At 40.5% G+C, this 275,983-nt stretch overlaps 15 protein-coding genes and 1 non-coding gene across 25 annotated transcripts; 5 read left to right on the forward strand and 11 right to left on the reverse strand.

Annotated features, from left to right (window-relative positions):
- Window positions 1-37,297: 37,297 nt before the first annotated feature.
- On the reverse strand, window positions 37,298-190,601 carry cenpi (centromere protein I). The gene is made up of 21 exons (XM_061048458.1): window positions 190,589-190,601; window positions 51,432-51,638; window positions 50,168-50,305; window positions 48,867-48,985; window positions 47,939-48,046; window positions 47,429-47,477; window positions 47,255-47,301; window positions 46,955-47,044; window positions 46,708-46,842; window positions 45,884-46,027; window positions 44,011-44,131; window positions 43,411-43,505; window positions 42,617-42,734; window positions 42,389-42,453; window positions 42,075-42,184; window positions 40,512-40,647; window positions 40,285-40,409; window positions 39,821-39,869; window positions 39,015-39,233; window positions 38,140-38,181; window positions 37,298-37,987 (listed from the first exon to the last, which is right to left on the reverse strand). Exons 2-21 carry the CDS (start codon window positions 51,601-51,603, stop codon window positions 37,844-37,846), a joined length of 2,226 nt encoding a protein of 741 aa, XP_060904441.1. The 5' UTR covers window positions 51,604-51,638; window positions 190,589-190,601; the 3' UTR covers window positions 37,298-37,843.
- tmem35 (transmembrane protein 35) lies at window positions 53,015-55,593 on the reverse strand. Its single transcript, XM_061048431.1, has 2 exons — window positions 55,391-55,593; window positions 53,015-54,494 (listed from the first exon to the last, which is right to left on the reverse strand). The coding sequence occupies exons 1-2, from the start codon at window positions 55,508-55,510 to the stop codon at window positions 54,129-54,131; spliced, it is 486 nt and encodes a 161-aa protein (XP_060904414.1). The 5' UTR covers window positions 55,511-55,593; the 3' UTR covers window positions 53,015-54,128.
- Window positions 57,611-61,707, reverse strand: arl13a (ADP-ribosylation factor-like 13A). The gene is made up of 10 exons (XM_061048432.1): window positions 61,558-61,707; window positions 60,173-60,289; window positions 59,835-59,905; window positions 59,497-59,749; window positions 59,279-59,384; window positions 58,900-59,105; window positions 58,690-58,798; window positions 58,235-58,499; window positions 58,029-58,145; window positions 57,611-57,933 (listed from the first exon to the last, which is right to left on the reverse strand). Exons 1-10 carry the CDS (start codon window positions 61,575-61,577, stop codon window positions 57,866-57,868), a joined length of 1,332 nt encoding a protein of 443 aa, XP_060904415.1. The 5' UTR covers window positions 61,578-61,707; the 3' UTR covers window positions 57,611-57,865.
- On the forward strand, window positions 65,898-75,330 carry xkrx (XK related X-linked). The gene is made up of 3 exons (XM_061048462.1): window positions 65,898-66,822; window positions 72,536-72,795; window positions 73,569-75,330. Exons 1-3 carry the CDS (start codon window positions 66,464-66,466, stop codon window positions 74,432-74,434), a joined length of 1,485 nt encoding a protein of 494 aa, XP_060904445.1. The 5' UTR covers window positions 65,898-66,463; the 3' UTR covers window positions 74,435-75,330.
- On the forward strand, window positions 75,562-84,975 carry nox1 (NADPH oxidase 1). The gene is made up of 13 exons (XM_061048459.1): window positions 75,562-75,711; window positions 76,269-76,364; window positions 76,459-76,569; window positions 77,303-77,387; window positions 79,320-79,465; window positions 80,052-80,245; window positions 80,331-80,457; window positions 80,590-80,682; window positions 80,773-81,014; window positions 81,352-81,514; window positions 81,736-81,882; window positions 82,011-82,135; window positions 83,447-84,975. Exons 1-13 carry the CDS (start codon window positions 75,667-75,669, stop codon window positions 83,571-83,573), a joined length of 1,701 nt encoding a protein of 566 aa, XP_060904442.1. The 5' UTR covers window positions 75,562-75,666; the 3' UTR covers window positions 83,574-84,975.
- On the reverse strand, window positions 84,980-96,466 carry cstf2 (cleavage stimulation factor, 3' pre-RNA, subunit 2). Of its 2 annotated transcripts, XM_061048460.1 has the most exons (14): window positions 96,346-96,466; window positions 96,064-96,142; window positions 95,696-95,865; window positions 95,444-95,580; window positions 93,351-93,470; window positions 93,081-93,203; window positions 92,453-92,588; window positions 91,246-91,305; window positions 87,372-87,471; window positions 86,778-86,977; window positions 86,406-86,530; window positions 85,970-86,053; window positions 85,432-85,595; window positions 84,980-85,288 (listed from the first exon to the last, which is right to left on the reverse strand). In XM_061048460.1, the coding sequence occupies exons 1-13, from the start codon at window positions 96,440-96,442 to the stop codon at window positions 85,470-85,472; spliced, it is 1,557 nt and encodes a 518-aa protein (XP_060904443.1). In that variant the 5' UTR covers window positions 96,443-96,466; the 3' UTR covers window positions 84,980-85,288; window positions 85,432-85,469. The 2 variants fall into 2 exon arrangements, with proteins under 2 accessions (XP_060904443.1, XP_060904444.1); XM_061048461.1 differs by lacking the exon at window positions 91,246-91,305 and having other exon boundaries at window positions 96,346-96,465.
- Window positions 98,469-98,541, reverse strand: trnav-uac (transfer RNA valine (anticodon UAC)). The gene has a single exon. It is a non-coding gene; the product is annotated as a tRNA-Val (tRNA).
- Window positions 107,189-127,615, forward strand: bcorl1 (BCL6 corepressor-like 1). Of its 4 annotated transcripts, none has more exons than XM_061048436.1 (12): window positions 107,189-107,432; window positions 113,721-113,804; window positions 113,902-116,472; window positions 116,714-116,846; window positions 117,218-117,682; window positions 119,099-119,286; window positions 119,554-119,820; window positions 119,909-120,075; window positions 120,936-121,081; window positions 123,876-123,953; window positions 125,233-125,404; window positions 125,860-127,615. In XM_061048436.1, the coding sequence occupies exons 2-12, from the start codon at window positions 113,799-113,801 to the stop codon at window positions 126,200-126,202; spliced, it is 4,536 nt and encodes a 1,511-aa protein (XP_060904419.1). In that variant the 5' UTR covers window positions 107,189-107,432; window positions 113,721-113,798; the 3' UTR covers window positions 126,203-127,615. The 4 variants fall into 4 exon arrangements, with proteins under 4 accessions (XP_060904419.1, XP_060904416.1, XP_060904418.1 ...); XM_061048433.1 differs by having other exon boundaries at window positions 107,191-107,432; window positions 117,212-117,682; XM_061048435.1 differs by having other exon boundaries at window positions 107,191-107,432; window positions 116,717-116,846; window positions 117,212-117,682.
- On the reverse strand, window positions 145,097-146,392 carry mid1ip1l (MID1 interacting protein 1, like). The gene has a single exon (XM_061048437.1). The coding sequence runs from the start codon at window positions 146,293-146,295 to the stop codon at window positions 145,801-145,803; it is 495 nt and encodes a 164-aa protein (XP_060904420.1). The 5' UTR covers window positions 146,296-146,392; the 3' UTR covers window positions 145,097-145,800.
- Window positions 149,889-155,530, reverse strand: tspan7 (tetraspanin 7). Its single transcript, XM_061048438.1, has 8 exons — window positions 155,300-155,530; window positions 152,333-152,524; window positions 152,174-152,248; window positions 151,974-152,069; window positions 151,358-151,513; window positions 151,151-151,234; window positions 150,632-150,717; window positions 149,889-150,545 (listed from the first exon to the last, which is right to left on the reverse strand). Exons 1-7 carry the CDS (start codon window positions 155,384-155,386, stop codon window positions 150,649-150,651), a joined length of 759 nt encoding a protein of 252 aa, XP_060904421.1. The 5' UTR covers window positions 155,387-155,530; the 3' UTR covers window positions 149,889-150,545; window positions 150,632-150,648.
- srpx2 (sushi-repeat containing protein X-linked 2) lies at window positions 156,689-164,669 on the forward strand. The gene is made up of 10 exons (XM_061048446.1): window positions 156,689-156,990; window positions 159,151-159,228; window positions 160,097-160,288; window positions 160,946-161,122; window positions 161,864-161,987; window positions 162,137-162,258; window positions 162,360-162,539; window positions 162,631-162,764; window positions 162,854-162,975; window positions 163,994-164,669. Exons 1-10 carry the CDS (start codon window positions 156,945-156,947, stop codon window positions 164,178-164,180), a joined length of 1,362 nt encoding a protein of 453 aa, XP_060904429.1. The 5' UTR covers window positions 156,689-156,944; the 3' UTR covers window positions 164,181-164,669.
- sytl4 (synaptotagmin-like 4) lies at window positions 164,522-176,260 on the reverse strand. Of its 6 annotated transcripts, none has more exons than XM_061048443.1 (18): window positions 176,114-176,258; window positions 174,808-174,991; window positions 174,371-174,562; window positions 172,325-172,540; window positions 170,839-170,948; window positions 170,520-170,631; window positions 170,253-170,420; window positions 169,549-169,663; window positions 169,373-169,463; window positions 169,169-169,263; window positions 168,644-168,736; window positions 167,965-168,143; window positions 167,522-167,624; window positions 167,032-167,193; window positions 166,284-166,389; window positions 166,093-166,201; window positions 165,797-166,002; window positions 164,522-165,194 (listed from the first exon to the last, which is right to left on the reverse strand). In XM_061048443.1, exons 3-18 carry the CDS (start codon window positions 174,487-174,489, stop codon window positions 165,046-165,048), a joined length of 2,133 nt encoding a protein of 710 aa, XP_060904426.1. In that variant the 5' UTR covers window positions 174,490-174,562; window positions 174,808-174,991; window positions 176,114-176,258; the 3' UTR covers window positions 164,522-165,045. The 6 variants fall into 6 exon arrangements, with proteins under 6 accessions (XP_060904426.1, XP_060904424.1, XP_060904423.1 ...); XM_061048441.1 differs by lacking the exon at window positions 176,114-176,258 and adding an exon at window positions 175,923-176,103; XM_061048440.1 differs by lacking the exon at window positions 174,808-174,991 and having other exon boundaries at window positions 176,114-176,260.
- Window positions 177,798-181,193, reverse strand: trmt12 (tRNA methyltransferase 12 homolog). The gene is made up of 7 exons (XM_061048463.1): window positions 181,014-181,193; window positions 180,672-180,840; window positions 180,359-180,557; window positions 180,118-180,268; window positions 179,388-179,497; window positions 179,039-179,196; window positions 177,798-178,638 (listed from the first exon to the last, which is right to left on the reverse strand). The coding sequence occupies exons 1-7, from the start codon at window positions 181,064-181,066 to the stop codon at window positions 178,258-178,260; spliced, it is 1,221 nt and encodes a 406-aa protein (XP_060904446.1). The 5' UTR covers window positions 181,067-181,193; the 3' UTR covers window positions 177,798-178,257.
- Window positions 183,987-212,935, forward strand: zdhhc9 (zinc finger DHHC-type palmitoyltransferase 9). The gene is made up of 9 exons (XM_061048465.1): window positions 183,987-184,863; window positions 194,166-194,326; window positions 198,275-198,433; window positions 200,366-200,503; window positions 200,952-201,005; window positions 201,961-202,058; window positions 207,753-207,856; window positions 208,136-208,244; window positions 209,286-212,935. Exons 1-9 carry the CDS (start codon window positions 184,700-184,702, stop codon window positions 209,466-209,468), a joined length of 1,170 nt encoding a protein of 389 aa, XP_060904448.1. The 5' UTR covers window positions 183,987-184,699; the 3' UTR covers window positions 209,469-212,935.
- A 1,459-nt stretch (window positions 212,936-214,394) lies between these two features.
- sash3 (SAM and SH3 domain containing 3) lies at window positions 214,395-221,306 on the reverse strand. The gene is made up of 8 exons (XM_061048464.1): window positions 221,081-221,306; window positions 219,159-219,254; window positions 217,709-217,843; window positions 216,749-216,884; window positions 215,972-216,129; window positions 215,300-215,512; window positions 215,066-215,210; window positions 214,395-214,744 (listed from the first exon to the last, which is right to left on the reverse strand). The coding sequence occupies exons 1-8, from the start codon at window positions 221,135-221,137 to the stop codon at window positions 214,488-214,490; spliced, it is 1,197 nt and encodes a 398-aa protein (XP_060904447.1). The 5' UTR covers window positions 221,138-221,306; the 3' UTR covers window positions 214,395-214,487.
- Window positions 221,307-224,713: 3,407 nt separating this feature from the next.
- xpnpep2 (X-prolyl aminopeptidase (aminopeptidase P) 2, membrane-bound) lies at window positions 224,714-239,723 on the reverse strand. The gene is made up of 21 exons (XM_061048447.1): window positions 239,561-239,723; window positions 238,833-238,894; window positions 238,408-238,518; window positions 238,229-238,292; window positions 237,433-237,537; window positions 235,567-235,653; window positions 235,257-235,400; window positions 234,471-234,572; window positions 232,562-232,643; window positions 232,186-232,387; window positions 231,283-231,372; window positions 230,803-230,912; window positions 230,493-230,570; window positions 228,524-228,595; window positions 228,346-228,406; window positions 227,992-228,061; window positions 227,721-227,825; window positions 226,867-226,926; window positions 226,662-226,738; window positions 226,444-226,533; window positions 224,714-225,104 (listed from the first exon to the last, which is right to left on the reverse strand). Exons 1-21 carry the CDS (start codon window positions 239,598-239,600, stop codon window positions 224,904-224,906), a joined length of 2,013 nt encoding a protein of 670 aa, XP_060904430.1. The 5' UTR covers window positions 239,601-239,723; the 3' UTR covers window positions 224,714-224,903.
- Window positions 239,724-275,983: the final 36,260 nt, after the last annotated feature.

Consider the following 275,983-nt stretch of genomic DNA (forward strand, 5'->3'; position numbering starts at 1 on the left):
CATGGAGCTAACGTTTGTTCAATTTTCTACATTAGCTAGCAGCAGCAGCTGATAAAAGCTGTGAGCAACAGTAGTTTTTTCAACGAGCAAATGCTTTTGATATTTCCTTCATTATGTGCTATAGATGATTAGAAATGCACAAACTCTGTCTGGTTCACAAAAGGACAACATATTTTCTAGATCTGCTACTGCAAGCTGTGAACTGTCCGTGTAAGAAAAGAAAACTTAACAGGTGTAACAAACGAACAAACAAACAAGGGTTAGCAAACAATCTCAAATCAATCTTCTTCAAGCCCCAGTTGATGACATCTTTGCAGCAGCATGAAGGATTGAATTTGTAGTGTGAGAAAGGAAAATCTGTCAAACTACAACTTGCCCATCTCTGAGCTCTGTACTTTTCTACAAAAGCAAGGGGGTTGAACAAGTTATTTTGTTGCCCACTTGAAATTATAGCAACAAAGACTTTATTTATGTCTGTCCTCTGACTTTCTGCCCTTCTCTGAAGCGAAGTGGAGGTGCAGAGCCTCTCATGGAAAATGAGAGTTGTAGCACACCTCCCTTACCCTCCCGTCTCCACACCCACCACTATCAGCTCCATCCTCTCTAATTCATCTAACAGCCCCTTCCCACCACCTCACCCCCCCTCCACCCTTTCACAACTTCAAAGCACTGCTTTACCCATTACCCTTGGGCAGGAGCTGCCCTTCTCTGGTCCATGCTGACATTCAGACGCTATTTAGAGCCATTAGGCCACCAAGGTCAGCACTTAACTTACATTTTCACAGCTTCAGGCGGCACTGCTTTTTCCCTCTTTCCCCTCTGTTATTGTTTTTTTTGCAGCACACTGAACATGCATGGGGCACTAGTGCCCTAACAGGAGCTGGGAAGGGTAAAGCGGGGTGGAAAAAGCCAGAACATTCAAGGTGACATTTTTAGTCAGAACATTTACGGCATCCAACAAATTAGCTAGAACCGCAAGCAAAGGAGTTTTTTTAAAAGGAGAGGGATTCATCACTTAAACCAAAGAACCACTTCGTGCACGAAAAATAACATTTAACTGTAACCAATGACAGACCATACGGAGATGTCAGACAAAGGATCTGGTCCTGATCTTGCCCCAAATAGGATCATGTGTTATCTAGTTTCCTAGAAGAAAAGATTTTAATTAAACAAACCAACTTTCACACCAACAGTCACAATTTATTTGAACCTGTTTTCCCCCAGATATAGTAAAGTATTAATTTTAAACAAAGCACTATTGCATCATCATCTGGTACTGTGAAATAATTAAAACAGAAAACTTTGAAAAATGTTGAGGCAAACTGTTTAAAGAAAACTTTATGAGTCATTCTCGGATAAATAATCACAATTATGGTATATAATTTATCCTAATGAATTCCTCAGGTTGTGTAACCGTTGTAATGGTGTCTTTTCAGCTGAGTTTCACCAGAAGAGGTATGGTATGAATTTTGGATTTATTCCTCCTCTCCTATTACAAGATGATAATGTGTTTTCATATATTTGTCCTTGTAATATGATGAGAAAGTATAATGTAGGGCACCTGAAATGAACTCGGCCCCGATAGCTTCAGCTATGGAGCTGAATATTAAGTCAGTGCAAGTAATTGCATTAAGATTACAAGAACATTTTATTTGCTGTGTATTTCTGTTAAGCCCCTGCAGCCATGTGGAGAGTATCTTTTGTTTCTTTTCTTTCTCCGTTCAAGGTGTTTGCCAATTGATCAGCTTCTCCTGGAGCAAATCCCAGTGTCACATCCCGGCAGAGCAAACACACAAGCTGTAAATTAACTTCAATTTCCTAATGACAAATGCAATTCTACCCCAGCAGGGGTATGACATTCATATTTGATGAGCCAGTGTATCTCACTTCAAAAGGTCTCAATAAACCACTGAGCAAGCGTTTTATTGTAAACATACAGCACTGCACCAAGCAGACTGCAGCCCCTCATTGCCTGGCAACTCCCCATAGGCATCTATTGCTCATTCACAGCTCTGTGAGATGTCAGGGTTTGTTGCTTATGAAAATTGAACTCCAAACTCCTCCTCACCCCGTGGCCAAAAAAAAAACGAATCAATGCCTTGTCATATTCACTAAGCGGAAAGACGAGTCCGTGAAGGGAATCAGGCATAAACAAACCTTAGATCATTGGGATACAGAGAGCTACACCCCCTTCTTTCTAGAGCATCACAATGGGTCCTTATTTCAAATATATGTATACAAGGCAGTCAATGTCAACAGACTAATCAATTTTATTACAGTTTGAACTGTCCACTGAATGATTTTTCTTTTTTTACTGATTAGAGCAAGATGGTTGCCTAAGGAAGCACCTTGTTGTGGTGCACTTTTAGTGATTGCTGAATACAACTTCATTAGGGAGCTGTTTGCAAAAAACTAAAGCACATAATTTAGAGTTTAATTGAGAGCATTTTGTAATTCTGGCACTCAAGCCTGCTCAGATGATTCCCTCAGGTTTGTGCTCAGCCCTTGACTTCAGATTGCGATAAAGCGATGGATGATTAAATCACTTCTTTCAGCACAAGAAAAGTTTGACAAACAGAAAACCTCCATGGGGAAAAAAAATGTAATAAATAAAACGAGTCATTGTTGAGAGTGTTTTCAGTTTGAGATGACCTGTCACACTTTTACAAACATTTCTCTCATAATAGTGGTTTAAAGGCCTTAAAGGGATAGGAGCGAAAACCACCTGTTTCAGAGAGAAGCTAAACTGATGGGCTGCAAAGAGGATCCACACAGAAACTTTGAACCATGCAAAGCTTCTCTAATGGTCTCCCAGAATAAAAATAAATAGAAATGAGTAATGTAGGTCCTTTAAGATAAATAGACTAATTAAATATGTGTTTCACAGTCAAGTAGGTCGCTCAGATGTTTCGCCTTATGCTCATACAAAGTCATAATATTTTATGGAGACACTTCACAAGCACACTCAAAAAAAGAAGCTCTTGCAGTGCATATTTGTTTTAGATTTGCAGAGAACTCCATCCTCAACTTTTTGTCAGTGCGGCAAGCTAAACGCAGCACGTGTCAAGAACTAACCAATCAACTCAACAGGACTTGCTCAGGCCCTTTGTGTAGGCTCCAAAACATGTAGTTGGATGTTTCAGCAAAGAAAGTTTAGTTTGTTAGTATGTAAAGTCAGTGAGGCTTACTAATGAACAACCACACCTTTTAAGCACGGTATAGAAAATTCAAAGACTCCTGGTGATCTTGGAATAATTGTTTTGTTCTGTGTTGTGACACCTTCGTGGTTGTCATGCAGAGCTTTAGATTGTAAAGTAATCTAAGTGCGATGGCTGCACAGCTACCATTTTCCACCAGGTTTGAAGCTGATACTTATTGGCTGCTTATATTTCCAATGAATTTAAAACTGATCAGTTTTAGAAATGGAAAATATATATTTTAAATTTGCAAACATGTTTATGTGTAAGTGATGACAATTCAAACAGGTAGAACATATAATTCTCTGCCGTTAAGTACTGTACATAGTGAAATAAATTCAAATGGTGGTGTATTTGGGGGGAGGAGACTTTGCTTTCCTAAAAGGATGACTGGGAACGTTTGTGAATGTGTGTTGTGGTGAAAGCAAAGGGTATAAAAGGACAGAGTGTGTAAGACAGAGGGAGGGGGATTAGGATAGGGGAATTGCCTTTATTAAATTCCACCAACATTTATTCCAAACATTAATTTCATTGCGCTATCAGAGCCGTTTCAGGGTTGAGGAATGAAGGAAGAGCAGGAACAAATTGCTTTCAAGTTGTGCGGAGCGTTCCCTCTGGATGACACTGACTGGGACGCCTCTCCCCCTAATTAAATCCCCCTGTTGTATTTAAAAAGCCTAAGATGTAATTAGAACATTTAGTTTCATTTATGAAACACTGCAATTTCTTCCCTCCTACATGCCACAGTTTAATTATATTCAGCATATCGTTGAGTCTTGACAGGAACAGAGAGTTGCTATAGAGATGACCAGGGCTGAACTTTACTTGGAAATCCTTCATAGCAGTGAGTCTTTACACACAGATGGAGCACTCGCGCAAACAAAACCACTATGAAAGTACAAGGAAAAATCTACCACTCGATCATTTTGTGCATATACATGCAAATGTGCAAACACATGCATAAACCAACACACATTCCTAGCAGCTCAGCAAGCCACCAGGCAGCAAAAGACATTTTCTATTATATGCCAGACTTTTGCAAAGATGCACAGCCACCAGAGATCAGGGAGCACAAAACTATCCTCACTCCTCCCTCTGTCTCTATCCATCTCATGACCCCCCACCCCCCTATTTCCATTCCGCTCTGCGTCCTCGAGCTGCAGATGCTGCTGTAGGAGTCTTCTTCACAGCTCTCCCCCTCACTGCCTCAATTGGGGCTTTGAAAGCAGCACGGCAGAGATCAATGGCGATGTGATGGCCACTGTCGAAGTCATTATGAACCCTATTCTGAAGGAAGAAGAGACTGCATTCCTAGCCTTCCAATACGGATCAATTTTCTGGAAGCCCTCAAAGAACAAAGTCAACGGGACATGTACTCTCACATCCTCATTCCCTGAGCCGTTTGCCCTTCCCTCACCATTAGCAGGAACCTCCTGTAGTAGCTATTGTAAGCTGTAATATTCCTCCAGGGACCAGTTGGTGGTGCATTTAAGATCTCTTGGAAGTGAGAAGAAAATCCGAGAGATTCACTGGTCATACCAGTGATTTACTCTCTGCTTTACAAATCAACAGCTGTAATAACCAGCGATTGGCAGGCAGCAGAGGAGAGGTCACACATATTGCAGAGACTGGGTTTTTGTGTCATGAAGAAGAACAGTATAATGCTTCAGCCTTTTAGAAATGCTCAGGTTAGAAATGGTTGCTTTCCATTTGGGAAGATGAAAAAGGTTCAACAAAACCCAAAGCAAAAGTAATCATTTGGACTAACAGCCTCAATGAAAGAGGAATACATTATAGCTTTTGTGTGATCATGCATCACAAGTGAAAACTCCTAGAAGAATAAAATAAAACCTGCTCATCGCTGCGTACAGGGCCAACATAAATGAAGGTATTGTATGGTGCTTTACTATGAGTCTCAAAACCAAGCAGATTGTTTTTAGAGACGCTCTCTAATTAGAGCGACTGTGTGTAGATGTTTTATGTGATCGCAGTGTCGTTGAAATCCTACTGTGGTAGTAAGAACCAAAAAAAAAAAAAAAAAAAAAACACTGCTTATGAAAACATAAGCATAAGAGACAGATCACAAGAAAATTACGAAAAACATCTTCGCCAATTAAAAAACACATCCGCAGCAGATAAAAAGGCAGTGTGAAAACAACATAATTACAGAAAGGCAGCGAGGAGCAGTGCACAGGCGACAACCGTAGTTTTGTAGGGAACAAGAATCAGCATGGTCATCTTTTGTCAGCTGTTCTTGCCTACTTCATTTGGTTTTTGATTTTTGTATATCGTTTTAAGTGGCAATACAGATGAGTGGACATGCTCATGACTTACTTTAGATCAGCTCATCTTAACAGCTGGATAGAGGGAAGATGCAGTGGATTGAAAAGCGCAGCGCCGGCTGTATCACATGTACCTAACTCGCTTCGCAACAGCTGATTCAAATAAACTTCAGGGCACCACACAACCTGTCACAACAATTCTGCCCTCCTCGACACGATCTGAACATTTGCATCCCCTCCCACCCATAGACGAGCGGGCTAAATCGAGTGTCCTCTTGGCTTCTAACACAGCTGGTCTCTGACTCCAAATGGCACCTACAACTCTAAAAGAGCTGGGGCTGGATTGTGGTGCTTTAAGAAAGAAAGGTGCTAATGTGTGTAATATTAATGTGCTAACTTGCTGGTAATGAAAACTAAACATCTTCAGATCAGGAGGTATATGTATTCTGTGTTCCTAGATTAAGTGTATTCCCCTGCTTACATGTTTACAATACTTTGCACTAATTACAACTAAAAACAAGGTCTGACTGAGGTTCATGAAAACAACAACAGTATTGCCCAAAGCCTGGGCCTTATTACATTTTGACCTGATTGATGGTATAGATATAGTTAGAAGGTCGTGAATATCGAAGAAGAAGAATAATGTCTGAAACAAATGATGTGGCAATTAGCACATTTCACTCAAAACTATGCACATCATTGTTATCGCCTTGACTGATGTTCTAAGAGAAAGTGTTTAGGTTGCAGAAACTCCCCGAAGAGGAAAGCAAAGTAAAGAAAGAACCATTTCAAAGCGAGTACAGTCAGGTATAAATCCAGCATTGTGCTGTGTGCAACAGGGACATTATTAAGACATGCTGTGCCAATTCTAAGCTTAGAGCTCTGACATTAACCCCCTTCTTAGTCACCCATGGTCCCCCCTGGGTGTCTTGTCCGGATGTTAAGATTTAAGACAGATTAGCTAGATAGGTGCATGCAGGGGGCGTTCACAGCTTTAACATTTAGATGTGAGCAGCACCTCTGTGCAGCACAGCATGGGGGCCTGACAGACTCAAAGAAACTTGAGGAAGTATTTGTTTGGGTGTGCTTTAGCATACCTGCGCGTACAATACAGTTACTGTGTGTGTGTGTGTGTGTGTGTGTGTGTGTGTGTGTGTGTGTGTGTGTGTGTGTGTCTGTGAGGCGGCTTTGGCTATGTGTGTGTATGTCTCTGTGGATATCTTCACAGGTCAAAGTGTCCAGAGGAGCAGCAGTGTGCGAGTTATGGTGTGATGTCAGGTCTAATTAGCCAGCCCTGCCTAAGGCTCATTACTCACACACCACTGAGAGGAGGAAATAAGGATAAGAGAAGGAGGGGGGGAATATGAAAAGGCCACACAGGGGGCACTCAGCACCATTTGAGCTTCATCTTGACTGCTTTCTTTCTCACCAGGACGGGACTTTGATAAGGGCATACACACCCCACTTAAGACCTCCGAGTCACCCTCCTTCTGTTCCCTCTTGCCTGCACACTCTCAACACCTCCCTCATAACACACAGCTGCCTCTTCGAGAACTCAGAATGAGACTCAGCGAAAGGCAGAAAGAGATTGAAATTCAGTTGATGAAATCTTAGAATATAAAAATGGTTGAAGGTTGTGTTGTTACATATAACCATATAAGTAACAAGTTGGTCTGATGAAACATTCATTCACATTCAAAAGTAACAGAGGGGGTTTACCTAAATTTGTACCACAGGTAAGTGCAAAAAAATCACAAGGTTTAACTTTGGTATGGGTTTTGTGTGCCCGGTTCTTAAATATCAAAGCCCACAAATTCACCTTTCTTCACTGAACATCTCAGACTGCTCTTGTATTCACCACAAATACAAACACCTACAATAACACCAATCCCTCTGACGAATTTCATTTCATCTGCAGCAGAATGCGTTGCCCTCTGGGACTAGCAGATCAATTAATCGTCCATTGTACACAGAGCTACACCTCCTCTGTATGTGCAAGCATTAAAAAAAAGGTGAAATGCATCATCATTTTACCCCGCACTACAAACAAACAAATAAAACAAACTGGAGTGTATTCAATGACAGGTACAGCATAGTAAAAAGAATGGAAGTATACAGATGCTGAAGAGTTCAGTGTATACACCAAATGTGAGAGCTTTTGAGCTGAAGCCAACCTTTGACAGAACACGGCTTTGTAAGAGCAGGATTTGATTTGTGTGCAACAGAGGACAGAATTGTGGCTGCAACAGATGAAGTGAGTATTCAAAAAGGAATTGTGTCCATACTTTTGGGCAAACAACACGGATACTTCCACTCGTCATGAACAAAGCGGCCTGTGCAAACCATGAATCCATAAGGAAACTTGATACAGTATTAGATGTTAGTTTCCTGGATCTTCTAGCTTCGGCACGGTAGAGCAAGCATATAAAAAGCAAGCACTAGAATATCCTTTGACTCTGCCTCTCAGCATCTCTGCCACTGTGGCTTGTGCAGATAAAAAATAGCCCTTGGTTGTCGTTGCTTATTAATTTTACAATAATGAACGCTGTTAATGTGTTTTATCATGTGTGTGTTCTAGTCTTCTGACTACTCAAGCCGCAGGTCAAAGCTTCCCATTCACAACCATTCACACACTGATGGCAGAGCTGTTATGTAAAGTGTCCATCAGTGTTAACTAATCCCATACGATACAGCGGGAGCAATTTGGGGTTAAGTGTTTTGCCCAAGGACACATCAGACGTGGCTGCAGGAACTGAGAATCAAACCCCCGACCCTCAGTTGAGAGACAACCGACTCCACCTACAGAGCCACAGCCACCCCACAAACAAATTACTAGCAAGGTACAGCACCTCAAATAAGTTATGTGATGAACAACAGCCACCTCTTTCATAACGTAGTTAAAATCATATCGTTTTGGGCCAGTGAGCATCAAAGACATTTTTATTACACAATTTGGCCAATATGTCAAAATATCTATAAAGCCTCGCACACTTCCTGTTGGCTTGTTGAAAGCAGAGGATTTTATGTTAAATTTGACCAAGAAGCAATGGATGATCCAATAAGACAGGTGTACCAATATGAGATTTTTGGGGCCAATACCAATATTGATATTGGGGAGGAAAAAAAATCTGATACCAATATATCGGCCGATATCTTTCTTAGAGCTTTGTTCAAGAGATATGTCTAGATATAGACATTTATTACGTTAATCCCTCTAATGCATTTATCAAACACTTGTGGAAAAGATATACACTACAACGTATGTACATGCATCACCGCTTGATACTCTGGAGAGTGATGATGGTTGTTGTAATGATTATAGCGCCCTCTGCTGGTAAAAATTAACTGCCAGTGTAATATAACGATACTCAAATTAGTGATATTTGACTAGTGAATACATCTTGTAATAGCTGCACATTTCTGTGTTAAAAACTAGCCAATACATATATGCTAATATCGGCCGATATTATCGGCTGGCAGATTAATCGGTCGGGCTCTACGTAGGTGTGTTTGGGGCCTAACGTGAATCAAACAAATCAGAGTGTTAGTTCTCATTCCCTTTAACAGCCAAGTGTGCCTACAAGTTATTTACAAGGCAGATTCAGTCTTTATTCTAAAATAGACTGAACTCCAGCCAACTCTTTTAACTTTCTCTCCTTTCATTGTGCACCTGAACACACACAGGACACACAGGATACTGTTTGAAATATGTTGACGGCGGATTTAAGTTATTTTATGCTGAAGCATTCCCACAACATCAGAAAGGATCAGAAAGACGCGGTGAACATTTCCCCTAGAGGCACAAAAGATCTATGTGAACTAATATTCTGTGTGCTTAACATCAAATAAAGGTAGGCTGTAAAAGTGCGCTGTTGTGCATCCTGAGTGTGGAACAAGCTCAGTGGAAGAGCAATCCTTGCAGTTTATAGGAAAAGATTCAAGATTGAATCCTTTATTTGTTTTGATGAGCTGCAGACAATAAAAGTAAAAGACACAAACAGTAAAACCATTCACTCATGAAACATGTAGAACATTAAACAAGTATAACACATTTATATTACAAAGGGACACAAACATCCAATAATAAAAAAAACTAATTGGTAAAATAAACCAACCACAAGGAAACCACAGATTAAATACAATTACCTGTAGTTGAATTAGCAGCAAAATTCAATTCAAAAAACGTTATTTGTCCCCGGGGGGCAATTCAAACATTAAACGACCCACTTAATAAAAACTACAAATCCCACTGTTGCAGTGCTCTGTGGATGGATAGTATAGCAGCAACTTGAATTATGAGAACATAAAATCAACTGAAGAGACAGCACACAATGTGTACGAGTCTGTATAGCAGTCCAAGTATCCGCTGGTCCTGGGTCAGAAAACAGTAAGCAACATTTTTCTTTTAAACAGACAGAGCATGTTTATTTCAAACTAAAACAATAAGTACTCAACATAAGCACATGCCTCGGTTCATTTGCTTTTTTTCCCCCTGGCATTAAAAGTGCTTTAAAAACATCTGTCCCACAATCCTTCAACCTGCTCAGTGACCTACAGTGTTTTGTTTATGCTATGGAGCCAGACAGTTTTAAGGGGTGGGATGTTCTTGAACTTGGAAGTCCTGGTCTTAATACTTCTTGTTTTTTTGTGGGAAAGAAAGAAATTCCAAAAGGTTGTTCGCCAGGTCATCGTTGCACATTCTCCTTAGAGAAAAGTAATATGTTCAAAACAATTTTTTCTTCCTGTGTAGCGCTGACTAACTTCGAAAAAAGGCATGACCCTGACACCTAGGAGAAGGCGTGTCTTTGCTGAGTGCCGGTTAAAATGGTCGACAGATGACCTTTTGCAATCATAAGAGCTCAGAAGCTGCCGAACAGCTGCGGGTAATGAGAGAGTCTGAAAGGAGTGAAACATGATTGGGATTACAGGCTTCAGTCTGATTCTGCTCCCAACAATCTGCGTCTGTGTCCTGTTGACTTAAAAACTGAGTAGCTCTCAGAATTTGTTTTGTGCTCTCTTAAACCTTTGTCATCAACAAGCTTTGAATAAAACGCACCTCTCTAAGTGAAAGTTTAGAGTTCAAATCCTGGGAATACAAGAAGGAAAAATGCGCAACAAACACACGACAGCAAAGAGAACTCAGAGGAAAGGGCAGGCACCTTTAAATTAAATTAAATTTGCAACCACAATGCCAGGGATGACCTTTACATTATATAAGACGCCATGATGTCAGCAAAGCTGGCCTGGTCTATTGTAGTTGTCAGACAGAGCTGGAGCTGGAGCTGGAGCCGGAGCTGGAGAGCGAGTGTGTCTGTGCATGAAAAGCGTTTGGGAGTCTTGCATCCCATATAATAAGATGAAAGTTGCCCTCAGCTGCAGAAATCATCCATCAAACATTCTGGTAATAACAGTGTTGGAATATATCATTACTTTTATATTGGAGTGGTTAATTGGAGTATGTCTGCAAGAAAACAAATTTTCTATGTTTTCATTTTACGTGATGTCTGCTGGTCAGAATTGTCATGACAAAAGGGAAAGAAGAGTGACCGTAGTATGCGTCTCCCCAAGATCTCACCACAGAAATCTACATCTGTACATGCACTTACTGTTGCAGTAAGTACATTTAAGATAAGCCCCTGGTAGTCCAATAGATGTTCAGGTAATGAGAGAGAATGAGAGTCGTTACATTTTATTTCTTAATCAACATTATAATGAGCAGATTTCAGTATATCTTGTAAAAGATGTATATGGGCAACCAACTGGAGCCCTCTTGGCTCAGTTCAACTTCCTGTCAAAGAGATGTTAGGTTATATGTACAGCAGCTGTTGTTCCATTTAGTTTGACTGATTATTAAAAGACTCATAACATAAGAAAAGTCGCACTTGTTCAACAGCTGGGTCAGTGCTCTACAACACAATGGATTTGTAAATGCTTAAAGGCAAATGTCAGATGAAACCAAATCTTTCCTGTTGTTGATCCTTCACTTAACCAGCATGCAATCAAACAAAACACTAGAAAGCTGTTATTGTGACGCAGCCAGGAGAAATCAAAATCTTTTTGTCACCATTAGTGTCGTCAAAAGGTTTTGTTTTGGTAAAGAAAATACTCCTACACACTGCTATTTTCGACAGCTTCCGGTGGTTTATCCCTGACTCATCACAGGAAGTTATGATAGAAAAGGAATAGTGACGTTGTTCTCTAGATTTAAGGAAAACTAAAAGTGCAGTGGCAGAAAGTAAGAGGGGTCCAGAGGAGAAATGAGTTAAACACCCCTCCACTGTTGGTGGGGAGTACATTCTGAGCAGAGAAATGTTTCAGCGGTGCAACACAAAGTATGCCAGTGCTAGGTCAGGCATACTTTGGCCAGGTGTGGCCACCACAGGCTGCCCCCATGGCTTGACCACTGATAGGACACCTTGAAGCAGGTACTGCTGCACCTCCAGCATGACCTGGGTGTACCCTGAAGGGTCTAATCAAATTCACCAGCAACTGGAAACCAACAAAGAGACGTCTCATGACACGACTCACTTCAAAGCTCTAAATAGGAAATCCCCAATGACTCACCAAACCTCTCTTATGTCTTAACATAACAAAAAAGTAAGTCCAGTCTTATTTTGTCAAGGACAGAATTAGAGTCTTTTGCTCTGTGGTGATAATTTTCATCCTCAGCTTCAAACTTTTTCACTGAACATCAAAGGTCATGGTCAGATGAAGTGAAGAGAAGAGAACAGTCTCATCTGCAAACAGCTTTACTTTGGGTTTTCGGCCCCAGGATACTAGGCTTGGGCAGTCATACACTATCCAATCGGCATTTTAAAATAGCAAAGGTATCAATATCATAACCGTAAAAACAAAAACCAAACTGCAAGTGAACACGGTATGTGAGATAATGCAGATTCACAAAGAGAAGTCAGAGTCGAGAAGTCTCTGAAACACAGGAGCAGAGAAACAAAGTGATATCCAAAACAAGAACTAAGAGAACAAGAACAAGAGCTGCAGAAAAATATTAAAACTAAGGCACAAAAAGCTTCTGTTTTGTGATGAGGTGTTGCACCTTGATCGGTGAACAAAAATTGTGTGTGTGTGTGTGTGTGTGTGTGTGTGTGTGTGTGTGTGTGTGTGTGTGTGGGGTGGGGGGGGGGGGTGCCAGCTGACTTCGCTCTCTCTTTCTCTTTTTCTCTCTCTATTAAATGGGTAGAGTGGGCAACTGTGGCTCAGTTGGCAGAGTCATCGCCTCTCACCCGGAAGAGTTCGATCCCCAGCTGAATAACATGTCCCATGTGTCCTTGGGCAAGACAGACCACATTGCTTCGGTGGACATGGACAAAAAGGTTGGTGCAGATACAGTTATTGTTTCAATATTAAGTTGACAGCATGCTGCCTATATAAATTAATAAATTAGGCGGCTCCCCTAAAGCCCTGCAACATGATTTTTAATTAAAATGCTTATACTGTATACCCTGGGAAAATGTTAACAGTATAAAAATGTTGATACCAACAAACTCTAATGTCTACACATGGGACACAGGGATACTTCCAGTGTGGAAACCACAGATTTGCCCCTTAACCCCATAAAAGATGCCCCAGAGATTATCTTGGATATTTATGGGAAACTGTGAAGCTACAATTTCAAAATTATTGTAGAACAATATTTTCAATGACTTCATGATAATCTGTTAGGGGTGGGAAAATAATCAACTGTTCTTTTTTCAACAAAAAGAACAGTTGATTAGAACCCTGTTCTTCCTTTATATGTAGGTTGGCTTAGGCCCTTCAAGAAACCCAGTCATAACACATAAACAAATACTTCAGTGACAGGAGGGCTCCATTTATTGTAATGAATTGCAGAATTTCTAAGACGCTCTCTCTATAGTTGTTTTTCACTTTTCTCATGCAGAGTTCTTTCTTGGATGTTTTTTTATACTTTACTGTGTCAATAAATAAAAAGGTTTGTTTTCTATCGTTGCATTTTTCATGTTTTCACAACACTAACGCATAGTAGATAATTTAAGTTTTTTTTTAACATTGGCCAACAAAAAAAGATCATGTCAAGCATCAAAGTGAAAACAAATCCACACAAACAGATTTTAACGATGTACAAATATGAAAGAAAACAACATCTTTTGTACCAGTATTCATTCCATTTATGTCAATTTTTCAAAGAAGCAACACTGTCAGCATACAGCTGATGTCAGAATATAATCTTGAGTGTTTCTTTGCCTTTCCTTACATTCCGCACGAAATTGCTCCACGTCTGTCACGCTGCATTGGGATCATGTACAATAGATGACTAAACTCTGAAGTGCTCTGGAAGCATGTTTTGCTTCACCATGATCCATGATCAATACATGACTAATACAGAAATCAAACAACTCACCACTGGGATCCAGATTGCAGAGAGCATGTTTTTGAATTGCCCCGCTGAAAATGTCGGAGTCAGTATGAGCTTTAGAGGTGGTCATTACAAGCCAACAAAAGTGCTCGATGGATGGTTGAAATTGCTACATTTCAGGAAGATTGAATCCTCAAAAGACTGGAAGCTGAATACAAACCAAGTCTTCTTCTGCTTGTGTCATTCCTCTTCATAAACACAATCCATAGCAGAGTGTTGAATCCAAATATCCAAATAATAGACCGAAAATCTGAATCTTAGCGTTTTTTTAGCTGTACTCTCTGAATAGAAGTATTCAAAATGTAATCAAAATCGAACCTGCGTATGTGAGTGTATTTCAGAAATGTGTGATAATAGCTATGTCTTTAACATTGTGACTCTTTTTACCTTGACCCCACATAGACTTCTTAAACTCTTAAATCTAAAACTTTATCATTCACGTGGACAGCCCAAGGCTCCCCCATGTTGCAGATGAGCTTCCTCACGCCGCAATCACACCAACACACACACACCAACACGCACACAGTTGCTTATAATTCAAGCAGACAGGATTCATGCAGTCCTACATAAAGATAGCAACACATACTCATCTCTGGGGCAGTACGATTCCAGATTGCCCCTTTGTCTTTTCTTTAATTTCTTCCCGCTTCTTTTCTTTTTTCTCTCTCTATAAATCATGCACACTTGAGCACAAAGTGACCCTTACTCAAAGTAACAAAACAGGGAATCTTCCGGGTTTCTTTTGAATCTTCTCTCAGGACCATATTAAAGAGCTAGAGTGAATCAAACCTCTTGGGTTTTGAATAAGAGCATGAAAGAGTTCAGGGATAAGGACTGCCAGTCTCAATTCCAGAGATAAGTTTTGATGTTGAGGTTGCATCTATGCCATCGCACTCTTGAGTATGCAGCAAAGACATGGCTGACAATCAGAATAATGGCAGCCATGAAAGCTTTACATAAACAGCCAGCTGCAATCGACGTCAGTGTCTTTCTAATTCAGCACCTCTTTCCCTCTGTCATCTACTCCTTCCATCTATCCATCAATCTGCAGACCTGAACAGTATGCTGCTCAGCTGATTCAAAGTCAGTGATTGATCTAAGCAGCAATCTTACAGTCCATGTCTTTTATATGGAAGACTCATTTGCATAGTCGGAGATCTAAGAACAAATTACTCTTTGAAGCATTTCTCAAACGTAGAGTTGAAACCTTGAATACTTTGTCTTCTTTCTGCCTGCTGCCTTTATTAAAACAATAACCAGACAATAAGGACCCCAAGTTTTGGTCAGTTAGGTTGAACTCTGTTGCGGTTCAGCGTTTCTCAAATGCATGTCTGGGTTTCCTTTAGCTGCTTCTCTCGAAAGCCAAGGCATACTAACTCTGCATACTTCATCACACGGCTATTTTAATTGATTACGTGAGACCAAAAGAACGGACTGGAAAAACATGGAATTCATCAAACTTCAGACGAAGAAGTCAAAGCCAAGAAAACAAGGATTCAAAAAGCATAATATTTGACAAGTGAGCAACAACATCTAAGTTCCAGATCTGAAAACAGACCAAAGTTTGATTCAAAGCAGTGGAAATAACACGAGAAGATACACTGAAACGAGCCCCTGATCTTTGAGGCAGCTTTCTCTTGTCTGCGTACTGGTTCGTATATAAAGTCAGATTGTCTTATATTCGGGTGCTAGACTTTTAAATGCCAATATCCTCGCCCTAACCCATAAATAGTCGATAGTCACTTTTCTGAAAAGCGAGTGTAACACTCATTGGGGTCAGCATACTCACCACTACATGTGCAGGGGGATGAAAGATGAAGGGAGATGGGGATCATCCAGACACAAAGTGGCTCAAAAGTAGGACATCGTAAACAAACCAACAACTTCAGGTACGCAGCACCTGTACTCCTGTAAGAGATGAGCTTCTGTCATGCCAACGCTATGAGATTAACTTCAGGAAAAAGCACTCGTACCTCCTAGATCAGAGCGACAATGCTGACTAAACACCTGCATTTTGTGATCGACCAACATCTGACCCTGTACACAAGAAAGGTGAGAAATCAGTGATAGTAAAGTCTACAAATGATAAAAATGTATTTTAAAACATGTATTTAAATGTGACAATTTAATCCAAATTACATTATATAGTAAATATATTATGATGTAAATGATGTTGAAAAAAAACTTTGACCTCTTTTATTCATTTTGTTTGTATTATGGTTTTTTTGTGGGGGAAAACTTTTCTTTTTAAAACAAGGTTTTGTCTACAAAAGTTCATTTACAATGGGGGGGGGGGGGGGGGTCGTCGTCTAATGTTTGGACCAACACTGTAATTGTGGGAACAATCATCAGAACAGTCTCAGTCAGCCTTTGCTGGTAGATACTGTCGCAGACGTTTGAGATTTATTTTTTGTCTCTAACCATTAGTGATTTATAAATGATGAGCTGTATTTTAAGGTGGATTCTCTGAAGGACCGAGTGTTGAGCTCAGTTGTTTGAGAGCCTTTTTTGACATGAGGAGAAAAAAAAAGACAGTTTCAGTTCTTCAAGCAACTGAAGAGAAAGAATATCAGATTTGGTTTCGAAACAAGAGTTACAAACTAAGTCCATACCTTTCTAAGTTTCTGCAGAGGGCGAATAGACTGTGTCAGTTCTTGTTTGCATATGTATTTATTTGAATTCTTAATTAAAGGGTTTACGGGACACAGGCCAAGAGGCCAAGCAGGTCAAGGGGGGTAACGACAAACAAAATGCCCAAGGGATGCCAAATATTATGAGACAAAAGACATAAAACACCTCAAAAGAGATACGAAAAGACAAGAAACTGATGAATAAATGCCCTCATATGACATAACTGTGAGCCTTTCTCTGATGTAAGAGAAGTGGGGGGGGGCTTTGTGCCAATGGGCAAATCTCATAATCCCAAAAACAATGCTCGCTAAGAGGTAGATCAGATGATTGTCACCATGTCTGTCCGACAAGTAACTCAAACCAAGAAGTCATTAGCTTAGCTTAAAATTCTGCATAGCCACAAGGAGTATTTCAGTCTGATCACTGTCAAAAGTTACTGATGTAAGAAGCAGTATCGAATAAAGGGAATCTGTTTCCATCAGTGTTTAACAACCACCATTACAGATTCAAATCTATCTGAACTAACTTGGGGGAAATATTGCCAAATAAAAAGACATGAACTATTGCTGCTGTTTCCTCTTTGTTCAAGGATTACGCTAAACCAGGCTCATTGCCGCCTGGCTCCGGAGTCATTCTAACAGCAGAAGACAAGAGAGTGGTTGTGATCTTTTTCTAACTATCCAAATTGCATAGAAGCATGTACCCAAAGATGTCGAGCTTTATACACCTGAGGTCAGAAGTTTAACTCACATTCAAATGAAGGTAATGTGAAGCGTCAATTAAATTACATTCTAAGATCGCATTCAGGTTTGTGACTATGTCCACATGTGAATCATCATGAATCAGGACACCTTTCCCACTTGCAGCCTTGCAGCTAACACTTTCACTAACTGTGTTTCCACCAACAGTTTGACTTTAGTACTTACAGTATAATCAGCCAACTCTTAAAAACTAGCCCAATCTTTAGAAGCCGAGTGTCTTAATAACCTCAGAACGAGCTAGAGTGAATGTATTTAAAGTATTTAAAGTCATGAAAGTTCAATCAGCAATGACAAATTATTGCTTGCTCAGATTAATAAGCAAATCACTGCAGTTTGACCAAAAGCACTCCCTATATGTTACTCTCTGCTTGCAAAACTCGCAGCTTCAAGCCTGATGAAAGTGCATGTATCTTTAATAGAATAAAGTTAGCTTTTATAACGAACAGCTTTTATAACTTCAAACTTGACGAGTTTCCATGGCCAAAGGCTGACAACTTGTCTAAAACTTAAACTATCAAATCTCTCTCTCGCTCTCTCTCTCTCTCTCTGAGATGGCGGATTGAGCGTGGAACCGAGAGCGGATTCAATCAATCAATCAATCAATTTTTATTTGTATAGCGTCAACTCATAACAAGTGTTATCTTGAGACACTTTACAAAAAGCAGGTAAAAAGAGCTTACTCATTGTTATGTTACAAGCGCGAGGGATATGGAGCCAGGACAGTGACAGCTAAATGTTGGCATCGAAAATAACATTTGGCATTGAAAACACACCTGAACTAAAATAAAGAAAGATTGGCATTGAAACACTTGTATTGTAAAAATGTGTGTTGGCACTGAAAAAAGATATTGGCGCTGAAAAAAGTTTCAATGAAGAGCAAAGAACATGCATTAAAAAATATTTCACTTTTGCATTCTTGTGAGTTTTTCAGTGACACTCTTCTGCTGTTTTCTCCGTGACTTTTTTTTTCAATGACAGATTTTTTTACGTTGTGTGTGGTTTTCTGTCACCTTTCTGGCGTGGAGGGGACGGTTTGAGGGGAGGGGGCAATGAGAGCGTGATTTACATATAATCTGCATATCGACGAGAACTGACCCTGAACCAGCCTTCTGCTCTGATATCTACAGCATGAAGTGACTGGAGAATGAATGCACTCTTCCAAATCACAGGTGTCAGGTGAGTCCCTTCCTCTCTGCTGTTGTCTCTTCACATAGAACCGAGAAGGGTTAAAGTTTACTTGTGGCTGCAGAAAACAGAAGTCCCCACAGGGCTGGGGGCTTAACTAGCATCGGCCACAGGTTAGATGGCCACGCCTATAAACTAACATTAGCGCTTGTTCCAGCGGACCTCCGGTAAACATCTGTTTCAGTGCCAATACACATTTTCACAATACAAGTGTTTGAATGCCAATCTTTCTTTATTTTAGTTCAGGTGTTATTTTCGATGCCAACATTTAGCTGTCACTGTCCTGGCTCCATACCAGGGAGTTTATTGCAAAATTCACAGCAGCTTACTTTTTTTGTGTTGATATCTTTGTTTTGTCTCCGGTTGTTGTTTGTTTGAGGAAAGTGTAGGTTTGGAGGTGTGTGCGTGTCAGAGGGTTTGTGGCGTGTGGCGTGAGTGCTAACGCTGGTGCCCTTGGTGATGGAGGCCGGGCTGGTTGTGGGCAAAGTGGTCGGCTATGAGTCCATGAAGACGTCCTCTAGCATGAAGGGGGCTGTTGTCATGCTCCTGAATGCTACAGCTAAGGTTGGCGGGCTGGTTGAGATACAAGACACTATTTCCCCCCTCGTCAGCCCAACCAAAGTGATTATTTCTAATCTCCCCCCGTTTATGAAGAATGAGATGCTCATGGAAAGAGTCCCCCAAATAAAGATGAATTTACTCAGCTGTAAGTCAGGCGTAGTGTGTCACCGAACACATGGTGTACATGATCTTATAAGACTCCACTAATGGTCTGAACCTGTCCTTTTCCCTTTGAGTTGCTGATATGAGACTATGAAGTGTTTCGGTTGTGAAGCGGAGGGCCATCCGATCTGTTCCTGCGCGGGGAAGAGCGGAGCGCGGCGAACCGGCTGCTGAACCCCTCTCCTGCTGCCTCCAGAGAGGAGCCTCCGCAGACTGCTTGATCCGGGGCTGCTGCCGGAGGGGTACATCCGCAGCCCGCCTAGGACTGAGCAGGTGTCTCAGTCACAAGAGTGAGGCTGCAGCAGTGCTTAACGACATAAATAAAGTGACTGAGGACACTGAAGTGAAACGTTTGAACAAATGATGAGAGCATAGGAGACACTGTCTGTGTGTGAGGCTTTGGATGTGGAGATGCTGAGTGATGATGATCTGAAGAACTCACAGAAAAAGAAAAGGGTCTGGAAACAATAACACCAAAGTCTGTCAGAGCAACAGAGGAGCCAGAAGGGGGACAGTTATGTCCTCCTCTCAAAGGAGGAGTCACACAGTCTGTTCTCTCCTGCTGAAATAAAAAGGGGTTTAGAACAGACTAAAGGGAAAAGGCTAGTCACAGTGGAGGACCATTCGATGAAAATTATCACGTTTTGACGTTACGACATTACGTGAACTGTTGGACTCATTCTCCTCTGGCAGGACTACAGACGACACACAGACCCCCTTTCCCTCCATCCAGCTAACTGTGGATCTAAAAGACTGTGCAGGTATCCCATTGGACCACTGTCCTCATGTCTCTCCGCAGGACGCCTCAGGGAAGACTTTTTATCGTTTGGTAAAGACACTATAACAGAGACAAGCTACAGTAAGCAGACGTACTGACAACCCACGGCGGAGTTACGTCCTCCACTGACAAAAAGACATATGGACTTACAGTGGAGGGTCCTCCAAAGCTGTGGTTTTAAATACACTTGCCTGGAACTAGAGAAGAGTCAGCTTTTAAACTTTTTGTTTGGCCAGGCCAAGATGGCAGTGTATGTGAACCGTATGAGCAAGGTGTGTGTGTGTGTGTGTGTGTGTGTGTGTGGGGGGGGGGGGGGTTGGAACTTTCCCTGTCAATGTTTTTGTGAAGGACTCATCAGGTCCACTATCTGTCTCTCAAACATTAAATGTTAAACTCATCTATGAGTAATATCTAAGTCAACACAACCCACAACATGGCCATGTAATCATCTGTTTATCACACGTTAATGTTTGTAAATCCACTCAGAAAGTTTAGGAAAAACACTTTGATATCGATCACGTTTTAAGTGTCTATAGTAGCAGTTGTCTGCATTTGGGCAGAACAATATTCTGTTTACCATCCCAACTGCGATGTGCAATAGTCATATCGCAGGACGTGCAATGGCAATCATGCGGTGATTGTTGTGACTGAGCATCGTTAAAGGTGGTTGACACAATTGCGTGTCACAAGTTTATCATGAAAACATGTCGCTCTTCCTGTTTTCTCTCTTCAAGTTGTAGGGCTGGACCCAGAGTGTGATGAAAGTAGGAGGGGGGTAAGATTTGAAATAAGAAAAAGACTTAAAGACCAAAATAATAAAGTTCCCTCATAAAAAGGGAACCAGTTATGATAGCTGAAAGCCTTGAGTACCAAACATCACTGTAAGCACAATGAGAGGAAAGAACACTGATATCAGACCTGCTGTTTTCCTCAGGTGCGTTCAAGATATGACTAGCTACATAATTACCATTTCTCTTTTCCCAAGAAGCGTTTAAACTGTAACTGGAGTTCAAAAATAGATCATTAAAAAAACTCCCTGATGCTTAGGTCAGTGGAACGTAAACGTGGTCCTATAGAGGAAACAATGCTTGCGATTAAACAAGTGGAAATGCTGTGATTTCAATGAATCTGCTTTCATTTATATGAGCGAGCATTTCATTTTAACAGGCAGAAACCATACACGAGCGTCATTGTTGAACAGCCTTCTGCTATCTGTCATACAGATAAACAACGAAAGGTCAAATAAATGGGAGTCAAATGTGAGCTTAAAGCTTACTCACTGAATCACTGGCATAGAAACTACCTGTACCTGACAGCACGCACCCTTTCATGAAAAGTGCAGAACCAAAACTTGAATTAAACTAACATGGTGAATACAAAAACTGCCAAAAAAAAAATACTATTACATTGGAACTGGGAAGTATTTTCATACTTTTGCAACGACTTGTTATATTGAAAAGTTGATTCCAGATCTGAAAGCCCACTAAAAATATTGGTAAATGTTGATTTAAAAAAAAAACCTCCTCTCATGCTAAATGTCATTGAACGCATCATTACTTTGTGCATCATTCGGTTTGCAGGCAGCAAATATGCATCAACAGGAGGAATAAGAAGGCACTGCTTGATGAGTGAGTAGGCGTATGAAATGTTTAGCGATCATCCTGCTCCAACTAATTTGTGATGCAGAAAGCCAAGTGGAGCCAAAGAACGTAGTCCTTACGTCATGGCAAAACGACATGAATCAAAGCCGCCGCAGAATCCGCTGGCTCGGTGTTTACAAACCAAGGCGACATATTGTATCTTGTCGAGATGAAGAGTGGTTTTAATACAACCACGAAATACAGTCTGGAGATGCCAGGTTTCTATCGAATCATGGGTTTTGGCACTTCATATTCATTGGCTTTAAAATGACTCACTGCCTCCTCACACCAACAGGAGATTGACTCTAAAAATAAAGAGCAGGCAGACACCATCAGCATTTTCTCACACACTATACATCTCGCCCTGGTACCGACACAGCCGCCGAAGCATCAAGCACAAAGAACCAGTCAGAACAATCCATCAAACTGGAATTTCAAAAAGGCCCGGCTTTGTATGAGCTACACAGAGGCAAGGAATAGATCATTGACATGCTCGCACAAAGGTTTGAGTGCAAATGTGGCGATATGAACAAGGATTTCTGGAGTGCATGTAAGGATTTCACATGTTTTTTTTTTGTTGTTGTTGTTCTTTGGCTTTCATGCTTTAATTGAGTAGGACAGCTTGAGAGAGACGAGAAATGTGCGCAGGGAGAGTTGGGTATCACACGCACAAAAGAGCTTCAGGACCAGGGGGTCAAACCTGTGATCAGAGCAATGAGGACGTTAGCCTCTGTACATATAGGCGCCTGCTCTATTGACTCAGCTAAAACGGCGCCCTGGATTTGGCATGTTAACTGGGAAGGATAAGAGCCACATCCTCTGGCATGTGGAAAGGTCAACATGATGGGAGAGAATCTGAAAGGTCAGGCCTGTAAAATAATCAAACATCTGAAACACAGCAGCCAAGTCCAGGTTCATTCCACAGCGATTCAATCTTTGGGAATAAACGTGGAGTTTAAGCTGTTGGCTGACTGGCTGTCTTCAGTGCGGTGACCTGCTGCACCGTGGCAAAAAACAGGATTTAACATGAAGAAACGCCATCTGCCAGGGCAAGGAGTTCTCCAGTCTTGTAACATTTCACGACTGTTGGATTGGTCTGCATAGCAATAAGTTTGAACTCTTAACACTGCAGTTTCCATAGGAACAAAGTATGAGGCAGCTATCAGCACAATAGACAGATTGATGAGATGCTTAAAGTGCGGATCGAGACTATTTATGTTCAAAACACAGCCACAAGGCACAGGAAATGATTTAGGCATTAATTAAAGAGGGGCTTTAACCTAGCTTTATGAAATATACTGAGATAACGTCAGATGTTTCATCGTGCAGGCTATTCCTACAGCACAAACATCACCAAAATAAACATAGCCTGAGGGGCGAGTTGCCTAATCTAAGACAGGAAAGTCTTCGCCATCAGAAAAGAGAACTAGTGAAATGAAAAGAGGCTGATGTATTGGCTGTAGGGGGAATTCACTACAAGCATTTAATTTACTTGACATTTGTGTATAAAAATGTAGTTAAGTCAAGTGATTCTTTACATACATAAAAAAGATCCCTAACAAATCACACTTCACTGACAAATTCTAACTTTATTTATATACTATTCAAATCATTAATTTTCTTTTATTATTGTGAAATATATTTTTATATAACAACAACTTTTGATGACCTTTTTTTAAAGATATTTTTTGGCCATTTTTGCCTTTAATGGATAGGACAGCTGAAGAAAAACAGGAAATGTTGGGAGGAGAGAGAGTGGGGGACGACATGCAGCAAAGGTTGGTTTGTTTAAACCAATAAACTGCAACAATACTGCTCTTGCGAGAATCACAATCTACTCAACACCTCTCGAAAAAAAAACATAATGTTGTGCTGTGTGAGTGATACAACCGCTGCATTATTTCATGTGAATTCTACCGCTATTGAAGACAGGCCATGTAATGGCACATGTCGTTAATGGAGCGAGCATCCTGAACAGCACTTAATAAAAGCAGGCAGAATTAATTGCAGCATGCTTAGTGACCTTTTCTCTTTGATAAATCATAAGGCCTCGGAGACTGTCGTAAGCAGAGGGGAAATACACAGCTTTGAGAAATGATCTCAGATCTAACAATCGACAGGACTAGTTTATAGTTGCAGGACATACAATGTAAACACACACACACATATAAACAGTATACATATAAATATACAGCCAAGCATGCATGCAATTGTATTATTCTACCCTTTTCTGCTGGAAATGTGAAAGTGACATGTAGCACTTTTTGGTCATAAGTCAAAATCCTACTTTATCATTCTGGAAAAGAGGAGCATTCCCATGGTGCACAATTAAGCTCCAACAGGAGAAGTCACACTGCTCCCTGGACTGTGAATAATGTAGACCATCATTAGGTTCAGTTCAGGTTCTTTTTAAGGGGAAAACCTCACTGCACTGGCTTTGTGAAACAATGTCAGGAGGACAGGGACTTCTTCATCGACAATCATATGTGTTGTCCCGCTCCTGAATGCAGAACGATCAGGAGAGGGACAAGTCATAAAACGATTACAGTAATCATAATAAGGTGATCATAGATTTAGAGAGGAGGAATTATTTGCAAGGTGAAACATGATAAGAGAGTCAAGTGTGATTCCAAAGTGATTTCCTCATGATGAAGCAGATTGTATTTATTATCTTTTTATGTAGTGTACAATAGCAGGTCATGAACTCAGCATGAATGTGTGCCGCAGCTCTTTAAAAGAGCAAAAAATAGAATTGGAAGAATGAAAATATATTTTTCCAAACCAACAAATTTAAATAAAAAAAGGTAACAATAAACAACAAACAAGCGTTGAGTCAGAGCTGAGTTGATCTTTACTGTTTTGACTTGATTCATTATTTCTGCCATGTGTTAGAGCAAACATAACGTCTCTTATTAAATTTGTATGATAAACAAACAAGGACAGATATTTGAGCACAGATTACAAAGGATTGTCTACTCGGGAGATCAAACAGAAAGGGAGAAAGGGGAGAAGAATCTTTTAACAGTTTACTGTGAGACGAGACGTGTTTAACTTTTAAAAAAGGACTCAAACTCTCAATAAGGATTCTACAACATTAATTTAAAATTGGGCTTTATTAACTTGGTTTTGGTTGTTTATGTGATGATTTTTAACTAATAAGTTGTTAAATATTCAATTTCAGAAATGCCCCATTAATCAAAGCTTTCTAATGCTGTCAACAAAGAGCAGGCAACATTAAAGTCAGCGTAAAGCAATACAAATATATACGCATTTTAATTTGTTATACAACAGAAGACTGTTTAGTTATCACCCAGGGCAAGTTTAATTGATGAAAAGTATATAAATTAAGTTTCAAAAGATGAAAAAGGATGCAGTAATCTCTGCTCTCGGGCGCCGTGGGCGTGTCCGTTGAATGTGCTGAAACCACACCCACTCACAGGAAGGCACACCTCTCTCAACTGTCCAAATCTCTTATTACCCGATAACTTCACCTGGCTGCTACATTTGACCTGTCCAGCCCTACATGTTTGAGCCACCACAGCCAGAATCACATTCTGAACCTGAGGACACTGACCTTAATTAGAGACGTATTATTTCTTCTAAGTCTGCCACAGAAAGGTAATCCCCCTCCTGACAACAATGCAATAGTGGGGAATGGAAATCAAGCCATGGCAACACAATGATTGTTGTAATCACAGGCTTGTGCTTTTGTATCTCACCCTAATGGATGCTGAGCCAAAACTGTCATTATTGGAGTCACCACATCTCTGCAGAGTATGAGTAAATAACACTAGATCAAATAATGGAGAGGAAACAAGACAAGGACTTAACAAGGATCCTTTTACCAGAAACTTAAAACAAAAAAATCAGCATAAGCACATTAACTGAATGCAAAAACATTAAATGAAAGTGACTGCATGATGATCAGAATATTATAGAGAAACATTACTTCCCAAAAAGGTTCGGTAAAAGTTTTTTTTTTTCCTTATTCATAGCCTGAAGGTTAAAACGGAGAGAGAGAGGAAAGATTGGTAGTCATCATTTCTAATGAGTTCATCATCTTGTATAGGTATTAATACTTCATTGTGTCTCTAAAGACTCGCAGCAATTATCCAAACAAGTCCATCCGAATCCCTGAATCTAAAAATTAGAGAAGAAAAACAAAAAGGGAAAATAAATTCTAACTAGTCTGAGGTGTGGGCCAGAGCCACAACAGACATCTGCTGCAGAATATCAACTATGTGCTGCAGGAATTTTAAGGAGTGAGCTGGGGGAATAAAACACACAAAGATGGAGTTAAGAAAGCGAGCTATGAATGCTGACCTGAGGTCAAACTGCCAGATGTGACATCGGGGTGATCAGAGCATCAGACAGTGTCAGCTTTAATTGGAGCATGTTAGGGCATGTGCAAAAGATGAGGTGTGACCAGTAGAGAGAGCAGACGCTGTGTCACCCTAACCAGACCCGACACATAAAGAGCGACCTGTTCAATTACCAATGGGGAATTTTCCAGGAAGACAGTGGAGCAGCACTTATTCAGCACGGTTGTCACTAAAACAGTTGTTACCAAGGAAGCAATCTCAGCAGAAGCCATTAAAAGTATGTTGAACTGAGTGTAGGAGCCACAAGCTCCAGTAAGAGTGGAGGGGCTGTGGAGGACCACTGGTGTAATGTTAGGGACCGGAGTGTCAAGATCTACCCTGAGATGTTCTGTAAATGAGAATCTATTTAAAAAGATGCAATGTAGTTTTTAACTGAGCTAGATCATGAAAAGCAGCAGTGAAATCACTTAGCAATGATTAGAAATTGAAGCGATTTTTGTAAACAACCGATTTTAACCTTAAAGTGCATCAATTGGTCGTTATTGACTATTTTGCGTGTTAAACCATTCAGTTGTTGTTAGATGTAGCTGTCAGAAGGTGAAATTGAGTGTTACTCAGCAGAACAGAAATTTGAGTCACATTTTCATTTAAGAATATTCCGTCAAAGCCCCGGCCCACATGCTGACAAACACAGATAAAAAGGCAAAGCAGCCAAAGCCACGGTTTTCTGGCACAGAGCACGACAGGATTAAGATATACCATCACCATCACATCTGTAGCTCACTGCACTGCCGCCTGATAGTTGCACTGGGGAGAAATGTATGATCTCTTCTAAAGTGGGGCCTTTTCATCTTCCCTTCACCAAGAGAAATGTTCAAAGAGTGTGCGGCCATGCAAGCAGATCAGCGAGACTGAACTTAGACACAGCTGCCCTTTGAGCTCAGAGTTCATGTCAGCATGCTAACATGAGCACAATGGCAATGTAACAACGCTCATGTTAATTATATTGAAAGTTTAACATTTTCTCCATCTTTTATAGCAGACGAACTTTTGTTCATTTTCACTTAAGTGACAGAAATGATATTCATTCTGTAGTTATCTTGTGAAGTAATGGGCAAATAAAAATGTAGTACAAAAATTGGTGATGAATAAAAAGTTTGTGGTCCATTAACGTGTGTACAAAATAATGGAAACCCATCAAATGTTTCAGAGCCATTTCAATAAAAATCCAACACAGGTCAGACTCAAGGTGGTGCTACAAGAAAAGTCAGGGGGATCATCAAGTTTTTCTACCAAATTGTGTACCAAGTAGATAGTAAGATATCTCTGAGAATACGACAACAAGATGTTTCAGCACCTAGAGAAAAGTTATAGGCTATTTGGAACAAAATTTCCCAAAACACATCCTATCATTGTTCAGATATTTTTGTCCGGACCAAAGTAGTTGCCTACAACTTCCCCAGGAAATTTCCAAACAGGTACGAATTACGAAGGTCTTTAAAGATATATTTGTATGGCTGGTGTGCTGTCTTCATCAGGATTCAGACAGGTGATAGACTGCAAACCAGACCTAACTTCATCATATCATTGAGTGGTTTCAGAGAGTACATTTAGGTGAGGCCTGCAGGACATAGCGGCAACCTTTAACGGTAAACAGCACTGACGTCCACAGATTTTTTTTTTTTTTGCATTCTCCTCAAACAATATTTATCATTGAATCGCATGTACCAGGCTCAACATCAAGACTCTATAATGATTTGCTGCCACTCTGTTGGACTGACTGCTTCTCCTATGCCGTGGTCTTTTTGGTCGACTGTGCCTCTTTAAATTGCTCCAGGTTATATTCTGTACTGTTGAGAACTGTAGTTTTCATTGTCCAACTGAGTACGGATGCCATGCTTTAAAAACACAAGAAAATGTTGTGCACAAGTAATTAAACCATCGCCCCACTAACAATGTTACACCACAGACTCCCCCCAACCACAGCAATGCTGCTTGATGTTTTACAGACTTGAAGCTGGTGTGGCCAAAAATTCAAGAAGAAAATTAAGACAAAACACACTCATGACATGCAAGCTCAGAAAAATCATCACATAATCTCATGCATTCTCTTTCGGTGTCATTTACGTATCACCTTAATAACACACTGACAACCATCCCTCTGTCCTTAGTTTCCGTGTGTAAATTAAGCAACTGGTGTCTTCTCCTCCCATCCAGCCATATTAAGGATGACTTGCCACACGGGGCCACATAGTGATCCGCCCCTCCGAGCGGCTCTGAGAGCAAGGCCTGCAGTGTCGAGCAGTAAATAACCGGCATAAACGTGTCGTGTGAGACAACCCGCAGACACCAGCCCATTTAATGTTAATAGGAAAGCATCGGTTACCAGATTCTAAATAATAGCTTGCAGTCACTGTGGCCAAGGATAGGTACCGCAGGCACAGGAATTTATGGAGTTAGCAAATTGCTTTTCTATCCCCATTCTGCCCCCATTTGTCCATTTTGCCATCTTTCAGTTCAGGTCTGGGATGATGGAGAGGTGCAGGGAGATGATGGCACTGTCGTAGCCTGCTTGACTGAGCACAGCTGTCCTACGGCCACAAAGCTACGGATGATGATGCTCCAAGGTGTACAACAACTATCCGTCCATCTGAGTCTCTAGAGGGAAAGCCACTTGACAGGGCACTGAGATATTTCTATTCCAGCAGGGCTGGGGCTGTTTGGTTTTGATCGGTGGCACCTTTTTTTGGACAGAAGTTGTAGATGAACAAGAAATAGCTGGTCTGTGGTCCTAAATGTTAAAATAGGTTGTAAACAGCTGGAAATATGGAAAATGACAGCTCACAGCTCAAAACCTTAAAAAGGTGCCTTTGTTGCATAGTATCCGCTACTGTACAGCTCACAGAGTAGTGTTCTTGTCTGTTAATTTGAAGCTTTTTGTTCTGTTAATTACTTTAAAGTCATTTCGCAACTCCATGTGTAATTCCATTTTCAAAAAAAGCATTTCATTATCTTCATTTTTCAAGGAAACCTGTGCTTAAGACATGTGAAAAATAAAAAGCCGGGGCTGCTTAGCCTGTTTATGCGAAGAAGACGAATGAAGAGGTCTGTCTCTTTGTGCTTACTGTGGCAGAAATCTAGTCGTCATCTCAATATCTTGTTTTACTTCTGAGGTTTAACTTATTACCCTCCTTCACTGATGTAAGAGTGTAAACCACAAGCCTTTGACATTACCTCCCGGTGTGGTGAGCAGTACAAGCGGGCACACCTCTGCCACGAAATAACCTGAAGTGTTCAACCTGAGAGAAAAGTGAATCGAGGCCTTTTGAGCACAGTTTGAAACAGGCCTCGTGTTTATACTTCTTTGAAACAGGCATTGTAGTTTTTTTAGCAACTTGCACAAATATGTGCTTGTTGTGGTCTATTTTCAGCAGCAGGACAGTGTGAGATCAACTCAACATGAACTACAGTGTCCATATTTGTTAAGATGAAGGTTAATAGAGGTGTGCTGAATAATTCTGGACAGCAATGGAGGTCAGAAATACAAGTAAATGCTATATCACATTTTATTGGGGGGGGGGGGGGGGGGATGACAGATCAATTCATTCTTGCTTATGGTCTTTCCAAAGGATTTCTTGAAAAAATATATTTATATATCACTTTTTTTTACTTTAATTATTATTCAGCTGATTACCAGCCAAGCATTCGTTTTATTCAACCACAAAATATACAAGCACTTAATCTGGTGTGCCTTCCTCCTACTGGCACACACACTGGCTAACTTATCCAGTGAGACAGTCTGACAGTCTGATGCTCTCTGCTCTCTGCATGCATGGTTAGAAATTCAAACATCAAACCAAGATGAAATACAGTTGTGAACCTCTCGACTAAACCTAATTAACGCTTCATGGGACAAAAGCTCAGTGGATTTTTTGAGCATTTTGTGAGTTGTTTTTCATACTGTGCAGGAGTGAGTAGCAACAAATTGCTTCTTCTAAAGGGAGGAAAATGAGCCCTGATATCTGCAGCTATGCAATGCTGTTGGCAGACTCCAATGGGAATACAGTGCCATATTCCTAATTGCACTTGTGTAAAGAAAAAGGGGAGTCTAGATGAATGCTGCAAACCAAAGACTTCCTTGAAATACAGAGAAAAGTTGAGTCATAGAGGTCCTTTACTGAGAATATTCAGTCAGCAATACAAGGAAACATGAAAAAACAAATCATTGAGGTCTTCATCTGCCTCACTGGAGAGCCATGTCACATCAATAAGGTCAAGCTATGGGTCAGCTGTAATGAAATTAGTTTGACCAGTTTGAGTGCGTGAGGCCAAGCTGAGGTCACAACCTGTAAACTCATCACTGCTTAACTCTGCGTGGAGAAAAAAAAGACGCACCAGAATAATTATCCATGATCACAACGGTTAAATTTAACTACAGCCTCTGACCCACAGTCACCTTTTCATTGTAAATAAAGACAAATCTTCTCAGTAAGAACATGTAATGTCACTGCAGCAGTTGGTAGGTTGCTAATTCTTAACGCTCCGCTAGAGTTACTAAAGACCTCGGGCAGACTTTAACAGAGGATGACATTTTCAGATCACTCTCCTGAATTTAAAAAAAAGGGAAAAGAAAAACATGCCCCAGACAATCTTTAACACTGCTTGCTCCCACCCATAACGGTATATAATATGATATACCAAAGTACATGTTTATTATTCATTAGAGGTGATGAAACACGCCATGAAAGAAGCCAGCTCCCTGACATAAAAGAACTGCACCCAAAAATGTGGAAATTAAAAAAAGTCTTAACACAATGAATCCTAACCAGGGTTGGCTTATTTTTTATTCCAAATGATAGCTCTGCAGCGCTTGAGGTATTCTAGCTCAAACATTTTTAATGAAAAACTTGAGAGAAAAACAAGTAATCAACTAATTTGTTTCACATTGGGAGTGAGTAAACATTGGTCTGCATACAAGTAGAGAAGTCTAGAGAGAAGCTAAAACTCCTCATGGGCCAATGTGTGTAATAAATAAGTCCATAAGTATTGATTTAACTATCAAAACAGTAAGATAAGATAAACTTACTATAATCATACATTTAAGCAGCTGAAATCACAAGCTAAAAACAGCTCAAAAGATTTGCTAAAAAGTTTCTCAATAGATATAGTTGAAATAGTTAGCTAAAGATATACATTTAAAAAAGGCCAAAAGTAATAAATGAACAGTTAAAATACAAAGCTTCAAGTACTGAATAAACAGTGCGTCAGCTAAAAGCTAAAAACATTTAAAACAAATAGTTAAGCATAGTTGTTTATAAGATAGTTAGCTAAAATCAATGAATGAGCGATTGACATGTAAGCTTAACGTGGTATTCAAAGAGTTGGTTCAAAAAGTAACTAATGAACGATGAAACCGCCTCTAAGCTTAGAGGATAAACACTTGGTTAAAAGAGGAAATTGCTAGCTAAAAGTAGCTCATAAACTATAGACTAAACGGACAGAGCAACAGCCGCATGTGAAGCCAAAACATTTAGAGCTCCCCCTGCTGACTGGCTCCTGTATAGGTCATAAACCCACTTCCTCTATGGTAACAGATGGGACATGGGTCAAAATAATGTTTCTCAAACTCAGTTTCATCATGATCATCCATGTTGTGTTTGTTTATTTTTCTGAAAAGTTTCTCTTTTTCTCACGTTTTTGCCTTTAAAAGATAGGACAGCTGAAGGGAGACAGGAAATGTTGGGAGGAGAGAGTTGGGGATGACAAGCAGCAAAGGGCAGAGGTCGGATTTGGAGGACTATGGCCTCACATTGAACTTCCACCAGATACGTGTGCATTGTCGCATCGGTCCGTTGCTGGAGTGCTAAGACAAAGGAATTCCTGCGGTAAATTTACAGATTCTCTCGCAACAGCGCGACACATTGCAATGGATGGTGTATAAAACTCTATATAAACCTTATAAACACATAAACAAACGTCATTTTTCTGAACCGTCAAAACGGAGTGTTTTATTCTGAAAATAAACAGGATGTTTTAATGTTTTTTTGGGGTGTCTGACTTCCCGTCCCGCTTGTTCTTTTCTGTAGTAAATTGACGCGTCGTGCTCCAGCATCCGGCCAAAAATAGAAGCCCTGCGTATCAGATGCGCACCGAACAAGCATCTGGTGGAAGTTGGACGTCAGCACATGAGCGTGTGACGTTACCGCTAGACCTAACTATTGGTGCCCCAGAGAAGTTTCTTTTTAGTCATGTATTCAATTCAATGAAATAGTATAAAATGCCACGATTGAGAGCTCTGTTGGCGCTGTGCACCAGATGAGCATTGAGAGAAAAGATAACAAACACTAACACAAGAGTCATTGAATTTCCCTAACTGTGAGTGTCTGCCTCAAACTGGCACAAGAATCTGTTCAGCTGTGGACTGTACTCACCTGAGGGTATTTGGCCATTTTTATCTATAGGTTAAATATGTGGGGTTTTTTTCATTAGTGGAAGCAGTGTGACATCAATCCCCACTGCTCAGACTCTTGTTGCAAATTTGCGACACGTCAGCGGCAGTCTTAGGGATATTTTGGCTTCGTCCTGTTCAATGGGAGCAGACTGAGGGACGCTGTCCATTTGAATTTACAGTCTATGGCATAAACTGTTGATTTAACTGTTGAACTCTCTCAGCTCAACACAGCAGATAAAAAGTTTGTTCATTAAAAGTATTGAATGGCCAGCTAAACACAGATGACAGAGTTAGTTAACTTAAAGTAATTGATTAACAGTTGCTAAAAATAAAGAATAAACAGTCACGGTATTTTTCTGATTGTGAAGATGAAAAGGTTGAATTACAGCCACATTAAAACAATGAATGTCTGAAAGAAAGGGCTAAAAGAAACCTATAATTTGTTAAAGTAGTTAGCTAATAATAAGTTAATTCAATAAGATAGTGTCACAACATTTATTGGAATTAACTTAGAATATGATTAAAAAAGATAGCTTAAAGTTGAGATCTGTTTAAATGTCTATCATCTGTAACTCACTAAGTAATAGGGAGAATGCAAACTTGAATCCAAATTCATCGATAAGCAGTAAAGGGTGTTAAATGACATCCGGCAGCCTGACGCATGACCTGAATTCAAACACGCGTGGCGCATGAAAGGCGGTGCCTGCGATGTGGTTGTTTAGTTATTCTGACAGGACTGTGGGAGTTGAGACCAAAAAAAGAAAACAAAAACATTAAGAAACACTCACTGCACATTATCTGATACAAGTGACAGTGGCACTGCCATCTTAAGAGTAAGAAAAAGGACTGTAAAATGTGATGATGCTGTACAGTTTAATCTGCGTCCTCCAAAAACACAGCTGGAGGGGGAGTGTTGAAAATGCATAACATAAAACATGACCAGAAGGCATGTAGATGGAGAGATGCTGTGACAATAGAACATCCTCCTAATCCTTTTAGCGTCTTTCACTATTGTAGTTCAGTACTGTGTGGAGCCTTAAGAAGAACAGCTTCCCTCCACCACATCTGCTTTTAAAGAGCAATACATAATGCCAAAGCTGCTATGGCCCTCACATTTCTTCATGATTATAATTATTCCCACTATCTGCTGTGTTATAAGTCTGGATTTTTTTTGAGATTCTGCTTTGCTCTTATGCAGCAGTATTCAAGATCAAAAGGCACACAATCCTATCATCACATCAAATTGGAGTGCCTGAAGAATATTCAAATGTGCTCCGATTGTTTTTTCGGTTCTTCTGTACAAAATGATTGCTCGGTGAAGGTACAGAAAGATTGGTGTCCGTGGAAATGACTTGAAACTATTTCAAATGAATCCAGATTGGTAATGCTGAAAGGTCCTGCGTGTGTGAATGACAACACAAGTCATTTTTCAGAGGAACTGCTCTATGAGGCAGCATGTCACATCACTTCCCCTTTGGGAATGACACTATTCAGCTCTTTTTTTCTTTTTTTTTTAAATACAAAACAAGCCATTTAGTGCCTCTGGAGGGCTTTTATTTAATCTTGGACAGAGCCATGAACGCAAAGAATTACCCGGCTTTATGATCAAAGATGAAAGAATGCAGAAGCAGCCTGTTAGGCAAGACAAAGGGAACGCTTTTGATCTTTTGAAACGAGATGATTACATTTTTTATGAATGGAGTTTCTGCGTTTGATCAATTTGTTAAAACGAACACACAGCTTACATCTAGATCAAATACACTGACCAACACATAACTGATCAGTTGAACTGATGAACTGTATTTAGATCAATTAAGGCCTACTTAGACACAGTGCAAATATTTAGCCAGTCTTTTGAGTAAATCACTACACCAGTGAAATGATATCAGTATGAGGAAAATCCAAACATTTGAAGTTACTAAACAGGAAAATATGACACTTTAAAGACAAGTTTGCAAACAGGCTATGACTCAAACAATCTTCCATCTAGCCCCCTTGTTTCCTTTTCTTGACACCTGTCAATCAGACTCCACAGGGACCTTGTGTGTTCCTCAATGGGCATGCGATTTATTTTGGATTTAAATCCAGGCTACTGCTGCCAGGTCCACACAAGCAGGAGAACTCCTCCCTCCAAATATGTCTCTAAATGATCCCACACTGCCATACTGTGATGCGTCCTGGGGCTTAAGACGCAAACCGTGTGTAGTAGCTATAATTACTCGCGACATCCAGAGTTCAAATCCGGCTCAACACGTCAGTCTCCACCTATACAACTCGTGAGGCAGGGGAGGGGGGGAAAAAAACCTTTAATATGCGGCTTTTTTTTTGTACAGGAAGCAAGACTTGTGAGGAAACTTGCAGAGAAAGATCTGGCTCCAAAACACAGCCACTGAGCGGAGTGCACAGTTCATCAGTGTCGGTGCATTTGTACTTCCTCTGAGGGGGATGGCTATAAATGAATGAATGGATGGAGATGCTGTACTCTTTGCATCTTTCACGCTGGCCAAGTGAGCTGATTTTTTTTTTGTTCTTCTTCTTCAGAATAACGACCAGAAAAATTAAATGTACGAGTTTTCCCCAAATGTTTTGCAAAACGTCCAGCTGAGCAGCTATTGTTTCGGCAACCTCATCATCGACCAAAAAGAACACACACACACACACACACACACACACACACACACACACACACACACACACCACAAAAACAGTTTCAGCTTTGTCGGGCAAGCCCCGTCCTTCACACGGGTGTCGCCTTGTTTAAGAGAAATCCAGCTGCAAACTGTGACCAAAACAAGCACATCCTAACAGCAACACAGCATCAAACATGCACAGGAGTGACTAAAAGGCGATATAAGAAGCCTGATATACACTGTCACACCATTCCTCTCTGCGCCCTGGATGTGTTACCCGGCATCTCAAAACACGTCTCCTGCAGCAAACATTTAAAAAAAAAAAAAAAAAAAAAAAGAGAAAAAAGAAAAAGCAGCAGCCTTGAACAATCTTACCTTTTTCTTCCCGAGGCACGGATGGAGCTTGAGTAAGGCTGGCAAAGCTCAGCTGACTGTGTTGGTGAAAGAGGCTAGTATGTACGCTACTCCGGGGGATGTGGTCGAGACATGAGCTGAAGAAAAGTGAGAGGAGCAGCAGCAGCAGCGCAGAGGAAGATTTGAAACGGCGGAGGGTGTCGGTGGGTTCTGTGACGATTCGTGTGAGGTGGTTCCCGCTCACTCACACCAGAGCCACGCCACGCCACACGCCGAGGGGTTGCCTCGCCTGTTGGGTGAGAAACATCTCGGCATGTGGGTTGTTATCCGCGTTGAGTTTGAATTGAGGGAGGAAAAACAACAACGGGGAAACTTCCGCGGTGCGCAAGGAGAGATGCTGAACGAGGAGGGAAGAGTGTGGAGACGCAGCTGAGCGTGGACGCGTCCCAAAAAAAAAAAAAAAAAAAAACCTGTCAGGAGGACATTTGGCTCAAGGTTGTGAGACCACATCCTTTGAGTAACTCTCCACCTTTTCCAACAGTGGACTAAAGCCTGCAAGTTGTTCAGCCAAAATGAGTCTTTTGACACAAATAACAAGTGTCTGCGATTTAAAGAGCCATTTGTGACCAATAGTAAAAAAAATATTGTAAAAATATCGCTGAATGTGGTAGCAAATGGTTTACATGTCCAGCTATTATAGTGATTAAACTTAAGCAAACTAGATCACAACTTACTAACCTGACATTGACCATCCAGTGTACAATAAAAAGCATCTTCACAACATTACAGTCTGAATGGTTAAAGTGTGAAATGACATCAGATGAACACATTTGGATTATTACAGCTGGTTTCAATGAGGAGGTAATTCAGCTCTAGGACTTTGGGGAACTCGACTAAAAAGAAAAAAAAAAAAAATCAAGGCAATCACTGCTTTATCATTATCCCCAAAAAGCTTTAACGTGTGGTCACGTGACATGTACATTTGCGGTTCATGCTCAACAGACATCAGAGGAGCTAAATTAAAAGTTCTCATAATGTATGGATGGTCATGAGAGCTATGTGTGACCATCATTTACAGACTGATGCCGCATTCCCACACCGGTTTGTCATCAGCAACATTTGGAGGGATCCATCTTTATCTTCCAGAGGGCTTTTCTAAGGTTTAGAGAGATAATGTAGAGCTGAAGCAACAGATCACTAGAAAACAACTATTGTAAGAAGTTAAAATTAGCAAAAACGTCCTCTTTCATTTCATAGCCAAATGATAAAGATATGAAGGCTGTTTAACATGAATAATACAGAATCAATGTGCAGAATATTGTATGCCGTGTTTTCAAATGTAGCAGAGGAGCCAGGGGCCTATAAGAACCGCCTTTGAAGCGAAATGCTGTGCTCAACCTGTCAGAATGAATAAGTGCAATTTCTAAGAATATGAATTAATGTACTGATGCAATAAGATGGAGAGGCAAAAACTGATTCAGAGAGAAACAGAGTTAGACACTTCCCTTGTGTCTTGCTTGCCCCAAACTGTTGACAATAATAGACAATGTCTCCCACCGTCTTCAAAAACATGCCGGACAATCTGAAGTGCAATATCAGCACTCCACTCGTGCTGCTCCAAAGAAAGACACAGGAGGTCTTTCTTACTAACCTCAATCAGGAAAATATGAGATTAATGATAGGTGTTGCTGTATGTCACTGGCTAATATCATCACCACTACGTTACTCTGCTCACTCGCCTGTTTATTTTATTTTCTCTACTGTCTGCATCTTATTGCTCCCAGTTGTAGATCTTTGTATCTTTTCACCCTCATAAGTGTTTAGTGTTTTTTCCTCTTGTTGTCCTACATTGTAACTTTAAGTGACTGCTACTACATTCCCCCCAGAGATTAATACAAATATATATCATCTACCTATCTCATAGACTGTAACATACTGAAGTTAAATGCTATTTAGACACAAGACATGGACTTTATTTGCTTCTTAAGTAAAAAATCGCACACTTGTTTATTTCCAACAGTGTGCAAACATTGGGGTTTACAGATATAAAGCTGTACAAGAAAAGATACACATTAAGCTCCAGACATGGAAAATAACAACAACCAAAAAACACTACAAAAATAAGTTACAGGTTTTTTTTTAAATGTAAATATTCCTCATTGACGCAAGAGGTTGATGTGGATTACAATGATCCCCGTTTGTTTTGTTTTTTTGGCAATTAACATACAATCGTTCTTGTTAAATGTTTGTTTAGTTGACTACTGACAATGCTTTTGGCAAATGGCAGCCAGGGCATCTGGGTCTATTATTCAGGAAAATACAATAGTACAAGAGAGAAAACATAATAAACACATGTAAATCTTTGTACACTAAAACATACTCAGATCGCTTGCATGTTGCTCGCTCTGAAGAGAGAAGAACATGAAATATGTACAAGTCTTTTTAAAAATTGGCAGGAAGCAAGTGGTTGTTTTTTCCCCTCCACTGAGTAAAGCCACTACCTCTGCTTTGAGGACACACTGTCGCCCTGCCCATCGCCCGCCGTCTGCTGCCGGCTGATGTTGCCCTGACAAAACTGTTTGAGGCCGTCATAGCCCTGGGTGAACAGATACTCCAGGTACCAGCTCCACGGCTTGGGTTGCTGAAACACACAGAGAAACAGATCTAAGACACCTGAAGATTTGCTTCATCAACCAGGCCGGCTCTGCTTATCTCTGAAGTCTGACTGATGAACATCAAAACAACATGCAAGGTGGATTATAAACGCAGGAATGAAAAGGAGACCGGTCATACCTTTATGGAATTGAGGTCCAAGTCCTTTCTCCCTGGCCAACACTGATAAAGAGACAACATTAATATTCATTGTCAGCCCACTGTGTTAAATCTCACAAGATCACCGCTGGATGTTGCGGTTGGGCCAAACCAAGAAGAGGTGCGTGTATTATTAAACATGATGAAATGCAGCACCCATTAATACTTTAAAGTCCTCCTGTATTCATGTATCTTCTATGAAAGAGACATTAATACTAGATTTGTCTTCCAGTCTTGTCTGCAAGTCTATTAACTAAACTCTGAAGACTGGCTCTGTGCTGATAACTTGAAACAGATTGGAATAATCATGAGTCGTGGAGCAGGTTTGGTTTAAAGGAACATAAAAGGAGCATGTTGTTGGTATCTGCTCTACAGAATGTTTGTTCAACCGAAACACAAAGCTCCAGGAATGAGTCTTAAAAACAAAGATGAGTTAGCATGTTAGACTTCCAATCCCAACAGTAGACTGGTCATGCAACAGCATACGAAAGAAGTAACAATCAGATCTCTCCTCCAGAAAGTCCAGAGGTATCACATTCTCAAAAATAGGACAGGAATATCTGCTTTAGATGTGGGGATTTTTTTCAGGAAGACACACTTTACAGATAAGTGGCAATATAACCTTTTAGGAGAGATTTCATCTTTTTTTTTTCTTTTAGACCTGTACAACCAATTGGTGAAATAGTTTGATAATAAGCATATGGATTTTTGAGCTGCAGCCACTGAAAAGATCACAGTGACCTTAACCTTTTACTTTTCATCAAGAGGCACAGGGCAATGCTAACTCCATCATCTCTGCAGCACCTTATTTCTGTGTAAGCTCACAAATCAGAGCATCGTTCACGGCCCACACTCACCTTCTGGTGAAAGTCGACGGCGTAGCTCATGAAGGCGGGGTGGCGGATGAGGTCGTAGCTCGCCCAGTATTGCGGCACATTGCTCTTCAGCAGCAGCTCCTCTCCCAGCTGTACACCCATCCCCGGGTGGAACATTTTGTGGTTCAACAGACAGTTTGCCATCACAACTACATAGTTGTTGAACTCCTGGAACGTCTGACGGCTGATATGAAAGGCCTGCTGTAAAGGAGAAAAAAAAACAGAATCAGAAAAAAGAAAAAAAAAGGGTAGGTATGAAGCCAACACTCATATCTCATATCTCTAGTTTGCAGTCTGATGTTTGTTGTGTTGATTAATTTGAATGTCAGCTGCCAATTTTCTTAGTCAAAAGTAACACTGGCATTTCTGGCGGATCGGTATTGGCTCGTAAATTCTCTGCTCTCAGTGAGCGATGGGGGAAAATCAACAGGTCCCTAATCTAAGAGGGTATGAAAGGTCATTTGTAGCTGGGTGCTTGTGAATTCTCAAACACCTGGAGTGTGATGTAAAATGTATAAAAACTAAAGAAAATGAAAATAAATAGAAGGTCACTTAGAAAGAGAGCACAAACCAAGAAACGCATTCAAATCCACGACTCGCGTTAACTTACAAATTATCCCTTAAAAAGTATCACTGCTGATAAAAAACAAAACAATTTCCTCCGCATTGTTTGTCAAGTACTTTGTGCAATGGACCATTCTGACATTCTAACAGTGTTATTGAAACACAAATTGCAGCAGGATTCATTTGGATTCTTCTATAGTCATAGAAAGTTAGTTTGTTTTTACCTGTGTGATTTTTTCTTGACTCTTGGCTGACGTCAAGTTCACCTTGTACCTGAATTAAAAAAAAAAACAGAAAAGACAAGTGGCGTCTGTGAACATGAACTTCTGCAAAAATATCTTACAGAAATATCAAGCAATCACGTTTTATTTCCTTTTCCATGGCATTTTAACGCTCAGTTTAGGCCAAATTATTCCAGCACCCTGGGGTGTACACAATTAGCTGTCACTGTGATGATTTGTGTTATTAAATGCAGACGTTATAAACGACTCTTGAATCCTACATAAAAAGAGCAGAGGGATTCAGTAGTTTGCCTTGTAGCATTCTATGATTCTAAATTATATATAAAGACAAAGGTAGAATGTTCAGTCATCAAATATGTATATACAGGGCATTCTACATTATGATGATGATTATAGTGTTTGCACGGTGATATGTGGGTTGTTGCATAGATATGAAGAGTCCCCACCTATACATGATGTAGGCCAGTCTGTCCACATTAACAGGGTCAGTGGCAAACAAGGCAGGGTAAAAAACACCAGGTGGAGGCATTAGCACAAGGGGGAGGCCATACTTCAGAAACGTGTCGCACACCTGGAGGAGGGAAAGAAGTTGTTAGGGGTGACGGGTGGATTGAAGTTTCCATGACAACTGACTGAGTAGTGGGGGTCTTTCTCTAACAAAACTTTTAATTACCGTCTCGTAGAAGTCCAGAATGAAGCTGAGTAGGAGAGAGTGGCAGCCTTCAAGCTGAAGGCCCACAGAGGCCATCCGACCCACGAAGAGGACCAGCTCCATTACTGAATCCTTGAATCCCGACAGAGTCATGTTTCTGCGACAGAGAGAAGAACAGGGAGTCATGAACCTTGTTCACACTTTCACAAAACTCCTGGAAAACTGGTGAGGGTCAGGTTCAGCTGCATTTGTGAACGCAAACTCTGACTTTATCCAGGGTTTTTCCTCCCATTCCCCTAGTGTTTTTCCACATGAAGTCCAGGTGAGCTGATGTGAGAACGCAGCAGGATACTTTCAGGAAAATTCACCTCGAGCGAGTGGGAGGGGGTGGTGACCATAGAATGTATACACGTAACAGTTACGATCTCTGTGCATGTGATTAAACTGCTGCATTCTGTTCTACAGTATGTTCTTCAGTGCACTTTTGTTGATACTGTGAATCTGTCTAACTACACATAACAATCATCTTAAGGCAAGAATTCTCATTGTAGCTTTCTATGGTGGACTCTGTTGCTTCGTCCTCCACTTTTGGCTCTTTCTTTTTACGTCTTTTTGCCCTTCCCGTCCGACAGGGATAGTGTGAGGTGCATATATGAACAAACAAATCGGAGGGATTTCAGGGCTAGTCTTCCAGGATTGATGCTGAGTGAAACTTGTCACACCAGTGAGCTGTTCCGTCCTTGAGGTGGATAAACGTTGTCAAAGTGAGGCATGAGACTTTATTCTAGTTTTATTAGAATTTATTCTAATCCAAAGGACATACACTGAATACAAAAATGTAGTTTGTTAAGGGAACACAATCAATGATTTCTCTCAGAGTTGTATTGAATCAAATATCAGAGGTGAGTTTAATGAGGATTGAATCCAATTAGTTCTCTCCACTTACTGGATAATTTATTGTTCGACAACACAAACGAGGACTCGATAGTGATGAAACCAGGTATTAAACCATAATCAACACTAACTCCACCCTTTTATGCAGAAGCTCAAAATGGTTTAACTTGATAATAGTGCTGTTTCTAGTCTACAAACAAATTTAAATTTATAGGATTTGATGAATAAATGAGCTAACCCACATGTGTAAATATCTTCTGCACAATTCTGGCATGATGGGTTGCTTCGGTTGCTTGTGTAAAACAGACGGCAAAAACAGAGTTTCTCTTTAGACCGTAATGAGGAGAAAAGAATGGAATACAACAGGACAAAGTCCAAAATGCTGTTCAGGATGCTTGCCTCAAAACAAAATGAGACAATAACTTAAATGAATAGATGTGTTAAGCCTCTGATTTGTCACAAGATTAGATAAATAAGGTTAGTATGTTTTCATTATCCTAACCCACAGGGGGAAAAGCCCAGGCAACATCTTAACACTTCCATTAAATCTGTAAGAACTGATTAGGGTTGAGGAGGCATTTCTCCAACTGAAAGTAAAAGCTAAAAGAGCAATGACCCTGGTGTTTCAGGTCTATTGCTTGTTTATGCTCAGGGCATAAACAAGGAGCAGAGAGTATATGTGAGACTTACATGGAGGTGTGGCTGTTGAGGCTAATGTCCAGGTCATCCTCCAGAGCGTACACAGAGTGCCAGGTCAGCCACTTTAACAGCATATTGTTCAGACACTCCATAAGTCCACACTGCACACACACAACAAATGGGAAAATGAGTAAGTACACCAATTTAAACACTAAGCTAATACAAGACCCCTAATGACTGCTTTATAATACAAGGCAAACACTATTTATCTCCTCTATTAACTCGTAGCAGAAGGTTTTTGTAATTAAAGTAGAGCAGCGGCAGCAAGTTCATTCTACACTTGTGCCGCAGAGAGTAAGGCTTACCTTGAAAAACAGCGAGGATGTGAAGAAGAGCTGCATGAGGGGCTCAAAGAGAAGACATCCTATTTCTGCAGCGAGAAGACAGAAGGTTACAGTTTTTTCAGCCTTACAATTCAACGTGCCATGATGCATATCCTACGATGTGGGGGGAAATAACGAAGGGCTCATATCTGTTTTGTGTGTGTGTTTTGGAATATTACACCAAAAAACATGGAGACAGACAGAACTCACGAGAGCTGGGGATGACGGGGATGTTGCTCAGCAGGCCGAGGATCTCAGGGCGAAAGAGCGAGCCGTCCCAAACGTTGAGAAACTTGTAGAGAAAAGCCTCTGAACTCGAGAACCCCTCCTGGTTAGGAAATATGTCAACATTAAAACATTCTAAATTCAGTGCTTGGTGTCAGCTAAGCATGTGGGTGCATGTAAATGAATACAGGAAATATTGAATGACAGATGTGAGTTAGAGAGGCCCTGAGGCAACATCCAAACTCACACGTTTTCATTTGAAATTGTTTTAAAACAAAATATCCTATTTCAGCACCCCATTAGAAATAACCTCTGCCCATACTTGCACACCTAAAAACACAGTTCATCTGACCATTACAGAACACTGGGAATGCAAATGATGTCAAAAACAGGAATCAGATTGTCAACAAAGCATATTTGCTATATATAATGATATTGCTAGCATGTACAACAGAGTCCACAATTCATATGATCTGCTTTTAAAGTTAATAAAATTGCTAATTCATGTCATTTGTTTTCTTCTGGGAAAGGGTCACATGATACTGGTTTAAATCAGAAAGGGGCCAGTCCTGATTGATGTCAGGTGGGCAATGTGCACGTCTGAGCCACTAAGTCACAGTCGCTGTTTTGCCCCGTACACACAGAATTTTCGATTACCTCCACGTTGGGGGGTAAGAACTGCCAGAGTTGTGTGGACGCTAGACATACAACATAACTTATTTCTTTTTTTTTAAACCAGAACCTGTCAGTGTGGAAGTGGTCTGAAATGTTAAGCTCACCTGGAGAAAGTGCTGTGTAGACAGCAACTTGTTCAGAAACTGCAGAGCCTCTTCTGAATTCTGAGAGGCGCCTCCATCACTGCAGAACAAAAGCTCTTCACAGAAATAGAAAAAAAAAAGTAGAGTATTTAAGAGAATTAGAAAGACAAAGGGATGAAAAGAAAACAGAAGATTTTTGCAATATGCTTCATCATTCTTCACCTTCCCAGCTTCACCCATCCTGGTCTCTTTTAAACCCTACTCTCAAAGAACCCCTTTTGATATGCCAACTGGGTTATATATTAGGGTTCAAGTCAAGGTCAGGTTTGCTTTAGATGAGTCTTCCTCTGAGGGGGCGCTGGTGGCGCAATGGTTAGGGCGTGCGCCTCATGTATTGGTTAGGCTGTCGTCTCAAGCGGGCGGCCCGGGTTCGCATCCCGCCTGTGGCCTCCCTCCCGCATGTCGTTCCCCACTCTCTCTACCTGGTTTCCGACTCTATCCACTGTCCTATCTCTCCATTAAAGGCACAAAAAGCCCAAAAATATATCTTTAAAAAAAATAAAAAGTCTTCCTCTGAGACGATGTCACAGCTGTTTGGTAGTCTCTTCTCTCCTCCCTTACCTTCGTGGAGAGCATAACCGAGCCAGAAGTTGAGGCGTAGGAGGGCGGACTCATCCTGAACAAAGTCCAGGTACTGCAGAGCAAGACTGGAGCCCAGCAATGAGCCCATCTGAGCAGGCAGCTGGTGGAGGTAAGACGAAGAAACAGAAAACACATGCAAGAGAGTATGAGTGAGAATCTTAAATAAGTGATAAGCAGAGAGAAGAGATAAGAAACAAACATCATATTGCAAAGTAACGATACACAAGGTCAAAAATTGCGCATACCAACTCCACAACATGGTGCATTAGTTATCTCAAATCAGTTAAACATCAATATGTTAACCTGCCAAAGAATAAACTGATGCTCATGTCCTTCTGTTGACTGAGTGGGCCAGAAATCACCACTGGACTAATTCTTCAGCATCCAGTAATCCCCATAATGCCCGTTCTGGGACATGAATCCCTTCCCACTGAATAGTTTATACAGTCCCTTATTGTGTGTGAGCAGCTGCTTCCCAATATGGAGACTCTGTCAGTATAATAAATAAATCAGAATGAGGAAAAGACAGAATGTGAATGGACACAGCTCAGTTATTCAATAATTATGGAGAGACTGTATCATTAAACAGTGAAGGCTCCATTCAGCTTTGACAACTCGAGTGCGGCGCAATGAGGGAAATAGTCAATGATCGTTTCGTCAATGCCTTTTGCTGAATAGTTTTATGAGTGTGATTGACTGTACTCATCTGTCTTTCCTAGCACAGGGGAAAATGAAGGTTTCACAACAATTAAGACACAGGATGAGAATGCCGCTGCCCAAAGCCTTTCGCCTGTGTTGGCTTTTTTGGTGCTGAAAGTGTTTATTTATGTAGCTTGACCAATAAAAGTCAGCGAGCCGCTTAAAATGACTTACATTAGTTTTTCAGGACACTAAATCTGCAGGACAAAAAGACATTTATGGAGAGAGGCCTGCTCTTTAAATGACCCAATGCTATGGAACGTCTTCCAGTGCATCAATCGGGTAAATCTAATCTCCAGCCCACATCTTTCATTACTCATATATGATGGATAAACCACTGACATTAACACTATAAAAGAGCAATAACCTGTCTAAAAACAAACAAATGATGAGCTCTGGGCCCATGAAGCTGGTTTATGCTCTAATCTAATAAACCAATCAAAGTTTGAGGCCATGTGTGCTGTGGTTTTTCTGTCATTGGAAGAAATATAACAGTGATACAGCACCACCAAGGGGCTGTAAGGGCACATCACAATGAAAACACTTGTTAGGTTTCCAAATGTCATTAGGAAACTGGAACGCAACTCATTTAGCTGCTTGAATGATAAATGATTGGTTGAATGGGTTAATGACATTCAATCTGTTCCTATTACAGGTGTGTCGGGACTGTGGTGGGACAAACAGCCGAACTGTTGAAGCCGAGAAGATTTAAGAAAAGATTCCAATAGTGCTTTCACACATGAACCAAACTTCCTGAAATGTTCAGGGTGAGCTTCATAAGTGAATACAAACGGCTGAATTTCTCACTCTGGCTTTAACCAGATTTTTTCCTGTTAGCCCTCTAGTGAATATTCCGTGTGAAGTCGGGGTGAGCTGATGTGAGAACGCAGCAGGAAATATTCAGGAACACAAGTGGCAGGGACGGTGACATTCTCACCCTGTGACCGTCGCATGACTATAGACTGTCTGCTTGTGACTGGTCCACGTAATGAAACTGCTGCTGTGGAAGCCTACCGCTTAGAGGTGCATGTGTGAACAAGCAAGTCAGGAAGATTTAAGAGCCCTGAATTTTTATCTAGAAATGATCAGGAGCACATACAGAAAAATGGCTCAAGACCGAGAAGTACAGAGATTGAACAGTGGCAGGATTTACCTCTATATGGTGCATATTTTCCAGAAGCTGGGCAAAAGAGTTGAGCTGCACCACGGGGACCAGTTTTCTACTGGAAGACGTCCCAGTCTGAGCCTGTTTATTGACTACACAGTTCAATGCCGGCATCTCCAGGTGGCAGTATTTCTAAAAAAGTGAGGACAGTAGAGCAGGGAATGAAATAAAAGCAATCCTAGACTAGCATAAAATGTATCTCCTGAAAAAGGAAGAAGGCACAAAATGATGATAAAACAGATTTATTAAATATGTTGCACTCACTCCAAGTAATCTGTATCTTAGAGGCAAGTGAAAAATAAAACATTCTGATCAAAATTTTCCAAAGTTTCAAAGCATATGAAAGTATTCGCCAAGATAATTTATCTTTGCCCAATCTTGTCTTGGTCTGTGACATGGCTGAGGTTTTTTATTTTTATTAAAACATCTCCCCAGTTAAACTTTTTTTTAAATCTCTGAAAACATGTTTAAGCCATGAGGGAAAAGGGAACTAAAAAAAAACTACCATCCTGGTTTTTATTTTTTCACAGATTAAAAAAATAAGGCACTTAGACAAATTCTCATGACGAACACTTTGAATCTGCAACACTTGAGTCATAAACACAGGAGGGAAAACCATTAAGATTAGACTTTTAAAAAGTGCAAAGTGATAAGTCTGGCCCCTGAAGATAACTTTCAGGTTAATTCCAGGTTGGGGGTGAGGATAATAAAAAGCTGAAAATAAATTGGCAAACAGCAGCAGCTGCAGTGTGGCGGGAGAGGTTGCAGACACAGTAAGCGTTTCAAATGAAAACTTAAATAGGCTTCCATACCCGTTTTCTGGAGTTAGTTTTATCTCTAACCATGAAGGCTGATGGAGAGATGCTGGAGGCCACCTGGGACCCATTCCTCTTCTGGACACCAATAAGAACTGACTTCCATGGGGAGTTGTGATTCCTAAACCCACTCTGCAAAAATAAACAAAAAGAAAAAACACAGTTTAATGGGTGTTCTAGAGATGGTAATCATAGGGTCTTATAACAGTAGAATGAGGATTAACAGAATGGTCCATGTACACACCCTCATCCGTGATGGAATGGAGAGTGTCACCAGTTCAGGGCAAAACACTTTATAAAGGGACAGAAGGTGCAGGAGGAATGGCTGCCTTCCCTAAGGAGACAAAAGCATATCAGCACGCTCAATACACAGCACATCTCCGTACACGATCTCCCTTTTTGATTGATGTCTTCTAATAATAGAGAATGTAACCATAACCAATGACATGGAAATGGTAACAGCAATTAATCATTGATGTTCATGGTGAGGAGGGACATAATGTAGTGGCTTTGATAAATGGCTTAAAGGGTACAGGATGTTTACCAGTTTAGACTGAAGCTCCAGTAGCTTCCTGACTCTGAAGACTCGTACTAAAATGTGAAGGGAAAAAAATGAAACCAGTTAATAAGAGAGAAGAGAAGAGATTTTTTTTAAATTGCAGGAAAATATGTGTGTAGAAGATGTGGATCATATTAGGTGCTAAAATCTTTGACTTACCACTTTCCTTTCTGGTCAAAAGGTACAACAGATGACAGATGTAAGGACACTAAAAAATGTCACAAAAGAAAAAAGCTTCACATCAGCAGCAGTTCAGTAGACCAAATGTCACATCGCAGTTATGAAGCCATTTCATTACGCTGGGAAAACATCTGTGCTACATAGCTTATATGATTATGTTTTGATATCAGTATTTTACAAGGTTGTAAGTGTACTGTTTCATCAAGTTTTGCTTTCTGCTTTCTGTTGCTCTTTATGGGTTATGCACTGCATTCAGAATGCTTACTTTGCTTCCACTGTTTTCTTTAGGGCATACTGACAATTTACCTAACGGGCTGAAACTGGCCCATGAACAGAAATTATGATGTAAACACCCTTCTCAAATATAAATTAATAAAGATAACGTAAAATTAACAAGCCTCTTCATAATTTCCCAGTAAGAAATTTTTCATTTCTAAGTGAACCCTTAAAGTGTTGCTCAGAAACTCTTTCTGTACAAATGTGACTTACCAGATTCTCGTCTGTGAGAAAGCTGAAGATGAAGCCGTAGATCGCTCGAAGTTGGTCCTTTGCATCAATCATGTCAAATACGGTCAACACCCACTTTATGAAAAGAACCTGATACAATGAACATGCAAGTACACACATTAAATCATTATCTATGGTACAATCTCAACAAAGACACTTGTTTCTTAAATGCTTTTCTTGAATTAATTATATTTATGGAAATATTAAAGGGGACATATTATGAAAAATCCACTTCTACTTTTGAACATATATTTAAGTAACGCGAGTGTCTACCGACCCACAAAATGGGAAATAAACCCATCCAGTCCTTTGTTTGTGGTCTGCATAAGTCTTACAAAACAGAGAAAAATGCTTTGTTTCAAATTTGCTCGCCTTGTGACATCACGGTGGGATAAAAAAATCCCCTCCCCTCCCCTGATATCTCCACCCATGGACTCCACCCCCAGCCTAGAACAAAACTTCTGCACAGGTCCACCATTTGTATTCTCGCTAGTGAAGGAGTGATGGCTAACAGGAAAACTCAGGGGGGGCTCATTACATTTAAAGGGAAACACACACCAAAATGGAGCATTCTGAGAGAGCTGGTTTATACAGGGTCACAAACCTCCTCAGGTGCTTGATTCATGTTATATTTTGACCACAGCACAGATGTTTCATTTAGACAACAGGGGACCATTTGAAAAGGTGGAAAAGGGGGATAATATGTCCTTTTTGAAGGAATCAAAAGCAGTGTCAAAGGGATTTCTGTTGAAAATGGCTCATCATTTATGCTTGTTAATTAGAATAACATAATTCATCTTGTTTGCACCATGAAATTATTTACAGCCAAACCACATGACTTAAGGAAGTAACTGCAAGACAAGTATGATAAGACGTTTGTAGATACAAAGATAAGAACATTTGCACTTACCTGTGTGGTGATCGGTATTTTTACAACACCCAGCCAACCCACGGCTCGAACAACGGCCTCCTGTGGCACCGCAGTGGCAGGGATTAGACATTTGAGCACCCGTGCACACAGAGTTGTCCCTACAAAGAGAAATTCATAGAAATAAAATCAGAAAATGTAAGCTTGAAGACTGAGAAACATGCAAGCTCTCTACATTACAAACACTTTCAGTATTAAACAAGTGTCCTTGAATTTAAAATGTTTAACAATGTTTGTGTTTAAGTTATCTGAGAAATGTGATCATGTTTAACTCTTAAGACATCTATTACACAAGCAATGTTTGTCTCCAGTACTGCACTTAAACACAACTACCAGATGGTGTTACATTTTGGAGAGCTTAACTGTTTGGTGGTTTAAACAGCCAAACCCCAGTGAAGGCTGTCTGAGCCTGTGTGCAAATTTATCTTTATCTAAATTCAACATGGAATAGAAATTAAAGTTATGTTCTTTTTTTATGTTCAAGCTCATGTGAGAAGTTTTTTACTGCTTATAAAAACTGATTTAAATAATACTGATGCCTCCTGCCAAAACCACCAGTCAGACAAGGCTTTAAACGCCAAGATGCAGTCTTTGTTTACATTTTCCACAACAGTGATTCACGGTGAGTGAGTGATAAGTTTGATTGTTGAAAGAAAGTAGGATAACATTTTTCGCAGAAAACACTGCTGCTCCCGTCCCGAGCGAGAAGTACAGCTTTGTCCTCAGGGTTCAGCAAGATTAAAATTAAAATGGAAGTTTCTCCTAGTAATTTAGATTGACTCAGGGGTGTGAAGAACACTAATAACTAGACAGTTGTCAACTTTGATGAACTCCACACAAGGTGAGCTTCTGCTTGCTGTGTGTGATGGGACAACCTCAAGCCCGTACGACTGGGTACCCACCAAACGAGAATATTTCTTCTGCTAAAAAATGATTGGCACTTACATATTGCCAGTTTAAGGCGGGACACTTACACCCCTGTTATGCCTCATTTGCAATGTGTAACAGAGATGTAAGAGCAGAACAGGGCTGTGTGTGTGCATGTCTGAGTTTGTGTGTATGTGCAGCTCCTGCTGTGTATTTACATGCCGTGGCTCTTGCCACCCTGCAACACTGTAACTCAATGTTGAATTCACACACTAGGACGGCAATATTATGCCTTTGCCTATGTCTAAGTACAAAGGCATAATGAAGGCACAACTTTGTGACAACGCTTTTATGAATTTGTTGCTTATTTGGGCTTATGCTTAATTACCAGTCCATAGCTAATGTTATAATCTTACCCATGCGGAGGCTGATAGCAAACTCCAGCATATTAGAGATGGCCTCAGGGGAGAGTCCTCTGTTGTAAGCCACCTTCTCCACCAGCAACAGGTGTTTCTCCACCTCATCGTTTCCAGTCACAGGAGTACCTGCCTCAACTGAAGAGGAGAGACGGGACATCAGAAAGTTTATGAGTTTTTAAAAATCAGTAAATACCACAGTATTTTCAAACAGACACGAGTTATAAAACATGTTTTTTACTTAAGTGGATGTTGGATCAGACAGATGAGAAGGGACTTTACAAATCTGGGTGCTAGAATACATTTTATTTTCTTACAGAAAAAATGTTTTAGGTAAATGCTTACTAAATTGTACAGCAAACTAGTAACTTTTAAAATGTAGTTTTGTGTAAACCAATCACAAACTATTGAGGAGTTTTGATTGGATTCCTTGTTTAAGGATATATGAGTAATGTAACCTGTAACCTTGTGGTAATCTGTTAAACTAATCTTTTTCAGGTACATGCAACATCTTTCAACATTATTGAATACTGAATTGAGCAAAGATGGTCAAATCACATAAATTAATGGAGATGGTGTTTTGCAAAGTAAACCCTGAAACAATTATTATATGCAACATGGGGGACTAGTTTAAACTAAGAAATGTACTGTAAACTGTAAAAGTAAACAAAGTCTACCTTCACAGCTGTTGTTCAGTATTACCATTATATAAGGGAAGATAGCTGTAAATGTTCCTGTTTAGGCTATAGAATACCGAGGAAAACAGGAACCTGTCAGCAACAACTGTATAAACTATAAAACAATTCATGACTGGTGTATTGAAATCTATTACATCTAAGCAATATTGCATTTTAGATCAGAAACAGTCATGACTGTGTTTCATGAGCCTGACAACACAAACACGGGTAATGACGTCACAAACCCACGGGTGTCTGTAAGTCAATTTCAAAAGTTATTTTCAAAGTATCCCAGACATTAGGTAGAGACCTGGTGAATAATTAAGCAACCAATTGCTATCATTGTTGCCAGAGATGAGCTACAATCTCAATCCAACAACGTAAACCGAGATGAACGTTAATGTTATACGATTCTTTCTGGCCTTGTTTTTTTTTACGTCATCCAGTCTTTCCTTGCGGCAACACTTACGTATAACACTAACTTCAATGTAATGTAAATTCCGGACAACTAGCTACTCTAGTACAGTTGGTAAGAGGCTACAGCTATGATACCATATTCAATCGACGCATTTCTTTCTGGGTCCTACCGTCAGTGAAGTATTTCAGGGCCAGAACAAATGGGTCCTCCGCCTCGATTTTCCTTCTCTCATTTTCTGCGACTCTCACACTCCTGTTGTTACTTCGGCTCGACACTGTTTGGTCGTTTAAAGACGATGTTTCCGAATCCGGCTGCTCCGACAGGTTTAGCGTTGCTGCCATTTCTACATTGCTAAAACTTTAAAACACCGTCCTCCACTTGTCTGTGTTCAGCTTCAGCTATTCAAACAAAACTCAAATCCTCCGCGCGACCGTTTGTCCTGCGCAGGCGCAGTACTGTCCTTCCGCTCGGTTGCTTCGAGGGAAATGTAGTCCTTCTTCCTGACAACCGCCGAAAAGTCAACTGTTACCAAGACTACAGTGCGTGTGATGCCGTCAAGGGTGTAGCTCGATGCTTCAAGAGAAAAGAACACGACTAAAGTCTTCAAACGCTGGTCAGTAACGCTGCTACATCCTAATCAATGAAAATTAACTCGCCAGAACGCACACACTTGCAAATCTTGATTAAATTAGCAGTTGCCAAAATACAGGTGACAAATGTCTGTGGTACTCAGACCACACACATAGCACTGAAATGTGTCAGAAAACAAAATGTTGCATTTCAGTATCTTGAAAACAAATTAAATATGACATTTAAAATAATAGGTAAATTCCTTTAAGACATGTGATTCTATATCTAAGACATGAATAACAAGATTTTACTAACGTGTTACGGGGTCTCAGTCTCCCTCTACTGGGAAGTAGCTGCAAAACTTTTCACAAGAAGGTCAATGAATTTTTCAGAATAAGTGGGACACTGCCTCTGGAAATAAATTGGTTTAACAATACAAAATATTTAATTTAATTTACCTTCATTTGAGTTTCATAAGTTGGTTGAACGGTAAACAATCAAATAAATGTCCTTTAATTTACCTCCATCTGAGTTTTTGAGTGTGTATGTTAGGGTAGGGGGTCCTGTTGTGAGGCACCTATGACATTTTTATTATCAATTAATTGACTGAAGATTGCCTTAAATAATGGTTTCGTCTGAAGATACTGACATTCAAACATTCAGGTTTTGCCTGACGCATCACAATGTCAAACACTATTTTCAGTTCACTAACATAAAGATTACAAAATACAAACACGTTTTCTCTGGAATCAATCTAAATACATGTTGGTGATCTAAAAAAAACAACCATTGCTCACCTAAAAAAAACTTCAAAACCAGGGAAGGATTAATCCTTTCAAAGACAGTTTGTCTCCTCACCCTCACTGTTCGCTCTGCGGTGGACTAGAATAAGTGAGGGATACTGTTTGGTTGAAAAATAGGTTGGAGCTCAGGCCTTTAGGTTTAGGTTAAGTTTTTTTACAGCACAATCCCAAATTTCGTTAGAATTCGGCTTTTATTTGCAATTTGTTTTGTCTGCATTAAAAAACAGCGTTTAACTGTTGACTTGAGTTCACCTGAGATGACTTAAGTTTAATAATAACAAGATTTTGTATAACAAGATAGCAACACAAAATCCCATAACAGCAACCAGTTAGGCAAATTGAATGTAGGTTTTGTGAAAGTGAGCTAATAAGACAAACATTATTTAGTCAGTCTTAACTCCAATTTTATTATTTTTAAGTACATCATTTACAGAAATTTTGTGAATCTCAAAACTAACTCACATCATTTTCAACGGAGGTTTCATCCACCAAGAACACAGATAAGAATTGTTAATATCTTTTGAGGGAATTAAAAAAAAACAGATAAGCAGACTCTTTAGAAGACAATGACGAGTTTTAAGACTACAGCTGTAAATTACAAAAGGTAAATATTCATTTTAAACAGGCAAAAGATTATTTTATTAGAAATTTGGTTCAATTCTGCTGTAAAAGCTGGAATCAGACACCTGAGGCAGGAAACACTGTCCCTTCCCAACAAACAATTTGAATTTAAAATTAACTGAACTGAGCGGAGACAAAGGATAACCTGTTTACCTTACTTTGGGAGAAAATATTTCATGCGTGCTTCTTTAAAAATGTAACAAGAGGATGTTAAATTATCTTGGATTTATATATTTTTCCTATGAAAATTTCCTTCTGCATCAGATACAATGTGGATATGTTAAAAGAGTTAATCCATAATTCATACACATTTCAACACTGCTCATTTTGGTTTATATTCTATACTGCTGACCAAATGAAGCATGCTTCACATTTGAAATTCATAAATTAAAAGTCACTTCTACCTACAGTATAAAAAAAACAAATTAGAAAAAAAAACAAGCTACAAAGACTTTCTCATGAAAAGCATTCTCAAATCAACATAACATCCTGTGTAACAAAACTGAAAATTCACATTTCATTTCAACAAAAACACACACACCTTGCACAGTGAGGGGCTGAAATACATGGAGGGGGAAATGGGTTATTCTGACAAGAGCTGAGCTCATCAAAGCTTCCACTGGTATGATTGTCCATGGCTATATAAGGGATGTATGGATTAAGAGTACCCAGTTTCACATTAAGAGTGCACAGGAGTAGATGACAGTTAATCAGTCATGTAATCAGTCATTCAACCAGCAGGACGGAAAAGTAGATGTGTGCGGGTTGTTATTACTGGGAGTGACCGTTTCCTTCAAAGCTTGATTTATTACCATCCATACTTGCGCACAAGGTTCCTTTTGTTGTGGCTTAGACCAAGGTAGAAGAGGACCTTAAGATTGCTTAACCTTGTTCTTTTCCTGGTCGTTGACGTGCTGTTCCTCTCTGCTGTCCTCCCTCTCTGGCCGGTCATCACTCTGGCGGGCAATAAGCAGTCGGCAGGTGAGCAGAATACCAAAGACTAGAGCGTGGGCATATCGTTTCAGGGGGTCTCCAACTAGCTGATGGAAGAACAGGACCGCCAGCATGACCAGAAGCAGCAGAAAGTTGGCCACATCTTTTGGCCTGCCGGGCACAAGGGTGAGCACCACGCCACAGCCCACCTCCAGAGAGCCTATGATCTTACGAAGCAGGACTGAGCTGATCCCAATCTTCTTCAGGCCTGGCAATGCCTTGGCATAGCTCTTGTATGCCCTTTTCTGAAAGAAGAAAAATTATTGATTATTTTTTAAATCTTCTCAGAGAGCACAGAACACCATCATAGATGTCATAGTGAAGCCATACAAGGTCCATGTAGGGTCACCATTATTAGGGCACATTTCACCACTTTGTTGCTCAGCACAATTCATCTTTGTCCAAACTCAATTATTATAGGAAAGTATCTCCTAAGCACTCAATTTGTGGTTCGCATAAAGCCTATATTCATGCAAGCTATCAAATCCCCCACCGGATATTTCAGCATCACCTGCAGGTGCATCCCACAGAATTTGCTCGAACACGCCGCCATTGCTTAACATACTTGTAGTAAACGAGAAGCTAAGCAAGCTATCACGTATTTAACAGGCTATAAACGAGAAAGTTTAAACTTGCATTTGTGACGAATACACACTGTGTGTTAGCGCCTTTAAGCAAAAAATAATGACATGCTTAAAAAAAATAGGGTGAATTCAATGTTCCGTAATCATCCGTTTCCGCTTTTTTTTTCTCTATCAAATGGCAAACACATTCAGACTGTTGCGTGAATGTTTTCTGGTTCATAGACGCTACCTGTTTTTTGAAAAAACGATTGCATGGGTCGTATTTAAACATGCAGTCTTAGCATATATGCTAACTGTGATGTTTCAGACAGTAACTATTATCAGGACAGCACATTTTTATTATACTACTGATTCTCCTCTGTGACATTACTCTACAGAGGCAGACTAATAAGACAAAGCTCTAACGAAAGCATCCATTTTCCGTATATTTAACCATTAAGGTCATCATCTGCACACATTATTTGAGCATGAGAGCCTTTCGTGTCTGCACCTACCACAGAACAATGGCCTTTACCCCCCAACAAGATGCGGACAGTGTGTCGTTACGATTTACTCACCATTTCACTGTATGCATCTTTGCTTAGTCTCGGCGTGAGCTTAATTGTCCCCATGAACACAAAAAACAAACCTAAAGCAAAAGACAGGGCAACGATGGTTATTGTCCTTGGTGAGGGCATCTTCTCGCCACAGTGTAGGCAGCTGGCGCTTCCCAATGAATGAAAGTCGGACGGGTTGCAGACGCACCAGGGGGATGGGCTTCTGGAAGAACGACAAAGATGGCGTCGCACTGGTCCCTTCTGTTCTGCATCCGAGAGCAGGAGACAACTGTAGCCTGACAGGGAGTTTATCTACAAGTTAAACACAACTACTTTATTGCCGTTTCATTTATTGGTGACACAAACCTCACCGTCATAGGCGACTTATACAGCCTTTATTACTACAAAAATACTCCAGCAGGCCTAACTGTCAAGGGGGGCAGCAGTCAGAAGCCCCAAAAATGAGCCCCAAAATTGAATGAGTGACTTTTTTTTCGTATTTTATTGATCGGAAAATCAAATACGAACCGATTAGGCCATGCGAGGGCCTTACCATAGACCAGGGATGGGCAACTTTGGTCACAGCAAGGGCCACATTAATTTAATTCTCACTGCCAGAGGGCCAAATTGTAGGATACAAAAACGATTACAGTCCATTTTTTCTCCAATTTATCTCAACATATACCAGTGATCAAATATTATTATGGACATACTTCTGGTTTTCATGATTTCATGGCATATTTAGTCATGTTTTCTTCATGTTCCCAATTAATTGACGTGTAAAAATTGACCTGAGGGCCACGTTGAGGGTTGATGGGGGCCGCCAGTTGCCCACCCCTGCCATAGACTGTAAGGGCCTTACGTAGGCTAGATAATTCAATAATTCTAGCCTATCTTGAGGTTGCCAGGAAACCAGCAACGACTCTAGAAAGTCACTGCGCCACCTACAGTGTAGTCTATCGCACATAGAACCACAAATGTGCAATTCTACTACTTCCAAAATATTCATTATTCATTTGAATAAATGTTGATAAGAGAGTTTTTGAGCTGCTGGTAGTTAAATATTGTAATTTTTTGATTGTTCTAGCTCAGGGGTGGGCAACTGGCGACCACAAGTGGCCCCCATCAACCCTCAATGTGGCCCCCATGTCAATTTTGACACATCAATTAATTGGAAACATGAAGAAAACATGACAAAATCTGCCATGAAAACCAGAAATATGTCCATAATAATATTTGATCACTGGTATATGTTGAGATAAATTTGAGACATAATTGACTGTAATTGTTTTTGTATCCTACAATTTGGCCCCCTGGCAGTGAGAATAAAATGAATGTGGCCCTTGCTGTGACCAAAGTTGCCCATCCCTGTTCTAGCTATTTCCCTCTGTTTTCTTCTAGGCTCATTAAGCTAACTGCTTGTTTTAGGCCAACATAACAAATATGATTGTTATGGTGTAGGCCTATCTCATCTTACTCTCGAGAAGTAAGAAAATACTTTATCTTTCACTTTAAGGTTGTTTACTTTTTAGTATCAAATATATAGCTTCTATCAGAATCCAATTTTAGAACATGTATGTTGAGTTTTTGTATTAGCCTAAATTTTGCATAATTTCATAAAGAAAGATGTTGAATCTGAGAAGACACACCACAGCAATTTGGGCCATGTGGAAAAACGTATTGCAGAGAGGAATTTTAAAAGTTGAATCCAAAAGGCAATCCTAACCTTAATATTTACAGTCTGTGGTCATAACTGAAGAAGCGTTTTGGAAAAGACACAAATTAGAGACCTTCAACCGAGTCCAGTAAAGCATCACAACCCTGTCCATGTGGTTACACCTTCAGACTAGAGACATGTTCTTTTTCTGTTGCCAGTGTCAGATTTTTAAATCTAAATAACTTGTTGCACAAATAATCAGTTTGCTGTTATTTCTACTATAATGCAATCACCTAGGAGAAGCAAAACAAGCAGTGGAAAACAATTTTATTGTAGAATTTAATTAATCTTACTTCAACAATGTCCCATACTATGACAGTGCATTGTCTATTGCTGGAAAATGTCCAAACATGTATAATAAAAAAGGGAAGACAGTTAAAATGTACATAGAATGATACAAACAAAATATTCTTTAACATTTTGGCCAGGTGCACAGTCCCACATTTAGCTTATAAAATGTCTATACTTTATATATAGCCTAGATTAATCCTAGGTTTACATGTTTTATTTTATTTAAGTTTAATTTATATGTCAATAACATTTCTGGCATTACATGTTTATGCAGGCGTGCCCTTCACTACACAGTGGAATTTGCATTCGTTCCAAAGGTTCAGGAATCAGGTCCGGAGTCTATAGACTGTGATAAAGACATGTAGGCTAGTAGTAAGCAGCAGTAAAAAATAAAAAGGGGTTCATAATAAAAGGTAATACAACAGTTTTTACAGGGATGTAGTGAAACCAGTATACTTCTGCTGTCGATCACATCCTCACCCAGGTTCTCACTCTCCCTTTCCCTGTCCCTGATCCTGGCGTTCCTTCAGAGCCAGTATTGCTTTTCGGTAAAGATCTATTAGGAGACAGGGTAATCTTTTTAAAAATGAAAGCTGTGACTTCATGGTTAGTGTGTTTGATTTGGAGATGAAAGAAGTGGATGAGGCTCACCAAAGGTAGCAGACAGGTCCACTGGTTGAGAGTAAACTCCAGACATCTCCTCTGTGTTGATCTTGTTTTTCCTCTTTACTTTGACAACTTTCTTTTTCCTCTTCTTCTCCCCTTTGGCTGAAATCAAGATTAAAGACATGTTACATTTCTTCTTCTTTTTAAACAGCAAATAACCCAAACAAGAGAACTTAATGATTTATGCCAACCTTTGATTGGCTTTTCTTCATTTCCAGGTGATTCTGGCATGTCCAGAGTCTCCTCCTTCACCTTTGTTTTGCGTTTGGGTTTGCTTTTTGGGGGGGGGATCAGGGCACTGCTGGCTTTCTCTCTGTGGCCCAAGTTTTCATGCTCTCCTTCATTGCTGTCTCCCTCGTCTTCCTCCGGATCATTCGCTGTTTCTTTTTCACTTTCCTTGACCTTAACCGGCCTCTTCTTCTTCTTTGTGGTCAGCTTCTTCTTCAGAGAGGTTTCCTGTGAATGATAATGCAGACAACTACTTTTCACTATTTCCTGACATTTTATAAAATCAAGGGAACAATTTTTGAATGAATGAAATAATAAACCCTATTAAGTGATGATGCAACTTCCTTTGGTTGCAGCCCTTGAAAGTGGTAATGAAGTGATCACTGAGTGTTGTTTTTAAAAAGGATGTGTTTCTAACCTTCTGCAGCATGCTCCGAATGGGTTGCATCTTTCCTTCACCCTTTGTATTTTTTTCCTTTTCTTTTGGCCGATGAACTTTGCGAAGATCTGACTTACTGGATCGCATTCTATGGTGAGAAATCATTCAAATAATACATAGTGTGCTTAGGTTAATGTGGCTCTGTAAAATATTTGTGCGACAGAAAGATGTGAATAATAAACCTCTTACCGTTCCCCTTTAGGCTTTCTGCGATTTTTCTCTGTTTTCCATTTATTTTCCGTCTCCCTCGTATCCAGAGGCCTCCTGCTGTCCTGGGCGACGCGAGTACACAGCTCGGGATAATCCAGACAAACAGCACGCAGCAACCAGCGAAGGCCTCGTAGGGTCTTTCTGTCCGACCAGCGCCGCAGGTCCATTAAGGCTGAGCAAGGCTCCTGGGAGGGAAAGGAACAAGTTCCGTTTCTGTCTGTCTTTATAATAATAGTCATAATAATAATAATTTATACTTTATTAATCTGTACTTTAAAAATTCTGTATTTATCTGTGTTCTGTTCCTGTATAATGAGATTTATATTTATTCATGTAGGAATTTTGGAGCAACACTCACAATATGGCAATGAGAGCGGCTTTGGTTAACCAGATGCTCCAGTGACAGAATCTCAATCAGCTCACTTCCCAGCAAAGCGTTCATTTTGTCCTGTTTGTTTGCCAACCTGAAAAATAGATAGTTTCCCTGAAGTTTACTTCCTTGGCCACCAGAGGGTGCTATACATTTTGCACAGTATTCCAGATCACACTTGTATGTATAAAGTTGAATATGATTACACTAAAAGAGGTTTTCCCGCCACTCTTGGTTGCTTCAGCAGCTCAACAAGGACCTCCTTGACCTCCTTTATCCTCTGCCTGTCACTGGAGTCCACCACAAAAATGATCCCATGGGCCTCCCCGCAGAGCTCCCTCCAGGCCCCTCTCGCCTCTGCTGATCCTCCAACATCCAACAGGCTGACCAGGTAGTTCTCCACTCTGAGCTCATGCCTGATGCAGCCCTGGGTGGGTCCTGCTTCCACACCATGGGGGACTTGAAGCGAAACACAAGAGAACAAGTTGTGGTTTTTCCTCCATAAGCATTTAAAAAGACAAATACATTTGATTTGTTGAATTACCTCTTAACATCCCTCTGATGGAGGAGGTTTTTCCTGCTTTGTCAAGACCAACCACCAGAATGGTTGCCTTCCTGCAGAGACATTTGTGCAGTTTAGAATTTAACTTTGGATAAAGCTATGCTTGACAAATTTAAGCAAATTACAGGAAACAGATGGTATCAATGAACTGTACAGAACATACAACTTCATATAAGACGTTTGGAGGCTCTGACCATCCTAATAGCTTGTAAATTTAATCAACAAATACATACAATTTTTTTTTACATATACAGCACATTCAGGAATGCTCCAATGTGTTGTAAGAGTATGTAAATCAATCGATCATGCATTATGTGTACCTGATTGGCTCCTGTATTTTGGAGACCCAGGCGCAGCAGTTGCTCAATAAGTTGAACATGTTTCCTCGCGGTGAAAAAGGTGTGCACAGCGGCCACCATCTTCTCTGGAACTGGTACCTGCAGACAGAGAGTCATCTCTGGTATGACTCACAAACATGCACACAAAAGTACAGCGCAGCTACAACCAAGAGATGCTATGTGTCTGCTGTGGGCTGAGGAGGCTTTACATGGTCAGATGGTCGGACATTTAGGTAACGCTTTGACTGCCAAGTTTTGTCCTCTCTTTATTCCTAGAATCTAAAAATAGCTATAAGCTATCATTCTGTTACATGCTGTCATTTCAAAGTTCTCTCTCTTATCAATAATCAACCAGAAGCAGTCAATTACAAATATATATATATATCTGCGGCCAATCTTAATTATGATAATTTTTTCAAAATTTCCTCTGTAAATCTCAGTATTATCTGCTCTGCCACTGATGATGATGTCTAGGCATAGTTTCTACCATGTTTGGGGAATTATAACTATCTGCTCTAGCTTTGTAATACACATGTATCAGGTGTGTCTGAGGCAGTCAGGACATGTGCTAAAAAAAACCACCTCCAGATCCTTCAATCCTTCGTACAGAGCATCTGCTGAGGCTGCGTAATCTGCTCAAGTCGCTTTAGAATGGCCTGCTTTCAGTGATGGTAACAAGCTGACCCATTTTGTTTGGACTGAGGAAGTCAGTGAAGTAATCATGTAAGTAACCATGTCCCTAAAGTTTAAGTGAGGACGCTTTTTTCCATGCTTGACAAGGCATATGAAGTCGCAAGTTAGTACAACTGAAAGTATAAGCTGTTAGCGGTGAACAAGATATATCAACTGTCCACAGGAATGAGCGTGCAAATTGTGAGCTGCATCAAAGTTTGAATTTAAAAGATGCATGTGGTTGTGTTATGTTAGAAGTGATACGGGTTACTGAGATGTGCTTTTTTTGTTTCCATTTCAAGTTTGGTTCTGGTCTACATGTCGTAAAGGTATATGTGTTGATATTTGTGTTGATAATTAAAAGCTTTAGTAAAAGCACAGAGAATCCTCCAAATCTAACCCACAGCAGTCTGACAGTCGATAACATTGTGATTATAACTGGTAGAAAGGATGTGTTTCGTTCATATTTCTAAGAAACACTTTGAATAACCGTGCACCAGTGTGACTTTAAAAATACAATGAGCTACAATACACGCATGTGGGTAAACACAGTGAATCAACTGACAAAGTATTTCAAACTCACTGGACACTAAACTAGTAATACCATAATGGTGAAAGACTAAACCAATCTGAATATTTGCAGGATTACTTTAGTTTACAGAAAGAATACGAGCAGATATATCAAGAATACTTACAGAAGCAAGTCTACGTCCATGCATTTGTTTGGGTGTTGCTCTCTGTTAACATCTTGTTCCCACCAGCTACAAATCTAATCAGGCTCACACTAAGCTTTTAGTCACCCCATGTGGGAGGCACAAACTGGGAAGTGTTGTTTTAGTATTTCAGCCAATCGCAGTGTCCCCTGAGCCGATCACTAACCCTATTGGACGGCGTGGTTCCTCTTTAACGAGACCAAACGAAGGTGTGTATATCTGTCCAGGAGAACTAAATTTGTCTCATGGAGTGATGTGTGACGTGATCGTCTGTTCCTTCTGAAGCGTCACCTAAAGACAATTTAAACAGATTTAGACAACTTTAGTCACACAAGAGGATAATGACAACATAACATTAGTAATGGCCCGGTGTTGTCACACTGATGTGCGTGAGACAATGTTTGCAGTTGTATTTGAACTGAAGCTATAAACATAGACTGTTGTTTCTTTCTCAGCTATGTTTCCATTGGATTAGATGTGGTGTGATAATAATTTCGGTCAAACAGTTCCAGCAACACTTGTAGTATGAAGATCAACTTTCTGAATAAATTATACGGACGTGTCTCGGCTTGTGGCCGCCATCAGGGACATCAGGATGACGCATCGGTCTAATTTGTTAATAAAGTTGATCTTCATACTGCAAGTGTTTCTGGAGCTTTTTGACCTCTTCTAACCTTTCACTCTTCATGCACCTTGGTGGTTGGAGAAGAACTTTGTTAACAGGGAATTTATCTAAGATGCTATCATGTTGTAGTTATCTTTATTGATGTGTAATGTACTACTTTGTTACTGTGTTGTATAAATACATTTATGGATTTATATGATGCAACAGAAGAAGATAATTAACCTTTTTTCTGTAAATCCATAACTGTTATAATTATTTCTCTAAATGTATGTTTATTCTTATTATTTTCACACACATTAAACAGCCTTTAACCCAAACACTGATAAAATAAGAGGTGTGTAAGCATAGGTGAACTCGTCTCAGTTTAAGGTAAGACTAAAAAAATAAGCTGAAATAATTTAGGAAAAAATCATCAACAACCACTAAATGAATCAATAATAGTAAAGACTGAGCAGAGGCATACACATACCGGTAAAGGAATTCAATACTGTTTAACTTAAATTCTTATGACAGAAACCAGATAATATTCCAGGTGTTGTTTTTGTGTTTCTGTCTTGATGCCTGCTGCAGATCTAATTTCCTTCAGGATGATAATGATGTTGGAGTTGAAGGGTGAAGCAAATGTGTTCATAAAAACCATCTCATCTCAAACACAAATAAATATAACGTGTAAAAGGGGGGGAAATCAAATGATCAGACTTTAAATTTGAATTGTTTGGTGCAGCATTGGTTCTCTCTAACATTTAAGGGCAGGTAAACACATTACATAACGCTCTAATACAATCATCTAATTAAGCCAGTCACACCCATCTTGAAATGCTTCACCACTAGATGGCGTCACACTCACAGGATGTATTTTCAATGACTGCATCTGAAAGTCTCTAAACAATATAATAGCTCTATGTTGTATTCTTTGACAAGCTAAGAGGAACTTATACCAAAGCTTAAATCTCAGTTGAATCATCAGTGAATGTATTGTAATTATGAACTTATCTATTCTATCATGTTCTGCCGACACGGTGTACTGTTTGATTAGTATCTTACATTTAAAATTGGAAGAAGAAAGACAGTAGGCAAAGTTGTAGAGAATCTTCTGATAAAATTAAATTATTATTTTGACCTGGAGTAATGGTTTGTGTGCATGCCTGATCTCATTATGTCTTTAGACCAACATCCAATCAGGCGCTGCCCTGCTCTGCTGAGTAGACTCATCCCAGACTGACCACAGCCCTGTGTCAGCTGTTACACACACAACAAACACACGGACACACACACACACACACACACACATACATTCACAGTACAAAAACAGCAGCAGCTGAGGGCCGCGCCCCCATCTGCTCCTGCCTGCTCTCCACATTGCAAACATGTTCTAAAGACCTCCGAAGGCTGAATTTGTAATCTGGGTCACTGTCAGACTACTTCAGAGATTCTGCTTTTAAATGGTTACACTCAGGGAATTGTTCAACCTTCTTGGAAATGCATATATTCATTGTTTTTCCCAAAGTTAGATTAGAAGCTTTATATAATTGTCATGTGAATTAAAGATACAGACAGAAAGGGGAAAGGATAGGACTATCTTAGCATCAAGACTCAAAACAAGTAGCTTGGCTGTGTCCAACAGTAATACAAATCCTCACACATGCACTCACCATCAATTAGGACAAGGCTACATTAGAATGATACTCCCTTGTGTTTTCAATGTACTTAAACCAAGGGGTAGAAAGGAAAGCAGGCTACAGACTTTGAGACACTACCTACAGACAACAAAAGGGTGCGGCTTCACGTCACTTGTATAACAGCAACATGCATAAAAGACATTATTGCAGTTATGTCAACGGTTATGAGCCAGGTGACAAGCAGAAAATCCAGGAAGTGACTGTGCCTGATTAAAAAAAAAAAGAAGAAGCCTAACACATAACTGTGGTAAAATCATCCCATTGTTTTTTAATATTTGGTTCAGATCAAATGAGTTACTTAAGCTCTAGATGTGTTGGAAGGTGGATTTATTACCTCTTATCAAAGATAAGCTTGCAGTGTCCCCATACATCTCTTTTCTAGTCTCTCTGCTATGCTAAGCTAACAAGCTGCTATCTAAGTGAAAGTGATCCCCTCTTGGCTTTAAAGAAACAAAGGACTACTGCAAAGAATTTCAAACACAGATACATGAGTATCCTTTCACCAGTCTGAAAGGCCGGTATCATTGAATGTGTACAGAGCATGTCTGCTGCTAATGATGTTTCCATCTTCCATTTCCCCTTTAGCGTCCACAGAGCACACAGCAATCTGCAGTCTGAAGTCAGTCACCCACACCACTGCTTCACCAAACACATGCATTAGTAATGACAAGCCTTCATATTCATGTGACCTGCCAATAATGATGTCACAGAATTCGATTGGATTTGCTCTGGGAGGGAGGGAGAGGTCAGCATGTTTGGGGGTCGACTGTGTTGAAACTGTACCACAGTTCAACTTCCTTTGTTGTTGTTTTAGTGGAAGAGGAAATAACAGCTTAGTGTACCATCCTGCAACTAAATGGCCTTTGATGGATTCATTTTCAAACGTCTGTAAAAACAAGATTGGGACTGATTTTAGGTGATGGGTCACATGAGGGGAATAGTTTTCCGTCTAAAGCATTTGTATGTCAATACAACTTGTTGATATTCTCATGCACCTTTGAAACAGATTATCCTTGTTTGCATAAGTGGTTGAGAAAACATCCAACTGACTCCCAAAACACCCTTTTCACAAACTGAAAATGTTGTCTCGTCTAATAGGTATCTTTATCAAACAGTATTATTTTTGATGAATCACTAAATCTTCATTAAATTGTTCCCGAGAAGACAGTGGGAAGTTTTAATCTACTATTATTCAATCTGTGTTTTGCACCTGTTCACAAACAGGTCAACATAATACACGGCCAAGTCCGCCCTGCTGGTGGAAACTAAAAATGGAAGCGCACAGAATCGGATCCCTCTTTGCTCTGCCTCTACAGTGTTTTCATTTGGACAGGACAGATACTGTAAGTCATAAAAAAACGACAGTGGAATGAAGTGCAATCGACCCCTTCGTTCAGTGTTTTCTTTTTGTATTCCACTAATACTAAATATATTTATGTTCTGCGCTGGTTTGATTTAATACTAACAAAAGGTTTTCTCTGGTGTTTGTATTTTATAATGTATCCCTTGGCTTGATTTTTTTCATAGTAAAAACACCTTTCTGTACAGTTTACTATAATCTTGAGTATTGTAACTAATACCCAATGTTTTTTTTTTAACTACATTCACATTGCACCTCCCCTTATTTCATTTGTTCTATTATATTAATATATCATGTTTTATTTTAGTGTTCATGTAGTATATTTAACTTCATAAAATATGTATGAAATATAAAAAATGTGCTAATTATGGCTTGAAGTGTCAGATTTTGATCAAATATTTATTAGGCTTCCGGATATTTTTTGCTCTGTTCAGTTCTTATTGCGGTGTTGTTGAGGCAGCATTTTAGTTTATTTCCTTGGTCTATTTATTTAAACATCAGGCCAACTTTCTTTTTACAGACATGTCTGTGGAAAGGAATTGTAAATGGGTTCCTATCCTATATCTCTTATCGCTCTTAATTTGAAAGCCGCCGCCCATCATTTCCTGTATCTCCCCTGGTGTGTATGTGTAACTTTACGCCGCTGTGGCACTGACAGCGTCGGAATGACTGAAAACACGATCAACAAGCAAGCACAGAAGTATGCCGACAGAGAGAAACCCGGACCTCCTACAGCCTGCAGTCAGACTCCACAGGGTTACGCTTTCGACGACGAACAAGAGTTGTTTTTTTTCAGTCTTAAACTACAGATAACATCAGAGTTTGGACAGTGGTTGTTGTCTGAGTTTATGTCTTGACGGGATGGCATGACGGGGCTGAACTTTCCCGATCCTCTCGCACACTGACGGTGCAGAAACGGCGCTGGTATCACTGCGGATAGTGAGGTGGTTACCACTGGATAAACAGGGTGGTAACGCCACGTACGGCCGGGACGATACAAAAGACAACTAAACGAAAGCTTTAATGAGTAACCGAGTGGATACTGAGTTGTAAAGTGAAACGCAATGTGAAGCCATGGATGATCGACTCAGTGGAAAGTTGGGAGAGAAGACGAAATCTTCGCAAAATTGATGCTTTTTTGAGCACGATACGACAGGGGGAGCTCGGTTCAGCGTCCTGTGACGTTTCTCGCAGCGTGGCACACAAATCAAACTTGATACAACAATGTGCGAAGTGGCCATGGAGGAGCAGGAGAGGGAGATCTCCGACATAGCCCCGCAGGAGTGCCCCTCTGCGGCGGAGAACGGGGGGGTCATGCTGGTGGTGAATCACAGCCACGTCCATGCCCCCCTCAGCGTGGTGCTGGCCACCCTGCTGTACTGCGCAGAGTTCATCACGGCCGCCGTGCTGTGCAGCATGTACCATAAAACCAACGACGGCGTGTGGATGGCCTTCACCATCACCTTCATGCTGGTGCCCGCCGTGCTCATCCAGCTGGCGCTCACCTTCATTCACAGGGACTTGGGCACGGACCGGCCTCTGGTGCTCTTCCTGCACCTGCTGCTGCTCGGCCCCGTCATCAGGTAGGTGGGTGGGGTGTGTGTGTGGGGGGGGGGGGGGGGGGGGTAGAGGTCGCAACTTTGCTTACTTTTCACTTGAAAGCATTATTTTTAAACTAGAGGATATTTATCCAACCAGACAGCGATACATCTGCAGACTAAACATGCAAAAAAAAAAAAAAAAAAAGTTAGATTGTGAAGTCCCAAAAAATCATGTCTTTGTAAACTATTTCATTAGAGAAACGTTTTTGTGTACCTATAGATGCTCATCACCCAAGATCTGATATAGATGTGCCACTAATCTCAATTAACAGACTGTTCAATTCTTGAGCAAAAAGGCCAAATGTCTTCATGGTATCTGCTTCCCAATGTGATGATTACATGTTATACTTGTCATGCTGTAAACTTAATATTTAGTGTAGCATTTCAAAGGTATGGGGAAATTCAAGAAGCATTTTTACCCTTGTCTACAATGTTTAAGTATCTTGGCTAATTGAATTATTTTATGATACTATAGGATGTTAAAGCATGATCATGATCTCTATGTTTTTTTTTTTTTCTTCCATCGAGTGAGAGTTTCAGATTCAGTATTCATGAACTGAATCACACTCCAGATGGTGAGCACGTCCAGTGTGAGGAACAGGAGAGACAGAACATAACAACCTCACACGTCATCTCAAGTGTTGCATAAAGATTGTGTTCAAAACACAAGACGCTTTTACTTCACACAGCTTCTTTTGATTTGAAGTATTCCATTACTGTGCGCTCACCTTTTCTGGGTCACACTGGGGACCCCCCCCCTCCCCCCCATCCAGTCCGCACCCCCACCTGCTCCTGTCTAGACTGTAAACAAGTTGGTCAAATGACTTTGCAGAGCTGCCACCCCCTAGTTACACATCTTTCACATTTAGGAAGCTGCTCAGTCGTATGACCTCATCCTCGGTGTTGCAGACTAGTCAGACCACTTGATCTCCTGAAAGGCGAGAGAGGAACAGGAAAACAGTGGGTGAGAGACGTTTTCCAGACAGACTTAGTCAGGATACATGTTAAGATGCTGTTTTGAATGTTTTTGTTGAGGGAGGTGTTCTGTTTAATGAAGCCAGTTGGTGTCAGTTAATCTCAGGTGAGGGACCTGTTTGGCAAACGTTGACTCATGTAGGGTGATGAAAGCGGAGACTCTTTTGAAATTCAAAAGTAAACGTAATAGTCTACTTCTCTTTCTCTCTCTCTCTCTCTCTCTCTCTCTCTTTCTCTCTTCCCCTCTCTCTCTGAACTTTGATACCGCAGTTTGCAGTTTGGTGCTGCTCTCTATTTTTACAGTACAATAAGAGTTTAATTTAAGGGAGTGTTTCTTTTACAAGGCAAGAAATTCTACTTTGCCTTCAGCTCTGTGCAGGTTACATGCTGCATTCTTTGCAGGATAAGTGTCACTAAAAGGCATTTAAACGACTCGATTTGTGGCTCAACTTTTTGAAGCAGCCTTGAACATAAGATGTCAGACACACTTCAAAGCAGCGGTCTGCAGGTATAAGACAGAGGTATTTTAGATGAAATGATCAATGAGAGCTTGCTTTTCTTTGGCTATTCAGATCTTATCGTCAGCGCTGAGCTAACAGTTTTGATTTGAGTTCATCCGCTGTGTAATGTCGAGCATGAGCACAGATACAGCGCTTTCAGAATACAGAACAGAACTGCGTCAGTAATGGTGAGAAGGCTGGATCCTTCTTTTAACGCAGCCATGTTTCATGCAGATTCCAAGTTCCCACAGTTAACTGGACCAAGGTCAGACACTGTTCTATACTTATCCTTACTCGTTGGTGATAAAGCCCCACATGTCATTGACCACCTGCAGCTCCACAGTCTATTTCAGTCTGTAGTGAGAGAGGTAGTGTTGATATGCACTTTCAGTCAGTTCACAGAAAGGTGGTTTGTATAACATGATGGGGTTCAGCCTTAAAGCTTGAAGGTGTCTCTGAATTCATTGGTTGATGAACGAATGATTTACTTTGGCTGTGAGGAACTTTCAGAAATAGCAGTAGAGGGGTGTTTATCCACATGGTTTGATGCTGACTCATGGCTTCAAAGTTTTTTATGATGTACTTCATTAATAATCTTAGCGGTGAAAAAAGATTTTGAGGATAAGGGATGTGTGACTTAATTTCCTAGAAAGTCGGAACAGAAAACACTTTTATTCTGAAGGATAAAGAAGTCAAGTGTTTGACACACTTCCTGATACCAGAATCCATGACCTCAGACATCCTTTTGTGAGTGTGGAAGACGACAAGGGCTTAAAATTGGAAAATAAAAAGAAGGGATTGGACACCTTTTTCCTTTGACCAAACGAGCATTTACATTACAGGTGTCACATTAGGGTAATGTAAGTTCTAAAAGCCTCCCAGGTGGACAGGTGTTGCAAATTAGCATTCTGCTAAAAATACCAAGAGCAAATGCATCTGGAGCCTGTGAATGTTAGAGCACCAATGTTACTGTATGTCCATATTAAATAAACAAATAAATAAGTAAGATTAGTGTCGTCCCATGTTAGGCAAACTTGCCCACCAACGTCCAATAGAAAACTCCAACAGAGAGAAGCTCGGTGCTATTCCTTACAGATCAACGTCCTAGCTTATTTCTTCCCTGTAGTGTCCATGTTTGGTTTGTGTGAACATTGGTATGTCATCAATATTGCAATTAGGTATTGGAAAGCCGAACAGGAAGCTCTGCAAATATGTGGACCGACCGAAATGGCACTTCTGTTCTTTACGATTTGACAGTGTCGTATAGTTCTGAGCCGGTCACACACCGATGGAGAAAGGACTTGAAGCCACGATAGAACCAGGAAAGAACATAACAAGAAGGAGTTTCAGCCATGCTAGCTGCTAATTAGGGTCAGTTAATAGTAGAGCTAAATGCTGTTCAAGTCAAATGCTAACATGCAACGGTTTTACATGTTGGTCATCAAAGAAAAGATTGTTAGCATGCTAATATTGACACTGAACACAAAATACGGCCGAAGCTTTAAAGTAAGAGGATCTCCAAAGTAGGACAGATTCATCCTCTGGAGAACATCAGTGTAAACAAAATGTTATAATCCACCCGAAAGATGTTGAGATAGTTCACCTTGGGCAGATAAAGGCCATGCAGACGTTAACTTCCGCACACAGCCACATTGCTAGCGTGGCTAAAGCTGTCCAGGACTGTTCCACTGAAGCTTCTTAAACCAAAAGCGTCTGTAATCTATCGGCCACGCTCACCTTACCCATGATCCTAAACACATCTTCCACCCAAGAATGCTTTCATGGTGCGAGTGATTTAAAACAGCCACACCAGATGAAACAGATTTCAATATGCCAGCTGCTGAACACGACACTGAGATTAACACCTTTCGCCAAATGCTGTAGGTGGGCCATGAAACGAATACTATGATTGTTTATTACAGAGCATTTCATTCTGTTCTTTTTGTCCTGCGCTCGTTGCCTCCTGTTTTATTTCAAGCTGGCCTGTACACAAATCACCTCTTGGCTCAGATGGGAGGCTTCCTGTGTGACTCAGGGATGTGGCTGGCTATCTTGTGGGTGTGCATTCAAATCAACCAATTACAACCTGTTATCTTTTACAAATAACAGTAGATCAACATTTGGTATTTGTCAAGGGCCTTGTTTTAGTTTAGTTTAGTTTTGTCTGCGAGAAGAAAGAGTTACGTCTTCCACATAGTCAATATGCTAACTTTGAGGAAGGGGTTAGGTTCTCTGCTACGGGGGGGGGGGGGCTTGTCCTGACATGTCTTGTTGAGTGTTTGATCCTGAAGCGGCAACAACACAAACTGTATTATTACTCTGTCAGCTTGGACCAGCCTGAGCACGCAGCTTTTCTCTTTTTTGTGTCTTTCCCTATTAGGTAAAACCCCTCAGTCTGTTAGCGAGCGTGATGAGCCTCAAGTCATCTTGCTGAAGAGCTATTGGAAGAATTTCCTGAATGCTCTTGCTCAGTCTGCTGCCCGTCACTCTGAAAGTTTCAGTGTTAGAGTCGCCAGAGAAGCATTGACTTGTTTTTTTTTTTAAAGGCGGTTCATTTTCTTTCCTGTGTCGATCGTTGCAGCACACTGCTGTGTTCACACACTTTGAGGGGGCAGGTTGCATGTTCAGACTGCAAATACAGAGCAGAAACCAGTGTGTTTTTTTTTTGTTTTTTTTTAAAGTCCATAAGCTGATGCCTTGGAAGTCAGCACATATTGATTCTCTCGGCTAATGCATTCATCTGCGCTGCTTTTTGCGTTCCCTCTAAGTGAAATTCAGTCTGCCTCTCGGTTGCTTTACAGAATCCTAAGTGCACGCTGGCTCCAGTTCATACTGCCTCCTCAGCCTGTTGTGCTGCCAGATTTCTGTGGGAAGGATGTCAGTAAATCAGGTTTTTTTTGTGCTGTAACTGTAATGTAGACAGGAATAAATATAGTGTGTGCTGGTCTATAGATAAGAGTGTGTGTCCAAGTGACGACAACATCCCCCCCTGCCAGGCTCCAACATTTGGGTCAAACACAGTTCAGGGGCATGTGTGGACGCCTGGCACTGTGCCCTGTTTGCACTTTCAGCAAAGTGCACAGTTTCCCCCTGCTAGCAGCAGCTGAAGCTACAGACCGTGGAAATGTCGGACCGCTGCCGACTCCTGAGTGTCAGAGCCGCACGTAGTCGTACAGCAAAGGAGTGCATTTAAGTGGGAGTCTTGATTCTGTCCGTCTTAAAGTCGGAGATTTCAGAGGAAAAAAAGTTAACATTCCAGCGCGGTGACGTGAGTTTTAGAGCTGGGGTGGGAATCCTCAGAGAGGGTGGGGTTTTTTTTTTGGTTTTTTTTTGTAAAGCCCAGATGTGCAGCAGTGTGGGTCATTTCATGAGTATCATTCAGGGATTAATATGGCGACATGTTGTTTGTCAGGCAGGTGGAAACCTTGCACTTCCAGTTAAGGTAGCATTCATGTTGCAACTTGATTACTGTATATGACTCTGACATTATTTGGCTGTCCTTTTGTGTCATTTTGGCTTACAGTCAGGAAACACTCCAGTTATCATTTGAATGTAGAAAAACTTAAATTAGCCACAAATCCCCTTTTTTTTAAGTTTTGAAATATTCAGACACTTTCCTTGGAGGAATCAGTAACACACCTCTTACACAGAAACTGCTCACAGAAAAAAAAACATGTTTCCGTCTTTATGAGTAGTGTTTATTTCTTCGCCGGTGACCGGACACAGGGAGCATTTACCTTGCAAACATTTTTAAAAGAACCACACCCAGAGTTTTTCACAGTGTGCATTAAGGCCTCGGGGGATCTGTGTTTCATGTCTTGTGGCTGCCCTCTGGTGGCTGGTGAGGGTTGTGCTCCTGTTTGCTGAACTGTGATTTACAAATAAAGGTCTGTTTACGACGGCTCTCTTGAAGGTAAAACATTTCTGAGCTGAGTAACTTTAATACCAATCTAATTAACTGCATTGAAATCAGGCTGAATCAACAGATTTCAGAGATGTCACCCCTGATACTTTTCTTATTTTATTTTATATTTTTTTTACTTTATTGCTTTGATTGCTACATATTGCTTCACGTATTCACACCATGATTAATACATTTTGATATAAAAGCAGAAAACACATGATCCCTATTATAGTTACTCAAACCTGGCATTGCACTGCCCTCTGTTGGTGTTTAAATGTAACTTCGCTCTCAGTCACTCCTCTTCTTTCCTCCCCAGGTGTTTCGAGGCCCTGGTGGTCTATTTCAAGGCCGGGCACAAGGAGGAGCCTTACGTCACCATCTCCAGGAAGATCCAGCTGAAGAAGGGACAGGGGTTGCCTATGGAGTTGGAAATTGGCCAGTCGGAGAGGACCCTGGCCACACACAGGAACGCCTTCAAGCGTACGGCGGTCATCCAGGCTTTCCTGGGCTCCACGCCTCAACTGACGCTGCAGCTGTACGCCACCATCCAGGAGAAATACTTCCTCCCTGCAAGATGTAAGCGTGTGAGAGGGGTCGGCGGTTCACGCAGCCCACGTGGAGAACTTGAAACATGTTCACGCTGTTGCATCCTTGCTTTCAAACTTAGCTATGTTGAAATACCTTTTTTGAGGTTAGAAGCTCTTTAGGACTGCGACTCATCCTGGAGAGTTAATACTGTACAGGTCAAATCAAAAGTTAAAACCAGAATGAGTGAATGTTAAAGCAGATGAGTCCTTTTTTTTTTTAAGAGGAGTGCTGAGCAATAGCAATCTAAAATACGAGTAGGAAAAAAATTCTAAGTGTCTTCAGCATTGCTAGCGTCACTGTAAATGTTAATCCAGCATGGTAGCATGCTACTCTGTAATGTTTACAGTGTTAATGATCAAAGTTTAGTGAGTTAGCATGCACGCCTTGCAAGTTAAGCAGTCAACGCAGTACAGTTGATGCTTTGTTGGGAGGGTCTCAACAAAGTGTAACATGACATGAAGATGCCCCTAGAGGAAAAGTGATGCCATAAAGTAATGATTGTAACGTACTTCAATGATGTATTGAAGGTGTGTTTTTAAGAAACGCATTCTAAACATTTTCCATACCACTGCGTTACAATAGATGTATTTTAAAGAGAGTGATGTTTGACTTATATAAGAAACACTGGAGATATTCTGTTTTGAATGATGAGGACTACAAAGCCTTCTCCGAGCTTGAGAGCGTTAATCAAAGTGACGAGTTTCAATGGGACTTCGATGTGGACGTTTTTGTGACGCTTCACTTGTGTTTTGTTTTCACAGTGGCCCTGATGATCATCACCCTGATCTCCATCATATACGGGGCGCTTGTGTGCAGCGTTCTGGCCATCCAGATCAGATACGATGAATACAAGGTGCGCCTGCGCCCTGCGGCGTACCTGTGCATGATCGCGTGGAGGGGTCTGGAGATCGCCACGCGCATCACGGCTCTCGTCCTCTTCAGCACGGCGCTCGCGGAGTGGGTGATCCTCGTCGGCTTGGTCAACCTGCTCTTCTTCTTCTTCCACCCGTGGGCCGAGTTCTGGGCCAGAAAGGGTTCGCTGGCGGAGGATGTTGAGAAGAACTTCTCCAAGCTGGGCACGACGGTGGTGCTGTGCATGTTCACGCTGCTCTACGCGTGCATCAACGTCTTCTGCTGGTCGGCCGTGCAGCTCGACCTCACGCACAAGGAGCTCATCGAAAGGGAGCAGCACTGGGGCCGCCTCGCTCTCTATTACTGCGGCCGCTTTGTGGAGAACTTCCTCCTCATCCTGCTGTGGTACTTATTCAAATCAGACTTCTACGAGTATGTGTGCGCGCCGCTGCTGGTGGTGCAGCTGCTGATCGGCTACAGCCTGGCCGTGATCTTCATGCTGCTCTTCTACCAGTTCTGCCACCCCTGCAGACGCCTCTTCAAGTACAACGTCCACGACTGCCTGCACTGCGTCTGCTGCCACAAAGGGAGGGAGGGGGCTGGCGGGAGACAGCGGAAGCCCCAGCCCACATACTCGACCGCAGGCACCATGGTGCTGGTGCCGGAGGAGCCGCTGGAGCTGCTGGACCCCAGAAACTCCGAACCCCCAGACCTCACCAGTCAGCTGGGAGAGCGGGAGACTGCTATTATTGACGACATAATGGAAGCAGCGTGAAGATGGCTTAACGGAGAATAAAACGAACTAAATGCTCTGATGTAAAAATGCATCGAAGCTGGTGCAACACTGAACGATTCTTTAAACACACGAACCACGGGGTCCTTGTTGTTTCAGAGATAGCAAAATGATGAATTAGAAAACCCAAGATTTGCATTTTTCTCCTGAGTGCGCAGAACTTTACACATTTTTGGCTCTGAACTGGATTTAGGTCCTTACTGATGTCTTTATGGAGCATGATAACCCACAGTCAGGGCACCACGGGGCCCCAGAATGCTAAAAGAATGTAGCATGCTGAGATATGCAGCCATGCACAAAGACCAGCTTAAGAGAGAGCAGCAGTGGGGTCATGCTCAGGAGGACTGAGCCAGGTGTGCAGGGAGACGTGCCAAGTGTGTCCGAAGAGTCTTGAAAGACTGAGCAGGACTCCCCCAGTATTCCTCCTCTCAGGGTTTATCCCCCCCCCCCCCCCCCCCCCCCTTTGCACATGCTTGCATCAGCGCTAAACAGACTCCTTTTTAAACAAAGCAGGAAGGGGAGAAAAGGTCAGAAGAAGAATTGATCTTCCTCATACCCTGACTGCTGTGATGAATGCCTTGTGTTGTTCGCTGTCCAGCCTGACTGCCTTGATTTTTTTTTTTTTTTTTTTTTTTTTAAAAGAAGGTCCTGGTTCAGACTATCAGGTGTTTGTCTTTCATAGTTAACCTTAAAGTTGATGATGCATCGACCAAACTGCCACTGAATGAACTGTATCAAAGTGCTCTCACAGGTTTTAATGTGTTGTCTCGTTTGTTTGTGTGCCTTGACTACTGCTGTTTACTTGAAAGATACATAAAAGCATTGAATGTCCTCATGTTATTTAGTTTACCTTTTTCATGAATAAAAATAAAACATGACTCCTCACTCCTTCTTTTTAACACACAATAAAACTGTATGCATCCAATAATTTCCTCAACTTGCAGCAGAGTAAAATTTCCTGCATGGTGTAACTTCCTCATTCCTGTACGTCCATTTTTTTCCAACGAGCAGGGAATGTGGCCATTCAACTACAAGAGGGAAACCTCTCCTATAAACTTTTATCAACAGAGACATTTCGTAAGCCGCCAGGTTTTTGTTTCCTTGTGTATTGAGTCACCTGTAGAGGAGGGAGGAGCCCGGACAGGAGGCTTTAAAGGAGTTGCAAAGCTTGAAGATGCAGGGAAATTGCTGCGGGTCGAGATAAAGTCATCAACATGGCAAACTGGATAATCAACAATGGACTTACTGCCTTTATATTGGTGAGTGTTTGGTGTTGATAAATGTTAATATCTCCAGTAGGAATTTATAACGGTTAGGGTAAGATTTTACGTACAGATTGTGTGCGTAGAAACCGAACCATAAATGCGTAAACGTGCGTTTTCAACGCAAATCGGCGAGGCTATTCAAGTTTATTAGTTCTGTAGCACATTTTAGCAGCAAGGCTGTTCCAATTGACTCACACAAGACATCAAGACTACTATAACAAAGTGTAAAACAAACGAATTATAAGAGAACATTGAGCATTGATTAAGGACGCCATTATGATCAGATATAATAAGACATTTATATAATATCAGGCTAAATTTAATTTAATTTTTATTTAATTGTAATCGAACTACAATAAATATAAATCTAATGTGCTAAAAGACAGCTGTAAACAAGATAATCTTAAACATTATTAAGAGAACTGAGAGTTTCGGCGGACCTGTGACTTTTGGGAGTTTTTTTGGAGCATATCAAATGAGATTTATTATGATGACATGTGTAATGAAAGAGTCATGAAGTGACGGGGAAATGTTCCTTGTCGTGTTTGCAGGTGGTCTGGATGGGCATCAACATCTTCCTCTTCGTCTGGTTTTACCGCCTGTACGATTTGAACGATGAATTCTATTACACGCGTCATCTTTTAGGGGTAAGAAAGAGCGCGGAGGTCAGCTTGACGTTTTTCTCGGAAACTTTAATCTCATTTAAACTCATGTGAATATTAAAAAAAAAAAATGTTTCAGGCTGCCTTGCCCTGGGCCAGAGCTCCCGCTGCTGTCCTCAACTTCAACTGCTTGCTGATCCTGCTGCCGGTGTGCAGAAACCTGCTGTCTCTGCTGCGCGGCTCCTTCGTGGTAAGATTGTGATGCTTACGTTTTCAAACAGGGCGAGGTGCTCTCTATACATGCTAATTGTCCCTTTAAGGTGGAGTATTTGCATGCAAATAATATAAACTAGTTTGACTGCTGGACGGGCAGGTAAGTCACCTGTGATAGTTTCACATGAAACGTTTTCCCACTAGCCATCATTTGCCTTTTTTTTCTGCCTTTTAATCCTATTTTCCATCATTTTGTACGAGTTTGTATTGTTCTCCAGCATTTCCTTTTTTATATTCTTTGCTTCTAAACTATTTGTCTGCTTCAATAATGCTTTACCAATAGGGGGCCGGTATAGGTGTCCAATATACAGAGGCTACAGACCTCACAATGGTCGCAGGCTGGACTCCTGATCCAGATGCTGTTTGGTGCTGTAAGGCCATCAACTCCCAAAAAATAATCTCTAAAAAATGGGACATTGTTGTTCTTATAACTAATTTTTCCCAAAATTTAACTTTTGTTTAGGGTGATATAGTGTGTTTTTCCCCATATAAACAACCAGTTATACAGGTGAGTAATATAGTTACTGTATGTTTATGCTATGGCCCAAAAATATGACAATTTATCTTTCCATATCTGCACCCTGCCCCCTACATGCGGCCCCCTCCTCTCGAAATAGACTCATGTTAGGAAACGCTCCGTCACAGCCTTGAAAAGAACTTATTTCCCCGTGTGTCACATTTTCTCTTTCTGTCCTTTGTTATCTTTTCAGTGTTGCGGCAGAACAATGAGGAAACAACTGGACAAAAATCTGAGTTTCCACAAGTTGGTGGCTTACATGATCGCTCTGATGACAGGTGAACTCACCTGCGTGCATTTCTCTCTTTCACTCTCAGCTCTTGTTCTGTGATGGTTGTGGTTCACCCGCGCTATGCTGAAATGCCAATGAACTTAGTTGAGGTTGGAGTTTCATGTCAGAGCCAGAGGTGTAAAGAGTTCTGAAACTAGTTACTTAAGAACAAGAACTGTTAGATGACTCAAATTTTACTCAGTTACAAGTTGAGGTAATGGTCTAGGAAAATACTGAAGTAAAAGTAGAAAGCAGTCTTCTCAAATTCACACTTTTCACACAATTTCACATATCAACAATTTGTCATCACCCCTCTGCAACTCATACAGACGGTACTCATTCAAGTCTGAATGTAACGCAGGGGGCTTTTTAAGGAACTTCAATGTAAAACCATTGTGACTGTATGAGACTGCCCGGGCTGTTGGCGTAGTACAAAGAGTGAGAAAGTCCACAGGTGGAGGAGCTGGAGGTGGTTTGATGGACTTCACTCAGGAGACTGAGGTTCATGTCCCATGAAACCAAAATGGTTTTAAAGTTGTAAGGCCCATTATGTGCGTCAAGTGACTGTCATGTCACTTTCAAATTGCGAAGTCGTGTGACTTTCATGTCATGAGTCGCTTCAGTGACAACATGTTACCATATCAGTAACATACCAAGGTTATTGCAGCCCCAAACATGGTCTTATGCTAAACCTAACCAGGAAGTTTTTGTGTCTGAAGCCGCGAACATTTCACAGAGTTAATCACATGTTGCATACATGTCTCTGCAATTTTTTCATTCCAAGCGTGGAGGGGAACCTGCAGTGGCTGTGAAATTTTCCCAAACTGCAAAAGGCTTTGTCTAGAGCCAGTGTTTGCTTTGTGCGTTCTGGGCGACTTTAGAAACAAGGTGGTGCCACATAGTAGACATTCTCCCTCTGTAGATGAAAGAGCTCATTCTTATAGGTAACAAAAACACAACTATTCTTTTTGTCAGGGGATTTTAGCCAATAAAAAGATTCTCCAAAAGACATATAATCCACCTCTCTGACAGCAAATCCCCGTGATTATTACACAATACAACTTTAATTCAAATTGCATTCAGTACTCCATTTTGATTTTAAAAGTAACTAAGTAGATCACATCATGTAATGAGTACTTAAGTACAGACTTGAAATCTACTCATAGAAGTACAAGTACCCAAAAAACAACTTAATTACAGTAATTTGAGCATTTGTAATTCGCTATGTTCACACCTGGAGTTCAGAATTGACCAGTGTTATAGGTGTGAGGGTGAGGGGTGTTTAAGACAGAATAAAGAAAAGAATGAATCAATTAAAGTAATGTGACATCATCTTATTTAAGCCTTGAAATGGTGTGCTTGCTGTACATGGTTCCAGTATACAGTATATTTTATAATTTCTTTTACACACTCTGCACACTAGTCTGACCTGATGTTTTTAGATAAGTTATTGAAGGAGGACAAAGTTATCACTCCTTCCTGATGGTTTAGTGGAACTGATAACATAAAATGTTTCTGCCAACCCAGAGTACTTCCTCCTTCTGCTAAAAACACAAAGACAGACAGACAGACAGACAGACAGACAGACAGACAGACAGGTGCAGAGGTCAAAGATTAACATGTCATGTCAGGGAATGGAAAGAGGAGAGGGAAGTAAACTAAGTCTAAAATAAATATTTACCAATAGTGGATTTAAAAGAGTTCTTCTTCATTCTTTCAAGATCAGACATATTGTATATATATATATATATTGACCTCTAGTGCAGCCACTGCAGATGTTTAAATCTTACATTTATCAGTATTACATAGTTGTTGTTTTTTAAACTATCATGTGAAAATATTTGAATTGAAATCAGTTTGCATACCCCTGTAGTTAGTATGAATAAAAAATGTGGTAAACCTGCAGTGGTAACCTGTCTCCTGTGTGTGTGCTATTTAGCCGTTCATTTAATCGCCCACTTGTTGAACGTGGAGTGGTACAACAACAGCAGACGAGGAGGTTACGACAAACTCAGCACGGCTCTGTCCGACCTGGAAGACACCGACAACACCACTTACCTGAACCCAATCCGCTCTTTAAATGTCGTAAGTCTTTCCAACTTAATTCAGTCAAAGTATCACAGTGACATATGGAGAACTGAATGTGGGCTGTTCTCATGCTTTTTGTGTAACTTTATGTACGTTAGAGCAGTGGTTCTCAGCTGGTCCAGACTCAGGACCCCCGGCAACTCCGTCAGGGAAAATAGCGACCCCAATTTCAGGTATTATTCAGCCTGGACCTCAGACGCTACAAACAGGTGGCAGAGCAAAGAAATGGAACAAAACAAACATGTTTAAAAACGGCTTCATAGACTTCTTGACACCCCCCAAATCCACACGATCGCGACCCACTGAACACACTTTCCGCCACCCACATTTGGGTCCCGACGCACCAGTTGAGAACCACTGAGTTAGAGGATCACATCAATAAGCACTCTGAATTAGAGCTGTCAACAGACAAATCTTGCCAGATAATAATTTTTTTCCCCCTCATTAACTAACGGAATAGAATCACAAAATAAATTCCCCAAAGTCGCTCTATCTTTTAAATCATTGTCCTTCCTCTTGATTTTGTAAACAGAAGCTCACGTCTAAATTGTCACTATCTGCTCCGTCTTCCCCTGTGTTTCAGGATGCCCAGCAGAGTCCGACCTACCTTGTCTTCACCACCATCGCTGGCCTCACAGGCGTCATCATCACTCTGGCCCTCATCCTCATCATCACCTCCTCCATGGAGTTCATCAGACGCAGCTACTTCGAGGTCTTCTGGTACACCCACCACCTCTTCATCATCTTCTTCATTGGTCTCGTCTTCCACGGAGCAGGGTATAAGGAATCAGCTTGATCTTGCGTGGAACTTTTGTGTTGAATCAAAGGGCCGACAGGTTTAACTTGTATTTGTCATGTTCAGACGCATTGTGAGGAGCCAACAGACAACAGATCCTGCACACAACTTCACCTACTGTAAGGACCGCAGTGACCAGTGGGGCCAGATTCCTGAGTGTCCCATCCCGCAGTTTGCTGGAGGATTTCCACAGGTTTGTCTTCTTTTACATTTATACTCAGGAAAATGTATAGCTGTTAAATGTTTATTTAAACTACTACTTCACTACAGCTTCTTCTATAAGTAAAAGTGTACTTAATTTGTCTGTATATTCTGTCTGTTCCAGACCTGGATGTATGTGATCGGCCCCATGATTCTGTACATTTGTGAACGTCTGCTGCGTTTTATTCGCTACATGCAGACTGTCAGTTACAGAAAGGTACGTTTGATTCGCGATTCATCTTTTCTATATGACTCGCTCGGCAGGTTATGTTAACTCACCTTTATAATCCGCTGGATTTGCTCTTAGATCGTGATGCGGCCGTCGAAGGTGCTGGAGCTGCAGCTGGTGAAGAACGGATTCAAGATGGAGGTGGGTCAGTATGTCTTCCTCAACTGCCCGGCCATCTCCCAGCTGGAGTGGCACCCGTTCACCATGACTTCTGCCCCCGAGGAGGACTTCTTCAGCGTCCACATCCGCTCGGCCGGGGACTGGACCGACAAACTCATCAACATCGTGCAGCAGCTGCCAGAGGGAGCACAGGGACCAAAGTGAGTGTTTCATTTTAAATAGGCCTAATGGGATTTTGCATCTTAAGCATATCGTCTTAACATTTAAAAAATAGTTATCACTCAACTTTCTAAATGATTGTCAGTGACACAGGAAGTTACACTATGTCGCTTTGACGCTAATGGTACAAATTGTGTAATAACATTTAACCGTAAGTGGAATTGCATTAAAAAAAAAACGCAATCTAACCCTGACTGATCTTTTAAAACGTAAATGTTCAGTGACTGCAGTCGTAGCTTTTAAAACTTGTTCATGTTTTGTTTGTCGGCTGTAACTTATTTGTCCTAATAACACAATGTCTGTATTGTTTTTCTGCAGAATGGGAGTGGACGGACCCTTCGGCACAGCCAGTGAGGACGTATTCGACTATGAGGTCAGCATGCTGGTTGGTGCCGGCATTGGAGTCACTCCCTTTGCCTCCATCCTCAAGTCCATCTGGTATAAGTTCAAAGACTCCAACCCTAAACTACGCACCAGAAAGGTAACAATTAAAAACGCCCACACAGTTTCACAATCAGCCTGTTTCTTACATTTAAACCTGTCAAATCAATGTCACCACGCTGACAAAGGACCTGTTATTGTCTCTGAAATAAAGAACAATGTGTGATTTCACAACACAGCCATGTTAGAGGACGAGTCATCTGCAGCTCTTCCGTAAAAGGATCATTGTTCAAATCGACTGCATCTGCTTCCTGGTTTCAGATCTACTTCTATTGGCTCTGCCGGGAAACACAAGCCTTTGAATGGTTCGCTGACCTTCTTCAGGTGCTGGAGAGGGAGATGGAGGAGAGAGGAATGGCTGATTTCCTCACCTACAAACTCTTTCTGACCGGCTGGGATCAAAGCCATGTATGAGAGTTGTTAATCCGTCGTCTCGAGTCATAGTCCAAAGTTCAGATAAACTGAAAGAGCTTGTTTCATCTAAAACTTGTGTGTTTTCCCTTCTCTCTCCCCACACCCCACACATTCTGTCGCAGGCTCATCATGCGTGGGTTCACTCTGACAAGAACACAGATGTGGTCACTGGGCTCAAACAGAAAACGCAATATGGCAGACCCGCCTGGGACAAGGAGTTTGAACAAGTCCGTAAAGAGAACCCCACGTAAGTTAAAGTCCTGGAGTAGTTTTATTAGCTTATTCATTTTTATTTCACCCCTTTTTTAGTCCAGGCTAAAAAAAATCTCAACAACTGTTTAGTGAGCTGCCCTGGAATTAGGTTCAGAAATTGCTGGTCCTCAAAGAATGAGGTCTGACTGACTTTTCCCCCCCATAACTTTCATGAGCTCCACATTTGAGATTTTTAAGATGTAAGCTGTGATATTTAGTCAAGAAATGCATGGTCCCAAATAATTAATGCCGACCAAATTTGTTGACCCCTACTCCTATAGCACCTCCATTTGGGGTCATGGGTAATATTTGTTCAGAACTATTAGATGGATTGCCGTTGAAACTTCATCCAGAAGTTTATTTCTGTTTATTTCTCCCCTCAGGATGAATTGCATTCATTTTATTTCTGCCCACCTTTATACTTGCAGCCCCCTCAGTTAATTTTATGACCAAAAAACTTCCAACATCAATGACATTCCTCAGCTGTAATTTCTCATGAAACATCAGCTTAACAACAATTAGTTCAGCTCTTTAGCATTGTCACTGTAAGCACATTAGCATGTTGTGTTAAGAGTTTAATTAGCTTGAATATGTAGCTTAAAGTGGTTTACTTCCTTTTACCAGAGGATTGAATACTTTTTTTTTAAATGTAAATCTTAACCCCATTCAAACAAACTTTGCACAAAGCTTCTTCTTTTTTGTGTGTGACTGTTTTCAACAATTTAGCTAGCTTAAGTAAGCTGTCTTGGTACAGCCCCACTGATAGCATGGTTAGCAATCTTCTTTACATGTAGCAGGAGATTCGATAATCTTGTTGACCTGGTTTCTGTTTCTTTAACTAAACCAGGGATGGGCAACTTCGTTCACAGCAAGGGCCACATTAATTTAATTCTCACTGCCAGAGGGCCAAATTGTAGCATGCAAAAAACGATTACAGTCAATAATGTCTCAAATTTAACTTCAACATATACCAGTGATCAAATATGATTATGGACATATTTCTGGTTTTCATGATTTCATGGCAGATTTTGTCATGTTTTCTTCATGTTTCCAATTAATTGATATGTCAAAATTGACCCGAGGGCCACGTTGAGGGTTGATGGGGGCCGCATGTGGACCCCGGGCCGCCAGTTGCCCACCCCTGGTCTAATGTTTTCAAAGGTGTAGCTACCTAAACTAGGGTGTGTTTTAGTAAAGTGCCTGCTAGCATGGTTGAAAGGCTAGTGTCTTTAGCTTACCTGTAAAAGGACTGAATAATGTGTAGAATTATTTAACTAAAATATGTTGTATTTATTTTTCTTTGCAGGTCTGTGGTTGGCACTTTCTTATGTGGCCCTGCTGCTCTGGCTAAAGTTTTGGATAAGAAATGTGCCAAATACTCAGACGTGGATCCTCGGAAGACTAAATTTTACTTCAACAAGGAAAACTTCTGAGACAAATTCAACAGCAAAGCCGAATTTTTTTTTGTTGATTTATCTTTTAGTTTGGAGGACTCCCCTTGTTGGGGAATTTCCTTCATGGAGTATCTTAGCACAAACACAAAGCAGCCTGACAGTCTGTGACTCGAGCTGGGTGTGTTTGGAAACACTTGACTATACTGCACTCGTTCAGAAGAAGACAAAACAAAAAGGCACGGCATGTTGTTCTTCTAGCACTACTCAGGGACTTTCTTTCTTCATTCAGATTTTTCCAACCATGATGAAACCAGAAACTGATAATTCACAATGACTCATGGTTTAAACACTGAGTCACAGTCACGTTGCTAGATTAGTTGTACTGTTAATTTTAATCTGTGTGTCTGGTGAAGCCTTTTTTTTTAGTTCCTAAGACTTGAACAAGCTTTGAAATATTGTTACACAGAGATCAGCACCTCCAGCGAAATAAAACAAATGAAATGAAATCAGAACAGAAATTTAATATTTTGTCTTAAAGACAAATTTATACTTTCTTACAGCAGCCCACCAAGGACTGCAACCAAAGAGTGTTGCCATTATCACATTTTTCTTTTTTTTCTTGATTAATCATGTTTTCTCTAAATATATTCTTTTTTTATGATTTATTTTTGGCTTTTAATGCCTTTATTTTAGAGATAGGACAGTGGATAGTCGGAATTCAGGGGGAGAGAGCGGGAAAGGAGCCACAGGCCAGATTTGAACCCGGTCCATCTGCTTCGAGGACAACAGCTTCTGTACATATGGCGTGCAAGCTAAACACCAGGCCACCAGCATCCAGTCTCTTAATTTAATTTGTCAGAAAAAAAAAAGTATAGTTCCTCTGGGAAAGTTTTTCATAGTACAAATGTAAAGTTTCTTGTTATATGAATCAGACAAGAAAGGCAGCAAATCATCACATCTATAGGATGTTAACAGTTCATTTTTGGCTTTGTTTAAGCCATCAGTTTTGTTGATTAACTTCTTCAGGAATATTTCATCTTTGAGTTTATGTTTTCCACAAAAGAATGGACCAAAGACAAAATGTATTGTACTGTAAATCACTGTTATGTTGTTAAATATGTCATGTAGTTTTGCATTGAAATTTTTTTAGCTCCAAAATTGTGAAAGTGTAATCTTGGTCAGTTTTTTCCAGTGGCTTTAATTGTTAAGAAAACATGCTTCTTGGAAACCACCTGTGATTTATTGTTACCTTACAACATCACCATTACAAAAAGTGATGAGGTAAAGCAGGAGGTCACGTAGGCAGAGGTTAATCATCTTCTCAAGAAGTGAACGGACTTCTGGGTATTATTTTCTTCTGGTATTTTTCATTTTTTTACTGTTTTAAATCATTTTCTTGTAAATAATTCTAACCTCATTTTGAATAAACAAATCACTACAATGGATGTCTTTTTATGTTTATTTTATTGACAAAACAATATCAATACATTTTCTGGAGCCAAAGGTGAAAAAAGAAAAAGAAGTCAAATGACTTTGGAGGAATAGAAAGAAGCCTTTTGACAATCCAGTAGTGAACTGTAGTGCGTTCATCATCTGCTCAACAGCTTAGCTAAATGTTGAACCCACCAGCACAAACTTTACTCTCTCATACAGGAAATGGACAACAGATTTTTAAAAAACTATACATGAATCCAAACTAGTGAGACGTCCTCAGACCGGTTCAAGCTCACGGTGACAGGTTGGAGCAGTCTGTCCTGAAAATTGGTAAAAGAAGAAAGTTAAACACAGAGATTACAGAATTCTCCATGAACATTTCTTTCAAATCACTTCTTTTTTTTTTCTCCATCCATTCAAATTGTCTGACATGGAATCAAATTACAAAACATTTTCTCCTTACCTGAAAGGCTCTCTGAGGGTTTTTCCACAGTCAGACCATCAAGGTCCTCCTCCTGCAGTCTTCTGAATCTGCTCTTTGAGGATAAGGATGCTCTGCCGCTGCTCTGGGGGCAACATGGCGATCTGTTCTGGGGTCAGCTGCAGGACCTGCATAATTAGGGCCGCCTAGAAAGAGACCAAAAAAAAAGAAACCATTCAATTAAATTGACTTAAAGATGGATATCTCCTCTGGTATTCTTTAGTAAAAAGGGAACCTAAACCCTCTGATAATGTGTTAGAACATCACCGGCTATTGTTTAAGTCAATCGATCTCTATAGCAGCTGTAAAAGCTGTTTTGTCTCGGGTGATACATGAAGCACATGCATATAATGACTGCAATCAGTGACAGAGTGGTTTTGCTTAGAGGCACTTTTAACTCCCTGCAGAATGACAGCTGCATTGAAATGCTGTTTGTTTCTTTCTGCATAAAGAGAGCCATTTAAAGTGACTCTAGGTCCAGTTTGTTCAATAAAGAGTTTGCAGAAGAAGAGAAACCCACCTTCTCCTGGTCATGTGTGGAGACCTGGCTCTGCCCAGGACTGAAACCTCCTCCAGATGGAGGAACGCCCGAAATACCAGGACCCTGCAGAACCAACACACGGTTAGATTTTTCTGTTTATCAGCTGGGTAATGATGATGTGATGTGTCCTCTTAAGAATTTTAAATGATACATTGAATGGGTAATTATATGCTTATAATTGATGATTCAAAGTAGGTAAGACTCAAATTTAGATGCTTGCTGCTCTCAAGAAAAAATATATTTCTAAAATAGATACAAGAAAAACACTTCTCTCTATCTTCTTGTCTAATTGTGGCACTCTCATTTGATGAATACATTCATGATTATTGAAAGGTTGCATGCATTAATTGTGAATTGCTTTGGAATAAACTCAATAAATGTAATTGAAGTCAGAGATGTTGGATGCAGCGGTTACCGGTCTTGCAGGAGGAGGAGCGTTGGGGCCCATGCTATGAGGAACAGGGCCTGGCATTCCAGTCGCCATGGGAACCCTCTGCCCAGTCACTGGGCCGCGAGCGTCCATCGCTCTTGGGTCCCGCCCTGCAGAAAGAAAGGAAGGAAGGTTTAATCACACATTTCCATCTTTCCATTTATAGTGGTAACAAACATTGTGTACAAACATTTCACAATGTCCTTACACTTGCTTCAGTGACATTTGGTTGCTCTGCCAGCTGGGACTGAAACTGAACTGAGATCTGTTACAAACTAAGCTACAAACACAGTTACATGTTCAGCTTTGTAAGAGTAACGCTTAGGTTTTTAATTCAGGAGTTATTAGAGCAGTTACCTCTGGTCTCCATGGGGGGTCCCCTTGGCTCCATCATAGGGGGCCCTCTGGGGTCACCCATCATGTTTCGAGGCTCACCCATTGGGGGGCCTCTTATGTCCATTTGAGGTCCTCTCATATCTGGAGGGGGTCCCCCTGCCATCTGGGCCATGTGTACAGGTGGGGCTTGGTGAGGTGGAGGAGCTCCCATGTAAGGCCGGCTGCATACACACAGACACAGAAGATGTAAACATTTGGAAACGGTAAATATATCCCAGAGTTTCAGCTCAAAGTGTAGCTACCCTGGAATTAAAAAAAAAAAAATTCTAACAACAATGTACCAACATGAAAATGAAATTAACACAATAAAATCTATATTCCTGAAAGTCTTGATCAGGTCCTCATGCTGTTTCTTGGTCTGCTTTTGTTCTTCAACAGCAATTTGATGTTGTGCATTCAGTGCAACCTCTTCATACGATAGTTTTCAATGAGTCTACCATCCCTGAGCTGAATTCATGAGCTTCACGTGCACAGTAATGACACTTTTCTTTGTAGTGATGCAACAGTTAGATGTAGTGTATAATAACGGTAATAGGATTTCTGTGAACATCTTACCCGGGGTCCATGACCTCTCCAGTGACCGAGAGAAGAGACCCTCCTCTGGGATCATTAGGACCATCACCCAACAGGCCTCTGGGCGGGATACCTCCAGGTCCTGGAAGGAGAAAATCAAACATTTAAAAAAAAAAAAAAAAAAAAAAAAAAAAACAATAAGTTATTAATTAGAAGGAGGAAATGATTCATGACTAATCCATTACGAAATAGACTGTAACTGGTTAGGTTGAATTCCAGGTAAGGGCTACCAAACAAACATGTTGATATTACACGCTGTGTGGTTGCTCAAGGAAGACACGTGAGGAAACAGAGCTGATTGGGCGATAAAGCACACAATGAACTACACATGGAGCAGTCTGATGCACGCGGAACACACAGGGATGATGTGAAGGTTCAAATCACACACAAAAACATTAACATCACAGATAAGGAGGGCCGGAATTCAGAGCATCTTCCTTCTTGTAAATCTAGTGAGCATAAGGACATCAGAATGGGAGGCATGCAGAGAGACTCAAGAACAGCGGGTGTGTCAGAGATTTACGAGGTTACCGAACGTCTAATAGCGCAAATAATTCCCAACGCCTAACTGCCCTGGGTTAATAGGGCAGTTTTCCAAGAATCACAATAACTTCCTGATGATAGTGACAGTCTCATTATTCATCATCTAATTCACTTGGGCGAGGTAGAAATCTAACAAACAATGTGAGGTGATGCTTTTTTAAGTTTTACTGCATTTGGTTATACTGAAGAGAGTCCAGGTATGTAAAGGAGCATCTAGAAGACGTAATAGGGTGAAAAGACGTTTTGGGCTGGTTGGATTCTTGTTGCCGGTGGAATAAATGGTAAACATTTGGGAAAATCTAAGCCAACTTTATCTTCTTGACAAGAACAAGGGCAGGAGAAAGCACTGCAATCAAAAGCAGGATTGACCAGTTTCTAAAAGGTTACATGCTGCTTGAAGCTCTGCTAATCTGCTACATTAAAAAAAAAATGGTGTGAAGTATGATTCAAACAAGAGTTTGACAAATCAATCCAAGGCTTTACTTTTCCAAAACTCAAAAGTGACTCTTACATTAACATTGTTAAATAACGAAAAGGCGGACGTGCATCGCAGCAGCTGCAGCAGAACGGTAAACGACATCACCCAGTTTCTCCAGCGTGACAGAGGAGTTCTCCGCCATATGCTTAGTGGGCAAAATGAAAGCGCTCCATTTGCTATGCTCTAACGTTTGATAGTCACATCATGATATATACGAAATGACTCCTACATTGTTGCCAGGGCAACCCATAGGGAAGGGTTGGCAAAGCCTGGACACGTATATGGGATTAAATCACTTGTCATACCAGAGCACAGTCGGTGCTGAAGGTTCGGATTGAGAAACATCTCGGACAAACCTGCAGTCTGAACATGGCCTTTTTTTTTTATAAACAGAGAGTAGTAGCAACTTTATCTCTACTGACAACATTATGTCTAATCACATCGCTGCAACTAAAACTGAAAAAGCTAAAGATAGAAGCAGCAACCTCTCGTTTTAATTCCACTTCTAATTTTCCATTTTAACTCCACATTATAGTCGTTTTCCTTTTCCTGGTCAGCTTTTTTTTTTTTTTTTTTAAAGCCAAATCCTGCATGCTGAAATAAAATGATGTTGTACTGATTGACATGATGCAGAGCAGGAAGTGGGAGATCTTTGAAAACCTACCAGGTGTGAATATTAATACCTGCATTTTCACATTTCCAAACAATACATCTCATTTTAATTTGCTGACAAACTGAAGGCAATGTTGAATTTTGTCAAGTGCGGTAGACTGTGATGTCTGCATACAAGTATTGGATTGGGGGGGGGGGGGCTCTCCCATGGATGACAGCCTCAATTTGCCTACCGCCTTGGCAACAACACCATGGCTAAAAAAAAGGCACATTAACAGTGTATATGAGAATGAAAAGGTCTTTATTAGGGAAAAAAAATCTGCCAACATGTTACATCCTGGTGATGTCCTGTAGTCTCTCACAGACTTCCTGAAACTACAAATAGCAGTCTGCAGAGTAAACCCAGTAGGAGTGCACGACGTGAGAAAAAGAAAGTGCAATTAAGTTTATAGTTTAACAATACCAATAAGAAGTGCAATAAATAAACACATGTTAGATGGTTCACATTTGCAATAACCGCCAGTTTCAATGTCTACCTGCTGTTCATGTTTTACACAACCTGCTTTTGTTTGCAACGTGTCCTTCCTCAATCCAAATCGCTTTTGTTCCACCATTAAATTGCCCCCAGTTGATCTGAGGGTAGCTGACAGCTGGTTTGAGCTTCATGGGTAAAATGTACACAAGCTAAGCGAGAGAGCATTATTTGTTCACATTAATGAATCTTTCTTATTCATTTAGAAAAATTCCGACATATGCAATGTGTTTTTTTTCCAATGTTCATATGGCTATAACAATGAAATTAGGAATTATACACACAGCCCAACCACGGGGTCAAAATAGTGACCAGGCGGTGCCAGGAAGTGCATTGACGGTACATCCAAAAAGGTCATGTTGACAGCACAACCCATAAACAATTGCACCTGTCTGCATGGATAATGTTAGTGGTTACCCCACATTTGAAGAAACGTTTGTGGATTAATTTTGACTTCTAAAACAGCCACGCGAGGTGCACCAAGTTATTAAAGGTCTAAAAGACGCGTCAGGTTTCCAACGACTGACTCAGTCGCACCTGCACTTTCACTACGTAGGTCACACAGTGCTGCTTGACATGAGACAATCAACATGCCTAGGGGTGACAGCCAGGTGTGCCCTCCCACCATCTAAAAGTGAAACATGTGAGTGTTTCACACATGCATTTTCTATTGGCAGCCATCAGGCTTAGCAATGCAGTCCAACCGCAGCAGGAAACAAGCCGGCATTGTTTAAATTCTGGCACCCGCTGAATTTGTATTATTGTCACCTAGCATTGACTTAAAAGTGCAAAATATTCTTACAATGGTACATTATCATAAAACAATGTGCATTTCGCACATATAAAAGTTTAGCACGCTAAGTGTATGAAGCCAGTTTGGGTAATTTCGTGTTAAAAATTCTTCTTTGATGGATCCTACAACTGTGTTCTTCTGAAGACAAACAGCTTCATTACACTACCTGTGAACATGTCTCTCTATATGTATGCATTCATGTCACACATCTACCTTTAAATCCTGGCATCCCGTTAACTTCACTAACCACTTAGCTTCCTGGGAAATTCAGCTCCCCCCGTCTTGTAGTTCCCTTTGGTTGATGCAGACAGCTAGCTGATGTGGACCTGCCTGACTCCATCTTCTACACTTATCAATATCACTCTTACTTAACTAATCACTATTATAGTAGTCAGCGCAACTAATCCCCTGCTAATTTTGCACTTATTCTACCATGATCACTGACACTGTAGCCATCAGTCTCTATTATCTTCTGTTGTCGTCGCCCTGTTTTGTTTGTCTCCACCAGCGTCTCTCGGTTTTTCCCTCCATCCCTCGATCTGGTTCAGGGCTTAAAGTAATCATGCAAAAAAATACTTTGACTCCTGGCAGCTGCGCCAAAACCAAATCTGTTCACATGCAGGTTCACCACCACCCTCCCACCCTCATGACCGATCACACTCTGCTTTTGTTACGATAATAATCACAGATCAGTTTTTAATCAAACAAACAAGCCTAATAACTAATTTAACAGCTGAATGTGTAAAGGTAAAGTTTTTTTTTCCCCCAACAGTGGACGTGCAGTTTACCAAACTGTAGTGTGCTAAAACCTAACCCCTGAGGTATTATACACTTGGACTGTGACCTCTCCATAGCACTTCTATGACCTGACTGGAGAACTGAAGGAGTACAGTGATACCTTGAGGCCGCTCGATAGCAGCTGGCCCAGACGCTCCTGTGGGAGAATGCTGAAGGTTTCCTGAGCCAGCATTAAAGTGAAGAGAACAGGAGACACAAGACTCAAGAGAGCAAAGCAGCACTTTAACAGCAGTTTGAAGCTTGCCAGTGACATGCACACATACGGACACACACAGAGGGGTGAAGAGGGAACTTTGAGAAACCTGACATTAGTAAATACTACAGTATGATGAAGACACACAGACATAAATAAACATTGAGGCAGAGGCTGCTGCAGGGGAGTCGATTACAATGGGCCGCTCATACAGCACCTCCTCTAATTACAAGGCTGTGGTGACACCTAGTGATTCAAGTGAGCCATGGCATGTGCTCAAGCTTAAAAATAAACTAAGGATACACTTAAAGGCATTTAAAGTAGAAAAACGGAATATTTTACACATGTCAGTTTATTATGGAAGCCTAAAGGCTGCATTTGTTTTAGGTTTGCCACTGAGGAAGTCATCAACAAATTAATACGCATTACTTTTAATCATTTTTACACTGAGGTAAAATGAAATGTTTCACTGCTTTCAAATATAACTGAAACAGGCTCAATTTGACAAAAAAAAGAAAAGAAACAGCGTTCCCTTTCTTATTCTCACTCAAAACTTTGCTCATCGTATGCGTAAGAAAAGAAGGCAAATAGGCCGTCAACTATGAGGGAAACTAGCTCCTCTTAATAAGATGTGAAAACATGATGCGTGGTATCTAAATTGGGAAAATGTTGTTTTCCACACAAATCTATTTTCTGTGTCTCCATCATAGATCACGGGTAAATTTAGTCTATTTTTGCTTCTGATTCATGAATGATTGTGATTCATCACTTATTCACTTGTAGAAAGATATCAGCTTGACCGCTATTCTCACCACCGCCATCAAAGTGTGGCAGCACAGGCTCGGAAATGCTCATGTGTTGCTTAGGCTGGTCTGTTGATGCGTGACATGAATAGAATACATGCAATGTTTTTAAAACTAAAATGTGAAATACATTTAGTTATACAGTTTGTGATCAGATTAGTTAATCCTGCGGTGGTGGTGGTGGGGGGGGGGGGGGGGCTTATGATGTGTTCACCTCACACAGTTACCATCAATGATCTTAAATATTGATATTATGAACATTAAGGATGTTCACTCTTGAGATATAAGAATGCATGCAGTTTGATGATTACCTGGAGGTCCCACAGGTCCTGGTCCTTGTACTGGTCCGGGTCCAGGTCCAGGTCCCGGTACAGGCATTGGCCCTGGGGCGACACCCATGCTGGGGGGCTGCATCATTTGAGGGGCTCCATTGACGTGCATTCCCGGCTAATGAAATGAAAGATGAATTAGGATTTCAACCTAAATATGAGTTTGGAGAACACATTTTAAGAGCTCATCTTTGGTCTTCAAGATGAGCTACTATGATTTAATCTTACGCCAGTGACATACATAAAGATATTTTCTACATCATTTACTCATTTAAGTGATTTTACCCACTCATTTCATTTTTAGGGAAATTGAGATGAATGAGAGGATTGAGACATGATGGGTTTGAAATTAAGGAATTTAACATTCAGTATGTAATCTAAAGACATGTTACACACAACCTCATATTCCTTTTTAATTGCAGTCCTCAAGATACACTAATTCACACTGACCTTTCAGCCAGGTTATAAGAGTAGCATTGCAGACATTGTTTGCATCAATATTCATGAATGGCCTGCATCAGAGCTGCAACACTGCATCTTATTTCAGGGCGATTTTACTGGATAGAGAGGCTATGTTCAGCTTTAGAGAGTGAAAGACTGTTCCACCTACACCAGGCGGAGGCTGAGACACAGGCAAGCTGGGCGGCGCAGCAGGTGGATTGGCGGGTGGTGCTCCTCCGCCCTGCCCGGCAGGAATCAGAGGCTGAACTGCAGTTTGACGATGGAGCATTTTCTGAAGAGGAGCACACAGAAAATCATCACTTAAATGTACATGCTGGTTAATGGTGCAAATTAGCTTTCAGGTTCTCTTAACTTATCACAAGGTCCCAGTAAAAAAATAAATACAAAATGATTTTCAGTTCAGCGACTGTTCTCTTACCAAGGCTATCTCGGGGTCCACGATCCTCATGACAACTTGGGCTTGAAGAAGAGCATAGGCCAGCTGAGGGTTCTGCAGCAGCATGTTCCTCGCCTCCTGGGGACTGTTCTGCACACACAGCTGGAGAGAGAGAAAATGATATCAGAAATGTGATGCATGTCTTTTACAAGCCAGCAGTGCAAAAGGAAAAACTCTTAGATAATTTACATCAAAAGAGCTCCTTTTAATTCCCGGCAGTAGAGCTGGCATCATAGATTATACTCCCCACTTGTGATTCAGAAACATAACAAACCATCTGCACAAAACATTCAAATAAAGGCATGCAAGGATATCTGCAGCATCATATGGAGCTGTCGTATTGAAAACAGCTTTGGTGCAACAAAGCACTCCTCCAGTCGGGAGGAAACGTCTGCAGTGTGGTGTTTCTTAGAGCCTAATGAAGCAAACAGCCAGATGTGCAGAGATAAGGCTTCTTTCGCAGGACAGACTGTAGCCTCTCTGTTAATGAAGGGAAAGAAGGAGGATCTGCATACAGATCATGTCCAGGAAGTTAAAGAGAAATGCATATGGAGTTTTAAAAAGATAAAAGAAGAATTGAACATAAAGTGTGAGATCATGACCTCTGGGACAAACTCCAAAACAGCCTTGTTGAATATAATGACTTAATAGTGGTATTTGTTTTATTTGTGTTAAGTTTTGCTTTGATGCTTTTTTTTTTTTTTTTTTTTTTTTAAATTGTATTTGAAATGTTAAATCTGAAAACAAGTATGTTTGTTATTGTGGCTGCCTTTAAAGCAGCAACCACGTCCCTAAATCAAAATGCTGCGTTCAGTTAGAATTGTACTGTTGCACAAGCAGCACACGTCTGATGTGTCCTTGAGCAAGACACCAAACCCTAAGTTGCTCCCACTGCTTCTGCGTGGGTGTATGAATATGGGATTAGTTACTTCTGATGGTCACGTTGCATCGCAGCCTCTGCCATCAGTGTGTGAATGTGTAGGTGTGACCTGCAGTGTAAAAGAGCTTTGAATAGTCACAAGACTGGTTAAGTGCTACACAAGCTCAAGTTCATTTACCTTTTACAAGACCGGTGCACAAACTCATCTGCATGCACATCTTCCACTGATGCACCAGTTTCAGGGACTGATTCATTATACTTGGCTGTGCACATCCAACAACTGTTTTTTGTCACACCACGTATTTCTCACATCAGAACTCAGAAAATAAAACAAGAACATGCATGATCTAAAAATGTAAAAACAAGCTCCACTTAGACGAATGCTTTTATCTGCATTGTTTCTTTGACTATTATTTCAGAACTCTGATTCAACCTTTAAGTGACATCTGTGAAGTATTTGCCAAAAAGGACAGAAACTGTTGAATCAATAAGACATACAAAATAATAATAATTATATTTAAATAAATAATGATGCTGATCCACATGCACACGTTTCCAGGTGGATCGGGATTTCAAACGGGAACATTGCGTGTAGGTATTGCGTAGTTTTGCAGATCCGAATTACTTTTGACGTCAGACATTTTTTGTGTGTTTTCTACCTTTTTATTCATCGAGTATGGATTCTACGCACATTTTAAAGATCGAGAGGAGAGACCGAATTACTTTGGCACTGACTGACAGGAAGTTGGACCAATTGGTTTCGACCTTTCTTAAACGGTAAAGAACGGTTAAGGAGTTCATCAGAACATTCTAGGACAGGGGTGGGCAACTGGCGGCCCGGGGGCCACATGCGGCCCCCATCAACCCTCAACGTGGCCCTCGGGTCAATTTTTACACATCAATTAATTGGGAACATGAAGAAAAGATGACAAAATCGGCCATTAAATCATGAAAACCAGAAATATGTCCATAATAATATTTGATCACTGGTTTATGTTGAGATAAATTGGAGACATAATCGACTGTAATCGTTTTTGTATCCTACAATTTGGCCCCCTGGCAGTGAGAATTAAATTAATGTGGCCCTTGCTGTGACCAAAGTTGCCCATCCCTGTTCTAGGATGATTCTGTTTCTGTCCGGGTCTTGAAACAGCGGCTCGTTAGATTAAAAACCTGAGGCGTTAAACTAGCCTACCTTCATCTGTTTCATCAGCTCAAACATCTGCTCAGGAGGCAGACTGGCCACGGCTCTGCTGATGGACTCGGGGGCTTCCTGTGGCTGGATGGTGTCTCCATAAGGAGACTCAATAATAGGAGCTCCAGTTCCCAAACCTGTGAGAGGAAGAACATCAGAAAACAGTTGCTTTGCACCGACACCTTTCAATCAAATCAGATAAATAAAAAAAACCCTATTTGGAGTTAACATCCAGAGGGAATAAGCCCTCACTTTTCAGCTCTTCCTTGTTTTTCTCGCTGGCTGCGTTGTCAACACGGAGAGCTCGACCACTGAACTCTCTCCCGTTCAGGTTCCGCATGGCACTGAGGGCTGTCTCCTGGTCTTGATATTCACAGAAGCCATATCCCTTTGGCTTCCCGGTCTCTCGATCATACACTAACCTGGAAACAAGAGGCCACATACAAGTTCAAACCAAGTTTACAAAGAAATAGAGAACAGAAAAGATAGATTTACAAGCTTGTATTTTAATGTTTAAGGTGAGAGACTGGCGTGAAAACACGATAATAAAGAGATCAAACATGACTGTAGTATCTTTTGTAACTTCACGTTAACAAATGAATGGAAAGTCTTTCACTCACCTGAAGCTGACAACAAGCCCGACTTCAGAAAAGATGTCTTTCAGCTGTTCTTCAGTGGCTTCGTAAGGAATATTCCCCACTAACAAATAATGAGAAATGTTAATATGACAAGATTAAATGAACTCTCTCCCTCGATGTTTTCGCGGACATTAAGTTTGCTCCCTCGTTGCCTAGCTAACGGTAACATTAGCAGGATGCCCATGTTAGCGCCATCTAACAAAAAAAAACACAGATCATAAAACACCGGGTAACCGAACAAACAAACAACGGTGACGAACTTACCAAACACCGACCGTAATGAGCGATCGACGGCTGGGTCTCTGTTTGCGGCAGCGGCGGCGGCGGCGGCTGCAGCCGCAGCGGCAGCTACGTTCGCCATTTTGGGGGACACAAATGTTTGTGACACCAGGAAACTACAAAGAGACAAGATCCGTGTGCGGGTAAATGTGCCACATTCAAACACCGGGTGCTGCTATCTTCTCTAAACTCATAGTTAATACATATGTTGTCGCTTTAATATCAAGTATACTATAATAATTAATAGTTGTAAATGTAATTAATGGAAGCGGGTTTCGATGAAGATCAGACAAGTTATTTAAATTTGATAGGAAATAGATGGCGCTGTTTCCCGGTGTAAACGTTAAATCAGCCAAACTAGCCTACTTTTTTTTTTTTTTTAGAAATGCTAAAACCTGGTTATTAGCAGGTCAAACAAGTTAATAAACTTGTTCAATATGTTGCCAAAGACTCCATTTGTCAACAACAGAAGTCTTGGTAAGTAACTCTTAATTACTCATGTGTTTCTCTCAGTGTTATTAACACAACATTGAAATGTGTTATCATTATTACTCGGTATACGAATGTTACACGTGTTTGTAACCAGTGACTAAAGTAAAGAGGTCATTAATGTCACATTTGATTGAAGAAGTGGTTATCCATTCATTGGCATGTATTTTTAATGCTACAATATCAGTGTATTCAGTAAAGCAGAACATAGATGATGATGTCTTAGCTTCACTTGGACACACCTGTTAATTGTTAAAGGCATGATTGTTTTGTCTTCAAATGACTTCTTGGATATGGTTTTGTTTAGTTGTATGGTAACATTGGTTGAGTGTTAAAAAAACTGCAATTTTTTTTTGTTGATACATTCATAAGAAACAGTATTAAGCATGAATTTTCTATTAGGCTTTGTTCTGGGTATCTACTAGTTGTTTCTTCTGCAGAGACTCTTGGCTAGTTGGTTGTTTTTGTTTGACTGGGGACATGGGACACCACTATTATTCAGACTCTGTTAGAGACAGTAGTTTGAAAGTTAGGGTTATGCTAACAAAATCACAATCTCAGAAATATTAATGTTACATGAATGATAGATTTGGGCTTACAAGAAGTTGAGATGTGAGGTTTTGCACCTTGGCACATCATTGATTTTACCAGTAGTAGTTCAGCAATGCATAGGTTTAAGGCCTGCATGATATATGAAAAATATCATTTCTTGATATTGTGATAACAGTAGGTAGTGCGAAACATAAACAGAAGTTATAAAAGTTATAACTAAAGTTATAACTCATTCAAATTGTGTCTATGACTGTGAGACACTTTTCACTTTATATAAATGGTGCATAACTTATTATCAGACTTGTTGACAGATTCATGTTTTGTTGAGCAACTTATCAAATTAATCTATTAACTGTGTCGTGGAAAACAGTTACAATATTTCAGCGTAGGTCTATAACTAGGAATACGTCTTGGAAAAAGCAATATAATATGATAAGGCATTTGTATTACTATCTCATACATGACATAAAAACGATAAAGAACCTGGCCTGTAGCCCCATTATCATTACAGGCAAGTGTACAGCTTATTGCAATCCAATATATAACTTGTATTTCACAAAGAGTGTTGATTCGTCGATATTTTTATATCAAACTTTGTGGTTTGTAGTGTATTATTATAACCTGTTTAATGGGTTGTGAATGGGTTTGCCTAATGGGTCAGAATCCGGTTAATATACTTGTTAATACTTGTTTGTCTGGGTCATTTTGTAATAAAGATAGTGAGAGGAAAAAAAAAAGTAAATAAATTGTAGTCCACTACTTGCAGACTACTCCTTCAATAATGTCTGGTTATCCAAAGTAACCATTATATTTCGAGATAACACTGAATGAATTGGCGCTATACAAATAATGATTTATAGATTGATTGATTGATTGATGATTGATTATGTGAAAAATCACATCCTTTAAAATTATATTACTTCAGACAATACCTACCATGAGAAACATGAAGTTACAACCTTTACCAAATATGTAGCCTATATCGTGTTGGTGGTGACACATGAAGGTCCTTTCTGTGACTAGGATTTGTTTCTGTACGATATTAAGATTTAATGGAAAAAAAGACTTGGTTCCACTGGGGCTCGAACCCAGGACCTTCTGCGTGTAAAGCAGACGTGATAACCGCTACACTATGGAACCAGCTGACGTAGTTTGAAAATACTGTCGTATTAATTCATATCATAAAAATCCGTTCGTTTTAAGATGTCTGTTCGTTATACTGATAGGATAAACATCTCGTCGTCGACAGTCAGCTCTCCTTAATAGATCCGTCCTGTACAGTTACACTGAGGTCTGTTCCTTGTGTCTGGGCTGCGTTGTACGGAAACACAGACAGATCAGTCTCCCCCAGTATGTCTCCCGGCATTTGTACGGAACCTGCGTGACGCCTGAGCTGCTGGTGTTTTCTCTCCGTTTGCGAGTCGTTGTGGTCGAGCACTTTGTGCGGAAGCTAATATCCTTCAGACATCCAGCAAGTGAGCTGCCAGCTCTGAACCGACCGAGTCAACCACATCTGCCCGTGTTTGTCTTCAGCCTGCAGCCTACATGCGCTGTGACCGACATGGTTAGGAAAGAGCAAGAGTCGCTTTTTTTTTTTTTAAGTTAAAAAGCTTTATTTTTGGGGCTTATCAACATAGCGAGGAGCAAAAAAGGATTGTTTCTAGCAGTATTCAAACATTTCATTATCTGCTTGTCATCTTGAGTCACCTTTAGACTTTAAATATTCACCTGTTAGAAATCAGAGTTGACATTAAGTTGACTAAAAAATATTTTCACTATCGATTTGAATGAAGATGATTTCCTGGAATATGTTGTCTTTTATTGATAAATAAAAAAGTGTCCATCCCAGTTTCACATGGATCTTTTTAGTGTCTTTAAACATTAGTCCAAACCCCAAATATAAAGCATATACACTTTAATAAGAAATACAACTGAGAAAACAGGAATATCTTTAATTTGAAAGGCTACATTATTAACATTAAAATTACTTTAAAACTATACATTTTAAATAGTTTGGGATTTTATTTTTGCACCTTATTTACGGAGCATAGATTAGTCCAACTGTTGTCATTGTAATATACGGTATAATTTATAAAATCAAATCCTATATACAGCATACAGTGCTTGACAAAAATAGGGTTTAGTTTTAGTTTAATATTAATCAACGTAAAAATGTAAACACTGCACATCACTCATTGTGTGTGACATGTGTTCAAGCAGAATAACTGCCTCACATAAGTACATTTATTTAGGTCCTTATTGGTCGGGTAAGGTCATTATTAAGTCAGCTAGCTAAAAGCATAAAACTGTAAAGTCATGGTGCAGTTGGCCTTTTCATTTAACAATACCCTATTTAATTGTCTATCTAGTATCTGCACGTGTTTCATGCTGTAGTCTCTGCATGAAATCAAATTCCTCTTCCACTAAAGTTGTTGGCTGTGAGTGGTTGTTACTGTATGAGAATTAATTACAAGAAACATTCAGATTCTCCTCAAAGTGTCTCTACATAAATGTCAAATTGTCCAAATAAAACTGATGTGGGGTTTGTTATCAGCGACAAAGACTTTCCTCTCCTTCCTCAGCACTGTCTTTCCATTTTTAGCCACTTTGACTAGAGCGCTCCAGCTTCCTTAGGTGCCAGTGAGGGAAGGGCAGTAAGGCGTGCGTTGGAAAAATGTGGGGATGACAGCTGCATCTGTTTATCATGTGGGGTACAATAGCACACCTTGAGAGGCAGCCAGGGCTAGTTTCCTCACTGATCCTGGCTCCAACACAGCACGCCAGAATCAATAGACAGATTCATATGTGGGCATGATCAAATTAAACATGCTGGATAGATGCATAGCACAGGCTCCGAGTTTGACTGATTTCAGCATGTCAGTGTGAAAATAAAAACTATTTTTTAGACTTAAGATGAATCAGCAAACATTCAGTAGCTGTTTTGTAGCATTACTTTTGTTAGCCATAAATCTGATGAGTATTTCCTCACTTGATCGTTTGAGAATGACAGAAAATACTACAAATTCCCTTCACATTTAGCTAAATCCCTATTTGAAATTTTAAGTAGCAGTCTAACCAGCACACTTAAAATGTAAGCAGTTTCTACACCTACTTTTAACGATTATTTTGGTGGTCAGTATTTCTAAACAAAAACACATTGTTTGTCCTTGAAGTTTAAACAATCTTGTTCAGAAAGGTGAATTTGAAAACCCTTTTAAAGTTTGAATATTTACATCAGTATTGTCTCAGCCGTTTTAACTCGTTGCCTTCTTCAGCTCCTGCTGTGGTTTCTGGTTCGAAAGATGTTAAAGGGATTTTTTTATTCATTTTTATGACCAGGTCCAGTTTTATGTCCCTGTGGTGAAACACAAGTCATTGTTCATTTAAATGTGGGTCTTTAGTGACAGGTGTACAAAATCCAAATCCAAAGAGCCTTTTTGGAAATGCTGACTCAAACTATCTATCGGAGAACTTAAAAACGGGCAAAGATCTGGAGCTGAGGACGGGTCTTTAACGCACAGTATGTACATTCTGCCGCCACGGGGCTCTGAATCAAAACAATAACAAAAGGATGACGTCCAGGCTGGTGGGGAATCATGGGAGTTATTTCAGCTATAGTGTGTGCTGATAGCTAATCAGAACCAAATTCGTTTTTTTTGGACCAGGCTTTAAACATGTTAATTTCTGGTGTAAAAACAGGCATTTTTCAATGTGACTTCTGGGGCTTCTGCATCCAGCCTCAAGTGGACACTCAAGGAACTGCAGGCTTTTGCACTTCTAACTTTGCTAAATTCTTCAACACCAGAGGTTGCCACTCCACACAATCACGGGGAATTCAGATTTTTGTCTAGACTGACTAACTACATGATCCCATTCATGTATGTCCATTTGCCCGTTGAAGCAAGAGCAGGAAAGTCTGGTGTTCAAAGCAATTGTGAGTTTTTGGAAAAATGGGTCGTTCAGTCGTTCATCTATAACATAAAGTGTGTTAACTGCCATGCATATAGTGAGCAGTGCAGACTCTGTGTGGATATACCAGTGTCTGAGTGTCTCTGTTGATAGCAGAAATACTGCGTTGGAAACATATATGTTTTCAACGCAAAGCTAGTGATTGACATGTCTGTGCATCAGCAATCATGTTTCTTCAAATTGATTTGATTCAGATCATTGTGAATAGCAGCAAGATAAAAACTGAAAATTCTGTTTTCAGCATAGAACTTTGATTTCAGCCACAACATTTACTACATATGAGTGAAACCTGAGTGCTTTATTCTCAAGTCGCCCCTCTAAGGCGGATGTGGGAGCTAAAGAGACAAAAGCCTTCTTTGGCATTTGGATGTCTTTCAAATCACTGCAACCCAAACATCAAAATGAACCTGTAGATTTTTAGCATGTATTTAGATAGTTCATATTTATATACAACATGATTTACATAGATGAAAAGTCAAATATGAGGATGCAGATATGTTTTTAATGATTAATTTTATTCCAATATTGAATTTTATTTGATGCACTGAAGGAAAACAATGCCTATACTTTATGAATATTGGTGAATAAATGTTTCAGTTGGACTTCAGACCGTGCATTGCTTTCTCAGTTTCACAGCTTGTGGCCATATTAATAGCCTTCTTCTTGCACACACTTGGGATTCTAATAACTGTATGGAGCCTGCTGAAATGCTGGTGTGCTTAGCCTCTATAGACACAGACAGCATACCATCCCTAGTGGCACCAACAACAATACTCAAACTTGTCCTTTTAGACACCTGGCTGGCATAACTTTCACAAATGTTATCAATTAATTTCAGTGTTTTCTGACCATGCTGATGATTTCATTTAAATGTTAATGTATTCAAATATCCCTCTCTGACACTTCTGACAACACTTGTATGGAATCCGTATGAGAAGAGTTTCTTTGTGGTGCTCAAAAGTTTGAAAGTCAAATTTGAAAAACTCTGCTGCAGTGTCCCAGTTACTCAGGATATTCCAGACCTCACTGTCAACAGTTTCTTTGGGTCTGTTCCTGTAGGAAGTGCAGTATTTCCTATATCTCTCAGATTGAAATCTATAGATTATCCAGAGGGAGTTTAGGAGAATTGTCACTGGAAGCAATGTGCTAGTGTTTTGTAATTCACATCATCGTATTGGAGTGGGTTGAAATGTCAGAAGCAGATATCTGAAAACCTGCAAACTTCATGACTGCACCACACACACAGACGTAAAATGATACCTGTTTATGAATCTATTTGTGCACTAGTTAAATGACCATGCAAGGTTCGGTGACTGTGATCTTTCTCGTAAACAGTCACAATATGCAATATCAAGCTGCAGAATCCATTTGTGCACTCACTTCAGTGGGCCATGGCTTCAACACCACCTCATTGAGTGTAATGGTGGGGATAGGTGTCCTAAATACTGATCTGCAGCTGTGGCTGCTGCCTGTAGTTAGCCGTTCAGTCTCTGACAGTCTATGTGCAAAATCTTTAGAAGCCACGTCAGGTGTACTTCTCCTGTATTGTCACAGAGAGCAAGACTCTGCCTTGACAGAGCAGCTAACCTCTCTAACCAGTGGGTCTCTCTAACCCTTAGAGAGACCCACTGTGATATTCCCTTGTTGTAATGGAAATTGGTCTTCCTCAGGTTAAACCATCGCCTGCTTTCTATTGATGTATTGTCACAAGCCACTGGTTAAGTCTTGAGCCTTTAAATGGGCCTTGAACTCACTCGCAGCCGCCCCGATTTGTTCACTGACTTAAGCTAATTTTACAAGCCTCTAACAAGTTACCAGGATGTCCTGACCTCAAATCTCGCTGCGGTGTCTCTGTTAGAGATTTGAATGTGAAAAATGAAAGTATTCAACCATTCAAGTATTTTTTAAGACTTGTTTGTTCTCTAATGTCTTTGCAGCTTCTATATTTATGATTTAGTTACACATGCTTTGTTTGGATCAGTTTGTGTCATGCTGCAAAGAGAACAAGACTAGCTGTTTCTGATTTGTTCAATGTACATTAGCACAGTAATACCATCATCTCAGTACACGTGTTGATAAAGTTGAAGTGTTAAATGTTTTTAAACATAGACTGATTACGAGTTCATATAGGTACAAACACAGACGCCCCCAATGAATGACGACTTCATCTCTGCCATGGCTATTTTTTTCCATCTGCAGTGACATTTTGTATTTTTCACCTGACCTTCAGAATTGTATTCACACAGGAAATAAAGAGAGGCTGCCTTACTCGGGTCTAAAGCTTCCTGCACAGCAAATCCACACTTACACCCCTCTCCATGAATATTATGCAAAACACTGTGTGACACATCACAATACATTATAACAACTACACAACTGACACAGGATTTTTGAAATGCTAGAAACCAAAACGGATGGAAAATAAACGTATCACTACTTTTTGATGGTCAAACTTTGAAATGGTGACCCTCAGGGGGTGCTCAGTCCACTGTTTTTCTGTGGATTTCGGCAGTAGGGGCCTTTCTGTGTTTGGGTTTGCATGTTCATGCAGTGCATGTGTAGGTTCTCTCTGGGTAGTCCAGCCTCCTCCCATAATTACAAGACTTGCACGTTTGGTGAATTTGATGAAGATAAATTGTGGGTTATTGTCATCTCTGATGACCTGACCAGGTGGACCTTTTGCCCAGTTTCGGTTGTGATCACATGCAGCTGCACAGCGACACTGTGTGTATAAGAAACAGAGATAATGGATAGATGGTTGTTTTCCTATTCTAATGAATCACTTGAATGGAAAGCCCCAAAGTTTTGAAATGAATTAGATATGTGTTAGTAAGTAGTAGGAGGATGAAACAAATGGGGTAGTGTCATTTTTTTTTTAACGAAGTTCAATGTTAATGTGCATTTAGTAAAAGGCAGGGTTGGTAATTATCTTAAACTAGCATGATTTTGAAAGTATAGCATTCCCTCAGTGCTACATCTACACCCACCCCCCTCCCCTCTGTGCTCCCTCAAAAGCCACGCCCCTCACTTACGGACCTCAGCTCATCGCCTTTATTGTGTAGAAACTACGTCGTCTCACGTCTTATTCGGCGGAAAGTAAACTCACAGTATAAACCTCGACATCGGTGACGCGCTTTGAGTGTGGGCTCGTGCACGCAAGGGGTAGAGAACGAGCAGCGAGACGGGGAGGCGTGATTGGTTCATAAGATTGATACCTCGTCGTGGTAGACGTTATTCAAAGTTTTTACATGCTTACAACTGGGACAGATGACTGATTCTCTACGTTCCTCTTTCAGAGCACATGAATTATTAATTTCTGTCCGGACCTTACGACAATTTCAGCCATAATAATAAAAAGTGTATCTGGAGAAAATTGCCAACCCTTCCTTTAATGAATAATACCTCCATTGAAGGTTAAAAAATGTTGGCAGATGACAAAAACCTGATGTGTTTGGCTTGATCTTCAAATTGATGAAACAATATGACTGTTAATTCTCTCTCATGTTTTTCTACAGATGTTTTCAGCATCACTTTTTAAAGGACAATCACTCTTTGCTGTTGTTTCTTCTACAACGGTTAAATGGCATCTGAATGAAGCGTCAGTGTCACCTGTTGCCTAGGTTGAAATTAAACAAGTGACAACCCCTGAAAAAGGGCTGCAAAACAAATAAAACAAACAAGTCCCAAACAAAAGAATTCCTCTTATCGCCACTTGAGGCTTGCTCCAAAAAGGAGTCAACCCTCATTAGGCCCCATGTTAAAATGCTCAACATTAGCCTGGTACAAAGACAGACATTTCATGGCAACTGTGTGCTGAATTTTGATAAAGACTTAAAAGTATCTGTATTAAATATTAATTATGGGCTTGGCCACTTTGAGTGACAGTTAATACTGGATGATGTCGGGCTAGATGACATGCTAACTTAGTCACCAAACCCTCTGCCATGTTTGTTCCTTTGAAGGTTTTTATTTGAAAATCAAATAATATTTCTTCCTGCCTGTTTGCACTTACAGACCAGCTAAGACAGGGGTTCCCAAACTTTTCAGCCCATGACCCCCAAAAATAAGGTGCTAGAGACTGGGGACCCACTCTGTCCATGGAGGTGGTTAAAACATTTACCACTGTGCACAGCCGGGTACACGATCCAAACACTGGAATTAGAACGACACAAAAGAACAGCCTGAACACTGTATTATTATTATTTTCATAATGGTAGCAGAATTAATCTCTTGATCTTTTTTTTTTTCATGTTTTGACAATAATGGGTAAAATAGGGAATTTAAAGTGATTTTTTATTTGTATGTGTTTGGAAGAATTCTCACGACCCCCTTCTGTGTCTTGCGACCCCCCCAGTGGGTCCCGACCCCAACTTTGGGAACCACTGATTCTAAGAAGTCTGTTCCACATTGTTTTGGTGAGTTAAACTGTCTGATTTTATTTTATTTTGTGGAACTAAAAAGCAGGTATCAGTGTCCGTGTGTATACCAGGCTGTTTAGTTAGTTCAGTGCGTTTGTTATACTTTTCTTTTTTTGTTTGGCAGCTCGTACATGGGAGTCAATTTTGTTGTTCGCTTCCCCTGCAGAGAAGATGTTGATCTGTATAGTTACAGGAGGTTTACTTAAAGTTCCTCCAGACACTCTTTGCTCTCCCACACCAGTGTGTTGTAATGAACGTAGAACTTCCTTTGTTCCTCAAACATGTTGCCTAACAAATTAGCCACAGCCATTGTTTTATAGACTGTTTTTTTGTATAGTTTTGATAACATGAAATTTACCAACCCCCCAACACCAAACCAGACTCCATCCCTCATCCAAATATTGTCACATCTGACTTAACAGAAACGGACAAGGCAAATCAGTGAATGATATCATGATTATACTCACTTTTATAAACTGTCTGTGATGAAAACTCTACGGATGCATTATAAGGACAAAAAAAAACATGCTCGTGTTACAGCTTTGGCACTTCTTCACTAATGTTTTAGCTGATATATGCCCCTGTGTGCAATGAATTCATTTCAGGGGTATGTTAACAGTAATGATTTATAGCAGGTTCTATAGGAAACATACCAAGATATAACTGTGGTGATGCAGGTATTTTTATTCCTGAATACACAAGCTGTCACAAACACTTTGATCCCCCTCAATAAACGTGACCCTCTATAGCCTTTACACGTCTGGACTGTGCAGATGTCTCTTAATAAATAGATGCATGAGGTTATATTTGGTGAGCCTCTATGTTCATAGAAAATACTTTTGGATTCTCAAAGAAGGAATCTTAATTTGGAAAATCAAAATAGAAGCTTTGTACGCCCCCTATACCTGTGCCTCCTTTCAGTAGTGGAGCATAATGAAAAATGTTGAGCTGAATGTTGGCATAAATGAACAACTGTCTTTACATAATTCTTGTTGAACAACTCAGTTTACCCACCTATCCTTTTATTTTTTAAACACAGCTAGATCCCTCAGATATTAAATTATAGTCTGCAGTGAGCTAAGAAAATTCTGGCTGTGCAGGATTGTAAAGAAGGGGTTTGAAACGTGGCGTTTAAACAATTTGCTAATAATAGCCTATAGTTTTCTAGTTTGACAGCAGAGAGGACATATTCTTCACTGATGTTTGATCAGTGTGACTGGACATTCAACAATTATTTCGCACCTTTCAGATGTGTCCTTCGGGGGAAAATATCTTAAAGCCTATATGTTGAATTTGCGAGGGTATAAAAAGCGAGACAGTCTGCTGTACGATGTGTATTTATCTGACTCCAGCGCGGTCCCCCTGCAATTAAAGATTGAATCCCAGCGAGCAGCAGCGTGTTTGTTATTCACCTGTAGGGCTTTACCCGGCGCTAGGACCCAGGGTGCGCGATTTTCATCTCCAGCTGCTGCAGACCGAAAACTGGCAATAAGCGAAGATCGCGAGGACAAGCCAAAATTGCATACTGTATTCATTCTACTTGAAAATAGCATCCCCGGCCCCACACGGAAGACTCCGTGCGGACAACAATAGCTTGTTGCGCTGTGTGCTGGCTTTGTGGCTGTAGACAGCTCGGAGCGCAAGGTAAGACGGTGCAATACCATGCGATTACTAATAACAAAGGCGTTACGGGCGAGCAGGGGGCATTAAAGGGGGCATTGCACAACGCTATTGAGGGCGAGTAAAACTCTGCCAAACTTTGACCTGGAAATCTGTATTTTCGAGTTGTCGGTGTCTTGGAGGAGCCACGGTAGTTGCGGCGGTGTCTCGCTGTTCTCCGTCGGCGTTAATGTAGGATCGTGTCACATGTATGGACAGCCAAGTTGTGTATCAGGATGACATACTTGGGGGCTGCTGTCCATGCGTGGCTGCTGTGGATGCGGTAGACTGTCCAAACGCTGACACGGTAACTATATATGAAGTGATGCGTTTTCATTTCAGACACATTGAACATCATGTGGACGGCACATCGGGCCATCCATTAACCTGACAAACAAGAACATCACCCTCCACTGTTCCCGAAATCGGCTGCCATCCCGCCTGCGTTTATTTATTGCAGAATAATTCATTACTTACACCAAGATGGAAGAATTATACGCTTGATTTTTCCATTTGGCGTTCAACCTCCCTCCCTCCCCCCCCCACCCCCCATCGCCTCCTCTGCCTCGACATTCAGTATTGACCAGGTGAACCACCAACTTAGACGGGACATCCTCGTCGCCGTAAACCATGGCGGCCTAAACAGTGTCGATAATCTCCAAAGACTCCAAGACAGATGACCATGTAAGCTCACTTTGGAGACGACATTCTCTCTTTTTTTTATACAAAAAAAAAAATCAGGCCTCGAAATAAACAACGTGCCTTCATGTGTGCTATCGCAGTTGTCATAGTGCATGTGCTGAGCACCACATCCCTGCTCGCGAGGGTTTATAAATGCACGCATAACAAGTTTTCGTGTAACCCCACATATTCACAAACCCGATCTGCAGCCTGTGAAGCAAACTCTTCTATAATTGGTGAAGCCCCGAGCAGCCGGTCACTACCGGGATAGCTCCTGCGCGGTCGTTGAGGTCTCCGGGTTACCCCTGGCTCAGACACAATGCGATGTGTCAGCTGCCCACTTTGTGATACTCCCGCTTCTTCATGCCGACACGGATCCCCACGCCGTTCCTCTTTTTCATAACTGATCGGCGTTTTTCTGGTTTCCCAATTTCACGTTTGGCCATCTGTCAACGATTTGGCTGCCTGCACGCAGCCATTACTGAGCGAATGGCGAAGGGCATGTTAGAGGCTCTCTCTCTCTCTCTCTCACACACACACACACACACTCACACACACACTCACACACACACACCGATCCCTCTCCGCGATAGACAAGCAGCGAAATAGTTTGAGCTCGTTCAAGCAGTGACTGCTCTCTGAAGACGGTCAGGATCGTTGTCCTGCACCAACACGGATCGTGCACGGTAGTAAACAAACTCTTTCAGTCACACGACGATGTCAGCCTCGCTGCGTGTGTAACTGTGTATCTGTACGGTTATTTCCTCACCACCACAAGTGTTGAGAAAAGTAGGAAATTTGTTGGCCTAGAGGAGTAGATACAACCGTAAACAGCAGGCCTGCACTGCTTTCATGATCCAGGTAAGACAAGTGGCCTAATTACAGTACAGGGTAACCTTACTGCTTAAACACTGTGCTGAAATGTGATTATGGCATAACAGAGCTAAATATCCTGTAGCTGTTTATCAGAGGGCGAATCAGACAGTGCAGAGGTCCTCTCATCGACACACTGATTTGATGCTGTGTAAACTATGGTCTGTGTGTGTGACTGAAAGTTGCTGATGTGTTTTCATTCACCTCAAAACTCAATGTGTAAACTTCTGTTAAAACCTAGATTTTTTTTCGAAGCTTCTTTTCTTTGTTTTTCAACATGAGCAATGATCAAGTAGTACTTTTTCAAGAGACAGTCAGATGCTTAAGTAAAATGTTGTATTTTAAATGATGTTATGACAGAAACATCTTACACCCATAGGTTCCTTTTGTGGGTCAAATTAGAAATGTTATGTCAATGCTTTTTATTTCTACAAATTATTTTAACATTTTTTTCTTTATAAAAGCCAGTATGACATTAACTGTGATGAGCATTTCGAGATTATTTCAGTAGGCATGGGTTGAAGTTTATTTTTGTCGTCTTGATTTTGTGTAAATTCTGACAGAATATTGGAAAATTAAAATTAAATTCTGAGTCTTAATTGAAGTATTTTGAGCAGCTTGGCTTAATCCCAGTCCTCGGAGGATAATGTGAATGAAACCTGACCTGATACCATCAGTAAAGCGTGATGTTGACACACTGACCTGCAAGAAATGAGTGACAGTGCAGAGAAGATACACAATGCAGAAAGAGTGGCACTTTTTTTATACTGATAATCAGAGATCATCAGCTGACAAAGTGTCATCATGTATACCACAAGACTCAACTAACCAAGGAAATCCTGTAAAAAAAAAAAAATACACTTTTGTTTAGCTCAGTACAGCAAGGGTGGAGTAAATGTGTGACAGAACAACACAGAGAATCTGGGAAAAGTGTTCAACGTGCTTGCAAAGTTAGCCTACACGTGTCGTGACGTTTGTGGATGCATTGTGTGTTGTTATGGGGGGAATTCAGAGAAGTGCATGCAGTTGTTTTTGGGGGCACTGTGCAGATGAATAACACTGGCTCATATTCCTTGTGGTTTCAACAGCAAAGTGGGAAATGGGCTTTGCTATACAGTTTGACAAACACGAGTAGGCTTTATTTTTATTTTTTTTAAACAAAGTTGTGTCACCTTACGGAAACAGTCTTTGCATTTCTGGGTCTTTCTAAGTGACATAACTGAACCTCAGCAGGTGTTAAAGAAGCAACGTGCTTGGCATTCACATAAATGACCCAAAACATGGCTATTAAAAGACAAAATGTCTAGGGGTTGGGTTTTGAAATCCTCTACATCAGTAGGGATTAGTGTTTCCCCCATCTTCTTCCTGAAGCTGCTGCCTGCAGCCACAGCCTGACACTGAGAGCCTCCAGCAGCCCGAGTCTCGCTTCCTCCTGTTCATTCTCCTGCAACAGACCCAAACCTCTCCCACTTTTCTCTTATTTATTCTTGCACATTTTTGGTGGGCCTAATTTCTTTTAGTAGCCTTACGCCTGTGACCGGCCCCTTTTAATTGACCTGAGACCTAAATATCCGCTCAGTGACACCGCCAGCATTCATTGGTTTAAAGAAATACACTTTATTACTTCGTTACCCCGATATGCTTTTTCTCAGTTTAGCGCACCGTTACACTCTTTGGTCGCGACCCCCTCACTCTCCCCTTCCCTCCCTATTCCCCTTGAGCGGCTGGAGTTCGCGTTGCATGCCGGTACCTGCAGTCCTCACCCCTCCCAGCCTCTCCGGCGTGTAATCCTGGGCGTGGATAGCCGAGCACTACATCTCCCATGCTGTCACCCTTTCTGCCCCTCTCTCCCTCTCCCACCAGACTGGAGACTGGCGATACGAAACGGACTGTCTTGACGACCCCCCCCCCCCCCCCCCCACCACCACCACCCCCACCCCACCCCACCCCACCCCTCCCCTCCTGTTCCTCCTCCTCTCTCCCAATGTCCCTCCCGCCCCTCCTCCCTCCCTCCCTCCCCGGACTTTTAGAACCGAAAACCGTCGAGATTAGTGAGCAGCCGCGGTCGGCAGAGGCGAAAGGCTGGACACGGTCGTATCCGAGCCGTGCCTGGTTCGTCGTTCACGTGCCATCTCGAGCTGGTTAGTAACTGTTTCTGTCACTAGACATCTTTTTTTTTTATTTTTTTTATCTCGCATGCTTATTAGCTCGGGAATTATCCAGCCTTACAGAGACTGAGGGAGTCTTTTTTTTTTTTTTTTTTTTTAACGGAGAAGAAGAGGCTCGGTGGGGTCATTTTTATACTACACCGGAGTGGTTCAGTCAGTTCAAGCAGAGGGCCGATATCAGAGACTGGAGCACTTCACGTCAAGTCGGCCGGTTGATAAATAAGAGCAGCCCGCCTCGCCATGTAGCTAAACCACCGGGGAGCGGAGCGCTGCGAGACGGGCTCCGCGGAGACTCCGATGCGCTGAGAGCTGCTGGAGGTGGTCAGTGGAGTTTTTTTTACATGTTGCCCCCTTTTTTTTTTTGTGGCCACTCCAACAGGGCAATTTATATTAAGTTAGCTCACCCACTCTCTTAAATTCCCAACCTTGGTGGGTTACTTTTTAATTTACTATTTTCAACTCAGAGCAGCCAGTTTGTGCGTTATCAGTGAAATCGATTATTTGTTTGAAGGAAAAAAAACAAAAAACATCCAGTGGAAGCCTTTTTTTTTTTGGTAACGCTGATGAGTTGTGTTTGCTTTTTTTTTTTTTTTTTTAACTCTGCCTTGTGTTACCTGTGTGGGCTTTGCATTCATGTTGACTTACCTTATCAGACTGAGATGTGACACACTGCCACATTGTGTCCCTCTGCAAGCCGCTTTCACGGTGGAGGTGGTCTTGTCACCAATACGCCCCAACATCTGCTCTCCGAGAAATGTGCATCCGTGCTACGTGTTTTTAGTTCTGAGAAGAGAAAGCCCGGCTGCATCATCGTGGAGCCAGCTTGCTGTGCTCACATGAAGGTGACTGCTCGCCATCTCCGGCGAGAGAGAGAGAGAGAGACCTGGAGCTCTCCAGAGTTTTTCCGTGCTGATGTTTCAAACACAGAAAAGGCACATTGTTTTAGAGAGTGTCCTCACTGCCATCGCAAACATGTGGGGACGTGTGTCCTTTGTGGACATTGAGCTGACCGTATTGTTTAAGTGTTCTCCAACAGAATACATTGTCGTCTTTGGTTTGTTGTCTTTTAATGTCAGAGGCTACTTAGTTGCCCACAATGTTTGTTGACTATTGTGATTGGCGTAAAGCAGAGCGGATGGATTTACACGTAGCTGCGGAGTAGACCCGGTATGATCGCTGCACAAAGGCAAACTAGCTGTAAGCAAACTGTTGTGCACGGTAATGAATTCAGACCCTCCTTGCACTGTCTGCGTGGCCGTGCTCGCAGATTCCAAGCCGAGATTGGCGTGTCAGTCATTACGTGCATCATATTCGTTATGTTTCACTGACCCCAGGTTGTTCATCGCCTGATCCCTGTTTGTAGTCGTCTCATTTACTTGCAGATGCGCTCGCCTGCGCTCAACTCTCTCAACATACCAGGAGCTGCTCTGGCGTGTGTGCTGCCCTGTGTATGTCGAAGTGTTTCAAATGTTTGCGTGTTATACATCATCGTTGTGTGCATACTTAGCATGCACATTTTGTGAAGGAAGGCATGTGTAGGAATGTGTTGTGTGTAAGTTTTCACACGAGGATTTTCATGTCTTATTTTAGAGGTGCACTCAAACTGCATGGTCTACCCATTCAAATGCATTTAACTGGGGTAGGTTTCGCCCTGTTGTAATCACTGTGATGATATCATGTCAAATGATAAATATTCCTTCAAGCAAGTAAAGAAACCTTCGACGAAATATAATTATCTCCTTTTACCTCAGTGTGTATGTCTCTCTCAGAACATAACACATTTAGGTAGCCGCTCAATAATAAAAGATCGTTGGAGTGTCGCAGCTGATTTACCTCATGGAGAGACGATGATCCAGCCCACTAGGCACAGACCCAGGGGGTCACAGGGCGAACGCAAGGGTCTGTGTGACTGTCAAAAGTGTTCCTAATTGAAAAGCCTGACAGCTTACTCAAAACCTGCTTTTTTTTCTTGATGCAGTCTCATCGAGTATCTTGTGTTCAGCAGAATATCCCTGCTTGAAAAAAAGGGTACCCTCTTTTTGAATATTCTCAAATGTTTCCTGTATGATACAGTATTGAGTATGATCTCTGTGCAGAGGAGTTGCACTGCAAACTGTATGAAGAAATAGAGGCCTCTTATGTGTTTCTTCAAGGAACCTGTTGGCTCATTATCCAACCGTTTGCAACTAATGAATTGTGTTTCATTTCGCTCACTGATTAACCAATCTTACTCATGCTTATTCACTTTCCAGATCGATCAATGCAGATAAATTGTTAGTATTCCCTGTGTGTAAACACATAAAATCAAAGGGAACAACACAGCGTTCCTCAGTTTACCACATTTCTCTCTGCTACGCTGAATTGTCTCCCTGCTCGTAGGAAATTGTAACACATCTGGCCTCCAAGCCCACAGAAAGGAAGCTTTCAATTTCCCAACGTTTGTTACTCTAAATCATTTACTGTTGCACAGAACAGGTCTAATCTCTTCAATGAAAGTCTCAGCAGCATTTACAGTGATGACATTAAGTGTTCTTCTGTTGTCGTTCTACAGCACATCATTCATTTCAAGGAAAACTCTCACCTGACGGACTCAGCTACCCCTGAGGCATGTTGTGTTAAAGAAACACCTATGCAGGTAATCTTTTCTCCTATTACAGTTTGATTACAAGATTAGAGCATTATTTCCTCTTATAAAATTAACACTGCCCTAATGAACTTCTCTTATTACTCAGGTGGATCCTACACTAATGAATGTAGGGGATGGAGGCACGGTGAGCAGAGAGATCAGTGCTCCAAATAAAGCGTCTGCTAGCATGGTGGGAAATCCCCCCCAGACGCTCCCCCTCGAGTTTCGAGGAGATGTTACCCTCAGTCAGCAAAACAAGAGCACTCCAACAACAGACTGTAAGACAGCAAAAACCAGCCTGGACACTAGCAATTACAACCACAGCCCTGAGCTTTCTCCACCTCAACAGCCCATCAATGGGCCAACATCCTGCGCGGCCCTCACTAGTCCAGAGAAGAGAGAAGAAAAAAGGGCAGAAGCTCCTAAAATCAAGACTGACGTAGCAGTGGTTATCCCAGCTCCTCAGTGGTCAAGTGGCTTAAAAGTCAACCGAGAGGACTCACTAAACCCCTGTCAAAGCAACATGACAACCAGTAAGAAATCTCTCCTGCAAACACCATCTGTGCAAAGTGTTCCGCCTGGGTTTCAGTGCTCTGCCATGTTTAAACCAGTACAGCCTGTTGCCTTCCTTCCTGCCACTAATTTTCCCTCCCCGCTTTGTAAAATTACTCTTCCACCAGCATTGGGTCAGATTGCTGCGTTGAGAGAAGCCACAGCCAGCCAGTTTCAGAAAGAAATCCAGCCTCAAAGCTCAGGTGTCGGAGGGACACCTCTCATACGGACCTATCCCTATCCGTTCTCTGTGGGCCGGACTCCAGCCGCAGAGATAAAAGCAGGAACATCAACCTCAAAACTGAAACCCAACCATTCATCCAGTAAGAATGCTAAGTCAGTGGTGGAGCATAAATCTTTAGCGTCAGTGGTAGCCTCACCAGCCATTGCCCTACCGCTGCAGCACCCATCACTAACTTCTGCTGCACCCACCTGCTACACGCTGTCTCCCACTGCTGCCATTTGCTGTGGATCTGCATTGGCCAGCATCACCTCTCAGAGCAGACTGCTGAACCATGTGGAGAAAGGCAATAGCGTAGACAAGACTTCCATGGGCTCTCTTAAAACATCTCCCTCTTCTTCAGAGGACAGTGCTCTCTGCTCAGCGGAATCAAGAGATGTACCTCTTGATTTATCTGCCAAATCAAAACGGCCAAAATGCCTAAATGACTCTCCGGTTCCAACGGCTGAGCCTCATAGTAACGAGTCAAATCAGAGAGATTTTTTGAATTCCAAGAAGGCTCATTCTGCCACTTATAGCCCAACTGTGCAATACCCTAACTTACCCTACACCCACAGAAATGGATCTCACCAAAAGCAAATAAAAAAGGCTCAGAATCATCAGGGCCCAGATCCAAAACCAACCTGGGGTAAGGGACCTTCACAAGACATCAAAAACATCCCCGGAACTTATGTAGGTGTGGCGAGCCCCATTCTGGCGTCCACTCTACGGGGTAAAGATGGGAAAGGGACATTTGTGGATGAGTTTCAGAGTTTTGCAAAGCAAGAGTTTATATCTATAATTGACCAAGGAGAACATCTGGCCTCAGGAGGAAAAAAGCCATCCTGTCTGATGAAGGGCAACCAGCATGCTCACACGGTCAAGCCTGTTAAAAACACCAGCACAGCCATAACAAAGAACAGTCCCTCAAAAGGAGCTCTAACAACAGCCCTGTCAGCCTCTGCTAATGCGCAGATTCAGATATCTGGAACAACAGCAGTGCCGTACTCCAACACTTCAGCGTGGCAACAGCCGTCCCATCTCCCGCACCAAGCCTCGTCCGCTCAGAGGAAAATCTCACAAGGATCTCCGAAAACTAAGGGAACCACACTTACTGAAGGATCTAAGTTTCAGAGTGCACATCATAGCCCGTCCAAACCTGAGGATGAAAAGTGGGAGAAATTGAAGTCGCCCCTGTCGAACCTTGCATCCATTGTAAAGCAGCAAGCCTTCGAAACAGCGGCACTGACGGGAGAGACTAATCCTCAAACCTCACCCGTTGGGTCTAGAAAAGCTGATGTTCTAAATCTTGGCAGCCAAGACGCCCAATGTAAACACACTTCTTCCTTTGACTATCCATCACACTGGTCTATTGATAAATGGGCTGGTGTTCCATCAAAACCAGATTTAACTCAAGCTTTGAAGAGACATGAGACAGAGTCTTTGGAGAATAACACTAAGTTAAACACCACTGAGAGAGAACACAAGGGACTGAAAGCGAAGCAGGGCTCCTCAAAGCCTGCTGGCCGCTCTCATCTCTTTGGGAACAATGCATCAACGAACGGGAACAGGATGGAGAGCAAACTAGCCCAGGTGTTAGAGGGGGAGATATCGAAAACAGAAAGTGGGGCATCAGATATTACTCCCAGTGACAAATTGGAAGGCATGGTCGCGTCTATTCTTTCGGGCCAGGGCGACGGGGGAGGCGATAAGTTTGAGAAGAAAACAAACGGAACCAAAGGGGAGTCGCCTACTAAAGCAAAAGCTGCCTCCATAAAACAAAAGAAGAGTAGCCCAAAGAAGCCAGCGAAAGAGAAGTCACTAACGGGATCATCAAAGAAGACTGCGGGAAAGAAGAAGCAAGACACAGAAAACACTCCAACCAAAGCGTCTCCCCAAAAGAAGGTAATTAATTTTTCTTTTTCTTCAAAACAATCCCCAATTGCAATAAATAAATAAACAAATAAATAAGACAACTATGGTCACATATAGTTCAATTTTATCACATTAATCCGCAGTTGTGTGACTGATGATTTAACTTTCAAGGGCCTATTGTGAGTCTGTAACATGTTCTTCATCACCATGAAAGCTTTGTGATCAATAACCTCCGATACAGCATGCTCACACTGTCCCCTGTGTATTTCAGCAGAAGAAACAATGTGCACCTGTGCTGGAGCAGAATCTATTAGCTGGAAAACATTCTCCTCCGAGTAAGGAGCCGACTCAAAGGGACAAGATCAGCCCCAACAAGGTGGTCAAACCAACCCCCAAGAAAGCAGGTAAGGTGTTTTGTTTGGCATATGTCATTGACATAGACAGTCCTGTATGTTTGTAATAGACGTCACAGTTGTTCCCCTGACATGGACACATTTGTGACATCTATAACAATCTCTGTAATGCTTTCAGCTGTGTCAGACATGAAGTCTTTTATTGTGCTTACAGTTAGATTAAAGTGGGATCTCACAGCTTTACTTTGTTAGATAAATAGCCTGCAGTCAGCCTCAATAGTACAGTAGATTGTGTATAAAGCAGACAGAAAAAATGTGACACATCTTGTCTGTGTGGCATTTTTTGATGTCTCTCTCATATATCTTTGCATTGAAGCTGGTGTGTGCGTGTAACGATTAAATGTGATTTTAATCAGTTGCAGATTGCCGCAGCAGTCCTCAGAGTGTTGAGACACAAGCGTCTCTAAACAGTTCTGCTGTATCCAGCAAGGAGGCCGACGCCACAGAGAACTCCTTCCCGAGACTAAGGAGAGGACGACGGCGAGCAGATGAGGCTCGACTTGACCTCTGGGGCTTTGCGACGCCTTCCCCTCCGCCCCCGCCAATGCCTCCTCCCCCAGCTTCTCTGTCGCCCCCTCAATCCCCCATCCAGCCAGCCCGCCGTCCGAGAGGGAGGCCTCGGTCCAACCCTCTGCCAGAGCGAGCATCCCATGGCAAAGGCAAGAGTGGCAGTACAGAGGGTGAAACGCCCGCTAATAAGAAACGCCGGCGATGTCGTAGTAAAAAGTACCAGACGGGAGATTACATCACTGAGAGAGACAAGCTGGAGGACGGGAAGCACCACGAAGAGTCCGACCCCATGAGAGAGGACAGTGGAACTCCAGCAGGTACAGAGTTTGAATCTGGAGATCAGTCCGTTTTTTAATTAACATGAATAGTCAAATTGAGTAGGACTCTAAACATGAGTGCTGTATCTTAATATTCTTTTGCAATTCAGGCCAAAAAATGAAAATGTGAGTGAGTCGTTGATTGATAGACATTTTTTTGTCTGAGCTGCAATTTTAAATCATTCAATTAAGTTAATTAACAAAAAAATGCAACTTCATTGATAAAGGATTAATAGTCAAAGCAGTTTCCAGCAAAAATGAGTACACAAATAATTCTCAGTTCCTTCAGGGTTTTGATTGAACTTTGTGTTGATTACATGTCTTCACATTTGTAGCCACTGTACAGACAAAAAAAGACATTCACATTTATCAACTTGCGCTATTGGAAATAAGGATGATCGTTTAGATATGAATGCAGTTTCCTTACATTTTAATAAAGCAAACTATGAATTCATCAGTATTTAAAAAAAATCATGTTCAACCCCAGTGATAATGAAAACTACAATACATCATGTGTTTTTAATAATACAACTGCTTTTAAGTCCTTTGACCACAAAACATGAGCTGGTAAGAACATCACCAATAAGCCTGAATGAGTTCTTCTAGTAATACCATTCCCCAAAATAAACAAATAAAATGTGTCTTTAATCCTTTAGTGGCTGCTGACCAGATTAAGAAGAATAATCACAATTAAAATGTTGAGATAAAACCAAAATCTAACAAAAGACAAAGATTGTGAGGACAAGAATTCATTCAGTTAGCAACTTATATTCAAGGAATTGGGCAGGGGCAGTAGGGACATGTTCTGTTCAATATCCAGCTCCTTCTGAATTGTCTCTCTCAGTAATTGTGTCTGGAATTTGAAATATAAAACATGGGTGTCTGAATGCACGTCCAACCTGCAGAGGTTATGAGACAGCTGTCACCGTTTGTCTCTGTTAACACAGACTCCAGACTGCAGTTGATTTCATACACTTCACTGATAGATCTGAGAGTTATGTGGAGTAACAACAGGCTATATGACCAAATGTCCCTATGTCGCTTCATGTATGCAAATACTTTGACGCAGATAGAAATCTATCAAATATGTTCATGTTGAGAATTTACAGAATGCTGAGTACACGACTGCAAAAAGCAGAGGGCAATATATCATAGACAGCATTTAGCACATTTTAGCATATAACATGGGTAAGCCAAAGAACATTGTTTTGAAAGACTCTATTATCTGTGGTTTTGTTGTTGTTGTTTTATTTCTCAAAAAGGCACCAAACATATGTGCTGCTCTGTGTTTGGATAAGCAGTTGATAATGAGCAGAATCAGTGCATCCCAGACAAAATGGAAGAAATTCTAAGATTGTTTTTGTCCACCTATTAGATACCGGTCGGCATAACCTCAGATGTAATTTGTCATTACAGATCCACAGGAACAGGAGTGTCTGAGTCCAGCTGCCTCTAGTCCAGAGCCACCCCCACGGAGACCCTCGTTCACTCGTTCAGGGCCGGTCCGTTACCAGGACAGTGATCTGTCTCCAGAGTGCAACGACAAGCCTTCAGGGAAGAGAAAGTTCAAAAGCAAGCACTTATCTGACAATGATGAGCAGAAGGTAAGTCACTTGCTGATGCTGCTGTGGGCTCACAGTATATCTTAACCCATACAAGGTTCATAGGAATGAAGTACATAGTGCCATGAATATATTAGCTCACAGTGCCCCCCTGTGGCTAGATAAATGAGATGTTTGTCACATTTATGAGGGCAGCCGGTTTTATACTGTTCAGGTCCATGATAAGTGGAAGCCATTGCTCTTACTTGGCAATGTATTACAAGTGATTCCAATTCACACAGAGCTCTTAACAACAAATCTTTAAATTAGGTCAAAACCAAACGCAGCTGCTTAGGGAAGCGTGGCGCCTCACTTCCCCTAGATGATGATGGGGCCGATGTCAAAAGAACAGACGGCCCTCCACCAGCTCCGAAAAGTGTGCCATCAACTCCAACCAATAAAAAAGCCTCATCAGGAAAAGGCATCAGTTCAGAGTCTCCACCCAAAAGACCCATTCCTCCAGAGGTCCGTCGGCTGATTGTGAATAAAAATGCCGGGGAGACCCTGTTGCAACGTGCTGCACGTCTGGGCTATCAGGTAGAGTCTGCCTGTCTTTTTAAATGAATTTGAATACTGCCCTTTAATAATGTTAATTGACACAGATTCTCTGCCCTTACTCTTAAAGGATGTAGTTCAGTATTGTCTGGAGAAGGACATCAGGGAGGTCAATCGGCGTGATAATGCCGGTTACACGGCCCTCCACGAGGCGTCCTCTCGAGGCTGGACGCAGATTGTCCAGATGTTACTGAAATACGGAGCTGATGTCAACTGCAGCGCTCAGGATGGAACACGGTGAGAATTTTTCGATACACGGCTTAGAGCCTTGCTTCTAATTAGCTAAATTTCTGTGTCCTGATTTTCTTGTGATTTAAAAAAAAGGGTGATAACCAAATGTCAAAATACCCTGATCATGGTCTACTGGCTTGACCGTAAGCAATAAGAGTATGTCCAAAGCATGGTATGGATAAAAGATGTTAACCACTGCAATAGAAAGAGATCAATACAATACATATATCAAACTAGCACAATAAACACATCGCAAAGGACTGTCTGAAATACATCATGCTCAACTTGTTAAGATTTGACCAATCACACTGAGCTCAGAAAATATGAAGTTTGCATTCCCACCACTTGTCCAATCAGAAGAGACCCCAGCAAGCTGTTAGCTGTCCTCAGATTAATTTGGTGGCGATATCATGAGAGAGAACAGAGAAGAAAATGTGGTTTACTATCGGGTATTGAAATATGGTCGAGCACATTGCAGACTTCCGTATATGATGTAGGCCTCATGTATCATTTATTGTTACAGTGTGCATTTTTTTAAAAACTTCAACCTTCACCTCAACATGTGTTAGTAGCAGTTATGAACATCCTACTGACTGATTGTATTTGATGTCTTAGAAGATCATTTTGTGTTTGCATGTCCTGCTCATAGTTTTTTTAATGGTATTCTTTGGTTGAGCCTGTTTAGGAATCAGATGCATAAATCTGAATTAGACAAGGGAGAGTATTAAAGTCTTATCTCATTTTAAAACCATTTTTCTGTATTTCATTCCACATGTTTGATATTTGATAAAAAGAAAGTTATCAAACAGACTCTGAAGTTGTACAATCATTTAAAGGCATTTGTGTTTTATTTGTACTTTCTTTAGGCCCCTTCATGATGCCGTGGCGAGCGATAACCTTCCAATAGTCTGGTTGCTTCTGAACCACGGTGCAGATCCAACTCTGGCCACATACTCTGGACACACCCCGGTCAAACTGGCCCACAGCCCAAGCATGAAGACCTTCCTCACAGGTAAGCACAACCTTGTTTTTAGACGTAGGGAAGAAATAGCAGTGGGTGCTGTGTGGAGGTTTGGTGGGCGGTGAGAGCTTGCATGGAGGGAGGTTGGCTCTGGGACGCCTGAGCTCACTGTCCAGCCTCCCTTAGGTGTTGTGGGACTATCATTATGAAACACTGGTGAAGAGAGATTCCCCCTGTGATGTCCTAGCTCTTACTGCCCATCGGTCTACAGGGTTGAGTTGTGGTGACCAGTAGGGGCCATGTGGTTGGTAGTATTGGCGTTGTCACTACCTGTCTAGTTTGCATAAACTGAGCCTATTGTTAACGCTGGAAATGCTGTTTGGGTTGCAGTGGCAACTAAGAGCTGTGTTGTATTTTAAGCAACTTATCAGTAGGGCATAGGGGCTTAATTGGAATGAGGGGCTTCTTTCACTGAGCACTTATCCTTAGGGAACAAGTATCTTGTGTTTATTTCAAATCAAGTTCAGCACGTTTTTAGGAGTGCCGTTTAACTCCAGGCTGAAGTTGATTCTCCCATCTCAACATCTACCGTACTTGAAACTCAATAAACAACACTGTGAAGAAGCCACCATGAAGTTAAGGTAAATGCTAAAAAACAAAAATAATAGATAAATGCTTGTCTTTAACTAATGCCACCGATTAAAACAACATGTCCGCATACTGATGAGACCTTTCTTCCACTATGTTAGATTTGGCACACTGATTTATAAAAATGACATTATATGGATTCAGTAGTAAAAAAAAAACATCCCTATGACTCAGACTGTTTTGTTGTCTGAAAGCTGAATGGTGTTCAAAACTGAAGATGTTGTCTGAAACATTTGGAGCATCAGTAAAGTGCAGCGTGGAGTTTAAGCTGCGCGTTTGGTTTATTTTCAATTTCTGTTCAGTTTTAGAATAGATATAGATTTAATGAATTACAAGAGCAGCACAGTGAAACATGAAGCTCACCTTGATGCCTTTTTGGATCTTCTGTTACCATTTCCCCCTTGCCGTGACCACCCTTTAAAGAAAGATCATCTGAATCTCTATAAGTAAAAAGTAACAGAAGAGCGAGAAAGCACATGAGTCATGACAACGCCAGCGTGCTCTTGTTACTAAAAAAAAAAATCTGAGAGTCTTGTGAGGACACGGCTATGGTGTCCAAACAACCATGGCAGTTCAAATGAAGCTTTCATTGAATGAAAACAGGCACTTTGTGTTGAAACACGGGACTACAAAAGGAATAAATAGCTGATATTTCAATCTCTCTGAGTCACACATATGGTGTGAGGCACAGCTGTAGTGGTTGCTCATGTCCTCTTCGCCCCTGCAGGACAGCTAAGTTAAACTGCTATGTTGATCTTAGAGACATTACTGTTGTCTTTTACAGACGAGTTAAAAACCAAGCAGCAAAAAAATGCAATCCCAAAATATGACAACAAAAGGAATTTATTGATCAGGTGACTTTGATCAGATTTTTGCTCGACTTCAATGTTACGGCAATTATCTAAAGTGAGAGTTTACGTCTGAAGAAATGCATCCTGGGATATGTAGGCACATGCCAGCCTATTTAACTATTTAATTGAACAGACACGATCTATGTTAACTAACTTTTTGTGTTTTTAACATCAAATAAAGGTAGGCTGTAAACATTACCTGCTTTTCTCTGCTGGAATCCTTGGTTACACTCTTTAATGCGTGGGAAATGGACACTGGACAGTCCGAATTAATAACTCTGGGCTATGTTGTCTGTGGCACTCATAGTTATGTGTGAGATTTATTATGAATGCAAGTCTCTGTTGCACAAGAGCGTGTGAGTGTGTGAGCGTGTGTTTCTGTGTATATCAGACGTGGAGACCACGGAGCGAGCACGCATGGAGGAGTACTTGGAAACAAGCTTTTCGTCTCTGAGTCCTCTGTCACATTAAAAACTCAGTTTAGTTGTATCAGCAAATGCACTGATATCAAACTGTGGAATAGGTGCGCTGGTGTGCATCCTGTGTGTGTGGAATAAATTCAGTGGGCATGCGTTGTGAACTTGTATGCCCGTCTTTCTAATGCGTCCTCTTGACATCAGGAACATACTTCATCAGACTCTAGACTTTAGACCAGGTTTTAGGTGGTCTAAATTTCAGGTGTTTTCTGCGTCCTTAAGAAAGGCGCGCCAGATTTTTGCCTCACCACACCCCTTTTTAAAACGAACACACCCTAGGGTGCTAACGGGAGTGCAAGTTCATTTTTAATTTGAACAAAGTGAGCACTGGACGTTAAAATGACAGCTGCATCAGGAGAAAAATAGGAAAGACCCCTGCGCCTGGCACACAGGCATGGCCCACTGTGTCTTTAGTTTGTTATTTATTTTCACATCACTGATGATGATGTCGACCAGTTGTGAGGATCGGTTCTGCAGCACAAACCAACACCTGGTTTTGTAGAGTGAGGAAACATGAGCTAGCACTTCACTGCTGCTGTATCTTTTCCATTATCAACTGGGCTGCAGTGTCAGTGTTTACTTGAGTGTGTTAGTGTAACACATTGAATCTCAGGTAAACAGAGAGATGACGGCTCAGTAGCTAATACAGAAACAATGCCCAGTTTTCTTTTGGAATTGGAAGTCCACAGACGGCTGCAACAGGACTGACTTGAACTCTAGTGTTATTATTTTTTTATATTTTGTTCTATTAATGGGATACACATTACAAGCAGCCTGTCTTCATATTCTCATATATTTAAACATAATCAAGCAGTAAGGACTTGTTGACGTGAGACAACGTGTAAAACATGATGCTTTATTTTTTCACAGAATATTTCACAGACTTGGAAGGCCGCAAGGACCAGGATCCCAGTGTACCCTGGGATTTCTACAGCAGCTCCCTGTTTGGTAAGACTCCTTGGGACAGTATTTGAATATCGGTGTTTCTGTCTGCCAATCCATCAGGCCACCGATCAATCACACGTGTTATTTCAGTTTGTAAACAGTTGTTGGTAGGAAACTCATTCCTGCGCTGGCTGTGAGGAAGTCGAGTAGAGGCCTGTTTGACAAACGACCAGGTAGCCGCAGGGAAATCAGTTTGTTGGCCGGGCTCAGGCTCTGCTGTTGGGACATAAATGGATGTTAGTCTTGTGTACCAGCAGCAGTGTTGTGTTGTAAACAGCCACAGGGAGCTAGTTGTCCAGCAGAGGAAGAACAGGATTAAGAGTTCAGTGGAAGAACTGAGGGAGACTAAACAGGAAGTTGAATGCAGCTTTCTGGATAAACTGGTGAGCTTCAAAACTACCTTTGCTTTGTCCTCCCGTCAAGGAAAAAATATTTGTGTTAATGTTCTCTTCCTACGGCTACAAAGCTTATCTTGAAGAGTAAATCTAAAAATCATTCTGATCTAAATGTTGAAGAAAAGAGGTTCAATAAAAATACACTTAGTTGTGTTTGTAATAGTTTGAGTCATCAGTTTGTCTTCCATCTATCTGCTCGTATTTTAGAAACTACTCATCGTTGATTTGTGCAGTTTGTGTCCTCACAGATAAAAGATCTTTTTAAACCGGTTAAAGACTTTTATACATAGTTTTTTGTACAATCACATTCAGAGTTTTACAGTTTCTGTATTTCCTTAATCTTTCTTACAGCTTCATCTTTATGGTTTTTTTTTTAATGAAATTGAAATTAAACAAAAATGTAATCTAGTTTAGAGTTTAATGATCAGAATTAAAAAGGAAATACATCGAAACACCTCACCACCTAGTGTTCACACATTTCTAATCATCGTTTTTTAGAGATTCCACTTTGTCCTGATGACAGTTTGTTGTAAAAAAAATATATATATTATTAAAGATACTTCTGTTAAATATGTTTGATTTAAGGAAAGAATCAAATTATTTACTAATCACTGGAGATATGTAGAATAATTTTTCTGTTAAAATCCTTCAATATTCCGTCTTTGAGTCATTATTATCTCCATTTGTCTGGACGTCGGCTGTTGTTTAGTTCTAGTTGACACTCATTATTAGTATTACTTTAACTGCTCACAGCTTCAGCAGCATTCAGTCTCACGCAGAAAGAAATATTGATTTCTGTTTTAATGATCTGTCCACTAGAGGGCGCCCACACCCTCTGTATTGAATGACAGTCTCTTTTTCTGACCTCGGTGAACTCTCCTCCACAGAGACGGACCAGGAGCCATGCTGGGACTTCTTGCTGTCGGAGCAGAATCAGGATCTAGAGGAGGAACCGACGGGGAAGACTGAGCCGGACTCTGACAAAGACTTCCTTCTGTTTGAGTTCTCCTCTGAGCCTCTCTTAGCCTGCTATCATGTTCAGGTGTCATTAACACAGGGGTGAGTACACACATACTTACATAGCTGGCAAAAGACAATTGAAGGTGAGGCACCAATTAAGCCCAGTCGACAGAGAAGGTGTCCCTCAAACAGAGGTTATTGTCCTGAACATATCATTCATGTTTGAGTCCAGACCACGACCTTTTGATGCTTGTCTACCACACTCTCTCTTCCCCACATTTACCCTTAACTTCAGCTGTCCTACCAGTAAATGCAAATATGCACAAATAAATAATTAAAGAGAAATAATGGAAGGTGATTACTAACCAAACAGATTTTATTGTTTTAAACTTTACTAGAAAGGTGTAGACTTGTTTACTATGGGAAAATAGGAAACAGAAAATATGAACTATTGGGATGATTATGTGTTTGTTTGAGAGTACTTTTATTTAAAATATGGAAAAAATAATTTAACTCTAGTCTGCAGCTTATATCATGTTGTTCCTCTCCTGCAGTTTCTGCAACTGGTTCCTCCTGACTGACGTCCTGAAGCGTCTGAAGATGTCGGAGCGGATCTTTCGGGCGAGATACCCGCACCTCGAGGTGGTTCACCTGACGCGCTCCGAGCTTTGGAAGCAGGTGTCAGTTAGCCAGCTGAGCTCCGATTTTTCACCATCCCACAGAAGCAAGAAAAAGGCAGAGACAGATGAGGAAGAGGCCGAAGACGGACTTGTGGATCTGGTGCGATGTGTACCAGAGCTCCAGAGACTACTGGGCTCCTCCATCCACATCCTGCAGGAGGAGGAGGAGGAGGAGGAGGAGACACTGACAAACACAGGGAAGCCTCGCAGCCGATAGCCTCCCTTTTAAATGTCATCCTTTTGCCCGAGTCCTTCCCTGCAAGCAGCAGCTGAAAGGAAACCTCTCCGTCCGTCATAACACGAGTTTGAACTCCAGCAATGACTCAACACTCCACCTTTAACGTTTGACCTCAGACAGAAGGTGATTAAGTCATCACAAGGACCTGCACACAGGAGTTGTCGGTGCTGCAAAGCAGCTTTCAGGTTCCTATCTATAGGTATATTTGATTACAGGAGAACTATTGAGAAAACCTTTTTTTATCAATTATGTCTGTACATGTTAGTGTAAATGTTTATCTTGCCATCAGGGTTAACACATTTGGTTCTATAAATGTATTCTTGTGGCAAAGGATGGATTATGTTTAAGAGTTTTTGTGTTTGTTTCTGAGGAAAATAGGTTTTTTTTGTTTTTTTTTTCAATGGGAGATAATCCGAGTCTTTTATCTCGGGAAACTCTTGCGTGAAGCTCAGACGCTTATGTCAGGGAGGCCACCGGCCCGGATGGTTTCTATGTCAACCTGGGAGACGTGGGGACCTGCAGAGAGGAGACCATGGCACATTACGTTCACACATAATCACCCGGCCCTGCTCAGAGGCTCATTTACATGTTCTCATCACTCACTAAACAGATCATTACCGGACAGACCTGATAGCCTCTGTTTATTCATTTTCCTCCTCAGCTCACAGAGTAGAAGCAGGCAGGATCACGAAGTCAAAAGGATGAAATCATGTCGTTTTGGACCTTGACATTGAGAGTTTGTTTACAGACCTGGACAGATTGTAGAGTTCCCCATTTCCCAGGATGCACTCCTCCTGAACTGATAAAGAATCCTGTGGATCTCTCTCAGAGGAAAAGTAGTTACCATCCTGTGTGGCCCTCTAAACTGCAGCCACAGCGGTCCCCTCTTCTTTACGTCCTGATACAGTGTTTCCAGATCCCAGAGTGCTTTGTGTTGCAGTGTTTGATTGACACTGTTTGTTGTGCTTAATTTATAGTCATTAATATATTTGACCTCTTGTTTATCTGACAAGCTTATCTATGAAAAGAAAATGCTTTGTATGGTTGGTGCTTCATTTTGAAAATGTACTTATTATTAGGATCCCTTTATTCAGAGATTTTCCTCCCTCATTCAAAAACAGTATTTCAAAACAGCTAAAGTACAGTTTTATTGTACTGGTGCTACGACCGATTTTTGTGTTGACAATCAATGATGTTTTGGTTTGAGTCACAAACTAATAAAAGATATTTAAGATGAAGAGACTTAAGGTGTAAAGAGAAGTATAGTTTGGTTTAAGACAACGGGATACATCAAGACTGAGAGACTGAGCAGTGTGTGAGGTCGAGAAGATACAGTTTTATTTGGTTCTTTTATAAGAAATCAACAAGAATAAAGCATGATTGTGAATCATAGTTATTTCCTCCCTCGTGTGTCAGAAGAGTCATTATAAGAGCTTCATGAATGTTCAGGGAGCCTTTTTCTCTGCTTTTATTCACCTTTGGTCTAAGGAATGTAACGTTACATCTGTAAAGATACAGATTATTTGTTAAAATCAAAGTTAGATTTATCCCCCAGTTCATTAGCAAATCAAAACAGCAGAAATAGATATTATGTCTTTTTTTAAACAAGTGTGTTTATTGAGATTTTCAATATTACACTTTCAATATAACAAAAACTACACAGATATCCAGACCAACCAACAATTAAGGTGCACTTAAAAACATTCATGATAAGGTACTATACCAGGCTTTGAAGTACAAGTTAGTTTCCTCAAGGACAACAATATATTGAAGAAAGAAAGAAAAACACATACATTATTTTAATCAAGGCAAACATACTTTTCCCTTTTTTAAATTCCATAAAAGAACCCCATATATTCTTAAACTTAGAATATTTTCCCCTAATCATCAAAGTGAGTTTTTCTAAATCAAGACTATAATAATCCCTTGAGCCACTTCTGTAGGCTTGGTCTATTAACTGATTTTCCAAAACGTGTCTATGGTCTGTTTCACTTTAAGTAAACAGAAAATAACAAATTTCTTATCCGTATTGCTCAATTTATAGTTTGTAGGGAGAATTCCAAGGATACATATATTAGGGCATACTGTCAACTTTATATGCGTTATGTGTGAAAGAAAGTCCAAAATTTCTACCCAGATAGATACCAAGACATATATTATTATTTAATACTATATTTTCTTCAATATACATTCTAGACTGATGGAGACAGAAAGAGATTTGACTTTTGAGGCCAATACCAGTACAGATGTTTCCAGTAGTGTTTAACAAATATTTCTGCAGTAATATTGCTTTTTGATTTTTGAAGTGGGAAAGAAAGCAGACTTTATGGATTGTGCTCTAACTTTTCTTAATATAGTGTCAACCGTTTTATGTTCCGCTTTGTTTACTAGCCTGTGATGTTCTGTTGCAAGTCCATCCATCCATCTATTTTCTTCCGCTTATCTGAGGTCGGGTCGTGGTGGTAGCAGGCGCAGTAAGTCAACCCAGACTTCCCTCTCCCATGCAACATTTTCCAGTTCCTCCTGGGGGATTCTGAGGCGTTCCCAGGCTAGTCGGGATATATAATCCCTCCAGCGCATTCTGGGTCTACCCCGGGGTCTCCTCCCAGTTGGTCGTGCCTGGAAAACCTCTAAAGGGAGGTGTCCAGGAGGCATCCTTAACAGATGCCTTAACAGAATAGATCGACCAGTAAATCGAGAGCTTTGCCTTCAGGCTCAGCTCCCTCTTCGCCACAACGGTCCGGCACAACGCCTGCATTACTGCTGACGCCGAGCCAATCCCTCTGTCAATCTCACGCTCCATCCTACCCTCACTCGTGAACAAGACCCCGAGATACTTGAATTCCTCCACTTGGGGCAAGGACTCACTCCCCACCCGGAGAGAGCAATCCACCTTTTTCCGGCAGAGAACCATGGCCTTGGACTTGGAGGTGCTAACCCTCATCCCAGCCTCTTCGCACTCAGCTGCAAACCACCCCAATGCCTGCTGGAGGTCCCAGCTTGAGGAAGCCAACAAAACCACATCATCTGTAAAAAGCAGAGACGAGATTTTGAGGTCCCTAGACTGGAAACCCTCCTCCCCCCAGCTGTTCCTTGAGATCCTGTCCATGAAGATCACAAACAGGACCAGTGACAAGGGGCAACCCTGGCGGAGGCCAACACGCACTGGGAACATGTCTGACTTTGTGCCGAGGATGCGGACACAGCTCTCACTTTGGTCATACAGGGACCAGATGGCTCGTACCAACGGCCCCAGGGCCCCATATTCCCGCAGTAAAACCTCACATGATCCCCCGAGAGACACGGTCAAAAGCCTTCTCCAAATCCACAAAACACATGTAGACTGGATGAGCAAATTCCCATGCTCCCCCAAGAAGCCCTGCGAGGGTAAAGAGCTGGTCCACTGTCCCACGGCCGGGACGGAATCCACATTGTTCCTCCTGTATCCGAGGTTCGACAATCGGCCGGAGCCTCCTTTCCAGCACCCTAGATTAAGCTTTCCCCGGAAGTGTGATACCCCGATAATTGGAGCACACCCTCTGGTCCCCCTTTTTGAAAATGCAAACCACCACACCGATCTGCCACTCCATAGGCACTGCCACTTGTCCCAGATTTCCACGTAACATTGAAAGGGCGTGTCAGCCAAGACAGCCCAACAATGTCCAGATTCCTCCAAGAATCGCCACCTTAACATGGTGGAGGAGTTTGCATGTCCTGGTGAACCCGGGAGCTGTGTTGTCGGGGGCACTAGCCCCTGGTAGGGTCTCCTAAAGCAAAGTGGTCCCAGGGGAGGGGCCAGACTAAGAGCGGTTCAACAAATACCCCTATGAAGCGGCATACATTGGAGCAAGCCACCTTGCCCGGAAGAGGGAAACCGAGGCACCCCCCTGGAGCCAGACCCAGGGGGGGAGCTCGAAGGCGAGCATCTAGTGGCCGGGCTCTCCTCCATGGGGCCCGGTCGGGCTCAGCCCGAAAGAACCACATGGAGCCGCCGCCCTATTGGCCCACCACCCACAGGGAGCATGGGGGAAGGGTGCATGCAGAGCTGGGTGGCAGGCGTAGGCGGAGGCCTGGGCATTCTGATTCCCGGCAGCGCAGACTGGCTCTAGGGACGTGAAACGTCACCTCTCTGGCGGGGAAGGAGCCAGAGCTGGTGCGGGAGGTGGAGCGCTACCAGCTAGACATAATTGGGCTCGCCTCTATGCACAGCGTGGGTTCTGGAACCAAACTCCTGCAGAGGGGCTGGACTCTCTTTTTTTCTGGAGTTGCCCAGGACGAGAGATGCCGAGCGGGTGTGGGGATACTCACAGCCCCCGGCTGAGCGCCACTGTGTTGGAGTTTTCCCCGGTGAACGAGAGGGTTGCCTCTCTGCGACTTCAGGTTGCAGAGAGGACTGCTCTGACTGTTGTATGTGCATAAGCACCTAACAGCAGCTCAGAGTACACAGCCTTCTTGGAGTCTCTGGGTGGGGTCCTGGACACTCGGGTAAAGAGAGGAGCAGAGCTGTCAACTGATCACCACCTGGTGGTGAGTTGGATCAGATGGCGGGGAAGGCTGCTGGACAGACCTGGCAAACCCAAATGTGTAGTGCGGGTGAACTGGGAACGTCTGGCAGAGTCCCCTGTCCGTGGGGTCTTCAACTCCCCAACGTCCCCCTCATCCCGGGGGAGGTTGGAAAGAGTGAAGTTAGTCTGGTCTTTGAGTAATTCTTGTAATCCTTTGCTGTGTGTTCGGGGTCATTGTCCTGCTGCAGTATGAATCATCTCCACAAAGAAACAAACCAAATGGTATTAGGTTGCAGTCTGTTTGTTGCATCTGTTATACAGACTCGACTATTCCCACCTCTATGATTCACTGTCGTTTTGTTACACACCATCAAATCCACTCTCCCTTCTATCACTGCCTCAGATATCAAACCTGGATTCAGCAGTGAAGAATGCTGCAATAGTCAGACTTTTTCCCTTTCATTCACCCTGAAATACAAGTTCATCCTCTAACTTGACTTCATGTGTTGATCTGATGAAGGTGTGATCACTTCTGGTCTGGCTGATCTTGCTTTGGATACAGCTCTTCCAGTTCCTGCAGAGCGTTTGATATTCCATGCACTGCCTCTGAAACCTTTAGTCTCTCCATGCTTTAATGCAGAGAAAGCCCATACTGTCTGACACTTCTCTCTGGTTCTCATGTTTTCGCACTTTCACAATGCTTTTCAGACACCTTGAGGCATGGCCATATTCATAACCCGTAGAACACTTAATAACGTTATTGCAGTATTACACAGATGTCATTAGTATTAGTGCAATATATTTATCTTAGAGTGACTTTTAAATAAGTCAACCAGGAGGATTTTAGACTTTCTTATAAAGCTGTGTCCTTATTTGTATTAGAATCGTTAGTCACACTTCTATAGTAAAATCTATGGTAAAATACAATACCTTGGGGGGCACCAGATAGGAATCTGGTGCCCCCCAATCCCCCCCCCCCCCCCCCACACACACACACACACACACACTCACACACACACTCTCTCCTGAAACATTTCCTGTGTCTCTTCAGCTGTCCTATGCAATAAAGGCTAAAAAAAAAATACAATACCTCAGATAATCAAGGTCCACTTGCTTGCTCGTTGTGGATCTCACACTTTTTAAATTAGCACTTTGTGAGATGTTTTTGCTCTTTAAAACTACCTGCAGCTCCACCTCTAAAGGGAGAATATTTAACTTCTCACATAATACAGTCATACTCTTACAAATGTATCAAAAGTTAAAAGTCAACATACAAGTTTTTTTTTGTCACTGATGTTACTTCTTCTGTTCACTCCCTTTATGACCCTCCTTCAATGCCACAAATCTACATTTCTAAAATGTATTTATCAGACGTACATCAGAGAGTACGAACAACACAAGCACTGATTTAAGTCTGATCGGTCACACAGGTACTGACAGGCAGTGCACAGAGGTGAAGCACTTTTTATAAAGTTAATATATCATTGAGAGTTGAGAGTTCTAACTTCATGTGCCAATGATTTAGTAAGACTTTGTTTCTAAAGAATATTTCATCTGTGGCTGGTGCAAAAACATACTCTTATTTTAAGACAACATAAGATTTGATTTACGTTTTCATAGTAGTTCAAAGTTTGACTTTATTTCTATCCACTAGAGGGAACCAATGACAGTGATTCAGTTCATTTTAAAACTGTGAGGACTAATCAGCTGCCTGTTCCTCTTATTACATCTGGCTTTAGGGAGTTTAAAGTCATGATTTGATGATTTGACATTATTTTAATGTTTGTTTGTTTTAAAGTATTAAACTGCACAGAAAACTTCTGAGCGTGTGAGATCATCCAAAATCAAATCAACTTTTTTAGTCCCTTCAGATACTTCAACTTCATCCTGTGTTTTCTGTTCTCACATTCTTCTTCAACAATCATAATACTGTGTATGTTATTTATCCAGCATCTTTCTAACAAACAAGCATCCAACAGAAATATAAAAGAAGCATTTAGTGAAATCAGTGACATTTAAATGGCAGGATCATGACATGTTGGAGCCTCATGCTGTTATGTAACGGAGACAAACAACAGGAGGAGACATCATGTGAGACATCTCGCTTCTTCCAGCATGAAGTGCAGCCGTTCATGTTTGGGAAAATCTGCCCTGCAGGGACTAAACACCTCAAAGAAGTAAATCCATGTAAAATGTTGTTTTTCTATCATTTAAAACAGCAGAACAGACGGTGTAGTCAGGCAAGGCAGCTTTATTTATGCAGCACATTTCACACACTAAGGCGCTTCAAGGGACGATCAGAAATACTTTATTAATGTAACGAATAAAACATGTAAAAATACACACTCTTACAATTAAAGGAGCGATGAAAAAGCACAGAGTAATGCAACATGATAGAAGACACACATATAATGTAATAGATTATGAGTAAAAGATTTAAAATTCACTAATTTCTTTGAAATATTTACAGTGCATTGCATCACTTTAAGAGAGGACACAAATATTTTAAATTTCCATTTAATCACTTTAATCCTGAATTTACCTTCAGTATCAAAACTACGATCATTTATGATAATATCCACAACTACAATAAGGGCAAATCAGAAGTCATCAGAATACGATCATGTTTCTCCCTAAAATAAAACCAAAAGTCTGAAAAACGTTGACTTTCTGGTTTTCAACATTTTCCTTTGAGCGTATGTTTGTCTGTTAGATATCTCAGTGGGATCTTGAAGCGGTGAGACTGTTTTTATTGTACCTGACATAGCAGTCGTTGCCTCTCACAGGGCCTCATGGTACAGATGGTCCCAACCACAGTTTGTGCATGCCCTGTGGGGTTACTGGAGTTCAGCCACTGCTGCCGGTGGGCGTCACCTCCCCACACTGATAGCATGTGTCTGCTGCATGATTATACACTGTTTTTATCAGGTGTAAATCATCTCTGGACCTACTTATAAATACACATTAGAACAGATTCCAAAATAGTCCACCAAACTTCAAATAGCTGTTTTGAAGTTTGGCGTACAAGGCTTAAAGTTTGCTTTGTTTTTGTGGTCTTTATTTGTGGTGGTACACTTTGTCCAGACTGTTGAAGCTGTTCCAAGTTAATTTAACATGTTTCAAAGGGGGAAGTCTTGGGGAATTTTAACTGTCAACTAAATCAAGCCTTATTACATCACACATGGAGCTGAGCACCAAGGCCCGTCCCCCTCACCAAGCCCCTGCCTTACCTTGCAACTGATTGGCCGGCCTGTTGTAGGGCAAGAGGATCTGATTGGTTTAAAACGAGGGCAAGTCTGGACAAGACCTACTGACTGACTGACATGGAAAGAGGAAGGGTGGGCCTTACATGGAGACAAAGGGACGCATAGGAAAACAACATTTTGAACAACAGATGTTCCATAAATCTAATCAAGTGATTGCACACTAAGTGGAGGAGTATGTCTTTGTGTTTTATATTATTAAAACACCTCAAATCTTTTATGTTTGCCAAACTTAACCCTTGCTTTTAAATCAAACAACAAAGTAACACAATAAGGCTTTGCAGGTTGTTAATAATTATTTTGTGTCCGTCTGTATTTCATCTGTGATGAAAACCAGTTCCTCTAAATCGCTCTTAAGTTGCCTCTGTTGACTGTTGTTAACGGTGCTTGGATAAGGTTATGTAACTGCCCTCTTAAGAAAAAAAAAGTCAAAAGGGGAAGTCCTGTTCACTTCGCTTGCATCTAAAGCTCAGATGAGGCATTTCCTTTTTTTCCCTCAGTACTCATTGAATACAGCCTGCTGTGTATCTGACCAGAATCTTAAACGTACCAGAAAAAAGGTTGTAATCTGTCTGATTTGTGCTTTTAATGTTTTAGGAAAGTTTGAGTGTTTCAGACAGATCAAACCTGCTTCATCCCCTGAGACTGAACAGAGCTCTCGTTTTGTTATCATCAGCTGGATCAGCGAGACAAAAGTGCTCTTTTTTATGAACATCCGCAGGAGTCTGTTTTATGTCAGCCTTTGGCTCTATATCTGAACAATATGATAAATCATACCAGTTTTATATAGCACCCCAGGAGGTGTGATAAACTCCCTTTGCTTTTGTTGATAAGACATGATCTTGTAGCTCCATGGTCCAAGTCAAGAAACCTTGATTTAATGTTTCCATCTCTGCAGCTATATATATAGCTCTTGGAAAATAACACTGTCATGCAAAGCCTCCGCTATTTTGCAAAGAGGACCTTGTCCTCCCAGACATGGGAGTTAGCTTCAGTATGCAGTGCAGCGAGTGCTGCATGCAGCAACATGAAACCCCCTCATGCAGACACAGTAATAAAATATGGTTCATACCATTGACTGTAATATGGACGATGTGTCTCCATCTCCTTCAGAGCTGTCAATCATGACATTATATCCACATCAAATAACTCATTCAAACTAAACTTCTCAGAAAAACGAACACTTGGACATAAATCAGTATGATAATAACTAACGATAATGACAGAATACGGGTCGGAGAAAAAGTTCTTTGACGTGTCATTTTTAATTTTAGCGTTGGATTCAATTTCCCATCTGTTAACATGGAGCTGGTTAGGACCTATGTTGTTTTGTACACCTCTTATGAAGTTTATGGTAAAAAATATATCTTATCTTTAACTTTATCTAATGCAACAGGATGTAAAAATAGGGCCTAAAACTATCCAAATTGCAGACTCTATAAACTTGTTATGTTTTTTGCATTGACAGTACATTGAAGTTTATCTTGAGGTTTAAGGTTTACAGGTTTAAGTGTCAACTTTATTTGAAGTAATCTCTATTCATAGAAACTGCACATCAATGCAGAATCTTGATCTCTCAACTCAAACTCCATTTTCACTGCTAGTCAGACTGTAAGAGAGGCAACACACGGAGGAGGAAGTTTTGCTTTTGATTCTTTTATGGTTTCCTGCCGGCTTCACAGGAAGCCCCGAAAAGTTGGCCGTCGCTCCAAGATGCACATACGGTTATCAGAAACTAGCTGATCTGTTGGGAGGTTACATTTGTGAAAATAAGAGGAGTTGAGCGGTCAGTTTAAATATTTTGACTCGAAGGCAAAATCTCTTGGACATGAAAGCAACTAAAACCTCAGCTTACATGAAAGCACTTTAAGCATTTGAATTGTTAGTTGCATGATAAGCATTGTATGAGATTGGACGTTTATGTCGAGGTATTTATCCGGTCTGGTGGGTTAATGTTATTATCGCACTGGAAGTTTGTGAGGCATCAATAAGAAGTTGGCGCTTTTAGCAATTCAACTGTCAGCTAATGTGTGAGAAATGAAAGACGCGGACATGAAGTTGAATCATCATGAGTTTGGTGAGGAAGGTGCAAGAGTAACAGTGAAACTTTAAATTCTTACAAAGTTACATTTCCAGATCAAGTTGAGGCACTGGAATGAGGCGAGTTGTTAGTGAAGTGTTTGAGACGAGAGCCGCAAAAAGTGAAACTTGTGAGTTGAATTGAAACACATTGAAGAACAAAAGCTGTCAGATGAATTGTAAGAGCTGAAAACAGCTGATATATCGGTTGACACTGAAAACACTAAAAGAGTTGATGAAGTCAAAGTTGGTAGAGAAGTCAAAGATGTTAAAATGTAAAAAAAAAAAAAAAAAAACTCATTTATTGCATCTGTATAGTTATGGACTGTATGGTAGTTGTAATTTAATTTTAAGCTCTAAATGAGGTTGACACGTGAACTCTAAAATGAGTTTCGGATCATTTGGAAAGTTTGAGTGAAACCCATTGACTTCTATTGAAGTCAGACGTCATCTTGATATCTAGTTGTAGGAAGTGGTTTAGTTGACAGTTTGTAAATTAGCAGTACTGAGAGTATCTGAATTTTTAGCTGAAAAGAGGGAGATGAAAGGTGTTGTTTAATTTGGAAGGATTAATGATGATTGGACGATTGGAGTTCAAGTTCAAGCGCAGACACATCTGTGCTAAGGTGTGTGCACTGACAGGAGCAGAAGTGTTAAAGTGATGGCACTGAAAACAAACCTGAGATCCCCGCAGACCTGAATATGTTTTAGATTATGTGTTGCAGAAAGTTGAAAGGCTAGTTTGTACTTGTGCTGAAAGAACAAGTACAACTGCATTGTGTAAATCAGCCCAAAAAGATTTACACAATGCAGTTTGTTGAGAGACACATCTTCAACTCTCGTAAATGTGGGTAGCTCACTTCCTTCCTTATAAAACTTTTTTTCTTAACATTTGAATCTCTATGGAATCACTCTCCTGCTTTTCCTCTGCACCTGCATTGTTGTGTTTCTCTGTTGCATCGTTGGAATGCCAAAAAAACAAATCCATAAAAGACTCAAACTGACTGAAATGACAGCAGCTGCCTTTTCAATCTTCTTGTAACACTCAGTGCTGTCTGTGAACTTGCTGCAGACAGTTTTTCAGCCAGCCTGGACATGTCTTACATAACTCCACTGTCCAGACAAGACATGGCTGAAACTGAAGAATCCTCACTTTGAAGAATCTGTGGCCAATTGTCACAACAGTTCTATCTGTTCTTTGTCTCATGTCAAAGTTTATTTCATGGCAGTTTAAGTACGAGAAAATAAATAAAATAAAACACTTTATAACAACAAAGCTCTGTCGTTAGAAATACATCCAGATCTTTTGTGCCGCATCAAGCGCTGTGATGTTGGAAATCTGATCCCTGTGTTTTCTCTGGGGTTTTCTTGTTCCCAATCGCTGCACAGACAAAAGAGGGCTTCTTAGTGAACACACACACACACACACACACACACACACACACACACACACACACAGCCATGCCTTTGTCTTGTCCCTCTTGTCTTGCAGATCAGATTAAACACAGCAGCCGGTCAGAGTGGGACACAGGCGCTGACCTGCAGAGTCCTCGTCTCTTTGTCTCGCTGTGCGGCCTGCTGACAGAGAGCCGAGAGGGACAACTCTGATGTTATCGCCTTGATACCTGATAATCACAGTAATCTCAGCGACTAACACAGTAGTGCTATGACTGTATGGATACAAGGAAAATGGAGGAGAGTCACCAAGTACATTTATTTCCCAGTTTAATTTGGGAACTTTGCACCTTAAAACATACAGTACATGTTTATGTTCTTTACTCCTCTACTTCCTTCCAATTATCTGACAGCTACAGTCACAGGGCTTCTTTGCAGATTCATATTTTACCACAAAACAATCAATCAACCTTCTAAAATATGATGCATTATTATAAATAAATAAAAACTTGAGATTCCTTTTTTAAGAAATGCAAAGCTACAGAAAAATAAATTCTAGATTTAGGATTCTGTTCATTTGTCATTTTCCTAATAGCCTTGCGGTTATGTTTGCATGCCTCTTGCACAGAGGCCAAAGTCCAAGTCACAGTGGCTGAGGGTTCAAATCGGACCTCTGACCTTTGCCGCATGTCACCCTCCACTCTCTCCTCCCGACATTCCAACACAGTCTCTCTTCAGCAGTCCTCTCTAGTAAGAGCAAAAAGTCAGTTTATATACAAACAGTGTACAGAATCTAGTCATCCCTTAAGCACGTAAGCATGCATTCAGGACGAGAGTGTCGTTGACCCCGGGAGGATCGGCCAACTCAAATGTTGTGTTTACAAACTAGAGTTAACTGCAAAACGTATCTGAGTGAAATATCCGAGTATATCTTTCCCACTACTGTTTTAAACACAGTTCTGACTAATTAGCATTTAATTGTTTGAGTGTGTTTAGCTGCATTTTGTGTATTTTCCTTTTACTAAGTAACTTTTACAAAGTAACATTATTTGTGAACTACATTTTTAGAGCAGATGTGTTATTTTTGCTCATATCTCCTTTATAGAAGCTCTCAAGCATTTTTCCATCACTGCAAAAATGTTTGCAGCTGCAATAGTTGGAGGAAAAAAAACAGAGGTATACATTTCATCTAGCATGCACAGCGTCTTAAACGTGATCCTGTACACATCTATATGCGTGTTGTGCCGGGCAGAGCTTGTCTTAACCTATATTATCAGAACACAGAGTTAGAAGTGTGTGAGCAGCAGAGGAGGCTGGGCGGAGAGAGCTGCAGCTCTCTCAGAGACAGTCTGTGTCAGGCTGCTCCAGCTGGACTCCACACCCACTTCTCTTACATAACCTCGTGCATTCCTCCCTCTATATGGGAGAGCGCACATACTGACTGTGGTGTGGTGTTCACCAATGATGGCAGAGTGGCGTGTTACACTGTGGGTAGACGGGGTTTGTTCAGTGCCTCATTGTGCTCTGAGTGGATTTAGTATTCTCTCCTCTTGTCTGAGCGGGCCAGGTTTCACCAGCAAGGAAGCCCAGACAAAACAAGGATTGATTATTTTCCAAAAAAAAAAAAAAACAGAGAGCACACAGATATCAGTCAGCCCTTGGTTTTATACTTAAGCTGAGAGGGAAAGCAGGGAGTAAGGAGCTGGTGGGTGGTGCCTGTGTGTTGTGGGGGTTCAGTGGGAAAAGCCTGAAAGAGAACATGGTGTTCCCGATTTCACATCTGCTTCTCCATCCTGACAAGACAAAAGACCCAAGGCTGATCTGACACTAGACGACAGGAACCAGTCACTGAGTGCACATAATTTTACAGTTTCAATCATTTAGGGCCATATTCAAGGTGACAGACAGACAGAGGCCTCATGCTAAAGACAAAATAATGATATGTTGGAATATACAACACAAAACATTCAGTCTGTAGAGAATAACGGCATGAATGTTGCCATGCAAAACAAGAAGCACTCAAAATCCTTTTGAAATAAATCTAGGCCTCATGTGCAACTTTGACCTCCTTGAGGAAAAAAAAAAACATAAATCAAAATCACTTTTAAGTTTTATTCTTCAATTTATTCCTCAATTGATTTTCTTTTATTGATGCACTTAGATTAATACAGAATGAATGTTGCTGCTGGTCAAAGCGATATTACCTGACCTACTTATATAATAGCAATCAGGTTAATCCAGGTTAGTTAGGTTAATATGTTGTATTTTGTGATATCTTAAATTGTAAAGTCATCAGTAAGTCTAGACGTCATAAAAAATGTAGAGTAATAAAAGTTAAAACTTTGCCTCTGTCACAAAGTGGAGCAGGGGTAGAATAAAATAATAATACTGGAGTGAAGTTCATTTAGCTGAAAGAGTGCTCTGATTCAGTACTCATGTCCATTACATCACTGCAGGACAAACAGCTCAGCATTATCAGTCACCACGTACCCAACCTAATCTGGGATAACACCTTCCACCACGACATGTGTCCTCTGTATTAAATAAATCAATGTTTCAACGTCGAACACTTTCTGAAAAAAGTAATCTGATCATTTATCTTCAGAGTTTAAAGCATCCCTGTGACTTAACTTTTTGACAAAATCAAAAGTATTTGATCACATTTATGCAATGATAAAAACAAACTCGACATGTAAGAAACTAGTTGTGCTCGGTAGTTTGCCACATTATTCATTTTCTACGAGGCATGTTCACCTTCATTTGACAATGAAGAGGGACAGGAAACAGCAAGAGAAGAAACATTAACATATTGCCAGAGCTAGTCAAAATCCAATCTATTAGCTGAGGAGCCCAACCATCACATGTTGCTGAATTCGTGCCAGACAGCAGCTGGGCAAGGGGCGTTGGGGGGGGGGGGGGGGGGGGGGGGGGGGGGGGGGGGCTTAGGGTGGCATAGCCCCCCAAACTCTGAAATCTGCTTGGTCCCTGTGTGCCCACAGATCAGACCTCTGTTTGAGGTGAACTGTTATTGTTGGTCAATCAAACCACAGCAAGAAATGAAAATCAGCAAAATAGTTCATTCAAAATGACCACAGAGCCTACAGAAGATGACAAAATAATCATTTTTTTGTGTGGTTATCTTTCCCCTCTATAAGGGGATTGGGGGAGGGGGGGCTATTATATGACTCTTAAAGCCTAAAATATAGGCTACCTGGAATACCTGTTGTTATCGACATGAGCCTATCATTTAAAGAAGAACCAGGGCTTCTAACTTGAGTCCAAAAACAGATTCAACAAAAGCAACTTCTAAACGTTCAGTAATTTTACAAATGTGACCGACCCTCAAAAGCTATCCAATCCAGCCTCTAATCCCAGAATGCCTCTGTGCCTAGTACACCACATAAAAATAAAGTCACCTTTTTTGTTCTCGATCTTTACTTAGGGCCCTAATGAAACCAGTTCTGTGTTGCAGCTAAACGTGTTCAGACTTGATGTTACACATTGGTATCCTAATCGACCACAGTAGAAAGATCACATGAAAATACACAAAAACAAGGCACAGTGTTTCACTTCCTTGTATGTGGTTCATCTTTTACTAGTTGTGCATCTTACATAATGTGCCATAAAGTACATTCTTCATAGAGGATAAACTTCTTGTCTTATAAAATCCTCACACAAATTAGGTCTGTTATCTTCTCTCAGGTTTTCTGCAACCATGCAGCTCCTGTACACAGACATCTTAATGTCATCAGTGAGCGTGCTGGTTCTCATTACTTCGGCAGCACAAGGCAGCATATTGTGTATCTGACTGGCAGACAACGATGTGAGCTTCACCGTCTTTCCCTTGAGAAGATTTTAAACTATCGTAATGCTAAGCAACGCTAACTCCACTGCATTAGGGCAACCTTCATCACATTTCACAACAACAAAGCTGTTTTATTCTCAAACAATAGTTACCTTGAGACCAAGTCAAACAAACACCGGACGTCCCCTTCATAGTTAGGTAATAGAATATGAGTTAACATTCACTCAACAGTTTGGACACACGTGTTGTTTTTATGCAACTTTGTACATCCACCACATTTTTGACAAATACTTGTGTGCATCAGATTAGCAGAAGGAAAACAGCGAGATCTGGCATAAGGGGAAGCAGTCCATGTGTGTCTGTTTCGAATCAATGAATGATTCTGTTGTGCAATGGACTGTACTGACATGAGGGATCTTTGCTGTTTAAGTGTGTTTTGGTTACCATTGTATTTTGGCTTCACTTTTGTTCAACCAGAAGAGTTGGATCCCTATCGTCCATCTTTATTTACAGTCAATAGTAAATACAGCAGCCATGTTCAGTTGTGACCATGATGAAAGAAGCGTTCCTTGAATTCAAGAAAACCTCTTTGAGAAAAAATTTAATACAACTTAAGTACATCTATTATATAAAACGACTTTGGTTGAAATCATCAAACTTCTTTTTCCATAATTTTAAGTTTGTAAAAAACAAACTTAAACAATTTGATCCGCTCAGTCCTCATTCACTTCAGGGTTCACAGTTTCACAGTTTTAAGTTCATCCAATATTTACTTTTTCTGTTTGATTTCACAGGTAACTCGAAGGTTAAATGAAACATGTCAGGATTTCATAGTCAATAAAACATTGAATCCACAAAGGTGTTTACTCAGGGAGCAGTGCTGTTACCATAGAAAGTTCACCAGGTGATAAGAACAAACAGGGTGTAGGTGAGGTGGAGAAGCCAGATATTCAATATCGCTGTAGCTGCAAAAGAGACACAAACCTTATTTTAGAACTGTGCTATCAACCATATCACCCCCCCCCCCCCCCCCCCCCCTTCAGCTCCTCAGGTTGACCTTCATCATAAAGTAATAACCTGGCTCTATGTGGTGTTCTGATGATTTAAACCAGTCAGGTTTTTTTATATTTACAGCTGTTAGGTAACAGACAGAGCTGCTGAGGTGAGGCCAGAAATTGTCTGCCAAGTCAGTGATCATGCAGCCTAGTCGTGCTGGCAGGCGGGTTGGGGCAAAGACTGGCCAACCCTACAGAGATTCAAGACACCTTTCAACACCAACAGTCTCCCACTTCCAAAGATCTGTATTTACATTAACCTGAACCCAAAAGCCTTCACAAAACCAAGCCCTGTCAAAATATCAAGACTCCTTTTATCCTAGGCTTTCTATATTTTTGTATAGAGCCTTCAGAGTGTTGCAAAATAAAGTGAGTCCCTGCTGTACATAAAATGTCAAAAGCTTTTTTTGGAGTATGGACTTTGTCACTATAAACCGCTGATGCATGTAATAACACGGCACATCCTCACAACTCTGTAGCCATTTCAAATCTGAAAAGGTTCTGCAAGGTTGCAATCATCTGATCTCAGGTTTCACAAGACATGAATGTGTCTGGCTTCATTTGTGCAAGCTGGCAGGCCGATCGGTATTACAAAAATAACCCAGTCATGGCTCAAGCCCTTTGATACTTGTCTGGCACGAGTGTCCAACAGAAAGTACAACTCAAAAAAACATGACTCCTAAGAAATATAACAAATTTACTCCAAGTACCTGTAAAGACCTGTACCTGTGCAAATGGAAATAAACATCTAATCTCATCTAATCTCATTTAAATATCTGTCTGGATAAATAATCAAATATCACTTTGGCTTTTTTTATATATCATATTATCTAATCAATGTTTTGCTTAGGTTAGCTAAACTGTGTTATGCAACATAGTGTTTACTTTTTTTGTTAAGCTAGGGTTGGATTGACTCTTCCTGCCTGAGTGCAAATAGACACTGATTAATAATTACCATTTAGCTTGTGTACAGAAAGCTGCCCGGCTAGCTTTGAGTAGCCAAAAGACTGAAAACCAGGAAAAAACTGGTCTGCACTGCCCAAATATGAAATGGTGAAATGTTTTTTCTTGTCTTTAATCCATATACAACCTGAAAAAATAAAATCAACGATTTTAAAGACACATAAAGCCCTGCAGAACTGTTTATTTTCACCCCACATAGGTTTTTGAATGTATATAACAATTTGTAGGCTAATGCTTAAATGGGTAAGCGGTTGTAGTGCCTTTGGGTAATTTTTGTTACCAATGGCTATCTTTTTCTTTTGTTCCAAGAGTTTATGCTAAGCTACGCTAAGGCTAAACTATGATGTCTAACCTTGAAATTAACATGAGAGAAACATAGGGAAGAGGAATAAATCCTCTCCTCTAACTCTTAGCAAGAAAGCAAATTTGCCCGGATTGTAGGCGAGTCCTCTAAGCTAGGACTCAACCGCATCTCAAATAATTTGGAAACATGAAGAATAATTTAGCTGATTTTAGATTTAACTACGGATCAAATTAAATCTATGGGTCGAAACTCCTTTTCCATTCACACATACCGTCTGGCCAGCTGTCACCAGTTTGGTTGACCCACTTTATCTGAGTGGGCTGAGGCACATTGACCAGCACAGCCATTTTGTTATGCAGTTCGTTTGTATGGACCATTGTGAGTGGAAAGAGACTGCAGCTCTGTGCACTGCAGGGCTCACGCAGCACTTTTTATGCAAACTCCCTGCCCTGGCGTGCTCGCTAAAGCTGGCCAGAGGAGCATCATTTTGTCTGACCATGCCTGCCCTCCACTCTCTTCCTGGATGCCCTTCATCCCACTGCAATCTCTTAATCACTGCTGTGCCTATGAGAGGGAGGGGAAAAAAAAACCCTTTGCAACCAGATTGGATGATCTGGCTGAACTGTTGCTAAGGGGAGGGTTTCATCCTGTGATGGATAGATGTGGCAGCTGTTGGGTGAAACCAGTTTTGAGCAACGTCGCCTATACATCAATTTAACGTCCACTTACATACTGTCGACATCATGTTCAGTTTGACAAAGCTGCAGAAGTATGTAATTGAAAACCTCTTCTACAAATATCATGTTCTTGATGCCACCAGGTGCCAATTTGTTCAGCCAGTTCATAGTCTCAATGGAATAAAGTCTTTTGATAGGTCAATACACTTCACAGTGCTCATATCATTCCCACACTTTAGGGTGACTCAATTGACTGTAATAGTCAGATTTATGTTACTGAGCCAAAAAAAAAAAAAAATAGTCTCAAGTGCTAAATGTTTTTTTGTTACAGCTGATGATATAAGCTGGTAAAACCGATATAGTAGCATATTCAGTGGTTGCAGTGAAGTCTATCTTTTATAAAGGTTACGTGGAAAAAAAAAATCTAAACTTTTTTTTTTCTGGAGAAGTGAAAATAAATAATTTGGATTTACTTTATAGTTATGTGTTCAGAAGCATCAAAAACTGCTTCACTGTACCCTACAGAGCAAATACACTGCAGGATATTCTATTTTGCTGTAAACACATTGAAGGTGTTTTGACTCTGTGCAACCAACCATTTGCATTAAGAGCAATACTATTAAAAGGTGTTTTAGATAACAATTCTGCATCAGAGCCATGACCTGTTTTGTAACTCCGCTTAAGATGTCCTCCTTTAAGTAAATCCTTCGTAAAGCACTTTAAAGCCCAACGTTACATAAAGCTGATCACCTACAGAAGAACAGAACAAGGCAGCTTTGGTTTTACCTTTAAACCTGTCATGCACAAAACCAAACCAAGACAAAAGCAAGAGTCAAATTATTTATTTTATTTTCATATAAAATTGGTTTTGAAATACCCAAGGACAAAAAAAAAAAAAAAAAAAAATGCACAATTTCATCATGAACGATTAAAGCAGTCAGACATTGGGCAGGGTAACTGAACAGGGCATATAAAAGTCAAGGCACGCCATGTTACAGTAATACCAAGTGGAAACATTTAAAACCTCTGAGGGTGAGAGCCCTTCAGCTCAGCGTTAAAATAAGAAATGTACAGGAGGGACAGAATAACCAGCATTCAATTTCTCCTACAGTCAGAAACCTTTTTTTTTTTCCCTCCACAATCTGGTGACAAATTTAACTCTAAACTTGAAAATGAAAGACCAAAAAAAAAAAGGAGGGGGAGAGGTTTCTGCATTAACCAGAGCTATGCTTCTTCTGGACTTTGATTTAATGAAACCTCCACCGAGCACTGAGGGTCGACCTCTGCACTGAGACAGAGGGACCTGTGCAGGTATCACTGGCTTCAGGTCAGTTTGGGAACAAAAAAAAAAAGGGAAGTCGGAGTGTCGCTAATCAGGAGTGAGAGAAGTCACAAAGTGGTTAGCCTGGTCAGTCTACTGTCCATTGAGATCTATTGGATAGAAATGTTGGACCCTTCTCAACACAGCCCATGTGCAAGTCAAGCAGGGAAAAGGACAGGAACAAGGTCAAAGGAGGAAAAGTAGCGACTTCTATCTCATGAAGTTTCCTCCTCCGATTTCTCTCTTGTATCTGTTGGTGAGGTGGTCGGCTTGCAGCGTGAGCTTGGACAGCACTCCAAACAGTCCCCTGAGGTGATAGTGAAACTGATGCTCCAGGTCTGAGTTGTTGTCGAGGGGCAGGTTCCCGGTGACCGGCTGCTGTTCCTCCTGCTTCACCGCCATCTCCAGGAAGCTGGCGCCGCTGCTCATCTCCCTCTTCAGCAGACCCCACTCCATGTCGTTCTTTATGGACTTGAGGAGCAGGTAGTGCTCATACATGTCCCGCTGCTTGTTCGGACAGGACAGTTCGAGATTGTTGTTCGTCTCCACCTCTGCAGCGTTGGCCTGCTCCTCCAGAGGCACGTCTCGCAGCAGGTTGGGCACCATGATGGTCTCGTCCATGTTGTTGGCGGCTGCTATGAAGCGGTGCATGACGTTGATGAGAGAGTGCTTGTTGCTGGCCGAGTCGCTGCTGATCTGCATCATTTTAAGGCTTTAGGTTGGCTTGGTTAAAGAATAAAACTGACAGGTGGGGTGCTTGTTGGGAGTTTTTACGAGGTGGATGATCTGCAAGGAGGAAGAGAGCAGGAAAGATACATTAAAAATTTAAGAAAAATCCCATATTTAAGTAGCCTACTTTAAACACATTTTCAAACGCAGCTTTGACACAAGAGCAATTCAATTATTTCCTTCCACGCGATTTACTCATGAGGGCATTATGCATTAAACCAAAGTTAACCTGAACTTTGCAAAAAAGGTCTACACTCAAAAAGTCATCGTTCCCCATAAAGATGGCTGCAAAAGTACACACCACACAGGAGTGCAGCTTGGTTACAGGAAATCTGATGTAACAGATGGCAGCTCGTACTTCACCCCATCCATTGAACATAACCGGACTTCTTGCACACACACACACACAAAAAAACTCAATACATCACGACTTCCGCATAAATAACAGTCATAGTAGGTGAACATTAATGCTAAAATAACATCAATATGACCTTGACTTCCTGGTTTAAAAACCCTGCTGAAGACTACATTTAGAGGCCTATTAGATAAAGAAATAAAAAATAAAAACAGAGGATGCAGACTGACCTGAAGCACGATGTAACCTGAGGAAAAGCTTTGTTGGCGTGCGGTTTAGTTAACCAAAGTCTTCTCAGGCTCTTCGCACAACCTGCAGTGAAGGAAAGTGAAAATTTCCTTAAACGACTGGCAGCTGCACCCTTATTTTATAACCGATGAGCCGGGTTGGGCTGAAAAAGAGTAGAAAGCCCGCCCTCTTAGTGTATTTCAGGCGAGTCAATTGGACAGCCTTGGAAGATGAGGGCGGACTCTGAGAGCATCTGATCCGAAACGCACCAATGACAAACCCCAGTAAGGATGTCACTCTAACATATTTGCCTGTTATTGGCGGCGCCTTTGCATTTTTCCAGGCGGTTTGAAGCCTGAAGGCAACAAGTGATGCAAGTTGGCACAGTTGCACCTTAAGTGTCGGGTGTGCGTTTCACATCTTTTAAAAGTGATTATTCATTATCGACATCTTAAAAGATTTTATGTTTTAGTTTCTTTTCTTCTGCTCACAGCGCTGCTATGAGATATATTTTACACAGCGCTGCCATCTGGTGGCCGGATTAGGAAATCTTTCTGCCATGGACCTTCTTTCTAAACAATCGCTTGCACGTAAAGTATATCATGCTTAATTCCACCACAACCTTGATTTCTTTTCTTGAAGAAGTTGTCTTCTTACCAGATGGATTTGTTTGCTGCTCTGTGACAACGAGGTGTGATCCCTGCAGGTTTGATATGGGCTGCGAGCACTGCACAGGTGTTTTTAATCAGGGTAATTAATGATGAGGAGGCTGCTTCATTAATGTTACAGAATACACCTGGTTAGTTTTTTTTTCTGCTGTGGGGAGTATGTGCAGTGGGACAGGACAATGGTAGACCACTTTAAGACATATTTAGAAGCTCATGAAGAAAGAACGAAGTGCACATGGGGATTTAAGCAGTTTGTCTGCAACTCTAAAGGCTTGTGAATATATGTACAATGGGTTAATTTATCATATTAAAAAACATGGAGATAATCTGATTCCAGCTTCCTTAAAGGTGCACTATGGAGTTTTGGTAGAGAAATGTGAAAGTTGGAGAAATGTACAGATTCTGTGGTATATGTTACATAACTCTATACAGAAACTGTCCTCAGGGGGAAATGTGGTCCCTGGAACAATGTTTGAAGATAAAGTGCCAGGTGAGAAATTATGGTGGAGGGTCCGCAACAGTGAAACCGTAACTTTTTAGCTCCAAACTTTGCTCCAGAGACCCTTTTTTTTTTCTTTGAATTAAGTTGGTGTAATGAGTTCAGACAAGCATACAATTCTCCAACTTTCAAATGTCACTACCAAATCTACATAGTGCACCTTTATTGAGAATATTTTATGACACTTGACATATTTTAGCTGTGAACAAAAAAAAGACATGTATTGATGTCAACCAAAGACTAGACAACTAACGACCTAAATGAGAAAAGTATCCATAAGCACACCAACAATTAAAATTAGTCAGATGTAGTTGACTAATTTTTTTTATATCAAAATTTCTCTGAGCATTTAGTAAAATAGTTGTCTATTAAAACGAATGAATTGGTCAATGCATATCAACCCGTGTGAAAAATTTATTTTATCTTTGCATAATACTAGATTCAAATCCTAAATGTTAAAAGTCATCAAGTTCAACACAGCAAATGTTAGAGACTCAATTCAAACAGTGTCCTTCAATGGATAGTGTGAAGACCTTCGGGCGTAAAAGGATTATATTTGATGATGTTTGATGTTGGGGGCAAGCTGGGGAAAAGGTAATTAACCCAGAGTGTCTGTATACACAAACCTTAATAACTCCAGACAAACAATGTATTTAGTATCATAGGATTCTTGAAAAGCATCATCTCCTGAGTTTAGAGGGTTTTGATTATTTTCAAATTGATGTGTTATGCTTTTTTTTTTTTAAAGATTTATTTTGTGCCTTTTTAATTGAGAGATTGAATAGATATGGAAATCAGGGAGCGAGAGTAGGGAATGACATGCGGGAAAGGAGCCACAGGCCGGAGTTGAACCCGGGCCGCCCGCTTGGCGGAGCATAGCCTCCATACATGGGACGCGCGCACTAATCACTGTCCCACCAGCGCCCCAAATTGATGTCTTATGCTTAAGATTTTAAATGACTTGGCCCAACCTCTATTATGTCAAGTAAGTTTCGTTCAGAGGAATCTACAAAATCTTCTAGAGAAAACAGAAAATCTTCAACAGAGGATTATTCTGTACCCTTTGGTCGCACTGCTGGCTTCTTCTGTGAAAGACCCGACTCATTGAAACACTCTGACAATGACATGAAGAACTGTAATTCTGTCTGCAGCTCTAAAAACAAATGGAAACATTCTTGATGTGTGTTGTACTGCTCTGTGATTCTGTTATGTCTTAAGTTTTTCAGTGATTTTTTTAAAACTGATGTCATTCTGCTGATGTAAATGAGTTTCTAACTAACTCTGGTCAAAGGCATCAGGTGGCAACATTAATGTTTGACAGTGTACATGGTCCCCTTACAAATAAAATCAACTTATATTTTCAACATAGAAAACATAATTTTACCATAGTACTATGCTAACTTTGTTTTTATCCTTAAATATTATGCAGAAGTTAAATAAAACATGTTTTATTAAAAAACATGTATTTTGTGTGGATACTCGTGACCAAAATGACTAAATTATTTCCTCCAACTTCAATCTTGTGCAGTCATTGTCTTTATTTTTGTTTAGCTATGAGACACATCATTATCATATTTTATCCCTGTTGCATTCATAACTGAGCTGTTTTCATTTTCCTCTTTTATTTATTTGTCTTTATTTCTTTGTTATTTCTAAAAGCCTCCCGTGGACAGGTGTTGTAAATTAGCATTTTGTTAAAAACACTAAAAGCAGTGCATCTGGGACTTGTGCATGGTTAAATGTTACAGCACCATTGATACTGTATGTCCATGTTAAACAAACAAATACAAAAATAAAATCATTGGTAGCACACACACTGTTAAAGACACTAAATATTGTCTTTATTTTTTTTCAAGAATTTCACATGCATCCACAAAAGAATAACAATTTAACACTGAAAACAGAATATAAAGTTGGCTGGGCGACTGTATCAGCACACACTGAACACAGTCTCAACAATACTGGCTACAGAATCAGTAAAGCTCGGTTTACTGTAAATCCCTTTCTTTATCGCTCGTCCATCTTTAAAGCTACGAGGGTTTCCCTCACAGAAGATCACTTAGTGTTGCAGAGAAGTTAAACATTTATAAGATTATTCTCTAGATTTAATCTGCACGACTACTGACTCATTTAAGAACGGTTACTAAATAAGGCAGCTGCATTAAAAAAAGGACACAACCTAATGGAAAAGTTGACTGTAGAGGTTGTCTATGCTAAATGGAAATCCCTCTTCTAATCCCTGAAGTGACATGATATGAAATGTCCAGGTCCCTTTTTTGATTTTTGGTCAAACTATCCCTCTTTGACTCCCTCCTGCTCATTTCTCATTGGTGACACTGAATTAAAAGGAGAAGCAGTGAGTGTTTTTCCCTCTCTAAAATAAGAACATCAACTAACACATACACATTAAAAAAAAAAAAAATCACAGGAGATTCTTTCTCAACTCTGTTTGCATTCAGAGCTGCTCATCAGAAACCTGTGGAGAGACCAGAAAACACATGAGACACCTTTGATTGTGAAAATACTGGACATGGAATCACTGCAGCACGAAAAATAACTCACCTGTGGAAATATCACTGTTAGACCATTTCATACTGGTTGTTGGTTATGTATCGAGACAAGCAGCACGACAGGAAGATCCCGATGAGCTGATACATGAAACACAAAGACAGAGAAACATTTCCAGTTGAAATACACCAGATTGAAACCCCAGTTATTAATAAACACGTCAACATAAAACCCTGCATGTGATTGGTAAGAGACAAAAAAAACAAACAGGAAAATATGATGAGGCCGGAAATCAGGTAAAGAGAGAGTTGGGAATGACATGAGGGAAGGGAGCCACAGGTCCGATTCGAACCTGTGCCGCCCGCTTGAAGGACTACAGCCTACATGTGGCGCGCGCGCACTAACCACTGTGCCACCAGCGCCCCATTCAGCAGTTTTTTTAAAAGAGAAAACAGCAAAGGCCATCTTTAACTATTTCACACTGGGGATTTAATCATTCCATAGGTTTATTTTTGCACATCCTTCACTGTTATTAGATGATATCATGTATGGAGAAACATGTAGAGGATGTACCTGAAAGAATGCTATTCCAAAAGAGATCCCTGCGATGATTCCCAGGTTGGCCTCCATCACATTGGTCATCAGTGCAAAGCAACCCTACGAAGCAGACAAATGATTGATGATGACTTCTGTTGTTGTTGCATTGAGTGAGAACATAAAGCCATTCAACGAGATTAAAACTACACAAATCTCATGTTGTGGTGACACCACTGAGCTCACCGTGGTGTACACCTCGGTCTGAACCTTCTCGAGGTCCTTCAGGATCTCAGGTTTACAGTTGTTGCTGTCTTTACAGCAGCTGGCAGGGATTCCTTTCTCTTCAAAGTATTTTGTTTTAACCCAGTCAGTGTAATTTGTCACCCCACAGCAATGCAACTGTACGGAGAAAAAGATAGAAACAAAAGTTAGACAAATTCCCCCGACCTGGGAAAGGGATTCAATAACAAACAGAAAAGTTGGATATTACTTTATCGATATGAGTGACCTCACTCCAGATGTTTAGTGTCACTTTTTGAGAAAACATCTGCTCTTGCACACGAGAGCAGAATGACTGAAAGTTTAAACCCACAGAAAGCAGTGCAGGATATTTTACTGCTCTCCGTTGTCTGGTTTTGAGTTCATATAACCTGGAGGTATTGTTTTTTTGTTTTTTTTAAGTGAGACACAAACAAAGTCAGAAAAGAGTGACATCATAAGTGTAGCAATAAGTAAGGTATTTTACCTGCTTTTTGTAAAGTGTCTCGAGATAACACTTGTCATGAGTTGACGCTATACAAATAAAAATTGATTGATTGATTGATTGATTGATAAGTGTACTGAAAAAGCTCCCACTCACATTCCTCTGGATGGCGTCAACGGCAATGCTGCTGCTGTCTGTGCTGTTGTAGGACTCAACGGCGTGATTGTAGGCAACGTCTAACTTGGCCTTGATCTGGTGAGTCAAAGAAAAGAAAAGAACATGAAACATTTTAGTGAGCCGATGTGATCCTTTTTGTTTTGTTTTTATTACAGTCATGTTTTGGGAGAGTAGTCCACCTCATGTCTGAAGATAAAGCCTGAGACACCAGCCACAAGCTCAGCAAGGAACACCAGGGTCAGAAACATGGCATACTGAGGGAAGCAATAAGAAGAACAAATGTTATACAGGCTCACATGTGAAGAATTTGTGAGGGAAGTTACTGCAGCCTCACTCACCAGTTTGAGCATCCATGGGCTGCCGCGGCATGTAGCGAAGCAGCCGAACAATCCGAAAATAACGATGGTGGCGCCGGTCCCGATGAGGACATATGGCGCATTGGTGCTGCTCTCGTTGGAGGAGAGGGAGAAATAGTCCTCCAGGCTCACTTTCCCCCACACCCCGACGGCCAGCAGGATCACCCCTGTGACCTGAGGAGGACAGCAGGGTGAGTTAGCGCCGACATCAAAGGGCCAGAGAGAGAGAGAGAGAGAGAGAGAGAGAGAGAGAGAGAGAGAGAGAGAGAGAGAGAGAGAGAGAGAGAGAGAGAGATGAGCAGGTTTTTAGAGCTGCTTCTGACACAAAACCTAAGATTTAAAGCTTAATTATAGAACACCATTTACACTGGATAGGCACCTTTCAATCAGATCTTCACTCTTTAGGTTTTGCCTTTAATTACTTTAAGTAACAAAAAAGTAACTTCAGGTTTACTCAGGTTTGGAGAAATGTCAAAATGTCCATATCACTCGACTGTGACAAAAATCTAAACGACTGCATGAATGTTGTGTCCGTTCTTTTGTGTTTCTAAAAACAAACAGGTCAAATCAGGATTTGACAGATTAACATTTCACAAGATTTTTTTGTTTTTTTACAAACTTCAAACTGGTATTGAAAAGAATCTGGTTATCAGATTCCAAACATGAACAAATGAACAATTTTCTGTGTGAAAGCAAAGAATCATAAAGATAAAGATGATTTCTTAAATTTCTACCTTTTTTTTTCTTTAGCACATTTCTGAATATTTTGAGGTTGTTGGTTGAACTTTTTTGTTCAGCAGTTTGAAGATAACACTTTGGGCTCCAGGAACATCACATCTGCACACGTAATGTTTCTCTAATGATATCTCTACAAACAATGAAGTGTGAAGTAATAATAAGGTGAAATAGAAAACATTTGTGTAAAACAAACATTTAGAAGATAATATAAAGCAGTGTGTGATCTGGATCACTTTACTCAGCTCAGTATTAAGAGCCACAGCGTCTCTTCAGTCGTATCATTCTGGCTTCATTCAATCAGACAGATTCAGTCATGTTTTGATAAGTGTGCATGTATTTGACAGAAATGATTCTTTGTAATTATACTTAATGGTATCATTCCCAGAGTAACACTATCTGACATGATGTATAAAACATAAATGTGACACCACTGAGCACTGGGTGTGCCTGTGGCAGAGCAGCGTAAAGACAAATCATCCCTTTATTCTGTCGTGTATTATTATTCTATTGGGAACACGAGATGACTTTGTCGAACTTGTTTCGTTTTGCTTTGTTTTTTTTAGACAAGACTTCAAAATCAAGACATCCCAAACAAATTTCCCCCTGGGATTAATAAAGGATTTCTGCTTCTGAAATATATCAATAAAAGAATTATGGATATTGAAATGATTAAAACCTGCATTCAAAACAAGCTCTCATCATGTTTCTTAGGAATACTCTTTTCTCCTAACAGAGCAGTTCAAGTAAAAGCTGTCACTTTGTACAAGCTACGACAGGAATTGAATCTTCAGCGAACCTGGTAAATACACAAGGACACCTTTAATTAAGAAACACGACGAGCTGAATCCAGCACAAACACAATTTGCCTCCTTGATTTCCTCGTATTGAAAGTAGACTGTTCTCTGGGGAGGAAATGCTGATGAGGAGAAACAGAAAGGTTTAAAAGGGGAAACGATACACGATAGGCTTGACAAACTCTTCTTCTGCTGTTCTGATTAAAGGGTAGATGATTCATGTGGTGACGCATTTTATTTACCTGCAAATATTCCGATAAGCACACCTGGTTTACCTGACTTATCAGCCTGAGGTTTCATCAGAGACTGCATCTTTCGCTTTAGGACTGCCCACACATGTCATTTAGCCTGAAGGGAAAACATCAGCTAAACCAGGCGAGAGCAATAAATGGCCAGATAAAAGCACTTAGCTGAACTTTGTTTCAGCAGCAGGATGAGATGGCTGTTTGTTCAGTACAAAGACGAAAAACAACGATAAGGGCTCATTTTCTCCTGAATGCTCAAGTTTACAGTTTCCATAAGCAACCGGGGCTGCAGCATAGCGAATATCAAACTTAGTCTATTTGTTAAGAATGATGTTTATAAAATAACATAATACAGTAAAAAAAAAAAAAAAAAAAGCTTTAAGTAGGCTATATGTCCTGCAGTCTCATGTGTTCTATATAATCATCACGTTATCATCATAACAAGATTCATTATGAAACTTCAGCTCCATTATGAATCGATAAGATGAGCAACAGAAAATAAGACTAATCTGCATCATTGTAGAAGTAAAATATTTCTGTATTATTATTATTATTATTATCTTATAGGATAATTATTATTAGACTATAATTTGGTCCGATTGATGAACTGGTGTAGCCAACATTTAGAAGCATTATTAATCAGCTCGTTGCAGTCCTACTATTTGACTCTTATTTACCAATTTTATAGAATTAACATTGCAAGGGAAAAAACACATTCAAAACTAAATCGTATAATCGACACATCGAAGAAGGATCGCCGTTTACGCTTAATTATGATAAAAACCCGATTTGAACAACATGTGTGTGTTGAATCTGAATCTGAATCTGAATCTGAATCTGACCTCCAGCTGAATGTGTTGCTCTTGTAACCACTCAGATCTAGTTAGATACAATATATTTATTTCTCAATCGGTGTCGTGTTACAATAACGTATCGTGGATAAATCTCAACAACACCGACGGTCTTTACGGCTCAACAAGTGGCTCTTTATGTCAACACACACAAACACAAACAACTCTGCTTATACCCTGCGGAAGTCTTTCAACATATTGAGCTCTGTTCGTGTCACTGTCGTGGTTTGAGCTTTGTAGTGTTGTTGGCAGCAGCGCCGCTTTTAGCCCATTGTTGCTCCTGTAGCTGGTTGTCCCCCATTATGTTACAAAACAACTCACCCAGAATATGAGGCTGTAGGAGATGAGGAAAGTCTTCAGGCAAGTTATAACTGGCTTCGTTTGAAGCCGTCGAGACGGCGGCGACATATTGGTGATTGTTTCTAACTTTTAAACTGGGATAAAAAAACAGGGGAGAAAAGTTGACTTCACAGCGCCCCGGAGGCGAGAAAAAAAAAAACTTCGGGGATAAATCCAAGAAGAGGAAAAGAGAGGGGAAGTGTCGTCACTAACACGCATCACTTTCCTCCATGATCCGGAGCTGTGTCAAGTCAGCAGTAATACACACTGCTCATACATGATCCTGGAAATAAAAGACTACCGAAGGCTACTTTTCTATTTTATTCTGTAAGCATAATAATGCGTTATCTGATTAACAATCATTTGGTAGAAGGTTACATTTTAAGGTCCGTCATCTTAATCTGTCCATTGTGGTTTTTATTGATAACCTATAAACCAAGTATTCTAACAAGTGTGTGCAGTTACTGTATGATACACAGTCTACAGTAGAATATGTATATATATTATATAATATAAGCTATGCAGCGTGCAGGATTTACATTTGGACAATAGTTAATTAGTTTAAAAAAAAATAGTTATTCATAAATCCAGCTTTAAGATAGGATAGGCCTAAAAGTCTAACCATTTTTACATTATTTTAAAAAGGACAACATTTGACACAATTATTTGACTACTAATCATGCCTAACAGAAAGTAGTCTGTAGTCTACTTTCTCCCCCACATAATTTTGAAATCTGAAACTTTCTTTTATTTTGGAAACGGAATGCTTTATTTTGAAAAAGTACTTTGCTGTTTCATTTTCTGCCACATGCTGTCTGATTCGATGATGGGATGTAGGCTATCGTGTTTTTCATGATGTGACACGTTACTTTTATGTGCCATAGATAGACCATAAGTAAACAAGTATAGGCTATACTGAATTATGTTAACCGTGTAAGTAAATCACTATAACACGGCACTAAGGTGACTAAAACGATCTTACTATTTAGACATTTTGAATTTAGCACATTGTGTGAGACTAGCCTATTTCATGGCTGTGAAGCTCTTTTTAAAAAAATAAAGCAGGCTATATTTTAAAAACTACATAAACTTGAGGTTTATATAGCCAATAAATACAATTCTAACCATTATTCTAAAATGAGGGGAAATTAAAAATGTGTGTAGCCTAATCTCTGGAAGTAATTTCAAGTCATTAGCCTAATAATTCTGTCAATTTAGAAAGAGCGATTCTTTTTTCAACTACATTTAACCATGTGATCATTGTGTCTTGAATATTTTCCATGTGTTTGAGAGGGGTTGGGTTTCATGGCAGTCATCATGTTTAATTCAGCAGTGGGAGGAAACAAATGATCATGAAGAGCCCGAGAGCGACACCAAGCGGTTTTTGACTTCGCTGATGATCCAGAAGGATCCCCGCTTTTAAAAACTGCGGAGACTCTGCTGGAACTGTATTCCTCTCGTCTTCAATATGGAATACAACTTTTTTTTTTAAAGCCTGTATCTCGTTTGTTGACTTTGTCTTGCGCATACATTTGATGCTACTTGATTTTTGTTGGATTGTAGGATCTTGACTGACCTGCGCAGCAAACTTTTTCCCTGCTGGAGAGTCATCTTTGTGTTCTCTGACATGACGCTCAGCTGCTTTGTTGCTGTGTTCATTTTATTCTTCACAGGTAAGACTGAACAGTAAAGGTCGAAAAAAAAGTCGGTCAAGCCACTTCTGAGAAGCGGTAGGAATAGGAAAATGTATTCAATAGACTACTTTTGCCTATAGCCTACAATTTTGAGTCATTCTACTTGGGTAGCTTACTTTTTTTTATTATATGCTCAAGAATAAGCTCAATATTTCTCAAGCAATATTGTAACCTTTTCTTGACTATGGCACACAAAACAAACACTGTCATATAGAAGCATACCGTTCTTAAATGGGACTTTTGCCCAAGACTTTCAGGCCTTCTTAAAGTAGGCTGTATTTTAATGCGAATGCTTTTTGTATGCATGACTTCAAACAGCCACATCCTTTCCCTGCGATTGGGAAATACCTTCATCTCTGAAGAATCAACAATTGTATGAGATGCAGATGTGCTGAGTATTTGAGGCTGACTTGATGAATGCAAATTGAGTGGAATCTTTCCCTCTGGGGATGAAAAGTTGGGAATGAAGTTCCCTCACAACATTTCCCAACATGCAACTGGCCACAACCCAGTCAGAAGATGTTGTTTCTTTTCAGGTGCGATACTCTGTCTGCTTTAATAACAGATTACCTCCAATTACTGGGAGGTCACGGGGACAAGTAAGCACCCAGACACACATACAACCTCAGGGGGATAACAAAGCAGAGTGGGGAAAAGGCTGCTGGTCATTACCTTACCTCTGTCATTTGAGCTACACGAGGCCTTTTTGACAAACTACACACATCACTTTGGTATGACTCAGCTTCTGTCTGCACATCTGTGTGCCATGAGTGGTGTCTGATCTGACGCACAGTGTGTGTCAGTGTCTTTGTATTCTACAACCTGAATACTTAAGGTTGTGTTCAAGGTGCATTCAGATAGCTTACTTATGTTGAGTAAATAAATGCTGCAAGAATGTGAAAATACAACACATCACAAGTAAAATTCCTGGATTAAAAATCCTTCTTAAATTGGTTACAGAAGCTTTATGCAAAGATGGAGTAAAACAAATAAGTGGCCTAAATGTAGGCTATATATCTGTCCATTAATGTAGTGGCGCAAAAATAGACGCCTGACATAGTGCTGCAGAAGTATAAAGTTGTATAAAATAGTTATGTATGAATGTACCCAGGTACTTTCTGCACTGCATTAGAAGTAATGAAAAGTACAGATTTTTTAATTGCCATATGCATGATGGTGCATGTCACCTGAGGTCATGTCTTTACCTGAAATCCTGCAGTGCAGCTGCAGTGCAAGCCTGATGAGCTCGCTTATTTCTTCTGTGACTAATTCTCTGTGAGGGAGACTGGAGAAATATTAGTCTGGGGAAATGTTACTGAGTGGAACATCAGGATCGTTATGAGAAAAACGCTGACGATAGGTGTAATCCACACATTGCTGGAACAATCTGAAGCAGAGAGGGGAGTTGAATGCGTTTCATTATTATTAGAAACGGTGTTGAAGTGAACTTTACAAGGCTGCAGGGAAACTGTGCAAGAAAACAGGAACTGATTTAAGAAGGGTCTGGAAGGTTGACAGAAACTTTGGAAAGTTTGGCACTCAGCTCTAAACACAGAGTCACTCTCAATTTTTAAAAGGGATATTGTGACTGAGCCTCAACTTCTGAAAAAGGAGGATAGTACTAGATAGTGTATACTGTGCAAAGTGATGAATTCACAGAAAAGGAATAGGAATAAAGGCCAAAGTATTGCATACAAGTGTGATGAGTAAGAGGAAAATTCTCCAAGTGAGCAATTAAAACATGCTGTCTGCCCTAGTTTGTGGTGATACTACTGCTGTTTCCACGAGGCTATAGGAAACTTCACCATATCAAGTTCAGCTCTCTTGTTCTTTTCATTTATCTACTTTAAGCTCTGTCCCTTCAACTCACGATAACAATCTCTACTCCATTTGAGAGATTTCCATGTTTCTCGACTCTTCAGACCCTCCTGGAGTTTCCATTAGCATCACTGATTGTAAATCCAGGTGTCTGTGCACTGAAATGTTATTGAGCTTGTGTTAGAGGAAACCTGAGAGGAAGTGAAGGATTGTGTAGAGAGTTGTGTCTGTGCCAGCCTGTCTCTGAATGACCTATATTCATATTGTTTGACTGACTGTAGAACCATGTTTGACTTCTGAAATGTGTTTGTTTTTTTTCAGCCCTCTCTGGCACCACAGTATACGACAGCTACAATGACTTTGAAGAGGAATACCACACTCCTCAACTAGACTACAAAGGTATGGAAAGGAGAGGGCAATGTCTCTTTAAACAATCAGACCACAGACTGTTACGTACAGTCTATGAGTTTTCATTTTCACATCTCATCCCAGTATAACAACTTCTGCAATGTCGCACACATTTAAGTCAGGAGGATAAACAGTATGAACACATTTGTTGACTTAAAGCCTTTCTGAGACAAAAAATTGTGGGTTTTTTTTGTGGTAGTACTTTCAGTCTAAAAATAAAAACTTTCCTTAAAATGATTTATCTGGCCTTGTCTTCACAGCTCTGGCTTCATTGTAAATGTTTGCTCAGATTGTAGTGGTTTTATATTGGGATTATTTTACTTCATTCCCTTTATCTTTTTTTTTATGGTTAGGCTGTATGAAATTGAATCTGGTTTGCACAGAATTTACATTTAAACTAACAAATATTTGCAACGCACTGTGGATGACTGCTTGTATACAACAAAACACAGATTTGCTGTTATCTACACACACATCCATCCATTATCTATACCGCTTTTTCCAGTTCGAGGTCGCTGTTGTCTGGAGCCGATCCCAGCTGTCATTGGGCGAGAGTCGGATTGGTCGCCAGTCAATCATATGGCTGACATATGGATACAGACAACTACACATTCACATCTAACCACAGCGCTAACATCTGCACCCACATGTACATACAAATTCTCAACACAATCTCCTGCTAAAATGAGTGTATTTTGAGCCAGTATCCAAACATTTACTCTGCTTTAAAGACCTCAATTCAAACTTTTATGTTTAAAGTGTCTGAGGTGACACCACCTATAGCAGGTATCCCTTCAGAACTCTGCTTTGCACCACGAGTCCTTCACACATATTTGTGTTCTGTCACTTTTTAACGCAGACCCACACTGGTGTCATTCTCCTGGTCTGACCAATGGGGAGGTGACCTGTCACTCACCTCGAGGCGGGGCCTACAGGAGCACGTTGGGCACCCGCTGTGAGATGAGTTGCGATCGAGGATACCGATTGCTGGGCAGGAGCTCAATCCAGTGCCTCGCCAACCGACGCTGGTCGGGGACAGCTTTCTGTCGCAGTATGTGGATGCTGAGATTTTAGATTTACATATGAGAATAAATCTGGTAATATTAAGTCAATCTAATGAAAACACCAAATCTACAATTGACCCAACTAACACGTTTTTTTCTTCTTATAATCAAATAGTGATACAGCTTTTACAACATTTTTAGTGTTTAAAAAATATTTTGTGGTGTTGAAAATTGACATTTATGGCAAACATCCCAAGTGGCATCTGACACCAAGCAGAGGTGGTTCAATTGTAGGCAGAAGTGGTCAACCATGCAAGTTAAAAAGAGAAAAATTCTAAGAAATGGCAACATTTTCAACGCTCAGGTGAAGAAAAACACTCCAAACCACCAGACAGGATGCTGTTTGGGTCAAGGTTGTAGTAATGTCAAAATTTAGTCAGACTTTCTAAGTTTTTATTTCCCCCAGTTTCCATGTGATTTCTTTTAAGCTGAGGACTCATTTTCAGAATATTCTGACACCACCTGAATGCAGGATTCTGTAGATATTGTAAAGTACTGAGTGAAGAAATAACCTATTGTTGGATTTAGTCAAGAATGTGATATGTAATAACTTTAACCTTTGAGCAGTTTATACTCTCATTTACTTTTTTCTCCCTGAAATTCATCGTGATGTCTGTCTTGTCTGCATGGCGATGTTCCTTCAGAGATGCGTTGCCGTGTCCTGAATCTCATCCCACACGGCAGACACACATGTACTCATGGCCTAATGGTGGACTCCAGGTGTGACTTCACCTGTGACCCAGGCTATCGCATCGAGGGGGAACACTCACGCACATGTCAGCATGGGGGGTCATGGAGCGGAGTGCCGCCACTTTGTGCAGGTACTTTAAAAGGTCTTTTTTTTAATACTGTAAAACTTTGAATAAAAGCCCATCCCAATTTAAGCCATTGGCCTCAGCCCACTTAACCTGCTGCTGTATAGCTGCATTTTTTGACAAATAAAGGCAGGTCTCAATCAGAGGCCCCTGAGTATTTAGTGCTGATTAGTTTGCGATTTAAGATAAGGAGAAAAAGCAGCTGGACACAAAAGATAAAGATGAACTTTAACATCTGTCCAAGAAAGACAGAATAGTGCTGGTATGTATACTAGACGGGCACCAGGTTAGCATACTGTCTAAAAAAGTAAAATCAAATTCTTCATTTGTAACTTAATGTGTTCATTGATATCCTAACTTTGTGCACAGTTTCTGGTGTAAATTAACAATGTTATATTCTTTCTCATCTTTGATATTTCTTTGAAAATAATTAAAGGCTTGTCTCCTATACACGTCCAAAATAAAGACAGGGTCTCATACACTTAAGTAAATAAAAGCCCGGGCTATGAATTGAAGTTCTTTGGTATATCTTTTCTGAAACCCTGCGCCTGATATTTTGAACTAGAGGTTGAACCTACTGCAATAACATGGACCTAAATTCAGACCATCTGTACTTTTGTCAAGTTATTCATTATTCTATCCAGGCTTGCAGTGACACTAAAACAAGTTTATTGCCTGCTCCTCTGTGCTTTGGGCTGTATCGAGAACCTCTGACTTTGTTGATTTATTCCCAACTATTTATTTCAGACACTGATCCTCCAAAGATCAAGTGTCCCCCATCCAGACTCAAGGTCGCAGAGCCTGGAAAACTAACCGCTGCGGTGACCTGGGACCCGCCTGCTGCGACTGACACTGCAGATAAATCCCTCGAGTATGTCGCTCGCTTCTTGACTTAACTTTTATTTCACTTTGGATTTTGTTTTAACTTCTGTTTTTAACTTGTAACACTGGTTTTGAAAAGTGCTCTGTAAATAAAGATGATTCTATTGTTATATGTTATATTGTACTGTCTGTCTGCAGTGTAATATTAGTAGGCCAGGAGCCAGGCACTGACTTTAAGGAGGGAGTAAACATCATTCGTTACAAAGTGTACGATCAAGCCAGGAACAGAGCTGCATGCAAGTTTATTGTACGTGTTGAAGGTAAGCTGCCATTTGTCTATTGAATGAGTTTAGATGCTGATAGACCCATAAAGCTGAATTCCCTCACAGCTCTGGATCTCTTATTGCACTCCTCCTTCCAGTGAGAAGATGTCCAGTTTTGCCTCCACCTATGCACGGCTACCTCAGCTGCTCCTCTGATGGAAATAACTACGGTGCAACGTGTGCATATCACTGTGACGGAGGATACGAGCTGAGGGGGAGATCAAGTCGAGTCTGTCAGTTCAACCGCAACTGGGACGGAGCCCCTGCTGAGTGTGTTCGTGAGTCTGCATCAAAGTGGCATTTCCTGCATATAGTTTACATTTTTAATGTGGTTTAAAAATTACAGTTTGTGACCTTGTGTGTTTGCAGCGATGGAGATAAAATCAGACGTGAAGACGGTCTCTGCTCTTCTGGATCAGTTTCATGAAAAGAGGAGGTTGCTGATTATGTCCGCGCCCAACATATCAGACACAGACTACCAGCTGCAGAACCTCATGATACAAGTGAGGAGACGTTCAGCTCCTGACACAACATGAACCTTTAAGCTTTAAGGAAGTTTGAATCACAATCCCTTTTTCTTCTTTTGAAACAGAAAGCAGATTGTGGATTGGACCTGCGACATGTGACTGTGATCGAGCTCCTGGGCTCCCCGCCGCGCGAGACAGGGCGTATTAAAGAAAATCTGCTCAGCCCTGAAGTCATCGAGGGTTTGAGGTAATAGTATTATAAAAGCGCCATCACTTTGCTACTCAGCAGTTTTATGGTTCTTTCTGGAGGATTTAGCGCAAATGAAATGTCCCTCCTGAAATGGTTTCATGCACTTTTCATTTTCATTAAGTACGTTTGCTTCTCCTCACTATTTAAATGTCAGCAGCCTCCTAGTGAAAATGAAGCCTTTGTGAGATTGACTTTAAAAGGAAATACTAAATCCAGGGTTGCAGTAATGTGTTTTTTTTTGACAGGACTGAAAGAACAAATTCAATAGTAAACATCTGGCATTTTTTCTACGGAGAATCAATGGATACCAGACACTTTAAATGTCCATCATTTTGTAACAGATACAGACACAAGCTTAAAAGGATTCATTAATCATAGAACCGGCAGATACAGTATATAGATTTTTCCAGCTTCTGTGTAATTTGAGGAAGGGGTGTGGCTCACTTTTTCCAGACTGGAAAGTCTCTTTCTAAAACGTAAGACTCTCCACTGAACACAAATCCCACTGCTGAGTTTGAGCATTAAAATACTGGAGCACATTCTGGGAAATGTAGGCGATCTGACATAACTGTGGTAGAAAACGTACATGGAAAGTATTTATTTTGAGAGACATTCTTTAGGGTTTTACACTAATGTAAACAAACAAGCATCATCAAAGTGTTCCCACGAAACATGCAGTGAACATCAACAAAGTCCTGAAGTAAGGAATATTCTCCAATGATGTGTCATAAAGAGACTATGTGAATAATGAAAGAGAGGGCTTGTGTGGATGTTCTGTTTTTCCCTTCAGTTTGAGGTTGTCAGCTCATTGTTTAGCATCGAAACAGGGTTATAGATCGGGGTGAACTGTTGAGAAGCATAATTATCTCTCAATTTATCACAAACAGCCCCAACATCATGTTATCCAGTGAGTTATTAACTTGTTACAAACGATGGTTATATCTTCTGTAATGTTATTAAGCATGGCGGAGTGTAACTTTAAATAATCTCTCTGCTGATTTGTGTGTATCTGTAGACAAATATTCAGAATCTCCAGAACTTACTTCAGCATGGTCCTGCTGGACAAGCTCGGACTGGACCGAGAACGCTTCATTGCCCCGCTGGCGTCAGACGAGCTGTTCTCTTACATCGACAGCTTCGTGATGGACGAAGAGGAGAGGGAGAGGCTGGAGCTCCACAGAGACTTCTGTGATGAACATTAAATTACTGACTCTGGTTCCCACGGTGATATACACATCAGCATTACTAACACGAGATGAGAAAGGCCAAACGAGCAGACACCAGAGGTCCACAGGGACATTAGGAGGTTGAAAGAGGACAGAGGGAACTGGGTTTGTTTAAATGTGATCACTATACTACACTGAAGTACTAGCACTGTTTACTATGTATCAAATAATCAGCTGGAAGCCACAGGGACCAGAGAACAGACACAGTGACAGATAATAAAGCAGAAACACTTTGTAAAAAACCATTAAGAGCTTTAGATACCAGATGAAAGGAGCCTCAGTGTTATTCAAATGTTAAGAGTTGAGACATTCAAGCATGTTTTTAATTTGTCTGGTTTTATTGAGTGTACATTTATATCCGCAAAAAGACACATTTTATAATAAAAAGTAAAACTTGTATAAATATATCTTTTGACATGAGTGTTTATGTAAAATATAACTGTGTATATTAAACAGTGCACAACAGTGTCTGTTAACAGTAACTTGTTTTCCCACGTTTAAGTATAATTCTGTACACAGTTAAAGAGAATGGGGTAACATATTGTGGGTCTATGCTAAGTGCTGTGCAGGCATTTGATTGATGTTATATAACTATCAATAATTTTATTTAAAAATACATAAAATGACAACATAAATGCTCTTAAAATAAATACACACATTACGCACATTTCTGACCAGTCTGGGGGTCCGGGCTAAAATTAACCCCATAGAACGAGACCGGTGTGTACAGGTGTTTGGTATCCAGCTGGCCAATGAACTGCATTTCTGCGTACAGCCAATCAGCTGTTTGTTGTGTACTTTTCATCCACCTTTTGGCCATGGATCTGGGCCTGGGCTGTCCTCATTTGCTCGTAGCCTTTTCCATAGATGAGCGCAGTAGAAGGGTGCCCTCTGCCCAGGAGTCGGGGTACTGCATCATCTTATGCCAAAGACTGACCTCCTCGCCAGATGAGTCCATTTCAACTTCCTCTTTTCCCATTTTGACAGTGGCTGCATGAGTGAATATTAGACAACGAAGACACAATTAGTGCAGAGACTATCACCTGTTATTGACTGGTAATAGACTCTCTCCTCTTCTTGTTTTTCACCTCATCTTTTTTTTTCTAATCTGCTGACGACTTCACAGGCTACCGCTCCACATCAACTTATAAATGAAACCATTAACAAAAGCCTATATGAGCAACAGGAACAGGGTGCTGTATATGTGTATGTCTTGGCTAATGTTCTTTTGCACAAGTGGTTTAGATCAGTTCACAGTACAGGTGGGTAAAAAATGTGTTTAATGTAAAAATCAAGATTCTTATCTTCTGAGATTTTAAATGGATTCATAACTTCCAAAAAAAACGATTTTTGGCTTATCAGTCAATGCAAAATGGAGCAGCAAGAAATTCAGCCAGTCTCACAGATGACTGGAGTAGATCCTGAAGTATGTACTAATTCAAAAATAGACTTTGAATCACAAATCCAGAATCATTTTTAATCGAAAATAGATTCTGAATCGAATCGTGACCCTAAGAATTGAAATTGAATTGCCCTGAGCGCCATGTGAAATAAAGAGAACATTTCAGGATTCATTAAATTGTAACTTTTACCGTTTCCAGAGCTGAGACGAACTCCTCCCAGGAATTCGTTACTCAGCCTCTCTCTGTCCCACACCGTCAGCTCCAGACACATCCCCTTGAGCTGCTCCAGAGTCAGATCCTTGTACACAATTGTGTGGTCATAGTGGGGGTTCAGATTTTTCTTCACAACCGGAGTCTTCCTCTTTGTGGTCTTGGCCTTGGTTGGGAACAAGTACCTGCAATACCACAAACACAGCATAAGTCTTGAACAGAAAAAAAAAAGAAGCTTGAATATGAACAGAGACTTTGGAGGGAATATCACTAACCCCTTCACAAAGCTGTCTGAGGTGCCTCCTGGTTTCATTGCCATCAAATTCTTCGCCTCTTTAATTAGAACATGCAGTTCTCCTCCTTCCTCAGCCAGCTGCTTTTTTCCTGAAGAGAAAAACACAGAAAAATTAAAGGCAAAGTCAAACACAGCCAGAGGAGAAATGCCGTTTTCGTAGCGTAGTCCCACCTTTTACTCTCTCAGCTGTTGGCTTTTTAGGTTGGACGTACTTCAGAGAGATCACCAACTCTCCTTTGTTTTGAACAAAAGAAGAAGCTGGCACAGCATAGGAGGCCTGACAGAGAAAGGTACAATGTATTTAGGACGCAAGAAATCAAAACACCACAATCTTCATACTTCTATGTGCTGCAATTTTTTTGTGTACATCTGCTGAGCAACACATCGACGGCCACATGAGAACCACTGTTAGTAGGTCTGTAGTAGTTGAGCTCTTCCTCTCACAGCCAATCAATATCAGATTATTTGGATTTTCTCTGACCTTTAGGTCCCTCACTCTGGTTTTAACAAGTAAAATGTTTCACATTATCCAGTCAGCAATGATCACTACGCTAAAAATTTAGTAAAAAAAAACTAACTTATGGACATGAACCAGCATTGCAGTCACTTATATCTTGCACGTTGTTGTAACTTGAGCCTACAAACACACGTGTGGGAAACATCTTTTGGTGTTTTTCCTTGAGCAGTTTACATTTTGTTGTCTAGACTGTTTTCAGAATCAGAATCAGATTTATTGGCCAGGTATGCTTACACACACAAGGAATTTAACTTCAGTGAACTGAGCTCTCTTATGTACAGGTACAAATGTTTTGTACATAATGGATAAACAGACAAAAACAAATAAATCAATTCTCCCTAAAATATGCTGCTATGGGTCAAAATATTTTTTTTTGGCCTCTGATTTTAAACGTAAACCTACCTTCGCCATGAGAGCCATGCGCTCCTCGTATGGGGAGCTAAGGTCTCTGCTGTCCAAAGGGATCTCCACCTCCCCCAGGAAGGTGTTGCGGCTGAGGCGACCATGATGCCACACTGATATGAGCATAGAGCGGGTGAAGAGCTGGGAGCGACCGATGGAGTACTGTTGGAGGGAGGTGAGGGAGAGAAGATGGGATGGAAGAAAGGCCTGTATCAGTACAGTTACATTGGTGGAGCAGTCCAAACGTTCAGTTTGAGTTGTTGCTGTATCCCTTGGGGGCATGTAACTCACTCTACATGCAAAGGCCAGGACCAAAATCAATATTTGACAATGGCTATTCTAATCTTCAGTGTCAATAACAATCTTAAGGTCTCTGCAGGTGTGGTCATTATTTACATCAGACGTGACTCAAGGTGACTAACAAGGAAGTCTTTAAGGCATTATGTCAGGTCTAACAGTTAGAAGAGAAACATCCGTTACAAACGTTCACCTTCAGCGTTTCATTGTAAACTGGGTTCACACTGTTTCTCTTGATGCCGGTCTTCCTCTTGCTCTGGCGAGATTTGTCAGGAAGTAGATAACATTTCACATAACTGGAACACAAGAACAGAAAAAATAATTAATTAGTGCTCTCCTGGGAATGGCTTGAGCTGTATTATTTTAGAAAAAGAAAAGTTGACATTCAATTTCCTGTGAAGCTAAAGTAATCACATGTGCGATGTGATTATGGTGACTTTGTAAACACAGAAACCTCTTATCTACACTGATCAAAGCTGTGTTAACATCACAGAAGGATGCGAGCGTGTGTGTGCGCAGGAGAAAGATGTGTAACGAGCTATACTCAGCACGCCTGCTCAAAGTAAATGTCAGAGTTTATGTTTGTTTAGTGGAGCTTTTGCATTAAGTCAAAAAAGGAAAGTTTTCGATATTTACGGGTTGGAAAGGTGCCGTGTGGTATCGCCGTGAGCCAGCCCGTGGCACTCCTTGATGACGACCTGGAGGCTCTGGATTTGTTCATCGTAGCTCAAGGAGAAAGTGATGTCTCCGCTCACCTCCACGCTGTCAAAGTCTCCGGCTTCACTGTAAATACTCATCAGGCTGCCCAATGTGCTCTGGAGAAACCAGACACCTCCTTTAAGTAATTGTTTTATTTTTTTCAAGTGTTACTTATAACAAATATTGACATAAAGTTTATATTTAAACAGACATTATCTAATGGTTTAAAGCAGTGTGTCACAGTTTGAAAGATTGAAATGACAAGTAAAACAAAGAGGGTTAAAAGAAAATGAGCCTGAACCAAAAAAAAAAAAACAAGATACAGATCAAGATGTTTCTTAAGGTAAAGCACAGATAAAGCCAGCTAACTTTCATACTCTCACTCTGGATTGAGCCTTTGCTAACTATGGAAACCCTTCGGTAGACTTGAATCATCAATTTTACACTTCCTTACTTGCTGGAGGAAATCCTGAGGTTGTAGATGCTCGATCAGATACTTTTATATATCACTTCCGTTCCGAGAGAAGTAACGAGCTTCTCTTCAAAGAGCATTTAGAGATCTAACGCAGGCTGTGAGAAATTCTAACGCAGGCTGTGAGAGATTTCAGTACTCTACCTTCGAGCTTTGCAGGCTGGAGGAGCTCGTAGCCAGCGTCCTTTTATGAAAGTTAACCAAGCTGTCAATATCTTCATCCTCCTCTCTGTCTTCCTGTGGTTTAAAATACACATTCGGTCAATGTTCATACACACAAGAGTGGGACTCGCATGTAAACAACAATAAGGACTGTGTTTTAAAACAAAAAACAAAACAGGTCTGATTTCCTAGAAATGCATATCTTTGTGAAAATGCAAGTAACCAGCTTCACGGCCTTTTCACAGATCTTGAAAAATAATAGTTGAAATGGTGTGAAGGAAGAACCAACTAAAATGTCAGAAACTCAGATTTAAACTTAATTTGAACAATTTAACAATATCAAGGTTTCTTAACCAAAAGTGAAAGTGTGAGCTAAAAGAGGACGGGCTTCTTTTGAGATTCTTGTGGCAGAAAAATGCAACCGATCACACAGGACATAACCATAGACTGTAAATGTTAAGTGCCACTGAAAGCATTTTTGTGTCCTTACATCAAAGTCAATATTACCTGTATGTCTAGACCTGGTACAGAACGGCTTCTGTTTCCCATCGAGGCCTCTGGTGTCTCAGGTCTATTACGCAGGTCCAGTGTTGACACAAACTCTATTACAAAAATTAAAAATGTAGATCTTTAATTCAGCTGCAATTCATGCAATGTTTCAAAGAGTCTGTCAGAAAAACATCACAGAAAGTGATTTCAAAAGATGCTAACCAGAAGGCCCTTGGGCTCGTTTGATGCTCTTTTTGAAGAGTCGATCAACTTCCAACTCGGGGCTCTGACTGACGGATGTTTCCTCGGGGGCCTACAGTAAGAAGACAAGAGTCAGAGAATTAAGGATTCTTGAGACAGTCTTGAGACAGAAACAAGTGTCTTTGAAAGCATCGTACAGCGTTAGCTTCTGTGCCGGAGCTGTCATCGCTGACTAGATTTGTTTTCACTGGGATGGTCAGGCTGGAAACACTGGCTCCATCTGGGCTGGGATACCGTGAGCGTATCTCCCTCCTGTGTGATGATACAACTAAAATTAATGAATTACCCAAAATCACCAGTCTGCCATCAAACTTGTAAAAAAAAAGGGCCAATAGTTTTGGGACATTTTTAATGCAGGGATGTGACAGACTGCACCTTAAATCAATAAGTATTCATGCCTGATACAAATGAGCTTCCTAAATGTGCAAACAGGAAACAATACTAAAAGTGAGCCGCGTGCATGGGTTAATGATTGAACCAGAGGGCTGTTGTGTTCATGATTTAGAAATGTTGCTTTCCATTACAATGGTGATTCATTCTTCTATTTCAGCAGAACAATCGCAAACTACAAGGTCACACTCACAATAGACTCAACTCCTCTCAGGTTAAGATTGAATGAAAACTAAATATACTGCCCTATACATCCCATATTTTGGAATTCTAAATTACGTCCCACTGCAACACTATCTTTTTAAAAGGGAAAATATGAAGTTCATAATTTCAGGCCTACTAACAGACTCGACTTGTGTAATACCCTGACCAGCTGTTAGAAGACGCACTTTCTGTTGCTTTGAGTTTGCCCACAGTGTGTGTAACTTGACATTACTACAGGTGAGCTTACCGTGGTGGCTCGGGGGTCACATGGCTGGACTCGGTCTCAGTTTGACTGCTTATTAAGCTGCCATTTTCTGCAGACTCCGTGTCACTGCGTGTTTGCTTTGGCGCGACATCCTCCTTAGATTCAAGTGATTCCCTTAAAGCTAACGATCCTGAGTTATTGCTTTGATGACTGTCAAAATAAAACAAGATAAAGAGGTTGATCAAATCTTAATCTGAGTGACATGAATATATATGCGTTAACATTTGGATTTGAATAATGACATCACACCCTTTGCTATCCGTCTGATTTTTCTGTCTGGCTCGAGGCACAGGGTACGGCTGGTCTGGTTTTATTTCAGCATTTTTCAGTAGCATCTCTCCTGTTGTCTCGCGCTTCTTCACTACAACACAGAACAAAACGTTATAAAACTCCCCCCTGTACGAGTCAAACAAAATGCTATCATAACACTGCAGCTGTTATCATTACACTCCTGCTGCTGCTGTTGAGCGACATTCCTTTGATTGTGGTCATTTCATTCTGCCCAGACAAGAGAGCTGTTTACATTCCTGTTGAAGAGTTGATACCCACTTCCTGTTCCTGTACTCACACTGAGGGTCCTTTTTCATGGAGACTCTCACTAAGTCGTGTCCAGGCGTTGTGGAGAAACGGTTCACTCTTTGATCGAAGAACCAGTCACCCGTCATTTTCTTAATATCCCTGAAATCCAGAATGAATGCATTTTTATTGCCTTAAATGTTGTATCTGCTACAAGATCACCACATACTATGGTTGGACATTCTGAGTGACGTTTAATGTTTAGACATGTACGTATGTTTGTTATTTTGTAAATTTAGTCTTTTGGGACTGGGGGAACTAATTTGTGGCTGCATGAGCAGTTGGAGGATCAAGCTTCCTGTTATCATGCGTCCTCTGCAAGAACTAGGAATGACTCTGGGTCATTCAAGTGTGCTGTTTAGGTTGTCTTACTTAAAGGCTTTATATGTGATTTTTTGATCCAGCAGATGTCGCCCTTGAGCACCAGCATGAAACCAAAACAACTCACGCTGCATTGTTGTGTTAGCATGCGAATGCTAGCGATCTTTATTATGCTCGTATCTTCACACTGCATGTAAATTTACCTGAAATGAGCGTGATCTAGAAACACAGTTAAGCAGTGAGTACAGTAAGTTATTCTTCTTTTCTTAGTCCCTCAATTAAACAACTTTTATACGCAAGGTGATGAGCTGGCCGGCCGTCCCGTCCATGTAAACAAAGTTTAGCTACGGCTCTGAAAACATCACAGACAGTGGGACTCGGGTGTTACACTCATTGTAGACAGTCATGACTCACAGAGTTATTTTCAGAGTATATATTTGATTTCTGCTAAATTTAATCACATATTCTTCCTTTAATTACTTACTTACTTGTCTTCTACGATTAATTAAGCAGCCGCTTTTGTCCAAAGTGACGTGCATCAGAAAGTAATGCTTTCTGTTGGACAGGCAGGTGGTTAGCTTGGGTGCTAACTTGCTAAATCATCGGCTTTTCCATTACAACAAACAAAATATTTTTTTAAGTAGCTTAAAGTGAAGGTACAGGCAGTAAACGTAGACGCTAACCCTGCAGTGGGCGTCAGCTTGTAGTGGCAATGAGCCCAGGAGGGACACAGTTTAAATGTGTTTACAAGCTGCAACAAACGTTTCTTCTGACTCTACCTTTATGCGGGACAAACCATGTTATTTTAATATTTAACATTTTGGAAAAACAACAGTTTTTTGGTCATTAATGGTAAATGTATCTAAACTTGTCATATTACTGCTCATGGGGTGAGATTGTGTGATGGCTGAGTAAGAAGAGATAAGTAAATATAATTACAATCATTGCATACTGAACAGTGTTACCGGACATTGCATATTTTCATCACATCGTGCAGACCTAATCAAAAAGCCATGGATAGATTAAGAACCTTTCATTGTATTTGTTTAAATTCAAATGTATATCATCCTAGCAGTCAAAATGTTTTGATGCAGACATTTGCTAAAATATGATTATTATGTAAGTGAAAGAAGAGAATGAACAAAACTGGTTCTTACGACTCTTTGGCACACACACTGCACAGCCAGGATCCGTCCGGGAGGACTATTCGGCAGCTGCTGCACACTTTGTGGTTGCACATCTTACACTGGCTGGAGGAAATCGACAGCCGACTCATAGGTGTCTGGCATCTGCCACAACTGCGCTGACTGTATCTTCCACTGCCACGTTTGGCTCCCCTCCTCTTTATATCAAGCAGCTCTGTCTTCAACTTCCTGAGAAAGAGCGAAACACAAAAAATACACTGATAAAAAGTGGAAAAGAATCCCTTAAGAAACCTTTCAGTTGTCTCATCCCTACAAGATGTTTAACATTTTAACCTTCAGTTGTTTTTTCTCTCTCTAGTTTCAATCCTTAACTCTAATAATCAATAATTGATTGATTATTATTATTTTTTTTATCTCATTTCCCTGTAACACCCTTGATAACATTCAGAATTATTTTTTACATTTTCCTAGAACAAGCGATCAATTCATAGTGGTTTTGTTTTTTGCCCTCTTAGTACCACACCCGCCATCATAGTTCCTATCAGCCTATTGGTGTAGAAATCTACATATCGATATAAATGGATGTGAGATGTATTGTTCTGTTTCGTGATGCTGTGACACAAAAATGTATTTGTGATATGCTTTGTATGGTTTAAAATGAATTGTTAACCTACGATGGGGCTGACAGTGGCTATGTTTGCCTGCAGCCAATTTATTTTATTTTGAATTGTTTTTGAATTAAGTGGGGTTTTTTTTAATTAATGCTTTGTGAAAGAGGGGCAGATATTATAAGATTAGTCTTATTTATGCTCCTTTTCATTCCACATTCGAGATTTTATGTTTGTTTGTTTTTTCTTAACTTTATTGTTTGTTTGAATGAAATAAAATAAAAAATAAAAAAGTGTGGCCCTCGTTTTTCCAAATTCGAAACACTGATTCAATAAAAAACTTAATAAATAAAAAATGTGTTGCATTGGAGCGAGTATCTGTGAATTTTCCTTGTCTGCTGTTTATTGAATTGTCCGACACCTACATGTTGTGCGTATAACCAGACCTTTTCAATTTGTCCATGCTGACAGAAACAAGCGTTGAGGATCATTTTGAAGGTTAATACTTGTGTTAATACCCATGGTATAAGTACTAAAACCAAATTGGATTTTTTTCCCCCACTACTTTATTTTTGTCTTTTTTTTCTAATTTAGCTCAATTCCCCAAACATCTGCAATTCTTAGTGTTCACAAAACAGCAATGCAGGACATTTTCTCTGACAACATAATAGACAAATGAGATTAAAGTTTAGACATGTCAACACTAACAAAGAATGAGACAAACTAGAAAAACCATTGAAGGTTGTATGCCTCCACCAATCAGTCAAGCTGCAGTTCACATACAACACTGTTTGGGATGTGTTTGGGGATTTATTTGGATATTGAATATTTGAAAGAAAACATTACCCCAAAACAAATCAACAGCTTAAGTAGTCCTACACTCAAAAGCAGTGAGAACATCTCTCTCCCTCACTGTTTTTCTGCAGAGCGTGTGACTGTCAGTAGACCCCCCTCCTCTCTACAGCCAAACCAAGAGGTATGTGAGGGGGTACAAGGGGTAGATTATCCACTAATCCATCACTGAGGCATCGATTTTCCAGGACATTATGATGTCACAGTGAAGTCGACGCTGACCTTTTGGTTACAATGTCTTTGAGACATTTATGTGAAATTGTGTCGTGATCAGCCTTTAAGTTGATCAGTCATGGTCAAAAAACATTTTCCAGTTATGACGCCAACTCAAGAAGACCGTTAAAATCTATTCGATTCAGTCCATGTGGTTGTTTCTGCAAAATGTACCTAACGATGTGGTTACTAATGGAATATTTTGAGATTAGAGGTTAAAAACAAAATCAGATAAAAAGTATTCAGATAAATCATGTAATAAAGATCACAATCTCATGACTTTGACTCCTCATCTGGAAATGAACACCTTGGCAATACCTTACATCTTTTGCTATCTTGACAATGTTTTAAAATAAAGTCAACAGGTCTAATATTACATACTCACCGCACACGCTGCTCCTCAGCCTGCCTCAGTTCCTCATCCCGTCGCAACACCTCCAGGATGAGCTCCTGCTCTGACTCGGACAGGAATCCAACACTGATCATGTCTGTGGGCTGGGGCATTATTCCTTTAACCAATAATTTTCAGCGCAGGTTTACCGGCTCAGCTCAGTAGTTGTTGCATAAAGAAACTCTCCTGAAAGCAAAACAGAACATAAATGATTTCTGGAAAGGGTAAAAACTCTCCTTTCCTGCAAAAAAAGCTTGAATCTAAACTAATTGCAATACAAAATGACTCAAAATCTAGAAAGCTTACAGAGATGAGCAGCACTTTTATTTTTTACTTCACTTCAAAACGTTTGTTTTTCTATTCTCTCCCAACAGCAACCAAAGCAGAACTCTGAAGCAAAAAGAGGAACTTGGAGTGATGAAAATATAGACCGGCAGAAACAGCAGTGTATCCTCATAAAATGGATCATAGACGACCAGGTGATGTTTCTCTCCTGTTGTCCTCGTTGCAGTGAAGCCACAGTGTAGCAACTTGATGACTGGATGGTTTAGAATTACAAGAGTAGCAGCCTCCTCCTCCCAAGTCCATCAGTCAAAAAATATATCCCAGGGGAATCTACACAGTCACAAAGCAAACAGAGATTGAGCTTTAGAAATGTTTTTCTGTGACCTGAGAAGAGGAATTAGACCTTGTCTCTTTTGCGTTCCCTAAATGATAAATGACTCACAGGGACCAGGATGCTGGAGGATTTTAAAATCCCACAGAAAGCCTCTGCCAGAGTGAACGCTTGTTTTGAAAAGGACAGGCAACAAAAACAACATGAACTTGGCTATCAAGCAGGTTCCCACCCTCTAAGGATACAGAGAACCGGGTGGAGTTCAGCAGCTTAACCATTTACTTAAGCTTTACATCAAGCTTGTCATCTGTCAAGCTTCCCACCTAAAACGTTATGCTTCATTTGAATTACATCACAAGGAAGTTATAGGGAAGGGAATTGTGCCTCTTAAGGAACGAACAGGTGGGGGGAAACTGAAATTCTACACTGCCTGCAAAAACCAAGGACCTTTATTCCTCATTGTTTGAATGCCTGAGGGCAGCTGTAACTATTAAGAGTTGAATAATACCTGCAACTAAAGACAACTTGTTTGGCTAATACTTAACCCTCAAGGAAATGGCGCATCCGTCTGAAACAGATGACAGAGATACTGCAGTACTAGCAGGGGCAATCTTTTTTTTTTAAGCACAACACAGAGTTTGGCAGAATAAGCATTGTTCAAGTTTCTGTATACCGCAAATAGCATCCATGGGATTATCCTTAACAAAAATAAAAAGTACTTCCAATGCAGGAATAAAATTGCACGTCATTTGAAATGAATGCAACAGTAATTTACTTGATGTGTTCAAGACTCTTGGTTTGACTATAGCTACAATGGTAAAGCCGGAAGATTTTTGAAGAGACTACTGAACTTCTGTATCGCGTTTATCAGTTGAAATCCGGTGACAACAATACAAAATCTCGCTCATTAAAAAAGACAATTCTATGCACCTGTTGTTAAAAGTCGACCTCACCCTGCTACACGGCTCGTGTCGTACGGGCAACCGCGTCGAGATCCTGGCAGAAAAGCACCCAGAAAAACACCTTCACGTTGTTAAAAGCAGCACGCGAGCCAGTTTTGCATTTCGAGATTGCCAACTGAAATTTCCGTGTTTAAAAAAAACAACAACTGGTTTACTCACTTTCCTTATCAGCTACAACCATATCCCTACCCTCCAACTTCTTCTAGTCTCCCGTCTCCAAAACTATTGACTTAGTGCACTGGAGGAGTCCCGACTCCCGGAAGATTGGGAAAGTTTGCAGCAGACATGCAGGCAGGAGCGACTCTCCACTTTTTCCATGACAGGTGCATTTCCTCAGCTCTATTTACCAAAGAGGGCTGGTTGTGGAAAATTTAACCCATTGACACAGTCTAATAATGAGCTCTGTTCTCCTAAAGCAAACAGCAACAACATAGCCTTACTTATTTTATACGTAATACTTGAGAGGAAGTTTAGGGCTCTTACCGTTTTTGATTCTGAAAATGTTTTTAATTGTCGACTACCCGACAGCAATTGTTGCAAATTGCATTTTCCTACGTGCAGTAGATAAGCTTTGTAAAGCTACTCAGAAGAAAATGGCAAGCCAAAAAGAGTTTACACGCCTTTATTCATGTCAGAGCTTGAGCGAAGTGGCCTAATGGTGGGAAGAAAAAAAAAACCTTGTAAATGAAAATGTCACTAGACCTATAAAACCTCATTATAAAAGCTTTACAGTCTTTGAGACTTTTACTAAATCTGTGGTATCAATGAAATCAGTGTGATGAATTCTTACTCCCAGAGGGGAATTTCTCATGAAGTATTCCATTGCATCATCCAGTTAATTAATTAGTCTATGGCTGGGGTTCCCAAACTTTTCAGGTCGTGACCCCCAAAATAAGGGTGACAGAAACTGGGGACCCCCCCCACTGTTCTTTAAGGTGGTTAGTTAGGTATATAACGTAGCGACAGCCACGCACACACTAATTAACCTATCCAAAAACTAGTAACACAAAATAATACAACAGCCTAAAAGAATTAAAAAATTCATTTCACTTAATGATACTGTCTTTTATGACATTGGACTACTTTTTGTATATTTACAAAAATGGTAAAAAGATATATTTATGCACTTTTAATTTTTTATGGAAGGCATCTCGCGACCCCCCTCTTGGTGGCTGGCGACCCACCTTGGGGTCCCGACCCCCACTTTGGGAACCACTTGGTCTATGGTATATTAAAAACATGTGAATTCGACCTGACTAAACCCTCGCACCTCCCAAGTTACACTCAAGCTTACTGACTTAAAGACTGAGTTGATGATTTCTACACAAGAGGAAACTAATGTTGGCCGTCACCCGTATGAAAATGTAGCCATGTAGCCAACTCTGCAGCAGATTGAAATGGGTGAGTAAAAACAACAACTGTGATCTGCCATAACAGCTTCAGCGATCCTCCTGGGGATAGATTTCTACTGGATGGATTAACACCATTCACGCAGAAGATACTCCCTTATTTGGGTCTGCAGTTATGCCACAGATGTTTTTGTGTGTTCAGACCTGATGACTGTCAAGACCACATCATATGATTCACACCACTTCCATATGCATGAAAACATTCAGTGAGCCTCCATGTATGGAAGAATCGGCATTCTGTTTCTCAACTCTTTGACTCAGACTTTGCCCTTAACTTCACACCTTTCTTAATTATGACTTAAATAGATACTGGACTTATTTCCCCAGAGCTTTTGATTGGTTAATTCCCACCAAGATGTAAAGAGAGTTGTTTTAAATATGAAATGCTTTTTTTTTAAATGCCTGCACTAGATTCAAGCTCCAAAGATGTAATATATTTATATATCAATTTAATACAACTTGCTTGTTGAGTACCAACATACCAAATCTAAGAATCGTATAGATTAACTCATGCTCTGGTAGTTTTCAGTGTTCAACTTAGTTTTTCCTGCAAAGAGGTCCATCTAACAATGGGTTGAGATGAAGTGTCAAAACATTACGGCGCCCCTTGAGCACGACGCTTAAGGAGCTCATTTTCCAAGAGCAGCAGTCCAGCGACAAACAAGACTGCGGTTGTGGTAAAGCTTTGCACGTTCTCGATGTGATTATGACAGCATGGGAGTGAGGCAGGCTGCATCCTAGCTTGGAGAACCTGCCCATGACAAACAAAGGTGTATGAAAACATTGTGGCATCTGACAGATGAAATAATCACACAAACTAGCTGGTGTACTGTTCAGCTTCTGTACACAGTTTAAAATGTCTCCGATTTAATGCCACTCAGTATCTGTCACAGCTTAAGTTGGTCTGCATTCCAAGTCCAGCACTACATGGTTAACATGAGGCGCGTACGACTTCACGTGTTCGATGTGCTGGATGTTCATTATCCATGTTGTGCCGCTGATGTCCTTTAAATGACGGCGGATGCGGTTTGCCGTGTCATCGGCCCAAGCCTGCCAAATCTCTCTGTCACTTGTCCTTCCAGGAATCCTCAGGGTGGTGGCGTCATCAGTTGCCGGAAAGTTTGCCGTGTTCGAGAATGGCGAGGTGACGTTCTGGTGAATGTGCAAAATGCCACCAGTGGATTTCTTCAGCAGCCTGCAGGCGACAGGCCAGCCGTCCTCAGAGCTCGGTATGAGACCCAGATTCACTCTGTCAGCGACGCCACTTAGCTGGAGCTGAAAAATAAAATAAAACAAGCTGTTGTTAGATGTTAGATTGCCATCTACATTTTTTTTCTTCAAATCTTTTTGACACTTTTGTAATCCTTTTTACAGCTTAAATAATGCATTCTTCAGAAACCACACTTTGAGCATAGATTTTTTTGGGGAAGTTTTGTGAGTAAGGCAAATGACTTACAATGATTTTACCCGTGAAATATTAGATCATCGGGAAAAGCGATACAGAAAAAGAGGTTGCACAACGGTATCTTAAAACAAAGAAGATCGTGCTGTTTTAAATGAGGTGATGAAGAACAATAAGCTCCCTCTAATGTCCTGAACTTTGTGGATAGCAGTATGTGAAAATGCAAAACAATACATGTCCCACAGGCGTGATGGTATGCACATCAAATATTACTTGTCTGTTGTCTCCTCGGTGAACAGTGCAGCGGTCAGACACCCTGTTTGACACAAGGTTTTTCTTTAAAGCTTCAACTGCGTCAGGGTTCCACTCACAGGCGTGAACGTGACGGGCCCCCGCGTGTACCAGATATGGAAGGGTGAAGTATCCAATACCTAACACAAGGCACAGTTGTGACCATTCATTACATCTAAAGAGAGAAAGTGCGTGTGAAACAATACAAATAAACACAATGGGACAGTTTCAGAGAAGGGATTACACCTCATTCAAGATATCTAATCCACCATCTTTCTCTATGAACCCCTACAGAGTGTAAAAATCTGTTACAGAATGATCGTTATCCCACCTGCATACAAATCCACCACAGTCTGCCCTCTGCAGTCAAATGCTGCTACTCGGAGCTTCTCTGTTATGTTTCCAGCGGAGAACATGCATTTTGTTACATCAAACTCGTAGCTGAAAACAAAAAAAAAAGGGAAAACTTTACAAGTTAAGACCGGTTCTTGTCATAGTGAAGGCAAAGCAAGGCAGCTTCATTCATAAAAAAATGTTCCATATGCAAAAGGTTCATTCATTGTGCTGTAAAGAGAAAAACAATACAGAAATAAAAACTTACAAATTAAAACCAACCAAAGGAATACGTCTTAATGAAGTAAAATAAAAAAAGAAACAGTTATAGTAGAGCCTTGTGGTTTTAGAATATTAAGCTCGAATGTTTGATAAGAATATGTCTTCAGTCTGGATTTAAAGCTGCAGTTGTTACTCGTGTTACTATCAGTCACTTTTACAGAGCTACCTTAGATTTGTCCCTGAGAGCAGTTTGTTGAGATGTAGAAATGAGTAAAAAAAAACACAATTCTGTGCCTGTCCAGCATCCAGAAGAGATGTTAAAACTGTGATGATGCAGGCTGTTCTTTCGGTTTTTGGTCAGAACACTTGTGGCTCAATTTCCAATAAGCTCAAGTAATACCAACTAAATTACCTAGACTTAGAAAGGCCAGATATGTCAACTCTGCTGCTTAAGACCTATTCAAGGGGGAAACAAATGGCTCTAAATGTTTATAACGTAGCTTTACCTGATTCTGTTGTCGACATGTTGGACCCAGCTGTGCTCTCCCAACAGCATCGTCACCATGGGAGACCTAAATCCATCACTGGATATTCGACTAATCTTGGCTAGGCGCTGAGCCCCCAGTCCTTTGGCCACTGCACTCCACAGCTGTGGATCTTACATAAAGTTAAAAAAAAAAGATCAATTAAAGTCCTCATGAATGATCTTTTTTTTTTTTTTTACTCCTGGTAAAACAGTAACAGTACCCATTTTCTTCCACAGTGGCAGGTTGAAACTGTTGTCTCCCAGCAGGACCAGGTCTCCATGCCTCTGGAAGCTACGAGGGAGGTCCGCCCTCAGCTCCTCCGACCATCTTTCACCATGACATTCAAACAGCTCCTGCAGGATTTGCTCTAGTTTATTACCACTTGACTTTCCCTTATTCTTATAAGGCAACAGAGGAGACTGTGGAGAGACAACAAAGAGAGAGAAAGCAGGAGATCTATATAATAGTACTGGACTGCAGTGTAGTGTAGTGTGTTGCTGATGGTATTTCAGTGAAGATTTTGTTTGTATTACCTGACTCCAAACGACTTCACAGGCATTGTCTGAAGCCACCATACTTCTGAGAGATTGCAGATCAACATGTGACACACAAGATGGTACAATGGGCAAAAGGACAGTCTCATCCGAGTCTTTCACCAAACACAAACTCAAGTCCAGAGCTCCTTTGGACTGAAGGCGTTTTCTGCACGACGAAACATCCAAACATCAATCCAGTTTGATGAAGAAAATAAACAATAACGAGTTATCACACAATCTTTTCGGTGCACACTGTTTATTGTCTGTACATTTCTTTAGTTCCTATGCTATCTGATAGCTCACTTAGCTTCGCTGTTTACGCACAGGCGGCTGGGTTACCTTAATTTCTGTGCGTTACACTGCGACACACGAAGAAAGGGGATCCCGTCCATTTACGAGGAAACATGTCAACACAATGTGGTTCAAGAATTGTGATAATTCAGTCTCAAACGAAAATTACAGGCAGCGGAAGTTGTTTAATAACAACACAACCAGAAACACAACACACACCGCGTGTTTCCGGTTTCCAGTCGGGTCAATTCAAAATATGAATACTTTATTCAAAAACAAACCCGTTTAATTTGGGTAAAGGTTTGACGTTTTTTTCTGGCAACTATAAAGAGAAGTCTACATTTTATAGATACCGTTAAATAAAAAAAATATTTTTGTTGTAGTTTGGATTATAAGGAAGACATTGCAGTCTGTGGTTTGGACACGTTTCACGATTGTGCCGACAGATGGAGACAAACAGCTCAAAACCAAACCCAGAAAGGTAAACAAAGTAAAGCAAGAGTTATGTACAATATCTTAATCTTGAACTAAATCGATGGGAGTCCCATGGGGGTGTAGCTCTTTGTCAATTATAAAATGTAGTTTTACTAAAATACACATGTTGGGTTTTCTAATTCTCTCTGTGCAGGGTGTAGAATGATAATAGTCTACTTTGGCCTACACATGTTTAGTAAGATTTCAGGCTATATTTCTATAATGACTGCTTTAATTTTAATACCTGAAATCAGAGGTACTTGTCTGTTTAGGTCCGAAGGAATTCCAATGAGTATTTTGGTGCATTAAACGGGTAGGCTACTTCAAAAGTCAATTATCAAAACATGAACCAGAAAAGAACACAGAAAGACATGAAATAAAGGTAAACTATATCGGTTTGAGGTGATACAGTGTTTGATTTGATAAGGATGCACGTGAAGTAGGTGAGTATACGTATAGGCTAAATGTCACACCATTCTTCATTTTTTTTTAAGCAATTGAGATCAGTCATACTGCCCTAAGATTTAGAATAAAAGTCTGATCTCCTTGTGAAATGAAAGGTGGCTCCACAAAAGTCAGATTTCTGACTTGAATCTGTCAAACAGTCATGAGAGCATCTGAACTTTATTTGACAGGTCAGATGATGTCCTCATATAAAGAGGCAGGCATACTGACTGGTGGAGATGTAGATTGTTGTATCTTGTCAATAACTTAAGACTTTGGTAAAAGATGATTTGTTCGCTCTTTTTATGATCCAGTCCACCCCGGCTGTGTGCCTTGTAAAGTCCTATCATGCCTTTATGTGTAGCTACAAGAGGGCTATAATAGCTGTATGACTAAGCTAAGCAAATATTATATCTGTGTTTATGACTTTACCTAAAGACACTTAGCACAGGCTGTTATATCCTGTATGGCTGGTGTAAATGTCATTGATACTATAGAAGAACAATTATGCACAATACGCTTTAAAATTGGGTTACAGTCTGTTCACATCTTATCTTATCGTTCATCTTTTTGACTATATAAATTGTTTTTAAATGGATGATTTCACCTGTCATTCTGTAGATGACATTCAATAACCTACTGAAACATTTTCTAAAAAAAAAAAAAAAAAAAAAATCTCTTGAATTCAGTGACAATGCAGTTTCATGTGTTCAAAAGTACAAACTGGTGTGGGACTTCTGTGGTCAAGAACCATAATCAACCCCTCATATATACTGTCTACATTATAATCCTATAATTGTCCTTGCTGAGATGGATAATGAATCACAGTCAATCACTTTTTTAAATATACACAGTGTGAGTGTAGGCCTACTGTTTTTTCACTGCTCTTAATACAACAGATAGTCAAAGCCCAGAATACACGTTCCACATATTGGATATTGGATATGGGTATGAGCCAACAGAAGATAAATGACATCAAACCAAGTAACTATAAATATCATGACGCACAAGACATACGCAGCACTTAAAGGAAGAAGAAATCTGTTCAATGTAAAAATGATAATACTCACTGTGAAGAGCTCCTCTACAAGTTAGACAACCAAATGTGTTCTCGTGAAGAAGAAATAGGGTGGAATAATTCACTTGAAGTCACTCTGTAGTGTGGAGATGAGATTTATGTTTTTGTTAAAATCCCTCTTTCATTGTGTGTTTCGTTTTAAAGCATTGCATGAGGGTTGGGTCTATTTCACCGCACACTGCTGGGGACTTTAATCTACAGCAATGCATCATATTCTTTAACATCATCATGTGCTAATCATATCGCTATAACAATAATTCAAGGATTCATATTTTTAGTACTCAAGTGAAATTTTCATGTCACAGAATGTACTAATTTTTGTGCTTAACTATGGTACTTAGGAACATGGAAATATGTTGTGCAATTGAAGCAATCGAATAATAAACAGTAAAAGTTATCGCATCTTAATTTCATCTCAGTTCTTCACGGTTATGATTTCCCTTTTCAGCTACTTTATATGTCGAAGTCACTTTATTTTAAATGGAAAATTTTGATTTTAATATTTGAAACGTGTCTGATTACTTAAATGATTAGTTATTTTGCAGATTTCGATTGATAAAACAAAGATACACACGTGGACCTTTCTCCATAACGACAGTGTTTGGCATTTTGTTTTGATCCTTAATTTGGAATGCAGGTGAACATTTTAAATGCATGATACCTAAATGAAGGCAACCACAAGTAGTTCTACTCCGTGGTTACTTCTATTAAGTCCAAAATCTATTTCCCTTTGTCCCTGTGTAAGTGATTTCCTGTGAAGACCTCTGCAGTGTTTACCTCTGCTGCCGTGGAGCCTTCCAACACTTGAGGGATTAATGCATCTGGTGTCTTTCACCAATTATCGTCATGAATACGTTCCTTCACAGCCTCATCCCTGGAGCAATACTTCAGATGAGAGCGTACTAATGTGATGTGAACAGGACCTTTATATGCGTCCTTTGTTCCTCTTTGTTTCACCTGTCCTGCCCCTTTAAGATTAGACAGTTCAATCTAGGCGTGTTTCCTGCTGCCATTGACTAAAACCGAGGGCTGGCATCCTGCGGGGAAAAGGCACATCAAACAGCTTCACATGCTTGCGTCCATACAGGCGAATATTTCCTCATTTTTACAGGATCTTTTTTGTTTTGCTTTGTAATGTCCACGTAGGCTACAGCAGCGTGGGTCACCGTCTACTACCTGGAGCAGCACGACTGTACTATCATTTATGATTTATTATCGAGATGATATGAATTTCAGTCGGTCATGGTCCGCTCTCCTGATGCAACAGCCGCGGCTGCATTTCCAGGCTTCCGATGGTGAACATCTGCCGCAAGCGTTTGGATGAATTGGCTTTTCATATTTTGCAGTATTTTTTTACTACCTTGTGTGAGGGAAGGTTGAGGTTGTAGGGAAAAGCTTGGCTCCTCGTCGTGGTGGGATTGACACGCTGCAGTGAAGACGGAAAAGTGGAATTAAAAACAATATGGATGAGGAATCGCTGATGATGTGACTGCGACTCTTCAGAACGAAAAGAAAAATGCTTGACAGTCGCCGTCTTGTGCAGCAGTCTTTCATATTTCGGTGTTACTCGCTTGTTTTTCTTTCTCCAAATGGACTGTGCCACATTGTCTGAACCGTATCTTTAAAGAGCACAAGATCCCCTCAAATCCACCAGGTTATTGTGTGAACAGATTTACAGTAGAGCAGCTCGTATTTAACCCAAGGAAGGAGGACCGATACCTTCCGAGCAGAAGGCACCATGTCTGCGGTGATGATAACACGAAAGGTGCGGAAATGGGAGAAGCTCCCGGGTAAGAACACTTTCTGCTGTGATGGTCGAGTGATGATGGCCCGGCAGAAAGGAGTCTTCTACCTGACCCTCTTCCTCATCGTCGGGACCTGCGCCCTCTTCTTCGCCTTCGAGTAAGTAGGCTACACCTTCCTCCCTGTGGCTCCTAATGACCCACACACTGGAGGAAAATTGCTATTTTCCTCCAGGAAGTGTCTCTTCTATACACTTTTGACTCTTCCTTATTCACAAATGCATAATATTCCTCCAGCAGCTCGTATTTAGTGGGCTATTTACCTTAACCAAGGTGACGAAGATTGGTCGATTAATCGTTAGTTAATTGGGAAAATTAATTAGAAGGTGAGTTGTCAGTCAGGTTTTATTTTCCCAATTAAAAATTCTAAATACATTTCTGTTTCCTTTGCATTATGTGACTTAAAACAATTACATTTCTGTTTCTGGCCAATGAATATTTGACTCTTTGAACTTAAGATGTGATAGGCCTACATTAATCAATAGGCTGATTATTGCAACCCTGCAGTAATTTGGGATTTTTTTTGGTGGGGGGGGGGGGGCTGAAACTAATGATGGTTTATTCTGAATGAAGCAACACATAAAAGCAGATTATACCTTCCCTGAACCTAGGTCATGTGTTAAAAAAAAATCTATTTTTATGAACCCAAATTCATTACTATCATACAAAACAAGGATATGATCATGTTTATTTTTGTGTTAAGACAATTGTCAGTCTGGCTCAAATAGATTCGTATTTAATCACAAGAGGTTTTAGATGGTATTGGTTGTTTTGGAGCTTCTAAAAGTTACTTAAAGGCATAAGTGAGTTGATGCATGGTCTCATGCTTGGCCTTCATTTGTAACAATCAAGAGGTTCTGCTATGATAAGCTCTCTCACAGACACTTTGTGGATCCACATTCTTTTGTTGCTCAGGTTTGAGTCTCTGTCCGTGAAAAAGGTTTATGATTGACCACATATTGAGGTGTTTAATAGTTAATAACCCATAGCTGTCCTGCTTTCCCCGTGCTCCAAGAAAGGAAGGCTTTCTTCTTTTTTTTTCTGTAGTCTCAGCGTTTCTGTCCCAACCAGTCACTACTCAGACAGCCCAGTGGACTCATTAGCTCTGCAAACACTGCCTGCATGTACACCCAAGTCTTGTCAGCACAGGCTTGTTTTTAAAATGAAGTACGTGACTCTGAATGATGATCATACAGCACTGCTGCCTCTCTTTTAGATCACACTCATTCTCTGTTTGTTTGTCTCTTTCCTTGCCTTACAAAGCAGGGAGAATGATATTTAGCTAAAAGCCCTGCCCTGTAAAACTGTAACCTTTCCTTACTGTGGGTGTGTGCAGCAGCTACCAAGCCAAATGGATTGGTAGCATAGCAGAGAAGACAGAAGTAGCTGCTGTCACATCTTGCCAGGCCCTTCCTCTCACTGTCCTCTCTGCACTTTAATGGCCTTCCGGCTTTCCCTTTACGACGGACAGGAGCAGCTGTTGTCCGAGATGATACTGCTCACACCGGACGTCCAGAGCCCAGAGGAGGCATTGTGGTGACTAATGGCTGAAGAGTTGTTAGCATGCCATGTTCATATTACAGCAGAACATAATTATCTCTCGTGGGGGGGGGGGTGGATATTAACGTGGAGATTGGACCCTGACTGTGTGGGGATAAATTTCAAACTCGCTATTATGAGGCAAGCTCCATATCTGATTGAAACCTCTGACAGAGTAATAGCTTGCTGTGAAAAGGCTCTGAGGTTTACTACATTCAAGCCACCCATTCCCAGCTACAGTCATCAGCATTGGAACAATAAGCCTTTCTTGGTATTAGTATACTTGCAGTTAGGTTTAGCAGCTTATTAAATGGGTTCTTTCTATTTTTTCTATATAAAAAAAAGCGCTAACTTAAACATTGTGAGGTTTTTCTTTCAAATGTTGTTTTGCCCATGAGCATTGGAATCAACACAAAAATACTCATCATCATGCAAGACAAACAAAACCAGCAAACTGTACAAAGGGATGTTGGGCTGAGGTGTAAGTCTGGAACCCTCTCAGTAATATTTGATCTCCATACTTTAATGCTTTTGATGCTACAGCCAATCAGTGCAAAGAATAAAACAACATAGTGTGTCTATAGGCTAGGTGGCTATAGTTCTGTTATCCAGATCATATTGAATATGGCTTTTAATTCATGCTTGGTATGACATGATTAACAGCCAACACTTAGGATTGTTAAATAAACTGTTGATGGCAAACAGAAATCTCCATCATTATCTGAAGTTATATTGGTTGTTTCCAAAAATGCATCAAGCTGCCCCTAAAAAATGTCGATCCTTGATCATCTCAGATGGTGATCTATATCTAAACAAAGGAAACATCTGTCAGAGCGAATAAGAAAATGAGCTACAATCCAGACTTGTTATCTGTAAAGACTCTGAAGAACACCTGACTTTTTCCATCTCATGACACTTTGTCACGTCTAAATTGTTATCACTGTTTATGATGAAACAACAACAACAATACTGATGACGTCGTCAGGGTTAAGCCAAACCTTAACTCTGTCCCCGCCCCCAACTTTGCTTGGCGTGGCTCTAATGAGAAAGTGTTGGCATGCCAACACGGTTAACTCAAAAGCATCATCCAATCAGCATGTTGGCGTTGTCCTCTTTAGCATATAAGTGTGATTCAGTTAGATTTGAGATTTTACCGCCGCACATAGCTGTCAGCGTGACGTCTAAGCAAAAATCACAGAGTGCCTTGTTTGACTCATTATGTGCTAAAGATGAGAGAAACCAGTTATGAGACTTTAAACTATCAGGTCATTACTCATTATGATTCTGTCGATGAACTACTTCTACTCAGTTGACCAATTGCCACAGCTCTTCTTTATATGTTTTATACCAGCTTTCCAACATTGTGTTGTGGCCATGACTGATCAAAAACTCAATTTGTAACAGGCTTTACATCGATTTAAACTGTACTTCAGTCTACTGCACACACATTCACAGCACTGCAGAGTTAAAATCATATTCTTTAGCAGTAAAGCTCTTTGTGTAAGCTAGCTAAGGTGTGAACTGCAGGTGCTCATTCTGTTATTATTAACACGTAGAGTCCCCTGTATAAGAGGATTGGATCCTTTCATGCTGTGGTGTTATTGGGGAGAACAGAGAGGGCAGTGTCTTGGCGTGGGTTGGCTCATATCCAGAGCCAGCCGAGCAGACATCTCACTTTTACCACCAGCCACCACAGGCCCCCTGTGCAGGGAGACGTCTCTGTGCTTTAATTTGTGCTAAATTGGGGAAATGAGCAGCTGAATACATAATTGGAGAGACCCATTAGGAACAGCTAAACAGATTATTCACTGCAGAAGGTGTGCCGGTATGTTTTATCCTTTTTTAGAGGCGGAATCATTTTAAGGACTTTATGTCTTTTTTCTTCTGATGCTTTTGCACAAGATGCATAAAATGCTTCAGTTGTCCCTTTGCCTAAAATGTGCAAGTGGCTTCCTCACAGTTTGAGGTTCAATGCTTCTGTTCCCGTTTCTATATGCTTGTGTGAATGTGTGTGTGTGTGTGTGTGTGTCGTGCATGCTTATGTGCATGTGCGTAGCCACCTATGGAGCTTGGATGACAGAAAAAAAGAAACCGGACACAAGGACAGTATGCCATCTTGTCTGTCCACTGCAGGATGCTGGGCTGCGAGGCCAGAGAAGCATATGTCGCTGTAACGGCCCTGACTCTTCCTCTCTTCCTGTATGTGTGCGTGTGTGTGTGTGCGTGTGTGTGTTTCTATTTACTTCCTTGCATATGCTGCAGGAATCGAGGCGTTTAGTGACTACCCATCCTTGACTCTGTAAAATGTGAAGATGTAATAAGTTTAAGTGCAGGGCCGAGCTTGTGGAGCGAGCAGCTGCAGTCAGAGGAGATCCTGTAACCGACCCCTGAGTCTCCCTCAGCATCTGACCCCACCCTGTCTCCCTGTTAGCCAATCAGGAAGAAGCTGCCCTGGCTAAACGAGCAATAACATGATTTATATCCTGCTCAGAGTGGATGCTCCATTAGCAGTGACAGTGATACGCTTGCTTTGTTCTCTGGAAGCTTCTCTGACTGGAGGAGAGGGCTGCTTTTTGTTTGCCCACATTTTGTGTCGTCCTCATATTTTCCACGTTTTTTTTCCACTTTTCACATCTGTGGTGTAGAAAACGAGATCTCCAAGATGCAAACGTCTCTTCATCACTGGAATTGCTGCATCATGTGACAGAAATTAAATCATCAAATGTATGATTATTCTTCATTTCACTTAGTACATATTCTGTGATGCAACATCAGTAATCCTAGCTTTAATCCCTGTAAGAGGAGCGTGGCCCTGGCCTCTGTGTCTCCTCTCTCTCATATGGTATTTAAGTGTTGCATAACAAGGAGGACTGATTTAAATCACACAACAGATTGCACCCTCTGAAGCTTTAGGGTAACCTTCTTTTAAACTTCCTCTTTCATTGGATTTCAAAGAGTTTAATGGGATGTGTTCCGGTCAGATGTTTGTAGTCCAGAGAGAAGTCTAAACTAGACAGCTTCTTATGTTTCTTACACTATCACATTTGAGGTTACAGAGTTGAATGTTTCATTTTCTGGAGACAAAAAGTATAAAAACCTTATATAATATATGATTAAAAAAAACCCATAAAATGCTGTTTGACAACACATAGTGCTGTGGTAAAGATGTTTCAGGCTACGCAGGCTGGTCTCCATGCCATCAGCTCTTTGTATCCAAAACTGAAGGTACATTTTTTTACCCACCTTACATGTTGAACATCTAATGAACTATACAGTTGTATGTCAGCTTTATACTAAAAATGGGATAAATATAATTAGATAATTTAATGCAATAACTGAACAAAATGTGCAGTTCTTCAACCATAAACGTCACAGAATGAATATCCACCTCTCATTCCTGGTATTTAAATAAACCGTACAGTACAGATGTTGTCATGTTCTTCACAGATCCTTTAAAGTTGAACCTAACACCCCCCCCCCCCCCCCCATAACAGATAAAAGTGTCCCTGTCTCTAAATGTGAAAGAGTGGCTGTGACTGATGGTCACCAAAGGCCAAGAATAGGTTGCCAATTTATCAGAATGGTCCTCAGGCTAGCAGCTGTTACTGTGGAACTCTTCTTAAAGAGTCTTTTAACCATCGGGATAAATGTGGAGGTTGTTTGATAGAACATTTTGTAAAACTTGTTAAAACTATATTCCATCGCTGTATGTCATGACTTATTTTTAATGACAGAACTTTTTGACAGTCACGTTTCTATTTAACGATATATATAATAAAATGAATCATTTTGGATGACGACGTTCATGCTGATGTTAAACCTGTTTGTTTGAGCAGGGTATTTCAATAAATGCACTTATAATGAAATCATTATTCTCTGTGATCAAAAGGATATTGGTCAGTTATGGCTAACTGATCTGAGAACAGTTTCAACTGGACATGTTTTAAAACTGTGTTGATCATGCAAGAGACTTTTGGAGTATTGCTTTGTGTTGTTCAATGACCATTTGGATTTTTGAAGATTGTCAGGAAAAACAGGTTCTTTCCTGCGTTACTTTGTGATGTAAATTGATAAGAGGCACAAACTGGAGTGGCCGACAGTTGTGGAAAAGGGCAAAAGCTGTCTGAGATTTGTGCTGCAGACTTAAAAAAGCCACTTTGAAAACGGTATCTAGCGAGCTTTGTGACACAGACGAGAGCGGGCAGGTGGAGTTTGTGAGCCTTTGTTTCTTCACTGCCCTAGAAAGAGGCAGAGTCACAGTCTACAGATGTGAGTATGACAGAGGGGCTGTGTCTGTGTCCTACTGTGGATCCATCTGCACAGCAAGTGCATCATTTATTTGTCGAATGATTCATGCAGATCTGCAACAGCTTACAACTGTTAAGTATTAATAAAGGAAGGGCTGGAAATGTTCAACAAAGCTGAAAATGTCATGAGTCACTGTGGGGTGACAGGGTGACTTATTAATCCTTAGTACAGGAGGGGTTTCTTTTTGGTGTGAGGTGTAAGTAAATTTAAGTCAGGGATGTTTCTTTTTTTTTAAAAAAAGCTTCTCATCGCTCAGCTCGTGTCGTGTTGAGCTTAGAGGGGAAATCCTCTGGATGAAAGTCTGCAGCAGACACACCCTAATGCATATAAAGCCAACACACCATACACACACACACACACACACACACACACAGCAAAGTGAACTTCACTCTTTACACACTGCACAGGCAGCACCATGTGAGGCTTATCTTATCACAGTGTTATTCTTTTATATGCTTAATGTGCTTATTGTTTGACATTGACAGCTTGTTCCAGGTATTTTAGCCTTGAGACCTGATATCAAATAATAATCATTCTCTTTTCTAAGAACTCGGCCTGTTGGACACTTTTTAATGACTTTATTACTGGCCCATTATGTAAATAAATTAGAGTATAGCTTATGGAAAATCTCCTGGTTTGAATACAAATACAAAGGGGGGTAACCATGGAAACATGCTTAGTTGAGCTGTGTTTAAGATTTTGTTTAGCTTAAATAACCAAAAGTATTTTATTTATTTTAAGTAACTGTCCCTGAAGTCGACAATTTCATCTTTTTTATTTCATGAAAACCTCCTTTTTAAAAAAAAAAAAAAAAAAAATGAGGTCCTACATTACCCACAATGCAACTCAAGCTATGCTGTGTTGAATAGATGATTGATATGAATTCCTACATACACTTCGCTACCCCACTATGTTCATTGTTGGGAGCCTCAAAGGAGAAGCAGGAAGTTGATTAAGAAAGAAAGAGAACGTGTAGGTGGCATGTGGCTGTCATTTGTTGGTCTGATTGATCAGCTCACTGATGAAAACATTTTCCCCACATGGACACAGGCTTTGATTAAGTCCAGTTTCTGTGGTGACTGATGAACACTCAGCGTCACTGAGCCGGCACCACCCTGCACCTCAGCAGCACAGGAAACAGTCACGTCCAGGAAGGACGTGGGGGCTTGATGGGAAGCGATGATAGAGTGTGCCTCGAATACCTACCAGTCATCATTACTGGAATTACGCTTCATCGACGGATCGCCTCCCTTCAGTCTGAATCCAGCGGCTGCTCTCTGGGCTAACAAATGAGCCAAACAACTTCACAGGCCCGCTCCGGTGGAAATCTCTATTGATCTGATCTCTGCTCCCAGTTTCCATTAGTGTGAAAAAAGACTCTGCAGGGAAACTGGTCAGGCCAGTCTAGCAGGTGGTGTGTGTGTGTGTGTATGTGTGTGCGTGTGTGTGTGCGTGTGTGTGTGTGTGTGTGTGTGTGTGTTATGTGTGTTGTCACCAGTGCTCAGGTATGCAGATGTCCCTGCTTTATCCACTGTACGCAGCCATAAACAGGTGAACTTTGTTCTCTGTCAGGTTTGTGGTGACTGGCAGTTGTTTACTCAGTTATGTCCCTCACCTTATAAACTTCCTCCCAGCTCTTTGTGTGTGTGTGTGTGTGTGTGGGGGGTGGGGGGGGGGGGGGGGTCTGTGTGTGTTTGTGTGTATGTTGAAAATGGAAGAAGACAAGACAAAACAATGGATTCCTCTGTATGATTAAATAACTACTTCTTTTGTCTGACCCACAGTTCAAAACTTAAAGATATTCAATTCAAAATAAACACAACATGCAGAAGTTGAAAATCCTCGAAAGATACCAACTTGAGAGCTCTGGTTCTTACTGGATGTCTCATTTAAAAAAGATAATATTTTAGACGTACGTTGCAGGAGAATAGGCATTTGGACAGATATCGTCTATTTGTTTAGTCAGTTTTGTACTATGGAATCACAGAAACGGCTCTCAGGGTAAAACTCAAATCCTTACTTAACCAGAAGGAATAACAAAGTTACAAAAACATCAACAAGCATTAGAGCTTCTTTAAAGCAGTTTTGAGAACCCAAATAATTGATAACCTCATTTATGTAACAGTAGAGGCAGCTGATATTTGATACATATAAATGGTTCTCGTCATGGGTTGATATTTTCAGCACAGCTGCACCTTCTTATATTGTGCAGGTAAATTATGTTTTCATTATTATTATGCAGCTAATATTTACATGTATTTGTCTATTTTTATGTCTGGTCATGTCCTGGGTAACAACACAAATGTCTTGTTTTGTCAAAACCCCAAGATATAGTTTATCAGGATACTTCTCTGGAAAAAAGGAATGAACTACAGGAAACATAGACCATTAAGGATTTTTGCTTGAAAAAGAAATAAAAACATTTGCAGATTTACTTTTTGGCAAGCTTGATAAATTCCAGGTCTAATTATGTGAAATGCATTCAGTTTGCATCAACAAAAAGGGAATCATGTGTGGATGAAATGCAGCCCAAGGATTTTAAAGAACGGATCCGTCTATTTAGAGGAAAGTTCTGAATATTTTTCTTTCTAAATATAGTTTGGAAAAATACAGACTTCAATCTTTATATAATACAGCAGAGAGTTTTGCCTGTTTTGTTTTCTGTTTTTTTTTTTTTTTTTAGCAACATGCAGTAATAAAGTTAGTCAAGTACAGGATGTGGAACAGTATGGCATCTTGCAGTCCTGTAGTGTAACATCAGTGTTGCATTATGAATATATGATCCTTGCCTCATGGGAGGGTGATGAAGCAGCCCAGTTTAACTATTAATAACAGCACATAGAAGTCTTTCTCTTTTTGGCTGCTCTGTTGCAGTATTTCACTCTGCAGCTCACATCTGTTATCAAACTAAGCAGCAGGCCCCCTCTGGCTCTAATCTCGAACTGATCTATGCTAATTTCTCTTCCTTCTTCCAGAAGGTGAGGGGACGTTGTTCGTTCACGGTCATGACTTCGGCATGGTCCAGAGTAAGGGCAGCGCTCACAGTTCATGACCTTCTGCTATGAACAACAGTTTAGAATATGTGTGTTGTCCTGCCGTGCCCTCTCTGCACATGCTCAGTTTAAGCGGGTGATTCAGTGTGTGGCTTTCAAGAAAACACAAAGAAAGTTATTCATCGAGTATTTATTTTTGCTCTGACATCAAGGGCTGGACTTTTCTTAATTTCACCTTTCCTTACATTATAATTCAAGTCGTTGTTTTGTCCAACCATCAGTTAACATATATTCATATGATTTTTTTTCTTGTGATGTAAAACAAAAAATGGTTTAAATAAGCACACTGGAGAAGCGGAAAATAAACTTTCTCAGCTATGAAATAAAAATTGCTCATCTATTTTGCTTGTGAAGAATGAATCAAACTCAATTGCAGCTGTTGTTGATGACACAAAATGTTTCCCCTCACAAAGGCCAACAAAGAAAAGCAGACACAACTTTTATTTCACTGCCTGTCACCTTTATGAGAAACCTCTCTGGACTAATTTCCTTTTTTCAACAGGTGTCCATACCTGGCCATCCATCTGTCCCCTACCATCCCATTTTTTGCCGCCCTGCTCTTCCTCTTTGTCATCGCCATGCTTCTGAGGACGAGCTTCAGTGACCCTGGGGTGCTGCCTCGGGCTCTACCAGAAGAGGCCACGTTTATTGAGATGGAAATTGGTGAGTTACAGGGACAGTTTGCAGTTTGTCTTAAAATAAGTTTGTCTTCTTGTCTTCCTCTCAAAACTTTGCTTTATCTTTTTTTTCCTCAAGTATTAAATGTGACCAAAAAGTTTGGACCACAGGGAGCAGCTGTTAGTTCAAAATATGTAATAGCCTACTCAGTGTTTCCCCTAGGTTTACAGCGTTGGGGGGGGGGGGGACAAGCTGACATGGCGACACGACGACACAAACACTTGAAGGAATCTTGGTGTTCATGTGTTACTTTTGATGACAGCTGTCCTTTTCTATCGGAAAGGTATCCTTAAATGACTTCTTTCCCTGATTTCCGACTCTATCCACTATCCTATCTCTACAATAAAGGCACAAAAAGCCCAAAAATAAATCTTTAAAAAAAAAAAAAATGGGGCGGGCCGCCCCCCCCAATATAATGGTAGGGGAAACACTGGCCTACTCATATAACACTACTTGCTCACCAATATAAGTTCAGTAAATTATTTGGTGAGCAAAGTAGAGCATTTACAAGCAAATTAGGCGGCTATCTCCCGCAGGAGTGGTGGAGACCAAAAATGGAGTTAAAAGGAAAGCAAATGCCCCAGCAGGACTCAAAATGTTACATACCTGGATTTTTGCTGTCTTGGTAAACGAATGACAATATATACTGTCATAAGAAGAAGTGGCTAAAGCTAGCCCTACACTGTCTGATTTCTTTATAATTTCTTTATAAAATGTCTATGAAATATTCATATTCTTCAGACGTACTTGGAGGTTGTCCAGTTTAAAGAAGTCTCACTTTTTCTGCAGTGATTGCAGTCCGGCTCCTCACCCTGAAGTGTGCATAGATATTAGACACTATCAGTACTGATGATGTAACCAGGCTTCTTTATCTACATCAAGTTGAACACTGAGAGAATGTGCTGTGACAGCTCCATGATCTTAGTTGTTGTGTTTTGTATGGAATAACCTCCACAGACTGAATATTAGTCAGCTGAAGTGAAAGCATTCTGAAGACATAAATACTTCAGTATATATATGCACTTCAAGCAGGAAGCAGACAGACTCAGTGCTGTTTGTTTATTCATGTTTGTTGTGCTTTATGATGCTGAAGGTTTTGTGTGGATGCAGGAGCTCGGCCTGGCACATCATTACAAGAGCTTCTGTTGTCTCATTACATTGAACAAACTCTACCCTGCAGCATAATGATAACAAAGCCTTTGCAAACAAAAATGAACACCAAATATGGCATTGAGCTGTCCAAACCCTCTTTATCTGAAGGAATAAGCTTTTATCCCATCATTTCTGAGCTTACGGCATCCTGACCCTCCCTGTCTGGGAGGGTGTCTGCTGTGTGTTCACCCTTTGTCTCTGTTAAAGATTCACTGTGTCCTTCAGCCATCACTCGTACTCTCTCTCTCTCTCCTCTCTGTGGGCCTGGGAGGGGGGGACTGGTCTTGTCTCTGGACAGAGGGGTGGTGTAAAAGCGAGGCTGAGGCACTTTTCTCCTCAGAGGATGGGTTATCTGGCAGCCAGCGCTTCTCTCATCATGACAGTGACTCACACATATACTGGATGACAGCAGGGGTCTTACCAGCATTATTCATGATGACCCTGGGGGAGGATGTACAAATCCTGCATGGAGTTTAAATTTAAAAATCTCACTGAAAATTATGAAAGCCCATGAGGCAAAAAAAAGCTGCAGCTATTATTATTTTACAATATGCTGATCTTTTTACAAACTGATTAATTTGTCTTTTTATAGGCAATAATTGTTAAAAAAAATCTCTTCACAAGTGATCAGAATCCAAATCTTCAAATGATATATTATCAAACCAACAGTCGTTAATCCACATATATTTAATTTAAATGATGTCAAACAAAGAAAACAGGAAGGGAGCTGTTGAATGCTGACATGTGTGAAGATACATGACTGAATTTTGTCATGACAGAGAGAAAAACAGTCTTAGTTTTGGCAGCTATTCTGGATTTCTGTGTTTTTTTGTCGTCGTCTCATTTTACTGTGAAGGCTCCCTCTTTTAGATCACAGACCTCTGGAAGTGGTGTCGCTGTGTTTCCTTAAAAATAAACTCGGCAGCAGTTTCCCCCTCATACATAAATCAGTTTGTTTCAACTAATGGATACTTTGTTTTTTTCATGTTGGGATTTAAAAAAGACATTTTGTCAACTAAAACCCTTCAGTACGACAATGCTTTCTTGGCAAACCGGTTGCTGCAAAGCATGTTTTATATTATTAGACACCAAAACTATTGATTTGGATATCTCTACCTTAGACAAAGTCAATCCTCTTGTGTCCTCTCCTTATGCTATGCTAAGCTAACTTGACCTATAACCTCTCCAAGTCTCTAGATGTTTTTGGTCCTGTTTCACACGCAAGCCTAAAAATTTTGCAAATTGTTCATGTTTACTATGATTTGCTTCAGAACTGGCCGCCTAATGCCTCCAATGCTTATTTTCCGTCTTGATCCTTTCATTGGTTTACATGTTTTTTTCATTTCACACTTCAGAATATTCCCCTGAAATAGCAAAATATTCTCACCTAAATGCTAACACGCCCATGAGAAGAATATGCACCGCAGCAGCTTAAATGTAGCACTTGGTTTAACAACTTCCATCCCACACTTGCAGCTTTAACAAAGTATGTTTTTTTTGAACGTGTTAGGCTAACTGTTTGCGATTATGAATGGTGTGTGGATGCGTGATCTGATTCTGAGGCCGAGGCAGGCATGTTGATGAAGCTGCCGCTGCCTCGATCCTCCGTCCCCCTCAGCATGTTAGACCGGTCCCGAGGGAGAATGCTAATACGAGGAGAAGCTTCCTCCTGGAATATATAATGCGACCAACACGCAGAGCTTTGCTACCCGAGGGAGTGGCATCATTCCCTGTGAGTGATGACTCATTAATTTATCCTCCGCTGGTTTATCCTGAAAGCCACTAATCCTACGTTCTGTAGATTCATAATGCATTAATGAACAGAGCATTTTATTCTGCTGTCAGATAAAACATTGTTTATGTCTGAAGATGTTTTTTTTGGTTTACATACAAGCTTGTAAATGTGCAAAAACATTTCTTACTCTGACCACTTTATGCAGCCCAGATAATTAGATTTCCACAAACACCACATTTATTATCTTAATTTTGTCCCCAGAAAGTCTAATGAGCATGCTCCCTCTTTTCCATCACCTCGACATTCATGCCTTCCCACTGCAGCAGGTTAATGGAAAGTTTCTCCCTAACAGCTGCTCTCCTCTGAGACTCCAGCCAGCACACACACACAGCCTCTCCTGCGCCATTAGCCAGCCGCTCTAACCTCTCGGCTCCTGCAGTGCAACATAATCACAAAGATCTGGACTGACAGCAAATGTGAATATATGAGGATATAACTGCAAGGCAGAAACCAAAGTTACGGCTGCGCAATACTGTCATTTCAGTGTTTGGAAGCTAAGCTGATTGCCAAACAGAGCAGGACTCCGCAATGTAACGTTTCTGATAAAAAAAAAAAAAAAGATATTTACTGCTCATCAGTGATCCCATATAAATCAAGAGTTATCAATACCCTATTGAGCCAATGTTTGTTCACTGACACCCTCATGGGTCAGGTGCATAGATTTGTGGGACATTTTTCCCTTTCCTTGTCACTGACTCTCTCACATTTTTACACTGCCTGAAAAAAATATGGAGCTGGTAAAGTCAGTATTCTGACCCTCAATATAGTGTAATGAAATAAGGCTTGGATAAACTGTGCCTGCTGTAAAGCTAAACAATGTTTAAAATGTGTGAAAATAATGTCGGATGCGTTGTTTTCCCAATGTGAGATCTTATTTTAGTGTCGCTAAATTGGATTGAAATTTAACGACGCCTTTGTTTTGAGGAATTTCTAGAGTGATCAGGACTGCCAACACCTTTTTTAATGAATGTTATTTGTTCCCACAGAGGCCGCCAATGGGAATGTCCCCGCGGGGCAAAGACCACCGCCTCGAATCCGCAACGTTCAGATCAACAACCAGATCGTCAAACTGAAGTACTGCTACACGTGCAAGATCTTCCGACCACCCCGAGCATCTCACTGCAGCATCTGCGACAACTGTGTTGGTAAGACGTCTCCTGTTACACGAGCTTTACGACGTGACAGGACGGCTCGCTGAAGCCGGTTTGTTTCAGCTTTCAGGAATAGAAAGGTGCGTGTGGAAAAATAGCTTGCTGACTGTGATGATTTTTTTTTTTTTTACTAAAGCCTGGATCTAAATGACCTCAACATGCATTTGTCACAGTGATTAAATAATTTAAAAAATCAGAGCTTTATAAATACATGTTGGACCAAGAAGACAGGAGGCAAAGAAAATAAATACTGAACAAATCAGACAAAAAAATGTCACAGTTGTTTTATGAAACCTGCTTTGTAATTTGACAGTGGTGAAGTGTGTGTGTGTGTGTGTGTGTGTGTGTGTGTGTGTGTGTGTGTGTGTGTGTGTGTGTGTGTGTGTGTGTGTGTGTGTGTGTGTGTGTGTGTGTGTGTGTGTGTGTGTGTGTGTGTGTGTGTGTGTGTGTGTGTGTGTGTGTGTGTGTGTGTGTGTGTGTGTGTGTGTGTGTGTGTGTGTGTGTGTGTGTGTGTGTGTGTGTCATCTGTCAGCCCTGCAGACTAACAGTGATTTGGCTTCTGATGACTGAGGAAAGCATCTGAGCAGAGCGTAGACTCAAGAGATATGAGAGGAGACAGTGGAGGCTCAGTGAAGGAATAAACGCTCAGTCATTGTGAACACTGGTTCATCTGTGTCCACCTGCTGTAGACACATGCACGCACACACACACACACACACACACACACACACACACACACACACACACACACAGAGTCCATACATAACACGGCAGCACATCTCAGTCCCTGTTTTACTGCAGTCATATCTGTTCCTGCTCATCTTGACGTCTTCTATAGAGGTTAAAGTCCTGCACAGAATAAGCTGCATAAGAAAAAAAACACCAAAGTCATCTTACTGATTTTATTTGTTTACGCCTGAGGCCTTTCAGGTTTATATACTATGAGATTGCTGACGTACAAAAGAGTTTAAGTAAAAAACAAAAAAAAAAATGTTTGGCTCTGTGCAGTTACTGAACACATTTAGTTATATTTTTTCAGTTTCAGTTTTCAGTTTTAATATCATGAACATAGAGAAAAAAAAGTTGTCCATACTGTACAAATAAGACATGAAGTCTGTATCAATGCTAGCAGCTCTGTCAGACTGTACTTAACGTTGCTTTGAGCTCCATGTTAATGTTAGCATTGTTGGAAATGACGACACTGAATTTTAGCCGGTTCCATTTTTACAGGTCACTGTCTTAGTTCAGCATGTTTACTTCTGCAAGGTAGCACTGAACAACGTCATTATTTATACAGGTTTATGTAGCTATGGAGGTCGTTCACTGGTTGTTTAGTTAAGGCATGTATGTGATATAGTCAGTGGCAGCTGCCGACCTCGCCATGATCCCAGCTGGCAATAACTGCATAAACACTTGTTCACTAGTAGATCTTGTCTTCCTGAATAGTTCTTAGGGAGTCCCATACTCTTGACCAAAAGTGTATGTGAACACTCTTAAAACTGAAAATCAGGACTGAAACTTTTCTTTGTAAGAGAAAGTGATGCTTTTTTTTCATCCCTAAATCCATGGACCGCTTTATGTCTCACACACATGTGTCTCAATGTTTACTGTAAACTGTTGTGAAAGTCCATCCAGGTATCCTGTTGTCCTCCTGACCCTTGACTGCATTCAGCTGGATCTCCTCCAAATAACAGAAAATGAGAGGCAAAAATGAAGTGATCACTATGTTTAGACTGCAGGTTTACAGAAGCTGATGCACAAAGCTATTTCTGCCTATAAGCCTGCATCTGAGGCGTTTTTTATTTTTAACTCACGTTTGATTTCTGAAAGTCTCTTTTCTTCAAAAAAAACACACAAAAAAACAAAACAAACTTTGCATGCAGCCTCTATTCATATGTGAACAGAGATTTTTCCTTTACTCTCCAGATCGTTTCGATCACCACTGTCCATGGGTGGGCAACTGCGTGGGCAAGAGGAACTACCGATACTTCTACCTGTTCACCACGTCGCTTTCCCTGCTCACCATTTACATCTTCACCTTCGACATCGTCCACGTTGTCATGCGTGAGTATCCTGCTGGTCTGATCTTACGGAACAGACATGTGCAACGTGCAGAATGATACATGACGAGTTTAAAGAATGTGGAAAAGCAGGAAGAACGACCTGTGTTACAGACCCACTTGCAGCTTCTGGTGTGAATGTGCCGAAACTACGACCTTGTTCAGACCAGGCTTTTCCTGGAGCATGACGTGACATTCAACAGAAACAGACAACATGACATGATTCCTCTTTCATCCTCGTCTCTCCTGCTTCCTTGTTCACACACTCAGTAAGAAGACGAGGAAACAGGAGTGTTTCTAGTCAGAATGATTAGCTCTTGTCTTGTTATCTTAATACTTAAGTAAAGTGTGGAAAAATGTGCATTTTCATTTGAGAAAAATGAATAATGAAGCAGTAGGATTTCTAGACAGTGTGTCCTTTTCAACTCTCCTCTGTGTTGCTCCTTTCACAGGTTCGGTGGATAATGGCTTTCTGAACACTTTGAAGGAAACACCTGGAACATATCCTTTTAAGCTCTGACCGCAGTATACATCATGTGAGCCAGATTTCCTAAAATAGAAAACATAAAAAAATCTAGTTTCTTTTAAGGCATAACAGCCAGGCTATGATTCTTCCTAAACCTCTCCATGAACAGCGATTTCCTTTTTTAAATAGCAGCCTAGCCCCTGGTCACAGTATACCTGTCAAGCTTTGGATTTGATCACATGATGAAGAAGTGTCCTTATTTAGCCTTTGGAAAACAAGAACAAAAGTGCAGAAGTGTAATAAATAATTTATGCAAGCTGTTCTGTGCTAAAGCTAGATGCAGTATTTAACATGTACAGCAATGAGTATACAGCAGCAGTAATAACCTCGTGTTACTTTGAAGACCAACATGCTCTACCTTCATTAGCATGAGGGGTTTTATTGATCAAAACAAGCTGTTCAAAACCAGCAGAAACATTTTGTATTTCATGGAGACAAAGGGATCTACGCACTAGGGATCATTTTAAAGGTTTTTCAATACTCTGCAAGGTTTTGGTGTCAAAATATTAAGTGCATGTTTCTGACAGCTCACAGATTTATTTTATAGTCCTCAAAACCTACCTTTCTTACTGTAATTTTATGGACAATACATATCTCCACAGTTCCATGACCATTTTTTTTTTTACCGTTCACGCTACATTTGAAACGTCCATCTCCCTTTTATGAATTGCACAATGGAAGATGTTCCTGTCTACTTTTATTGTTTAAAGCTAACATCAGCATTATGTGAAACGTATGCTAGTTGTTTGTTTATATCATTAAGGCTGCGAAGTTCGCCCTCGTGACCTTTTAATATAAATGTAGTCTCCGTCACTGTCATGAATTATATTGCAGCATTATCTGCCATTTTGCATTTATCTGCTATCCACTGTTTTATCAGTGACAATGTGTCATGTCATGTCTGTTGCTGTTTTCTTAACTCGTGTCCACTGTACTGGAGGTGTTGGTGTGTTTCTTCACTCTGTGGTCGGTGGTGGGTCTGACCGGCTTCCACACCTACCTGATCTCCCTCAACCAGACCACCAATGAGGATGTAAGTACATCTTTCTGCATGTTCCCTAAACATGCTCTGTCGTGCGACCGTGCACAACAGAGAGAGTTTCTGGAGGTAATGGAGTTATGGTTATGGAGGCAACATTACCATGCTTTATTGAATTGTGTGAACAGGGACCTGAATGGGGAACATTGCTAGTAGTGATATAGAGCCATTTACAGCCACTGAGGCCTATCAAGCAATATTGCAGCTTGCTAAAAAATAAGGCAAATGGCTCAGATCAGATCACTGCAGAGCTCCTAGAGTTTGCGAGCACAAATGTTGCTATTCTTCTTGATATTTGTTTTACTGGTCTAATAACTCACGGCCTGCCACCAGACTCTATGTTATCCATTACTGCGGTGCCTGTCATCGAGGACAACACTGGCAAGGTTGGGAGCCTAGATCTTTATTGGCCTATTGCTCTAGCAAGTGAGTGGTATCTAAGGTCCTACAGATATTTCTTATAGTTTGGTCATCTGAATATATCAGTACCACTGATAGCCAGTGTGGCTTTGAAGCTAAACATGGTAATGAGCGTTGTATTTGTGCCTTGAAAGAAGCTGTTGAGCTCTATAGAAGGAACAATTCCCTATATGATACATTGATGCCTCAAAGGCCTTTGATTCTGTCAACCATCAAAAGCTGTTTATGTAACTAAGTAAAAAGGGCTTCCTTAATATTGTAAGGCTTCTGGCTTACTGGTAACAACTGAGTGGTTGCAAAACCGGTTGTGTGTTGGGTAACAATTCAATCAATCATGTGTATGCTGATGATATGGCAAATTCCCCCCCCCCCCCCTAGCAGTTTCTGGGTGTCAGCAGCTGAATAATTGTTCTATGGAGGAACATATGACGTGCAATACAATGCTAAAAAAGAGATGTTGATATTTAGAACAAAAGGGGACAAGGACCAAGTTTTACCTGTCAGGGCAGGTGCTTAGTGTCAGCAGCAAAATAAATATTTAGGGACTTCAATACGGATCAAAAAGGTTATTTTACTATGAGTTATCTGACGTGCATTAGAGTTGAAATAAAACAACTGTTAAACACATTAAGTTCTATTTTTTAAGATGATGATGACGGTGCAGAATATTATATGCTCAGGCCAATATGTGTTCCGACAACATAAATCTCCTTATAGTACATACTGCACTGCTCTTCATACTGCCCCCCTGTGGGCCAGGTATAAAAGGGCAAGCTTACAAAAGCTTCAATTTGCTGACAATGACTCCATGAGGATACTATAAAAAAAAAGATAGACTATTGCAAGTGAAATAGTTTATAATGAAGGAGTTAACACTGTTCATGCTCTTATGAGAAACTTGATGTACAAATTGTCTTCCAATTGAAGGATTGTCAGAACTCCATTATTATGTTTCTGATGAATTCAAGTCATAGTTCTGTGTGATTCCAGTCATCCCTGTGGAGACACTGGAACAGCTGTCTGATATCATACTGGTGTTTGTTTGTCTTTTAACCTTGTTTGTCTTTACATTGTGTTTTTATCTAGCTTGGAAAATAATATGTTTTCCGATGGACTCTTGAGTCAGTCAATAAAGATGATGATGATGATGTAGCATAAAATAACTCCATGAATTCACTAAAATAGCACAAAGCTACAGACAGATCCTGTTGTCACAACCGTCGGGCTTTCACACTCTGAATCATTCACTGAGTGGCAGTGCTGTACTTTGCATCTAGTTTGTTTATGTAGCACACTGTCTTTATGCAAATGATCTCTGACCCTTGATCCAATGGGCCAATGGGATTAACTCATTCATCAATATGTACTCAAAGAGGTTCCAAAAAGCATCTCATCCCATTGAAGACAAATCAAATCCTCTCAAATTGAGATATTTGAGTAGATCTTGCATATTTTAAGATAAAATAAAACTTTATTGATCCCCAGAGGGGAAATTCGGGCGTTTCAGCAGCACAGACAAGAAAGCTCAAAATACACATTAAACAGAATAGATAAGATAAATACAAATAAAAGGGGGTATATACAAGTACAAAATGAATGATGAAGTTAACTATGCAGGGAATTGAGAATTGAGACAGTATTTGCAGAGAATGACAAGATAAAGTGAGAAGTGATGATTAAAGTGACTTGGTATGATAAATAGCAGCAAGTTTTTCATGATGAGTTTTTCACATTTTCATGATACAGCTCTTGTTTTTATAAGGTTTGAAATCAGTTTTCTTAGAATCCTTATGGAACAGTTACTGTGGGGGATGCTGGAAAAAGAGGTTTCATTTGTATAAAATACATCAATAAAAAAGATCATTAAGAGACCAAATCAAAGCCATTAGTATCATTTTAAAGATACTTCACTACCCAAAATGCTTTTGGCTTGGAATTTTAAAAAGTTCAATAGTTAGAGAGTACAGATTATTAGGAGCATGTTGGTACATCTTGGGCGATCAGGCGGCTTGTGAGTGGAAAGATAAACAAACGTACATCACAGACGTGTAAACATTACAGTTTCTAAAACTACAGTGCTGTTTCCTTGACAACGACACCTCCTCACACAGCTTAAGGACAGAGGGCTGGTAAACTGCAGCTTGTAAGACTATTATATTGTAAACTGTAGTAAAGCAAACACAGAGAGTGTTGTGAACTCAAATAAAACAACAGACTGAGAGGAAAAAAGAATCTCTTTCTGCAGCTTAAAGTGGCTCTCTCTGTGCTGTATGTCACATTTGTTTGTACTTTCACAAAATCAGACTTTACTGTAAATGAGGAAGAAGGACCACATGGAGAGATTACCAATCTTTCTTTACATGTCCCTTTTTTTTTAGTACGGATAACTGAGACCAGAAATCTCCTTACAAAGGGAAATATGTTCAGTACAGCAGGAACAGTTTTTATTCTTCTCTTTCTACAAATTGGTTTGTTAAGGCTTTGAATGCTTCAGGCAGCCGTTTCTTGGACTCCTCACTGTGCACAAAGTCGACAAAGTGTAATGTTCTAAAAATATGCACGACATATTCTTTAAAAAAAAACCAAAAAAACAAAACAGTGAAACAAGAACAAAACACAACGTTTGCTTTCTGACTGAACCTGTCAGCTACTTTCAGAGGGAGCTGGCGAGGCTAAATGAGGAAAAAAAAAAACAATTGATTGCTTTATTTAGTGAGCACACAGACACATTCAGGCTGATGTAAAGCAGGTGAAGAGCTGTAGATGAATCCACAGAGGGAGTCGTTTATGTTGCGCCTGTCTGTGTATAGGAGTGTTAACACTGTGTATACCATATTGGAGCATTGTTAGCATAGATCTGCCTGCAGAGGCTGTGACGTGAAACAGAGAGCAGCAGAGATGGTGCATGTGGTGGGAGGTTCTAGATGGCTGAAAGCAAGAGAGTGCATGCATACTTTGTTGTAATGATTAATTTATAATTCTCCTTTTTCCTTCCTGTGGGATGTCTGGCCTCATTTTTTTTTCTTTTTGAAGCTCTGCAGTGTGCACCTACAGTCTGATGTTGCTCCAGGAGTTGAAACAAATGGCTGTCAACCCTGCAGTTTCAATATCTGTGATTGGCCTAATAATAGATGCATCGATACCTGCAGGGGCCGGGCACACTGCCAAAAAATACTGCTGTGGCAGAGAGGTGGAGGAGGGAGGGAGGAGAGAGAGTAAGTGAGAGAGGGGAGTGAGGAGGGAAGGGGGTGGAATAAGGGGCGAGAACAGGAGAAGGCACCTTGAGTGTTGTAGCTGCTCGGGTCTCCCATAGGATGAAACATGCCCTGTCTACACACACACACACACACACACACACACACACACACACACACACACACACACACACACACACACACACACACAAAGATACACACATAGTACACAAAGGCATGCAGCACTGAAGTACCTCACGGGCAGACTGTTGACCTATATCCACTGCATCTAAAAAAAGAGCGGTTGTCTTTGTCTTGCTGGAGGGTCACGCGGTACAAACTCTGCTCTGCAGCCAAACTTAAGTGTAGGGGTCAGTTCTATATGCGTTTTATTTTATTTTATTTATATCAGAAAACTAGCTCTTATTCTGCATGTTCGTTGAGGTCAAATGGTATGTCACCTTATTTGTAAATCTTTTACTTACACTAACTCTTTAGTCAGTCTTGCACAATCATCACAAAATAACTACGGACTATATGTTACAGCAGAAACTGAAGCTGTTGTTTACTCACAACACCAGGAAAACCATACATTGCTTGTGCGTACTCTTTGCATTGTAGTCATCAACCCAACGACTGCAAATGTGAAGGTTTTCTGCAGAGCACCACTAGCTTGATGACTTGTGTTACCTGATTCAAAAATAGGGACTTTACAGACGTTTATTTCTGTGAAAGAGAAAATGACTTAACTGGAAAGCATAATGATGACACATTTAAAGATATGTTCGCCTTGACTGTATTGCTGTTGCAGTGACACAAATGAAATGGTAAATATAGTTGTTACTTTTTACAAACATCACTGCGCCTTGTCTGTGTTTGGTGTTTTATTCCAGTAAATCTGTGTGGGAGATTATTAACTTTAAAAATGTGTTTTAAGATATTCTTTCCTTTTAATCTGAGAGACATGTGGAAGAGGTGGGTTTTTATTTCTTTTTAGCCCTGAGTCGTTTCTGCAGGTATTCATTTCAAGCTGTGTTTGTAACTTGAGATGAAGCACGGGACAAAAATAATCTGTTTGCCTGAACTGCTCATTACCTTGCGCACACAAGCAGTATGATGTCAGTGTTCAGAAAATCCATATTTAACAACAATAATGAGCGGAACGAAATGTGATATTAGAAAAGTGGCGCAGCGCATCTCCACCCATCTTCAGAGGGAACACATCTATGTAGCTGAAATCATTCAAAATCTTTAGATCTTAAAAGGGGGGGGTATGCTTTCTACCAGCTCTGCACCAACGATGTCGTGGATGTGGTATTTCATGTGGAATTTCACTTGTGAGTTTGTTCGCCGCTCCTCCAACTCTGCCTTTAGGACCTCGCTATATTTGGACTTTTTAACCATGACGAGCATGGCTTTACCACCTTGTAGAAAGTATTTTGTGAATTTTCCAGAATTGGGGATTGCTCCCAAAAAAAATCAAATATGTCTCGCTGAGTTTTGTGTAATTTTTTTATAAAATGAAGCAACAAATCTAGAAAATTAACCTTTGATTAAATACTGTAAGCATAAAGTCTTGTGTTTAATTATTTCACTTGATGCAGGCAGTAATAAGAGTATGTTAAAAATGCAAAATGTGTGGAAGAAGGAGTTGATGTTTTGGAGTTTTAAATTACCACTACATGCTGTACTTTAAACCCCTCACAGTGTAAAATAACTTTCTTCATAGCTGGTGGAATCCTTTGAATTAATCTTCAGATTTTTCAATGAATTATTAGAGTGTTTTTTTGTCGCCTTGCTCGTTTGAACCTGTTGGCTCAGGGTTCCAATTAAACCAGGAATCATTACATCTCTGACGAGATCTTTTTTAGTAGGTCAAAGCCAAGCCTGTGGGAATAACATCTAAAAATGGAATTATGCTTTTGAATAAGACATAAGCAAGGGGGAAATCTTTTTTAAAAAGTGAATAGAGTGAGTGTGTAAGACATACAGGAAGTGTTTGGGATGTTGGTTTATTGGTTTTGAATGTTTGATGCCCTGGTGACCAGTGTTGTGTTCCGTTTGTATTTCTCAGATTAAAGGATCGTGGTCGGGAAAAAACAGAGTCCAGAACCCGTATAGCCACAAGAACATCTTCAAAAACTGCTGTGAGGTTCTCTGTGGACCAACATACCCGAGGTAATGTCAGATCCAAGGGCTCAACATGGTCTCACGTGAAACTGGGCGACTTATTTTGCATGAAACACCTGGCTTGAATCGGAATGTCACATCTGTTGTTGTTTAATTCATCATCATGCTAAAGTTTATGTCTTTGCTGTTTTCCTGCTGTTATCAATAAGTCCTGTATCGGTGCCTGTGAAAGATTAGACTCTTAGATTTATCGCTCTCCTGTGCATGGCTCTGGTGAATAACGATCAGGCTGAAGTAAGTGACTGATTGCCTCGTCTCCCTCTGCAGCGTCTTGGACAGAAGAGGACTGATGCAGGACGATATGCCTGTTTCTGCAACGCCTGCTGCACCCTCCTCCTCTTCCTTGAGCAGCAGCAACCCAGTGCCACAAACCACGGTGAGATCACACACACACACGCACACGCACACACACACACACACACACACACACGCACAGAACCCCTTCACACACTTCCATTAAAGTGGATAGAGGCTGCAAAGCACAGAATAGCGAATACAGAGTAAACATAAAACAGACTCTAAACCAATGACAGTGAGTATAGGAGGGCAAAGAGGACTTCTCTTTTCTATAATCCATGTTGTGATCTGGATGTGGAGCCATTTAGTGGCTTTTCTGCTAATAGAATAGATCGATTCTTAGACATGATTGTACTTCTCTTTAAAATGGACATAGCTGAGATTCTTCCTCCCCAAATGTTTTTGCTCTATCAAGCACTGAACGAGTGAATATTTTATTTTCTCTACCAACTGAGCTTCACCTCAGTGTTATTACTTTTTTTAAAAAGTCAGTTATTTAAGATGTTGTGCCTAATTACACTTAATCCTGTAGACGTGTAAAGTGACTCTATGTTTTTTTTTTAAGATAATCCTTCTGCAATATAAGCACAGCAAATCTAAGCAGAAATCACCGTCCCTGCCTGATATCTAAATCCTGCCTGATCAGTACTGCAGAAATAAACAGATTAGGACTTATTCAAACATGTTTTTAAACTCCTGGATATGTGCATTACATTTATAGCAATTAGTGTGCGATACATGCAGATTTGTGAATGGAATTGAATCTATTAATGCTGAAAAGTAACTCTGAATTCCTCTTCTTCTGCCCTTTAACATGATCATTGAAATGATTCATGCAAATTCCGTAGATGAAGTAGTTTTGTACTGGTCAAACTGTAAACAACTGTCACAGAAACATATTTATATTATAACAGTATTTGATCAAACAAATTCATATTATTGCTAAATATGCTCTGTTATGTGTTATAAACCTAGAATAGAAAATGTAAATTATATATAGCTAACCACAAACAATCTCAATAAATGTATTTATTCCTTTGAAGCTGTGCTGTGGCACAGTTTGTCACCAGTGGCCCTTTCTGCATTTGCATCTTTTCACCATGTTGTCCTCTGCCTACAGAAAACCACAGCTCCGCTCATCCCCAATGAGCACACACCTGATGATGCCAAGCCGAGCATTGCTGACTCAGCAGAGAAAAGCCCCTCCCCCAAAGAGGAGCTTCCCCCTGCTCAGAAGGTCCCACCCCTGGCTTCCCCTGAGACCGACGCTGAAACCACCCTCGCCAAGGACAAGATCCATTAGCTGCATTCAGGGGGCGGGGCCTTGTCATTAGCCCCTCCTCCAGCATCCTGAAACATTAATAATCAACATGTGATTACTGTGCAGGTGACTCTGTTATTCCTGCCCTACATTCCACCAGGAGAGCGGAGCTTTTGCAGCAGCAGCTCCTCCTCTCTCCCCTCCTCCTCGCGGCAGACGCTGCAGAGCTTTTTGATTGACACTTGCTCCTGCAGCAGGAGGAGGGATTTAATGGAAAGTCAGCAACTTCCTCTGTCTTCTGAACACTGCATGGGAAAGACACACAGAGGAAGAACTGCAGAGAAAAAACAACTCTTCATGCTAATGACATCCCAACAGGTCCCCTGTGGGCTGCTCTAAATGTTTTTGTTCTTTATTTAAAAACTGCATAATAACATTTACTGTAAAAGGCCCGTTCAGTATACTCCTTGCAAGTGTCTGGCAAAGACAATATAACTCCTGGACATGTAAAAACTTCATACAGTCAGTTTTCTGTTGTATGCCCATACATGCCCTATGCAAACCATGAGAAGGCTAAACAAGCAGCATTTTAATGAGAAGGGTCACATATGTGAGTTTATGAGTACAGAGCATTTCCAGAAAGGAATTTCTCAGCTGATTGATCCTTCCAGTGACGTCCCAACCTACCTTGTGTTCTGATATTGCTGCATTCACTACTGTTACTTGGGTTTATCTTTCTCTTCTTTTTTTCACAAAGCGATATGATCCAGACCAGTCCTTCCATTTTTATATAATCAAGGATGTAGTGAGATGTCGGTGCTCTGAAACACATGAAATAGCTTCATCGCTTTAGCAGAGCTGAAATGTTTTTTGAGTTTGAGAAGGCCGGACTCCTGATGATAGTAGACACTAGTGTTACCAGTGCCTTATCAAAAGCAGACCAACAGAGAAGCCCTTGAAATCTGTTCTAGCCGTTGATACAGTGTTAAATATGAATTGCTAATGTTTAGTCCAGTGGTTCCCAACCTGGGGTTTGAGACCCCTGTAAGAGGTTGAAGCTAATCTAAGCTGTCATAAGATTTTTTTGGGCCATTTTGCCTTTATGACAGGACAGTGAAGACTGACAGGAAGAACAGAGTTAGGGATGATGTGCGGTCGATGTCAAAGATTGGACTTGAACATGTGACGTCAGCGATGCCTCACATCTAACCATAAGGATTTTAATTTTTTTTAAATGAAAAAAAAAAAGCTTCCTGGTTTTATTTTTTCAAGGAGTTAGAAGAAAAAATTTATTCCACAGTCTTTTTTTCCCCTTAATGAGCCTGCCTGCCTTATGTACTACTTATTCACTGTTGTGTACAAATAACAAGCTGTTTTTAGTTAAAAAAAAAAAAAGTCTGGAACTCCTTCCTAACTTTCTTCTGTGTTTTTTACAAGACAAAATCAACGATCTTTATTATTACTGGTAGCTGTATTTCTGAACTATGGACAGAACCAGGCTAGCTGCTTTCCCCTTTTTAGTCCTTATGCTAAGCTAGCTCTTATCTAAACTCTACACAGGAGCTAAGTTAAAAGGTTTATTTCCTCAAATGTCCAGGTATTTCTTTTAAAAAGGAAAATAAAAACAATTGATCTGATTGATTAAGATTAGAGAAATGATTTGTTTCAATTATGCAACAATGTTCATTTTCCTCATTATATAAATGTATATTTATATTTGTTGAATTGATCACAGCTTGTGACCTGTGAAAAGAGATATTTCTTCAGTTTCGGGGGTCAAAGACTCCAAAGGCTGGGGACCACTGAATCAGAGTTCATGAAGCAAAAACTAAGCAAAGCCATTCTTTAACTGTAAATAGTTTTATCAAGTGATGCTGACATTAAACCTCTCAGCTAACTTGAGAGGAGGGAAGTTAAGTTGAATTAATTTAGTTTGAAGTGTAAGTGCAGACACTGTTAATGATGCTGCCTGTGAGCTTGAGCACCTCCTCCTGTAAATCACTCCCCTAGCAGATCATCGTTAGCCTCCTCTCTCCTCCTGTCATCTCCTCATTCCTTAAAGATCTCCCTCGTATTAACTCCTTCTCTGTACATCTCTGCGGTGACAGTCACTCCTACAGTACGCCTGAAGCCCCTGCAGCTGTCTGTGGCAGGTTTATTATCCTCGAGAATAAAGCCGAGGCAGAGAGAAAGACGTCCAATGCTTTTATTTTGACACATCTGTGTGTTTCAGACAGATCACAGCCTGTCATGTGGCTTCTTCAGACTTTGTTTCGTTTTGGTCACGGATCACTGGAGGGGACAAGCGAGAGAAAGAAATGAAGTATATTCTAAGTATTTATATGATGTTAGCTGATAGCGAGAGTTTGTAAAAGTGATTGTGTTGTATGCAAGACAGAGTCGGTGTTTGTGAAATATAATTATGTAGGATTTATAGTGTGTCAACAGCAGTGCAGCAGAAATGACTCAAACTGCTCACAGTTTCTCCTGATGACCTAAAAATCTGAACTCTTAAAAACTCAGGCCAAACAGAGAGAAGGAAATGAATTGTAGGATACTGCAGATGCTGTAGTGGAAAGCTGTGAAATGATTTTCATTGTATGTTGAAGCAATGTAAACCTCAAGACCCAGATTAGACAGTTAAAGGTAATGAAACTTTTCTCAAGGTAACTTTTAAAAAAATTGATTAGTGGAGGATTTTGTTGATAATCTGATGAACTGTTTTTTCCATATGCTACCAGAAAAAAGACAGTCGAATTCACTACCAAAAATGATGACATCTGGAACATGCAAATTCAGATCTATTTTTTCCTTAATAAAATTGTTAACAAATTACTGACAATTAAAATTTAAGAGACAATCAGGTATTTGTGAATCAACCAAGTGGTGAATCCGCGATTTTGAGCTCCAGATGTGTTTACTTCTCTACACTGGAGGTAAAAGGTGAGAGAACTAACACTTCTCTGATAGTGGCACTATTGTTCGGTTGAAGTAAAAAGAAAACAGAGTTTTTGTCCAGAAAAAAATTCCAAATGAGAAACAAAGATCACGTTTTAAAGCTGAACTAAGAAGCAGTCTGTTCTGTGGAAGTATTTAGAGACAGTTTGGTGTATTTGGTTACTTTGCTTTGCTGCCACGGAGAATGTATGTGATTGATATTCGATAAATGAAGGGCCGTTTGTGTTGATAAATGTGTAACAAAGCAGATCTTAGAGGGATGGTTGAACTTTGAGTTTGAGCTCTAAAGACTGTAGAGCCAAAGTGTAGCTCTTGTACTGTATGTATGAATCTTGTGTTAAAATGCCATGACGTGGTCAGATCTGAATGCTCTGATCAATCTATTACATTATGTATACAGATACAGTAATATAACATGATGGGACTCTTTATTTATATTCACTTTGTTCAGTATCGACACTGTGACTATATGTATTTCATTCAATTTACTTCACTTCTTTTTACATGATCAATGTGTCTGGTAAATAAACAATATTGTCTTATTATTATTACTTGTCTTGTTAAGGACGTTTTCTTTCGTAGACGTTAATGCTTCTCTGTTCTCTCGGTTTATTATTATTGAATATTCAAGGACTGATTTATAAACATATAGATGTTCCCCAAACTGTTTAATTAATGAATTCTCCTCCTGAGGTCTTACCGGGCATATATTTTTTTTTTAGCAGCCTGTAATTTGAAGGAAGCGTCTTCTGAAAGAGAAATCAGAACAGCTTTCCTCGTCTTAATTGTTTAGGGATCACTACATTTCTTAATGTGGAAGTTTGCATTGCAGCCCTCAGCCTCAAATACCTTCAGTGTAAACTAAACTGTATCATTTTTTTAATTATTTCACTCTTCAACCAGGGTAACCATCATTGAGTTTTTAAAATGTTTCAAATACTTTAGGACTTTCTCATCAGTTGTAGATTGTCTTAAGAGCTAATTAGCCAATATTAGTATGCTAACAAGCTTAACTTAAATGAAGACCAACATTGTCACGCATGTAGCACACTGCTGTTTGCATTTACCTCAACCTCATAAATTACTCACGGACTGAAATACTGGGTTGATCTTTCTCACTCAGGGATAAACTGGTTTTGGATGCTGTTTGAAGCAATGTGACCCTTTTCATTTGATTGATAATTACAAATGTTTGTGTTCAATGACCTTTGGAGTTCCCCAAGGCTTCATACCTAGGCCACTTATGTTCATCATCTACATGTTCCCACAGAACAACAGATTCTCTATGTATGCAGATGACAACCAAATAGATATAACCGTTTTTACAGTTGATTACAGTCCAATACAAGTACTAATAGATGAATTAAACAAATCAATGTGATTGGATTGTCAATTAAACAATAAAATAATACTGTAAAAAAATAATTTTAAAAAAAGAATAAAGGTCCATGCCCTGCTTGCTAATACTATATATTGTACACACTGTGAGAATTTAATTTGTTGAAATTCTGTTGCAAAAAGAGCCAAACAACACCAAACCTTGTTGGCTGAGATAATAAGATTATAACATTTTAAACACCTGAATAAAGTTTAATTCAAGATCTATTTACAGCACTGTTAACATTCCTCATTATGACACAATGTACCTCCTAAAACAGGTTCAACCACACAATCCAGTTTCAATTCAAGTTACATGAAAAAATGTGAAAGTATTTTGCTTTTCCTATTTGTTCAAGACTGCACAACATGAAAACATTTACCACAGGATCACAAAGAACGGAGAAAAAAAAATGAAATCCTTTTGTGGTACCTTACATGAAAACAGAAACAACAAAAAGTTCCATAATTCCCACAACATTAAATCCATCAAAACATACATCCAATGATTTGACTTAACTGTAGCAGATGCTGACAGATTCTGCTGCCTGATCAACAGTGCCAGCACACTCAGTAAAACCACATCATGGCTCTACATTATTTCAACCTTACATTGTTTTTCTTTTTACAGTATGCCATCTTATAATGACGAGACATTTCATGGCATTAAACCTCAGTCCACATAGTTCTTGAGTTTTAGGATTTTGGGTATATTTCCCCCACTGCTCATGATCCCTCATCCACAGTCAGCTCCTGCAGCTGCTCCTGCACAGAATCCAGCTGTTCTGTTTGGTCTTCCTCTTCCTGCTCATGTTTCTCCTCCTCCTGGTTTGTCTGCTCCTCTGCGGCTTCAGCCTGGAGTTCCTCCTCTGTTTTTGGTCCATTTTCCAGGTTCTCTGAGCTCTCGAAACAGCCTGAATCCCTCGGCTCCTTGGAGACCTCTTCACTTCTGCCCTCTTCTTCTGGCTCTGACTCCTCTTCAGCTACAAGGGCCAAAGAGAATCATGTTTTTTAAACAGCATAAATAAAATCTCTTCTTTATTCATCCTGGACTCTGAGAGATGCTTTCATCTTGTGCACCTTCAGAGAATAAATAAATATACTTGGTGTACTCTCTATTTCTCTTTGAGGTATTATTGGACTCAAGAACTACAGGTGTTGAAGTGCTTTTCATAACCCATAGTAGAGGTGACGCCGTGCAACTGAGCCATTGAATGTTTCAAAATTATGCAGCACAGGTGGAAAAAAATATCTAGCGTTTTCATGATTTGAGATGAATAAAGCTTTACTGTGTGTTAACCTACAGTCTCTTAGCAGCTCAGAGGCGTTCAGGATCTTGAAGCGCTGCTCTGGGTCAGTGATGTTCAGCTCATTGAGGTGAGACTCCCTCAGTCCTGCAAAGTCCTCCAGAGTCTGGAAACCATGCATGGACAGCAGTGAACTCAGCTCCTGAAACACAGCAACAGAAACTTTTAAACAGATTTCCAAGAGCATGACGATTCCAACATGTCTTATGATGCAAACAGAGTGTAGCTCACGTTAAGACCAAAGCTGTCCAGCACCTCCTCCAGGGTTTTCGGTTTGGAATTGCCTCGGTTGGTCTTGCTGTTGCAGCGTCTTCTCCTGGTGGGGGGGCTCTCATCTGGCAGCAGGTTGACGTAGATAAACTTAAAGGAGCCCACTTTGTTGTTGAGCTTCCCTGTCCAGGTCCCCACAGGGGGCTTCTCAATGATGTAGATGATGTCGCCTTTCTGTAACAGAGATGACGCCGAGCGCCACGCTTAGTCATCATGATGATGAAAGGATGAATAAACCCAACCTGGAACCGGGTATCATTCGGTGCACAGGGAATACAACTCTTGATACTCTTCTGAGCTGACTGCTTGATTTACAAACATCTCTTTGTTATCAAAATGATTCAAACTTGTTCAGAAGAAAGCAAACGAGAATAAAGGCGGAATGACTCAAAATCAAACATTGCAATAACTCCAGACGTTTTCTCTTTGTGGACTCCTGTATCATTTGTAACACAGTTACACAAACTTTACAGTAGTATGTTACTTTACAAGCAGTCAATAAAGGGTCATGTAGTCTAACTTCAACATAAAGAATAATAATCAAACGACCCGCCTCTAACTCTAAGTTAACAAGCTCCCCAGAGGACGCCTCAGCGACACAGCAGAAGAGGCTGAGGGGCAACAGAGACTCACTTGAAGTTTGAGCGACTCCACGTCATAAGGGCTGGGAATGAAGTCAGTGTGGACCAAAGCACGGCCACAGAACGGTCCGGTATAAGACAGGCCATTCTCCTCCAGCCTCATGCTGTCTCTCTGACAGTAACCGCTGTCCAGACTCTGTCTGTCACTGCCTGAAGAGGAAGAGAAGCAGCGTCAGATTCATATTTAGCCTTTAGATGCAGTTCAACAGACATTAATCATATTGCAAACATGTGCTTGAAAATGTACAGAAGAGAATGTAAGTGTCTAAATAAAGAGTATCTTGCCGGACATTATTTTGTACGTCAAAATGTTTTTTCTTTTCTTGTTACATAATTACTCTTAACAAAAATGTGTCACCTCTATCAGTGGCCTCTATTTGGTGGACAACCATGTCCTACATTTTTAGTACTTTAGTTTCCATGATGCTTTGTGGTCCATGATGCTAAGTATACTGTGGTCAGTCCCTGCATTCAAAAAGTACATTTTTGTGTTTGTTTTATGCAAACTAGTTGGATATAATTAGTCATAACACTGCAACTTTAACTTTGCTTTCCCTTCATCAGTCTCAGTCGTAGTCAAATCTTCCGCCGGGCAGAAAAAAGTAGGTCAGAATAGCTAATAAAAAAAAAGCAGCTGGCTTGCATAATGCAAAAATGTATCCTGATGTACTAAGACTTCCTCGTAATTTTAGCACACTGTCACTGAGTCATGTCCCTGACTCTGGCTCTTGAACCCGTCTGCTTAATCAGTACACTGAGGATCTCTTACTTCCTGAGAGCTGGCGGCTGATGAGGCTGGGTGTGGCATCCTCAGACCCCGAGGAGCACACAGACGTCCTCTGTCCTGCGCTCAGATCAGGAAGAAAATCAGAATAGGTGGGAGAAAACTCCTCACCACTCTCACCCTGCAGAGAGAGAGAGAGAGAGGACAACAGAGCAGGTCAGAGCTTTCCTGAGAAGCCATTATTGTACACTAATGTCACATTTGACACAGAGCTATGAAATGTACAACTTTAAAAAGGTTTAAAGACATTAAAATGATAACTACTATTGGCCCAAATATAAATGAACTATCTAGGAATAAATAAAAATAAATGAACTCAATGACTGTATTGACATATCACCCTGTGAGAGCTTTCTATTATTTGTTGTAGATTGAAAGAAATATTCTTAATTATTACTAAAAGATACAATTAGAAGTTTTGGTCAATTGATGTCAGGTAAAAACTGACAATCAAGTTTTTTCCAATGTTCAAGATAACATCCTCAACCACATCCCAACCATACTCGTTATTGCTGTAGAAGGGTAAAAATATTTACACTGAACAAGCTGCACTCTGAGATTTCTGACACTTTTTCTGGTAAAAAATAAATAATAAAAAACATTGAATCAATTAAACTATGATCAAAATAGTAACACGAAATTTTCCCCTGGGATTAATTAAGTTTTTCTGAATCTGATTCTGATACCTTTGTCTAAAAAGAAATCAAGCACAAGATAACAGTACAGACATTCGTCCACTAGATGGAGACATTTACATATTTCTGTAAAAACAACAACAGCACTGTACTAAGTTAAATAGCTATGTTTTTTTTATAAAGCTGTTTAGTTAAAAAACCTTTTCGATATTTTATCCTAGTTTTAGATGTATAAATCATTACTGTTTGTATACAGTGGTTATTATATGTTATTCAGGTTAGTGTTGAAGGTACTGTAAACAGGATTTACCCCCTCCTCAGCCAGGGCCTTCTGCACCATCTTGGATGTTTTGCGGGTCATTGTGCGAGAGATGACGTTGCGCCACTTCTTGCCCAACTTGCTTCCACTTTTCATTGCCTCTTCTGCTGTTACACTGTCTGAAACCTGAGACGAAAGTCAAATAAATCACTATTTCAAAAGTCTCAAAAGATGTCAGATGGTTTGATCATATGTGAAACAAACTCAGTGTATTTACACGTTGTACAACATCGACTTTGCCACCGTTACAAGTCAACTCCCAGGCTCACAAAACCCACAGACTCTGTGGTAGTTATGTTTTGATTACACACATACTGCTGATACCCACAAAGTAACAACACACACTCAGAGGCACACGCACACCCACACACCCACACACACACACACACACACACACACACACACACACACACACACACACACACACACACACACACACACACACACCTGTGCTTTGTGGGCTGTAGACTCAGTATTGAAAGCTAACGATGTAACAATACTTTATGAGGGTACAGACATAGAGGTCGAGTCCACTAAATTTGCAAGGAAAATGAAGCAGATACACCGTTAGATTTAGAGACAATACAAAGTTAATTCAGAGATATAGTTTGAGATGATGGCTCCCTCGGACTTTCTAAACACTGATCTTCATTCAGTGAGTGACAACAAGTACTTTGAATTCAAATCCTGATTTCAAACTGAACATTTTTTGAGTTTTTTTTTGCACTTGTAGACAGAGATCATACCTGGCAACCCAAAACTTTTGTGACATTTTCTGTGAAACACTTCAGTAAAGAGAGAAGCTGCAGTGTGAAACATGCAGTAAATAACTGAGATGACAAACACCTGTCACACCACCACAGAGACCGGGGGGAAGGGGGATGTAGCAGCTGAGTATGGAAATAAAAATGCATGACATTTGATCAAAAATGTCTGAATTCACTGGGGTATGACCACCAGACTCTTTGTTAAGTGCTCGCTGCTTCTGCAACTGTCTGCCTGATGCTGAGGCTCTGTGCTTGACTGGCTCACGGTGTAGAGGACATCCTGTCTGCCCGCTGCTGTCGTCTTGGCTCTGTGCAACACTTCTTCTGCTTACTTCCTCTCTACTTCTGCACTTCTATGCTTCTTTCTCTTCCAACTTCCACTCACATATAGCGATAACTTACTGGAAAAGTTTTTAAGTTCTGTGAATATTTTAGTTGTGTTAAAACATCCACCCACACATGCAGCCGTTTGATAAATCAGGAAGTACAAACTGTGGACTTCTGTAACAGCCGTAACTGATCAACATTTTTGCACTCTGGTCTCTTCTGCAGGAACTTAAAACAAAGAGTTCAGAAAATAGCTACTTCTATTTTTCGAAACAAGGACGTCTTATGTTCATAATGACGGGCTCGTGTGTTTTAGGACGGTGTTTAAGAGGAACAGTCCGACTCACATGCTCCTCAAAGTTTAACTCCTTGTCTGACGCAACAGGAGATGCAGGTTTGTGCTTCATAAAATCCTTGAAGCTGCTGGACCTCTGCAGGGAAAGCTGGAAACACACAAAAAGTTACAATTATTTAAAAAGAACAAAATCAATAACCAGGCAACTACTAACAGCACAGGCACATTGATACTTCTGTCACCACAAAGCAAAATGTGTAATCATGCTGGTTTGCTGTTTGGGGGTTTAACACTGATAACACTCATCTCACTGTTCTGCACATTTTTTATCTTTTAAAAAGTGTGAACTGTTAACATTCACAGAGGGATTTCTCAGAAGAAATGACAGCCTCTCTTCACAAAGTGATCCAAAATAAAATCATCTAGGTCATTAAATATTTGCATGTTGCAGACGTCCCTGTAGCTGCTTCTGAAACACAAGTACAAATTGATAGAAACTCTAATCGATAGTTGTGACCTTCATATTTACAGTCTATGGTTGTGACTCGGAATTCTGACATTTAAATTTAGCAAAGACACAATGAGACAGGAACATTTAATGTTTTTAAGAATGTGAATTCATTATTTAAATGTATGTTAAAGTCAGTATGAAAATGCAGGTTTCTAGAATGAACATGACAATGATAGATGAGAGCAAAGATACCATTAATCTGAAATAAAATCATGTTGTGGAGCTTCAACTTATTTCTTTTTGACCTAATCCTCTGATTGTTTTTGTCAATCAATCAAAAACAATTAATTGGGTCACCTCAATGATAAGTAATTCTAACAATTGTGTAATTTAATTTAAAAGGCCTCTAATTTGTGTGGGTTGAATTTTTTTTATTTGTTTTATTGAAACACACAACAATGAATCATTTTCAAAAGAGCTGATGATGGAACAAAAAACAGACTGTCATCTACATAATGCTTAAAAAGGACAAATTCAGATGAACAAAACAGGGAAATTTCCCTCCTCTTTGACATGGTTATCTCCTCTTGAGAGTTTCTCTTATCTCTAGTGGAAATTCTCAGACTTCTTTTCCACTTAACCGCATGTCACTGTGCATTATCTTATCGCTGATCATCCTTCTTGAGTCTGGCTTGAAACCACAGGAAATGGACAAAGCTTGAGCAACTGCCAACAGCGAGTCACTGCAGACGTGTAGTTAGTGAGTGCAGCAGAAGGTCTCTGCGTCTGAAGAATTAAAACCTACAGTGCAGTGAAGGGGACAAATGGCCTTTATTACTACAAGGCCTCTTTGAGTTTTGCTTTTGAATGTCATGTTTTCCTGCCACAGTATGTCTTTCTAAAGCCACAAAGCTTTCTGAGAAAATCCATCTTCTGCAGGACAGAGACTAGACTGCAGCCTTGGTTATTACCGGTGACTATTATATGCTAGGAGATGATTGCAGAGAAAACCGAGATGTGTAAAGATTGGGTGTGAAATAAACCACATGTGGGGAGATGTGGATGGGAATAAGGGCACAGGAGGCCCACGCTCATGGTGGTGGCAGCTCAAGACGAAAGCCACAAAGTCTGCTGTGAGTCAAACAGCATCTGCAGTGCAATGATTCACCCTGCCAGAAGAAGAGGAACTCTACATTTCTAAAAGAGCACAGTGATTATGTCGAAGCAAGAATGTAGTTAGCCGTTAAATAAGTTTAAGAATTTCAGAATTTTAAAAAGTTCTGGGCTTTAAGTTTGTGTGTTTATGTGTGTGGGTTTCTGCTTAACCACAAAGGTTTGCAGGAACTTGAGCAGACATCCTGTGTTGAAAAGATGTGCACACAGAGACAGCTGGATGTGTTTCAAAGGTACGACAAAGACCTCTCCAGGATCACTCTATAATATTTACATTAATGAATCATTTTAAATTTGAGAGCTTAACCTCTAAACGTTCCTACTCTCTAAAACAAAACAAAGGAACGCACCTTCTTCTTCTGCGTCTGCTCCTTCTCAGAGGCGTTGGAAGGCCGTCGCCTCAACATCTTCTTCTTCAGTGGTCCTTCAGAATTCTCTGGACCAAAAGAACGACACACCAGGCTCAATCAGAGAGGATTTCTGTCTCCGAGCTGTCAGTTCCAGAGCTGTCAGATAAGAAAACACAGCGGGAGGTAGAGCGGCACTCTGCAACAGCTAAAAGAAGTGCAGAAGCACAGAGAGGAAGTCACGTGGCCACACAGAAACTGAAGAGTCAAACCCTGTTTTTAGAGCACAGGTTTACACACAGCTCTGCAAGCTAGAAGTCTCTGTTGCTCTAAACTGAACTGACAATCACAAAACAGTACACGGAAATGTCCTAGCAAATTAGTTTGACTGTTTAGATTAAAAATTACAGTAAGTCGTTTTTTCACTTTCAACCTTGCCTCACATTTAAAAATATTATTTACCTCTGGTTCAAATTTAACGTGTTCTGTCAGATAGAGCTGAGACCAATGATCTACTGATTACTTTTAGCATAAAAACTGAAATAATAAAAATCTCTTTTCCCGTTTTCAGTAAGATATTTGGCCTACCTCATCATAGACCAGGACAGAGTTTGTTATCTTCACACTGGAAACCCTGATACAAATCAGCAAATGCAAAAAAAAAAAAGGAAAAAAAAGAAAAAGCAAGACATAAATGATCCAACCAATACAAATGAAATCACTGTTTGAGGTCAACTCAGTGTAGGGGTATCGGTGAGCATGATTTAAGGCATGTTACCTTTGGCATTAGTAAGAGCATGAAATCCTACAGTTTGCACAACGTCCACACTCCCACTGACACCAGTTTTAAAATTCAGCAGAAATCTGAAGTGAGTTTGTTAGCAGAAAAGATCTCTATCACGCAACACAGCAGGTTTTGAGTTTTTCAACCAGCTCTGTGTGTTTGCAATGTCCAGTGTAAAACATGTAGTGATTGGTTTTTTTTTAACTTGTGTGGAGTGAAAGAAATCTAAAGATGACAGAAAGAAACTCAGTATGGGCTTTGCAGCTGCAGTACGAGGCTAGCTGCAGCTTACAGAGGTAAAAATAATAATAATAAATTCGATTTATATAGCGCCTTTCTAAATACTCAAAGACGCTGTGAGAGGAAACAACAAAAAAAACAAAGCAAAAACTAAGAGAACAATAGAACAGAGAAGTAATGTAAAGGGAGGGGGATGAGATGAGACAATCAGGTTACAAACTGGAGCTTATTCAGGATATTAATGCTAAACAGTGTTTTATGAGACAAATGAGAGACTAACACTTCTGACAGTGTAGACTCTAAACATAAGCAACACGAGTGAGTCACAGAAATGTGTGTGCCTCTGACTGTAGGACAGGTCAAACACTGGCAGTGAGGGAAGTACACCATAAGAAGAAAACCACATGATACGAGGAGGATGCCCTATTTAAGCTTCCTGTCAGACGAGTAAAGGCTGGCAAGAAACACTGATCCGTCTGCACATCGTATTCAGTGTGTCAAAAACAAAAAAAGCAACACATGAAATGTAAAGGGAAAATTCATATTCTTTACTGAAGTAAAAGTAGAACTACCACACTATCAAAGTGTTATAACTAAACATGACACATCTGAAAAGGAAAACAAACATTTAGAGCATTAAAGATAAAAGTAATCAATATGCAGAATGTTAAGAATACTTTTATAACCATATGTCATAACATTATTGTATTGAAACATGTATACATTTTATTGTTGTGAGTATAGATATTGTGTAGGTAGTTTTTAGGCAATGGTGTTTATACAAATTTAATGTTTTTCATAAACCGAAAAACATCTACAAATATACTCAGAATTAAAGTAACAATAAAAAAAATTGGTTTTGAGTAAAAGATTTCCTTCAACAGTGAACTATAAGTGTAAGGTAAAGGATAATGAGACTGGTAATAAACCCTTAAAGGTACCCTGATTACTGTTTAACCACTAGTTGTGCTATGGAGCAATGTTTTGATAAGTGGGCCACTGTATTGTTTGCACTCTGCTGTCCACACACAGTTCACATCATGCCAGTTTTCTTGTATTAATGGACAGCTGGTAGAAAGGCAGAGAAATACAAACTAAGGCACATAGGAATAAGAAGAAGACTGCTCACTGGTAAGTATGTTACTACAGAATTGACAATTCTTAAAATCTGCTCAGCAAATTCTTTATGAAAGGGAAATAACTTCATACAGTTTCTTTGCACACAAGATGAATGTAGGTCAGTAACCCTTCATATACACATATTGTACCATTGCTTATTAACCATCATCTCATGTGATGTTCGTTTACTTTCTATCGTGCCAGGAGGACGCTGACCAACACAGATGAAAACATGTAAAGATGTTGAAACTTAGCTACAGAGCAATCAGAAAAAGAGGCTTTTGTTCATAGAAAACAATGATCTCATGCTGATTGTTCCTCTTTTTTTTTTTTACTGCCTCTTTACCACAACCCAATACGCAGAACGGATATGGACCAATATGCCTTTTTTCTGAAAGCGGTCCCACATAAACTGAGATGCCATGTGATTTAAGTGATGCACGTGTCTGATGAGAGTGCACAGAGGCAGGGTGTGGGGCAACATGTTCACACCATCAGGATGAGCTGTAAGAACGGTCCCCTGGCAATCAGTGTTAGTGGGCACGAGCTCTCCAAATGATGAAGAAGTAAAATTCAAAACATCAGCATCATTTATTGTTTAATGCCCCTTATTGGCAGATTTACAGAAGGATCTATCTACTGTAAATATGAAGCTACCGCTAGCTGCCAGCTAGCTTAGCTTAGCACTAAAACCTTCAATTGCAGGTGCTACACATGTTCTGTGACCCATCAAATTCTGCCATGACATTTAAAACTTTAGCCACATTGTCACTGTAATTATTTTAAAATCATAACCTTATTTTCTCACTTATTCTGCTGCCAGAACACCGATCCTAAAAGGTCCACACATTTAAATATCTACTGTTACACTGGACCCAACGATCTGTCTTTTCTTTCGCTAAAGATTGGTGGTATTGGGGGTTAGCATTTTATAGCCATAGTGAAAACCGTCTGTTTTCTCTGTGCAGAAAACACCAAGTGTGGAACACAATAAAGCAACAGTTTTAAACTCTGTGAACACATACCTGAAACTGTTTGTATGTCATTTCACAATTCAGTCAGGATGACTGTCACTTGGAATCAAATCCTCATTAATCACTAAAAACATACGAGCTGGTATCAATGTTTCACTCAAGAGAGCCTGAACAGGAACTTCAAGGATGGATGAAAAATGAGCAGCATAGATTTTCAATCATTGGTATTCACTTTGAACTGAGTGATTTTATTAGACTGTGGGTTTGTTCACTTTATGGTATTCATATTAGCTTAATAATATAACTGGCTGATCTAATGAACAATACGGACACAAATAAACTTTACATCATGTCTCAACACTGATCTACATCTTTTCATGTTGAAATGATGATGACTCCAGTCTACAATATTGTTTTAAGGAGTGTTACTTTAATAAAATAGAAATGGTATCAGCTGGTGATATAAATATCCAATTACAAACCACAAGGCTAAAACATAAAAAAATCACACACAAAAGATCATTTTCTAACTTTCTATACAATATCAGCATATTCTCCATATAATTAAACAATTTAAATAATCAAACAGATGTAGCCTTTTTATTTTGAAAAGGCTAAATTGCAGTGCACTCTCAACCTGGTATAGCTGCTCAACAGAGACTGCATAGGGGTAACATCGGTGTGCGAGTTGGAGCAGAGATGAAGATGTTCAGTTGATGTTGTGGAGAACAGTGACGGTCAGAGCTATGAGGGTCAGCGAGGAGGAGCACACAGAGGCAGAGGACCCAGATGCACTGAAGGGCTCAGTGTTTTTCAGCATCCAGTCCTTTTCCTTGTGTAGTTTTTGTTTGTCCAGCTCAGGACCCACCAGCCTCCGGATAGTCTCATAGTAATTATTCAGCCAACGAAGCTGGAGGGAAATAAGATCACTAAGAGTTAAGATAAAGAGGCAGCTGGTATTAAAAGAGTCCAGATATAAAGCTTGAACTTTATTTTAATTTAGACGTAAAAAAAGATAAATGAAAATGTATTATATGTATATATTATAAGCACAAAATAATTATTTGTGAGCACAAGATATAAATACATTTTTTTTAACTTTTTGGGACTTCAGAAATCTCACAATGGATATAATTTCACATGTTTAAAAATTGTAAAGAAAAAAATCTAAAAGTAACAACAAGTTCCAAATGTCAAGTAAACGTGTTTAAACTGAAGAGTCGAGTATAATGTATTAAGTAGGATAAATTGGAAATACAAGTCCTCGACCTCTAAATTGTGCAGCTCTAGAGTAAATATGATTGGTCCTTCTCCATCACCGATTTTCATCTCGTTTCTGTTATCTAACTTTCCATCTAAGATCTGCTGTTTGCACAGACAAAAGAAGATTATCTCAAGTCTCACAGGCACAGAAAGGTTGAGTGCGTCTGTTTCTGTGAAATTATTTCTCTTATGATAAAAAGAAAGTAAACATAGAAGTTGATTTCACGGGTGGTTTTGCTTCTTCAAGATTGTTGTGATCTCTGAGCTGCTTTGACCTGAAGTGTGAAAGGGGATTTTCACACTTCAAACTGCTTAACGGGCCCGGTAAACATCAAACTCTCTTACATCAAACTGTGTTCAGAAATTGAACAGAAGACGTATTATTTCTTTGGGGAAGTAACGTTACATTGGAGCTCGTTAGTTGGTCTTTAGTTTTTGTATTTATTATATATTGAGGCTGTTTTCCTTTCTCTTCTTGATTATGGGGATGTTATTCACTCACAGTCATGGCTCACCCTGCAGGATCCTAGAATCCACTCAGAGTTAGGAAGGTCTTCTTCTAGTTACTACGCACCACTTTAAGGTATCCACATTAATATTACTGAAACAATTCCAAGTTTTGATTTCTTATTGATTTGAACTGTTTTTGCTTTTAATAATTTAATTGTTCTTACTTATTATTTCTACTCTTATTTCATTGTATTTTCTTGCCTTTTAACTGCAATGTGCACTTCCTGTTTTATTCTTGCTGTTCTCTTGTTTTATTTGTAACTCGCCTTTTTTCTATTGTTGTCCATACCTCGGCAACATTACAAATGAGGGTTCTCCCTCTAGGCGTTTTCCGAGGATTTAAATGATGATGATTGTGTTAGTTCAGGACGTTTTAAGACCTTCTTTTACAAAGAATATGATGAATTTCCAGAAACTTCTCAGTATGCAGACTTTAAAATAAGTTATCGGTTAGGTAGTCAAATATAATTGATTACCTGTTCTGAGCTGAGGAGAGAGGTGTCGATCAGTTTCCTGTCGTATGGGACCAGCGACACGGTGTCAAAGGTCATGTAGTTATGACCGTACTGAGGGCAGAAAAAGTACATTTAAAGTACACATTAAAGGGAAAAAACAGTACACATTGACAATCTTTATATCAAGCAATAAATGCCAGAAATCAAATAAAGGCCCTGATTATCCGCTCTTTATCTACCTTTGTTTGAACAGGAACAACAACAACAACGTCTTCAATTCTGATCCCAAAGTCATTCTCCTTGTAGTACCCAGGTTCTTCAAGGGAGACATCACCAGTTTAGTGTTTGTCAGACATGAAACTTAACGTTATTTATCTAAAAAGATCATATTGTTTGTTATCTGTACTTGGTATCAGATTACTTTTGAAAATAAAAAAACCTTACCTATAGATGTAAACATGCCTGACCTGAAGGGGATGTTGTTGCCCTGAAAGCCAACTGGCCCTGAAACAAAATAAACATTTTAGAGTAAAGATCACGCCAGAAAACACCTAACACATTCCATCTGTTTATCTTAATACATTATTTTAAAACATACATTAACACATACAGGCTGAAATAAAGTTATTAGCTGTGCAGAGACTCTGCTCTCTTTTCACTCGTTCATATTTCCTCAGAAAATGTTTACACTCAGAGCTACAACCATATGTTATTTAATTAATTAGTTAGCAATTATCAGCAAATAGTTTGAGGATCAATTGACTGCCTTTGGACAACCCCACACTTTCAAAACCTTCTGCAGTATCAGAATTTGGCACTCAGTTTAAGATAATTATACAGGGAATTTCTTAAGTGTTATTTGATCAGTTACTGTACCAGAAAAATAAAGACATTGAAAGACCTTACTCTGTTAAATGTTTTAAGGTCACATATTATGAGATATACTTTACCATGTTTTTTAACACTAACATGTGTCCCTAGCCTGTCAACAACCCCCTGAATATGAGAAAAGTTCATCCTCTCTGTCTTTTGCCTGCTCCACTTTTATAAATGTGTGCGTTTGGAGCACTCAAATATGTGAGTGTATATCCAGCTCATAAATATGATCACACCTGCTTATTTAAAAGTGCCACAGTGTAACGACGCTCACTTTGATGCCTCTCATGCGTTACGAAAATAAATCTGTCAGGAGGATGGATTCGTGCTTTAGAACGTGCTTTCGTGATGAGGAAGGAAGTACAGTTTTGATCAGTTTCATTCTGGGTTGTAAACTCTGGAAAATAAAAAGAGGAACCTACACTCATGAACTCCAAAGTAGTTTCCAACACCATGACCTGTGCCATGGCCATAGTTCAGGCCCACCTCCCACAATGCCCTGCGGCCAAGCATCTCCATATTTACACCTGTTGATTAAAAAAACCAAAAACAGATAGGTGTTTGAATCAAAAACAAAATATACTAACGCTGACCAGTGAGGAAATGGGGCTCTCTGGTGGTACAACCGTGTATTTCAGGGTAGACGTATTTCAAAGTTGATTTCAAACATGCATGACTCTTTTTCATTACTACCTCTTGTTCCTGAGGGGAAGATGGTTCGTGATATCTCAATGTTTCCCATGAGCACTCGAGTGTAGGCATCCTGTGAAGGAAGAAATTAGTATTTGTTTCATGGTGGAATAATAAATGTTGTGAGAGTATATTGCTGCAGCTTCTTTTACAAAAGAAATATAAGTCAAAAAACGTTTTTGCTTATATCATTCAATTTCATTATAATGATTCAGTTCTATAGGGATCCAATATCCCACTGCTGAAGAAAGAAAAGCAATCCACAGCTCTGTGGTGGATTAGCCATGTCTTGTATTTTGAGAGAGAAAATTTAAATATCCTTTGAAACATTCACACTTTCATTGTTATACATGTTACCTTTTGCATGGCTGTAGGGGTTCCCCAGTGAACTGTCCGAGTGATGTCAGTGGTCCCGTCTCTGATTGTAGAGAGAGAGAGAGAGAGAGAGAGAGAGAGAGGGGTTGACTCATTTCAAATGCTACTGATGTGATGTGAAACCAGAGAGTTTCTCAGTGAAATGTGTGTTTTGACTCACAGATACTGCCCGCCTGAGTCGATCAGGTACATCTCGTCAACTGTCAACCTCCGGCTTGCTTCTAGTGGAGGACTAAACACAGAAAACAGCTTTCTGATGGCACCTAACATCACTAGGACATTTTTCTAAAGCATGTATCAAATCTGGACTAGCTTACTATTACATATGAATAAATATCTCATAAAGTCAAGCTCTTCAACCAGATCACATAATGCTGAATAAGCTTGTCAAGTAGATCCCTTGTATTTCACAATTTGACTGAGTTTTTTTTGTGTGGGTCAAATCTGCTGTCTGTGTTGACCGTCTTTTGTGCTATCCAACCAGGGTGGTAAACTACAAAGAAGGATTAACTCCGGGCTTTCAGGGCGACAGAGGTGGTTCACTTCTTCGCAGCGTAGATCACCATGGCAACTATGCTGAACACCTAACCTGCCCTGGAGCATGTTATGATCAAAAAAGTCTGTGTAGTCAGTGAAACCAGATAACTGAAAGACACCCTGGGTGTGTGAACTTGCTTCCTGGCGTTTGCCCCACTAGTGATGTTTTAGGTAAACCAGTAAAGATTGTTCAGAGCGAGGATTACAGTAAATAAAAACAGAAAAACCACTGACTGCATGTTTGACTGATAAATATTGGTGATTCCTGGGACTCTCCAAGACTATGCATGTTATGAAGGTAATACGCACTTGTGGTTTTGTAACTACACTAACGACCAGAAGGGGGAGACAGTTTTTTCTTATTCCCCAGGTGGCTTCTGTTACCCATGTTTTCAAATAATCTTTGGGTGCATTTTTTGACATTTGTTAGATAGCGTCCAGTGAAAAGCTTGTATGTGCCCAGTCAGATTTAAACATGGGTAACTACATTTTCATGTTCAGCATTTGAAACTCTAACGTGCGAGAATGACCCCCTCTTAATGCTTTTTGGATTGTTTCATCCGTCTGTTGGTCCCAGCCCCCTAAAGTCTACTCATTCCTTGTGAAAACGTGACTGGCTATGTAATCATTTAAATTGAGTTCTGTTGTTAATCATAACAATATAAATGTCAGAGTGCAACAGCATGTCTCGTTTTAAGATTTTATATTTGTGAGCGAATCAATCCCTTGGTACACAGGGCAAAGCTACATCAGACATTTAACCTTTTTTTTTAACGCTTTCCATGTCACCATTTGCTTTTTGTTCGTGAGCATAAATGCGATGATTTCCACTCTCTAATCAAAAGTAAAAATATCAGTTTAAAGCAGCATCACGAAACAAGTAAGCCTTAAAATAAGAGTCATTATAGTGGTACAATGACTTGTTATAAGAAGATTTTAACCTCTTTTATTACAACTCTTAACCCGTTATGCTTCTTCTTGCACAATGTATTTTGATTTAAGTGGATAGGAGAAAGTTAGAACGAGGGTTTTGGCAGAAGGTAAAATTTTCTTCTTGCTAGTTGAACATGCTATTCTCAAGCGGAACAACATGGTACAAGCTAAGAGACTGAAGATGTTGCTGGAGGAAATTTTGAAGAGAAAAAGAGAGTAGGCATGACAAAGACAAAATCTCAGCGAGAGAGAGAGAAGAACACTCTGGAACTGTGGACATGCAGAGTGGCTAAGAAAAACAAATGCATGCTGCTTTAAATCTAATGGGGTGCTTTAAAAAAAAATAGCAGTAGTTTTAAGAACTAAAGAAAAAAAGAGTGGGTGTGCCAATGTAGGGGGGCTATCATTCTCCAAGCGGGCGGCTCAGGTGCAAATCTGACCTGTGGCTTGTTTCCTTCATGTCATTACCCACTCCCTCCCTGGTGTCCTAATCTGCCCACTGTCCTATCAAATAAATGCATCAACGTTTAAAAATATAATTCAAAAAAAGGTGTCTCATTATCCTTAAAGAAAATTGAGTACTTAGACAAAGAAAATACAGTAATTAAGATGTGTTATTTGATTTCAAAAGAAGAGGGGATTATTTGAATAAATCTTACCTGTAATGGGCGAGTGCAGCATTGGGTCCACTTGCAGAGATGGTCTCAAAGCTCGGGCCTCTGCTGTCCTTCTGTTTGCTGAAATTATCTTGTAATTAACTTTAAAAATCAACTTTAAAATAATTGTTATCACAACTATTCCAAATCATAGTGTATTTAAATAAACATGTCATTAACAGAGTCCTTAAGCCGCCCTTATCTTTTTGCTTCATAATAACATTTCTAGGCTCTAATATTCTGGCTTGTCAACGAAATAGAAAAAAAAGACTCCGCAAATATTGTAATTCCTTCCTCTTGCATGTGCACTCACCTTCGACATTTATTGACGTATTCTGCAGCCGTCAGCTCGGTCTCTTTCCCCTGTGGCACCGCCTTCTCCAGCCACATCAGCAGCTGGATGACTGCGACTGCATCCCTCACCTGCACAGAGTCACAAAGACACACTGACCAGGAGAGTCTCTGCATCAATCACAACAACACTAAAACTGCAGGCTGACAATTTACACTCGATGTTGAGATGCTGTACAGAACAGTGTGGACAGTGTAATAACTATATCAGAGTGTGTGTTCACTGAACTTCATTCATTAATGTCCCACCAGTTTGACAGTGAAGACTGGTGATGAATGAATACCCTGAATGGTGATAGTCAAACATAAATGGTTTGGGCTCATATCTGCTCTCCTGCTAATTTAACTTCATAAACAAAGCAAAAAAAAAACAGGTGTGCTCTTTCTAAGTTGTCACATGTGCTCATGTGTGTATGTTCACGTCTGTGTGCAGATAACGTACATGAGCGTCCCTTAAGATCCGCTGCTCTGTCTCATCCTTCACCGCTTTAGTTGTGAGCACAGGAGAGTAGGAGCTTGTCAGTAGTTTTTCCTAAACGATGCAAAGAACAACAATTTACACAAAAAATACAATATCAGTTAGTCAGAGAGAAGCATTGTGCTCCTTTAATCCCCTCCAAAACACACTGAAGTATATACAGTTTCTTATCATTTACTGCTAAACACTGCATGTAGTTTAATACCATGGGGTGTAAATAGTTACCGGTACTTATTAGTTACTGGACGATGTTGACCCTACAAACTAACTATGGAGCATGGGGATTAAATATGCAGTTAGCCTATTAAATTCACTCAAAGCTAGATATCGTGACCACAACTTTTGCTATTCCTGCACACAAGCTGACCTTCAAGTGTGTTTTTTATACAATGTTTTTATATTTTAAGATTAATATATTAAGAATATTTTCGCAGGAAAGGTAACTTATATGGACTTTTTTCCCCAAATATTTGTACGACACAAGAACAGGAGCAAGATTAAAAAAAAAAAGTATTTCTCTAAAAACATGGATACAGACTGTGTAGAGCTGAGAAAAGTCTGAGTTCGAAGACGTTTCTTCACCAGAGTGACCATTTCACATTTCACAAACTCATTTGATCCCTCGCTTATATAAAAATATTGATTAGTTGAGCTGTAGAATCTTGGATTACGTCCATAACTCCTGAACAAAATATTTATCCCAGCCATGACTCACTGCAGCCAATGCAGCAACATAACAGCCATAAAAACAGATCTTAATACCCTATGTGCCCAGTGATTTACATTTAAGATGCAAAAATATCAGATTCTCATGCTAACTGAAGCAAAATTATGCAGCACACTTAATGAACTGTAGAATTGTCATACCTCTGGTGTAATGATCTCATATAGTGCGTAGTTTGTGTATTCAGTGCCGATCCACACTTTAACGCCCGGCTGGGCCACATACTCCTTCAGATTATCTCTGACAGTGTCGTATTCTTTGAGCTGCACACAGAGCGACCCCTCACAGGACGCGTTCAGGTACACCTTCAGCTCCTCTGAAACTCTGTGCGTGTGCACAAAGAGCCTGGGGTAAAATGGAAAGCCGAAGATAAGGGTCAAACAGAGGAGAGGTTCATGGGACTAATCCTGTATGTTCTTATATCTCAGTGTATGTGATGGGAGCTGCTATGAAAGGGACAAAGAAAAGAAACATTGAAAGAATACTAATTGAACATGTAATTACTGAAAATGGACTCACCAGATGTGATCCATTGTGAGGAGTGTGTAGGAGTAGAAGAAGGGATTGAATGGGATGTCGTTGCCCCGCAGATTAAACAGCCCTATAAATGAAAAGATATACACAACCCCTGACTTTACGCAGCACCTTTTACATTCACTCACATAATATGCTACATGACTCAATGCCAGGAAATGATGTTTACATCTTGAGCGTGTGTCTGAAGCACTCGATGTGGCTCGTTCTGTGTCCCTGTCATTAAATACAGGCTCAATCATCTAGAAATCTGAAGTCAGACGGGGTCTGCAGCTCAGGAGTCATTTATTAACAAGAAAGATGCTTTGAATTATTGATGAGAACTGGCAGAGAGCTACACCAAACATCCAGGCTACATGTGAAAAAGTTCCAAAAACATGATTTTCTCTATAATAAAGGATGATTCATTTTAGTGAAAAGATCAGACAGACAGGCAGGCAGACAGACAGACAGACAGACAGACAGACAGGCGGGCAGGCGGACAGGCAGACAGACAGACAGACAGACACACAGACAGACAGACAGACAGACAGACAGACAGACAGGCGGGTGGACAGACAGACAGACAGGCAGACAGACAGGCAGACAGACAGACAGACAGACAGACACACAGACAGGCGGGTGGACAGACAGACAGACAGGCAGGCAGACAGACAGACAGACAGGCAGGCAGACAGACAGGCAGACACACAGACAGGCGGGCAGACAGACAGACAGACAGACAGACAGACAGACACACACACAGACACACAGACAGGCGGGCGGACAGACAGACAGACAGACAGACAGACAGACAGGCGGGCGGACAGACAGACATACAGACAGACAGGCGGGCGGACAGACAGACAGACAGACAGACAGACACACAGACAGACAGGCGGGCGGACAGACAGACACACAGACACACAGACAGGCGGGCGGACAGACAGACAGACAGACAGACACACAGACAGGCGGGCGGGCGGACAGACAGACAGACAGACACACAGACAGGCGGGCGGACAGACAGACAGACACAGAGACACAGACAGGCGGGCGGACAGACAGACAGACAGGCGGGCGGACAGACAGGCAGACACACAGACAGGTGGGCGGACAGACAGACAGACAGACAGACAGACAGGCGGGCGGACAGACAGACAGACAGGCGGGCGGACAGACAGACATACAGACACACAGACAGACAGACAGACACACAGACAGACACACAGACGGGTTGGCGGACAGACAGACAGACACACAGACAGGCGGGCGGACAGACAGACAGACAGACAGACAGACACACAGACACACAGACACACAGACAGGTGGGCGGACAGACAGACAGACACACAGACAGACACACAGACAGGCGGGCAGACAGACAGACAGACAGACAGACAGACAGACAGACACACAGACAGACAGACAGACACACAGACAGACAGACAGACAGACAGACACACAGACAGACAGACACACAGACAGGCGGGCGGACAGACACACAGACAGGTGGGCGGACAGACAGACAGACACACAGACAGACACACAGACAGGCGGGCAGACAGACAGACAGACAGACAGACAGACACACAGACAGACAGACAGACACACAGACAGACACACAGACAGACAGACACACAGACAGACAGACACACAGACAGGCGGGCGGACAGACACACAGACAGACAGACAGACAGGCAGGCGGACAGACAGACAGATTTAACTACAAATTATGATGTAAATGTAATTGTACAGAAGTCATTGAGATTTGGATAAGCTGAATTGCACATTTATGGTGCTGATATAAACAGCTTGTGAATCAGTGAATTCACAAGTTATTCCCGATAATTATTTATAAATCAGAAACATTATTACCTGAAACTGCTGAATAGACAAAGTGTGAGTAACTTACAGGCTGTTTCGTCCAGTGCTGAGAGCAGAACAGCTGTCGGTTCGTATGGATTGTCCCTCATCTGATTCCGTATGTCCTCCACTTTTATTTGCCAGGACCGTTCTGCAAACACCCACACATTATTTTTATTTGAATCCACATGACAACAAACACTCAACGTATAATTGGATTGGTTGTAGAACTCGTTTTCACCATGATGCTGCCGTAGGGTGTAAACAGTGGAATAGCTGCCCCATGACTGTTCTTTTGAATTGTCCTCTTAACACCCAATATCAGGAATGTTAACACAATATTGTAAATTTAGATTTAAACCTATTTATAGCTGGCTACTGTTGGTCGGGTTTTTCAGTTCATGACCAGTGTGACCGCGCCCTTAGGGCCAACATGGCTCAACATTGTACCAGAAGCCCTTTATCCAGATGACAGTCAAATGTAAACACACACAAACATAAACAAACACCATTAGAGTCATGATACGCTCCATTAGTTCCATTAGTTCCATTAGTCTATTCTCCAACCATAAAGATCAATGAAACACACGAGTGTCCAGACAACTTCCTTTTCAGGAGACTTTTCTATCTCTTAAACATGATCCGTGTCTTGTCGTCCATAAAGTCATACAAACATGAACAGGCTGTTTATGGCTGTGTTTGTGGAGCTGCTTATCACTGGGAGTTTGCAGGTATTTATCAGCACATTGATAAAGAGTTAAAGGGCACCAAACAGGCAGACTAGCAGGCTGCAGGGTGTGTGTTTAGAGACACAAACACATGTAAGCAAACCTACGTATGACTCTGTCGGGCAGGCGGGTGATGTTGTCAAGAGGGAGGGGCGGTCGGGCAGTCCACACTTTGTCGACCTGGTTCACAGGGATGGACTTGAGACTGCGATTGCTTGGCTCCAGATTCATGTTGTAGTTCTCCTGTGTTTCTAATGGAGGAAACAAAGGATGATTGCACACATAGAAGCAAATCAATCTCAAGTAAACAGTCTGTGTGGCGACTGCAGGCTCCATCAATAATTTTCCATCTACTTGAGCGTGTGCTTTATTGATGTTAACGCGGACTGACAGGCGGGACGGATAAAAGAGACTTACGAAGGGAGAAGAGGAAGGGGTCAAAGCCGATCTCGCCGCCTTGTGGAACCTCGGAGATGAGCCACTCTGCTATACTCATGATGGACACTGGCGAACATCACATATGACAGATTCAAAATATTATTTACATAGGAAGATGTGACACAATAAATCCAATATATCTAACAGTGGGGATTTACGAGGATTTGTGGATTACGAGATTAAACTTCTCATCATTTGCACGAGAAAACAACGAAAAAAGTAATCCAACAAATGTAATTAATATCATTACGAGAACATCAAACAATACATAGTGACTCAAAATTACTAAAATACAAACCATTTAATTTACTGACAGTGAAAGATCAGATTATAGTCTTTTTTTAAATGTTCAGAAAGGAGTGACCCCTGTGGCAGACTCCTGAGCCATTCGCAGTTTCACTGTACCGGCCGTGTGTACTTAGACTTGCATGACTTAATCTTTGAGACAAGCATATGCTACTGGCAGGATCAACCAGGTAGCCCGGAACAATGATGAGTAACTCAGCAATGAAGGTGAAGAAGTGTGCAACTTTACCAGAGATATGTTGTGCAAGTAAAATGTAAAGTTGTATCAAAGCTGTGTTATTAGTAAATGTAATGCCCTGAAATAAAAAAAAAACTAGGTGCTGTTTTTATTGTTGTGAACAGATCACATGAAGACACAAGAACTACTCTTTATATTGTAACATGCTCCTGTGTCTGTGGCACTCAACCTCAAGCACATTTGATCCCACTGACGAACTAAAGCTGAAATATAAACTATTGTTTTTTACATTTTGAACTGTACTTATTTCCCAAAACAGCCAAATATGTCATTTCTTTTTTACAAATATGTCATGTCAATGTGAGCAGTAAAATGATCACAGAATATTTGACTGTTTGTATCAGACGGATGCTTATCTTAAATGTGTTTGGATGAGAGGAAATGCAAACACCCAGAGAAATCCCAAAAATCAGGAAACCACTAATCGTGGTGAGATTTTAATTATATTCAGCGGCACACTTGTCGATATCCCCCTCAATTTTGCAACATGATGCTGTTTAAAAGCATCTTGACACGTCACACGTCTCATGTGGATGAATTACTGAGTGATTACTTACTTAACACCTTTTTTAAATTACTTTTTTGAGAACATTTTAAGAAAACAAGCCTTTGGTGTGCGAAGACAAAAATCTTAATTAACTCATGAATTTGGAAAAGAAACAGAGGCATTTCTTATTTTTGTTAGGTGTACAGACTGGGTCATTTTAACACTACGACAGAACTAGATAGATAGAAATTCAAGAGCCGATGTATTTTCCTCGTTCAGAAAGCCGAAATGGACCAAATGTGAGCTACCATCCATATCACCATCTAATTATTATTCACCAGCTTATGGAGCTAGAAATGACATGTCATGTTTCTTTTTCTCCCTTTTCTGTATTTTCAGCACGTTTCGTTTCGCAGTGCTGAATTTTACTTCGTCTTTGTGCATCCTTGACAGATGCTGTGTTTTTCAATTTATATTTAATGTCTTTGAAGTGTGTGAGCATCAGCATCCAGTTGGGAAATTAGCATCATCTAAACGCTGGTAAATTGAGACATCTTTTATTTTGGAGTGGCTGGGTGGACAATTTTCACAACATCCTGTCAGCATTGCATGTTCAACGTGTTTTTCAAAGACAAAACATGGAGTGTTTTAGATTTTGTTGTTTGAGGGCTATTTATATCATGATAATCCTGTAATTGTGGGTGCAGCCTGTCAGGATATTTTAACACTAGACTGTCAAATCCACAAATATTTGATTGGCATCCATTTGTCCTGCGTTGTCAAAACAAGTAGACCAAATGTTATCCCCCCCTACCGTCTTTTTCCAGCTCCCAGTTGCAGTCCAGCTGTCTCTCGGCTTGGACCCAGTAGCGGCTGTCTGTCCACAGAGCTGCCTTCGTCGGGGTAACTATGGCAGTTCCTGGGGAGGAATAGGAGAGCAGCTGTGATATGGAGAGGGCCGCAGTGACAGCAAATCATGTCTATAAATGTCAATGTTGATTTTGAACAATACATGATGGTACAGGCAATTTCATAGAAATATATGTGTATGGGGACAGACAGGATTGTTAAAAAACACTCAGGAGAAGAGGTGGTAATACATGGTCATACCCCAGTTTCATCCTCACATGAGACTCTTTAGTAGCAAAACATGAGCAGATCCCTGAATATACATTTTGCAAGTTGGATATAAATGATTGACTAAAAAATTATACTTTTCTAAACGGAGTCAAGCTTGGTGTAAACAATACTTTAAGTCTTTTTCTCCTTGGATTCAATCAAGAGCTTAGTACAGAAATATGCACAATCATTAATTCTGATCATCATTTCTAGCCTGAAAATAGACAACATGATTTAATGTTCCAGCTATGTGGAAAAGGATAAGGCTGATGGATGATCAGATGCAATGATGCAGCCAGTGGAAGCAATAAAACTAAGTGAGCAAGGAGGGGACGGCTGTATTGTGAGGCTGTGGGATGAAAGAAGAGAAGCTGCATGATCGCAGCAGTCAGACGTGGGGAGTTGAGTCATGGGGAAGAGGAGGAGGAGGAGTAGGAGGAGGAAAAGGAGAAGGGGGATGAAGGAGACGAGGAGGTGGGAAAGGATTGTACCTGCGGAGCCTGTAAAGCCGGTCATGAAGGCCATCCTGGCATCACGTGTTGCGATATACTCACTCTGTTGTGAAAAAAAACAGAGGTTAGTATCCCTTTCTCTCTCTCTCTCACATGTCACACTCACACACAAACCAGTTAAACTCAGATGAAATAAGTATGATGGACAGCAGATGTACCAGGTGGGCATCAGTGCCAGGGATAATGTAGGCAGAGATATTCAGGGGACGCATTAGTTCTCGTAACTCCTGCAGCTGGAGGGTGGTATTTACTGCTGTGCTGGGGAGGTACTGTTTTATAGACACACACACATACACAATAAAAGGGAGAGAGAGAGAGAGAGAGAGAGAGATACAGAGTGTTAAAAGTCTTGAGATTTAATTAAACTGCTGATTCATCCCTTTCTTTATCTCCCCTTGTAATCATTAACCACAGAGCGGTTGCTTTAATCATTTACTATATAACTCATGCAACATGTTATAATATAGAAAAATACTGTCTTATGTCTTCAAGGACACTTTTAAGACTTATTTGTATTTTTTTTCCCCCCAAATCTCAATGATAACCCCGTATTGATCAAAGTCACAATGTTGATTTCTCTCACCGGTGGGGACAGCGAGCAGTTCCTCTCAGTTTGCTCGTATAACACAACAGCGACAGTGTGTCCTGAAATGAGAAGAGCACAGTGACATAGAGACCTTGGAAAGTGACACTAGAGCTGAGCTATGTAAGCACATATTTAGATCCCGAAAAAAAACGAAGCTCTTCTGTTCGGGGATTCATATCATTCAGACAAAGTGACTGTCAGAGCCGAATCAATTCGTCTCCAAGCTTTGGATTGATGAGGACAAAAAACGTCTGCTCAATCAAAGTGAGGCCACAAAACAAGAGTAAAGGCACACAAAGCAGCTGTGCAAGAAAATAAAATGAATAGATTACAGAGACATGTCTCCGCTCAGAGACGTAACACACTCAGTAGAGACTGTGACAACACTCACCAAAAAGATCTGATACAAATAAAAAGGCAGAGCATGAAACAGAGCCGCGCTCTCCTTTAAAGTTGAAATGTATCAAATAATTCCGAGCAGATGATAATTGATCATGCTTCCTCTTCTAGCTATGAGTGATTTTTAAGTGTTAAACAATCAAACTGATTGGATCTACTGAAACAAACTGTTACACATCCTCTGTTTTTACATTTGAAATCACCGCACAGCTGCTGCCCTGATTGTGAACAAATAGAAGGATGATCAAAGCAGATGGAGGAAAGCCTCCACACACAGACCACTTTGACTTCACATAAAGAATGCATGATAAAGATAAACTTCTTACCTGTTAGCCACAAAGCCAACAGCCAGACACAGGACAGCATGGTGACGGGAAAGGAGCCAAACACTGAGTGGCTACAAACCAGGTGCTCTGATGTGTGCGCGGCAAATGTGAGAAAGTGTGTGTGGGAGTCTGTTGAGAAATAGCGTGTGGGTGTCTGCTTGTAAATGCACGACTGTCCTCTCTCTCTCTTTTCTCTCTCTCCTCCTCCTCCTCCTCCTCCTCCTCCTCCTCCTCCTCAGCCACCGCTCACTATCTCCTCTCCCTGTGGACCTTTGATAGGAATCATGTGCAGAGGCTTTTCCGAGAAGTTTCGGTTTCCAGAAACATTTATTTTCTTCTTGACCAAAAACACAATGACCACCCACCTGATTCATAATTCCTTCCTGTACATCTTACTGAGTTTCTCTATTATTATTATTATTTTTTTTTACACGCAATTGTGTCTCAGGGAAATCCCTCTAGGATGCAGGGTCATCTAGCATGTGTGTATAGAAATAAAAACAGAGCCTTTTCTTGAGCATTGCAATACGATTAAAGACACCAACCCTGCATTAAAACATCATTATAATGCTTAACAACAAGGATAGATGTGTTTATATACATTGAGTTTATAAATGTAGATCCTTGCACATCTTTACATTCATGCATCTGCAGATCAATAGGCAAGGCCTTGCAATCATGCAATAATTTCCATAAAACGGTTGTGCTTTCATTATTTCTAAATCCTTGTGTTAAAGTCAAATGAATAATCCCACTTAGCAAAAAGAAAGAGGAGCGAGAGCAGGAAGAGATTGTATAACCATTTTGTTTTAGCAGTGATGTATTAATAATAGCTGAATTCTTGCCAGTGTGCCACGCAGTAAAAAGTCACATATAAGGCTTTTGAACGAAATGTATCGTGGTTCAGTGTAGCTCATATTTAAGAAATCATCATTACAGCTAAAATCAGAAATACAAAAGATTGAGGCTTTCATCTTCAGCTAGCCTGGCTCTGCCTCTTGAGCTGACTACTTAAGTATAATTCTCAAGGTGAAGTTGAAAGGGCTGCAGGCTTTCTCTTTGTTGCCTCTGGACAGAACAGATGCAGGCTAGCTGTCTTCTCCCGTCTCCATTCTTTTAACCGTACCCAGAATCAGATCAAAGTCTGAGAGGTGGCCTTTAGTTACTGTGGTCGTTTTCTATGGAACAAACTCCCTGCTGACCTAAGGTCCATCACTACTGTTTCTACTTTTAAAACAAAACTCAAAACCTATCTGTTCTCCAAAGCATATGAATAGTTATTTTTTGTATGTGTGTGTATGATCACTTTTGTGGTAACTGATGTTTGCTTTGTCTATGTATGAATTATTAATGACTGTGAGGTTTGTTTTTAACCTCAACGTAAAGCACATTGAGCTTAGCTGTAATGTAATGTGCTATATAAATAAAATTGCTATTGATGCTAAGATAAACTAACCAACTGCTAGCAGTGGCTTTATATTTATCAAACAGACACAATAATATGACATTTAAATATAACTTGATATCAATCAATTAACTTGTTTGCTAATTACTTCCATTTCCTTTCATCATTTGTGTTGTATTTGTTGCCACCAAAGCCCTTTGCTTTGTTGCGTTGTTAGTTAAAGGTCAGATATTATCCTTATTTTCAACAAGTTTAAATAAGTGTCAGAGCTCCCAAAACATGTCTTGTAATAAATCCACTCTGATCCTGAATTTCCATGCCCATAAAAAACCTCTATTTCAGCCCTGCTCAGAACAGACTGTTTCTGTAGCTTTAAATACAAATGAGCTGTGTTTGACCACGCCCCTCTGGACGGGCTTGGGTGGCTTTCTTGCACCATGCGCCATTGTTTATGGTGAGAAGGCAGACTCAGAGGGCAGGACAAACACCTAGCTGTGAGTGTCAACCACCTTGGGGAGGGGTTACGGCCCTTTGTGATGTCACAAAGGGAAAATCTCTAAACAGCCTGTTTGAGAACACATTTTCTGAAAAGTGGAGCAGGTAAAAGATGAAGAGGATGCACTTTTTTCACAATAAGGGGTTTTGTACAGACTAGGGACACATATTAGTGTTATAAAAAACAGGGTAAAGTGTATTTTGCAGGTGACCTTTAAGTGCTCTGCAGATAAGAATACATTTCACTATCATTATGATGAATTGTATATCATTCTATACTGTAAGATTTACACCAAACATCATCCTGCACCTTCCTGCACATGTTCATCCTTGACTCCTATTGTTTAAAGCTTGAACTAGATTTTATAATTTAATTTTAACTAGATTTAATCTTTTATATGACACTTTAAGTAACTTTTTTAACTTCGCACCAAAAACACCAAGATAAAGTCCTTGTATGTGTATAAATGTACTTGGCATTAAACCAGATTTTTATTCAGATCAAATAAACAGACATGACTTTAAAACAATCACTGGGTCAATAAGTCAACAACTGTAAACCCTAAAATGACCGTTGCTGGTTTATTAATCCAGGGCAGCAGGTTTATGCACATACAGCGTGTGTAAACTGAAATTGCAGCTCCCTGATGTGACTACTTTATTATAAGCTAACACCTTCTTGGTGCATTGGGATCCACCTGCTTTGATCATGACTTCAAAACCTGGCAGAGCTTCAGACTCCAGGACTGTGGAGCTAAAATAAGACTTGAGTGATGTACAGTGATCACAGCGCTGTCTTCAACCATTAGGAATAAATTGCGATGTATCTCAGTAAGTTACAAAGGGGCTTAGTATTAATGGACATGAAAGGAAACTGTAAAGCTGGTTAGGTTTAAGACTAAGGAGTCCCTTAAATCGTGATTTTCTAATCTCTCACTCTTTAGGATGATTTAAACCATTTTAATAGAGAAATAGATAACTGTAAATAATTCCTAAGGTTATCATCTATGATTCACTTAAAATACATTAAATACCCAACTAGTCTGCAGCCATGCTAACATCTCTGTTTAACATATCCTAATCTTTTGCTCATTAGCTCAAGATCAAAGTGAAACTGCGCTGCAAGAAATATTGCTTTTACAGGAATCATTCATGAATAGAAGTACCAATAAAGATGCTAGGTTATAGGCATATTAATCACTAAAGTTATCGAAACACAGACAAATGGAAAAGTGAATATCTTTTCATTTAATAGAGTCTGCTTTGTTTTGCCCACAAAAGTATTTTTAGAAATAAAGTGACCCAGATATTAAGTCTGAAAATGTTTTATCGCATTAAGAAAAAAGCCACTTTGCAAATCATCTGTTTCTTTCTTATCTATGTGAAAGCCGCACAGAGTAAAATCGCATATTTTAAATCTGCAAGGCTTTTCAAATTAAATTAGACAGGGCTAACTGTAACTGATATATAAGAAGCCCTTCCAGCATAACAACAGAAAAACAAAGAATTGACCTTTTCATTTGAAGAAGACAGACGAGGAAGTCACATTTTGACCTGCTGTTTATAATAATTAGAATTAGCCTGATTTACTTGATTGAGGAATTTGATAATGGGCTTTGAGCTGCTTTTGAAAAAGGAAGTATCACATCTTGTTTTCACTGAGAGGTTAAAAAAAGCATTTCAGCATTTGCAAGCATGTGTAGTTCTTATTGTTGCATTGTTGAGACAAGCTTCTGATGTGCAGCAGCCACAGTGGACTGACAGATGTACAGTAGCTGCTGACATGAGAAAGAGGAGGTGACAGAGCATGACAGATTTTCTGCATACAATTTCACGCAAGTCTGATTTACTTTATTATCTATCATTATAAGAATATTCCATTTCCAATTGCAAATCTTTCTGAAAAATATATTGCAGTAAAGAACTGAAGTATAAACATGTCATATTTCTTTGGTGCTGATTATGACCAAACTCAACGAGAGCGAGATGAACCGACCTCCAGTAAATATCTTATCAGTACTTGATTCAATAAAAAGAAGCCCTGTGTTTATATACTAGCAGCAGTGAGGTTGCTGCTAACAATCAACTGATAACAGCCCCCTCACCCTCTCTTTCCAAGTGTGTAAGAGAACCTACTGGAGCCATCAAGCCTGCACAGAAAATACAACTCAGAAGAGCCAGAGTTGTCAATTCTTTGATACTTCAGCAACATGGCAGTGAAACATTGTCGTCTTCTTGAAAGAAACAAACTACCTTTGAAGATATTAATCGTTCATTCTGAACGGAGAAAATACGACTACACAAATTTTCAGTTGATTATAATAAAAACATTTTCATGAATAACTTGTTTAATTTCAGCCAATGGTTCCTCAAACATTCACACAGGTCCTTTAACAAAGCTGTTGATATCAAGACACTTTAAATAGACTAAACAAAAACCTGTGATATGTAAATGTATATGCAACAAGTTGTATTGCACTCCCTGTTTAAAAAGCGGTTTGAAAAAGGGCAACTTTCCTTTTAATATCTACAATGGTTAGATGTTGTATCTTGGGTATAATGACTGTGTTGTATGATTTCAGTGTTGTTTGACCAAAGCTGGAAAAAACAATGTAAGGCTCATTCTTGTAGAACTAAACTACAAGAGCAGTTTTCCTCCTGTGCTGCAATGATGTTGGATGAGAGTTTTGTATTTGGTGTTTAGTACCCTCTTTATTGCATCCTATAGTGCTTACTTCTTCTTTTGACAGGCACGTGACTATTGCCTTTAAAATATTTTAACAATATTGAACTTTCCATAAAATGAGGTACATGCAGTTCTCTTTCCAACAGGATGAATATGTATTGTTGGAAACCTGCAAAGTGATGCTGAGCCTTTCTGTACTTAATCAGCTCAAAGAAAGCTATTCATTAATAGTCTAATAAAATAGCATGAGAGAAACTCAAAGAACCAACCAAGAGCCAGTCTTCACTGCTGGGGATCAGCACGCCAAGGCCAATGCCTTCGACTGCCACCCAGTCTATACTGCAGCCCACCACCATGCCCATCTCTGCAGGTGGTCGCCTTCGAGCTCCCCCCTCTGGCTCCAGAGAGTGGTCTCCCACTTCCGGGCGAGGTGTCCCTCCCAGGGCATCTTGGGGGGCATGGGAGTATGCTCATCCAGTCTGCATGTGTTTTGTAATACTGGAGAAGGCCTGTGATCATGTCCCAATCGAGCCATGTGGGGGGTACTGCGGAAGTATGGGGTCCCAGGGCTGTTGCTGCAAGCCATCACTTCCCAAAGTGAGACCTGTGCCCGCATTCTCAGCGCAAAATCAGACACATTCTCTGTGCAGGGCTGAGCCATGTCTCCAATATTGTTAGTGATTTTCATGGACAGAATCTCATAGCGCAGCTGTGAGGAGGAGCTTAGCCTTAGGGAAAAAGTGAGGAGCTCGGAGTAGAGCTGCTGCTTCTTCGCTTCGAAAGGAGCCAGTTGAGGTGGTTCGGCATCTGATCAGGATACCGCCTAATCACCCTCCTTGGGAGGTCTTCCGGGATGGATGACACAGGCACAAAATCCCTTGACCAAAATGTCCAACTGGGAGGAGACCCAGGGGTAGACCCAGAGCTCGCTAGAGGGATTATATATCCCTTCTGGCCAGGGAACGCCCTGGGGTGCACCAGGAGGAGCTGGAAAACATTGCTGGGGAGAGGGACATCTTGGGCGACTATAAGCTTGCTCAACCCGGCCCCGAACAAGTGGAAGATAATGGATGGATGGAAATCTAAATTACAAATAAACATAGGCTGAAGCTATTTTAATTTGTACAAACCTTAAATTAAGACAGAAATCAGATTACAAGGAAACTTCTTACTTGAATATGGTTGTTACACTGTATGTATGAAACATGTTACTTCATACATCCAAGCCTGTCACTAAACAGGTTTCAAATAAAAGCCAGGTCTGGTAAATGAATGTTTCGGACAGTAAATAAAAAAGAATTGTGCTCATTGGCCTTTTAACTTGAATTGTCTCCAATTCTTGGCTCACGCTTTGACAGTGTTTGACAAAACAGCACTAGCTTAAGCTAAGTTATTGCATTAATAATATGCACTGACTTCCTTCTGTGTACCAATCACTAGATATGCAGATCAATGATCTACCAATATCTTATAGCTAAGAATGACAAAATGAAGAAAAGCATCTACAACAAAGGTCTCAGTTGCTTTTCTGATTTGAAACCAGACTAAACTAAACAGTCTCACTTAATTGTCTCCATTGCTTTGACCTTGGATCAAAACCTGCATTACAGAGGGAACAGAGAACTGCTATACACAGCTGTGAATGTTTGGCCACCATCTGTTATATTGCATGCGGATGGAGAACTGCATGTGGGTCAATAAAAGCCAGTATTAGTCATAAAGCCTGTTTAGTTTGCATAATTTTATGATAACATATAATAACAAGACGCAGATGGACAAACAGTAAAATACATAATGCAAATATAATTCAAAGGTTGTTTGAAATGAACAATGCTTAATTAAAGTTTTACCTGAGTAAATGAAGAGAAGAGTGTGAGCATATTCAGGCAGGGCAACTTGTTGAAATAAACTATCTGCACAAGACCATCAATTGAAAATAATATATTAAAAACAATATTTAAAATCTAATGCTTTGCTTCATTATGTCTCAATTTCAAAACTGAAATTGTTAAGCTTCAACTGAAACTTTTTGCTGCATAATCAAATATGTAGTACACCAGGTGACCAGCTGGGGGTGATAGAGCTCCATAGTTATTTCCTGAATCAACAGAGAAAAATCCATTACAGGAAATTTCAAGCCAAATCTCTATATGTGTGTTTGTGCACATATACACACAAATTAACAGTACAGCTAGTAGTTACATTTATCACAATATGCCTCTGAATGAAGTATATGCATCTTAATGTAAAATTCGCAAACATGGACACCACAGTAGAAGAAGTTAAAATCATTTTCAGTTAAATTGAACAGAAGAAAGTGAGGTAATTGTGTGAAGTAAAGGTAACACAAGTTGTAAAAAGTGATCAATCAAAACATGCTTTTATATCTCGTTAACTCCACTTTTTTCTAATTCCACCCTGCATAAGGAAAGTATTTGTACTACAAAAGGTGAAAAGAAACATTGATGAGATTATTGGAGCCCCTTTACCTGTGCAAATAAGAAGGTTAGCTAATGATAGAGTGTAGATCATTGGACTTGATGCTGTGTTTGTTTCATATTCTAACAGAATAAGAAGGAACTTATTCTGAATTGCTCAGTAAAAGCTCACCAGCTAACTGTTTTTTAACATCTGTAATTGTTGAATTAGACATCCTTGAAGTAATAGCGACATAACTTCTAATTAATGCTGCATCCAAAGTTGGTCCTGAAATGTATTAGTCACCTATGTAACGGCTTTTTCTTAACTAATTGATACCTTTTCATATTAGCTTTCATTTTGACAATCCACCCAAACAGGCTAAGGAGCGCTCGCTGTGTGCAGCCCCCTCACTCTGAAATCTCTCCATCAGTGCATGTCCATAGGATCCTGTTTGTGCATGTGTGTGTGTTTCAGCCTATGAGTGTGAAGCATGAACAACAACAGAGTGTAAAATTGAATTTCCCCTCCTGGATCAATAAAGTACATCTTCTTCTTCTAATTAATTGATGTTGTAAAAACTCAAAATGTCCCCTTTGTGGGATCAATGAAGGTTTATCTTTATTCTATATTCAGTCATTTGGCAATAATGAGATTATTCCTGATTGGTTCCTCTGCATTAGTTCCTTTTCTAATTGAGATTTTGTTCTTTATTGTCAAGTGTTACAGTTTTGGGGGTCACCTTTAATTGTAAAAAGAACAATTAGAATATGATTATATTGAGCATGGTGTGTAGATTTGGAAGGACCCAGGACCAAACCAATTTATCAAACATGACCACAAGGGGTCATTATGGTCCAACTTGTGCTACTTCGGATTCCCTCCCCAGTCTCATTGAACACCCTGTTCTTTAGTAACCTCGCTCCTTTAGGTGCTCTCATTCACAGTCTGCATCAACCAGACACAAAGCCGTGTGTGTGTGTGTGTGTGTGTGTCTCTGTGTTTTGGTCAATGGACTTGGTGCCTGTGTCATCCATGGGCCATGCAGTTTCCTGGTGATGAGGCTCAAAGTTATGGACCAATATTAATAAATGGTAGCCCTGGCAACAGTGTTCAGTGTGTGAGTCAGAGGAGCTCAGCAGAGGGGAAGGCAGGGCACGGTGGCTGAACATGGATGCTCTCTGGAAGAAACTAACCTCCAAGGCTTGGTTTGAATATGATCAGATCAACATGGAATAATTATATCAAAGAGACCTTAGAGTAAAGGAACAATTTGGAGGAGTTTGGAAATAAGCAATTAGACATTTGTTTGTATTTAAGTCAACAAATATCAAACCCACTGCACTGTAAACTGAAGCAATTACATGAAATGATGAGTGCACAACATAAAGGATGAAAGTACAGTTAACAGTTCAGGGAATAAAAAATGGGTGGTTCCCCCTGCTGCTGTGGGATTGCTGGGATGCACATTCTCATGTGTCTCTGAGGAGAGTATGATATTTTTAAATTGACCATAATGGTTATTGTGGATTTGTTGGGTGTTTATCTGGATATAAATCAGCTAAACTGCTGCAGACATTGGACTCCAGCCTCCAGAGCCAGACCAGTCTTTCTAATGCGGTCTACAGAGATACTAAAGTTTGTGTAGAGTGAGAGATAATGGGGAAACTTAAAAAACAAATTGAGAAAGAGAAAGACTGTAAATAGTCGGAATAAAAACTGTTACTTGTTGCAGTCCTGCTGCGTTATGCGGCAGTATTGGGAGCTTTTGTGTAGACAGTCACGTATACACAGTGCAGTCCTGCATGCTGCCGTCAGACTCTGTATAAAGTAAACAACAACTGGCGTGTTGGGGTCACTCACTTCCAATCTGTGAGCTTGCCTTTGTTTGCTGTGCCACTGCAGAGGCCCAGAGAAGCTGATTACAAATCTCACCACTTCCACAGATTACAGCTACGTAATAGAGGGAGACTTTAGCACCACTTTGAGGCAGATTTTCTAAATTCATATTCGCACCAAAAGGCTATGCTGTGTCAGAGTGATACGGTGTGTTTACATTTTCATTACTACACACTGCTAAAAGAGGTGTGAAGACAGAGTTACACACAGGAACAAAGGATGAAAGTAAATAAAATGGACAGTGAGACTTGTTGTCCAGTTAAATGTAAAAACTAAAAGTAAAGCAGAGAAAAGATGAATGACGAATAAAGAGAGAACGACAAAATGATTCAATTGAATAGTGAGTTAAATAAAAATAGTTTGAAACTAATGTATACTGTATAAGCTTTCAAAAGCACGATTAATTCTTGCTTTATAAATGTATTTTCATTGTTATTACGCACTTATTAACAATTAAGTTGTTTCTTTTAAAGCTCCTGTGAGGAAGCTGGAAAGCCAGATGAAGTTTTCGATAGGAAAACATTACTTACACATGTTCAGAACAAAAATCAGTAAAGAGATGACGTACCACTCTGTCCTTGGAGGCACCAAGAATCGACTCGAACCAAAAGATCCCTACAGGAGCTTTAAGATATGATCTAAAGAAAGAAATGAATGTCCTATACAGGTTACTGAATCATTTCTAATGAACTTTTAGAAAATGTATAACCAAAGATTTTCTACATGAAGTTGAAGACAGATATCTATAAATACAAGCTTTATATGGAAAAAAACATACTTCTTTTTATCTCTGCTGTAAAGAATCCCAACATCTTGAAGAAATTAGGACATTTCAGCACCAGCCGTATAAAATAGTTTGCCATCTTTTTTTCCTTTACGACACAATACATAATTTGGGGTGCTTTGGCAGGGGAAAATATCTCCTCCTCTCATTGAGATGACAAAGTGCTCTTAAATAGAGCTGGGAGTCCAAGTGAAACCAGATTGTGCGCAGAGATAGAGGAAGCAGAAGATAACAGGCGGTAAATCAAACACAGTGGGGAGACAAAGGTTCACAGCCAGAGATTCACAGATAGAACAGGAGTAACACCTTCCTGTGGTAGCAACAACCAGGAGAGTTATAGCTTCTGTAAAAATATGCTCCGTTTAAAAGGTTGTGCTAATGTTTTTGATGCAAAGGATAATCATGACGTGCGCAGCAGATGAACCACATTTTGAGTCTGTTCACCACATTCATATGGGGGTATGACGTTTATATCTAGTATGAACTCAAGTATGTGTGAACTGCTATATCTAAGGATTGCAAATTGTTGAAACGGTGAAAAAAATCACAAATCATCTGAATTGTCAATGAAGAGTCAAAATCTGAAGGTATTTCTGAAGGTTAAAACAATATCTTTATTAGTAACCATGAGAAAACAGCTTAAGTTAGCATTTCATCTCTTCCTCGCTAACATTACAGTGTAGCTATATTTGGTTGAATGCTAACATGTGCATGAGGTTGGGACTGAGCAGTTTGGACCTAATGACTTTGTAAAAATAGTTGTTTACCTCAAAATGTGGTCTAATGTCCCTCCAGGGTTTGTCAGATATTGTGTTTACATTTAAACAGTGTAGTAAAATGTAATCATTCCAGACTGGGCCTATTTTCCACCACGTGAATGTGTTGATTAGCCACTCTATACCAAGTTAACAGTTTAGCAGGTAAACCATGATAGCGCTAACATTTGCTATTTAGAAACAGCATATTCCCCCCCCCCCCCCCCCGTGGCGTGTAGTTGGTGTGCAGGATTTCTCATCTTGACTTTTTTTTTTGAGAGTATTCTTGCCTCTGTGACCTGCTGAAGATTTTTCATTTCAGTCCAAATGATGGAACTGTACTTCCTGATCAGTTTTTTTTTCCTGTTTTTGTCGTCTGTGCCAGCACCCTCTCGCTCTCCACACCACACCAAAGAACATGGCACTGAAAAGAACAGTCTGATAAAAGGTGCACAAAAGAGGCCTACTGTGTGGATGTTAAAGGACCTTAGCCTTCATATAAAATAGAGCCGGCTTTGTCCCTTCTTGTACAGCACCTCCATGAGGGTGGACAAGTCCAGTTTACTCTCCAGCTGTACTTCTGAATCTGTAGCTGGAAACAAGTTCCACCTCGGTACCTTGGATATAAACTGGTGATGGTTTTGGCCTCTTCCTTCTGAAATCTACAACCATCTCTTTAGTCATTGTGATGTTTTTACGCTTGAGATGGTTGTGGTCTAATAGTGCTCCTGTACTCCTCTTCATGTTCTCCCTTTACACATCCCACAACTGCTGAGTCATCAGAAAACTACTGGAGAAGGCAATTCCGATTTGTAGTGGAAGTTGGACGTGTAAAGAGTAAACGGAAATGGAGACAACACTGCTCCTTGTGAGGCACCTGCACTACAGAGGACTCCTCCAGAGACAGTTTTGAAGATGCACATACTGGTCTACAGGAAAGATAATCCATAACCCTCCTCATCTTCACCAAGCAGCCTTGGCTGAATTGTGTTTAAGTTTTTAAAAAACATGATCCTTACAGTTGCATCAGAGGTTTCCAGATGTGTTTGGGGCTCTCTGCAGCGTGTAGGTGAGGGCATCATCCACACCGATGGTAGGCTGATATGTAAACTGAAGAGGATCAATATACTGTAAGACAATTTCCTGGTGTTGCTAAATTTAAAGTCAAATGATCTCCAGAGAACTAAGGTTACTTTAAGATTATTTAAGAGGTAGATTTTTATATATTTTATGGAATAGGTGAAAACATAGACCGGGGAATCAGAATTCATCTGGATTTATTCTTTAGGAACCATACATGCATATTCACAAAAAAAATATCCCAGCAATTCCTCCATCAGTTGTCAAGATATTCAGTCTGGAACAAGAGGACTAGCCAACACAGAGATCCGGTTTGCATCCTTAGAGCTATGCAGCTAGCAAGGCTTATGAAATGGAAATTCACTCTTGCAAGTAAATGCAATCATGAGGAGTCTCCCCTTTCTCCTGCGGTTGAAAACAAATGAATTCCACTCTGACGAATTCTGTGTAGTCGACATAACATGAGCTGGCAAACCTTAAAGCAGGAATGTGGACAGGACGACAGCAGATTTTGGCCAGTAGCTGATGATGGAGCTCTGGGTGTGATCGCCTGTCAATTCAGCTGCAGATGAATGAGGCGGCTGTCTTTGATGCTGCGTCGGGTCACATGCCTGCTGTCCCTGCGAATGTGTATGCATGTGTGAGGTAATGGGGAGTGAGATAGTTAGAAATACTGGGATTACTGGAAGGTCGGGGGCTGTCAGATGAGATGGATGCAAGACTTCTTTGGCGCTCAAATCTCTCACACACTCTCAGAGGTGGAGGGGTATGAGTCCCGGGGCGCCATTGGTTCACTGACGATTGTACAGAGCGCACATGTGTTTGGATTGTTAACACACATGCACACTTTCTCACAATAAAACAGATGTGTGCATACAAGTGTGCACACCGACACACACTTTTCAGTCAGATCTCAAACGGCATACATCCTACCGGGCTGCGCTCCAATCAGCAGGATTAATGAAGAGGTATCACGTTTAACAGTAAAGCAGCATGTGGGGCTCTGGGGAAAAAAATGGCCGGAGTCTGCAATTCCTCAAATCTGTCTTCAATAATGTAATCGACTTTTAGGTTATGAGACAGCATAGTTAGGGCAATTTGCAGAACTCTGTGGTACGGTTGAGTTATGTTCCTTAACAAGACCATCACATGCAATCTGCTACTTTCCACAGACCAAAGACCCTCATGAATACCTACTGTGTAAATACTGTACTGTTGAGAAGAAGCACGGTGGTGTAATGTGTCAGAAGATATTTGGTGTGGGAATTCCTGATCCCTGTAAAGGTTTTGTGAAAAGAATTAATAGCTCTAAATGGTTTCATTTGATGATTGAGGCCTCAGAAAACCTTGAAAAACTGAAACAATCCTGGGATAACCCCAAAATTGCTTCCCACTTACAGCTAAGCTTCAGTGATGAAATATCAAAAGACTGCCAACCGCAGACACCATTCCAGCTCAAGGCTGTGGTGTAACTCATTGTAAGATGAGGCGGGAAACACAATATTTGAGATTTGTTCGACAGTAATCATGCCCACATTCATAGACTCATTTTGAGGCCAGCATACAATTACCAGCCTCGCTCAGATTTTTTTCCAAGTGTCTGTCCCGAAGTCGCTTTCAGTGTTTGATTCGACTTTTATCGAAAAAGCTTAAACAGTGATTCTGTCCGGGCTGCTCTCATTAGGGAGGCTCAAAAAATGCTGGCTGATCCCAGTGCAGCAGGTGAAGTGGTGGCATGTTTTTCAGAGTGCAGCATGATATCAGTGTGTGCTTGGTGTAAGGTGACAGAGTCTTGTTCCAATCCTACGGGGCTCTGGACCATCATAACGAGAGACTTGTAACGCCTCCATTTGTTTATCAGTGTCAAATTCCAAAGCGCTGAGGGAATAACCCGACTCACTGCAGGCGAGGGGAGGACGGTATCAGTTAAGAGTACAGTAGATGAGTGTTAGAGTAGTGGGTTTGAAATGATAAAGGCCTGATAAAAGCTGGAGCGAGTGTATGATATGCAAAAAGTCAGTTGAGTTTTTCTGAACAAGACCTTTGTTATCTTGGGTCATGATTAAAGCAGCAAAGGTTTAGGCTGTGTTGGAAAAACAGGCAGAGTTGTTTATTTGAGTGTGAGCATGTGATTTGTGCTGTCTGGGATTTTTGGTGTGTCTGATAACAAAAACAAAGGTCACACTATGAAGTCAGTGACACAGATTCTGGGTGTAAGGGAACCAAATCTGAGCAACATCACTGCCTGAGGGTCAGGAATGAGATCATTTATCTGAACATTTGGTGTATACTCAAATGTAAAAGTTTGAATGAAAAAGTAAGCAGTCATTTCAGAGCAAAAACATGCACCTGACACTTTCCATTATTATTCTTTTGTTGTCTATTTGCCTGCTATCTCCCTGTGGATGCTTGGGTGCGAGACTTGCAGTCCTCTCAGCACTGCTTTTTGGCAGATGTATTACTGGTTCTTGCTTCATATCAGTAGAGGTGTACGGGATTTTGTCATTCAACTTTGTAAATCTATTTTTCAGCTTTTACCTCCTTGCCCGAAGTGGCGTTGCCTTTTCCCAGGCCATCATTGTTAGTAATGATTATTGCCTCGTTAATTAGTTCTCATTAAAAAAGCATTTTAAGAATGTGTGAGCATGTGTATTTTTGTGTCTGGGGGTTTCAGGGCTTAAATCATTCTTAAAGTTGACGTAGTTGTGTTGTGCCAAAGTTTCTCAATAGCAATTTACTCACATTGGTGAAGATCATACGCTGACGATCAGCATGCACAATGTGTAACATGTTCAGCATCTTGTTACAAGAAGCTCTGGTTGGTTCAGCTGAGGCTGATGGGAATGTCATAAGCTTCATTTAGTATGGTATTGTTAAACCTGCATTTTGTAGGACTGAATAGATTCAAATGTGACCTTTTGATGGCAGTAGATGTATAAATGTACCAAATTTCCGAACAATACATCTTGTAGTTGCAGACACATCTACTAAAAAACGCAAGTGTTAATCTCAAGACAGGAGTACAGCAAATTCGACAAACATTGTATGGAAAACACAACATGCAATCCATCCAATCGCTTCTTGTTGAGAATAGTATGGAACAACTACAGATGGACACTGGCTAACTGTTGAACCTACCCAAGATTTTCATTCTTGGACTAATTAAATACATTTGTAGTCAGAATAAAACAATAAATTCATCAAAAGTATTACTGAAAAACGATAACAAATATATCATGTTTCGTAGCTTTGTTTAAATGCAACACAGTATTAAAAACATTCCTTTGTATGATTTATTGATTTAAAAAAAGTCACAGCAGAGAATGGAAATACATTTATACCTACTGTAAGGGAAGTCCTTGGAAATGGTATTGTTTTATTTGGCAATAAAGGTGTACTGTAGGTGGAAAATAAATATACAGTTGACTAGAGTTGATGTGCAGCAGACTGCTCTATGGCTCCAGAAATAGCCAAAGCCCAAACCCGCAGGGTTTCAAAACAATGAACAGCACACTGGACTCCATCAGACTTCCCCTGGCTGATATTCTGAGCCTGTTTAATGACCTCCGGTGGCCAGAAAAGAGCAGTGAAGTCAGGCAGGAGCTGCACAGTCCACAGGAAGATATTGACTTAAGGGACCAAAAGAAAACACCCAAACAAGCAGGCAGGCGAGCCAGTAAACAGGAAAATACACAAAGGAAGGCACCTGGCTCAAGTGCACGGTGCCTTCAGGGACAAGGGACACACTCCGGCCCATGCTGTGTTGTTTCCTATTGACACACAACGCTTCCTTATTTTCGGATATCCTGTGTGTGTTTATGTGTGCGTCTGAGTCAGTGAATCTGTCATTGTGTCAGTTTGTTTGTTTAACGATCTATAATTGGTATCATTAATTGCACTCTGGAATTTGCTCTGTTTTAATTATCTAGGATATTACTGTATTTGAAGGAATGTTATTGTGCTCGCTAATCTCCATGGATGACCAATGGATCACACACAAAAGGGTGCTCCTGGAGTCCCACACAGACTTTACATGACTCCATTCCTGCAGCTTGATAAGTCGTGGATATTCTTCTTTTTCCTTTAATCCTTAATCATGGATAAGTTTTAGGTAAATTAGGAACAGGAGGTGGGAATCAAATGGGTAAAAAAATAATGAGCAATCATTGTAACATTTGCAGACTATCAAGTTAATGAGCCTTGATTGTGCTTAAAGCAGCTATAAACAATAGCTTTTATGACGACAATGTATCAAATAACTGTTTAATGTCTTTAAAAATCAGATGTAGTGATGAACTCTAAAACTGGGACTGCAGCTCCTCAGCTCTTTAAGTGCCTTAAGCTTTTAATTTTGGTTCACTGTAAGCTTTTTCATCAACATCAATTAGGTCCTTAAGCACTGATTTTAAAGATCCCAAAAAAAACTTAGTGGACACTTACTGCACTGCACCAAACAGGAGACAGATATGCTGCATAGTATCAAAATGGTCCTTTTAGTTGAGCCTTGTGCAACTTAAGAGGCAGACTTTTTTCTCCTTTTAATAAAGAGAAAAAGTGTTGACTAAGAATAATGACTTTAATTTAATTACTTTTTTAAAGACGAATAACTCAATTGTAGACAAAAAAAAACAATAAAGGGTAAAAATAACTCAAATGTGAATAAAATGTATATTATAGTGACCACAACTGTACTAACATTGAAATCCTAAGCTAGCAATGAGTATTACAAAAAGATCAGTTGTTGCAGGATTAAATATGTTGTGTATACACAAGTCAATGCAAAGCAGTAAATACAAAGAAATCTTAACTCAACCGAAAACACGAGTGCCTCATGTTTCCTATACGGCTGCTGAAACAATGAGAGTATATGATGAGCTTTAGTTCGACTTACGACTTAAAGTATTGCACTGCTCGTGTCCGCATATTCAGGAGCTCATAATAAGCTTGTGAATGGATTAGTGTGGTGCCTAACTTGACCTCGCGACCCTTCAAAATAAGGCTTCTGCCAGCTGGGAACAGACTGCAGACGAAAAAGGCAGCCACCTCTCGGTTTTAGGGGCTTTTGTATTGTCTTTACAAATTCCTCTTCCCTTCTTCCCTTCTAAACTGCTTCATCAAGTCAGGCTCTGACCCCAAGTTCAAAGGGAGGACTGCATGTCAAAATCGGCCAGTCAAGTGGGCCCATTATATGCACTGGTTGGGGGTTAAGCTGTGCTCCAGCAAACAGTGAAACAGAGCTGAAGCTGCTGTCACAGAAAGCATTAAGCCCGAGAGATGATTCTTTTGTTGCAGATCTAGAGAATTTGGGGAGCAGGGGAAATCTAGATGAGAAGCTTCAATATAAATCCTTATTTTTGTGCTTGTAAAAATGTAGAAATCTCATCAAAATCCAGCATTCAAGCTGTCACGAAAAAATAATGAGGGAACCTGCAGACAAGTTGATGGAGAAGCCTTCAGGGGATTAAACCTTTTTTTTTTGGATTGGAAAAAATAACCTGTTATTCTTTTAAGAATACATGGGAGACAGAAATACTTTTATATTTTGGATGCTTACTATGTGTCAATAAATCAATCCAACATCAAAACGTCTGATACTGAATGGCATATACTGCGCACTTTTAAGAACTAGAATCAAAAAGGACACTTTTAGTTGGCTCAACTCGTCACTGCTGTCTGAGAAAACAATACAGTTTATAAGGAATTCAGCTTGAGGCTCTGATTTTAAAGCCTCTCTTGGAAGGAGAACTAAAGCAAACCTCAGGGCGATTAGACTCTGCTGCTGCAACCCTGTCATGTGCACGATTTTTATGGATGTCAGCAGTGACCAATGGAAAAATGGGGCTCTTGCAGTCGGCACGCACACACTGACCTTAGTCGACATATCATCCAGTCAGCCCGCTAGTTCAAACACCTTCTTCCCCCAGCTCTGATGACAAATTCTATTTATAGCCCATTTCAGCTGTGTTATTACAGAGCGATACCTTTCACTGTACCCTTATCTACAATTCAAAGTGATTAAACCAGCCCCTATCAAGGCTCATCACTGGGAACAAATGTTATGGTAGCCTTTCAAATCTGACGACTCTTGACAGTCTGACAACCAAGCACATCGTTGTATAATCGGTGAAAAGAACAGAACAAGGAAAACACTGTTGTTATGATTTATTTCATTGTAAGAGGTGTGAGTGAGGTACAAATAAGCTGCATAGTGGTGCACTGTCATTGTTGAGCAGGCTACAATCAATCTCTTCTCTTCTGAGTCAATTTGCTTTTGATTCAACATGACTGGCTTTGCATGGTGAACACAAGTAGTGCAAGTTGACCAAATGTGTGTGTATTAACACCTGGTCTGGCAAAATGTGTCACATATTTGAACGTGATAGAACAATGTTAAAATGACTTTTGTTCTACAATTCTACAATTCAATTAGCAGATTCCTTTGTCCAAAGCGGCATACATCTGAGAAAAAGTGCATCACAAGTAAGGATCTATAAAGGACAAAACAACCATCAGTAAAAGCTAACAAACAGCTTTCAGTCCGATGGGACACAGGTGCTGACAGGAAGTGTGCTGAGGCAATGCACAGTAGTTGATTTTTAAATACATTGTCCTTATCATCAACGACGTCTACAGCTTCCCATGAGTATTCAGTATCAACACATTCACCAATATCATCATCGTCCTCATCAATATCATCATAAGTCCCATCAAGATCATTAAGTGCATGAAAGGGCTGGGTCTTACGGTGGAAAATGACTCTGCAGATGAAATGGAGGTGGGTAATACATTTTAACACCGTGAGGCGACAGAAGAGAAGAGTCAAGCTACAGACTTAAGCCTGGCTCACACTGCAGGATAATCGGGCCGATTTGAGCTCCGATTCTTCCTCCCCTGACAATCGCAGGGTCGCTCCCGATTCAAGGCTGCTCGGAACCGATTATCTGCCCAGATTATCTTGTGATAATCCCCTCCCTGATCTGCCCGGCGATTGCCGATTTATTTCAAACATGTTTGATATTTAGAATTTAAAATCGTAACGATCTCGTCATGAAAGGGTCCGGCAGAAGTTGTGTGACTACAATATAATAACAACAGACAAGGGAGGACTGTAGTCATGGCGACCAGCGGCTGAACGCAACCCAGCGTTTGTTTTTTTAGTTTTCGGTAGGCAGATCATCAGTGCAGCACTTTTCTGAAACTTGTATTCACATATCTACGATTGTATCTACTTTCCTATATCCTACAACAACTTCCACTTCCTGCTTTTTCACCAACCTCCGTCCGTTGGTGTATTCAAATTAAAGGTGAGCTCTCCGGCCGTGCCCGACAATCGGGTTGTGCAGTGTGAGCACATACATCGCAAGGTCTGGTCGGGCGTCGTAAGCGATTCAGTCGTACAGTGTGAGCTGACACGCCACACCGACTTTTATACAATCGGGGAAAAATTGCACAGTGTGAGCCAGGCTTTAGGTCCCTGTTGTGAAGGCTGGACCAGGTGCCTTTCATTGGCAGAGCGTAGTGGGCGGGAAAGAGTTCAGACCTACATGAGGGAGTTCAGGCAACTGGGAACAGGCAACTGGGAACCGTGCTGTTTTGGGTAGTTTGAAGACCAGTCGAAGTGCAAAGGTTTGATTGTGCATGCAGGAACACTGTCCAGTAAGAGTTGCAGTAGTAAATGTGTATTGTGACAATGAGCCTGTATCAGAAGCTGTTTAGCATGGTCTGATCTTTCTGATGTTGTACAGGGCAGATTGACACATTGAGCAATAAAGGCCACGTGAACCTCCATTTTGACCATGATTCGGTTGATTGAAGCTGGATATTGAGATGTGACGATTGCATAGTTAAAACCTGAGTTGACCTAAGATGGGCAGGTAAATTGATGCAGTTTTTTGGGGGGAATTTTTTATATTCCAACTAAATGTTTCTATCTGAATGTAAGAACATGGATACTTCTCTAAGTGGCTGCTGGATCCATATCCTATTGCATTAACAATACATATTGGTTATGTTGGTTAAGTATTTGAGCTTTATCTACACAGCCATTCTTTCTGAATTAAAAAAGAGGTGACAGCCACCACAACTAAACAAAATGGTCAAACCAGTTGACCAGTGCGAAGCTGCTCCCTGTGGATCTATATAACCTCAGTCCTTGATTCATTATCTCGAGTTGCAGTCTCTAACACAGAAACCAAAATAAGCTGGACGCCTTAGCCAAACAAAAGCATGGTGCTCATAAATCTCCCAGAGGCCCCTCTGAGATCCTCCAGGCCATCGCTGCAGCACAGCAGTGTGGTACTTTCTGGGTCTGGGGGTCAGGGGGGAAAGGGAAAGGCATGACACGCTGTAACAGCAGGGAAGTCTGTACTCCTGCTGAGCTGCTGCAACCCATCATGGCGAATTTCCTGATTGTAAGTCTAACCTTTCAGCGATTTTGGTGATGGCCTGCCGTGCATAACATGAGGAGGGGATGTATTTTCATGTTGCAGACAGTGCAGTTCAAAGAGAAGGAAAGATATGTTTAGTAGAAAACGATACCATTTTATTTTGAAAAACCCAGAACCTCAATAAGACATATTTCTCTTTTACTATCTGAGGGCACTGTTTTCAGAAAATAGTGTTATCTGAGCTTTGTAGAGCTGTCAAAGAGAGCTTTACGTCTGTTAGGACTCGTAAAATAAACCAGTTCAAGTAGCATAAAATTCACAGGTGTCTGTGGAGCTGTTACGGCCATTTAAATCATATTGCAGACTTAACACATTGTGGTGGATACTAAGAGTTAAAGGGGAAGTGAGTCCTGTATATATGTCATATTAAATAACTGTTTCGACAGTTTTAAATGCTGATAGCTCTGGATTTGATGCTCCATATTACCTTAATAGTGCCTCTTGAGTTTTTTTCCCCCTAAGCCTGTTCCACCAAGACAAAGTAGATCAGTAACAGCAATGATCAGATGTACAGTAGTAGCTTTAATGTCAGAGACAAAATACCAGCTGTGATTCAGGGATCAGGAAAGGTGCCATCAAATATCAAAGTCAAATGCAGTTGGGTATCAATGCCACAGATATTCAAACATGTACAGGGCCAACGCAGAGAAATGTATATCTGTGTTTGAGACACATGATCAAAACGGTTACAACTAGGGCTGTCAGCATTATAGTAAAACAGGATAAACTAAGGTCTATATACTGTAGGTATTTTGTCCCTTTAGGCGCACCGTGGATAAGACTCTGCAGTGTCTTCCTTGGAAAAGTACGACACTGCTGCATCTTTAAATGTCTCATGTCACCCTTAAACAACTCTCAGACTGCTCAGCTGATGAGTCAGCAGTAATAGTAGTCTTTACCGTTCCTTTTTGGCTGTTTTTTTGGCATGTAATGAGTTTCTCTTTCCTTGGTTAACTGAATGTCGTAACCTTTGATCTACCAAAAGGTCATTACTTTATTTTTGAATAAAAGCAGGTTTGAATTCAAACAGCAAGTAGAGCACTCTCAGCTTAAGACAGTTAAGACAAAAGATAAAATCTAACAATTCTTATTTTTAAATGCGATATATTGGAATTTCAAACATGCGATAAAAAATGAGAAGAATCGAGATCAACTACTGAAATTTAGCGATTAACTGGGTTGAACGTTTGACAGACCTAGTCACAACCAAATATTTAATCTTGATGGTTCGAACAGTCTCGCTGACTTTTTTCTGTCCTTTTTTGAGTCTTTATAACAGCTTGTATTTAAACCATTTCTCAAATAGCGATGTTACCTAGATTCCCTGTGGACAGACAGAAATTTAAATTCGGACAAGTCGACTGGTCTGAAGTTAGCAAAACACTCAGACAACAGTATAATTGAGCACAACTTATTCAACATGGCTAAACAACATTTCTTGAAGTCTATTTAATTGCTTTTTGAAACAGTCCATCCCAGTCTTCAATTATGAAATTGACTTGAAAATTGGTATTTTAAATGCCGTTGAAATGTGTAGCACATTACTCTGCAGGTTCACAATGTCAAACTGGTTTGCTGAGTGGGGCCAACGTTAGCAGTGCTGCCACCACTAGACTACTTCCAGGTTACAGAGCACATGCCTATAGTGAGTGTGCAATGCATGTTATATGCCAGTTTATGCAAGAGATGCTATCCATCCATTGTGCTAGTTTAAATTAGGGCAGTAGAGCAGAGATATTAACCGTAGCTCCAGCTAAAGGCAGGTAGCTGTGGAAATCTTAGACCCAACAACATTTTGTGCCTATATTAAAAAATATATTAATATTACGTCTAACTGACCATTAGTTCGGGTGTGGACTGGCATAATGATAAAAACACAGACATCAGCCAGTTAGCTAAAATAGTTGTACGCCTTGAAACAGGGGAAAATAGCTAGCCTGGCTTTGCCCAACAAAATCCAGGAAGCAACAACTGTAAAGTCATTGATGACGATGTAAATGTTGAGTTATTGTCTCACTGGGGTATGTGTGCTGTTTTTGGCATTTATATATTTTTTAGCCATTGTACACATCTCAAATAGAGTGTGTGCCACTGTTTTAAACTGAATGTTAAAAACTTCACCAGCATATCAGTTTCATTGTGTTGATATATTTCCAGAATTAACCACTCTTCTGTCATCGTACCTCTTGACCCTGGCCTCAGCAACCCAGTCAAAAAACAAGGACAAACAAACAATGGGGCTTTAAGTATATTAAGTCTACAGGTGCTCAATATCAGAGATGAAGAGCCTGTTTTCACTAAACAATGGCTGCATTCTTGGCTGTCCTGGTGGACGCTGAAGCGATGTCCAGTTTTGACATTCTTCACCGTTTCCTCGACGCATGCTGAGCTACCTCAAGAGCCTGAAGCAGCCCGCATATTTTCCAGGCAGCACATCCTCACCACTGATGGACCAGAGATTCCAGCGGCTTATAGGCAGCAGGTGTGAGGCCAAAGCGGACTTTCCAAGGATGTTAAGTGAATGGAAGACTCATTAATGTCCTTCCCCTACCTCTGCAAACAAAAGAACTGGAATGCAGGAGGATGCCAGTCGACATGCTGACAGATGGAGGAGATAGGCTCCTCTGAATAGGATCCTGATCACTGGTCAAAGATAGTTTACACACTGAGGGATGGCTGGGACTTTTTCAGCTGCTCCCTATTGTACAAATAAAACCTAAAATCTTCAGGAATAACACTCCTGTACTGGGCATTTGGGATTTATTGTTTATACCAAACAGACAATACAATAAATTAAAGCCATCCGGTCGTGACTGTTTCTCAATTTGTCTACGTGATGAAAAATTTAAATCTGCCAGGGGGATTAGAGGAAGGATGTATTTGTTTATGAATTGTTTAAACTTCAAGAGAACAAAGAGGGGAGATCAGAAAAAGGAACATATTACCACTCTCTGTGTTTGCCATCTGACTCTACCCACATTTTAAAATATCTCCATGGAGATTGCTGGAGATGGGCTTGAGAGCTCAAATTGCAGATAATTGCTCAGTCTCAGCTTGAGTGAATTTTCAGAGGAATTAAAGTGCAGGGGAACGAACAAGAAAGCGATTAAACAGCAACAAGAAAAGAAAAAAAACACGTTTTGTTCAACGTGTGAATTCTCTAAATATGAATGTGATTTTTTATTTTAATTGTGTTCATACCCCATGAAGACCTGCTAGTTTGAAAACACTTAAAGGGATACTTCACCGGTTGAAACATGAATCTGTATTGAAATTGGGTCATTTATGTAGTAGAAATGTGAAATACATTTTGAAGTCGGTGCCTTCATGGTCGAGATAAGGCAGAAACTATCTTTTTGGCTCATTTGGATGAAAGACAACAACCCCCAGAATGCACAGCAGCCGCCTCCTGTTCCTCCATCAGCCTCAACTGCTCGTCGCTATATTGCGGCTCGAAGAGATAGCCATGAACATCCGATTCGAGCACAAGACCTTCAAAATCCCCTTCATCCATATCAGTTTGAAGTTGAAACATGCTTTCTGCCATTGTCGGTTCTTCTCAGCTTTCTCCATAGAGCGTGTTAGCATAGCTTCCAAGCAAGATGGCGGACGTTGCGTTTAGATTCTGGGAGTGAGGTCTCACCCACTGATCTGTAATAGGTCTGTAGCTTCAGTGGGTCCCACCCCCTATAGGCGGGTTGAAAACATGAGGAACTAGTGATGTAGTTTCACCCCCTCTAACCAAAGCGTGACAAAGCCCTCCGATGAAGAAACATTTACTTTTAACTCACAATCTGATAGCTTGCTCCCAATATTGTGGATGCATGTCCTTTGTGAATACACTCCCTTAAACTGTAGCTACATGAAAAGATTACTCATGGAACGTTTTCCAAACACAACAATAAACACTGCAAACAACCGCTCCATGTCAGTGTGGTTGTTTTACGCTGAGTATTTCTGCAGCCACGGTTTGAGAACAAACATCACCCTTTGGACCGGTCACCATGGCCACTGGAGTGGCCTCAGCTGGCTTGTCAAAGTGTTTTAATGGGGCCCGTTGATGGATGACTCCATTACTGTACCTCAGCATGCTGTGTCACCTCCAGCAGCAAGCATCAGCTGCATGCTCCCCTGCATGATCTCCTCATGTTGTTTTACTGTTTTCAAAGGAGGAAACACAAAAGCAACAAACAGAACTAATTATCTTCCGCAGAAATTCATCGTACAATAGGAGATCTTGTTCAAGTGAGGGGCTACATATGATGACAAGGCCTACATCCTGTTGCACATACATGCCTAGGCATGGCACGTCAAAGGTTTCAGGTTTAAAAGAGGTCAGGAAGCTGTGTTTCATTTGATGAATTGTTGAAGCAGTGCAGCAATGAAGTGTAAAAAAAAAAAAAAAGAAGAGTAGAATCGTCTGAGGTAAAGCCGCCACAGCAAACAAGGTATGGCCCAGATCGAGGAGCTCCCCCACCGTCTTCTTGCACGCTATATGAACCACATTAGTCAAGCTTGAAAAGACTCCCCCTGCTCCCCACACACCACTGAAGATGGACGAGCACCAGGGAGGCGGATGAAATGCAGGTAAAGAAGAATAAAAGGAAACAGGTTGAAAGTAACAACTTTTCTTCTCTGCTGGAGACATTGGCCGAGACTTTTTGTCTGCATGCAGCCACATGGGCTCGATTGTTAATAAATCCCAGCTGTTCGTGTCTGTGAGGTGCTAAATCTGAGGGGTCCTGCCCTCTATGGCCTGGGGGGGCTACAACGAGCTGTACAGGGGTGCAGGACCCCAGAGACCCGACCGCTCTGTCACATAAGATCAGATGTTGCATTTATTTTGTTGCTTGGATTTGGTGCAAAGATGGGGTGCTCATTTGTTTCTTTGAAAGCTAAGTTTTCAAAGTACACAAGATGCTAGTTTTTCTAGTTCCCTGAATCTTGTGTGTATCGGAGCATGTTTGCTGAGGGGCATTCTATCCCAGATTGAAACAGCAGAACATCAAGGGACTTCTGAAAAGGGATTATAAAATATGCAGTGCTTTACAATAAATCTTTCACTGACAAAAAAAAATGGACCATGCCAGTTGGTCAAGTCGAGCAAAGGAGTAGACATCAAGACACATTTCAGAAACCTCAAAAACAGCACAAAGTGACTATAATCTGCTCCCAAAATCGTTAACATCATGTTTGAACTTTAATCTTACCTTCTTTGATTAAAGAACCAGAATAAAACCTGACTGGAGGGAGTGACTATCATTCAACTTGCTGATTAGATCTGCAGTGAAGCAGGATATTTAGCTTGAAGAATGCGGCCAGGAGACTCCTTAATAACCCCTCAGTTCAAATCCGGGACATACAATAACACACTTTAATTTCACCCCTTTAGGCTAAATGAACAATGCAAACATGTAAATTAAGAAGAGATGCCAATTTCCTTTTCCAATTACACCTTTCTACTGAGTTTTATTCCAGTGTGTTACACTTGCCAAAAGTGCTGCTGGAATCCAAACACAAATCAAACAGAAATAAATTAAATTTATGTTGGCCACTGTAAGGCAGGAAACACACAATTGCTTTAGACTACAAACTGCTCCACGTCAAAGGAATGTGTCGCTTATATTTACAGTTTTTTACAGGCTGATGCAAATCAAGGAAGTGCAGTTTCAGGCGTGTCTGGGGTATTTGTTGCAGACAAGAACATGAGAAACTGAGCCCTAGTAAACCCAGCTGAACCCCACTGAGCTGTCGGGCACCTGTTTTCTGCAAACGGCAGCGAGCTTTTGCACCTCACAATAACACCCTCCACTCGCAGCACGTCCCTCCCCTCCCCCAACGCTTTCAAAATCTTCTCGGACTCCTCTTATCACAATTCCTCTGTCTTGGATTATTCCCATCCTGCGCAGTGGCTGGTGGGTGCCAGCAGGCCACGACTGCCGACACAGATGGGAGTCCAGGCCTGTGATGGCTTCCATATGTCACATCGTTCTTGTGAGCCCTTTTTTTTTTTTTTTTTTTTTTTTTTTTTTTTTTTTTACTGTTTTTCTTTCCATCTCTCATCTCTTTCTATGTTTTGCTCTCTAAAAAATGACCAAAGCAGGGAGGGAGAGGTGAGTGCTGTTAAGGTTGTAGAGGGTCAAACACGATGCCCATTAATATATTCCAGCATAAAGCCAGAATTCAGTCCCAGCTTGAAGTCTACCTAACGCTGAATGATTATTGTGAGGTTAAAGACTGTGAGGTTAAAACCACCACATTTTACTGCCAAAAAGTCGACAGGAGATAATTTGTACGTTTTGGAGTGCCCTCACTGTCCACCGGGGACTTGGAATTGGACCCATGGTGAGATTTCCCACCATAACTCCTACCATTAACTGTCAAAGACCTGGAGCCCTTAAAGCCGCCCTGGGGACACTGTGACATGGCTCTGTGTTGTTGTATGGTAAATATGAACCAATCAGAAGCTGAAAAGCTCATTTTGACATTGCAACACTGGGAGGTTTTCCTGTCTTGACTGACACATGAGAAGGCTAATATTCCCTGCCTGATTATAATCCCTGTAGTCGACCTCATTAGCCAGGCATCCGCATTGAACCCTGGCTGAGTAGGGGTCCAGGAGCTCGGCTGTCAGTCAACACCTTTTTCTTCAAACAAAGAGCATCAGGGAGAAATAATCCAGCTCTCTCCCTCTCTGGAGCTTATGAACAGACTGTTGGGGGATTTGTGCAGACTTATGCATGCAAGCATGGTCAGTTATGACACGTCACCTTGGTGTCTAAATGTTTTGAGACGTCATCAAACAAAACAGCTTAACATGCACATGCAAAAGACAAAAAGAAACTGATTTAGGCCTCTGGAGCATAGAATCCTGTTCTACTCCAAGTGAGGTTATTATTCTCGGTTTCTTTATTATTGCACTTTGACACCCAGAGTATGTCCCAGATCTTCGTAGGAATGGTCCAAACCATACCTCTCTATGGTTTTCCTCTCTAAACCTCTTCCCTGAGCCCTCACACAAAGTGATTCATTGTACATAAAGAACACGTGTTAATTCAAGTTAACACTTCGACGTTCAGGTTCACATCCTCTAAGAATGCAATAAAGCCTCCACTTTCCATACTAAAAGAATTAGCTGAATTCCTCCAGGTTCAGATTTTGGACAAAGGTTGGATCGAGGTTCCCCCAGTGTGTTTGGGCCTTCTTTCTGTAGATGTCCCTCCATTCATCCCAACTTTGTTTCACGAGAAAACACTTCAGATTTTAAAGCAACATGATTTTAAAGCTCTACAACATGGAGTGAAATAACAAGCTATAAAATGACACTGGCTACAGGCAGTCTGCCGCTCCAAAACACAGAGCTGCCAAGGTGATTTACGGCACGCTCACTTTTCTCAAGGGTGACAGCAGAGACAGAGAGGAAGAGTGATTCAGGCCCTTTGTGAGCGCTCTTCTCATAAAAGGTTGAGTGATGAGACCCCACTGCTCTCATAACATTCTTTTGTTGTTTGGGTAACATACCCAAACAGAAAATGATATGCCATTTATTGCATTTGCCGTGTCACCAAACACTGACGCTGCTCGGCATCCTGCAGAAGTGGCTTTTTCATGGGAAATTCACACGGACAGAGAGCTTTTATGCTGAGATGCAGAGAGAAAACAAACAGTTGTACTTCCACTAATTCAATAATCTCCCTTTTCTGCATTCTCTGTCTAAACTCTGTAACTTCATATCTCTGAAATATGGAGCAGTCTGTGACTGTGCCAATCCTTGTACTTTGAGAGAGTGCCACAGACATGAAAAACAGACAGACGATAGACAGATGGGAAGTCTGAGTGTAAGAGAGCTTTTTTTAATTCAGCCTGATCCCAACTCATTTCACCCCTACAAACTGCTATGTTAATTTGAAATGCTACATGCCAATAGTGCGGTATGGTGGGCTGCTCCTTACTCCTTCACGCCTGTGCATTCAACGTAGCACTGCTGGACCGCCGCCTGGGAAACAGATGGCAGAGAATAACACTGTCACCCACCCTGAACGCTGACATCCTGGGCCAGGCCTCTGCCACGCACTTTGCTATCTGTCTGTTTGTATCGCCTCTGAAATCCCCCCTCTTTATCCGCGCAGAGCCATCCCCAGATTAGGAGGTATACCTGAGTGAAACTGACTGGACAGCTGAGCCTCATTAACCAAACATACGCTCCCATTTTACAATGAGTCAGTTTGATAGTGGCGTTTTAAGTGGCCAAGGCAGGTCTGATGGGTGGGCATTGTTTTAGGGGGAAGGACAATGGGACAGATGACCTGTGAGCCCCCAAAGAACGCAAACGCATGTCTCCAGATTCAGAGTCTGGATTAAACAATTAGTTAACTGACTAGATAAGAGGGGTCAACTGGTTCTGGGATTAAGACCAATTGGAAATGTTGAATTACTTTAGATTAGAATAAGATTACAAAGGGAACATAATGTTCTAATACTGATTTAAACCAAATAAGCTTCCTTACACTCACGCAAAGCTCAAATTTGATACTAATGCTACAATTTAGGGTCACGTTTTCCCTAAGAGTAGCATTTGCTCAGATGCATATTACCTATTATGTAGTCCATGTTTATGATATATCTGTAAGAGTTAGTTATTATTATTAGTAATTATTAAGTCATGCTTGTTAAACAGCAATTCACCTAACCGAAAATTTGACACAAAATATTGACTAGGACTTGATTTACATTTCACTGCACATCTGTATGAGCATGTGACAAATTATAAAAAAAATAATCTTGAATTCATTTATTAAAAACGATCTATTACATTGGAATCTGAAGTAAGAGCTTTGAACATTGTGACTCTATAGCCCTCTTAATTGGAGCTATCCTAGCTTCAGTATTATCAGTCACATTAAAATGAACATTCGCAAATGAGCATTTCTAACTTGAGCAAAAGTTCCCTAGAAAAATATTCTTAAAATGATTGTGGGTAATCGTTGCTTTCACATTTTTAAGTAGTTGTATTCAGGGTTAATTTAGATGTAGGGATGTTAGGCAGAATCTGACCTTTTCTTCATGTGACTACAAACAGAAGTTCTCCAAAGCGTGCAGGAGTATGAAAATCTAAATGACTTAGATATGCCGGCAAATGCACCAATCAAACACGAAGGAGCTAAAAGACAGACGTAACTGAAGTCACAAGGACATTTTCTCAGAGCATTTTTGGGAACAATTTTTCTTTGAAACTCCCTCCTGTTCAAAGACTTGTCAGCAGCATGGGTCCTTTTTAATATCAGCCTGCTAGCCCATGTCCCCCCCACCAGCACCTCTAATCTGGTCGGCAGGAAGTGATTTGATCTTGGTGAAAAGCGAAGCATCTGAAAATTGGAAAAGATTGGGACATGAAGTGCTGGTGTTTGACCTTGTGTGTTCATGCTGGTTTTGAGAGTGGGACATGGTGACAGCAGGTGCTTTAGCCTCCTTGATGTCCTATGGAAGCACTTTCATCTAACTGAGGCCGCAAAGGCAACAGACAAACACAGCGACTTGAAGGAGAGAGTGACAGGATGTTTTCCCGGAAGTCAGTTTTATGGGCAGGAGAAAGCCTCAAGTTATTGCAAACAGTTTCATCAATGGATTAATCCGGTATTTTCAGACTGGGATCATATTTTTGTCATCCAGACACCATTTCTATTATATATTCTAAACGTTTTCCCTCCAATTAATTGTGAAGACAATGACGGCAAGAATCACAAGCTAGCAGAACATCATATGGGCTCTACAGAAGCAGTCAGTATAGCTTTGTTAGTATCAATTACTGACCATTGGTTTCAATAGTCTGCCATTACACTGGAAAACCAGTGCGTTCACAATTATAACAAAAATTATGTGCAAAAAGACAAAATTGTTCCAGGAACTCCTTCTGTGGTGGATTTCCTAAGTCTAACTTCTTTTAAGATTTTTCTGCAAATCACCTCTTAATTTTCACAGATTAAAAAATGATCGTCACAACTAAGATTATAATACCGTAATTGTGAGAAATCCAGAACAAATCCCTTCATAAATATGTTTATTATCTCGCCAGCTTGACCAAATTCCAAAAGGACAACAGACACTATCCTCATTGTTTTCAGTGAAACCACTTTCTATCAAAAAATAATGGGCATAAAGTCTATTCACACTGAGCTCTATTGTCTGGATACAACTCTACAATTTTGAATGTATCACATGGTCTTCACTGGTGGATGGGATTTGATCACTTTTCATGGCGATTAGACGGCTGACATGCAAACTCTGAGGCTGATTCAATGCAGTTCACCAAAGCTAACAACCTCCTGAAAGACCCAGTCAGTGGACTGGAAGTTTTGATTGTTTTTAAGAACTACTAGAATTTGCAAGAAAGATGCATATTGCCATCAATTCTTTTAAATGTCAAACTTTGAACAGCACAAACAAGAATCCTCCTCACCCATTGCGTTTAATTGATAGCAGACATCTCAAAAATGTCTGAAAACCTAAAACAAAGGCTATTATTATGAGCTGGGATGTCTCCTGCACTTCCCTTGCATCTGCCTGTAAACTGACATTTATTATTTATTTTTCCCTTGTTGCTAATCATTCAAATACTACCTGTAAGTACCAAATGTTTCATAAACGTCAATGCATCAACAGAAGAGTTTTGTGACTCTCTCAGATGAACAACACTGTTCAGCATTGGAAGTGGAGCGGATAATTCTTAATTTTTAAGGTTTAACAGAAGAGGCAAATGTTTTGACATGACAGCTCGGTACGACTTCCAATGGAGCCAATGAATGCACAGCAGCACAATCATTTCTCATATGAAAAGCTAGCTTAGGGTCCTGTAAGTACGTATATATAACGTCTGGTGAGAAGTAACATTTTGTGGGGGATTTTTGCTGACCTGGCCTTTTCATTACAACTAAGTAATTTTGAGTATTGCTGAGGAGTGGTCTGATCAACCTGTAGACAATGTACATCAAGCGGGTGCAGTGATCACTAAAATAAGGGATTTTCCAAATGTCTCCCACCTATGGTCAAAATCAGACAAAATACGCAGAACCCATGATTATAAACAATCCTATTTCCTGAAAATTCACTCTGCCACCCACAGTCCAATTTAATTCTTCCAACCAATATATTAGATTAGGTTCCATGTATAAATGAACGCCTTTACACAAGAAGGGGTAAATGAGTGTAAAATGTCCTCTAATGCAGGTGACTCATGTTTATGGCTGCCACGTTCACTTCTCAGTTGACGTTTGAATCTTTTCAGACTTGCTCAGAGTGCAAAATGTCAGAATACCCTGGTGACATTTTCCACGTTTTATTTTCCTGTGGACCTTGACTGGAGTCCCTGCAGAGTCTCATATCCCTTGGCTCCCCTATTTCTGTGTTAACTGTCACGCCACCGGTGAAGCTGTCCTCACCTGAAAACCTTCTCAGACTCAGACCACCAAGAGTGCCCTTGACTCAAATTGTTGTTCCCTGTACACAAACATCAGGGTAGAATTGAGTTTAAATTATTTTTTAGCAAGAGTCTTGCTTCTGTAGCAGGAAACCAGTGTCCCTTTGTTTCCACAGGCGGCTCCACATCTGGAGGCTTCAGCTGCAGTAGAGTGTGGATCCGGAGGAGCAGATGGATGGATGCTCTGTGGTCGGTGGAAGTCCTTATTACCAGTCCACATCCTTCCAGAGGAGTCTGGCTATTGAGGCCATTAATCCTTGGCTGCTTCAGGGGTCATATGTCGCTTCTAGTCCATCAGCCCCTCGTCTGACACGCCATCTCACACACACACACACTCACACACACACGCAATGCCTAGAAAGCCCACAGAGACAGATTTGTTGTGATGGGTCTGAGTTAGCCATGCGTGAGGAGCCAATTGGATGTTTTCATCACAAGGAGAGGTGCACTGACAACAGACAGAGTGGTAACCTCAACAGGTCAGTCAGACTCACCAGCTATACTTGTCAGGTTTTTAATGTGATAGATACCATGGAGACTCTTTTTGGATTGCCTAAAGTATACTCACAATGCATAAGCAGTTCCGAAGAAGAATTATATTTCAAAGTTGTACACATCACAGGAATTACTTAAATCTACTTAAAGCTCATAAAATTGAATATGCTCTTCTTAGCTAATTTGTACCACAAAAAACATGGGAATTATAGATATTTCGTTCGAAAAGATGAACAGCAGTTTAATCCCTTTAAGGAGATTAAAAAAAAATAAACTTGACGACAAGACAAAAATATGTGTCCAAGTGTCACCGACGCCTGTGGGAGTGAAAAGCTGCAGCTCTTGTTTGGTGCAAAGTGCAGATGTTGATTGGGCAAAGATAAGCAAGCAAAAATCAGGTCAGAACAGGAGATGTGTCTCATCCATCCCCAAAAAAGTTCCCACACACTGATGCTGACATGAAACTTTCTCATCATGATTAATTAGAGGCACATTCCACTGACGGAGACAGAAGCTAAAACTTGTGGAATACATCGCAGGCTTTTTAAATAATTTATAGAAAAACTGGTTAAAAAATAGCAATTGTCTTTTTTATTAAAATGTAATTATTGCCTTTATTTAAGCTGTTTTCAGCTTGGTCTGTTATTTACAGCAAGTTGCAAAAAATAGAAATGCTGATGATAAAAATCCTCTTGCAGCCATATGCAGAAAAAAAAATAGCATGTGATTCTGAGACTTACATAACGTGCAAGCTAACCCCGGCTAACGCTAGCAGGCTAACATTAATCAATGACCACCTCAGCAGCTCTCTGCTACAAACACTTTCAATAACCTGAAGCGCTTCACTGGATCCAAACACTGTGATCTGCTTTTGGTGGATTGCAGCATATGTTCCAGGTTTTTCCTTAAATAAGTGAATGTTTATTCTGAAGCTCATCAGCTCACAAGCATGTATCCCAGGGAAAAAAATCTATTTATTAAACTGTCTAATAAAAACTTCGGATACTTTAGAGAATCAATTTCTTCTACCACCCCTAATGTTCAGGTAACTTGCTAACAGACCCCATTAGTAACCCAAACCAGTATTGCTCCCAAGACCAGGAAACATTTTACCAGTGAACAGATTTTGTGTGTGAAATTGTTATATTTGTTTGAAAAAAAAACACACTCTAAACAAGCAATGTCAACCATAGACTGTTACCCAACAGAGGTCAGAAACTTTCCCCTGAATTCTGTGTTAAAGGCTAATTCTAACTTTTTCATGCCCTTAATGGCCTTTAAGATATTTACACTCAAACAACCCCAGCCGACGTCCGACTTAATCACTTAGCCTTCATATATAGTTCTTATACATGGACTGATTAGCTCCAGAGTGAAATACAAGAACAATTCATAATATTTAAATCTATTATTTCCACGTGGACCGTAAACTCATACATGCCGCCTGCCAACAACATGCAGCTTTAACCTCAATCTTTTAGCATGAACATATTGAAGTTCCTCTTTCTACGTTTCTTCTTACAAACAATCAGCCGCAGATTTTCAAAAGTCAATGAATCACCATTTTTTAACACCCGGCTTCAACTGATGAAAGAAAGACAGAAAAAGACATGTTTTGTGTTAAATTCCATCTTTACTGTGCAACAATAGAGAACACCTTGAGCTACATTAAAAACAATCCTGTTGTCTTTTGTTAAGCAGTCACTATACAGCGAGCATCTCCCTTCAACAGAAACAATCAGTCCCTGTGGATTTAAAAAGCCCAGGACACGGCAAGGTAGTGATGAGTGAACCAGCTGTCCTTTCTGCCTCTCAAGCCCCATGTGGAAGAAGCGCACACATGCACGGATACCTCTCATCTGCCTTCCTGCTTCCCAGATCTCCCTCTTGTTTAATGTGTCTGCTTGGAGGGAACAGAGTAATCTTACTTCAATGTCAAACGCGGCACATCCACCTCCAATCCCCAGAGTAAGAGCTGCTGTCATGAGAAACACGATATTGAGACAAAACAGCAGAAGAGTAGAGTAAAGTTATGGGCTGAAAGTTGACTGGAAGTGTTCAGTGACACAAAAAAACAGAGGACAGACCTCTGTTGTTGTTTTCTTTTTTTACAACAGGCAGCTGCTCTCGGCCTTTGAATCTCCACATAATTGGTTTTGGTAGCAGCAGCTAAGACATTTTTTTCAACTGATTTTTCATCACAAGTGATTTAGTGAGTCACTACAACACTATGAGTCACACATGTTGCGCAAATGTTTTATAGACGGGAAGAATATCTCACCAGTTCCTTAGTTTTAGCAAAGCACCACACGAGCATGTGCTTATCTGCACGTACTCTAGGAATGAAATGTTGCACTGACATGCTTCTTCTTTTACTGCTGATACAGTAGAGCTAGGTTCCACTGTCATCAATACATCTTCTTAAAATGCATTTATTTATTCTTTTTGTGCAAAAGGCAAAACAGAACTTGTGGCCCACTTGATTATTTTAGCTAGATAACTGATCATTCATTATCCCATGAAGTTTCAATCAAAAACCTTCCACATTTCAGTTAATTATAAAAGATTCAATATTATAACACTTGTTAGCAGCACCAGCAGGTCTCACTTTTATACCTGAAACACACAGAGAGAAGACCACCAGCAATAGACTTTTGAAAACAAATCAAATATTTGGTCATTTCAGTTAAGATAAGCACAAGTATAAATAAATATATGTACATGTATAGATATCTAAATAATGATGTCTTTGCTCTGGTTCTGACTCTAATGCTACAGCCCAAACAAATCCCATTCATGTGCTTTCTAGGAAACCTATATTTCTGTTGGATATTTTCCTCACTCCCTGTCCCTTTGGATTGGTTATAGTAAAAGATTCAGTTCAGGAAGTTTAGTCCGAAAATTAATGCAGGTCATAAATCAGCTGCTCACTGCTGGATTATCGGAGAACATCGTATGAAGCAGGCGTTTGGAGCGTGTCCAACTCGTGAACAAAGAGCTGCCTATCTCCCCGTCAGCTCAGGCAATGCACTAAACCCTGCATGACGTTTGTCTTTTTTGGCTTCCTGTTGGCCGCTATCGCACTGCAACCAAAACTTTTGTCTTGCTTTTTAAATGCTTTTTCTGCCCCTTTCTCTCAGGCTCCCGCTCACTTTATAATTTGCTGGTCACAGTTAGAAGTCAGCCAGCTGGGACCTGGAAGTAATTGGAGTCTCTGCAATGACTGCCTACAGCACAGCTCCAAACGATGCACTGGGGAGGCTTCCAAAGGAAAACTCAATAAGCTCTTCACACTTAAGTGTAGTCATCATTATGATTTTTCCACTGTAGTGAACAGTACACTACTTGTTGGTTTCTATAAATAGGTAAAAGTAAAGTAAGACTATCCAAGCATTGTTTGCTTCTCAAGTGTATTTCTTTCATCTCACCTCTATTTTAAACTGTTCTTCAATCATTTCCCACAGCACCGTTTTGTTATTTAAAGTGGGTCAAGGTCCTTACCATTCACAACATTGTCCTTTCCCAGTCTATCCACAGTCACAGACATTCAGAATACATCAAAGCACACAGAACACAATCATTCACAACACAATACACCATTTTTCTACTGTTTTAACAAAGGAGTTACGTGTGAATAAAACTTGCTTTGAAGACTGAAAATGAAGTATTGATGTTGTTAATGTAAACAAATGAATAAAGTCCTGAAAATAATAATAAAAAAAATAGGATGAAGAGTCCAAGTAAAAACTGCAGGATCCTATGTGTTGTGTATATTATCCCATTTACCAATGGAATCTATTTTCTGACGGACCATTTTTATCTTCCAAAATGTCAGCAGCTTGATCAGTGGCCAAATCTTTAAAGTAGGATGCAGCAGGGTAAATTACAGAGTAATCTGTGGACGTTGTCTTTTTGCTTTGCTTTGGTCTGGCCTTTGCTTTGGCATTTTATGAAAACATTAAGGTCCATTAAGAAGGGCAACTGGAGCCAATGGATGGGTCAAACAAACAGAGAACTTTAATCAAAGGGAAACAATTTGTGAATGTTGAATATTTTAAGTGGGGAGGTAGCGATTATATTTCCTTGCATGCTTACAGTATATACGTCCTTTTACTTTGAACCCAAACGATGATCTTTTTCCTCAAACAAACCTCGTAGATTCAGTGCCTCAACATAACCAAACTGTGATGCTTAAAACTGACAAGAGGGGCACATTCACAAAGCCACCAACGCTGGCAGCTCATACTACCTCTGAACTGGTCTGAACTCCTCCTGTCGCTGAAGCTGTCAGCTTCTTTATTTATATGGACATCATTCAATAATTTGAATGGATAAACCAAAATGAGAGAAAGAATTTACCATCTTACACATGTCTGACAGACAACCCCGCCCCCTACACACACTCGCACACACCCCCCCCCCCCCCCCCCCCCCCCCCCCTTCATGTTACTGACAACACTTAAACTCCATTTGATTTGCTAAATAA

The sequence above is a fragment of the Labrus mixtus genome, chromosome 10 (assembly GCF_963584025.1).
Source record: "Labrus mixtus chromosome 10, fLabMix1.1, whole genome shotgun sequence".
In the NCBI taxonomy this organism is placed as follows: Eukaryota; Metazoa; Chordata; class Actinopteri; order Labriformes; family Labridae; genus Labrus; species Labrus mixtus.

Excerpts from the sequence above, each read along its gene's own strand:
- cenpi (XM_061048458.1), bottom strand. The coding sequence starts at position 51,603 with ATGGCAGCAACGCTAAACCTGTCGGAGCAGCCGGATTCGGAAACATCG. Across the intron at positions 47,302-47,428 it reads TTTGACCAGAAAGGAAAGTG|TACGAGTCTTCAGAGTCAGG; the intron begins GTAAGTCAAAGA and ends TTCACATTTTAG. Across the intron at positions 40,410-40,511 it reads TTCTGGACTTCTACGAGACG|GTGTGCGACACGTTTCTGAA; the intron begins GTAATTAAAAGT and ends TCCCTCCTCCAG.
- tmem35 (XM_061048431.1), bottom strand. The coding sequence starts at position 55,510 with ATGCCCTCACCAAGGACAATAACCATCGTTGCCCTGTCTTTTGCTTTA. Across the intron at positions 54,495-55,390 it reads AAGATGCATACAGTGAAATG|AAAAGGGCATACAAGAGCTA; the intron begins GTGAGTAAATCG and ends TTCTTCTTTCAG.
- arl13a (XM_061048432.1), bottom strand. The coding sequence starts at position 61,577 with ATGGACGTAGACTTGCTTCT. Across the intron at positions 58,799-58,899 it reads AGAAAGCCTAAAGGGGAACG|AATGCGATCCAGTAAGTCAG; the intron begins GTAAGAGGTTTA and ends TTCTCACCATAG. Across the intron at positions 57,934-58,028 it reads GGACCTGTCTGCTACCTTTG|ATCTTTACCGAAAAGCAATA; the intron begins GTGAGCCTCATC and ends GTCTCCTAATAG.
- xkrx (XM_061048462.1), top strand. The coding sequence starts at position 66,464 with ATGTGCGAAGTGGCCATGGAGGAGCAGGAGAGGGAGATCTCCGACATA. Across the intron at positions 66,823-72,535 it reads CTGCTCGGCCCCGTCATCAG|GTGTTTCGAGGCCCTGGTGG; the intron begins GTAGGTGGGTGG and ends TTTCCTCCCCAG. Across the intron at positions 72,796-73,568 it reads ATACTTCCTCCCTGCAAGAT|TGGCCCTGATGATCATCACC; the intron begins GTAAGCGTGTGA and ends TTGTTTTCACAG.
- nox1 (XM_061048459.1), top strand. The coding sequence starts at position 75,667 with ATGGCAAACTGGATAATCAACAATGGACTTACTGCCTTTATATTG. Across the intron at positions 77,388-79,319 it reads CATGATCGCTCTGATGACAG|CCGTTCATTTAATCGCCCAC; the intron begins GTGAACTCACCT and ends TGTGCTATTTAG. Across the intron at positions 81,883-82,010 it reads CCGGCTGGGATCAAAGCCAT|GCTCATCATGCGTGGGTTCA; the intron begins GTATGAGAGTTG and ends ATTCTGTCGCAG.
- cstf2 (XM_061048460.1), bottom strand. The coding sequence starts at position 96,442 with ATGGCGAACGTAGCTGCCGCTGCGGCTGCAGCCGCCGCCGCCGCCGCT. Across the intron at positions 93,471-95,443 it reads AGCTGATGAAACAGATGAAG|CTGTGTGTGCAGAACAGTCC; the intron begins GTAGGCTAGTTT and ends CTCTCTCTCCAG. Across the intron at positions 86,531-86,777 it reads ACCCCCCATGGAGACCAGAG|GGCGGGACCCAAGAGCGATG; the intron begins GTAACTGCTCTA and ends TTCTTTCTGCAG.
- bcorl1 (XM_061048433.1), top strand. Across the intron at positions 120,076-120,935 it reads AGCGCTCAGGATGGAACACG|GCCCCTTCATGATGCCGTGG; the intron begins GTGAGAATTTTT and ends TACTTTCTTTAG. Across the intron at positions 121,082-123,875 it reads CATGAAGACCTTCCTCACAG|AATATTTCACAGACTTGGAA; the intron begins GTAAGCACAACC and ends ATTTTTTCACAG.
- mid1ip1l (XM_061048437.1), bottom strand. The coding sequence starts at position 146,295 with ATGATGCAGATCAGCAGCGACTCGGCCAGCAACAAGCACTCTCTCATC.
- tspan7 (XM_061048438.1), bottom strand. The coding sequence starts at position 155,386 with ATGTCGCCGCCGTCTCGACGGCTTCAAACGAAGCCAGTTATAACTTGC. Across the intron at positions 152,070-152,173 it reads GCTTTATCTTCAGACATGAG|ATCAAGGCCAAGTTAGACGT; the intron begins GTGGACTACTCT and ends TTGACTCACCAG. Across the intron at positions 150,718-151,150 it reads TTGGAATAGCATTCTTTCAG|CTCATCGGGATCTTCCTGTC; the intron begins GTACATCCTCTA and ends TTCATGTATCAG.
- srpx2 (XM_061048446.1), top strand. The coding sequence starts at position 156,945 with ATGACGCTCAGCTGCTTTGTTGCTGTGTTCATTTTATTCTTCACAG. Across the intron at positions 161,123-161,863 it reads AGTGCCGCCACTTTGTGCAG|ACACTGATCCTCCAAAGATC; the intron begins GTACTTTAAAAG and ends TATTTATTTCAG. Across the intron at positions 162,976-163,993 it reads GAAGTCATCGAGGGTTTGAG|ACAAATATTCAGAATCTCCA; the intron begins GTAATAGTATTA and ends GTGTATCTGTAG.
- sytl4 (XM_061048440.1), bottom strand. The coding sequence starts at position 174,489 with ATGCCCCAGCCCACAGACATGATCAGTGTTGGATTCCTGTCCGAGTCA. Across the intron at positions 167,625-167,964 it reads ACACGGCACCTTTCCAACCC|TTATGTGAAATGTTATCTAC; the intron begins GTAAATATCGAA and ends CTTGTGTTCCAG. Across the intron at positions 166,390-167,031 it reads GCATGGCTCTCATGGCGAAG|GCCTCCTATGCTGTGCCAGC; the intron begins GTAGGTTTACGT and ends TTTCTCTGTCAG.
- trmt12 (XM_061048463.1), bottom strand. The coding sequence starts at position 181,066 with ATGGACGGGATCCCCTTTCTTCGTGTGTCGCAGTGTAACGCACAGAAA. Across the intron at positions 180,841-181,013 it reads TGTAACGCACAGAAATTAAG|AAAACGCCTTCAGTCCAAAG; the intron begins GTAACCCAGCCG and ends TTCGTCGTGCAG. Across the intron at positions 180,269-180,358 it reads GCCACTGTGGAAGAAAATGG|ATCCACAGCTGTGGAGTGCA; the intron begins GTACTGTTACTG and ends ACTTTATGTAAG.
- zdhhc9 (XM_061048465.1), top strand. The coding sequence starts at position 184,700 with ATGTCTGCGGTGATGATAACACGAAAGGTGCGGAAATGGGAGAAGCTC. Across the intron at positions 194,327-198,274 it reads GTTTATTGAGATGGAAATTG|AGGCCGCCAATGGGAATGTC; the intron begins GTGAGTTACAGG and ends TTGTTCCCACAG. Across the intron at positions 202,059-207,752 it reads ACCAGACCACCAATGAGGAT|ATTAAAGGATCGTGGTCGGG; the intron begins GTAAGTACATCT and ends TGTATTTCTCAG.
- sash3 (XM_061048464.1), bottom strand. The coding sequence starts at position 221,137 with ATGTTGAGGCGACGGCCTTCCAACGCCTCTGAGAAGGAGCAGACGCAG. Across the intron at positions 215,211-215,299 it reads TGGACAGCTTTGGTCTTAAC|GAGCTGAGTTCACTGCTGTC; the intron begins GTGAGCTACACT and ends GCTGTGTTTCAG. Across the intron at positions 214,745-215,065 it reads CTCTGAGCTGCTAAGAGACT|CTGAAGAGGAGTCAGAGCCA; the intron begins GTAGGTTAACAC and ends TGGCCCTTGTAG.
- xpnpep2 (XM_061048447.1), bottom strand. The coding sequence starts at position 239,600 with ATGCTGTCCTGTGTCTGGCTGTTGGCTTTGTGGCTAACAG. Across the intron at positions 238,293-238,407 it reads CTGGCACTGATGCCCACCTG|AGTGAGTATATCGCAACACG; the intron begins GTACATCTGCTG and ends TTTTCACAACAG. Across the intron at positions 226,927-227,720 it reads CTACTTTGGAGTTCATGAGT|GGCCAGTTGGCTTTCAGGGC; the intron begins GTAGGTTCCTCT and ends ATTTTGTTTCAG.